This window comes from Drosophila miranda, unplaced genomic scaffold (genome assembly GCF_003369915.1).
Source record: "Drosophila miranda strain MSH22 unplaced genomic scaffold, D.miranda_PacBio2.1 Contig_AX1_pilon, whole genome shotgun sequence".
NCBI lineage: Eukaryota > Metazoa > Arthropoda > Insecta > Diptera > Drosophilidae > Drosophila > Drosophila miranda.
In genome coordinates this window covers 380,977-669,334 of record NW_022881665.1, presented here as the reverse complement: position 1 = coordinate 669,334, position 288,358 = coordinate 380,977, and the positions used below count along the sequence as shown (strand labels likewise).

The 288,358-nt window shown below is 35.5% G+C and overlaps 1 protein-coding gene across 1 annotated transcript; it reads right to left on the bottom strand.

Moving 5' to 3' along the window:
* Window positions 1–270,781: 270,781 nt before the first annotated feature.
* Window positions 270,782–272,359, bottom strand: LOC117195273. Its single transcript, XM_033399886.1, has 2 exons — window positions 271,113–272,359; window positions 270,782–271,035 (listed from the first exon to the last, which is right to left on the bottom strand). Exons 1-2 carry the CDS (start codon window positions 272,184–272,186, stop codon window positions 271,027–271,029), a joined length of 1,083 nt encoding a protein of 360 aa, XP_033255777.1. The 5' UTR covers window positions 272,187–272,359; the 3' UTR covers window positions 270,782–271,026.
* Between the last annotated feature and the right edge of the window lie 15,999 nt (window positions 272,360–288,358).

The window sequence follows — 288,358 nt, the reverse complement described above, 5'->3', positions numbered from 1 at the left end:
TCGATTTAAGCATAAGATAAGGTTGGTGCAAAATTGATTTTTTGTTAAAATTGTTTCGGTTTTTGGTCAGTTTCGGGTAGAAATAAGCTAAATATGTGGTCGATTTAGGCTTAAAATGAGTTTGGTGCAAAATTGATTTTTTTTTAAATGGTTTCGGTTTTTGGTCGATTTTGGGTACAATTAAGCTAAATATGTGGTCAATTTAAGCATAAGATAAGGTTGGTGAGAAATGATTTTTTGTTAAAATTGTGTCGGTTTCGGTCAGTTTCGGTTAGAAATAAGCTAATATGTGGTCGATTTAGGCTCAAAATGAGTTTGGTGCAAAATTGATTTTTTGTTAAAAGGGTTTAGGTTTTGGTCGATTTTGGTACAATTAAGCTAAATATGTGGTCGATTTAAGCATAAGATAAGGGTGCAAAATTGATTTTAAGGAAAAATTGTGTCGGTTTTTGGTCAGTTTCGGGTAGAAATAAGCTAAATATGTGGTCGATTTAGGCTTAATGAGTTTGGTGCAAAATTGATTTTTTGTTAAAAGGGTTTCGGTTGTTGGTCGATTTTGGGTACAATTAAGCTAAATATGTGGTCTTGGTCGATTTTGGGTACAATTAAGCTAAATATGTGGTCGATTTAAGCATAAGATAAGGTTGGTGCAAAATTGATTTTTGTTAAAATTGTGTCGGTTTTTGGTCAGTTTCGGGTAGAAATAAGCTAAATATGTGGTCGATTTAGGCTTAAAATGAGTTTGGTGCAAAATTGATTTTTTGTTAAAAGGGTTTCGGTTTTTGGTCGATTTTGGGTACAATTAAGCTAAATATGTGGTCTTGGTCGATTTTGGGTACAATTAAGCTGAATATGTTTGTCGATTTAAGCATAATATAAGGTTGGTGCAAAAGTGATTTTTTGTTAAAATGGTTTTCGGTTTTTGGTCGATTTTGGGTACAATTAAGCTAAATATGTGGTCGATTTAAGCATAAGATAAGGTTGGTGCAAAAATGATTTTTTTGTTAAAATTGTGTCGGTTTTTGGTCAGTTTCGGGTAGAAATAAGCTAAATATGTGGTCGATTTAGGCTTAAAATGAGTTTGGTGCAAAATTGATTTTTTGTTAAAAGGGTTTCGGTTTTGGTCGATTTTGGGTACAATTAAGCTAAATATGTGGTCTTGGTCGATTTTGGGTACAATTAAGCTGAATATGTTGTCGATTTATGCATAAGATAAGGTTGGTGCAAAATTTGATTTTTTGTTAAAATTGTGTCGGGTTTTGGTCAGTTTCGGGTAGAAATAAGCTAAATATGTGGTCGATTTAGGCTTAAAATGAGTTTGGTGCAAAATTGATTTTTTGTTAAAAGGGTTTCGGTTTTTGGTCGATTTTGGGTACAATTAAGCTGAATATGTTGTCGATTTAAGCATAAGATAAGGTTGGTGCAAAAGTGATTTTTTGTTAAAATGCTTTCGGTTTTTGGTCAATTTTGGGTACAATTAAGCTAAATATGTGGTCGATTTAAGCATAAGATAAGGTTGGTGCAAAAATGATTTTTTGTTAAAATTGTGTCGTTTTTGGTCAGTTTCGGGTAGAAATAAGCTAATATGTGGTCGATTTAGGCTTAAAATGAGTTTGGTGCAAAATTGATTTTTTGTTAAAAGGGTTTCGGTTTTTGGTCGATTTTGGGTACAATTAAGCTAAATATGTGGTCTTGGTCGATTTGGTACAATTAAGCTGAATATGTTGTCGATTTAAGCATAAGATAAGGTTGGTGCAAAATTGATTTTTTGTTAAAATTGTGTCGGTTTTTGGTCAGTTTCGGGTAGAATAATATAAGGTTGGTGCAAAAATGACTTTTTGTTTAATTGGTGTCGGTTTTTGTTCGATTTTGGGTACAATTAAGCTAAATATGTGGTCGATTTAAGCATAAGATAAGGTTGGTGCAAAATTGATTTTTTGTTAAAATTGTGTCGGTTTTTGGTCAGTATCGGGTAGAAATAAGCTAAATATGTGGTCGATTTAGGCTTAAAATGAGTTTGGAGCAAAATTGATTTTTTGTTAAAATGGTTTCGGTTTTTGGTCGATTTTGGGTACAATTTTGGTCGATTTAAGCATAAGATAAGGTTGGTGCAAAAGTGATTTTTTGTTAAAATTGTGTCGGTTTTTGGTCAGTTTCGGGTAGAAATAAGCTAAATATGTGGTCGATTTAGGCTCAAAATGAGTTTGGTGCAAAATTGATTTTTTTGTTAAAATGGTTTTGGTTTTTGGTCGATTTTGGGTACAATTAAGCTAAATATGTGGTCGATTTAGGCATAAAATGAGTTTGGTACAAAAGTGAGTTTTTGTTAAAATGGTTTCGGTTTTTGGTCGATTTTGGGTACAATTAAGCTAAATATGTTGTCGATTTAAGCATAAGTAAGGTTGGTGCAAAAATGACTTTTTGTTTAAATATGTGGTCGATTTAGGCTTTAAATGAGTTTGGTGCAAAATTGATTTTTTGTTAAAAGGGTTTCGGTTTTTGGTCGATTTTGGGTACAATTAAGCTAAATATGTGGTTTCGGTCGATTTTGGGTACAATTATGATAAATATGTGGTCGATTTAAGCATAAGATAAGGTTGGTGCAAAATTGATTTTTTGTTAAAATTGTTTCGGTTTTTGGTCAGTTTCGGGTAGAAATAAGCTAAATATGTGGTCGATTTAGGCTTAAAATGAGTTTGGTGCAAAATTGATTTTTTGTTAAAATGGTTTCGGTTTTTGGTCGATTTTGGTTACAATTAAGCTAAATATGTGGTCGATTTAAGCATAAGATAAGGTTGGTGAGAAATTGATTTTTGTTAAAATTGTGTCGGTTTTCGGTCAGTTTCGGGTAGAAATAAGCTAAATATGTGGTCGATTTAGGCTCAAAATGAGTTTGGTGCAAAATTGATTTTTTGTTAAAAGGGTTTAGGTTTTTGGTCGATTTTGGTACAATTAAGCTAAATATGTGGTCGATTTAAGCATAAGATAAGGTTGGTGCAAAATTGATTTTAAGGTAAAATTGTGTCGGTTTTTGGTCAGTTTCGGGTAGAAATAAGCTAAATATGTGGTCGATTTAGGCTCAAAATGAGTTTGGTGCAAAATTGATTTTTTGTTAAAAGGGTTTCAGTTTTTGGTCGATTTTGGGTACAATTAAGCTAAATATGTGGTCGATTTAAGCATAAGATAAGGTTGGTGCAAAATTGATTTTTTGTTAAAAGGTTTCGGTTTTGGTCGATTTTGGGTACAATTAAGCTAAATATGTGGTCTTGGTCGATTTTGGGTACAATTAAGCTGAATATGTTGTCGATTTAAGCATAAGATAAGGTTGGTGCAAAATTGATTTTTTGTTAAAATTGTGTCGGTTTTTGGTCAGTTTCGGGTAGAAATAAGCTAAATATGGTCGATTTAGGCTTAAAATGAGTTTGGTGCAAAATTGATTTTTTGTTAAAATGGTTTCGGTTTTTGGTCGATTTTGGGTACAATTAAGCTGAATATGTTGTCGATTTAAGCATAAGATAAGGTTGGTGCAAAAGTGATTTTTTGTTAAAATGGTTTCGGTTATTGGTCGATTTTGGGTACAATTAAGCTAAATATGTGGTCTTGGTCGATTTTGGGAACAATTAAGCTAAATATGTGGTCGATTTAAGCATAAAATAAGGTTGGTGCAAAATTGATTTTTTGTTAAAATTGTGTCGGTTTTTGGTCAGTTTCGGGTAGAAATAAGATAAATATGTGGTCGATTTAGGCTTAAAATGAGTTTGGTGCAAAATTGATTTTTTGTTGAAAGGGTTTCGGTTTTTGGTCGATTTTGGGTACAATTAAGCTAAATATGTGGTCTTGGTCGATTTTGGGTACAATTAAGCTGAATATGTTGTCGATTTAAGCATAATATAAGGTTGGTGCAAAAATGACTTTTTGTTTAATTGGTGTCGGTTTTTGTTCGATTTTGGGTACAATTAGCTAAATATGTGGTCGATTTAAGCATAAGATAAGGTTGGTGCAAAATTGATTTTTTGTTAAAATTGTGTCGGTTTTTGGTCAGTTTCGGGTAGAAATAAGCTAAATATGTGGTCGATTTAGGCTCAAAATGAGTTTGGAGCAAAATTGATTTTTTGTTAAAAGGGTTTCGGTTTTTTGGTCGATTTTGGGTACAATTAAGCTAAATATGTTGTCGATTTAAGCATAAGATAAGGTTGGTGCAAAATTGATTTTTTGTTAAAATTGTGTCGGTTTTTGGTCAGTTTCGGGTAGAAATAAGATAAATATGTGGTCGATTTAGGCTTAAAATGAGTTTGGTGCAAAATTGATTTTTTGTTAGAAGGGTTTCGGTTTTTGGTCGATTTTGGGTACAATTAAGCTAAATATGTGGTCTTGGTCGATTTTGGGTACAATTAAGCTGAATATGTTGTCGATTTAAGCATAAGATAAGGTTGGTGCAAAAATGACTTTTTGTTAAAAGGGTTTAGGTTTTTGGTCGATTTTGGGTACAATTAAGCTAAATATGTGGTCGATTTAAGCATAAGATAAGTTTGGTGCAAAATTGATTTTAAGGAAAAATTGTGTCGGTTTTTGGTCAGTTTCGGGTAGAAATAAGCTAAATATGTGGTCGATTTACGCTCAAAATGAGTTCGGTGCAAAATTGATTTTTTGTTAAAAGGGTTTCGGTTTTTGGTCGATTTTGGGTACAATTAAGCTAAATATGTGGTCGATTTAAGCATAAGATAAGGTTGGTGCAAAATTGATTTTTTGTTAAAATTGTGTCGGTTTTTGGTCAGTTTCGGGTAGAAATAAGCTAAATATGTGGTCGATTTAGGCTCAACATGAGTTTGGTGCAAAATTGATTTTTTGTTAAAATGGTTTCGGTTTTTGGTCGATTTTGGGTACAATTAAGCTGAATATGTTGTCGATTTGAGCATAAGATAAGGTTGGTGCAAAAATGACTTTTTGTTTAAATGGTGTAGGTTTTTGGTCGGTTTTGGGTACAATTAAGCTAAATATGTGGTCGATTTAAGCATAAGATAAGGTTGGTGCAAAAGTGATTTTTTGTTACAATTGTGTCGGTTTTTGGTCAGTTTCGGGTAGAAATAAGCTAAATATGTGGTCGATTTAGGCTTAAAATGAGTTTGGAGCAAAATTGATTTTTTGTTAAAATGGTTTCGGTTTTTGGTCGATTTTGGGTACAATTAAGCTAAATATGTGGTCGATTTAAGCATAAGATAAGGTTGGTGCAAAAGTGATTTTTTGTTAAAATTGTGTCGGTTTTTGGTCAGTTTCGGGTAGAAATAAGCTAAATATGTGGTCGATTTAGGCATAAAATGAGTTTGGTGCAAAATTGATTTTTTTGTTAAAATGGTTTTGGTTTTTGGTCGATTTTGGGTACAATTAAGCTAAATATGTTGTCGATTTAAGCATAAGTAAGGTTGGTGCAAAAATGACTTTTTGTTTAAATATGTGGTCGATTTAGGCTTTAAATGAGTTTGGTGCAAAATTGATTTTTTGTTAAAAGGGTTTCGGTTTTTGGTCGATTTTGGGTACAATTAAGCTAAATATGTGGTTTCGGTCGATTTTGGGTACAATTATGCTAAATATGTGGTCGATTTAAGCATTAGATAAGGTTGGTGCAAAAGTGATTTTTTGTTACAATTGTGTCGGTTTTTGGTCAGTTTCGGGTAGAAATAAGCTAAATATGTGGTCGATTTAGGCTTAAAATGAGTTTGGAGCAAAATTGATTTTTTGTTAAAATGGTTTCGGTTTTTGGTCGATTTTGGGTACAATTAAGCTAAATATGTGGTCGATTTAAGCATAAGATAAGGTTGGTGCAAAATTGATTTTTTGTTAAAAGGGTTTCGGTTTTTGGTCGATTTTGGGTACAATTAAGCTAAATATGTGGTCTTGGTCGATTTTGGGTACAATTAAGCTGAATATGTTGTCGATTTAAGCATAAGATAAGGTTGGTGCAAAATTGATTTTTTGTTAAAATTGTGTCGGTTTTTGGTCAGTTTCGGGTAGAAATAAGCTAAATATGTGGTCGATTTAGGCTTAAAATGAGTTTGGTGCAAAATTGATTTTTTGTTAAAAGGGTTTCGGTTTTTGGTCGATTTTGGGTACAATTAAGCTGAATATGTTGTCGATTTAAGCATAAGATAAGGTTGGTGCAAAAGTGATTTTTTGTTAAAATGCTTTCGGTTTTTGGTCAATTTTGGGTACAATTAAGCTAAATATGTGGTCGATTTAAGCATAAGATAAGGTTGGTGCAAAAATGATTTTTTGTTAAAATTGTGTCGGTTTTTGGTCAGTTTCGGGTAGAAATAAGCTAAATATGTGGTCGATTTAGGCTTAAAATGAGTTTGGTGCAAAATTGATTTTTTGTTAAAAGGGTTTCGGTTTTTGGTCGATTTTGGGTACAATTAAGCTAAATATGTGGTCTTGGTCGATTTTGGGTACAATTAAGCTGAATATGTTGTCGATTTAAGCATAAGATAAGGTTGGTGCAAAATTGATTTTTTGTTAAAATTGTGTCGGTTTTTGGTCAGTTTCGGGTAGAATAATATAAGGTTGGTGCAAAAATGACTTTTTGTTTAATTGGTGTCGGTTTTTGTTCGATTTTGGGTACAATTAAGCTAAATATGTGGTCGATTTAAGCATAAGATAAGGTTGGTGCAAAAGTGATTTTTTGTTACAATTGTGTCGGTTTTTGGTCAGTTTCGGGTAGAAATAAGCTAAATATGTGGTCGATTTAGGCTTAAAATGAGTTTGGAGCAAAATTGATTTTTTGTTAAAATGGTTTCGGTTTTTGGTCGATTTTGGGTACAATTAAGCTAAATATGTGGTCGATTTAAGCATAAGATAAGGTTGGTGCAAAATTGATTTTTTGTTAAAAGGGTTTCGGTTTTTGGTCGATTTTGGGTACAATTAAGCTAAATATGTGGTCTTGGTCGATTTTGGGTACAATTAAGCTGAATATGTTGTCGATTTATGCATAAGATAAGGTTGGTGCAAAATTGATTTTTTGTTAAAATTGTGTCGGTTTTTGGTCAGTTTCGGGTAGAAATAAGCTAAATATGTGGTCGATTTAGGCTTAAAATGAGTTTGGTGCAAAATTGATTTTTTGTTAAAAGGGTTTCGGTTTTTGGTCGATTTTGGGTACAATTAAGCTGAATATGTTGTCGATTTAAGCATAATATAAGGTTGGTGCAAAAGTGATTTTTTGTTAAAATGCTTTCGGTTTTTGGTCAATTTTGGGTACAATTAAGCTAAATATGTGGTCGATTTAAGCATAAGATAAGGTTGGTGCAAAAATGATTTTTTGTTAAAATTGTGTCGGTTTTTGGTCAGTTTCGGGTAGAAATAAGCTAAATATGTGGTCGATTTAGGCTTAAAATGAGTTTGGTGCAAAATTGATTTTTTGTTAAAAGGGTTTCGGTTTTTGGTCGATTTTGGGTACAATTAAGCTAAATATGTGGTCTTGGTCGATTTTGGGTACAATTAAGCTGAATATGTTGTCGATTTAAGCATAAGATAAGGTTGGTGCAAAATTGATTTTTTGTTAAAATTGTGTCGGTTTTTGGTCAGTTTCGGGTAGAATAATATAAGGTTGGTGCAAAAATGACTTTTTGTTTAATTGGTGTCGGTTTTTGTTCGATTTTGGGTACAATTAAGCTAAATATGTGGTCGATTTAAGCATAAGATAAGGTTGGTGCAAAATTGATTTTTTGTTAAAATTGTGTCGGTTTTTGGTCAGTATCGGGTAGAAATAAGCTAAATATGTGGTCGATTTAGGCTTAAAATGAGTTTGGAGCAAAATTGATTTTTTGTTAAAATGGTTTCGGTTTTTGGTCGATTTTGGGTACAATTTTGGTCGATTTAAGCATAAGATAAGGTTGGTGCAAAAGTGATTTTTTGTTAAAATTGTGTCGGTTTTTGGTCAGTTTCGGGTAGAAATAAGCTAAATATGTGGTCGATTTAGGCTCAAAATGAGTTTGGTGCAAAATTGATTTTTTTGTTAAAATGGTTTTGGTTTTTGGTCGATTTTGGGTACAATTAAGCTAAATATGTGGTCGATTTAGGCATAAAATGAGTTTGGTACAAAAGTGAGTTTTTGTTAAAATGGTTTCGGTTTTTGGTCGATTTTGGGTACAATTAAGCTAAATATGTTGTCGATTTAAGCATAAGTAAGGTTGGTGCAAAAATGACTTTTTGTTTAAATATGTGGTCGATTTAGGCTTTAAATGAGTTTGGTGCAAAATTGATTTTTTGTTAAAAGGGTTTCGGTTTTTGGTCGATTTTGGGTACAATTAAGCTAAATATGTGGTTTCGGTCGATTTTGGGTACAATTATGATAAATATGTGGTCGATTTAAGCATAAGATAAGGTTGGTGCAAAATTGATTTTTTGTTAAAATTGTTTCGGTTTTTGGTCAGTTTCGGGTAGAAATAAGCTAAATATGTGGTCGATTTAGGCTTAAAATGAGTTTGGTGCAAAATTGATTTTTTGTTAAAATGGTTTCGGTTTTTGGTCGATTTTGGTTACAATTAAGCTAAATATGTGGTCGATTTAAGCATAAGATAAGGTTGGTGAGAAATTGATTTTTTGTTAAAATTGTGTCGGTTTTCGGTCAGTTTCGGGTAGAAATAAGCTAAATATGTGGTCGATTTAGGCTCAAAATGAGTTTGGTGCAAAATTGATTTTTTGTTAAAAGGGTTTAGGTTTTTGGTCGATTTTGGGTACAATTAAGCTAAATATGTGGTCGATTTAAGCATAAGATAAGGTTGGTGCAAAATTGATTTTAAGGTAAAATTGTGTCGGTTTTTGGTCAGTTTCGGGTAGAAATAAGCTAAATATGTGGTCGATTTAGGCTCAAAATGAGTTTGGTGCAAAATTGATTTTTTGTTAAAAGGGTTTCAGTTTTTGGTCGATTTTGGGTACAATTAAGCTAAATATGTGGTCGATTTAAGCATAAGATAAGGTTGGTGCAAAATAGATTTTTTGTTAAAAGGGTTTCGGTTTTTGGTCGATTTTGGGTACAATTAAGCTAAATATGTGGTCTTGGTCGATTTTGGGTACAATTAAGCTGAATATGTTGTCGATTTAAGCATAAGATAAGGTTGGTGCAAAATTGATTTTTTGTTAAAATTGTGTCGGTTTTTGGTCAGTTTCGGGTAGAAATAAGCTAAATATGGTCGATTTAGGCTTAAAATGAGTTTGGTGCAAAATTGATTTTTTGTTAAAATGGTTTCGGTTTTTGGTCGATTTTGGGTACAATTAAGCTGAATATGTTGTCGATTTAAGCATAAGATAAGGTTGGTGCAAAAGTGATTTTTTGTTAAAATGGTTTCGGTTATTGGTCGATTTTGGGTACAATTAAGCTAAATATGTGGTCTTGGTCGATTTTGGGAACAATTAAGCTAAATATGTGGTCGATTTAAGCATAATATAAGGTTGGTGCAAAATTGATTTTTTGTTAAAATTGTGTCGGTTTTTGGTCAGTTTCGGGTAGAAATAAGATAAATATGTGGTCGATTTAGGCTTAAAATGAGTTTGGTGCAAAATTGATTTTTTGTTGAAAGGGTTTCGGTTTTTGGTCGATTTTGGGTACAATTAAGCTAAATATGTGGTCTTGGTCGATTTTGGGTACAATTAAGCTGAATATGTTGTCGATTTAAGCATAATATAAGGTTGGTGCAAAAATGACTTTTTGTTTAATTGGTGTCGGTTTTTGTTCGATTTTGGGTACAATTAGCTAAATATGTGGTCGATTTAAGCATAAGATAAGGTTGGTGCAAAATTGATTTTTTGTTAAAATTGTGTCGGTTTTTGGTCAGTTTCGGGTAGAAATAAGCTAAATATGTGGTCGATTTAGGCTCAAAATGAGTTTGGAGCAAAATTGATTTTTTGTTAAAAGGGTTTCGGTTTTTGGTCGATTTTGGGTACAATTAAGCTAAATATGTTGTCGATTTAAGCATAAGATAAGGTTGGTGCAAAATTGATTTTTTGTTAAAATTGTGTCGGTTTTTGGTCAGTTTCGGGTAGAAATAAGATAAATATGTGGTCGATTTAGGCTTAAAATGAGTTTGGTGCAAAATTGATTTTTTGTTAGAAGGGTTTCGGTTTTTGGTCGATTTTGGGTACAATTAAGCTAAATATGTGGTCTTGGTCGATTTTGGGTACAATTAAGCTGAATATGTTGTCGATTTAAGCATAAGATAAGGTTGGTGCAAAAATGACTTTTTGTTAAAAGGGTTTAGGTTTTTGGTCGATTTTGGGTACAATTAAGCTAAATATGTGGTCGATTTAAGCATAAGATAAGTTTGGTGCAAAATTGATTTTAAGGAAAAATTGTGTCGGTTTTTGGTCAGTTTCGGGTAGAAATAAGCTAAATATGTGGTCGATTTACGCTCAAAATGAGTTCGGTGCAAAATTGATTTTTTGTTAAAAGGGTTTCGGTTTTTGGTCGATTTTGGGTACAATTAAGCTAAATATGTGGTCGATTTAAGCATAAGATAAGGTTGGTGCAAAATTGATTTTTTGTTAAAATTGTGTCGGTTTTTGGTCAGTTTCGGGTAGAAATAAGCTAAATATGTGGTCGATTTAGGCTCAACATGAGTTTGGTGCAAAATTGATTTTTTGTTAAAATGGTTTCGGTTTTTGGTCGATTTTGGGTACAATTAAGCTGAATATGTTGTCGATTTAAGCATAAGATAAGGTTGGTGCAAAAATGACTTTTTGTTTAAATGGTGTAGGTTTTTGGTCGGTTTTGGGTACAATTAAGCTAAATATGTGGTCGATTTAAGCATAAGATAAGGTTGGTGCAAAAGTGATTTTTTGTTACAATTGTGTCGGTTTTTGGTCAGTTTCGGGTAGAAATAAGCTAAAATGTGGTCGATTTAGGCTTAAAATGAGTTTGGAGCAAAATTGATTTTTTGTTAAAATGGTTTCGGTTTTTGGTCGATTTTGGGTACAATTAAGCTAAATATGTGGTCGATTTAAGCATAAGATAAGGTTGGTGCAAAAGTGATTTTTTGTTAAAATTGTGTCGGTTTTTGGTCAGTTTCGGGTAGAAATAAGCTAAATATGTGGTCGATTTAGGCATAAAATGAGTTTGGTGCAAAATTGATTTTTTTGTTAAAATGGTTTTGGTTTTTGGTCGATTTTGGGTACAATTAAGCTAAATATGTTGTCGATTTAAGCATAAGTAAGGTTGGTGCAAAAATGACTTTTTGTTTAAATATGTGGTCGATTTAGGCTTTAAATGAGTTTGGTGCAAAATTGATTTTTTGTTAAAAGGGTTTCGGTTTTTGGTCGATTTTGGGTACAATTAAGCTAAATATGTGGTTTCGGTCGATTTTGGGTACAATTATGCTAAATATGTGGTCGATTTAAGCATTAGATAAGGTTGGTGCAAAAGTGATTTTTTGTTACAATTGTGTCGGTTTTTGGTCAGTTTCGGGTAGAAATAAGCTAAATATGTGGTCGATTTAGGCTTAAAATGAGTTTGGAGCAAAATTGATTTTATGTTAAAATGGTTTCGGTTTTTGGTCGATTTTGGGTACAATTAAGCTAAATATGTGGTCGATTTAAGCATAAGATAAGGTTGGTGCAAAAGTGATTTTTTGTTAAAATTGTGTCGGTTTTTGGTCAGTTTCGGGTAGAAATAAGCTAAATATGTGGTCGATTTAGGCATAAAATGAGTTTGGTGCAAAATTGATTTTTTTGTTAAAATGGTTTTGGTTTTTGGTCGATTTTGGGTACAATTAAGCTAAATATGTGGTCGATTTAAGCATAAGATAAGGTTGGTGCAAAAGTGATTTTTTGTTACAATTGTGTCGGTTTTTGGTCAGTTTCGGGTAGAAATAAGCTAAATATGTGGTCGATTTAGGCTTAAAATGAGTTTGGAGCAAAATTGATTTTTTGTTAAAATGGTTTCGGTTTTTGGTCGATTTTGGGTACAATTAAGCTAAATATGTGGTCGATTTAAGCATAAGATAAGGTTGGTGCAAAAGTGATTTTTTGTTAAAATTGTGTCGGTTTTTGGTCAGTTTCGGGTAGAAATAAGCTAAATATGTGGTCGATTTAGGCATAAAATGAGTTTGGTGCAAAATTGATTTTTTTGTTAAAATGGTTTTGGTTTTTGGTCGATTTTGGGTACAATTAAGCTAAATATGTTGTCGATTTAAGCATAAGTAAGGTTGGTGCAAAAATGACTTTTTGTTTAAATATGTGGTCGATTTAGGCTTTAAATGAGTTTGGTGCAAAATTGATTTTTTGTTAAAAGGGTTTCGGTTTTTGGTCGATTTTGGGTACAATTAAGCTAAATATGTGGTTTCGGTCGATTTTGGGTACAATTATGCTAAATATGTGGTCGATTTAAGCATTAGATAAGGTTGGTGCAAAATTGATTTTTTGTTAAAACTGTTTCGGTTTTTGGTCAGTTTCGGGTAGAAATAAGATAAATATGTGGTCGATTTAGGCTTAAAATGAGTTTGGTGCAAAATTGATTTTTTGTTGAAAGGGTTTCGGTTTTTGGTCGATTTTGGGTACAATTAAGCTAAATATGTGGTCTTGGTCGATTTTGGGTACAATTAAGCTGAATATGTTGTCGATTTAAGCATAATATAAGGTTGGTGCAAAAATGACTTTTTGTTTAATTGGTGTCGGTTTTTGTTCGATTTTGGGTACAATTAGCTAAATATGTGGTCGATTTAAGCATAAGATAAGGTTGGTGCAAAATTGATTTTTTGTTAAAATTGTGTCGGTTTTTGGTCAGTTTCGGGTAGAAATAAGCTAAATATGTGGTCGATTTAGGCTCAAAATGAGTTTGGAGCAAAATTGATTTTTTGTTAAAAGGGTTTCGGTTTTTGGTCGATTTTGGGTACAATTAAGCTAAATATGTTGTCGATTTAAGCATAAGATAAGGTTGGTGCAAAATTGATTTTTTGTTAAAATTGTGTCGGTTTTTGGTCAGTTTCGGGTAGAAATAAGCTAAATATGTGGTCGATTTAGGCATAAAATGAGTTTGGTGCAAAATTGATTTTTTTGTTAAAATGGTTTTGGTTTTTGGTCGATTTTGGGTACAATTAAGCTAAATATGTTGTCGATTTAAGCATAAGTAAGGTTGGTGCAAAAATGACTTTTTGTTTAAATATGTGGTCGATTTAGGCTTAAAATGAGTTTGGTGCAAAATTGATTTTTTGTTAAAATGGTTTCGGTTTTTGGTCGATTTTGGGTACAATTAAGCTAAATATGTGGTCGATTTAAGCATAAGATAAGGTTGGTGCAAAAATGATTTTTTGTTAAAATTGTGTCGGTTTTTGGTCAGTTTCGGGTAGAAATAAGCTAAATATGTGGTCGATTTAGGCTTAAAATGAGTTTGGTGCAAAATTGATTTTTTGTTAAAAGGGTTTCGGTTTTTGGTCGATTTTGGGTACAATTAAGCTAAATATGTGGTCTTGGTCGATTTTGGGTACAATTAAGCTGAATATGTTGTCGATTTAAGCATAAGATAAGGTTGGTGCAAAATTGATTTTTTGTTAAAATTGTGTCGGTTTTTGGTCAGTTTCGGGTAGAATAATATAAGGTTGGTGCAAAAATGACTTTTTGTTTAATTGGTGTCGGTTTTTGTTCGATTTTGGGTACAATTAAGCTAAATATGTGGTCGATTTAAGCATAAGATAAGGTTGGTGCAAAATTGATTTTTTGTTAAAATTGTGTCGGTTTTTGGTCAGTATCGGGTAGAAATAAGCTAAATATGTGGTCGATTTAGGCTTAAAATGAGTTTGGAGCAAAATTGATTTTTTGTTAAAATGGTTTCGGTTTTTGGTCGATTTTGGGTACAATTTTGGTCGATTTAAGCATAAGATAAGGTTGGTGCAAAAGTGATTTTTTGTTAAAATTGTGTCGGTTTTTGGTCAGTTTCGGGTAGAAATAAGCTAAATATGTGGTCGATTTAGGCTCAAAATGAGTTTGGTGCAAAATTGATTTTTTTGTTAAAATGGTTTTAATTTTTGGTCGATTTTGGGTACAATTAAGCTAAATATGTGGTCGATTTAGGCATAAAATGAGTTTGGTACAAAAGTGAGTTTTTGTTAAAATGGTTTCGGTTTTTGGTCGATTTTGGGTACAATTAAGCTAAATATGTTGTCGATTTAAGCATAAGTAAGGTTGGTGCAAAAATGACTTTTTGTTTAAATATGTGGTCGATTTAGGCTTTAAATGAGTTTGGTGCAAAATTGATTTTTTGTTAAAAGGGTTTCGGTTTTTGGTCGATTTTGGGTACAATTAAGCTAAATATGTGGTTTCGGTCGATTTTGGGTACAATTATGATAAATATGTGGTCGATTTAAGCATAAGATAAGGTTGGTGCAAAATTGATTTTTTGTTAAAATTGTTTCGGTTTTTGGTCAGTTTCGGGTAGAAATAAGCTAAATATGTGGTCGATTTAGGCTTAAAATGAGTTTGGTGCAAAATTGATTTTTTGTTAAAATGGTTTCGGTTTTTGGTCGATTTTGGTTACAATTAAGCTAAATATGTGGTCGATTTAAGCATAAGATAAGGTTGGTGAGAAATTGATTTTTTGTTAAAATTGTGTCGGTTTTCGGTCAGTTTCGGGTAGAAATAAGCTAAATATGTGGTCGATTTAGGCTCAAAATGAGTTTGGTGCAAAATTGATTTTTTGTTAAAAGGGTTTAGGTTTTTGGTCGATTTTGGGTACAATTAAGCTAAATATGTGGTCGATTTAAGCATAAGATAAGGTTGGTGCAAAATTGATTTTAAGGTAAAATTGTGTCGGTTTTTGGTCAGTTTCGGGTAGAAATAAGCTAAATATGTGGTCGATTTAGGCTCAAAATGAGTTTGGTGCAAAATTGATTTTTTGTTAAAAGGGTTTCAGTTTTTGGTCGATTTTGGGTACAATTAAGCTAAATATGTGGTCGATTTAAGCATAAGATAAGGTTGGTGCAAAATTGATTTTTTGTTAAAAGGGTTTCGGTTTTTGGTCGATTTTGGGTACAATTAAGCTAAATATGTGGTCTTGGTCGATTTTGGGTACAATTAAGCTGAATATGTTGTCGATTTAAGCATAAGATAAGGTTGGTGCAAAATTGATTTTTTGTTAAAATTGTGTCGGTTTTTGGTCAGTTTCGGGTAGAAATAAGCTAAATATGGTCGATTTAGGCTTAAAATGAGTTTGGTGCAAAATTGATTTTTTGTTAAAATGGTTTCGGTTTTTGGTCGATTTTGGGTACAATTAAGCTGAATATGTTGTCGATTTAAGCATAAGATAAGGTTGGTGCAAAAGTGATTTTTTGTTAAAATGGTTTCGGTTATTGGTCGATTTTGGGTACAATTAAGCTAAATATGTGGTCTTGGTCGATTTTGGGAACAATTAAGCTAAATATGTGGTCGATTTAAGCATAAAATAAGGTTGGTGCAAAATTGATTTTTTGTTAAAATTGTGTCGGTTTTTGGTCAGTTTCGGGTAGAAATAAGATAAATATGTGGTCGATTTAGGCTTAAAATGAGTTTGGTGCAAAATTGATTTTTTGTTGAAAGGGTTTCGGTTTTTGGTCGATTTTGGGTACAATTAAGCTAAATATGTGGTCTTGGTCGATTTTGGGTACAATTAAGCTGAATATGTTGTCGATTTAAGCATAATATAAGGTTGGTGCAAAAATGACTTTTTGTTTAATTGGTGTCGGTTTTTGTTCGATTTTGGGTACAATTAGCTAAATATGTGGTCGATTTAAGCATAAGATAAGGTTCGTGCAAAATTGATTTTTTGTTAAAATTGTGTCGGTTTTTGGTCAGTTTCGGGTAGAAATAAGCTAAATATGTGGTCGATTTAGGCTCAAAATGAGTTTGGAGCAAAATTGATTTTTTGTTAAAAGGGTTTCGGTTTTTGGTCGATTTTGGGTACAATTAAGCTAAATATGTTGTCGATTTAAGCATAAGATAAGGTTGGTGCAAAATTGATTTTTTGTTAAAATTGTGTCGGTTTTTGGTCAGTTTCGGGTAGAAATAAGATAAATATGTGGTCGATTTAGGCTTAAAATGAGTTTGGTGCAAAATTGATTTTTTGTTAGAAGGGTTTCGGTTTTTGGTCGATTTTGGGTACAATTAAGCTAAATATGTGGTCTTGGTCGATTTTGGGTACAATTAAGCTGAATATGTTGTCGATTTAAGCATAAGATAAGGTTGGTGCAAAAATGACTTTTTGTTAAAAGGGTTTAGGTTTTTGGTCGATTTTGGGTACAATTAAGCTAAATATGTGGTCGATTTAAGCATAAGATAAGGTTGGTGCAAAATTGATTTTAAGGAAAAATTGTGTCGGTTTTTGGTCAGTTTCGGGTAGAAATAAGCTAAATATGTGGTCGATTTACGCTCAAAATGAGTTCGGTGCAAAATTGATTTTTTGTTAAAAGGGTTTCGGTTTTTGGTCGATTTTGGGTACAATTAAGCTAAATATGTGGTCGATTTAAGCATAAGATAAGGTTGGTGCAAAATTGATTTTTTGTTAAAATTGTGTCGGTTTTTGGTCAGTTTCGGGTAGAAATAAGCTAAATATGTGGTCGATTTAGGCTCAACATGAGTTTGGTGCAAAATTGATTTTTTGTTAAAATGGTTTCGGTTTTTGGTCGATTTTGGGTACAATTAAGCTGAATATGTTGTCGATTTAAGCATAAGATAAGGTTGGTGCAAAAATGACTTTTTGTTTAAATGGTGTAGGTTTTTGGTCGGTTTTGGGTACAATTAAGCTAAATATGTGGTCGATTTAAGCATAAGATAAGGTTGGTGCAAAAGTGATTTTTTGTTACAATTGTGTCGGTTTTTGGTCAGTTTCGGGTAGAAATAAGCTAAATATGTGGTCGATTTAGGCTTAAAATGAGTTTGGAGCAAAATTGATTTTTTGTTAAAATGGTTTCGGTTTTTGGTCGATTTTGGGTACAATTAAGCTAAATATGTGGTCGATTTAAGCATAAGATAAGGTTGGTGCAAAAGTGATTTTTTGTTAAAATTGTGTCGGTTTTTGGTCAGTTTCGGGTAGAAATAAGCTAAATATGTGGTCGATTTAGGCATAAAATGAGTTTGGTGCAAAATTGATTTTTTTGTTAAAATGGTTTTGGTTTTTGGTCGATTTTGGGTACAATTAAGCTAAATATGTTGTCGATTTAAGCATAAGTAAGGTTGGTGCAAAAATGACTTTTTGTTTAAATATGTGGTCGATTTAGGCTTTAAATGAGTTTGGTGCAAAATTGATTTTTTGTTAAAAGGGTTTCGGTTTTTGGTCGATTTTGGGTACAATTAAGCTAAATATGTGGTTTCGGTCGATTTTGGGTACAATTATGCTAAATATGTGGTCGATTTAAGCATTAGATAAGGTTGGTGCAAAAGTGATTTTTTGTTACAATTGTGTCGGTTTTTGGTCAGTTTCGGGTAGAAATAAGCTAAATATGTGGTCGATTTAGGCTTAAAATGAGTTTGGAGCAAAATTGATTTTATGTTAAAATGGTTTCGGTTTTTGGTCGATTTTGGGTACAATTAAGCTAAATATGTGGTCGATTTAAGCATAAGATAAGGTTGGTGCAAAAGTGATTTTTTGTTAAAATTGTGTCGGTTTTTGGTCAGTTTCGGGTAGAAATAAGCTAAATATGTGGTCGATTTAGGCATAAAATGAGTTTGGTGCAAAATTGATTTTTTTGTTAAAATGGTTTTGGTTTTTGGTCGATTTTGGGTACAATTAAGCTAAATATGTGGTCGATTTAAGCATAAGATAAGGTTGGTGCAAAAGTGATTTTTTGTTACAATTGTGTCGGTTTTTGGTCAGTTTCGGGTAGAAATAAGCTAAATATGTGGTCGATTTAGGCTTAAAATGAGTTTGGAGCAAAATTGATTTTTTGTTAAAATGGTTTCGGTTTTTGGTCGATTTTGGGTACAATTAAGCTAAATATGTGGTCGATTTAAGCATAAGATAAGGTTGGTGCAAAAGTGATTTTTTGTTAATTGTGTCGGTTTTTGTCAGTTTCGGTAAATACGCTAATATGTGGTCGATTTAGGCATAAAATGAGTTTGGTGCAAAATTGATTTTTTTGTTAAAATGGTTTTGGTTTTTGGTCGATTTTGGGTACAATTAAGCTAAATATGTTGTCGATTTAAGCATAAGTAAGGTTGGTGCAAAAATGACTTTTTGTTTAAATATGTGGTCGATTTAGGCTTTAAATGAGTTTGGTGCAAAATTGATTTTTTGTTAAAAGGGTTTCGGTTTTTGGTCGATTTTGGGTACAATTAAGCTAAATATGTGGTTTCGGTCGATTTTGGGTACAATTATGCTAAATATGTGGTCGATTTAAGCATTAGATAAGGTTGGTGCAAAATTGATTTTTTGTTAAAACTGTTTCGGTTTTTGGTCAGTTTCGGGTAGAAATAAGCTAAATATGTGTTCGATTTAGGCTTAAAATGAGTTTGGTGCAAAATTGATTTTTTGTTAAAATGGTTTCGGTTTTTGGTCGATTTTGGTTACAATTAAGCTAAATATGTGGTCGATTTAAGCATAGGATAAGGTTGGTGCAAAAGTGATTTTTTGTTAAAATTGTGTCGGTTTTCGGTCAGTTTCGGGTAGAAATAAGCTAAATATGTGGTCGATTTAGGCTCAAAATGAGTTTGGTGCAAAATTGATTTTTTGTTAAAAGGGTTTCGGTTTTTGGTCGATTTTGGGTACAATTAAGCTAAATATGTGGTCGATTTAAGCATAAGATAAGGTTGGTGCAAAATTGATTTTAAGGAAAAATTGTGTCGGTTTTTGGTCAGTTTCGGGTAGAAATAAGCTAAATATGTGGTCGATTTAGGCTCAAAATGAGTTTGGTGCAAAATTGATTTTTTGTTAAAAGGGTTTCGGTTTTTGGTCGATTTTGGGTACAATTAAGCTAAATATGTGGTCGATTTAAGCATAAGATAAGGTTGGTGCAAAATTGATTTTTTGTTAAAAGGGTTTCGGTTTTTGGTCGATTTTGGGTACAATTAAGCTAAATATGTGATCTTGGTCGATTTTGGGTACAATTAAGCTGAATATGTTGTCGATTTAAGCATAAGATAAGGTTGGTGCAAAATTGATTTTTTGTTAAAATTGTGTCGGTTTTTGGTCAGTTTCGGGTAGAAATAAGCTAAATATGGTCGATTTAGGCTTAAAATGAGTTTGGTGCAAAATTGATTTTTTGTTAAAATGGTTTCGGTTTTTGGTCGATTTTGGGTACAATTAAGCTGAATATGTTGTCGATTTAAGCATAAGATAAGGTTGGTGCAAAAGTGATTTTTTGTTAAAATTGTGTCGGTTTTTGGTCAGTTTCGGGTAGAAATAAGCTAAATATGTGGTCGATTTAGGCTTAAAATGAGTTTGGTGCAAAATTGATTTTTTGTTAAAATGGTTTCGGTTATTGGTCGATTTTGGGTACAATTAAGCTAAATATGTGGTCTTGGTCGATTTTGGGAATAATTAAGCTAAATATGTGGTCGATTTAAGCATAAGATAAGGTTGGTGCAAAATTGATTTTTTGTTAAAATTGTGTCGGTTTTTGGTCAGTTTCGGGTAGAAATAAGATAAATATGTGGTCGATTTAGGCTTAAAATGAGTTTGGTGCAAAATTGATTTTTTGTTAAAAGGGTTTCGGTTTTTGGTCGATTTTGGGTACAATTAAGCTAAATATGTGGTCTTGGTCGATTTTGGGTACAATTAAGCTGAATATGTTGTCGATTTAAGCATAATATAAGGTTGGTGCAAAAATGACTTTTTGTTTAATTGGTGTCGGTTTTTGTTCGATTTTGGGTACAATTAAGCTAAATATGTGGTCGATTTAAGCATAAGATAAGGTTGGTGCAAAATTGATTTTTTGTTAAAATTGTGTCGGTTTTTGGTCAGTTTCGGGTAGAAATAAGCTAAATATGTGGTCGATTTAGGCTTAAAATGAGTTTGGTGCAAAATTGATTTTTTGTTAAAAGGGTTTCGGTTTTTGGTCGATTTTGGGTACAATTAAGCTAAATATGTGGTCGATTTAAGCATTAGATAAGGTTGGTGCAAAATTGATTTTTTGTTAAAACTGTTTCGGTTTTTGGTCAGTTTCGGGTAGAAATAAGCTAAATATGTGGTCGATTTAGGCTCAAAATGAGTTTGGTGCAAAATTGATTTTTTTGTTAAAATGGTTTTAATTTTTGGTCGATTTTGGGTACAATTAAGCTAAATATGTGGTCGATTTAGGCATAAAATGAGTTTGGTACAAAAGTGAGTTTTTGTTAAAATGGTTTCGGTTTTTGGTCGATTTTGGGTACAATTAAGCTAAATATGTTGTCGATTTAAGCATAAGTAAGGTTGGTGCAAAAATGACTTTTTGTTTAAATATGTGGTCGATTTAGGCTTTAAATGAGTTTGGTGCAAAATTGATTTTTTGTTAAAAGGGTTTCGGTTTTTGGTCGATTTTGGGTACAATTAAGCTAAATATGTGGTTTCGGTCGATTTTGGGTACAATTATGATAAATATGTGGTCGATTTAAGCATAAGATAAGGTTGGTGCAAAATTGATTTTTTGTTAAAATTGTTTCGGTTTTTGGTCAGTTTCGGGTAGAAATAAGCTAAATATGTGGTCGATTTAGGCTTAAAATGAGTTTGGTGCAAAATTGATTTTTTGTTAAAATGGTTTCGGTTTTTGGTCGATTTTGGTTACAATTAAGCTAAATATGTGGTCGATTTAAGCATAAGATAAGGTTGGTGAGAAATTGATTTTTTGTTAAAATTGTGTCGGTTTTCGGTCAGTTTCGGGTAGAAATAAGCTAAATATGTGGTCGATTTAGGCTCAAAATGAGTTTGGTGCAAAATTGATTTTTTGTTAAAAGGGTTTAGGTTTTTGGTCGATTTTGGGTACAATTAAGCTAAATATGTGGTCGATTTAAGCATAAGATAAGGTTGGTGCAAAATTGATTTTAAGGTAAAATTGTGTCGGTTTTTGGTCAGTTTCGGGTAGAAATAAGCTAAATATGTGGTCGATTTAGGCTCAAAATGAGTTTGGTGCAAAATTGATTTTTTGTTAAAAGGGTTTCAGTTTTTGGTCGATTTTGGGTACAATTAAGCTAAATATGTGGTCGATTTAAGCATAAGATAAGGTTGGTGCAAAATTGATTTTTTGTTAAAAGGGTTTCGGTTTTTGGTCGATTTTGGGTACAATTAAGCTAAATATGTGGTCTTGGTCGATTTTGGGTACAATTAAGCTGAATATGTTGTCGATTTAAGCATAAGATAAGGTTGGTGCAAAATTGATTTTTTGTTAAAATTGTGTCGGTTTTTGGTCAGTTTCGGGTAGAAATAAGCTAAATATGGTCGATTTAGGCTTAAAATGAGTTTGGTGCAAAATTGATTTTTTGTTAAAATGGTTTCGGTTTTTGGCCGATTTTGGGTACAATTAAGCTGAATATGTTGTCGATTTAAGCATAAGATAAGGTTGGTGCAAAAGTGATTTTTTGTTAAAATGGTTTCGGTTATTGGTCGATTTTGGGTACAATTAAGCTAAATATGTGGTCTTGGTCGATTTTGGGAACAATTAAGCTAAATATGTGGTCGATTTAAGCATAAAATAAGGTTGGTGCAAAATTGATTTTTTGTTAAAATTGTGTCGGTTTTTGGTCAGTTTCGGGTAGAAATAAGATAAATATGTGGTCGATTTAGGCTTAAAATGAGTTTGGTGCAAAATTGATTTTTTGTTGAAAGGGTTTCGGTTTTTGGTCGATTTTGGGTACAATTAAGCTAAATATGTGGTCTTGGTCGATTTTGGGTACAATTAAGCTGAATATGTTGTCGATTTAAGCATAATATAAGGTTGGTGCAAAAATGACTTTTTGTTTAATTGGTGTCGGTTTTTGTTCGATTTTGGGTACAATTAGCTAAATATGTGGTCGATTTAAGCATAAGATAAGGTTGGTGCAAAATTGATTTTTTGTTAAAATTGTGTCGGTTTTTGGTCAGTTTCGGGTAGAAATAAGCTAAATATGTGGTCGATTTAGGCTCAAAATGAGTTTGGAGCAAAATTGATTTTTTGTTAAAAGGGTTTCGGTTTTTGGTCGATTTTGGGTACAATTAAGCTAAATATGTTGTCGATTTAAGCATAAGATAAGGTTGGTGCAAAATTGATTTTTTGTTAAAATTGTGTCGGTTTTTGGTCAGTTTCGGGTAGAAATAAGATAAATATGTGGTCGATTTAGGCTTAAAATGAGTTTGGTGCAAAATTGATTTTTTGTTAGAAGGGTTTCGGTTTTTGGTCGATTTTGGGTACAATTAAGCTAAATATGTGGTCTTGGTCGATTTTGGGTACAATTAAGCTGAATATGTTGTCGATTTAAGCATAAGATAAGGTTGGTGCAAAAATGACTTTTTGTTAAAAGGGTTTAGGTTTTTGGTCGATTTTGGGTACAATTAAGCTAAATATGTGGTCGATTTAAGCATAAGATAAGGTTGGTGCAAAATTGATTTTAAGGAAAAATTGTGTCGGTTTTTGGTCAGTTTCGGGTAGAAATAAGCTAAATATGTGGTCGATTTACGCTCAAAATGAGTTCGGTGCAAAATTGATTTTTTGTTAAAAGGGTTTCGGTTTTTGGTCGATTTTGGGTACAATTAAGCTAAATATGTGGTCGATTTAAGCATAAGATAAGGTTGGTGCAAAATTGATTTTTTGTTAAAATTGTGTCGGTTTTTGGTCAGTTTCGGGTAGAAATAAGCTAAATATGTGGTCGATTTAGGCTCAACATGAGTTTGGTGCAAAATTGATTTTTTGTTAAAATGGTTTCGGTTTTTGGTCGATTTTGGGTACAATTAAGCTGAATATGTTGTCGATTTAAGCATAAGATAAGGTTGGTGCAAAAATGACTTTTTGTTTAAATGGTGTAGGTTTTTGGTCGGTTTTGGGTACAATTAAGCTAAATATGTGGTCGATTTAAGCATAAGATAAGGTTGGTGCAAAAGTGATTTTTTGTTACAATTGTGTCGGTTTTTGGTCAGTTTCGGGTAGAAATAAGCTAAATATGTGGTCGATTTAGGCTTAAAATGAGTTTGGAGCAAAATTGATTTTTTGTTAAAATGGTTTCGGTTTTTGGTCGATTTTGGGTACAATTAAGCTAAATATGTGGTCGATTTAAGCATAAGATAAGGTTGGTGCAAAAGTGATTTTTTGTTAAAATTGTGTCGGTTTTTGGTCAGTTTCGGGTAGAAATAAGCTAAATATGTGGTCGATTTAGGCATAAAATGAGTTTGGTGCAAAATTGATTTTTTTGTTAAAATGGTTTTGGTTTTTGGTCGATTTTGGGTACAATTAAGCTAAATATGTTGTCGATTTAAGCATAAGTAAGGTTGGTGCAAAAATGACTTTTTGTTTAAATATGTGGTCGATTTAGGCTTTAAATGAGTTTGGTGCAAAATTGATTTTTTGTTAAAAGGGTTTCGGTTTTTGGTCGATTTTGGATACAATTAAGCTAAATATGTGGTTTCGGTCGATTTTGGGTACAATTATGCTAAATATGTGGTCGATTTAAGCATTAGATAAGGTTGGTGCAAAAGTGATTTTTTGTTACAATTGTGTCGGTTTTTGGTCAGTTTCGGGTAGAAATAAGCTAAATATGTGGTCGATTTAGGCTTAAAATGAGTTTGGAGCAAAATTGATTTTATGTTAAAATGGTTTCGGTTTTTGGTCGATTTTGGGTACAATTAAGCTAAATATGTGGTCGATTTAAGCATAAGATAAGGTTGGTGCAAAAGTGATTTTTTGTTAAAATTGTGTCGGTTTTTGGTCAGTTTCGGGTAGAAATAAGCTAAATATGTGGTCGATTTAGGCATAAAATGAGTTTGGTGCAAAATTGATTTTTTTGTTAAAATGGTTTTGGTTTTTGGTCGATTTTGGGTACAATTAAGCTAAATATGTGGTCGATTTAAGCATAAGATAAGGTTGGTGCAAAAGTGATTTTTTGTTACAATTGTGTCGGTTTTTGGTCAGTTTCGGGTAGAAATAAGCTAAATATGTGGTCGATTTAGGCTTAAAATGAGTTTGGAGCAAAATTGATTTTTTGTTAAAATGGTTTCGGTTTTTGGTCGATTTTGGGTACAATTAAGCTAAATATGTGGTCGATTTAAGCATAAGATAAGGTTGGTGCAAAAGTGATTTTTTGTTAAAATTGTGTCGGTTTTTGGTCAGTTTCGGGTAGAAATACGCTAAATATGTGGTCGATTTAGGCATAAAATGAGTTTGGTGCAAAATTGATTTTGTTGTTAAAATGGTTTTGGTTTTTGGTCGATTTTGGGTACAATTAAGCTAAATATGTTGTCGATTTAAGCATAAGTAAGGTTGGTGCAAAAATGACTTTTTGTTTAAATATGTGGTCGATTTAGGCTTTAAATGAGTTTGGTGCAAAATTGATTTTTTGTTAAAAGGGTTTCGGTTTTTGGTCGATTTTGGGTACAATTAAGCTAAATATGTGGTTTCGGTCGATTTTGGGTACAATTATGCTAAATATGTGGTCGATTTAAGCATTAGATAAGGTTGGTGCAAAATTGATTTTTTGTTAAAACTGTTTCGGTTTTTGGTCAGTTTCGGGTAGAAATAAGCTAAATATGTGTTCGATTTAGGCTTAAAATGAGTTTGGTGCAAAATTGATTTTTTGTTAAAATGGTTTCGGTTTTTGGTCGATTTTGGTTACAATTAAGCTAAATATGTGGTCGATTTAAGCATAGGATAAGGTTGGTGCAAAAGTGATTTTTTGTTAAAATTGTGTCGGTTTTCGGTCAGTTTCGGGTAGAAATAAGCTAAATATGTGGTCGATTTAGGCTCAAAATGAGTTTGGTGCAAAATTGATTTTTTGTTAAAAGGGTTTCGGTTTTTGGTCGATTTTGGGTACAATTAAGCTAAATATGTGGTCGATTTAAGCATAAGATAAGGTTGGTGCAAAATTGATTTTAAGGAAAAATTGTGTCGGTTTTTGGTCAGTTTCGGGTAGAAATAAGCTAAATATGTGGTCGATTTAGGCTCAAAATGAGTTTGGTGCAAAATTGATTTTTTGTTAAAAGGGTTTCGGTTTTTGGTCGATTTTGGGTACAATTAAGCTAAATATGTGGTCGATTTAAGCATAAGATAAGGTTGGTGCAAAATTGATTTTTTGTTAAAAGGGTTTCGGTTTTTGGTCGATTTTGGGTACAATTAAGCTAAATATGTGATCTTGGTCGATTTTGGGTACAATTAAGCTGAATATGTTGTCGATTTAAGCATAAGATAAGGTTGGTGCAAAAGTGATTTTTTGTTACAATTGTGTCGGTTTTTGGTCAGTTTCGGGTAGAAATAAGCTAAATATGTGGTCGATTTAGGCTTAAAATGAGTTTGGAGCAAAATTGATTTTTTGTTAAAATGGTTTCGGTTTTTGGTCGATTTTGGGTACAATTAAGCTAAATATGTGGTCGATTTAAGCATAAGATAAGGTTGGTGCAAAAGTGATTTTTTGTTAAAATTGTGTCGGTTTTTGGTCAGTTTCGGGTAGAAATACGCTAAATATGTGGTCGATTTAGGCATAAAATGAGTTTGGTGCAAAATTGATTTTTTTGTTAAAATGGTTTTGGTTTTTGGTCGATTTTGGGTACAATTAAGCTAAATATGTGGTCGATTTAAGCATAAGATAAGGTTGGTGCAAAAGTGATTTTTTGTTACAATTGTGTCGGTTTTTGGTCAGTTTCGGGTAGAAATAAGCTAAATATGTGGTCGATTTAGGCTTAAAATGAGTTTGGAGCAAAATTGATTTTTTGTTAAAATGGTTTCGGTTTTTGGTCGATTTTGGGTACAATTAAGCTAAATATGTGGTCGATTTAAGCATAAGATAAGGTTGGTGCAAAAGTGATTTTTTGTTAAAATTGTGTCGGTTTTTGGTCAGTTTCGGGTAGAAATACGCTAAATATGTGGTCGATTTAGGCATAAAATGAGTTTGGTGCAAAATTGATTTTTTTGTTAAAATGGTTTTGGTTTTTGGTCGATTTTGGGTACAATTAAGCTAAATATGTGGTCGATTTAAGCATAAGATAAGGTTGGTGCAAAAGTGATTTTTTGTTACAATTGTGTCGGTTTTTGGTCAGTTTCGGGTAGAAATAAGCTAAATATGTGGTCGATTTAGGCTTAAAATGAGTTTGGAGCAAAATTGATTTTTTGTTAAAATGGTTTCGGTTTTTGGTCGATTTTGGGTACAATTAAGCTAAATATGTGGTCGATTTAAGCATAAGATAAGGTTGGTGCAAAAGTGATTTTTTGTTAAAATTGTGTCGGTTTTTGGTCAGTTTCGGGTAGAAATACGCTAAATATGTGGTCGATTTAGGCATAAAATGAGTTTGGTGCAAAATTGATTTTTTTGTTAAAATGGTTTTGGTTTTTGGTCGATTTTGGGTACAATTAAGCTAAATATGTTGTCGATTTAAGCATAAGTAAGGTTGGTGCAAAAATGACTTTTTGTTTAAATATGTGGTCGATTTAGGCTTTAAATGAGTTTGGTGCAAAATTGATTTTTTGTTAAAAGGGTTTCGGTTTTTGGTCGATTTTGGGTACAATTAAGCTAAATATGTGGTTTCGGTCGATTTTGGGTACAATTATGCTAAATATGTGGTCGATTTAAGCATTAGATAAGGTTGGTGCAAAATTGATTTTTTGTTAAAACTGTTTCGGTTTTTGGTCAGTTTCGGGTAGAAATAAGCTAAATATGTGTTCGATTTAGGCTTAAAATGAGTTTGGTGCAAAATTGATTTTTTGTTAAAATGGTTTCGGTTTTTGGTCGATTTTGGTTACAATTAAGCTAAATATGTGGTCGATTTAAGCATAGGATAAGGTTGGTGCAAAAGTGATTTTTTGTTAAAATTGTGTCGGTTTTCGGTCAGTTTCGGGTAGAAATAAGCTAAATATGTGGTCGATTTAGGCTCAAAATGAGTTTGGTGCAAAATTGATTTTTTGTTAAAAGGGTTTCGGTTTTTGGTCGATTTTGGGTACAATTAAGCTAAATATGTGGTCGATTTAAGCATAAGATAAGGTTGGTGCAAAATTGATTTTAAGGAAAAATTGTGTCGGTTTTTGGTCAGTTTCGGGTAGAAATAAGCTAAATATGTGGTCGATTTAGGCTCAAAATGAGTTTGGTGCAAAATTGATTTTTTGTTAAAAGGGTTTCGGTTTTTGGTCGATTTTGGGTACAATTAAGCTAAATATGTGGTCGATTTAAGCATAAGATAAGGTTGGTGCAAAATTGATTTTTTGTTAAAAGGGTTTCGGTTTTTGGTCGATTTTGGGTACAATTAAGCTAAATATGTGATCTTGGTCGATTTTGGGTACAATTAAGCTGAATATGTTGTCGATTTAAGCATAAGATAAGGTTGGTGCAAAATTGATTTTTTGTTAAAATTGTGTCGGTTTTTGGTCAGTTTCGGGTAGAAATAAGCTAAATATGGTCGATTTAGGCTTAAAATGAGTTTGGTGCAAAATTGATTTTTTGTTAAAATGGTTTCGGTTTTTGGTCGATTTTGGGTACAATTAAGCTAAATATGTGGTCTTGGTCGATTTTGGGAATAATTAAGCTAAATATGTGGTCGATTTAAGCATAAGATAAGGTTGGTGCAAAATTGATTTTTTGTTAAAATTGTGTCGGTTTTTGGTCAGTTTCGGGTAGAAATAAGATAAATATGTGGTCGATTTAGGCTTAAAATGAGTTTGGTGCAAAATTGATTTTTTGTTAAAAGGGTTTCGGTTTTTGGTCGATTTTGGGTACAATTAAGCTAAATATGTGGTCTTGGTCGATTTTGGGTACAATTAAGCTGAATATGTTGTCGATTTAAGCATAATATAAGGTTGGTGCAAAAATGACTTTTTGTTTAATTGGTGTCGGTTTTTGTTCGATTTTGGGTACAATTAAGCTAAATATGTGGTCGATTTAAGCATAAGATAAGGTTGGTGCAAAATTGATTTTTTGTTAAAATTGTGTCGGTTTTTGGTCAGTTTCGGGTAGAAATAAGCTAAATATGTGGTCGATTTAGGCTTAAAATGAGTTTGGTGCAAAATTGATTTTTTGTTAAAAGGGTTTCGGTTTTTGGTCGATTTTGGGTACAATTAAGCTAAATATGTGGTCGATTTAAGCATTAGATAAGGTTGGTGCAAAATTGATTTTTTGTTAAAACTGTTTCGGTTTTTGGTCAGTTTCGGGTAGAAATAAGCTAAATATGTGGTCGATTTAGGCTTAAAATGAGTTTGGTGCAAAATTGATTTTTTGTTAAAATGGTTTCGGTTTTTGGTCGATTTTGGGTACAATTAAGCTGAATATGTTGTCGATTTAAGCATAAGATAAGGTTGGTGCAAAATTGATTTTTTGTTAAAATTGTGTCGGTTTTTGGTCAGTTTCGGGTAGAAATAAGCTAAATATGTGGTCGATTTAGGCTCAAAATGAGTTTGGAGCAAAATTGATTTTTTGTTAAAAGGGTTTCGGTTTTTGGTCGATTTTGGGTACAATTAAGCTAAATATGTTGTCGATTTAAGCATAAGATAAGGTTGGTGCAAAATTGATTTTTTGTTAAAATTGTGTCGGTTTTTGGTCAGTTTCGGGTAGAAATAAGATAAATATGTGGTCGATTTAGGCTTAAAATGAGTTTGGTGCAAAATTGATTTTTTGTTAAAAGGGTTTCGGTTTTTGGTCGATTTTGGGTACAATTAAGCTAAATATGTGGTCTTGGTCGATTTTGGGTACAATTAAGCTGAATATGTTGTCGATTTAAGCATAAGATAAGGTTGGTGCAAAAATGACTTTTTGTTTAATTGGTGTCGGTTTTTGTTCGATTTTGGGTACAATTAAGCTAAATATGTGGTCGATTTAAGCATAAGATAAGGTTGGTGCAAAATTGATTTTTTGTTAAAATTGTGTCGGTTTTTGGTCAGTATCGGGTATAAATAAGCTAAATATGTGGTCGATTTAGGCTTAAAATGAGTTTGGAGCAAAATTGATTTTTTGTTAAAATGGTTTCGGTTTTTGGTCGATTTTGGGTACAATTAAGCTAAATATGTGGTCGATTTAAGCATAAGATAAGGTTGGTGCAAAAGTGATTTTTTGTTAAAATTGTGTCGGTTTTTGGTCGATTTTGGGTACAATTAAGCTAAATATGTGGTTTCGGTCGATTTTGGGTACAATTATGCTAAATATGTGGTCGATTTAAGCATAAGATAAGGTTGGTGCAAAATTGATTTTTTGTTAAAATTGTTTCGGTTTTTGGTCAGTTTCGGGTAGAAATAAGCTAAATATGTGGTCGATTTAGGCTTAAAATGAGTTTGGTGCAAAATTGATTTTTTGTTAAAATGGTTTCGGTTTTTGGTCGATTTTGGTTACAATTAAGCTAAATATGTGGTCGATTTAAGCATAAGATAAGGTTGGTGAGAAATTGATTTTTTGTTAAAATTGTGTCGGTTTTCGGTCAGTTTCGGGTAGAAATAAGCTAAATATGTGGTCGATTTAGGCTCAAAATGAGTTTGGTGCAAAATTGATTTTTTGTTAAAAGGGTTTCGGTTTTTGGTCGATTTTGGGTACAATTAAGCTAAATATGTGGTTTCGGTCGATTTTGGGTACAATTATGCTAAATATGTGGTCGATTTAAGCATAAGATAAGGTTGGTGCAAAATTGATTTTTTGTTAAAATTGTTTCGGTTTTTGGTCAGTATCGGGTAGAAATAAGCTAAATATGTGGTCGATTTAGGCTTAAAATGAGTTTGGAGCAAAATTGATTTTTTGTTAAAATGGTTTCGGTTTTTGGTCGATTTTGGGTACAATTAAGCTAAATATGTGGTCGATTTAAGCATAAGATAAGGTTGGTGCAAAAGTGATTTTTTGTTAAAATTGTGTCGGTTTTTGGTCAGTTTCGGGTAGAAATAAGCTAAATATGTGGTCGATTTAGGCTTAAAATGAGTTTGGTGCAAAATTGATTTTTTGTTAAAATGGTTTCGGTTTTTGGTCGATTTTGGTTACAATTAAGCTAAATATGTGGTCGATTTAAGCATAAGATAAGGTTGGTGCAAAATTGATTTTTTGTTAAAATTGTTTCGGTTTTTGGTCAGTATCGGGTAGAAATAAGCTAAATATGTGGTCGATTTAGGCTTAAAATGAGTTTGGAGCAAAATTGATTTTTTGTTAAAATGGTTTCGGTTTTTGGTCGATTTTGGGTACAATTAAGCTAAATATGTGGTCGATTTAAGCATAAGATAAGGTTGGTGCAAAAGTGATTTTTTGTTAAAATTGTGTCGGTTTTTGGTCAGTTTCGGGTAGAAATAAGCTAAATATGTGGTCGATTTAGGCTCAAAATGAGTTTGGTGCAAAATTGATTTTTTGTTAAAAGGGTTTCGGTTTTTGGTCGATTTTGGGTACAATTAAGCTAAATATGTGGTTTCGGTCGATTTTGGGTACAATTATGCTAAATATGTGGTCGATTTAAGCATAAGATAAGGTTGGTGCAAAATTGATTTTTTGTTAAAATTGTTTCGGTTTTTGGTCAGTATCGGGTAGAAATAAGCTAAATATGTGGTCGATTTAGGCTTAAAATGAGTTTGGAGCAAAATTGATTTTTTGTTAAAATGGTTTCGGTTTTTGGTCGATTTTGGGTACAATTAAGCTAAATATGTGGTCGATTTAAGCATAAGATAAGGTTGGTGCAAAAGTGATTTTTTGTTAAAATTGTGTCGGTTTTTGGTCAGTTTCGGGTAGAAATAAGCTAAATATGTGGTCGATTTAGGCTCAAAATGAGTTTGGTGCAAAATTGATTTTTTGTTAAAAGGGTTTCGGTTTTTGGTCGATTTTGGGTACAATTAAGCTAAATATGTGGTTTCGGTCGATTTTGGGTACAATTATGCTAAATATGTGGTCGATTTAAGCATAAGATAAGGTTGGTGCAAAATTGATTTTTTGTTAAAATTGTTTCGGTTTTTGGTCAGTTTCGGGTAGAAATAAGCTAAATATGTGGTCGATTTAGGCTTAAAATGAGTTTGGTGCAAAATTGATTTTTTGTTAAAATGGTTTCGGTTTTTGGTCGATTTTGGTTACAATTAAGCTAAATATGTGGTCGATTTAAGCATAAGATAAGGTTGGTGAGAAATTGATTTTTTGTTAAAATTGTGTCGGTTTTCGCTCAATTTCGGGTAGAAATAAGCTAAATATGTGGTCGATTTAGGCTCAAAATGAGTTTGGTGCAAAATTGATTTTTTGTTAAAAGGGTTTAGGTTTTTGGTCGATTTTGGGTACAATTAAGCTAAATATGTGGTCGATTTAAGCATAAGATAAGGTTGGTGCAAAATTGATTTTAAGGAAAAATTGTGTCGGTTTTTGGTCAGTTTCGGGTAGAAATAAGCTAAATATGTGGTCGATTTAGGCTCAAAATGAGTTTGGTGCAAAATTGATTTTTTGTTAAAAGGGTTTCGGTTTTTGGTCGATTTTGGGTACAATTAAGCTAAATATGTGGTCGATTTAAGCATAAGATAAGGTTGGTGCAAAATTGATTTTTTGTTAAAATTGTGTCGGTTTTTGGTCAGTTTCGGGTAGAAATAAGCTAAATATGTGGTCGATTTAGGCTCAACATGAGTTTGGTGCAAAATTGATTTTTTGTTAAAATGGTTTCGGTTTTTGGTCGATTTTGGGTACAATTAAGCTGAATATGTTGTCGATTTAAGCATAAGATAAGGTTGGTGCAAAAATGACTTTTTGTTTAAATGGTGTAGGTTTTTGGTCGGTTTTGGGTACAATTAAGCTAAATATGTGGTCGATTTAAGCATAAGATAAGGTTGGTGCAAAAGTGATTTTTTGTTAAAATTGTGTCGGTTTTTGGTCAGTTTCGGGTAGAAATAAGCTAAATATGTGGTCGATTTAGGCTTAAAATGAGTTTGGTGCAAAATTGATTTTTTGTTAAAAGGGTTTCGGTTTTTGGTCGATTTTGGGTACAATTAAGCTAAATATGTGGTTTCGGTCGATTTTGGGTACAATTATGCTAAATATGTGGTCGATTTAAGCATAAGATAAGGTTGGTGCAAAATTGATTTTTTGTTAAAATTGTTTCGGTTTTTGGTCAGTTTCGGGTAGAAATAAGCTAAATATGTGGTCGATTTAGGCTTAAAATGAGTTTGGTGCAAAATTGATTTTTTGTTAAAAGGGTTTCGGTTTTTGGTCGATTTTGGGTACAATTAAGCTAAATATGTGGTTTCGGTCGATTTTGGGTACAATTATGCTAAATATGTGGTCGATTTAAGCATAAGATAAGGTTGGTGCAAAATTGATTTTTTGTTAAAATTGTTTCGGTTTTTGGTCAGTTTCGGGTAGAAATAAGCTAAATATGTGGTCGATTTAGGCTTAAAATGAGTTTGGTGCAAAATTGATTTTTTGTTAAAATGGTTTCGGTTTTTGGTCGATTTTGGGTACAATTAAGCTAAATATGTGGTCGATTTAAGCATAAGATAAGGTTGGTGAGAAATTGATTTTTTGATAAAATTGTGTCGGTTTTCGGTCAGTTTCGGGTAGAAATTAGCTAAATATGTGGTCGATTTAGGCTCAAAATGAGTTTGGTGCAAAATTGATTTTTTGTTAAAAGGGTTTAGGTTTTTGGTCGATTTTGGGTACAATTAAGCTAAATATGTGGTCGATTTAAGCATAAGATAAGGTTGGTGCAAAATTGATTTTTCGTTAAAATTGTGTCGGTTTTTGGTCAGTTTCGGGTAGAAATAAGCTAAATATGTGGTCGATTTAGGCTCAACATGAGTTTGGTGCAAAATTGATTTTTTGTTAAAATGGTTTCGGTTTTTGGTCGATTTTGGGTACAATTAAGCTGAATATGTTGTCGATTTAAGCATAAGATAAGGTTGGTGCAAAAATGACTTTTTGTTTAAATGGTGTAGGTTTTTGGTCGGTTTTGGGTACAATTAAGCTAAATATGTGGTCGATTTAAGCATAAGATAAGGTTGGTGCAAAAGTGATTTTTTGTTAAAATTGTGTCGGTTTTTGGTCAGTTTCGGGTAGAAATAAGCTAAATATGTGGTCGATTTAGGCTCAAAATGAGTTTGGTGCAAAATTGATTTTTTGTTAAAAGGGTTTAGGTTTTTGGTCGATTTTGGGTACAATTAAGCTAAATATGTGGTCGATTTAAGCATAAGATAAGGTTGGTGCAAAATTGATTTTAAGGAAAAATTGTGTCGGTTTTTGGTCAGTTTCGGGTAGAAATAAGCTAAATATGTGGTCGATTTAGGCTCAAAATGAGTTTGGTGCAAAATTGATTTTTTGTTAAAAGGGTTTAGGTTTTTGGTCGATTTTGGGTACAATTAAGCTAAATATGTGGTCGATTTAAGCATAAGATAAGGTTGGTGCAAAATTGATTTTAAGGAAAAATTGTGTCGGTTTTTGGTCAGTTTCGGGTAGAAATAAGCTAAATATGTGGTCGATTTAGGCTCAAAATGAGTTTGGTGCAAAATTGATTTTTTGTTAAAAGGGTTTAGGTTTTTGGTCGATTTTGGGTACAATTAAGCTAAATATGTGGTCGATTTAAGCATAAGATAAGGTTGGTGAGAAATTGATTTTTTGATAAAATTGTGTCGGTTTTCGGTCAGTTTCGGGTAGAAATAAGCTAAATATGTGGTCGATTTAGGCTCAAAATGAGTTTGGTGCAAAATTGATTTTTTGTTAAAAGGGTTTAGGTTTTTGGTCGATTTTGGGTACAATTAAGCTAAATATGTGGTCGATTTAAGCATAAGATAAGGTTGGTGCAAAATTGATTTTAAGGAAAAATTGTGTCGGTTTTTGGTCAGTTTCGGGTAGAAATAAGCTAAATATGTGGTCGATTTAGGCTCAAAATGAGTTTGGTGCAAAATTGATTTTTTGTTAAAAGGGTTTCGGTTTTTGGTCGATTTTGGGTACAATTAAGCTAAATATGTGGTCGATTTAAGCATAAGATAAGGTTGGTGCAAAATTGATTTTTTGTTAAAATTGTGTCGGTTTTTGGTCAGTTTCGGGTAGAAATAAGCTAAATATGTGGTCGATTTAGGCTCAACATGAGTTTGGTGCAAAATTGATTTTTTGTTAAAATGGTTTCGGTTTTTGGTCGATTTTGGGTACAATTAAGCTGAATATGTTGTCGATTTAAGCATAAGATAAGGTTGGTGCAAAAATGACTTTTTGTTTAAATGGTGTAGGTTTTTGGTCGGTTTTGGGTACAATTAAGCTAAATATGTGGTCGATTTAAGCATAAGATAAGGTTGGTGCAAAAGTGATTTTTTGTTAAAATTGTGTCGGTTTTTGGTCAGTTTCGGGTAGAAATAAGCTAAATATGTGGTCGATTTAGGCTTAAAATGAGTTTGGTGCAAAATTGATTTTTTGTTAAAAGGGTTTCGGTTTTTGGTCGATTTTGGGTACAATTAAGCTAAATATGTGGTTTCGGTCGATTTTGGGTACAATTATGCTAAATATGTGGTCGATTTAAGCATAAGATAAGGTTGGTGCAAAATCGATTTTTTGTTAAAATTGTTTCGGTTTTTGGTCAGTTTCGGGTAGAAATAAGCTAAATATGTGGTCGATTTAGGCTTAAAATGAGTTTGGTGCAAAATTGATTTTTTGTTAAAAGGGTTTCGGTTTTTGGTCGATTTTGGGTACAATTAAGCTAAATATGTGGTTTCGGTCGATTTTGGGTACAATTATGCTAAATATGTGGTCGATTTAAGCATAAGATAAGGTTGGTGCAAAATTGATTTTTTGTTAAAATTGTTTCGGTTTTTGGTCAGTTTCGGGTAGAAATAAGCTAAATATGTGGTCGATTTAGGCTTAAAATGAGTTTGGTGCAAAATTGATTTTTTGTTAAAATGGTTTCGGTTTTTGGTCGATTTTGGGTACAATTAAGCTAAATATGTGGTCGATTTAAGCATAAGATAAGGTTGGTGAGAAATTGATTTTTTGATAAAATTGTGTCGGTTTTCGGTCAGTTTCGGGTAGAAATTAGCTAAATATGTGGTCGATTTAGGCTCAAAATGAGTTTGGTGCAAAATTGATTTTTTGTTAAAAGGGTTTAGGTTTTTGGTCGATTTTGGGTACAATTAAGCTAAATATGTGGTCGATTTAAGCATAAGATAAGGTTGGTGCAAAATTGATTTTTCGTTAAAATTGTGTCGGTTTTTGGTCAGTTTTGGGTAGAAATAAGCTAAATATGTGGTCGATTTCGGCTCAAAATGAGTTTGGTGAAAAATTGATTTTTTGTTAAAAGGGTTTCGGTTTTTGGTCGATTTTGGGTACAATTAAGCTAAATATGTGGTCGATTTAAGCATAAGATAAGGTTGGTGCAAAATTGATTTTTTGTTAAAATTGTGTCGGTTTTTGGTCAGTTTCGGGTAGAAATAAGCTAAATATGTGGTCGATTTAGGCTCAACATGAGTTTGGTGCAAAATTGATTTTTTGTTAAAATGGTTTCGGCTTTTGGTCGATTTTGGGTACAATTAAGCTGAATATGTTGTCGATTTAAGCATAAGATAAGGTTGGTGCAAAAATGACTTTTTGTTTAAATGGTGTAGGTTTTTGGTCGGTTTTGGGTACAATTAAGCTAAATATGTGGTCGATTTAAGCATAAGATAAGGTTGGTGCAAAAGTGATTTTTTGTTAAAATTGTGTCGGTTTTTGGTCAGTTTCGGGTAGAAATAAGCTAAATATGTGGTCGATTTAGGCTTAAAATGAGTTTGGTGCAAAATTGATTTTTTGTTAAAAGGGTTTCGGTTTTTGGTCGATTTTGGGTACAATTAAGCTGAATATGTTGTCGATTTAAGCATAAGATAAGGTTGGTGCAAAAATGACTTTTTGTTTAAATGGTGTAGGTTTTTGGTCGATTTTGGGTACAATTAAGCTAAATATGTGGTCGATTTAAGCATAAGATAAGGTTGGTGCAAAATTGATTTTTTGTTAAAATTGTTTCGGTTTTTGGTCAGTTTCGGGTAGAAATAAGCTAAATATGTGGTCGATTTAGGCTTAAAATGAGTTTGGTGCAAAATTGATTTTTTGTTAAAATGGTTTCGGTTTTTGGTCGATTTTGGGTACAATTAAGCTAAATATGTGGTCGATTTAAGCATAAGATAAGGTTGGTGCAAAATTGATTTTTTGTTAAAATTGTGTCGGTTTTTGGTCAGTTTCGGGTAGAAATAAGCTAAATATGTGGTCGATTTAGGCTCAACATGAGTTTGGTGCAAAATTGATTTTTTGTTAAAATGGTTTCGGTTTTTGGTCGATTTTGGGTACAATTAAGCTAAATATGTGGTCGATTTAAGCATAAGATAAGGTTGGTGCAAAAGTGATTTTTTGTTAAAATGGTGTAGGTTTTTGGTCGGTTTTGGGTACAATTAAGCTAAATATGTGGTCGATTTAAGCATAAGATAAGGTTGGTGCAAAAGTGATTTTTTGTTAAAATTGTGTCGGTTTTTGGTCAGTTTCGGGTAGAAATAAGCTAAATATGTGGTCGATTTAGGCTTAAAATGAGTTTGGTGCAAAATTGATTTTTTGTTAAAAGGGTTTCGGTTTTTGGTCGATTTTGGGTACAATTAAGCTGAATATGTTGTCGATTTAAGCATAAGATAAGGTTGGTGCAAAAATGACTTTTTGTTTAAATGGTGTAGGTTTTTGGTCGGTTTTGGGTACAATTAAGCTAAATATGTGGTCGATTTAAGCATAAGATAAGGTTGGTGCAAAAGTGATTTTTTGTTAAAATTGTGTCGGTTTTTGGTCAGTTTCGGGTAGAAATAAGCTAAATATGTGGTCGATTTAGGCTTAAAATGAGTTTGGTGCAAAATTGATTTTTTGTTAAAAGGGTTTCGGTTTTTGGTCGATTTTGGGTACAATTAAGCTAAATATGTGGTTTCGGTCGATTTTGGGTACAATTATGCTAAATATGTGGTCGATTTAAGCATAAGATAAGGTTGGTGCAAAATTGATTTTTTGTTAAAATTGTTTCGGTTTTTGGTCAGTTTCGGGTAGAAATAAGCTAAATATGTGGTCGATTTAGGCTTAAAATGAGTTTGGTGCAAAATTGATTTTTTGTTAAAAGGGTTTCGGTTTTTGGTCGATTTTGGGTACAATTAAGCTAAATATGTGGTTTCGGTCGATTTTGGGTACAATTATGCTAAATATGTGGTCGATTTAAGCATAAGATAAGGTTGGTGCAAAATTGATTTTTTGTTAAAATTGTTTGAGTTTTTGGTCAGTTTCGGGTAGAAATAAGCTAAATATGTGGTCGATTTAGGCTTAAAATGAGTTTGGTGCAAAATTGATTTTTTGTTAAAATGGTTTCGGTTTTTGGTCGATTTTGGGTACAATTAAGCTAAATATGTGGTCGATTTAAGCATAAGATAAGGTTGGTGAGAAATTGATTTTTTGATAAAATTGTGTCGGTTTTCGGTCAGTTTCGGGTAGAAATTAGCTAAATATGTGGTCGATTTAGGCTCAAAATGAGTTTGGTGCAAAATTGATTTTTTGTTAAAAGGGTTTAGGTTTTTGGTCGATTTTGGGTACAATTAAGCTAAATATGTGGTCGATTTAAGCATAAGATAAGGTTGGTGCAAAATTGATTTTTCGTTAAAATTGTGTCGGTTTTTGGTCAGTTTTGGGTAGAAATAAGCTAAATATGTGGTCGATTTCGGCTCAAAATGAGTTTGGTGAAAAATTGATTTTTTGTTAAAAGGGTTTCGGTTTTTGGTCGATTTTGGGTACAATTAAGCTAAATATGTGGTCGATTTAAGCATAAGATAAGGTTGGTGCAAAATTGATTTTTTGTTAAAATTGTGTCGGTTTTTGGTCAGTTTCGGGTAGAAATAAGCTAAATATGTGGTCGATTTAGGCTCAACATGAGTTTGGTGCAAAATTGATTTTTTGTTAAAATGGTTTCGGCTTTTGGTCGATTTTGGGTACAATTAAGCTGAATATGTTGTCGATTTAAGCATAAGATAAGGTTGGTGCAAAAATGACTTTTTTGTTTAAATGGTGTAGGTTTTTGGTCGGTTTTGGGTACAATTAAGCTAAATATGTGGTCGATTTAAGCATAAGATAAGGTTGGTGCAAAAGTGATTTTTTGTTAAAATTGTGTCGGTTTTTGGTCAGTTTCGGGTAGAAATAAGCTAAATATGTGGTCGATTTAGGCTTAAAATGAGTTTGGTGCAAAATTGATTTTTTGTTAAAATGGTTTCGGTTTTTGGTCGATTTTGGGTACAATTAAGCTAAATATGTGGTCGATTTAAGCATAAGATAAGGTTGGTGCAAAATTGATTTTTTGTTAAAATTGTGTCGGTTTTTGGTCAGTTTCGGGTAGAAATAAGCTAAATATGTGGTCGATTTAGGCTCAACATGAGTTTGGTGCAAAATTGATTTTTTGTTAAAATGGTTTCGGTTTTTGGTCGATTTTGGGTACAATTAAGCTGAATATGTTGTCGATTTAAGCATAAGATAAGGTTGGTGCAAAAATGACTTTTTGTTTAAATGGTGTAGGTTTTTGGTCGGTTTTGGGTACAATTAAGCTAAATATGTGGTCGATTTAAGCATAAGATAAGGTTGGTGCAAAAGTGATTTTTTGTTAAAATTGTGTCGGTTTTTGGTCAGTTTCGGGTAGAAATAAGCTAAATATGTGGTCGATTTAGGCTTAAAATGAGTTTGGTGCAAAATTGATTTTTTGTTAAAAGGGTTTCGGTTTTTGGTCGATTTTGGGTACAATTAAGCTAAATATGTGGTCTTGGTCGATTTTGGGTACAATTAAGCTGAATATGTTGTCGATTTAAGCATAAGATAAGGTTGGTGCAAAAGTGATTTTTTGTTAAAATTGTGTCGGTTTTTGGTCAGTTTCGGGTAGAAATAAGCTAAATATGTGGTCGATTTAGGTTTAAAATGAGTTTGGTGCAAAATTGATTTTTTGTTAAAAGGGTTTCGGTTTTTGGTCGATTTTGGGTACAATTAAGCTAAATATGTGGTCGATTTAAGCATAAGATAAGGTTGGTGCAAAAGTGATTTTTTGTTAAAATGGTTTCGGTTTTTGGTCGATTTTGGGTACAATTAAGCTAAATATGTGGTCGATTTAAGCATAAGATAAGGTTGGTGCAAAAATGATTTTTTGTTAAAATTGTGTCGGTTTTTGGTCAGTTTCGGGTAGAAATAAGCTAAATATGTGGTCGATTTAGGCTTAAAATGAGTTTGGTGCAAAATTGATTTTTTTGTTAAAAGGGTTTCGGTTTTTGGTCGATTTTGGGTACAATTAAGCTGAATATGTTGTCGATTTAAGCATAAGATAAGGTTGGTGCAAAAATGACTTTTTGTTTAAATGGTGTAGGTTTTTGGTCGATTTTGGGTACAATTAAGCTAAATATGTGGTCGATTTAAGCATAAGATAAGGTTGGTGCAAAATTGATTTTTTGTTAAAATTGTTTCGGTTTTTGGTCAGTTTCGGGTAGAAATAAGCTAAATATGTGGTCGATTTAGGCTTAAAATGAGTTTGGTGCAAAATTGATTTTTTGTTAAAATGGTTTCGGTTTTTGGTCGATTTTGGGTACAATTAAGCTAAATATGTGGTCTTGGTCGATTTTGGGTACAATTAAGCTGAATATGTTGTCGATTTAAGCATAAATAAGGTTGGTGCAAAAGTGATTTTTTGTTAAAATGGTTTCGGTTTTTGGTCGATTTTGGGTACAATTAAGCTAAATATGTGGTCGATTTAAGCATAAGATAAGGTTGGTGCAAAATTGATTTTTTTGTTAAAATTGTGTCGGTTTTTGGTCAGTTTCGGGTAGAAATAAGCTAAATATGTGGTCGATTTAGGCTTAAAATGAGTTTTGGTGCAAAATTGATTTTTTGTTAAAAGGGTTTCGGTTTTTGGTCGATTTTGGGTACAATTAAGCTAAATATGTGGTCTTGGTCGATTTTGGGTACAATTAAGCTAAATATGTGGTCGATTTAAGCATAAGATAAGGTTGGTGCAAAATTGATTTTTTGTTAAAATTGTGTCGGTTTTTGGTCAGTTTCGGGTAGAAATAAGCTAAATATGTGGTCGATTTAGGCTCAAAATGAATTTGGTGCAAAATTGATTTTTTTTTAAAAGGGTTTCGGTTTTTGGTCGATTTTGGGTACAATTAAGCTAAATATGTGGTTTCGGTCGATTTTGGGTACAATTAAGCTAAATATGTGGTCGATTTAGGCATAAAATGAGTTTGGTACAAAAGTGAGTTTTTGTTAAAAGGGTTTCGGTTTTTGGTCGATTTTGGGTACAATTAAGCTAAATATGTGGTCTTGGTCGATTTTGGGTACAATTAAGCTAAATATGTGGTCGATTTAAGCATAAGATAAGGTTGGTGCAAAAGTGATTTTTTGTTAAAATTGTGTCGGTTTTTGGTCAGTTTCGGGTAGAAATAAGCTAAATATGTGGTCGATTTAGGCTTAAAATGAGTTTGGTGCAAAATTGATTTTTTGTTAAAAGGGTTTCGGTTTTTGGTCGATTTTGGGTACAATTAAGCTGAATATGTTGTCGATTTAAGCATAAGATAAGGTTGGTGCAAAAATGACTTTTTGTTTAAATGGTGTAGGTTTTTGGTCGATTTTGGGTACAATTAAGCTAAATATGTGGTCGATTTAAGCATAAGATAAGGTTGGTGCAAAATTGATTTTTTGTTAAAATTGTTTCGGTTTTTGGTCAGTTTCGGGTAGAAATAAGCTAAATATGTGGTCGATTTAGGCTTAAAATGAGTTTGGTGCAAAATTGATTTTTTGTTAAAATGGTTTCGGTTTTTGGTCGATTTTGGGTACAATTAAGCTAAATATGTGGTCGATTTAAGCATAAGATAAGGTTGGTGCAAAATTGATTTTTTGTTAAAATTGTGTCGGTTTTTGGTCAGTTTCGGGTAGAAATAAGCTAAATATGTGGTCGATTTAGGCTCAACATGAGTTTGGTGCAAAATTGATTTTTTGTTAAAATGGTTTCGGTTTTTGGTCGATTTTGGGTACAATTAAGCTGAATATGTTGTCGATTTAAGCATAAGATAAGGTTGGTGCAAAAATGACTTTTTGTTTAAATGGTGTAGGTTTTTGGTCGGTTTTGGGTACAATTAAGCTAAATATGTGGTCGATTTAAGCATAAGATAAGGTTGGTGCAAAAGTGATTTTTTGTTAAAATTGTGTCGGTTTTTGGTCAGTTTCGGGTAGAAATAAGCTAAATATGTGGTCGATTTAGGCTTAAAATGAGTTTGGTGCAAAATTGATTTTTTGTTAAAAGGGTTTCGGTTTTTTGGTCGATTTTGGGTACAATTAAGCTAAATATGTGGTCTTGGTCGATTTTGGGTACAATTAAGCTGAATATGTTGTCGATTTAAGCATAAGATAAGGTTGGTGCAAAAGTGATTTTTTGTTAAAATTGTGTCGGTTTTTGGTCAGTTTCGGGTAGAAATAAGCTAAATATGTGGTCGATTTAGGCTTAAAATGAGTTTGGTGCAAAATTGATTTTTTGTTAAAAAGGGTTTCGGTTTTTGGTCGATTTTGGGTACAATTAAGCTAAATATGTGGTCGATTTAAGCATAAGATAAGGTTGGTGCAAAAGTGATTTTTTGTTAAAATGGTTTCGGTTTTTGGTCGATTTTGGGTACAATTAAGCTAAATATGTGGTCGATTTAAGCATAAGATAAGGTTGGTGCAAAAATGATTTTTTGTTAAAATTGTGTCGGTTTTTGGTCAGTTTCGGGTAGAAATAAGCTAAATATGTGGTCGATTTAGGCTTAAAATGAGTTTGGTGCAAAATTGATTTTTTGTTAAAAGGGTTTCGGTTTTTGGTCGATTTTGGGTACAATTAAGCTGAATATGTTGTCGATTTAAGCATAAGATAAGGTTGGTGCAAAAATGACTTTTTGTTTAAATGGTGTAGGTTTTTTGGTCGATTTTGGGTACAATTAAGCTAAATATGTGGTCGATTTAAGCATAAGATAAGGTTGGTGCAAAATTGATTTTTTGTTAAAATTGTTTCGGTTTTTGGTCAGTTTCGGGTAGAAATAAGCTAAATATGTGGTCGATTTAGGCTTAAAATGAGTTTGGTGCAAAATTGATTTTTTGTTAAAATGGTTTCGGTTTTTGGTCGATTTTGGGTACAATTAAGCTAAATATGTGGTCTTGGTCGATTTTGGGTACAATTAAGCTGAATATGTTGTCGATTTAAGCATAAGATAAGGTTGGTTCAAAAGTGATTTTTTTGTTAAAATGGTTTCGGTTTTTGGTCGATTTTGGGTACAATTAAGCTAAATATGTGGTCGATTTAAGCATAAGATAAGGTTGGTGCAAAATTGATTTTTTGTTAAAATTGTGTCGGTTTTTGGTCAGTTTCGGGTAGAAATAAGCTAAATATGTGGTCGATTTAGGCTTAAAATGAGTTTGGTGCAAAATTGATTTTTTGTTAAAAGGGTTTCGGTTTTTGGTCGATTTTGGGTACAATTAAGCTAAATATGTGGTCTTGGTCGATTTTGGGTACAATTAAGCTAAATATGTGGTCGATTTAAGCATAAGATAAGGTTGGTGCAAAATTGATTTTTTGTTAAAATTGTGTCGGTTTTTGGTCAGTTTTCGGGTAGAAATAAGCTAAATATGTGGTCGATTTAGGCTCAAAATGAATTTGGTGCAAAATTGATTTTTTTTTAAAAGGGTTTCGGTTTTTGGTCGATTTTGGGTACAATTAAGCTAAATATGTGGTTTCGGTCGATTTTGGGTACAATTAAGCTAAATATGTGGTCGATTTAGGCATAAAATGAGTTTGGTACAAAAGTGAGTTTTTGTTAAAATGGTTTCGGTTTTTGGTCGATTTTGGGTACAATTAAGCTGAATATGTTTTTGATTTAAGCATAAGATAAGGTTGGTGCAAAAGTGATTTTTTGTTAAAAATGGTTTCGGTTTTTGGTCGATTTTGGTACAATTAAGATAATTATGTGGTCGATTTAAGCATAAGATAAGGTTGGTGCAAAAATGATTTTTCGTTAAAATTGTGTCGGTTTTTGGTCAGTTTCGGGTAGAAATAAGCTAAATATGTGGTCGATTTAGGCTTAAAATGAGTTTGGTGCAAAATTGATTTTTTTGTTAAAAGGGTTTCGGTTTTTGGTCGATTTTGGGTACAATTAAGCTAAATATGTGGTCTTGGTCGATTTTGGTACAATTAAGCTAAATATGTGGTCGATTTAAGCATAAGATAAGGTTGGTGCAAAATTGATTTTTTGTTAAAATTGTGTCGGTTTTTGGTCAGTTTCGGGTAGAAATAAGCTAAATATGTGGTCGATTTAGGCTTAAAATGAGTTTGGTGCAAAATTGATTTTTTGTTAAAAGGGTTTCGGTTTTTGGTCGATTTTGGGTACAATTAAGCTAAATATGTGGTCTTGGTCGATTTTGGGTACAATTAAGCTGAATATGTTGTCGATTTAAGCATAAGATAAGGTTGGTGCAAAAGTGATTTTTTGTTAAAATGGTTTCGGTTTTTGGTCGATTTTGGGTACAATTAAGCTAAATATGTGGTCGATTTAAGCATAAGATAAGGTTGGTGCAAAATTGATTTTTTGTTAAAATTGTGTCGGTTTTTGGTCAGTTTCGGGTAGAAATAAGCTAAATATGTGGTCGATTTAGGCTTAAAATGAGTTTGGTGCAAAATTGATTTTTTTGTTAAAATGGTTTCGGTTTTTGGTCGATTTTGGGTACAATTAAGCTAAATATGTGGTCTTGGTCGATTTTGGGTACAATTAAGCTGAATATGTTGTCGATTTAAGCATAAGATAAGGTTGGTGCAAAAGTGATTTTTTTTTAAAATGGTTTCGGTTTTTGGTCGATTTTGGGTACAATTAAGCTAAATATGTGGTCGATTTAAGCATAAGATAAGGTTGGTGCAAAATTGATTTTTTTTTAAAATTGTGTCGGTTTTTGGTCAGTTTCGGGTAGAAATAAGCTAAATATGTGGTCGATTTAGGCTTAAAATGAGTTTGGTGAAAAATTGATTTTTTGTTAAAAGGGTTTCGGTTTTTGGTCGATTTTGGGTACAATTAAGCTAAATATGTGGTCGATTTAAGCATAAGATAAGGTTGGTGCAAAATTGATTTTTTGTTAAAATTGTGTCGGTTTTTGGTCAGTTTCGGGTAGAAATAAGCTAAATATGTGGTCGATTTAGGCTTAAAATGAGTTTGGTGCAAAATTGATTTTTTGTTAAAAGGGTTTCGGTTTTTGGTCGATTTTGGGTACAATTAAGCTAAATATGTGGTCTTGGTCGATTTTGGGTACAATTAAGCTAAATATGTGGTCGATTTAAGCATAAGATAAGGTTGGTGCAAAAGTGATGTTTTGTTAAAATGTGGTCTTGGTCGATTTTGGGTACAATTAAGCTGAATATGTTGTCGATTTAAGCATAAGATAAGGTTGGTGCAAAATTGATTTTTTGTTAAAATTGTGTCGGTTTTTGGTCAGTTTCGGGTAGAAATAAGCTAAATATGGTCGATTTAGGCTTAAAATGAGTTTGGTGCAAAATTGATTTTTTGTTAAAAGGGTTTCGGTTTTTGGTCGATTTTGGGTACTATTAAGCTAAATATGTGGTCTTGGTCGATTTTGGGTACAATTAAGCTGAATATGTTGTCGATTTAAGCATACGATAAGGTTGGTGCAAAATTGATTTTTTGTTAAAATTGTGTCGGTTTTTGGTCAGTTTCGGGTAGAAATAAGCTAAATATGGTCGATTTAGGCTTAAAATGAGTTTGGTGCAAAATTGATTTTTTGTTAAAATGGTTTCGGTTTTTGGTCGATTTTGGGTACAATTAAGCTGAATATGTTGTCGATTTAAGCATAAGATAAGGTTGGTGCAAAAGTGATTTTTTGTTAAAATGGTTTCGGTTTTTGGTCGATTTTGGGTACAATTAAGATAATTATGTGGTCGATTTAAGCATAAGATAAGGTTGGTGCAAAAATGATTTTTCGTTAAAAATTGTGTCGGTTTTTGGTCAGTTTCGGGTAGAAATAAGCTAAATATGTGGTCGATTTAGGCTTAAAATGAGTTTGGTGCAAAATTGATTTTTTGTTAAAAGGGTTTCGGTTTTTTGGTCGATTTTGGGTACAATTAAGCTAAATATGTGGTCTTGGTCGATTTTGGGTACAATTAAGCTAAATATGTGGTCGATTTAAGCATAAGATAAGGTTGGTGCAAAATTGATTTTTTGTTAAAATTGTGTCGGTTTTTGGTCAGTTTCAGGTAGAAATAAGCTAAATATGTGGTCGATTTAGGCTTAAAATGAGTTTTGGTGCAAAATTGATTTTTTGTTAAAAGGGTTTCGGTTTTTGGTCGATTTTGGGTACAATTAAGCTAAATATGTGGTCTTGGTCGATTTTGGGTACAATTAAGCTGAATATGTTGTCGATTTAAGCATAAGATAAGGTTGGTGCAAAAGTGATTTTTTGTTAAAATGGTTTCGGTTTTTGGTCGATTTTGGGTACAATTAAGCTAAATATGTGGTCGATTTAAGCATAAGATAAGGTTGGTGCAAAATTGATTTTTTGTTAAAATTGTTTCGGTTTTTTGGTCAGTTTCGGGTAGAAATAAGCTAAATATGTGGTCGATTTAGGCTTAAAATGAGTTTGGTGCAAAATTGATTTTTTGTTAAAATGGTTTCGGTTTTTGGTCGATTTTGGGTACAATTAAGCTAAATATGTGGTCTTGGTCGATTTTGGGTACAATTAAGCTGAATATGTTGTCGATTTAAGCATAAGATACGGTTGGTGCAAAATTGATTTTTTGTTAAAATTGTGTCGGTTTTTTGGTCAGTTTCGGGTAGAAATAAGCTAAATATGTGGTCGATTTAGGCTTAAAATGAGTTTGGTGCAAAATTGATTTTTTGTTAAAAGGGTTTCGGTTTTTGGTCGATTTTGGGTACAATTAAGATAATTATGTGGTCGATTTAAGCATAAGATAAGGTTGGTGCAAAAATGATTTTTTCGTTAAAATTGTGTCGGTTTTTGGTCAGTTTCGGGTAGAAATAAGCTAAATATGTGGTCGATTTAGGCTTAAAATGAGTTTGGTGCAAAATTGATTTTTTGTTAAAAGGGTTTCGGTTTTTGGTCGATTTTGGGTACAATTAAGCTAAATATGTGGTCTTGGTCGATTTTGGGTACAATTAAGCTAAATATGTGGTCGATTTAAGCATAAGATAAGGTTGGTGCAAAATTGATTTTTTGTTAAAATTGTGTCGGTTTTTGGTCAGTTTCGGGTAGAAATAAGCTAAATATGTGGTCGATTTAGGCTTAAAATGAGTTTGGTGCAAAATTGATTTTTTGTTAAAAGGGTTTCGGTTTTTGGTCGATTTTGGGTACAATTAAGCTAAATATGTGGTCGATTTAAGCATAAGATAATGTTGGTGCAAAAGTGATTTTTTGTTAAAATTGTGTCGGTTTTTGGTCAGTTTCGGGTAGAAATAAGCTAAATATGTGGTCGATTTAGGCTTAAAATGAGTTTGGTGCAAAATTGATTTTTTGTTAAAAGGGTTTCGGTTTTTGGTCGATTTTGGGTACAATTAAGCTAAATATGTGGTCTTGGTCGATTTTGGGTACAATTAAGCTGAATATGTTGTCGATTTAAGCATAAGATAAGGTTGGTGCAAAAGTGATTTTTTGTTAAAATTGTGTCGGTTTTTGGTCAGTTTCGGGTAGAAATAAGCTAAATATGTGGTCGATTTAGGCTTAAAATGAGTTTGGTGCAAAATTGATTTTTTGTTAAAAGGGTTTCGGTTTTTGGTCGATTTTGGGTACAATTAAGCTAAATATGTGGTCGATTTAAGCATAAGATAAGGTTGGTGCAAAAGTGATTTTTTGTTAAAATGGTTTCGGTTTTTGGTCGATTTTGGGTACAATTAAGCTAAATATGTGGTCGATTTAAGCATAAGATAAGGTTGGTGCAAAAATGATTTTTTGTTAAAATTGTGTCGGTTTTTGGTCAGTTTCGGGTAGAAATAAGCTAAATATGTGGTCGATTTAGGCTTAAAATGAGTTTGGTGCAAAATTGATTTTTTGTTAAAAGGGTTTCGGTTTTTGGTCGATTTTGGGTACAATTAAGCTGAATATGTTGTCGATTTAAGCATAAGATAAGGTTGGTGCAAAAATGACTTTTTGTTTAAATGGTGTAGGTTTTTGGTCGATTTTGGGTACAATTAAGCTAAATATGTGGTCGATTTAAGCATAAGATAAGGTTGGTGCAAAATTGATTTTTTGTTAAAATTGTTTCGGTTTTTGGTCAGTTTCGGGTAGAAATAAGCTAAATATGTGGTCGATTTAGGCTTAAAATGAGTTTGGTGCAAAATTGATTTTTTGTTAAAATGGTTTCGGTTTTTGGTCGATTTTGGGTACAATTAAGCTAAATATGTGGTCTTGGTCGATTTTGGGTACAATTAAGCTGAATATGTTGTCGATTTAAGCATAAATAAGGTTGGTGCAAAAGTGATTTTTTGTTAAAATGGTTTCGGTTTTTGGTCGATTTTGGGTACAATTAAGCTAAATATGTGGTCGATTTAAGCATAAGATAAGGTTGGTGCAAAATTGATTTTTTGTTAAAATTGTGTCGGTTTTTGGTCAGTTTCGGGTAGAAATAAGCTAAATATGTGGTCGATTTAGGCTTAAAATGAGTTTGGTGCAAAATTGATTTTTTGTTAAAAGGGTTTCGGTTTTTGGTCGATTTTGGGTACAATTAAGCTAAATATGTGGTCTTGGTCGATTTTGGGTACAATTAAGCTAAATATGTGGTCGATTTAAGCATAAGATAAGGTTGGTGCAAAATTGATTTTTTGTTAAAATTGTGTCGGTTTTTGGTCAGTTTCGGGTAGAAATAAGCTAAATATGTGGTCGATTTAGGCTCAAAATGAATTTGGTGCAAAATTGATTTTTTTTTAAAAGGGTTTCGGTTTTTGGTCGATTTTGGGTACAATTAAGCTAAATATGTGGTTTCGGTCGATTTTGGGTACAATTAAGCTAAATATGTGGTCGATTTAGGCATAAAATGAGTTTGGTACAAAAGTGAGTTTTTGTTAAAATGGTTTCGGTTTTTGGTCGATTTTGGGTACAATTAAGCTGAATATGTTTTTGATTTAAGCATAAGATAAGGTTGGTGCAAAAGTGATTTTTTGTTAAAATGGTTTCGGTTTTTTGGTCGATTTTGGGTACAATTAAGATAATTATGTGGTCGATTTAAGCATAAGATAAGGTTGGTGCAAAAATGATTTTTCGTTAAAATTGTGTCGGTTTTTGGTCAGTTTCGGGTAGAAATAAGCTAAATATGTGGTCGATTTAGGCTTAAAATGAGTTTTGGTGCAAAATTGATTTTTTGTTAAAAGGGTTTTCGGTTTTTGGTCGATTTTGGGTACAATTAAGCTAAATATGTGGTCTTGGTCGATTTTGGGTACAATTAAGCTAAATATGTGGTCGATTTAAGCATAAGATAAGGTTGGTGCAAAATTGATTTTTTGTTAAAATTGTGTCGGTTTTTGGTCAGTTTCGGGTAGAAATAAGCTAAATATGTGGTCGATTTAGGCTTAAAATGAGTTTGGTGCAAAATTGATTTTTTGTTAAAAGGGTTTCGGTTTTTGGTCGATTTTGGGTACAATTAAGCTAAATATGTGGTCTTGGTCGATTTTGGGTACAATTAAGCTGAATATGTTGTCGATTTAAGCATAAGATAAGGTTGGTGCAAAAGTGATTTTTTGTTAAAATGGTTTCGGTTTTTGGTCGATTTTGGGTACAATTAAGCTAAATATGTGGTCGATTTAAGCATAAGATAAGGTTGGTGCAAAATTGATTTTTTGTTAAAATTGTGTCGGTTTTTGGTCAGTTTCGGGTAGAAATAAGCTAAATATGTGGTCGATTTAGGCTTAAAATGAGTTTGGTGAAAAATTGATTTTTTGTTAAAATGGTTTCGGTTTTTGGTCGATTTTGGGTACAATTAAGCTAAATATGTGGTCTTGGTCGATTTTGGGTACAATTAAGCTGAATATGTTGTCGATTTAAGCATAAGATAAGGTTGGTGCAAAAGTGATTTTTTTTTAAAATGGTTTCGGTTTTTGGTCGATTTTGGGTACAATTAAGCTAAATATGTGGTCGATTTAAGCATAAGATAAGGTTGGTGCAAAATTGATTTTTTTTTAAAATTGTGTCGGTTTTTGGTCAGTTTCGGGTAGAAATAAGCTAAATATGTGGTCGATTTAGGCTTAAAATGAGTTTGGTGAAAAATTGATTTTTTGTTAAAAGGGTTTCGGTTTTTTGGTCGATTTTGGGTACAATTAAGATAATTATGTGGTCGATTTAAGCATAAGATAAGGTTGGTGCAAAAATGATTTTTTGTTAAAATTGTGTCGGTTTTTGGTCAGTTTCGGGTAGAAATAAGCTAAATATGTGGTCGATTTAGGCTTAAAATGAGTTTGGTGCAAAATTGATTTTTTGTTAAAATGGTTTCGGTTTTTGGTCGATTTTGGGTACAATTAAGCTAAATATGTGGTCTTGGTCGATTTTGGGTACAATTAAGCTGAATATGTTGTCGATTTAAGCATAAATAAGGTTGGTGCAAAAGTGATTTTTTGTTAAAATGGTTTCGGTTTTTGGTCGATTTTGGGTACAATTAAGCTAAATATGTGGTCGATTTAAGCATAAGATAAGGTTGGTGCAAAATTGATTTTTTGTTAAAATTGTGTCGGTTTTTGGTCAGTTTCGGGTAGAAATAAGCTAAATATGTGGTCGATTTAGGCTTAAAATGAGTTTGGTGCAAAATTGATTTTTTGTTAAAAGGGTTTCGGTTTTTGGTCGATTTTGGGTACAATTAAGCTAAATATGTGGTCTTGGTCGATTTTGGGTACAATTAAGCTAAATATGTGGTCGATTTAAGCATAAGATAAGGTTGGTGCAAAATTGATTTTTTGTTAAAATTGTGTCGGTTTTTGGTCAGTTTCGGGTAGAAATAAGCTAAATATGTGGTCGATTTAGGCTCAAAATGAATTTGGTGCAAAATTGATTTTTTTTTAAAAGGGTTTCGGTTTTTGGTCGATTTTGGGTACAATTAAGCTAAATATGTGGTTTCGGTCGATTTTGGGTACAATTAAGCTAAATATGTGGTCGATTTAGGCATAAAATGAGTTTGGTACAAAAGTGAGTTTTTGTTAAAATGGTTTCGGTTTTTGGTCGATTTTGGGTACAATTAAGCTGAATATGTTTTTGATTTAAGCATAAGATAAGGTTGGTGCAAAAGTGATTTTTTGTTAAAATGGTTTCGGTTTTTGGTCGATTTTGGGTACAATTAAGATAATTATGTGGTCGATTTAAGCATAAGATAAGGTTGGTGCAAAAATGATTTTTCGTTAAAATTGTGTCGGTTTTTGGTCAGTTTCGGGTAGAAATAAGCTAAATATGTGGTCGATTTAGGCTTAAAATGAGTTTGGTGCAAAATTGATTTTTTGTTAAAAGGGTTTTCGGTTTTTGGTCGATTTTGGGTACAATTAAGCTAAATATGTGGTCTTGGTCGATTTTGGGTACAATTAAGCTAAATATGTGGTCGATTTAAGCATAAGATAAGGTTGGTGCAAAATTGATTTTTTGTTAAAATTGTGTCGGTTTTTGGTCAGTTTCGGGTAGAAATAAGCTAAATATGTGGTCGATTTAGCTTAAAATGAGTTTGGTGCAAAATTGATTTTTTGTTAAAAGGGTTTCGGTTTTTGGTCGATTTTGGGTACAATTAAGCTAAATATGTGGTCTTGGTCGATTTTGGGTACAATTAAGCTGAATATGTTGTCGATTTAAGCATAAGATAAGGTTGGTGCAAAAGTGATTTTTTGTTAAAATGGTTTCGGTTTTTGGTCGATTTTGGGTACAATTAAGCTAAATATGTGGTCGATTTAAAGCATAAGATAAGGTTGGTGCAAAATTGATTTTTTGTTAAAATTGTGTCGGTTTTTGGTCAGTTTCGGGTAGAAATAAGCTAAATATGTGGTCGATTTAGGCTTAAAATGAGTTTGGTGCAAAATTGATTTTTTGTTAAAATGGTTTCGGTTTTTGGTCGATTTTGGGTACAATTAAGCTAAATATGTGGTCTTGGTCGATTTTGGGTACAATTAAGCTGAATATGTTGTCGATTTAAGCATAAGATAAGGTTGGTGCAAAAGTGATTTTTTTTTAAAATGGTTTTCGGTTTTTGGTCGATTTTGGGTACAATTAAGCTAAATATGTGGTCGATTTAAGCATAAGATAAGGTTGGTGCAAAATTGATTTTTTTTTAAAATTGTGTCGGTTTTTGGTCAGTTTCGGGTAGAAATAAGCTAAATATGTGGTCGATTTAGGCTTAAAATGAGTTTGGTGAAAAATTGATTTTTTGTTAAAAGGGTTTCGGTTTTTGGTCGATTTTGGGTACAATTAAGATAATTATGTGGTCGATTTAAGCATAAGATAAGGTTGGTGCAAAAATGATTTTTTGTTAAAATTGTGTCGGTTTTTGGTCAGTTTCGGGTAGAAATAAGCTAAATATGTTTTCGATTTAGGCTTAAAATGAGTTTGGTGCAAAATTGATTTTTTGTTAAAATGGTTTCGGTTTTTGGTCGATTTTGGGTACAATTAAGCTAAATATGTGGTCTTGGTCGATTTTGGGTACAATTAAGCTAAATATGTGGTCGATTTAAGCATAAGATAAGGTTGGTGCAAAAGTGATGTTTTGTTAAAATGTGGTCTTGGTCGATTTTGGGTACAATTAAGCTGAATATGTTGTCGATTTAAGCATAAGATAAGGTTGGTGCAAAATTGATTTTTTGTTAAAATTGTGTCGGTTTTTGGTCAGTTTCGGGTAGAAATAAGCTAAATATGGTCGATTTAGGCTTAAAATGAGTTTGGTGCAAAATTGATTTTTTGTTAAAAGGGTTTCGGTTTTTGGTCGATTTTGGGTACTATTAAGCTAAATATGTGGTCTTGGTCGATTTTGGGTACAATTAAGCTGAATATGTTGTCGATTTAAGCATAAGATAAGGTTGGTGCAAAATTGATTTTTTGTTAAAATTGTGTCGGTTTTTGGTCAGTTTCGGGTAGAAATAAGCTAAATATGGTCGATTTAGGCTTAAAATGAGTTTGGTGCAAAATTGATTTTTTTGTTAAAATGGTTTCGGTTTTTGGTCGATTTTGGGTACAATTAAGCTGAAATATGTTGTCGATTTAAGCATAAGATAAGGTTGGTGCAAAAGTGATTTTTTGTTAAAATGGTTTCGGTTTTTGGTCGATTTTGGGTACAATTAAGATAATTATGTGGTCGATTTAAGCATAAGATAAGGTTGGTGCAAAAATGATTTTTCGTTAAAATTGTGTCGGTTTTTGGTCAGTTTCGGGTAGAAATAAGCTAAATATGTGGTCGATTTAGGCTTAAAATGAGTTTGGTGCAAAATTGATTTTTTGTTAAAAGGGTTTCGGTTTTTGGTCGATTTTGGGTACAATTAAGCTAAATATGTGGTCTTGGTCGATTTTGGGTACAATTAAGCTAAATATGTGGTCGATTTAAGCATAAGATAAGGTTGGTGCAAAATTGATTTTTTGTTAAAATTGTGTCGGTTTTTGGTCAGTTTCAGGTAGAAATAAGCTAAATATGTGGTCGATTTAGGCTTAAAATGAGTTTGGTGCAAAATTGATTTTTTGTTAAAAGGGTTTCGGTTTTTGGTCGATTTTGGGTACAATTAAGCTAAATATGTGGTCTTGGTCGATTTTGGGTACAATTAAGCTGAATATGTTGTCGATTTAAGCATAAGATAAGGTTGGTGCAAAAGTGATTTTTTGTTAAAATGGTTTCGGTTTTGGTCGATTTTGGGTACAATTAAGCTAAATATGTGGTCGATTTAAGCATAAGATAAGGTTGGTGCAAAATTGATTTTTTGTTAAAATTGTTTCGGTTTTTGGTCAGTTTCGGGTAGAAATAAGCTAAATATGTGGTCGATTTAGGCTTAAAATGAGTTTGGTGCAAAATTGATTTTTTGTTAAAATGGTTTCGGTTTTTGGTCGATTTTGGGTACAATTAAGCTAAATATGTGGTCTTGGTCGATTTTGGGTACAATTAAGCTGAATATGTTGTCGATTTAAGCATAAGATAAGGTTGGTGCAAAATTGATTTTTTGTTAAAATTGTGTCGGTTTTTGGTCAGTTTCGGGTAGAAATAAGCTAAATATGTGGTCGATTTAGGCTTAAAATGAGTTTGGTGCAAAATTGATTTTTTGTTAAAAGGGTTTCGGTTTTTGGTCGATTTTGGGTACAATTAAGATAATTATGTGGTCGATTTAAGCATAAGATAAGGTTGGTGCAAAAATGATTTTTCGTTAAAATTGTGTCGGTTTTTGGTCAGTTTCGGGTAGAAATAAGCTAAATATGTGGTCGATTTAGGCTTAAAATGAGTTTGGTGCAAAATTGATTTTTTGTTAAAAGGGTTTCGGTTTTTGGTCGATTTTGGGTACAATTAAGCTAAATATGTGGTCTTGGTCGATTTTGGGTACAATTAAGCTAAATATGTGGTCGATTTAAGCATAAGATAAGGTTGGTGCAAAATTGATTTTTTGTTAAAATTGTGTCGGTTTTTGGTCAGTTTCGGGTAGAAATAAGCTAAATATGTGGTCGATTTAGGCTTAAAATGAGTTTGGTGCAAAATTGATTTTTTGTTAAAAGGGTTTCGGTTTTTGGTCGATTTTGGGTACAATTAAGCTAAATATGTGGTCTTGGTCGATTTTGGGTACAATTAAGCTGAATATGTTGTCGATTTAAGCATAAGATAAGGTTGGTGCAAAAGTGATTTTTTGTTAAAATGGTTTCGGTTTTTGGTCGATTTTGGGTACAATTAAGCTAAATATGTGGTCGATTTAAGCATAAGATAAGGTTGGTGCAAAATTGATTTTTTGTTAAAATTGTTTCGGTTTTTGGTCAGTTTCGGGTAGAAATAAGCTAAATATGTGGTCGATTTAGGCTTAAAATGAGTTTGGTGCAAAATTGATTTTTTGTTAAAATGGTTTCGGTTTTTGGTCGATTTTGGGTACAATTAAGCTAAATATGTGGTCTTGGTCGATTTTGGGTACAATTAAGCTGAATATGTTGTCGATTTAAGCATAAGATAAGGTTGGTGCAAAAGTGATTTTTTTTTAAAATGGTTTCGGTTTTTGGTCGATTTTGGGTACAATTAAGCTAAATATGTGGTCGATTTAAGCATAAGATAAGGTTGGTGCAAAATTGATTTTTTTTTTAAATTGTGTCGGTTTTTGGTCAGTTTCGGGTAGAAATAAGCTAAATATGTGGTCGATTTAGGCTTAAAATGAGTTTGGTGAAAAATTGATTTTTTGTTAAAAGGGTTTCGGTTTTTGGTCGATTTTGGGTACAATTAAGATAATTATGTGGTCGATTTAAGCATAAGATAAGGTTGGTGCAAAAATGATTTTTTGTTAAAATTGTGTCGGTTTTTGGTCAGTTTCGGGTAGAAATAAGCTAAATATGTTTTCGATTTAGGCTTAAAATGAGTTTGGTGCAAAATTGATTTTTTGTTAAAAGGGTTTCGGTTTTTGGTCGATTTTGGGTACAATTAAGCTGAATATGTTGTCGATTTAAGCATAAGATAAGGTTGGTGCAAAAGTGATTTTTTGTTAAAATGGTTTCGGTTTTTGGTCGATTTTGGGTACAATTAAGATAATTATGTGGTCGATTTAAGCATAAGATAAGGTTGGTGCAAAAATGATTTTTTGTTAAAATTGTGTCGGTTTTTGGTCAGTTTCGGGTAGAAATAAGCTAAATATGTGGTCGACTTAGGCTTAAAATGAGTTTGGTGCAAAATTGATTTTTTGTTAAAAGGGTTTCGGTTTTTGGTCGATTTTGGGTACAATTAAGCTAAATATGTGGTCTTGGTCGATTTTGGGTACAATTAAGCTAAATATGTGGTCGATTTAAGCATAAGATAAGGTTGGTGCAAAATTGATTTTTTGTCAAAATGGTTTCGGTTTTTGGTCGATTTTGGGTACAATTAAGCTAAATATGTGGTCGATTTAAGCATAAGATAAGGTTGGTGCAAAAATGATTTTTTGTTAAAATTGTGTCGGTTTTTGGTCTGAAGCTGAATATGTTGTCGATTTAAGCATAAGATAAGGTTGGTGCAAAATTGATTTTTTGTTAAAATTGTGTCGGTTTTTGGTCAGTTTCGGGTAGAAATAAGCTAAATATGGTCGATTTAGGCTTAAAATGAGTTTGGTGCAAAATTGATTTTTTGTTAAAATGGTTTTCGGTTTTTGGTCGATTTTGGGTACAATTAAGCTGAATATGTTGTCGATTTAAGCATAAGATAAGGTTGGTGCAAAAGTGATTTTTTGTTAAAATGGTTTCGGTTTTTGGTCGATTTTGGGTACAATTAAGATAATTATGTGGTCGATTTAAGCATAAGATAAGGTTGGTGCAAAAACGATTTTTTGTTAAAATTGTGTCGGTTTTTGGTCATTTTCGGGTAGAAATAAGCTAAATATGTGGTCGATTTAGGCTTAAAATGAGTTTGGTGAAAAATTGATTTTTTGTTAAAAGGGTTTCGGTTTTTTGGTCGATTTTGGGTACAATTAAGCTAAATATGTGGTCTTGGTCGATTTTGGGTACAATTAAGCTAAATATGTGGTCGATTTAAGCATAAGATAAGGTTGGTGCAAAATTGATTTTTTGTTAAAATTGTGTCGGTTTTTGGTCAGTTTCGGGTAGAAGCTAAATATGTGGTCGATTTAGGCTTAAAATGAGTTTGGTGCAAAATTGATTTTTTGTTAAAAGGGTTTCGGTTTTTGGTCGATTTTGGGTACAATTAAGCTAAAAATGTGGTCTTGGTCGATTTTGGGTACAATTAAGCTGATATGTTGTCGATTTAAGCATAAGATAAGGTTGGTGCAAAAGTGATTTTTTGTTAAAATGGTTTCGGTTTTTGGTCGATTTTGGGTACAATTAAGCTAAATATGTGGTCGATTTAAGCATAAGATAAGGTTGGTGCAAAATTGACTTTTTGTTAAAATTGTGTCGGTTTTTGGTCAGTTTCGGGTAGAAATAAGCTAAATATGTGGTCGATTTAGGCTTAAAATGAGTTTGGTGCAAAATTGATTTTTTGTTAAAATGGTTTCGGTTTTTGGTCGATTTTGGGTACAATTAAGCTAAATATGTGGTCTTGGTCGATTTTGGGTACAATTAAGCTGAATATGTTGTCGATTTAAGCATAAGATAAGGTTGGTGCAAAAGTGATTTTTTTTTAAAATGGTTTCGGTTTTTGGTCGATTTTGGGTACAATTAAGCTAAATATGTGGTCGATTTAAGCATAAGATAAGGTTGGTGCAAAATTGATTTTTTTTTAAAATTGTGTCGGTTTTTGGTCAGTTTTGGGTAGAAATAAGCTAAATATGTGGTCGATTTAGGCTTAAAATGAGTTTGGTGAAAAATTGATTTTTTGTTAAAAGGGTTTCGGTTTTTGGTCGATTTGGGTACAATTAAGATAATTATGTGGTCGATTTAAGCATAAGATAAGGTTGGTGCAAAAATGATTTTTTGTTAAAATTGTGTCGGTTTTTGGTCAGTTTCGGGTAGAAATAAGCTAAATATGTTTTCGATTTAGGCTTAAAATGAGTTTGGTGCAAAATTGATTTTTTGTTAAAAGGGTTTCGGTTTTTGGTCGATTTTGGGTACAATTAAGCTGAATATGTTGTCGATTTAAGCATAAGATAAGGTTGGTGCAAAAGTGATTTTTTGTTAAAAGGGTTTCGGTTGTTGGTCGATTTTGGGTACAATTAAGATAATTATGTGGTCGATTTAAGCATAAGATAAGGTTGGTGCAAAAATGATTTTTTGTTAAAATTGTGTCGGTTTTTGGTCAGTTTCGGGTAGAAATAAGCTAAATATGTGGTCGATTAAGGCTTAAAATGAGTTTGGTGCAAAATTGATTTTTTGTTAAAAGGGTTTCGGTTTTTGGTCGATTTTGGTACAATTAAGCTAAATATGTGGTCTTGGTCGATTTTGGGTACAATTAAGCTAAATATGTGGTCGATTTAAGCATAAGATAAGGTTGGTGCAAAATTGATTTTTTGTCAAAATGGTTTCGGTTTTTGGTCGATTTTGGGTACAATTAAGCTAAATATGTGGTCGATTTAAGCATAAGGTTGGTGCAAAAATGATTTTTTGTTAAAATTGTGTCGGTTTTTGGTCAGTTTCGGGTAGAAATAAGCTAAATATGTGGTCGATTTAGGCTTAAAATGAGTTTGGTGCAAAATTGATTTTTTGTTAAAAGGGTTTCGGTTTTTGGTCGATTTTGGGTACAATTAAGCTAAATATGTGGTTTCGGTCGATTTTGGGTACAATTATGCTAAATATGTGGTCGATTTAAGCATAAGATAAGGTTGGTGCAAAATTGATTTTTTGTTAAAATTGTTTCGGTTTTTGGTCAGTTTCGGGTAGAAATAAGCTAAATATGTGGTCGATTTAGGCTTAAAATGAGTTTGGTGCAAAATTGATTTTTTGTTAAAAGGGTTTCGGTTTTTGGTCGATTTTGGGTACAATTAAGCTAAATATGTGGTCTTGGTCGATTTTGGGTACAATTAAGCTAAATATGTGGTCGATTTAAGCATAAGATAAGGTTGGTGCAAAATTGATTTTTTGTCAAAATGGTTTCGGTTTTTGGTCGATTTTGGGTACAATTAAGCTAAATATGTGGTCAATTTAAGCATAAGATAAGGTTGGTGCAAAAATGATTTTTTGTTAAAATTGTGTCGGTTTTTGGTCAGTTTCGGGTAGAAATAAGCTAAATATGTGGTCGATTTAGGCTTAAAATGAGTTTGGTGCAAAATTGATTTTTTGTTAAAAGGGTTTCGGTTTTTGGTCGATTTTGGGTACTATTAATCTAAATATGTGGTCTTGGTCGATTTTGGGTACAATTAAGCTGAATATGTTGTCGATTTAAGCATAAGATAAGGTTGGTGCAAAATTGATTTTTTGTTAAAATTGTGTCGGTTTTTGGTCAGTTTCGGGTAGAAATAAACTAAATATGGTCGATTTAGGCTTAAAATGAGTTTGGTGCAAAATTGATTTTTTGTTAAAATGGTTTCGGTTTTTGGTCGATTTTGGGTACAATTAAGCTGAATATGTTGTCGATTTAAGCATAAGATAAGGTTGGTGCAAAAGTGATTTTTTGTTAAAATGGTTTCGGTTTTTGGTCGATTTTGGGTACAATTAAGATAATTATGTGGTCGATTTAAGCATAAGATAAGGTTGGTGCAAAAATGATTTTTTGTTAAAATTGTGTCGGTTTTTGGTCAGTTTCGGGTAGAAATAAGCTAAATATGTGGTCGATTTAGGCTTAAAATGAGTTTGGTGCAAAATTGATTTTTTGTTAAAAGGGTTTCGGTTTTTGGTCGATTTTGGGTACAATTAAGCTAAATATGTGGTCTTGGTCGATTTTGGGTACAATTAAGCTAAATATGTGGTCGATTTAAGCATAAGATAAGGTTGGTGCAAAATTGATTTTTTGTTAAAATTGTGTCGGTTTTTGGTCAGTTTCGGGTAGAAATAAGCTAAATATGTGGTCGATTTAGGCTTAAAATGAGTTTGGTGCAAAATTGATTTTTTGTTAAAATGGTTTCGGTTTTTGGTCGATTTTGGGTACAATTAAGCTAAATATGTGGTCTTGGTCGATTTTGGGTACAATTAAGCTGATATGTTGTCGATTTAAGCATAAGATAAGGTTGGTGCAAAAGTGATTTTTTGTTAAAATTGTGTCGGTTTTTGGTCAGTTTCGGGTAGAAATAAGCTAAATATGGTAGGCTTAAGCCTAAAATGAGTTTGGTGCAAAATTGATTTTTTGTTAAAAGGGTTTCGGTTGTTGGTCGATTTTGGGTACAATTAAGCTAAATATGTGGTCTTGGTCGATTTTGGGTACAATTAAGCTAAATATGTGGTCGATTTAAGCATAAGATAAGGTTGGTGCAAAATTGATTTTTTGTTAAAATTGTGTCGGTTTTTGGTCAGTTTCGGGTAGAAATAAGCTAAATATGTGGTCGATTTAGGCTTAAAATGAGTTTGGTGCAAAATTGATTTTTTGTTAAAAGGGTTTCGGTTTTTGGTCGATTTTGGGTACAATTAAGCTAAATATGTGGTCTTGGTCGATTTTGGGTACAATTAAGCTGAATATGTTGTCGATTTAAGCATAAGATAAGGTTGGTGCAAAAGTGTTTTTTTGTTAAAATGGTTGGTTTTTGGTCGATTTTGGGTACAATTAAGCTAAATATGTGGTCGATTAAAGCATAAGATAAGGTTGGTGCAAAAATGATTTTTTGTTAAAATTGTGTCGGTTTTTGGTCAGTTTCGGGTAGAAATAAGCTAAATCTGTGGTCGATTTAGGCTTAAAATGAGTTTGGTGCAAAATTGATTTTTTGTTAAAAGGGTTTCGGTTTTTGGTCGATTTTGGGTACAATTAAGCTAAATATGTGGTCTTGGTCGATTTTGGGTACAATTAAGCTGAATATGTTGTCGATTTATGCATAAGATAAGGTTGGTGCAAAATTGATTTTTTGTTAAAATTGTGTCGGTTTTTGGTCAGTTTCGGGTAGAAATAAGCTAAATATGTTTTCGATTTAGGCTTAAAATGAGTTTGGTGCAAAATTGATTTTTTGTTAAAAGGGTTTCGGTTTTTGGTCGATTTTGGGTACAATTAAGCTGAATATGTTGTCGATTTAAGCATAAGATAAGGTTGGTGCAAAAGTGATTTTTTGTTAAAATGGTTTCGGTTTTTGGTCGATTTGGGTACAATTAAGATAATTATGTGGTCGATTTAAGCATAAGATAAGGTTGGTGCAAAAATGATTTTTTGTTAAAATTGTGTCGGTTTTTGGTCAGTTTCGGGTAGAAATAAGCTAAATATGTGGTCGATTTAGGCTTAAAATGAGTTTGGTGAAAAAATGATTTTTTGTTAAAAGGGTTTCGGTTTTTGGTCGATTTTGGGTACAATTAAGCTAAATATGTGGTCTTGGTCGATTTTGGGTACAATTAAGCTGAATATGTTGTCGATTTAAGCATAAGATAAGGTTGGTGCAAAAATGACTTTTTGTTAAAATGGTTTCGGTTTTTGGTCGATTTTGGGTACAATTAAGATAATTATGTGGTCGATTTAAGCATAAGATAAGGTTGTTGCAAAAATGATTTTTTGTTAAAATTGTGTCGGTTTTTGGTCAGTTTCGGGTAGAAATAAGCTAAATATGTTTTTCGATTTAGGCTTAAAATGAGTTTGGTGCAAAATTGATTTTTTGTTAAAAGGGTTTCGGTTTTTGGTCGATTTTGGGTACAATTAAGCTGAATATGTTGTCGATTTAAGCATAAGATAAGGTTGGTGCAAAAGTGATTTTTTGTTAAAATGGTTTCGGTTTTTGGTCGATTTTGGGTACAATTAAGATAATTATGTGGTCGATTTAAGCATAAGATAAGGTTGGTGCAAAAATGATTTTTTGTTAAAATTGTGTCGGTTTTTGGTCAGTTTCGGGTAGAAATAAGCTAAATATGTGGTCGATTTAGGCTTAAAATGAGTTTGGTGCAAAATTGATTTTTTGTTAAAAGGGTTTCGGTTTTTGGTCGATTTTGGGTACAATTAAGCTAAATATGTGGTCTTGGTCGATTTTGGGTACAATTAAGCTAAATATGTGGTATATTTAAGCATAAGATAAGGTTGGTGCAAAATTGATTTTTTGTTAAAATGGTTTCGGTTTTTGGTCGATTTTGGGTACAATTAAGCTAAATATGTGGTCGATTTAAGCATAAGATAAGGTTGGTGCAAAAATGATTTTTTGTTAAAATTGTGTCGGTTTTTGGTCAGTTTCGGGTAGAAATAAGCTAAATATGTGGTCGATTTAGGCTTAAAATGAGTTTGGTGCAAAATTGATTTTTTGTTAAAAGGGTTTCGGTTTTTGGTCGATTTTGGGTACTATTAAGCTAAATATGTGGTCTTGGTCGATTTTGGGTACAATTAAGCTGAATATGTTGTCGATTTAAGCATAAGATAAGGTTGGTGCAAAATTGATTTTTTGTTAAAATTGTGTCGGTTTTTGGTCAGTTTCGGGTAGAAATAAGCTAAATATGGTCGATTTAGGCTTAAAATGAGTTTGGTGCAAAATTGATTTTTTGTTAAAATGGTTTCGGTTTTTTGGTCGATTTTGGGTACAATTAAGCTGAATATGTTGTCGATTTAAGCATAAGATAAGGTTGGTGCAAAAGTGATTTTTTGTTAAAATGGTTTCGGGTTTTGGTCGATTTTGGGTACAATTAAGATAAATATGTGGTCGATTTAAGCATAAGATAAGGTTGGTGCAAAAATGATTTTTTGTTAAAATTGTGTCGGTTTTTGGTCAGTTTCGGGTAGAAATAAGCTAAATATGTGGTCGATTTAGGCTTAAAATGAGTTTGGTGCAAAATTGATTTTTTGTTAAAAGGGTTTCGGTTTTTGGTCGATTTTGGGTACAATTAAGCTAAATATGTGGTCTTGGTCGATTTTGGGTACAATTAAGCTAAATATGTGGTCGATTTAAGCATAAGATAAGGTTGGTGCAAAATTGATTTTTTGTTAAAATTGTGTCGGTTTTTGGTCAGTTTCGGGTAGAAATAAGCTAAATATGTGGTCGATTTAGGCTTAAAATGAGTTTGGTGCAAAATTGATTTTTTGTTAAAAGGGTTTTGGTTTTTGGTCGATTTTGGGTACAATTAAGCTATATATGTGGTCTTGGTCGATTTTGGGTACAATTAAGCTGATATGTTGTCGATTTAAGCATAAGATAAGGTTGGTGCAAAAGTGATTTTTTGTTAAAATGGTTTCGGTTTTTGGTCGATTTTGGGTACAATTAAGATAATTATGTGGTCGATTTAAGCATAAGATAAGGTTGGTGCAAAAATGATTTTTTGTTAAAATTGTGTCGGTTTTTGGTCAGTTTCGGGTAGAAATAAGCTAAATATGTGGTCGATTTAGGCTTAAAATGAGTTTGGTGCAAAATTGATTTTTTGTTAAAAGGGTTTCGGTTTTTGGTCGATTTTGGGTACAATTAAGCTAAATATGTGGTCTTGGTCGATTTTGGGTACAATTAAGCTAAATATGTGGTATATTTAAGCATAAGATAAGGTTGGTGCAAAATTGATTTTTTGTTAAAATGGTTTCGGTTTTTGGTCGATTTTGGGTACAATTAAGCTAAATATGTGGTCGATTTAAGCATAAGATAAGGTTGGTGCAAAAATGATTTTTTGTTAAAATTGTGTCGGTTTTTGGTCAGTTTCGGGTAGAAATAAGCTAAATATGTGGTCGATTTAGGCTTAAAATGAGTTTGGTGCAAAATTGATTTTTTGTTAAAAGGGTTTCGGTTTTTGGTCGATTTTGGGTACTATTAAGCTAAATATGTGGTCTTGGTCGATTTTGGGTACAATTAAGCTGAATATGTTGTCGATTTAAGCATAAGATAAGGTTGGTGCAAAATTGATTTTTTGTTAAAATTGTGTCGGTTTTTGGTCAGTTTCGGGTAGAAATAAGCTAAATATGGTCGATTTAGGCTTAAAATGAGTTTGGTGCAAAATTGATTTTTTGTTAAAATGGTTTCGGTTTTTGGTCGATTTTGGGTACAATTAAGCTGAATATGTTGTCGATTTAAGCATAAGATAAGGTTGGTGCAAAAGTGATTTTTTTGTTAAAATGGTTTCGGGTTTTGGTCGATTTTGGGTACAATTAAGATAAATATGTGGTCGATTTAAGCATAAGATAAGGTTGGTGCAAAAATGATTTTTTGTTAAAATTGTGTCGGTTTTTGGTCAGTTTCGGGTAGAAATAAGCTAAATATGTGGTCGATTTAGGCTTAAAATGAGTTTGGTGCAAAATTGATTTTTTGTTAAAAGGGTTTCGGTTTTTGGTCGATTTTGGGTACAATTAAGCTAAATATGTGGTCTTGGTCGATTTTGGGTACAATTAAGCTAAATATGTGGTCGATTTAAGCATAAGATAAGGTTGGTGCAAAATTGATTTTTTGTTAAAATTGTGTCGGTTTTTGGTCAGTTTCGGGTAGAAATAAGCTAAATATGTGGTCGATTTAGGCTTAAAATGAGTTTGGTGCAAAATTGATTTTTTGTTAAAAGGGTTTTGGTTTTTGGTCGATTTTGGGTACAATTAAGCTATATATGTGGTCTTGGTCGATTTTGGGTACAATTAAGCTGATATGTTGTCGATTTAAGCATAAGATAAGGTTGGTGCAAAAGTGATTTTTTGTTAAAATGGTTTCGGTTTTTGGTCGATTTTGGGTACAATTAAGATAATTATGTTGTCGATTTAAGCATAAGATAAGGTTGGTGCAAAAATGATTTTTTGTTAAAATTGTGTCGGTTTTTGGTCAGTTTCGGGTAGAAATAAGCTAAATATGTGGACGATTTAGGCTTCAAATGAGTTTGGTGCAAAATTGATTTTTTGTTAAAAGGGTTTCGGTTTTTGGTCGATTTTGGGTACTATTAAGCTAAATATGTGGTCTTGGTCGATTTTGGGTACAATTAAGCTGAATATGTTGTCGATTTAAGCATAAGATAAGGTTGGTGCAAAATTGATTTTTTGTTAAAATTGTGTCGGTTTTTGGTCAGTTTCGGGTAGAAATAAGCTAAATATGGTCGATTTAGGCTTAACATGAGTTTGGTGCAAAATTGATTTTTTGCTAAAATGGTTTCGGTTTTTGGTCGATTTTGTGTACAATTAAGCTAAATATGTTGTCGATTTAAGCATAAGATAAGGTTGGTGCAAAAATGACTTTTTGTTTAATTGGTGTCGGTTTTTGTTCGATTTTGGGTACAATTAAGCTAAATATGTGGTCGATTTAAGCATAAGATAAGGTTGGTGCAAAATTGATTTTTTGTTAAAATTGTGTCGGTTTTTGGTCAGTTTCGGGTAGAAATAAGCTAAATATGTGGTCGATTTAGGCTTAAAATGAGTTTGGTTCAAAATTGATTTTTTGTTAAAAGGGTTTCGGTTTTTGGTCGATTTTGGGTACTATTAAGCTAAATATGTAGTCTTGGTCGATTTTGGGTACAATTAAGCTGAATATGTTGTCGATTTAAGCATAAGATAAGGTTGGTGCAAAATTGATTTTTTGTTAAAATTGTGTCGGTTTTTGGTCAGTTTCGGGTAGAAATAAGCTAAATATGGTCGATTTAGGCTTAAAATGAGTTTGGTGCAAAAATGATTTTTTGTTAAAATGGTTTCGGTTTTTGGTCGATTTTGGGTACAAGTAAGCTGAATATGTGGTCTTGGTCGATTTTGGGTACAATTAAGCTGAATATGTTGTCGATTTATGCATAAGATAAGGTTGGTGCAAAATTGATTTTTTGTTAAAATTGTGTCGGTTTTTGGTCAGTTTCGGGTAGAAATAAGCTAAATATGTTTTCGATTTATGCTTAAAATGAGTTTGGTGCAAAATTGATTTTTTGTTAAAAGGGTTTCGGTTTTTGGTCGATTTTGGGTACAATTAAGCTGAATATGTTGTCGATTTAAGCATAAGATAAGGTTGGTGCAAAATTGATTTTTTGTTAAAATGGTTTCGGTTTTTGGTCGATTTTGGGTACTATTAAGCTAAATATGTAGTCTTGGTCGATTTTGGGTACAATTAAGCTGAATATGTTGTCGATTTAAGCATAAGATAAGGTTGGTGCAAAATTGATTTTTTGTTAAAATTGTGTCGGTTTTTTGGTCAGTTTCGGGTAGAAATAAGCTAAATATGGTCGATTTAGGCTTAAAATGAGTTTGGTGCAAAATTGATTTTTTGTTAAAAGGGTTTCGGTTTTTGGTCGATTTTGGGTACAATTAAGCTAAATATGTGGTCTTGGTCGATTTTGGGTACAATTAAGCTGAATATGTTGTCGATTTATGCATAAGATAAGGTTGGTGCAAAATTGATTTTTTGTTAAAATTGTGTCGGTTTTTGGTCAGTTTCGGGTAGAAATAAGCTAAATATGTTTTCGATTTAGGCTTAAAATGAGTTTGGTGCAAAATTGATTTTTTGTTAAAAGGGTTTCGGTTTTTGGTCGATTTTGGGTACAATTAAGCTAAATATGTGGTCGATTTAAGCATAAGATAAGGTTGGTGCAAAATTGATTTTTTGTTAAAATGGTTTCGGTTTTTGGTCGATTTTGGGTACAATTAAGCTGAATATGTTGTCGATTTAAGCATAAGATAAGGTTGGTGCAAAAGTGATTTTTTGTTAAAATTGTGTCGGTTTTTGGTCGATTTTGGGTACAATTAAGATAATTATGTGGTCGATTTAAGCATAAGATAAGGTTGGTGCAAAAATGATTTTTTGTTAAAATTGTGTCGGTTTTTGGTCAGTTTCGGGTAGAAATAAGCTAAATATGTGGTCGATTTAGGCTTAAAATGAGTTTGGTGCAAAATTGATTTTTTGTTAAAAGGGTTTCGGTTTTTGGTCGATTTTGGGTACTATTAAGCTAAATATGTGGTCTTGGTCGATTTTGGGTACAATTAAGCTGAATATGTTGTCGATTTAAGCATAAGATAAGGTTGGTGCAAAAGTGATTTTTTGTTAAAATGGTTTCGGTTTTTGGTCGATTTTGGGTACAATTAAGATAATTATGTGGTCGATTTAAGCATAAGATAAGGTTGGTGCAAAATTGATTTTTTGTTAAAATTGTGTCGGTTTTTGGTCAGTTTCGGGTAGAAATAAGCTAAATATGTGGTCGATTTAGGCTTAAAATGAGTTTGGTGCAAAATTGATTTTTTGTTAAAATGGTTTCGGTTTTTGGTCGATTTTGGGTACTATTAAGCTAAATATGTAGTCTTGGTCGATTTTGGGTACAATTAAGCTGAATATGTTGTCGATTTAAGCATAAGATAAGGTTGGTGCAAAATTGATTTTTTGTTAAAATTGTGTCGGTTTTTGGTCAGTTTCGGGTAGAAATAAGCTAAATATGGTCGATTTAGGCTTAAAATGAGTTTGGTGCAAAATTGATTTTTTGTTAAAAGGGTTTCGGTTTTTGGTCGATTTTGGGTACAATTAAGCTAAATATGTGGTCTTGGTCGATTTTGGGTACAATTAAGCTGAATATGTTGTCGATTTATGCATAAGATAAGGTTGGTGCAAAATTGATTTTTTGTTAAAATTGTGTCGGTTTTTGGTCAGTTTCGGGTAGAAATAAGCTAAATATGTTTTCGATTTAGGCTTAAAATGAGTTTGGTGCAAAATTGATTTTTTGTTAAAAGGGTTTCGGTTTTTGGTCGATTTTGGTACAATTAAGCTAAATATGTGGTCGATTTAAGCATAAGATAAGGTTGGTGCAAAATTGATTTTTTGTTAAAATGGTTTCGGTTTTTGGTCGATTTTGGGTACAATTAAGCTGAATATGTTGTCGATTTAAGCATAAGATAAGGTTGGTGCAAAAGTGATTTTTTGTTAAAATGGTTTCGGTTTTTGGTCGATTTTGGGTACAATTAAGCTGAATATGTTGTCGATTTAAGCATAAGATAAGGTTGGTGCAAAAGTGATTTTTTGTTAAAATGGTTTCGGTTTTTGGTCGATTTTGGGTACAATTAAGATAATTATGTGGTCGATTTAAGCATAAGATAAGGTTGGTGCAAAAATGATTTTTTTGTTAAAATTGTGTCGGTTTTTGGTCAGTTTCGGGTAGAAATAAGCTAAATATGTGGTCGATTAAGGCTTAAAATGAGTTTGGTGCAAAATTGATTTTTTGTTAAAAGGGTTTCGGTTTTTGGTCGATTTTGGGTACAATTAAGCTAAATATGTGGTCTTGGTCGATTTTGGGTACAATTAAGCTAAATATGTGGTCGATTTAAGCATAAGATAAGGTTGGTGCAAAATTGATTTTTTGTTAAAATGGTTTCGGTTTTTGGTCGATTTTGGGTACAATTAAGCTAAATATGTGGTCGATTTAAGCATAAGATAAGGTTGGTGCAAAAATGATTTTTTGTTAAAATTGTGTCGGTTTTTGGTCAGTTTCGGGTAGAAATAAGCTAAATATGTGGTCGATTTAGGCTTCAAATGAGTTTGGTGCAAAATTGATTTTTTGTTAAAAGGGTTTCGGTTTTTGGTCGATTTTGGGTACTATTAAGCTAAATATGTGGTCTTGGTCGATTTTGGGTACAATTAAGCTGAATATGTTGTCGATTTAAGCATAAGATAAGGTTGGTGCAAAAGTGATTTTTTGTTAAAATGGTTTCGGTTTTTGGTCGATTTTGGGTACAATTAAGATAATTATGTGGTCGATTTAAGCATAAGATAAGGTTGGTGCAAAATTGATTTTTTGTTAAAAGGGTTTCGGTTTTTGGTCGATTTTGGGTACAATTAAGCTAAATATGTGGTCTTGGTCGATTTTGGGTACAATTAAGCTAAATATGTGGTCGATTTAAGCATAAGATAAGGTTGGTGCAAAATTGATTTTTTGTTAAAATGGTTTCGGTTTTTGGTCGATTTTGGGTACAATTAAGCTAAATATGTGGTCGATTTAAGCATAAGATACGGTTGGTGCAAAAATGATTTTTTGTTAAAATTGTGTCGGTTTTTGGTCAGTTTCGGGTAGAAATAAGCTAAATATGTGGTCGATTTAGGCTTAAAATGAGTTTGGTGCAAAATTGATTTTTTGTTAAAAGGGTTTCGGTTTTTGGTCGATTTTGGGTACAATTAAGCTAAATATGTGGTCTTGGTCGATTTTGGGTACAATTAAGCTAAATATGTGGTCGATTTAAGCATAAGATAAGGTTGGTGCAAAATTGATTTTTTGTTAAAATTGTGTCGGTTGTTGGTCAGTTTCGGGTAGAAATAAGCTAAATATGTGGTCGATTTAGGCTTAAAATGAGTTTGGTGCAAAATTGATTTTTTGTTAAAAGGGTTTCGGTTTTTGGTCGATTTTGGGTACTATTAAGCTAAATATGTGGTCTTGGTCGATTTTGGGTACAATTAAGCTAAATATGTGGTCGATTTAAGCATAAGATAAGGTTGGTGCAAAAATAATTTTTTGTTAAAATTGTGTCGGTTTTTGGTCAGTTTCGGGTAGAAATAAGCTAAATATGTGGTCGATTTAGGCTTAAAATGAGTTTGGTGCAAAATTGATTTTTTGTTAAAAGGGTTTCGGTTTTTGGTCGATTTTGGGTACTATTAAGCTAAATATGTGGTCTTGGTCGATTTCGGGTACAATTAAGCTGAATATGTTGTCGATTTAAGCATAAGATAAGGTTGGTGCAAAAGTGATTTTTTGTTAAAATGGTTTCGGTTTTTGGTCGATTTTGGGTACAATTAAGATAATTATGTGGTCGATTTAAGCATAAGATAAGGTTGGTGCAAAATTGATTTTTTGTTAAAAGGGTTTCGGTTTTTGGTCGATTTTGGGTACAATTAAGCTAAATATGTGGTCTTGGTCGATTTTGGGTACAATTAAGCTAAATATGTGGTCGATTTAAGCATAAGATAAGGTTGGTGCAAAATTGATTTTTTGTTAAAATGGTTTCGGTTTTTGGTCGATTTTGGGTACAATTAAGCTAAATATGTGGTCGATTTAAGCATAAGATACGGTTGGTGCAAAAATGATTTTTTGTTAAAATTGTGTCGGTTTTTGGTCAGTTTCGGGTAGAAATAAGCTAAATATGTGGTCGATTTAGGCTTAAAATGAGTTTGGTGCAAAATTGATTTTTTGTTAAAAGGGTTTCGGTTTTTGGTCGATTTTGGGTACAATTAAGCTAAATATGTGGTCTTGGTCGATTTTGGGTACAATTAAGCTAAATATGTGGTCGATTTAAGCATAAGATAAGGTTGGTGCAAAATTGATTTTTTGTTAAAATTGTGTCGGTTTTTGGTCAGTTTCGGGTAGAAATAAGCTAAATATGTGGTCGATTTAGGCTTAAAATGAGTTTGGTGCAAAATTGATTTTTTGTTAAAAGGGTTTCGGTTGTTGGTCGATTTTGGGTACAATTAAGCTAAATATGTGGTCTTGGTCGATTTTGGGTACAATTAAGCTAAATATGTGGTCGATTTAAGCATAAGATAAGGTTGGTGCAAAATTGATTTTTTGTTAAAATTGTGTCGGTTTTTGGTCAGTTTCGGGTAGAAATAAGCTAAATATGTGGTCGATTTAGGCTTAAAATGAGTTTGGTGCAAAATTGATTTTTTGTTAAAAGGGTTTCGGTTTTTGGTCGATTTTGGGTACAATTAAGCTAAATATGTGGTCTTGGTCGATTTTGGGTACAATTAAGCTGAATATGTTGTCGATTTAAGCATAAGATAAGGTTGGTGCAAAAGTGATTTTTTGTTAAAATGGTTTCGGTTTTTGGTCGATTTTGGGTACAATTAAGCTAAATATGTGGTCGATTTAAGCATAAGATAAGGTTGGTGCAAAAATGATTTTTTGTTAAAATTGTGTCGGTTTTTGGTCAGTTTCGGGTAGAAATAAGCTAAATATGTGGTCGATTTAGGCTTAAAATGAGTTTGGTGCAAAATTGATTTTTTGTTAAAAGGGTTTCGGTTTTTGGTCGATTTTGGGTACAATTAAGCTAAATATGTGGTCTTGGTCGATTTTGGGTACAATTAAGCTGAATATGTTGTCGATTTATGCATAAGATAAGGTTGGTGCAAATCTGATTTTTTGTTAAAATTGTGTCGGTTTTTGGTCAGTTTCGGGTAGAAATAAGCTAAATATGTGGTCGATTTAGGCTTAAAATGAGTTTGGTGCAAAATTGATTTTTTGTTAAAATGGTTTCGGTTTTTGGTCGATTTTGGGTACAATTAAGCTAAATATGTTGTCGATTTAAGCATAAGATAAGGTTGGTGCAAAATTGATTTTTGTTAAAATTGTGTCGGTTTTTGGTCAGTTTCGGGTATAAATAAGCTAAATATGTGGTCGATTTAGGCTTAAAATGAGTTTGGTGCAAAATTGATTTTTTGTTAAAATGGTTTCGGTTTTTGGTCGATTTTGGGTACAATTAAGCTAAATATGTTGTCGATTTAAGCATAAGATAAGGTTGGTGCAAAAATGACTTTTTGTTTAAATGGTGTAGGTTTTTGGTCGATTTTGGGTACAATTAAGCTAAATATGTGGTCGATTTAAGCATAAGATAAGGTTGGTGCAAAATTGATTTTTTGTTAAAATTGTGTCGGTTTTTGGTCAGTTTCGGGTAGAAATAAGCTAAATATGTGGTCGATTTAGGCTTAAAATGAGTTTGGTGCAAAATTGATTTTTTGTTAAAATGGTTTCGGTTTTTGGTCGATTTTGGGTACAATTAAGCTAAATATGTGGTCTTGGTCGATTTTGGGTACAATTAAGCTGAATATGTTGTCGATTTAAGCATAAGATAAGGTTGGTGCAAAAGTGATTTTTTGTTAAAATGGTTTCGGTTTTTGGTCGATTTTGGGTACAATTAAGCTAAATATGTGGTCGATTTAAGCATAAGATAAGGTTGGTGCAAAAATGATTTTTTGTTAAAATTGTGTCGGTTTTTGGTCAGTTTCGGGTAGAAATAAGCTAAATATGTGGTCGATTTAGGCTTAAAATGAGTTTGGTGCAAAATTGATTTTTTGTTAAAAGGGTTTCGGTTTTTGGTCGATTTTGGGTACAATTAAGCTAAATATGTGGTCTTGGTCGATTTTGGGTACAATTAAGCTGAATATGTTGTCGATTTATGCATAAGATAAGGTTGGTGCAAATCTGATTTTGTGTTAAAATTGTGTCGGTTTTTGGTCAGTTTCGGGTAGAAATAAGCTAAATATGTGGTCGATTTAGGCTTAAAATGAGTTTGGTGAAAAAATGATTTTTTGTTAAAAGGGTTTCGGTTTTTGGTCGATTTTGGGTACAATTAAGCTAAATATGTGGTCTTGGTCGATTTTGGGTACAATTAAGCTGAATATGTTGTCGATTTAAGCATAAGATAAGGTTGGTGCAAAAGTGATTTTTTGTTAAAATGGTTTCGGTTTTTGGTCGATTTTGGGTACAATTAAGATAATTATGTGGTCGATTTAAGCATAAGATAAGGTTGGTGCAAAAATGATTTTTTGTTAAAATTGTGTCGGTTTTTGGTCAGTTTCGGGTAGAAATAAGCTAAATATGTGGTCGATTTAGGCTTAAAATGAGTTTGGTGAAAAAATGATTTTTTGTTAAAAGGGTTTCGGTTTTTGGTCGATTTTGGGTACAATTAAGCTAAATATGTGGTCTTGGTCGATTTTGGGTACAATTAAGCTGAATATGTTGTCGATTTAAGCATAAGATAAGGTTGGTGCAAAAATGACTTTTTGTTAAAATGGTTTCGGTTTTTGGTCGATTTTGGGTACAATTAAGCTGAATATGTTGTCGATTTAAGCATAAGATAAGGTTGGTTCAAAAGTGATTTTTTGTTAAAATTGTGTCGGTTTTTGGTCGATTTTGGGTACAATTAAGATAATTATGTGGTCGATTTAAGCATAAGATACGGTTGGTGCAAAAATGATTTTTTGTTAAAATTGTGTCGGTTTTTGGTCAGTTTCGGGTAGAAATAAGCTAAATATGTGGTCGATTTAGGCTTAAAATGAGTTTGGTGCAAAATTGATTTTTTGTTAAAAGGGTTTCGGTTTTTGGTCGATTTTGGGTACAATTAAGCTAAATATGTGGTCTTGGTCGATTTTGGGTACAATTAAGCTAAATATGTGGTCGATTTAAGCATAAGATAAGGTTGGTGCAAAATTGATTTTTTTGTTAAAATTGTGTCGGTTTTTGGTCAGTTTCGGGTAGAAATAAGCTAAATATGTGGTCGATTTAGGCTTAAAATGAGTTTGGTGCAAAATTGATTTTTTGTTAAAAGGGTTTCGGTTTTTGGTCGATTTTGGGTACTATTAAGCTAAATATGTGGTCTTGGTCGATTTTGGGTACAATTAAGCTAAATATGTGGTCGATTTAAGCATAAGATAAGGTTGGTGCAAAAAATGATTTTTTGTTAAAATTGTGTCGGTTTTTGGTCAGTTTCGGGTAGAAATAAGCTAAATATGTGGTCGATTTAGGCTTAAAATGAGTTTGGTGCAAAATTGATTTTTTGTTAAAAGGGTTTCGGTTTTTGGTCGATTTTGGGTACTATTAAGCTAAATATGTGGTCTTGGTCGATTTTGGGTACAATTAAGCTGAATATGTTGTCGATTTAAGCATAAGATAAGGTTGGTGCAAAAGTGATTTTTTGTTAAAATGGTTTCGGTTTTTGGTCGATTTTGGGTACAATTAAGATAATTATGTGGTCGATTTAAGCATAAGATAAGGTTGGTGCAAAAATGATTTTTTGTTAAAATTGTGTCGGTTTTTTGGTCAGTTTCGGGTAGAAATAAGCTAAATATGTGGTCGATTTAGGCTTAAAATGAGTTTGGTGAAAAAATGATTTTTTGTTAAAAGGGTTTCGGTTTTTGGTCGATTTTGGGTACAATTAAGCTAAATATGTGGTCTTGGTCGATTTTGGGTACAATTAAGATAATTATGTGGTCGATTTAAGCATAAGATAAGGTTGTTGCAAAATTGATTTTTTGTTAAAATGGTTTCGGTTTTTGGTCGATTTTGGGTACAATTAAGCTGAATATGTTGTCGATTTAAGCATAAGATAAGGTTGGTGCAAAAGTGATTTTTTGTTAAAATTGTGTCGGTTTTTGGTCGATTTTGGGTACAATTAAGATAATTATGTGGTCGATTTAAGCATAAGATACGGTTGGTGCAAAAATGATTTTTTGTTAAAATTGTGTCGGTTTTTGGTCAGTTTCGGGTAGAAATAAGCTAAATATGTGGTCGATTTAGGCTTAAAATGAGTTTGGTGCAAAATTGATTTTTTGTTAAAAGGGTTTCGGTTTTTGGTCGATTTTGGGTACAATTAAGCTAAATATGTGGTCTTGGTCGATTTTGGGTACAATTAAGCTAAATATGTGGTCGATTTAAGCATAAGATAAGGTTGGTGCAAAATTGATTTTTTGTTAAAATTGTGTCGGTTTTTGGTCAGTTTCGGGTAGAAATAAGCTAAATATGTGGTCGATTTAGGCTTAAAATGAGTTTGGTGCAAAATTGATTTTTTGTTAAAAGGGTTTCGGTTTTTGGTCGATTTTGGGTACTATTAAGCTAAATATGTGGTCTTGGTCGATTTTGGGTACAATTAAGCTAAATATGTGGTCGATTTAAGCATAAGATAAGGTTGGTGCAAAAATGATTTTTTGTTAAAATTGTGTCGGTTTTTGGTCAGTTTCGGGTAGAAATAAGCTAAATATGTGGTCGATTTAGGCTTAAAATGAGTTTGGTGCAAAATTGATTTTTTGTTAAAAGGGTTTCGGTTTTTGGTCGATTTTGGGTACTATTAAGCTAAATATGTGGTCTTGGTCGATTTTGGGTACAATTAAGCTGAATATGTTGTCGATTTAAGCATAAGATAAGGTTGGTGCAAAAGTGATTTTTTGTTAAAATGGTTTCGGTTTTTGGTCGATTTTGGGTACAATTAAGATAATTATGTGGTCGATTTAAGCATAAGATAAGGTTGGTGCAAAATTGATTTTTTGTTAAAAGGGTTTCGGTTTTTGGTCGATTTTGGGTACAATTAAGCTAAATATGTGGTCTTGGTCGATTTTGGGTACAATTAAGCTAAATATGTGGTCGATTTAAGCATAAGATAAGGTTGGTGCAAAATTGATTTTTTGTTAAAATGGTTTCGGTTTTTGGTCGATTTTGGGTACAATTAAGCTAAATATGTGGTCGATTTAAGCATAAGATACGGTTGGTGCAAAAATGATTTTTTGTTAAAATTGTGTCGGTTTTTGGTCAGTTTCGGGTAGAAATAAGCTAAATATGTGGTCGATTTAGGCTTAAAATGAGTTTGGTGCAAAATTGATTTTTTGTTAAAAGGGTTTCGGTTTTTTGGTCGATTTTGGGTACAATTAAGCTAAATATGTGGTCTTGGTCGATTTTGGGTACAATTAAGCTAAATATGTGGTCGATTTAAGCATAAGATAAGGTTGGTGCAAAATTGATTTTTTGTTAAAATTGTGTCGGTTTTTGGTCAGTTTCGGGTAGAAATAAGCTAAATATGTGGTCGATTTAGGCTTAAAATGAGTTTGGTGCAAAATTGATTTTTTTGTTAAAAGGGTTTCGGTTGTTGGTCGATTTTGGGTACAATTAAGCTAAATATGTGGTCTTGGTCGATTTTGGGTACAATTAAGCTAAATATGTGGTCTTGGTCGATTTTGGGTACAATTAAGCTAAATATGTGGTCGATTTAAGCATAAGATAAGGTTGGTGCAAAATTGATTTTTTGTTAAAATTGTGTCGGTTTTTGGTCAGTTTTCGGGTAGAAATAAGCTAAATATGTGGTCGATTTAGGCTTAAAATGAGTTTGGTGCAAAATTGATTTTTTGTTAAAAGGGTTTCGGTTTTTGGTCGATTTTGGGTACAATTAAGCTAAATATGTGGTCTTGGTCGATTTTGGGTACAATTAAGCTGAATATGTTGTCGATTTAAGCATAAGATAAGGTTGGTGCAAAAGTGATTTTTTGTTAAAATGGTTTCGGTTTTTGGTCGATTTTGGGTACAATTAAGCTAAATATGTGGTCGATTTAAGCATAAGATAAGGTTGGTGCAAAAATGATTTTTTGTTAAAATTGTGTCGGTTTTTGGTCAGTTTCGGGTAGAAATAAGCTAAATATGTGGTCGATTTAGGCTTAAAATGAGTTTGGTGCAAAATTGATTTTTTGTTAAAAGGGTTTCGGTTTTTGGTCGATTTTGGGTACAATTAAGCTAAATATGTGGTCTTGGTCGATTTTGGGTACAATTAAGCTGAATATGTTGTCGATTTATGCATAAGATAAGGTTGGTGCAAATCTGATTTTTTGTTAAAATTGTGTCGGTTTTTGGTCAGTTTCGGGTAGAAATAAGCTAAATATGTGGTCGATTTAGGCTTAAAATGAGTTTGGTGCAAAATTGATTTTTTGTTAAATGGTTTCGGTTTTTGGTCGATTTTGGGTACAATTAAGCTAAATATGTTGTCGATTTAAGCATAAGATAAGGTTGGTGCAAAATTGATTTTTTGTTAAAATTGTGTCGGTTTTTGGTCAGTTTCGGGTATAAATAAGCTAAATATGTGGTCGATTTAGGCTTAAAATGAGTTTGGTGCAAAATTGATTTTTTGTTAAAATGGTTTCGGTTTTTGGTCGATTTTGGGTACAATTAAGCTAAATATGTTGTCGATTTAAGCATAAGATAAGGTTGGTGCAAAAATGACTTTTTGTTTAAATGGTGTAGGTTTTTGGTCGATTTTGGGTACAATTAAGCTAAATATGTGGTCGATTTAAGCATAAGATAAGGTTGGTGCAAAATTGATTTTTTGTTAAAATTGTGTCGGTTTTTGGTCAGTTTCGGGTAGAAATAAGCTAAATATGTGGTCGATTTAGGCTTAAAATGAGTTTGGTGCAAAATTGTTTTTTTGTTAAAATGGTTTCGGTTTTTGGTCGATTTTGGGTACAATTAAGCTAAATATGTGGTATTGGTCGATTTTGGGTACAATTAAGCTGAATATGTTGTCGATTTAAGCATAAGATAAGGTTGGTGCAAAAGTGATTTTTTGTTAAAATGGTTTCGGTTTTTGGTCGATTTTGGGTACAATTAAGCTAAATATGTGGTCGATTTAAGCATAAGATAAGGTTGGTGCAAAAATGATTTTTTGTTAAAATTGTGTCGGTTTTTTGGTCAGTTTCGGGTAGAAATAAGCTAAATATGTGGTCGATTTAGGCTTAAAATGAGTTTGGTGCAAAATTGATTTTTTGTTAAAAGGGTTTCGGTTTTTGGTCGATTTTGGGTACAATTAAGCTAAATATGTGGTCTTGGTCGATTTTGGGTACAATTAAGCTGAATATGTTGTCGATTTATGCATAAGATAAGGTTGGTGCAAATCTGATTTTTTGTTAAAATTGTGTCGGTTTTTGGTCAGTTTCGGGTAGAAATAAGCTAAATATGTGGTCGATTTAGGCTTAAAATGAGTTTGGTGCAAAATTGATTTTTTGTTAAAATGGTTTCGGTTTTTGGTCGATTTTGGGTACAATTAAGCTAAATATGTTGTCGATTTAAGCATAAGATAAGGTTGGTGCAAAATTGATTTTTTGTTAAAATTGTGTCGGTTTTTTGGTCAGTTTCGGGTATAAATAAGCTAAATATGTGGTCGATTTAGGCTTAAAATGAGTTTGGTGCAAAATTGATTTTTTGTTAAAATGGTTTCGGTTTTTGGTCGATTTTGGGTACAATTAAGCTAAATATGTTGTCGATTTAAGCATAAGATAAGGTTGGTGCAAAAATGACTTTTTGTTTAAATGGTGTAGGTTTTTGGTCGATTTTGGGTACAATTAAGCTAAATATGTGGTCGATTTAAGCATAAGATAAGGTTGGTGCAAAATTGATTTTTTGTTAAAATTGTGTCGGTTTTTGGTCAGTTTCGGGTAGAAATAAGCTAAATATGTGGTCGATTTAGGCTTAAAATGAGTTTGGTGCAAAATTGATTTTTTGTTAAAATGGTTTCGGTTTTTGGTCGATTTTGGGTACAATTAAGCTGAATATGTTGTCGATTTAAGCATAAGATAAGGTTGGTGCAAAAGTGATTTTTTGTTAAAATGGTTTCGGTTTTTGGTCGATTTTGGGTACAATTAAGATAATTATGTGGTCGATTTAAGCATAAGATAAGGTTGGTGCAAAAATGATTTTTTGTTAAAATTGTGTCGGTTTTTGGTCAGTTTCGGGTAGAAATAAGCTAAATATGTGGTCGATTTAGGCTTAAAATGAGTTTGGTGCAAAATTGATTTTTTGTTAAAAGGGTTTCGGTTTTTGGTCGATTTTGGGTACAATTTTGGTCGATTTAAGCATAAGATAAGGTTGGTGCAAAAGTGATTTTTTGTTAAAATTGTGTCGGTTTTTGGTCAGTTTCGGGTAGAAATAAGCTAAATATGTGGTCGATTTTAGGCTTAAAATGAGTTTGGTGCAAAATTGATTTTTTGTTAAAAGGGTTTCGGTTTTTGGTCGATTTTGGGTACAATTAAGCTAAATATGTGGTCTTGGTCGATTTTGGGTACAATTAAGCTGAATATGTTGTCGATTTATGCATAAGATAAGGTTGGTGCAAAATTGATTTTTTGTTAAAATTGTGTCGGTTTTTGGTCAGTTTCGGGTAGAAATAAGCTAAATATGTTTTCGATTTAGGCTTAAAATGAGTTTGGTGCAAAATTGATTTTTTGTTAAAAGGGTTTCGGTTTTTGGTCGATTTTGGGTACAATTAAGCTGAATATGTTGTCGATTTAAGCATAAGATAAGGTTGGTGCAAAAGTGATTTTTTGTTAAAATGGTTTCGGTTTTTGGTCGATTTTGGGTACAATTAAGATAATTATGTGGTCGATTTAAGCATAAGATAAGGTTGGTGCAAAAATGATTTTTTGTTAAAATTGTGTCGGTTTTTGGTCAGTTTCGGGTAGAAATAAGCTAAATATGTGGTCGATTTAGGCTTAAAATGAGTTTGGTGAAAAAATTATTTTTTGTTAAAAGGGTTTCGGTTTTTGGTCGATTTTGGGTACAATTAAGCTAAATATGTGGTCTTGGTCGATTTTGGGTACAATTAAGCTGAATATGTTGTCGATTTAAGCATAAGATAAGGTTGGTGCAAAAATGACTTTTTGTTAAAATGGTTTCGGTTTTTGGTCGATTTTGGGTACAATTAAGATAATTATGTGGTCGATTTAAGCATAAGATAAGGTTGTTGCAAAAATGATTTTTTGTTAAAATTGTGTCGGTTTTTGGTCAGTTTCGGGTAGAAATAAGCTAAATATGTTTTCGATTTAGGCTTAAAATGAGTTTGGTGCAAAATTGATTTTTTGTTAAAAGGGTTTCGGTTTTTGGTCGATTTTGGGTACAATTAAGCTAAATATGTGGTCTTGGTCGATTTTGGGTACAATTAAGCTGAATATGTTGTCGATTTAAGCATAAGATAAGGTTGGTGCAAAATTGATTTTTTGTTAAAATTGTGTCGGTTTTTGGTCAGTTTCGGGTAGAAATAAGCTAAATATGGTCGATTTAGGCTTAAAATGAGTTTGGTGCAAAATTGATTTTTTGTTAAAATGGTTTCGGTTTTTGGTCGATTTTGGGTACAATTAAGCTGAATATGTTGTCGATTTAAGCATAAGATAAGGTTGGTGCAAAAGTGATTTTTTGTTAAAATGGTTTCGGGTTTTGGTCGATTTTGGGTACAATTAAGATAAATATGTGGTCGATTTAAGCATAAGATAAGGTTGGTGCAAAAATGATTTTTTGTTAAAATTGTGTCGGTTTTTGGTCAGTTTCGGGTAGAAATAAGCTAAATATGTGGTCGATTTAGGCTTAAAATGAGTTTGGTGCAAAATTGATTTTTTGTTAAAAGGGTTTCGGTTTTTGGTCGATTTTGGGTACAATTAAGCTAAATATGTGGTCTTGGTCGATTTTGGGTACAATTAAGCTAAATATGTGGTCGATTTAAGCATAAGATAAGGTTGGTGCAAAATTGATTTTTTGTTAAAATTGTGTCGGTTTTTGGTCAGTTTCGGGTAGAAATAAGCTAAATATGTGGTCGATTTAGGCTTAAAATGAGTTTGGTGCAAAATTGATTTTTTGTTAAAAGGGTTTTGGTTTTTGGTCGATTTTGGGTACAATTAAGCTATATATGTGGTCTTGGTCGATTTTGGGTACAATTAAGCTGATATGTTGTCGATTTAAGCATAAGATAAGGTTGGTGCAAAAGTGATTTTTTGTTAAAATGGTTTCGGTTTTTGGTCGATTTTGGGTACAATTAAGATAATTATGTTGTCGATTTAAGCATAAGATAAGGTTGGTGCAAAAATGATTTTTTGTTAAAATTGTGTCGGTTTTTGGTCAGTTTCGGGTAGAAATAAGCTAAATATGTGGACGATTTAGGCTTCAAATGAGTTTGGTGCAAAATTGATTTTTTGTTAAAAGGGTTTCGGTTTTTGGTCGATTTTGGGTACTATTAAGCTAAATATGTGGTCTTGGTCGATTTTGGGTACAATTAAGCTGAATATGTTGTCGATTTAAGCATAAGATAAGGTTGGTGCAAAATTGATTTTTTGTTAAAATTGTGTCGGTTTTTGGTCAGTTTCGGGTAGAAATAAGCTAAATATGGTCGATTTAGGCTTAACATGAGTTTGGTGCAAAATTGATTTTTTGCTAAAATGGTTTCGGTTTTTGGTCGATTTTGTGTACAATTAAGCTAAATATGTTGTCGATTTAAGCATAAGATAAGGTTGGTGCAAAAATGACTTTTTGTTTAATTGGTGTCGGTTTTTGTTCGATTTTGGGTACAATTAAGCTAAATATGTGGTCGATTTAAGCATAAGATAAGGTTGGTGCAAAATTGATTTTTTGTTAAAATTGTGTCGGTTTTTGGTCAGTTTCGGGTAGAAATAAGCTAAATATGTGGTCGATTTAGGCTTAAAATGAGTTTGGTTCAAAATTGATTTTTTGTTAAAAGGGTTTCGGTTTTTGGTCGATTTTGGGTACAATTAAGCTGAATATGTTGTCGATTTAAGCATAAGATAAGGTTGGTGCAAAAGTGATTTTTTGTTAAAATGGTTTCGGTTTTTGGTCGATTTTGGGTACAATTAAGATAATTATGTGGTCGATTTAAGCATAAGATAAGGTTGGTGCAAAAATGACTTTTTGTTAAAATTGTGTCGGTTTTTGGTCAGTTTCGGGTAGAAATAAGCTAAATATGTGGTCGATTTAGGCTTAAAATGAGTTTGGTGCAAAATTGATTTTTTGTTAAAAGGGTTTCGGTTTTTGGTCGATTTTGGGTACAATTAAGCTAAATATGTGGTCTTGGTCGATTTTGGGTACAATTAAGCTAAATATGTGGTCGATTTAAGCATAAGATAAGGTTGGTGCAAAATTGATTTTTTGTTAAAATGGTTTCGGTTTTTGGTCGATTTTGGGTACAATTAAGCTAAATATGTGGTCGATTTAGGCTTAAAATGAGTTTGGTGCAAAATTGATTTTTTGTTAAAAGGGTTTCGGTTTTTGGTCGATTTTGGGTACTATTAAGCTAAATATGTGGTCTTGGTCGATTTTGGGTACAATTAAGCTGAATATGTTGTCGATTTAAGCATAAGATAAGGTTGGTGCAAAAGTGATTTTTTGTTAAAATGGTTTCGGTTTTTGGTCGTTTTTTGGGTACAATTAAGATAATTATGTGGTCGATTTAAGCATAAGATAAGGTTGGTGCAAAATTGATTTTTTGTTAAAATTGTGTCGGTTTTTGGTCAGTTTCGGGTATAAATAAGCTAAATATGTGGTCGATTTAGGCTTAAAATGAGTTTGGTGCAAAATTGATTTTTTGTTAAAATGGTTTCTGTTTTTGGTCGATTTTGGGTACTATTAAGCTAAATATGTGGTCTTGGTCGATTTTGGGTACAATTAAGCTAAATATGTGGTCGATTTAAGCATAAGATAAGGTTGGTGCAAAAATGACTTTTTGTTAAAATGGTTTCGGTTTTTGGTCGATTTTGGGTACAATTAAGATAATTATGTGGTCGATTTAAGCATAAGATAAGGTTGGTGCAAAATTGATTTTTTGTTAAAATTGTGTCGGTTTTTGGTCAGTTTCGGGTATAAATAAGCTAAATATGTGGTCGATTTAGGCTTAAAATGAGTTTGGTGCAAAATTGATTTTTTGTTAAAATGGTTTCTGTTTTTGGTCGATTTTGGGTACTATTAAGCTAAATATGTGGTCTTGGTCGATTTTGGGTACAATTAAGCTAAATATGTGGTCGATTTAAGCATAAGATAAGGTTGGTGCAAAAATGACTTTTTGTTAAAATGGTTTCGGTTTTTGGTCGATTTTGGGTACAATTAAGATAATTATGTGGTCGATTTAAGCATAAGATAAGGTTGTTGCAAAAATGATTTTTTGTTAAAATTGTGTCGGTTTTTGGTCAGTTTCGGGTAGAAATAAGCTAAATATGTGGTCGATTTAGGCTTAAAATGAGTTTGGTGCAAAATTGATTTTTTGTTAAAAGGGTTTCGGTTTTTGGTCGATTTTGGGTACAATTAAGCTGAATATGTTGTCGATTTAAGCATAAGATAAGGTTGGTGCAAAAGTGATTTTTTGTTAAAATGGTTTCGGTTTTTGGTCGATTTTGGGTACAATTAAGATAATTATGTGGTCGATTTAAGCATAAGATAAGGTTGGTGCAAAAATGATTTTTTGTTAAAATTGTGTCGGTTTTTGGTCAGTTTCGGGTAGAAATAAGCTAAATATGTGGTCGATTTAGGCTTAAAATGAGTTTGGTGAAAAAATGATTTTTTGTTAAAAGGGTTTCGGTTTTTGGTCGATTTTGGGTACAATTAAGCTAAATATGTGGTCTTGGTCGATTTTGGGTACAATTAAGCTGAATATGTTGTCGATTTAAGCATAAGATAAGGTTGGTGCAAAAATGACTTTTTGTTAAAATGGTTTCGGTTTTTGGTCGATTTTGGGTACAATTAAGATAATTATGTGGTCGATTTAAGCATAAGATAAGGTTGTTGCAAAAATGATTTTTTGTTAAAATTGTGTCGGTTTTTGGTCAGTTTCGGGTAGAAATAAGCTAAATATGTTTTCGATTTAGGCTTAAAATGAGTTTGGTGCAAAATTGATTTTTTGTTAAAAGGGTTTCGGTTTTTGGTCGATTTTGGGTACAATTAAGCTAAATATGTGGTCTTGGTCGATTTTGGGTACAATTAAGCTGAATATGTTGTCGATTTAAGCATAAGATAAGGTTGGTGCAAAATTGATTTTTTGTTAAAATTGTGTCGGTTTTTGGTCAGTTTCGGGTAGAAATAAGCTAAATATGGTCGATTTAGGCTTAAAATGAGTTTGGTGCAAAATTGATTTTTTGTTAAAATGGTTTCGGTTTTTGGTCGATTTTGGGTACAATTAAGCTGAATATGTTGTCGATTTAAGCATAAGATAAGGTTGGTGCAAAAGTGATTTTTTGTTAAAATGGTTTCGGGTTTTGGTCGATTTTGGGTACAATTAAGATAAATATGTGGTCGATTTAAGCATAAGATAAGGTTGGTGCAAAAATGATTTTTTGTTAAAATTGTGTCGGTTTTTGGTCAGTTTCGGGTAGAAATAAGCTAAATATGTGGTCGATTTAGGCTTAAAATGAGTTTGGTGCAAAATTGATTTTTTGTTAAAAGGGTTTCGGTTTTTGGTCGATTTTGGGTACAATTAAGCTAAATATGTGGTCTTGGTCGATTTTGGGTACAATTAAGCTAAATATGTGGTCGATTTAAGCATAAGATAAGGTTGGTGCAAAATTGATTTTTTGTTAAAATTGTGTCGGTTTTTGGTCAGTTTCGGGTAGAAATAAGCTAAATATGTGGTCGATTTAGGCTTAAAATGAGTTTGGTGCAAAATTGATTTTTTGTTAAAAGGGTTTTGGTTTTTGGTCGATTTTGGGTACAATTAAGCTATATATGTGGTCTTGGTCGATTTTGGGTACAATTAAGCTGATATGTTGTCGATTTAAGCATAAGATAAGGTTGGTGCAAAAGTGATTTTTTGTTAAAATGGTTTCGGTTTTTGGTCGATTTTGGGTACAATTAAGATAATTATGTTGTCGATTTAAGCATAAGGTAAGGTTGGTGCAAAAATGGATTTTTTGTTAAAATTGTGTCGGTTTTTTGGTCAGTTTCGGGTAGAAATAAGCTAAATATGTGGACGATTTAGGCTTCAAATGAGTTTGGTGCAAAATTGATTTTTTGTTAAAAGGGTTTCGGTTTTTGGTCGATTTTGGGTACTATTAAGCTAAATATGTGGTCTTGGTCGATTTTGGGTACAATTAAGCTGAATATGTTGTCGATTTAAGCATAAGATAAGGTTGGTGCAAAATTGATTTTTTGTTAAAATTGTGTCGGTTTTTGGTCAGTTTCGGGTAGAAATAAGCTAAATATGGTCGATTTAGGCTTAACATGAGTTTGGTGCAAAATTGATTTTTTGCTAAAATGGTTTCGGTTTTTGGTCGATTTTGTGTACAATTAAGCTAAATATGTTGTCGATTTAAGCATAAGATAAGGTTGGTGCAAAAATGACTTTTTGTTTAATTGGTGTCGGTTTTTTGTTCGATTTTGGGTACAATTAAGCTAAATATGTGGTCGATTTAAGCATAAGATAAGGTTGGTGCAAAATTGATTTTTTGTTAAAATTGTGTCGGTTTTTGGTCAGTTTCGGGTAGAAATAAGCTAAATATGTGGTCGATTTAGGCTTAAAATGAGTTTGGTTCAAAATTGATTTTTTGTTAAAAGGGTTTCGGTTTTTGGTCGATTTTGGGTACAATTAAGCTGAATATGTTGTCGATTTAAGCATAAGATAAGGTTGGTGCAAAAGTGATTTTTTGTTAAAATGGTTTCGGTTTTTGGTCGATTTTGGGTACAATTAAGATAATTATGTGGTCGATTTAAGCATAAGATAAGGTTGGTGCAAAAATGACTTTTTGTTAAAATTGTGTCGGTTTTTGGTCAGTTTCGGGTAGAAATAAGCTAAATATGTGGTCGATTTAGGCTTAAAATGAGTTTGGTGCAAAATTGATTTTTTGTTAAAAGGGTTTCGGTTTTTGGTCGATTTTGGGTACAATTAAGCTAAATATGTGGTCTTGGTCGATTTTGGGTACAATTAAGCTAAATATGTGGTCGATTTAAGCATAAGATAAGGTTGGTGCAAAATTGATTTTTTGTTAAAATGGTTTCGGTTTTTGGTCGATTTTGGGTACAATTAAGCTAAATATGTGGTCGATTTAGGCTTAAAATGAGTTTGGTGCAAAATTGATTTTTTGTTAAAAGGGTTTCGGTTTTTGGTCGATTTTGGGTACTATTAAGCTAAATATGTGGTCTTGGTCGATTTTGGGTACAATTAAGCTGAATATGTTGTCGATTTAAGCATAAGATAAGGTTGGTGCAAAAGTGATTTTTTGTTAAAATGGTTTCGGTTTTTGGTCGTTTTTTGGGTACAATTAAGATAATTATGTGGTCGATTTAAGCATAAGATAAGGTTGGTGCAAAATTGATTTTTTGTTAAAATTGTGTCGGTTTTTGGTCAGTTTCGGGTATAAATAAGCTAAATATGTGGTCGATTTAGGCTTAAAATGAGTTTGGTGCAAAATTGATTTTTTGTTAAAATGGTTTCTGTTTTTGGTCGATTTTGGGTACTATTAAGCTAAATATGTAGTCTTGGTCGATTTTGGGTACAATTAAGCTGAATATGTTGTCGATTTAAGCATAAGATAAGGTTGGTGCAAAATTGATTTTTTGTTAAAATTGTGTCGGTTTTTGGTCAGTTTCGGGTAGAAATAAGCTAAATATGGTCGATTTAGGCTTAAAATGAGTTTGGTGCAAAATTGATTTTTTGTTAAAAGGGTTTCGGTTTTTGGTCGATTTTGGGTACAATTAAGCTAAATATGTGGTCTTGGTCGATTTTGGGTACAATTAAGCTGAATATGTTGTCGATTTATGCATAAGATAAGGTTGGTGCAAAATTGATTTTTTGTTAAAATTGTGTCGGTTTTTGGTCAGTTTCGGGTAGAAATAAGCTAAATATGTTTTCGATTTAGGCTTAAAATGAGTTTGGTGCAAAATTGATTTTTTGTTAAAAGGGTTTCGGTTTTTGGTCGATTTTGGGTACAATTAAGCTGAATATGTTGTCGATTTAAGCATAAGATAAGGTTGGTGCAAAAGTGATTTTTTGTTAAAATGGTTTCGGTTTTTGGTCGATTTTGGGTACAATTAAGCTGAATATGTTGTCGATTTAAGCATAAGATAAGGTTGGTGCAAAAGTGATTTTTTGTTAAAATGGTTTCGGTTTTTGGTCGATTTTGGGTACAATTAAGATAATTATGTGGTCGATTTAAGCATAAGATAAGGTTGGTGCAAAAATGATTTTTTGTTAAAATTGTGTCGGTTTTTGGTCAGTTTCGGGTAGAAATAAGCTAAATATGTGGTCGATTTAGGCTTAAAATGAGTTTGGTGCAAAATTGATTTTTTTGTTAAAAGGGTTTCGGTTTTTGGTCGATTTTGGGTACAATTAAGCTAAATATGTGGTCTTGGTCGATTTTGGGTACAATTAAGCTGAATATGTTGTCGATTTATGCATAAGATAAGGTTGGTGCAAAATTGATTTTTTGTTAAAATTGTGTCGGTTTTTGGTCAGTTTCGGGTAGAAATAAGCTAAATATGTTTTCGATTTAGGCTTAAAATGAGTTTGGTGCAAAATTGATTTTTTGTTAAAAAAGTTTCGGTTTTTGGTCGATTTTGGGTACAATTAAGCTGAATATGTTGTCGATTTAAGCATAAGATAAGGTTGGTGCAAAAGTGATTTTTTGTTAAAATGGTTTCGGTTTTTGGTCGATTTTGGGTACAATTAAGATAATTATGTGGTCGATTTAAGCATAAGATAAGGTTGGTGCAAAAATGATTTTTTGTTAAAATTGTGTCGGTTTTTGGTCAGTTTCGGGTAGAAATAAGCTAAATATGTGGTCGATTTAGGCTTAAAATGAGTTTGGTGCAAAATTGATTTTTTGTTAAAAGGGTTTCGGTTTTTGGTCGATTTTGGGTACAATTAAGCTAAATATGTGGTCTTGGTCGATTTTGGGTACAATTAAGCTAAATATGTGGTCGATTTAAGCATAAGATAAGGTTGGTGCAAAATTGATTTTTTGTTAAAATGGTTTCGGTTTTTGGTCGATTTTGGGTACAATTAAGCTAAATATGTGGTCGATTTAAGCATAAGATAAGGTTGGTGCAAAAATGATTTTTTGTTAAAATTGTGTCGGTTTTTGGTCAGTTTCGGGTAGAAATAAGCTAAATATGTGGTCGATTTAGGCTTCAAATGAGTTTGGTGCAAAATTGATTTTTTGTTAAAAGGGTTTCGGTTTTTGGTCGATTTTGGGTACTATTAAGCTAAATATGTGGTCTTGGTCGATTTTGGGTACAATTAAGCTGAATATGTTGTCGATTTAAGCATAAGATAAGGTTGGTGCAAAAGTGATTTTTTGTTAAAATGGTTTCGGTTTTTGGTCGATTTTGGGTACAATTAAGATAATTATGTGGTCGATTTAAGCATAAGATAAGGTTGGTGCAAAATTGATTTTTTGTTAAAAGGGTTTCGGTTTTTGGTCGATTTTGGGTACAATTAAGCTAAATATGTGGTCTTGGTCGATTTTGGGTACAATTAAGCTAAATATGTGGTCGATTTAAGCATAAGATAAGGTTGGTGCAAAATTGATTTTTTGTTAAAATGGTTTCGGTTTTTGGTCGATTTTGGGTACAATTAAGCTAAATATGTGGTCGATTTAAGCATAAGATACGGTTGGTGCAAAAATGATTTTTTGTTAAAATTGTGTCGGTTTTTGGTCAGTTTCGGGTAGAAATAAGCTAAATATGTGGTCGATTTAGGCTTAAAATGAGTTTGGTGCAAAATTGATTTTTTGTTAAAAGGGTTTCGGTTTTTGGTCGATTTTGGGTACAATTAAGCTAAATATGTGGTCTTGGTCGATTTTGGGTACAATTAAGCTAAATATGTGGTCGATTTAAGCATAAGATAAGGTTGGTGCAAAATTGATTTTTTGTTAAAATTGTGTCGGTTTTTGGTCAGTTTCGGGTAGAAATAAGCTAAATATGTGGTCGATTTAGGCTTAAAATGAGTTTGGTGCAAAATTGATTTTTTGTTAAAAGGGTTTCGGTTTTTGGTCGATTTTGGGTACTATTAAGCTAAATATGTGGTCTTGGTCGATTTTGGGTACAAATAAGCTGAATATGTTGTCGATTTAAGCATAAGATAAGGTTGGTGCAAAAGTGATTTTTTGTTAAAATGGTTTCGGTTTTTGGTCGATTTTGGGTACAATTAAGATAATTATGTGGTCGATTTAAGCATAAGATAAGGTTGGTGCAAAATTGATTTTTTGTTAAAAGGGTTTCGGTTTTTGGTCGATTTTGGGTACAATTAAGCTAAATATGTGGTCTTGGTCGATTTTGGGTACAATTAAGCTAAATATGTGGTCGATTTAAGCATAAGATAAGGTTAGTGCAAAATTGATTTTTTGTTAAAATGGTTTCGGTTTTTGGTCGATTTTGGGTACAATTAAGCTAAATATGTGGTCGATTTAAGCATAAGATACGGTTGGTGCAAAAATGATTTTTTGTTAAAATTGTGTCGGTTTTTGGTCAGTTTCGGGTAGAAATAAGCTAAATATGTGGTCGATTTAGGCTTAAAATGAGTTTGGTGCAAAATTGATTTTTTGTTAAAAGGGTTTCGGTTTTTGGTCGATTTTGGGTACAATTAAGCTAAATATGTGGTCTTGGTCGATTTTGGGTACAATTAAGCTAAATATGTGGTCGATTTAAGCATAAGATAAGGTTGGTGCAAAATTGATTTTTTGTTAAAATTGTGTCGGTTTTTGGTCAGTTTCGGGTAGAAATAAGCTAAATATGTGGTCGATTTAGGCTTAAAATGAGTTTGGTGCAAAATTGATTTTTTGTTAAAAGGGTTTCGGTTGTTGGTCGATTTTGGGTACAATTAAGCTAAATATGTGGTCTTGGTCGATTTTGGGTACAATTAAGCTAAATATGTGGTCGATTTAAGCATAAGATAAGGTTGGTGCAAAATTGATTTTTTGTTAAAATTGTGTCGGTTTTTGGTCAGTTTCGGGTAGAAATAAGCTAAATATGTGGTCGATTTAGGCTTAAAATGAGTTTGGTGCAAAATTGATTTTTTGTTAAAAGGGTTTCGGTTTTTGGTCGATTTTGGGTACAATTAAGCTAAATATGTGGTCTTGGTCGATTTTGGGTACAATTAAGCTGAATATGTTGTCGATTTAAGCATAAGATAAGGTTGGTGCAAAAGTGATTTTTTGTTAAAATGGTTTCGGTTTTTGGTCGATTTTGGGTACAATTAAGCTAAATATGTGGTCGATTTAAGCATAAGATAAGGTTGGTGCAAAAATGATTTTTTGTTAAAATTGTGTCGGTTTTTGGTCAGTTTCGGGTAGAAATAAGCTAAATATGTGGTCGATTTAGGCTTAAAATGAGTTTGGTGCAAAATTGATTTTTTGTTAAAAGGGTTTCGGTTTTTGGTCGATTTTGGGTACAATTAAGCTAAATATGTGGTCTTGGTCGATTTTGGGTACAATTAAGCTGAATATGTTGTCGATTTATGCATAAGATAAGGTTGGTGCAAATCTGATTTTTTGTTAAAATTGTGTCGGTTTTTGGTCAGTTTCGGGTAGAAATAAGCTAAATATGTGGTCGATTTAGGCTTAAAATGAGTTTGGTGCAAAATTGATTTTTTGTTAAAATGGTTTCGGTTTTTGGTCGATTTTGGGTACAATTAAGCTAAATATGTTGTCGATTTAAGCATAAGATAAGGTTGGTGCAAAATTGATTTTTTGTTAAAATTGTGTCGGTTTTTGGTCAGTTTCGGGTATAAATAAGCTAAATATGTGGTCGATTTAGGCTTAAAATGAGTTTGGTGCAAAATTGATTTTTTGTTAAAATGGTTTCGGTTTTTGGTCGATTTTGGGTACAATTAAGCTAAATATGTTGTCGATTTAAGCATAAGATAAGGTTGGTGCAAAAATGACTTTTTGTTTAAATGGTGTAGGTTTTTGGTCGATTTTGGGTACAATTAAGCTAAATATGTGGTCGATTTAAGCATAAGATAAGGTTGGTGCAAAAATGACTTTTTGTTTAAATGGTGTAGGTTTTTGGTCGATTTTGGGTACAATTAAGCTAAATATGTGGTCGATTTAAGCATAAGATAAGGTTGGTGCAAAATTGATTTTTTGTTAAAATTGTGTCGGTTTTTGGTCAGTTTCGGGTAGAAATAAGCTAAATATGTGGTCGATTTAGGCTTAAAATGAGTTTGGTGCAAAATTGATTTTTTGTTAAAATGGTTTCGGTTTTTGGTCGATTTTGGGTACAATTAAGCTAAATATGTGGTCTTGGTCGATTTTGGGTACAATTAAGCTGAATATGTTGTCGATTTAAGCATAAGATAAGGTTGGTGCAAAAGTGATTTTTTGTTAAAATGGTTTCGGTTTTTGGTCAGTTTCGGGTAGAAATAAGCTAAATATGTGGTCGATTTAGGCTTAAAATGAGTTTGGTGAAAAAATGATTTTTTGTTAAAAGGGTTTCGGTTTTTGGTCGATTTTGGGTACAATTAAGCTAAATATGTGGTCTTGGTCGATTTTGGGTACAATTAAGCTGAATATGTTGTCGATTTAAGCATAAGATAAGGTTGGTGCAAAAATGACTTTTTGTTAAAATGGTTTCGGTTTTTGGTCGATTTTGGGTACAATTAAGATAATTATGTGGTCGATTTAAGCTTAAGATAAGGTTGTTGCAAAAATGATTTTTTGTTAAAAGGGTTTCGGTTTTTGGTCGATTTTGGGTACAATTAAGCTGAATATGTTGTCGATTTAAGCATAAGATAAGGTTGGTGCAAAAGTGATTTTTTGTTAAAATGGTTTCGGTTTTTGGTCGATTTTGGGTACAATTAAGATAATTATGTGGTCGATTTAAGCATAAGATAAGGTTGGTGCAAAAATGATTTTTTGTTAAAATTGTGTCGGTTTTTGGTCAGTTTCGGGTAGAAATAAGCTAAATATGTGGTCGATTTAGGCTTAAAATGAGTTTGGTGCAAAATTGATTTTTTGTTAAAAGGGTTTCGGTTTTTGGTCGATTTTGGGTACAATTAAGCTAAATATGTGGTCTTGGTCGATTTTGGGTACAATTAAGCTAAATATGTGGTCGATTTAAGCATAAGATAAGGTTGGTGCAAAATTGATTTTTTGTTAAAATTGTGTCGGTTTTTGGTCAGTTTCGGGTAGAAATAAGCTAAATATGTGGTCGATTTAGGCTTAAAATGAGATTGGTGCAAAATTGATTTTTTGTTAAAAGGGTTTCGGTTTTTGGTCGATTTTGGGTACAATTAAGCTAAATATGTGGTCTTGGTCGATTTTGGGTACAATTAAGCTGATATGTTGTCGATTTAAGCATAAGATAAGGTTGGTGCAAAAGTGATTTTTTGTTAAAATGGTTTCGGTTTTTGGTCGATTTTGGGTACAATTAAGATAATTATGTGGTCGATTTAAGCATAAGATAAGGTTGGTGCAAAAATGATTTTTTGTTAAAATTGTGTCGGTTTTTGGTCAGTTTCGGGTAGAAATAAGCTAAATATGTGGTCGATTTAGGCTTCAAATGAGTTTGGTGCAAAATTGATTTTTTGTTAAAAGGGTTTCGGTTTTTGGTCGATTTTGGGTACTATTAAGCTAAATATGTGGTCTTGGTCGATTTTGGGTACAATTAAGCTGAATATGTTGTCGATTTAAGCATAAGATAAGGTTGGTGCAAAATTGATTTTTTGTTAAAATTGTGTCGGTTTTTGGTCAGTTTCGGGTAGAAATAAGCTAAATATGGTCGATTTAGGCTTAAAATGAGTTTGGTGCAAAATTGATTTTTTGTTAAAAGGGTTTCGGTTTTTGGTCGATTTTGGGTACAATTAAGCTAAATATGTGGTCTTGGTCGATTTATGAGTTTGGTGCAAAAGTGTTTTTTTGTCTAAATAATGTCGGTTTATGGTCGATTTTGGTGGTGCAAAAGTGATTTTTTGTTAAAATTGTGTCGGTTTTTGGTCAGTTTTGGGTAGAAATAAGCTAAATACATGGTCGATTTAGGCTTAAAATAAGTTTGGTGCAAAAATGATTTTTTGTTAAAATGGTTTCGGTTTTTGGTCAATTTTGGGTACTATTAAGCTAAATATGTGGTCGATTTAGGCATTAAATGAGCTTGTTGCAAAAGTGATTTTTTTGTTAAAATGGTTTCGGTTTTTGGTCGATTTTGGGTACAATTAAGCTAAATATGTGGTCGATTTTGGCATAAGATGAGGTTGGTGCAAAAGTGATTTTTTGTTAAAATTGTGTCGGTTTTTGGTCAGTTTCGGGTACAATTAAGCTAAATATGTGGTCGATTTAGGCATAAGATGAGGTTGGTGCAAAAGTGATTTTTTGTTAAAATTGTGTCGGTTTTTGGTCAGTTTCGGGTACAATTAAGCTAAATATGTGGTCGATTTAGGCATAAAATGAGTTTGGTGCAAAAGTGTTTTTTTGTCTAAATAATGTCGGTTTATGGTCCATTTTGGGTAGAAATAAGCTAAATATAAGGTCGAATTTAATAAAATGAGTTTGGTGCAAAAGTGATTTTTTGTTTAAATGGTGTCGGTTTTTGGTCGATTTTGGGTACAATTAAGCTAAATATGTGTTCGATTTAGGCATAAAATGAGTTTGGTGCAAAAGTGTTTTTTTGTCTAAATAATGTCGGTTTATGGTCGATTTTGGTGGTGCAAAAGTGATTTTTTGTTAAAATTGTGTCGGTTTTTGGTCAATTTTGGGTACTATTAAGCTAAATATGTGGTCGATTTAGGCATTAAATGAGCTTGTTGCAAAAGTGATTTTTTTGTTAAAATGGTTTCGGTTTTTGGTCGATTTTGGGTACAATTAAGCTAAATATGTGGTCGATTTTGGCATAAGATGAGGTTGGTGCAAAAGTGATTTTTTGTTAAAATTGTGTCGGTTTTTGGTCAGTTTCGGGTACAATTAAGCTAAATATGTGGTCGATTTAGGCATAAGATGAGGTTGGTGCAAAAGTGATTTTTTGTTAAAATTGTGTCGGTTTTTGGTCAGTTTCGGGTACAATTAAGCTAAATATGTGGTCGATTTAGGCATAAAATGAGTTTGGTGCAAAAGTGTTTTTTTGTCTAAATAATGTCGGTTTATGGTCCATTTTGGGTAGAAATAAGCTAAATATAAGGTCGAATTAAATAAAATGAGTTTGGTGCAAAAGTGATTTTTTGTTTAAATAGTGTAGGTTTTTGGTCCTTTTTTGGTCAAAATAAGCTATATATGTGGTCGAGTTAGGCATAAGATGAGGTTGGTGCAAAAGTGATTTATTGTTTAATAGGTGTAGGTTTTTGGTCGATTTTCGCTAGAAATAAGCTAAATAGGTGGTCGATTTAGGCTTAAAATGAGTTTGGTACAAAAGTGACTTTTTGTTTAAATGGTGTCGGTTTTTGGTCGATTTTGGGTACAATTAAGCTAAATATGTGTTCGATTTAGGCATAAAATGAGTTTGGTGCAAAAGTGTTTTTTTGTCTAAATAATGTCGGTTTATGGTCGATTTTGGTGGTGCAAAAGTGATTTTTTGTTAAAATTGTGTCGGTTTTTGGTCAGTTTTGGGTAGAAATAAGCTAAATACGTGGTCGATTTAGGCTTAAAATAAGTTTGGTGCAAAAATGATTTTTTGTTAAAATGGTTTCGGTTTTTGGTCAATTTTGGGTACTATTAAGCTAAATATGTGGTCGATTTAGGCAATAAATGAGTTTGTTGCAAAAGGGATTTTTTTTGTTAAAATGGTTTCGGTTTTTGGTCGATTTTGGGTACAATTAAGCTAAATATGTGGTCGATTTTGGCATAAGATGAGGTTGGTGCAAAAGTGATTTTTTGTTAAAATTGTGTCGGTTTTTGGTCAGTTTCGGGTAGGAATAAGCTAAATATGTGGTCGATTTAGGCTTAAAATGAGTTTGCTGCAAAATTGATTTTTTGTTAAAATGGTTTCGATATTTGGTCGATTTTGGGTACAATTAAGCTAAATATGTGGTCGGTTTAGGCATAAAATGAGTTTGGTGCAAAAGTGTTTTTATACCCGATACTCAAAATGAGTATTGGGGTATATTAGATTTGTGGTAAAAGTGGATGTGTGTAACGTCCAGAAGGAATCGTTTCCGACCCCATAAAGTATATATATTCTTGATCAGCATCAATAGCCGAGTCGATTGAGCCATGTCTGTCTGTCCGTCTGTCCGTCCGTCCGTCTGTCCGTCTGTCCGTCCCCTTCAGCGCCTAGTGCTCAAAGACTATAAGAGCGAGAGCAACGATGTTTTGGATCCAGACTTCTGTGATATGTCACTGCTACAAAAATATTTCAAAACTTCGCCCCGCCCACTTCCGCCCCCACAAAGGACGAAAATCGGTGGCATCCACAAATTTAAAGATATGAGAAAACCAGAAACGTAGAATTGTAGAGAATGACCATATCTTTAAGACTGCGGAATCTGAATTGGATCGTATCATTATTATAGCCAGCATCAAGAAAACAATTTCATTTTTTCTCGCCCTGTCTCTCTCTAACACACACGTAGCATAGGCGGCTTTGCTTAGAGTAAAACATTAGCGCCCAGATCTCAGAGACTACAAAAGCTAGAGCAACCAAATTTGGTATCCACACTCCTAATATATCGGACCGTGACGAGTTTGTTTCAAAATTTCGCCACACCCCCTTCCGCCCACGCAAAGGACGAAAATCTGGGGATATTCAAAAATCTCAGAGACTATTAAGGCTATAGTAACCAAATTTAGTATCCGCACTCCTGTTAGATCTTACTATAAAACGTGTATTTCAAAACTTCGCCTTGCCCACTTCCGCCCCCACAAAGGACGAAAATCTGTTGCATCCACAATATTGCACATTCGAGAAAACTAAAAACGCAGAATCATAGATAATGACCATATCTATCAGATTGCTGAATCTGGATCAGATCAGATCATTTTTATAGCCAATAGGAACAAATCAATTTGCAGTGGCTACGCAGCGCCCGACGTCACGCTCAGACTGATTTTCTGTCTCTCTCGCACGCACTCTTTGTCGTGTCGTTTGATATTAGCGGCGTCTGCCGGAGGAGAGTTATACTGACTTAGTATCGGGTATAACCGTAGAGTTGCGGTGTCCGCAGCAACTCACAACGTTCCCCCTCGTTTTGTCTAAATGTTGTCGGTTTATGGTCGATTTTGGGTAAAAAAAAGGAAATATGTGGACGATTTAGGCATAAGATAAGGTTGGTGCAAAAGTGATTTTTTGTTAAAATTGTGTCGGTTTTTGGTCAGTTTCGGGTACAATTAAGCTAAATATGTGTTCGATTTAGGCATAAAATTAGTTTGGTGCAAAAGTGTTTTTTTGTCTAAATAATGTCGGCTTATGGTCGATTTTGGGTAAAAAAAACTAAATATGTGGACGATTTAGGCATAAGATGAGGTTGGTGCAAAAGTGATTTTTTGTTGAAATTGTGTCGGTTTTTGGTCAGTTTCGGGTAGAAATAAGCTAAATATGTGGTCGATTTAGGCTTAAAATGAGTTTGGTGCAAAATTGATTTTTTGTTAAAAGGGTTTCGGTTTTTGGTCGATTTTGGGTACAATTAAGCTAAATATGTGGTCGATTTAGGCATAAGATAAGGTTGGTGCAAAAGTGATTTTTTGTTAAAATTGTGTCGGTTTTTGGTCAGTTTCGGGTACAATTAAGCTAAATATGTGTTCGATTTAGGCATAAAATTAGTTTGGTGCAAAAGTGTTTTTTTGTCTAAATAATGTCGGCTTATGGTCGATTTTGGGTAAAAAAAAGGAAATATGTGGACGATTTAGGCATAAGATAAGGTTGGTGCAAAAGTGATTTTTTGTTAAAATTGTGTCGGTTTTTGGTCAGTTTCGGGTACAATTAAGCTAAATATGTGTTCGATTTAGGCATAAAATTAGTTTGGTGCAAAAGTGTTTTTTTGTCTAAATTTTGTCGGTTTATGGCCGATTTTGGGTAAAAAAGGTAAATATGTGGACGATTTAGGCATAAGATGAGGTTGGTGCAAAAGTGATTTTTTGTTAAAATTGTGTCGGTTTTTGGTCAGTTTCGGGTACAATTAAGCTAAATATGTGGTCGATTTAGGCATAAGATGAGGTTGGTGCAAAAGTGATTTTTTGTTGAAATTGTGTCGGTTTTTGGTCAGTTTCGGGTAGAAATAAGCTAAATATGTGGTCGATTTAGGCTTAAAATGAATTTGGTGCAAAATTGATTTTTTGTTAAAATGGTTTCGGTTTTTGGTCGATCTTCGGTAGAAATAAGTTAAATAGGTGGTCGATTTAGGCTTAAAATGAGTTTGGTACAAAAGTGACTTTTTGTTTAAATGGTGTCGGTTTTTGGTCGATTTTGGGTACAATTAAGCTAAATATGTGTTCGATTTAGGCATAAAATGAGTTTGGTGCAAAAGTGTTTTTTTGTCTAAATAATGTCGGTTTATGGTCGATTTTGGTGTTGCAAAAGTGATTTTTTGTTAAAATTGTGTCGGTTTTTGGTCGATTTTGGGTACTTTTAAGCTAAATATGTGGTCGATTTAGGCATAAAATGAGTTTGGTTTAAAAGTGTTTTGTTGTCTAAATAATGTCGGTTTTTGGTCGATTTTGGGTAAAAAAAACTAAATATGTGGACGATTTAGGCATAAGATAAGATTGGTGCAAAAGTGATTTTTTGTTTAAATGGTGTCGGTTTTTGGTCGATTTTGGGTACAATTAAGCTAAATATGTGGTCGATTTAGGCATAAAATGAGTTTGGTGCAAAAGTGTTTTTATACCCGATACTCAAAATGAGTATTGGGGTATATTAGATTTGTGGTAAAAGTGGATGTGTGTAACGTCCAGAAGGAATCGTTTCCGACCCCATAAAGTATATATATTCTTGATCAGCATCAATAGCCGAGTCGATTGAGCCCTGTCTGTCTGTCCGTCTGTCCGTCCGTCCGTCCTTCCGTCCGTCCGTCCGTCCGTCTGTCCGTCCGTCCGTCCGTCCGTCCGTCCGTCCGTCCGTCTGTCCGTCCGTCCGTCTGTCCGTCCGTCCGTCCGTCCGTCCGTCCGTCCGTCCGTCCGTCCGTCCCCTTCAGCGCCTAGTGCTCAAAGACTATAAGAGCTAGAGCAACGATGTTTTGGATCCAGACTTCTGTGATATGTCACTGCTACCAAAATATTTCAAAACTTCGCCCCGCCCACTTCCGCCCCCACAAAGGACGAAAATCTGTGGCATCCACATTTTTAAAGATACGATAAAACCAAAAACGCAGAATCGGTGAGGATGACCATATCTTCTACAGTGCAAAATCTGAACCAGATCGAATAATGATTATAGCCAGAATCAAGAAAACAATTTCATTCTTTCTCGCTCTGTCTCTCTCTAACACACAGGTTTCATGGTCGGTTTTGTCAATTGCAAAATATGAGTTCAAGGATCTCAGAACCTATAAGAGCCAGAGCAACTAAATTTGGTATCCACACTCCTGTGATATCGGACCTTGACCGTTTCGTGGCCAAATTTCGCCACACCCCCTTCCGCCCACGCAAAGGACGAAAATCTGTTGCATCCACAATATTGCACATTCGAGAAAACTAAAAACGCAGAATCATAGATAATGACCATATCTATCAGATTGCTGAATCTGGATCAGATCGGATCATTTTTGTAGCCAAAAGCAAGAAATCAATTTTCAGTGGCTACGCAGCGCCCGACGTCACGCTCAGACTGATTTTCTGTCTCTCTCGCACGCACTCTTTGTCGTGTCGTTTAATATTAGCGGCGTCTGCCGGAGGAGAGTTATACTGACTTAGTATCGGGTATAACCGTAGAGTTGCGGTGTCCGCAGCAACTCACAACGTTCCCCCTCGTTTTGTCTAAATAATGTCGGTTTATGGTCGATTTTGGGTAGAAATAAGCTAAATATAAGGTCGAATTAAATAAAATGAGTTTGGTGCAAATATGATTTTTTGTTAAAATGTTTTCGGTTTTTGGTCAGTTTTGGGTAGAAATAAGCTAAATATGTGGTCGATTTAGGCTTAAAATGAGTTTGGTGCAAAATTGATTTTTTGTTAAAATGGTTTCGGTTTTTGGTAGATTTTGGGTACTATTAAGCTAAATATGTGGTCGATTTAGGCATTAAATGAGTGTTGCAAAAGTGATTTTTTGTTAAAATGATTTCGGTTTTTGGTCGATTTACGGTAGAAATAATCTAAATATAAGGTCGATTTAGGCATGAGATAAGGTTAGTGCAAAAGTGACTTTTTGTTTAAATGGTGTCGGTTTTTGGTCGATTTTGGGTACAATTAAGCTAAATATGTGGTCGATTTAGGCATAAAATGAGTTTGGTGCAAAAGTGTTTGTTTGTCTAAATGTTGTCGGTTTGTTGGTCGATTTTGGGTAAAAAAACAACTAAATATGTGGACGATTTAGGCATAAGATAAGATTGGTGCAAAAGTGATTTTTTGTTAAAATTGTGTCGGTATTTGGTCAGTTTCGGGTACAATTAAGCTAAATATGTGGTCGATTTAGGCATAAAATGAGTTTGGTTTAAAAGTGTTTTGTTGTCTAAATAATGTCGGTTTTTAATCGATTTTGGGTAAAAAAAACTAAATATGTGGACGATTTAGGCATAAGATAAGATTGGTGCAAAAGTGATTTTTTGTTAAAATTGTGTCGGTTTTTGGTCAGTTTTGGGTAAAAATAAGCTAAATATGTGGTCGATTTAGGCTTAAAATAAGTTTGGTGCAAAATTGAGTTTTTGTTAAAATGGTTTCGGTTTTTGGTCGATTTTGGGTACTATTAAGCTAAATATGTGGTCGACTTAGGCATTAAATGAGTTTGTTGCAAAAGTGATTTTTTGTTAAAATGGTTTCGGTTTTTGGTCGATTTACGGTAGAAATAATCTAAATAAAGTTCGACTTAGGCATAAGATAAGGTTAGTGCAAAAGTGACTTTTTTTTAAATGGTGTCGGCTTTTGGTCGATTTTGGGTACAATTAAGCTAAATATGTGGTCGATTTAGGCATAAAATGAGTTTGGTGCAAAAGTGTTTTTTTCTCTAAATGTTGTCGGTTTATGGTCGATTTTGGGTAAAAAAAACTAAATATGTGGACGATTAAGGCATAAGATGAGGTTGGTGCAAAAGTGATTTTTTGTTAAAATTGTGTCGGTTTTAGGTCAGTTTCGGGTAGAAATAAGCTAAATATGTGGTCGATTTAGGCATAAAATGAGTTTGGTGCAAAATTGATTTTTTGTTAAAATGGTTTCGGTTTTTGGTCGATTTTGGGTACTATTAAGCTAAATATGTGGTCGATTTAGGCATAAAATGAGTTTGGTGCAAAAGTGTTTTGTTCTCTAAATGTTGTCGGCTTATGGTCGATTTTGGGTAAAAAAAAACTAAATATGTGGACGATTTAGGCATAAGATAAGGTTGGTGCAAAGGTGACTTTTTGTTTAAATGGTGTCGGTTTTTGGTCGATTTTGGGTGCAATTAAGCTAAATATGTGGTCGATTTAGGCATAAAATGAGTTTGGTGCAAAAGTGTTTTTTTTCTCTAAATGTTGTCGGTTTATGGTCGATTTTGGGTAAAAAAAAACTAAATATGTGGACGATTTAGGCTAAGATGAGGTTGGTGCAAAAGTGATTTTTTGTTAAAATTGTGTCGGTTTTTGGTCAGTTTCGGGTAGAAATAAGCTAAATATGTGGTCGATTAGGCTTAAAATGAGTTCGGTGCAAAAGTGACTTTTTCTTTAAATGGTGTCGGCTTATGGTCGATTTTGGGTAAAAAAAAAACTAAATATGTGGACGATTTAGGCATAAGATAAGGTTGGTGCAAAAGTGACTTTTTGTTTAAATGGTGTCGGTTTTTGGTCGATTTTGGGTGCAATTAAGCTAAATATGTGGTCGATTTAGGCATAAAATGAGTTTGGTGCAAAAGTGTTTTTTTTCTCTAAATGTTGTCGGTTTATGGTCGATTTTGGGTAAAAAAAAACTAAATATGTGGACGATTTAGGCATATGATGAGGTTGGTGCAAAAGTGATTTTTTGTTAAAATTTTGTCGGTTTTTGGTCAGTTTCGGGTACTATTAAGCTAAATATGTGGTCAATTTAGGCATAAAATGAGTTTGGTGCAAAAGTGTTTTTTTGTCTAAATAATGTCGGTTTATGGTCGATTTTGGGTGAAAAAAACTAAATATGTGGACGATTTAGGCATAATATGAGGTTGGTGCAAAAGTGATTTTTTGTTTAAATTGTGTCGGTTTTTGGTCAGTTTCGGGTAGAAATAAGCTAAATATGTGGTCGATTTAGGCTTAAAATGAATTTGGTGCAAAATTGAGTTTTTGTTAAAATGGTTTCGGTTTTTGGTCGATTTTGGGTACTATTAAGCTAAATATGTGGTCGACTTAGGCATTAAATGAGTTTGTTGCAAAAGTGATTTTTTGTTAAAATGGTTTCGGTTTTTGGTCGATTTACGGTAGAAATAATCTAAATAAAGTTCGATTTAGGCATAAGATAAGGTTAGTGCAAAAGTGACTTTTTTTTAAATGGTGTCGGCTTTTGGTCGATTTTGGGTACAATTAAGCTAAATATGTGGTCGATTTAGGCTTAAAATGAGTTTGGTGCAAAAGTGTTTTTTTTCTCTAAATGTTGTCGGTTTATGGTCGATTTTGGGTAAAAAAAAACTAAATATGTGGACGATTTAGGCATAATATGAGGTTGGTGCAAAAGTGATTTTTTGTTTAAATAATGTCGGTTTATGGTCGATTTTGGGTGAAAAAAACTAAATATGTGGACGATTTAGGCATAATATGAGGTTGGTGCAAAAGTGATTTTTTGTTTAAATTGTGTCGGTTTTTGGTCAGTTTCGGGTAGAAATAAGCTAAATATGTGGTCGATTTAGGCTTAAAATGAATTTGGTGCAAAATTGATTTTTTGTTAAAATGGTGTCGGTTTATGGTCGATTTTGGTGGTGCAAAAGTGATTTTTATACCCGATACTTAAAATGAGTATTGGGGTATATTAGATTTGTGGTAAAAGTGGATGTGTGTAACGTCCAGAAGGAATCGTTTCCGACCCCATAAAGTATATATATTCTTGATCAGCATCAATAGCCGAGTCGATTGAGCCCTGTCTGTCCGTCCGTCTGTCCGTCCGTCCGTCCGTCCGTCCCCTTCAGCGCCTAGTGCTCAAAGACTATAAGAGCTAGAGCAACGATGTTTTGGATCCAGACTTCTGTGATATGTCACTGCTACAAAAATATTTCAAAACTTCGCCCCGCCCACTTCCGCCCCCACAAAGGACGAAAATCTGTGGCATCCACATTTTTAAAGATACGATAAAACCAAAAACGCAGAATCGGTGAGGATGACCATATCTTCTACAGTGCAAAATCTGAACCAGATCGAATAATGATTATAACCAGAATCAAGAAAACAATTTCATTCTTTCTCGCTCTGTCTCTCTCTAACACACAGGTTTCATGGTCGGTTTTGTCAATTGCAAAATATGAGTTCAAGGATCTCAGAACCTATAAGAGCCAGAGCAACTAAATTTGGTATCCACACTCCTGTGATATCGGACCTTGACCGTTTCGTGGCCAAATTTCGCCACACCCCCTTCCGCCCACGCAAAGGACGAAAATCTGGGGAATCCACAAATCTCAGAGACTATTAAGGCTAGAGTAACCAAATTTGGTATCCGCACTTCTGATAGATCTCACTATAAAACGTATATCTCAGAATTTCGCCCCACCCCCTTCCGCCCCCACAAAAGACGAAAATCTGTTGCATCCACAATATTGCACATTCGAGAAAACTAAAAACGCAGAATCATAGATAATGACCATATCTATCAGATTGCTGAATCTGGATCAGATCGGATCATTTTTGTAGCCAAAAGCAAGAAATCAATTTTCAGTGGCTCGCAGCGCCCGACGTCACGCTCAGACTGATTTTCTGTCTCTCTCGCACGCACTCTTTGTCGTGTCGTTTAATATTAGCGGCGTCTGCCGGAGGAGAGTTATACTGACTTAGTATCGGGTATAACCGTAGAGTTGCGGTGTCCGCAGCAACTCACACCGTTCCCCCTCGTTTTTTGTTAAAATTGTGTCGGTTTTTGGTCAGTTTTGGGTAGAAATAAGCTAAATACGTGGTCGATTTAGGCTTAAAATAAGTTTGGTGCAAAAATAATTTTTTGTTAAAATGTTTTCGGTTTTTGGTCAGTTTTGGGTAGAAACAAGCTAAATATGTGGTCGATTTAGGCATTAAATGAGTTTGTTGCAAAAGTGATTTTTTGTTAAAATGGTTTCGGTTTTTGGTCGATTTTGGGTACAATTAAGCTAAATATGTGGTCGATTTAAGCATAAGATGAGGTTGGTGCAAAAGTGACTTTTTGTTAAAATTGTGTCGGTTTTTGGTCAGTTTCGGGTAGAAATAAGCTTAATATGTGGTCGATTTAGGCTTAAAATGAGTTTGGTGCAAAATTGATTTTTTTTTTAAAATGGTTTCGGTTTTTGGTCGATTTTGGGTACAATTAAGCTAAATATGTGGTCGATTTAGGCATAAAATGAGTTTGGTGCAAAAGTGTTTTTTTTTGTCTTAATGTTGTCGGTTTATGGTCGATTTTGGGTAAAAAAAACTAAATATGTGGACGATTTAGGCATAAGATAAGATTGGTGCCAAAGTGATTTTTTGTTAAAATTGTGTCGGTTTTTGGTCAGTTTCGGGTAGAAATTAGCTAAATATGTGGTCGATTTAGGCTTAAAATGAGTTTGGTGCAAAATTGATTTTTTGTTAAAATGGTTTCGGTTTTTGGTCGGTTTTGGGTACAGTTAAGCTTAATATGTGGTCGATTTAGGCATAAAATGAGTTTGGTGCAAAAGTGATTTATTGTTTAAATGGTGTCGGTTGTTGGTCGATTTTCGGTAGAAATAGGCTAAAATGTGGTCGATGTCGGCATAAGATGAGGTTGGTGCAAAAGTGATTTTTTGTTTAAATGGCGTCGGTTTTTGGTCGATTTTGGGTAGAAGTATTCTAAATATAAGTTCGATTAGTCATTAAATGAGTTTGGTGCAGGTGTTTTTTTGTCTAAGTGGTGTCGGTTTATGGTCGATTTTGGGTAAAAAAAAAACTAAATATGTGGTCGATTTAGGCATAAGATGAGGTTGGTGCAAAAGTGATTTATTGTTTAAATGGTGTCGGTTTTTGATCGATCTTCGGTAGAAATAAGCTAAATAGGTGGTCGATTTAGGCTTAAAATGAGTTTGGTACAAAAGTGACTTTTTGTTTAAATGGTGTCGGTGTTTGGTCGATTTTGGGTTCAATTAAGCTAAATATGTGTTCGATTTAGGCATAAAATGAGTTTGGTGCAAAAGTGTTTTTTTGTCTAAATAATGTCGGTTTATGGTCGATTTTGGTGGTGCAAAAGTGACTTTTTCTTAAATTTGTGTCGGTTTTTGGTCAGTTTTGGGTAGAAATTAGCTAAATACGTGGTCGATTTAGGCTTAAAATAAGTTTGGTGCAAAAATGATTTTTTGTTAAAATGGTTTCGGTTTTTGGTCAATTTTGGGTACTATTAAGCTAAATATGTGGTCGATTTAGGCATTAAATGAGTTTGGTGCAAAAGTGTTATTTTGTCTAAATAATGTCGGTTTATGGTCCATTTTGGGTAGAAATAAGCTAAATATAAGGTCGAATTAAATAAAATGAGTTTGGTGCAAAAGTGATTTTTTGTTAAAATAGTGTAGGTTTTTGGTCCATTTTTGGTAGAAATAAGCTAAATATAAGGTCGAATTAAATAAAATGAGTTTGGTGCAAAAGTGATTTTTTGTTAAAATTGTGTCGGTTTTTGGTCAGTTTCGGTTAGAAATAAGCTAAATATGTGGTCGATTTAGGCTTAAAATGAGTTTGTTGCAAAAGTGATTTTTTTGTTAAAATGGTTGTCGAGTTAGGCATTAGATGAGGTTGGTGCAAAAGTGATTTATTGTTTAAATGGTGTAGGTTTTTGAACGATTTTCGGTAGAAATAAGCTAAATAGGTGGTCGATTTAGGCTTAAAATGAGTTTGGTACAAAAGTGACTTTTTGTTTAAATGGTGTCGGTTTTTGGTCAATTTTGGGTACTATTAAGCTAAATATGTGGTCGATTTAGGCATAACATGAGTTTGGTGCAAAAGTGTTTTTTTGTCTAAATAATGTCGGTTTATGGTCCATTTTGGGTAGAAATAAGCTAAATATAAGGTCGAATTAAATATAATGAGTTTGGTGCAAAAGTGATTTTTTGCTAAAATAGTGTAGGTTTTTGGTCCATTTTTGGTAGAAATAAGCTAAATATAAGGTCGAATTAAATAAAATGAGTTTGGTGCAAAAGTGATTTTTTGTTAAAATAGTGTAGGTTTTTGGTCCATTTTTGGTCAAAATAGGCTAAAATGTGGTCGATGTAGGCATAAGATGAGGTTGGTGCAAAAGTGATTTTTTGTTTAAATGGCGTCGGTTTTTGATCAATTTTGGGTACTATTAAGCTAAATATGTGGTCGATTTAGGCATAAGATGAGTTTGGTGCAAAAGTGTTTTTTTGTCTAAATAATGTCGGTTTATGGTCCATTTTGGGTAGAAATAAGCTAAATATAAGGTCGAATTAAATAAAATGAGTTTGGTGCAAAAGTGATTTTTTGTTAAAATAGTGTAGGTTTTTGGTCCATTTTCGGTAGAAATAAGCTAAATATAAGGTCGAATTAAATAAAATGAGTTTGGTGCAAAAGTGATTTTTTGTTAAAATAGTGTAGGTTTTTGGTCCATTTTTGGTCAAAATAGGCTAAAATGTGGTCGATGTAGGCATAAGATGAGGTTGGTGCAAAAGTGATTTTTTGTTTAAATGGCGTCGGTTTTTGGTCAATTTTGGGTACTATTAAGCTAAATATGTGGTCGATTTAGGCATTAAATGAGTTTGTTGCAAAAGTGTTTTTTTTGTTAAAATGGTTTCGGGTTTTGGTCGATTTTGGGTACAATTAAGCTAAATATGTGGTCGATTTAGGCATAAGATGAGTTTGGTGCAAAAGTGATTTTTTGTTAAAATAGTGTAGGTTTTTGGTCCATTTTGTGGTAGAAATAAGCTAAATATAAGGTCGAATTAAATAAAATGAGTTTGGTGCAAAAGTGATTTTTTGTTAAAATAGTGTAGGTTTTTGGTCCATTTTTGGTCAAAATAGGCTAAAATGTGGTCGATGTAGGCATAAGATGAGGTTGGTGCAAAAGTGATTTTTTGTTTAAATTGCGTCGGTTTTTGGTCGATTTTGGGTACAATTAAGCTAAATATGTGTTCGATTTAGGCATAAAATGAGTTTGGTGCAAAAGTGTTTTTTTGTCTAAATAATGTCGGTTTATGGTCCATTTTGGGTAGAAATAAGCTAAATATAAGGTCGAATTAAATAAAATGAGTTTGGTGCAAAAGTGATTTTTTGTTAAAATAGTGTAGGTTTTTGGTCCATTTTTGGTAGAAATAAGCTAAATATAAGGTCGAATTAAATAAAATGAGTTTGGTGCAAAAGTGATTTTTTGTTAAAATAGTGTAGGTTTTTGGTCCATTTTTGGTAGAAATAAGCTAAATATAAGGTCGAATTAAATAAAATGAGTTTGGTGCAAAAGTGATTTTTTGTTAAAATTGTGTCGGTTTTTGGTCAGTTTTGGTTATAAATAAGCTAAATATGTGGCTGTAGGCTTAAAATGAGTTTGTTGCAAAAGTGATTTTTTTGTTAAAATGGTTGTCGAGTTAGGCATAAGATGAGGTTGGTGCAAAAGTGATTTATTGTTTAAATGGTGTAGGTTTTTGAACGATTTTCGGTAGAAATAAGCTAAATAGGTGGTCGATTTAGGCTTAAAATGAGTTTGGTACAAAAGTGACTTTTTGTTTAAATGGTGTCGGTTTTTGGTCGATTTTGGGTACAATTAAGCTAAATATGTGTTCGATTTAGGCATAAAATGAGTTTGGTGCAAAAGTGTTTTTTTGTCTAAATAATGTCGGTTTATGGTCCATTTTGGGTAGAAATAAGCTAAATATAAGGTCGAATTAAATAAAATGAGTTTGGTGCAAAAGTGATTTTTTGTTAAAATAGTGTAGGTTTTTGGTCCATTTTTGGTAGAAATAAGCTAAATAAAAGGTCGAATTAAATAAAATGAGTTTGGTGCAAAAGTGATTTTTTGTTAAAATAGTGTAGGTTTTTGGTCCATTTTTGGTCAAAATAGGCTAAAATGTGGTCGATGTAGGCATAAGATGAGGTTAATGCAAAAGTGATTTTTTGTTTAAATGGCGTCGGTTTTTGGTAAATTTTGGGTACTATTAAGCTAAATATGTGGTCGATTTAGGCATTAAATGAGTTTGTTGCAAAAGTGTTTTTTTTGTTAAAATGGTTTCGGGTTTTGGTCGATTTTGGGTACAATTAAGCTAAATATGTGGTCGATTTAGGCATTAAATGAGTTTGTTGCAAAAGTGTTTTTTTTGTTAAAATGGTTTCGGGTTTTGGTCGATTTTGGGTACAATTAAGCTAAATATGTGGTCGATTTAGGCATAAGATGAGTTTGGTGCAAAAGTGTTTTTTTGTCTAAATAATGTCGGTTTATGGTCCATTTTGGGTAGAAATAAGCTAAATATAAGGTCGATTTAAATAAAATGAGTTTGGTGCAAAAGTGATTTTTTGTTAAAATAGTGTAGGTTTTTGGTCCATTTTTGGTAGAAATAAGCTAAATATAAGGTCGAATTAAATAAAATGAGTTTGGTGCAAAAGTGATTTTTTGTTAAAATAGTGTAGGTTTTTGGTCCATTTTTGGTAGAAATAAGCTAAATATAAGGTCGAATTAAATAAAATGAGTTTGGTGCAAAAGTGATTTTTTGTTAAAATAGCGTAGGTTTTTGGTCCATTTTTGGTCAAAATAAGCTATATATGTGGTCGAGTTAGGCATAAGATGAGGTTGGTGCAAAAGTGATTTATTGTTTAAATGGTGTAGGTTTTTGAACGATTTTCGGTAGAAATAAGCTAAATAGGTGGTCGATTTAGGCTTAAAATGAGTTTGGTGCAAAAGTGTTTTTTTGTCTAAATAATGTCGGTTTATGGTCCATTTTGGGTAGAAATAAGCTAAATATAAGGTCGAATTAAATAAAATGAGTTTGGTGCAAAAGTGATTTTTTGTTAAAATAGTGTAGGTTTTTGGTCCATTTTTGGTAGAAATAAGCTAAATATAAGGTCGAATTAAATAAAATGAGTTTGGTGCAAAAGTGATTTTTTGTTAAAATAGTGTAGGTTTTTGGTCCATTTTTGGTAGAAATAAGCTAAATATAAGGTCGAATTAAATAAAATGAGTTTGGTGCAAAAGTGATTTTTTGTTAAAATAGCGTAGGTTTTTGGTCCATTTTTGGTCAAAATAAGCTATATATGTGGTCGAGTTAGGCATAAGATGAGGTTGGTGCAAAAGTGATTTATTGTTTAAATGGTGTAGGTTTTTGAACGATTTTCGGTAGAAATAAGCTAAATAGGTGGTCGATTTAGGCTTAAAATGAGTTTGGTGCAAAAGTGTTTTTTTGTCTAAATAATGTCGGTTTATGGTCCATTTTGGGTAGAAATAAGCTAAATATAAGGTCGAATTAAATAAAATGAGTTTGGTGCAAAAGTGTTTTTTTGTCTAAATAATGTCGGTTTTTGGTCCATTTTTGGTAGAAATAAGCTAAATATAAGGTCGAATTAAATAAAATGAGTTTGGTGCAAAAGTGATTTTTTGTTAAAATAGTGTAGGTTTTTGGTCCATTTTTGGTAGAAATAAGCTAAATATAAGGTCGAATTAAATAAAATGAGTTTGGTGCAAAAGTGATTTTTTGTTAAAATAGCGTAGGTTTTTGGTCCATTTTTGGTCAAAATAAGCTATATATGTGGTCGAGTTAGGCATAAGATGAGGTTGGTGCAAAAGTGATTTATTGTTTAAATGGTGTAGGTTTTTGAACGATTTTCGGTAGAAATAAGCTAAATAGGTGGTCGATTTAGGCTTAAAATGAGTTTGGTACAAAAGTGACTTTTTGTTTAAATGGTGTCGGTTTTTGGTCGATTTTGGGTACAATTAAGCTAAATATGTGTTCGATTTAGGCATAAAATGAGTTTGGTGCAAAAGTGTTTTTTTGTCTAAATAATGTCGGTTTATGGTCCATTTTGGGTAGAAATAAGCTAAATATAAGGTCGAATTAAATAAAATGAGTTTGGTGCAAAAGTGATTTTTTGTTAAAATAGTGTAGGTTTTTGGTCCATTTTTGGTAGAAATAAGCTAAATAAAAGGTCGAATTAAATAAAATGAGTTTGGTGCAAAAGTGATTTTTTGTTAAAATAGTGTAGGTTTTTGGTCCATTTTTGGTCAAAATAGGCTAAAATGTGGTCGATGTAGGCATAAGATGAGGTTAATGCAAAAGTGATTTTTTGTTTAAATGGCGTCGGTTTTTGGTAAATTTTGGGTACTATTAAGCTAAATATGTGGTCGATTTAGGCATTAAATGAGTTTGTTGCAAAAGTGTTTTTTTTGTTAAAATGGTTTCGGGTTTTGGTCGATTTTGGGTACAATTAAGCTAAATATGTGGTCGATTTAGGCATTAAATGAGTTTGTTGCAAAAGTGTTTTTTTTGTTAAAATGGTTTCGGGTTTTGGTCGATTTTGGGTACAATTAAGCTAAATATGTGGTCGATTTAGGCATAAGATGAGTTTGGTGCAAAAGTGTTTTTTTGTCTAAATAATGTCGGTTTATGGTCCATTTTGGGTAGAAATAAGCTAAATATAAGGTCGATTTAAATAAAATGAGTTTGGTGCAAAAGTGATTTTTTGTTAAAATAGTGTAGGTTTTTGGTCCATTTTTGGTAGAAATAAGCTAAATATAAGGTCGAATTAAATAAAATGAGTTTGGTGCAAAAGTGATTTTTTGTTAAAATAGTGTAGGTTTTTGGTCCATTTTTGGTAGAAATAAGCTAAATATAAGGTCGAATTAAATAAAATGAGTTTGGTGCAAAAGTGATTTTTTGTTAAAATAGCGTAGGTTTTTGGTCCATTTTTGGTCAAAATAAGCTATATATGTGGTCGAGTTAGGCATAAGATGAGGTTGGTGCAAAAGTGATTTATTGTTTAAATGGTGTAGGTTTTTGAACGATTTTCGGTAGAAATAAGCTAAATAGGTGGTCGATTTAGGCTTAAAATGAGTTTGGTGCAAAAGTGTTTTTTTGTCTAAATAATGTCGGTTTATGGTCCATTTTGGGTAGAAATAAGCTAAATATAAGGTCGAATTAAATAAAATGAGTTTGGTGCAAAAGTGATTTTTTGTTAAAATAGTGTAGGTTTTTGGTCCATTTTTGGTAGAAATAAGCTAAATATAAGGTCGAATTAAATAAAATGAGTTTGGTGCAAAAGTGATTTTTTGTTAAAATAGTGTAGGTTTTTGGTCCATTTTTGGTCAAAATAGGCTAAAATGTGGTCGATGTAGGCATAAGATGAGGTTGGTGCAAAAGTGATTTTTGTTTAAATGGCGTCGGTTTTTGGTCAATTTTGGGTACTATTAAGCTAAATATGTGGTCGATTTAGGCATAAAATGAGTTTGGTGCAAAAGTGTTTTTTTGTCTAAATAATGTCGGTTTATGGTCCATTTTGGGTAGAAATAAGCTAAATATAAGGTCGAATTAAATAAAATGAGTTTGGTGCAAAAGTGATTTTTTGTTAAAATAGTGTAGGTTTTTGGTCCATTTTTGGTAGAAATAAGCTAAATATAAGGTCGAATTAAATAAAATGAGTTTGGTGCAAAAGTGATTTTTTGTTAAAATAGTGTAGGTTTTTGGTCCATTTTTGGTCAAAATAGGCTAAAATGTGGTCGATGTAGGCATAAGATGAGGTTGGTGCAAAAGTGATTTTTTGTTTAAATGGCGTCGGTTTTTGGTAAATTTTGGGTACTATTAAGCTAAATATGTGGTCGATTTAGGCATTAAATGAGTTTGTTGCAAAAGTGTTTTTTTTGTTAAAATGGTTTCGGGTTTTGGTCGATTTTGGGTACAATTAAGCTAAATATGTGGTCGATTTAGGCATAAGATGAGTTTGGTGCAAAAGTGTTTTTTTGTCTAAATAATGTCGGTTTATGGTCCATTTTGGGTAGAAATAAGCTAAATATAAGGTCGAATTAAATAAAATGAGTTTGGTGCAAAAGTGATTTTTTGTTAAAATAGTGTAGGTTTTTGGTCCATTTTTGGTAGAAATAAGCTAAATATAAGGTCGAATTAAATAAAATGAGTTTGGTGCAAAAGTGATTTTTTGTTAAAATAGTGTAGGTTTTTGGTCCATTTTTGGTAGAAATAAGCTAAATATAAGGTCGAATTAAATAAAATGAGTTTGGTGCAAAAGTGATTTTTTGTTAAAATAGCGTAGGTTTTTGGTCCATTTTTGGTCAAAATAAGCTATATATGTGGTCGAGTTGGGCATAAGATGAGGTTGGTGCAAAAGTGATTTATTGTTTAAATGGTGTAGGTTTTTGAACGATTTTCGGTAGAAATAAGCTAAATAGGTGGTCGATTTAGGCTTAAAATGAGTTTGGTGCAAAAGTGTTTTTTTGTCTAAATAATGTCGGTTTATGGTCCATTTTGGGTAGAAATAAGCTAAATATAAGGTCGAATTAAATAAAATGAGTTTGGTGCAAAAGTGATTTTTTGTTAAAATAGTGTAGGTTTTTGGTCCATTTTTGGTAGAAATAAGCTAAATATAAGGTCGAATTAAATAAAATGAGTTTGGTGCAAAAGTGATTTTTTGTTAAAATAGTGTAGGTTTTTGGTCCATTTTTGGTCAAAATAGGCTAAAATGTGGTCGATGTAGGCATAAGATGAGGTTGGTGCGAAAGTGATTTTTGTTTAAATGGCGTCGGTTTTTGGTCAATTTTGGGTACTATTAAGCTAAATATGTGGTCGATTTAGGCATTAAATGAGTTTGTTGCAAAAGTGTTTTTTTTGTTAAAATGGTTTCGGCTTTTGGTCGATTTTGGGTACAATTAAGCTAAATATGTGGTCGATTTAGGCATAAGATGAGTTTGGTGCAAAAATGTTTTTTTGTCTAAATAATGTCGGTTTATGGTCCATTTTGGGTAGAAATAAGCTAAATATAAGGTCGAATTAAATAAAATGAGTTTGGTGCAAAAGTGATTTTTTGTTAAAATAGTGTATGTTTTTGGTCCATTTTGTGGTAGAAATAAGCTAAATATAAGGTCGAATTAAATAAAATGAGTTTGGTGCAAAAGTGATTTTTTGTTAAAATAGTGTAGGTTTTTGGTCCATTTTTGGTCAAAATAGGCTAAAATGTGGTCGATGTATGCATAAGATGAGGTTGGTGCAAAAGTGATTTTTTGTTTAAATGGCGTCGGTTTTTGGTAAATTTTGGGTACTATTAAGCTAAATATGTGGTCGATTTAGGCATTAAATGAGTTTGTTGCAAAAGTGTTTTTTTTGTTAAAATGGTTTCGGGTTTTGGTCGATTTTGGGTACAATTAAGCTAAATATGTGGTCGATTTAGGCATAAGATGAGTTTGGTGCAAAAGTGTTTTTTTGTCTAAATAATGTCGGTTTATGGTCCATTTTGGGTAGAAATAAGCTAAATATAAGGTCGAATTAAATAAAATGAGTTTGGTGCAAAAGTGATTTTTTGTTAAAATAGTGTAGGTTTTTGGTCCATTTTTGGTAGAAATAAGCTAAATATAAGGTCGAATTAAATAAAATGAGTTTGGTGCAAAAGTGATTTTTTGTTAAAATAGTGTAGGTTTTTGGTCCATTTTTGGTAGAAATAAGCTAAATATAAGGTCGAATTAAATAAAATGAGTTTGGTGCAAAAGTGATTTTTTGTTAAAATAGCGTAGGTTTTTGGTCCATTTTTGGTCAAAATAAGCTATATATGTGGTCGAGTTGGGCATAAGATGAGGTTGGTGCAAAAGTGATTTATTGTTTAAATGGTGTAGGTTTTTGAACGATTTTCGGTAGAAATAAGCTAAATAGGTGGTCGATTTAGGCTTAAAATGAGTTTGGTGCAAAAGTGATTTTTTGTTAAAATGGTTTCGGTTTTTGGTCGATTTACGGTAGAAATAATCTAAATATAAGGTCGATTTAGGCATAAGATAAGGTTAGTGCAAAAGTGACTTTTTGTCTAAATGTTGTCGGCTTATGGTCGATTTTGGGTAAAAAAACTAAATATGTGGACGATTTAGGCATAAGATGAGGTTGGTGCAAAAGTGATTTTTTGTTAAAATTGTGTCGGTTTTTGGTCAGTTTCGGGTAGAAATAAGCTAAATAGGTGGTCGATTTAGGCTTAAAATGAGTTTGTTGCAAAAGTGATTTTTTTGTTTAAATGGTGTCGGTTTTTGGTCGATTTTGGGTACAATTAAGCTAAATATGTGGTCGATTTAGGCATAAGATGAGGATGGTGCAAAAGTGATTTTTTGTTTAAATGGTGTCGGTTTTTGGTCGATTTTCGGTAGAAATAAGCTAAATAGGTGGTCGATTTAGGCTTAACATGAGTTTGGTGCAAAAGTGATTTTTTGTTAAAATGGTTTCGGTTTTTGGTCGATTTACGGTAGAAATAATCTAAATATAAGGTCGATTTAGGCATAAGATAAGGTTAGTGCAAAAGTGACTTTTTGTCTAAATGTTGTCGGTTTATGGTCGATTTTGGGTAAAAAAAACTAAATATGTGGACGATTTAGGCATAAGATGAGGTTGGTGAAAAAGTGATTTTTTGTTAAAATTGTGTCGGTTTTTGGTCAGTTTCGGGTAGAAATAAGCTAAATTTGTGGTCGATTTAGGCTTAAAATGAGTTTGTTGCAAAAGTGATTTTTTTGTTAAAATGGTTTCGGTTTTTGGTCGATTTTGGGTACAGTTAAGCTAAATATGTGGTCGATTTAGGCATAAAATGAGTTTGGTGCAAAAGTGTTTTTTTGTCTAAATAATGTCGGTTTATGGTCCATTTTGGGTAGAAATAAGCTAAATATAAGGTCGAATTAAATAAAATGAGTTTGGTGCAAAAGTGATTTTTTGTTAAAATAGTGTAGGTTTTTGGTTTATTTTTGGTCAAAATAAGCTATATATGTGGTCGAGTTAGGCATAAGATGAGGTTGGTGCAAAAGTGATTTATTGTTTAAATGGTGTAGGTTTTTGGTCGATTAGTTTGGTGCAAAAGTGTTTTTTTGTCTAAATAATGTCGGCTTATGGTCGATTTTGGGTAAAAAAAGCTAAATATGTGGACGATTTAGGCATAAGATGAGGTTGGTGCAAAAGTGATTTTTTGTGGAAATTGTGTCGGTTTTTGGTCAGTTTCGGGTAGAAATAAGCTAAATATGTGGTCGATTTAGGCTTAAAATGAGTTTGGTGCAAAATTGATTTTTTGTTAAAATGGTTTCGGTTTTTGGTCGATTTTGGGTACAATTAAGCTAAATATGTGGTCGATTTAGGCATAAGATGAGGTTGGTGCAAAAGTGATTTTTTGTTAAAATTGTGTCGGTTTTTGGTCAGTTTCGGGTAGAAATAAGCTAAATATGTGGTCGATTTAGGCTTAAAATGAGTTTGTTGCAAAAGTGATTTTTTTGTTAAAATGGTTTCGGTTTTTGGTCGATTTTGGGTACAGTTAAGCTAAATATGTGGTCGATTTAGGCATAAAATGAGTTTGGTGCAAAAGTGTTTTTTTGTCTAAATAATGTCGGTTTATGGTCCATTTTGGGTAGAAATAAGCTAAATATAAGGTCGAATTAAATAAAATGAGTTTGGTGCAAAAGTGATTTTTTGTTAAAATAGTGTAGGTTTTTGGTCCATTTTTGGTCAAAATAAGCTATATATGTGGTCGAGTTAGGCATAAGATGAGGTTGGTGCAAAAGTGATTTATTGTTTAAATGGTGTAGGTTTTTGGTCGATTTTCGGTAGAAATAAGCTAAATAGGTGGTCGATTTAGGCTTAAAATGAGTTTGGTACAAAAGTGACTTTTTGTTTAAATGGTGTCGGTTTTTGGTCGATTTTGGGTACAATTAAGCTAAATATGTGTTCGATTTAGGCATAAAATGAGTTTGGTGCAAAAGTGTTTTTTTGTCTAAATAATGTCGGTTTATGGTCGATTTTGGTGGTGCAAAAGTGATTTTTTGTTAAAATTGTGTCGGTTTTTGGTCAGTTTTGGGTAGAAATAAGCTAAATACGTGGTCGATTTAGGCTTAAAATAAGTTTGGTGCAAAAATGATTTTTTGTTAAAATGGTTTCGGTTTTTGGTCAATTTTGGGTACTATTAAGCTAAATATGTGGTCGATTTAGGCTTAAAATGAGTTTGGTACAAAAGTGACTTTTTGTTTAAATGGTGTCGGTTTTTGGTCGATTTTGGGTACAATTAAGCTAAATATGTGTTCGATTTAGGCATAAAATGAGTTTGGTGCAAAATTGTTTTTTTGTCTAAATAATGTCGGTTTATGGTCGATTTTGGTGGTGCAAAAGTGATTTTTTGTTAAAATTGTGTCGGTTTTTGGTCGATTTTCGGTAGAAATAAGCTAAATACGTGGTCGATTTAGGCTTAAAATAAGTTTGGTGCAAAAATGATTTTTTGTTAAAATGGTTTCGGTTTTTGGTCAATTTTGGGTACTATTAAGCTAAATATGTGGTCGATTTAGGCATTAAATGAGTTTGTTGCAAAAGTGATTTTTTGTTAAAATGGTTTCGGTTTTTGGTCGATTTTGGGTACAATTAAGCTAAATATGTGGTCGATTTAGGCATAAAATGAGTTTGGTGCAAAAGTGTTTTTATACCCGATACTCAAAATGAGTATTGGGGTATATTAGATTTGTGGTAAAAGTGGATGTGTGTAACGTCCAGAAGGAATCGTTTCCGACCCCATAAAGTATATATATTCTTGATCAGCATCAATAGCCGAGTCGATTGAGCCCTGTCTGTCTGTCCGTCTGTCCGTCCGTCCGTTCGTCCGTCCGTCCGTCCGTCCCCTTCAGCGCCTAGTGCTCAAAGACTATAAGAGCTAGAGCAACGATGTTTTGGATCCAGACTTCTGTGATATGTCACTGCTACAAAAATATTTCAAAACTTCGCCCCGCCCACTTCCGCCCCCACAATGGACGAAAATCTGTGGCATCCACAATTTTAAAGATATGAGAAAACCAAAAACGCAGAATCGGTGAGGATGACCATATCTTCTACAGTGCAAAATCTGAACCAGATCGAATAATGATTATAGCCAGAATCAAGAAAACAATTTCATTCTTTCTCGCTCTGTCTCTCTCTAACACACAGGTTTCATGGTCGGTTTTGTCAATTGCAAAATATGAGTTCAAGGATCTCAGAACCTATAAGAGCCAGAGCAACTAAATTTGGTATCCACACTCCTGTGATATCGGACCTTGACCGTTTCGTGGCCAAACTTCGCCACACCCCCTTCCGCCCACGCAAAGGACGAAAATCTGGGGCATCCACAAATCTCAGAGACTATTAAGGCTAGAGTAACCAAATTTGGTATCCGCACTTCTGTTAGATCTCACTATAAAACGTATATCTCAGAATTTCGCCCCACCCCCTTCCGCCCCCACAAAAGACGAAAATCTGTTGCATCCACAATATTGCACATTCGAGAAAACTAAAAACGCAGAATCATAGATAATGACCATATCTATCAGATTGCTGAATCTGGATCAGATCGGATCATTTTTGTAGCCAAAAGCAAGAAATCAATTTTCAGTGGCTACGCAGCGCCCGACGTCACGCTCAGACTGATTTTCTGTCTCTCTCGCACGCACTCTTTGTCGTGTCGTTTAATATTAGCGGCGTCTGCCGTAGGAGAGTTATACTGACTTAGTATCGGGTATAACCGTAGAGTTGCGGTGTCCGCAGCAACTCACAACGTTCCCCCTCGTTTTTTGTTAAAATTGTGTCGGTTTTTGGTCAGTTTTGGGTAGAAATAAGCTAAATACGTGGTCGATTTATGCTTAAAATAAGTTTGGTGCAAAAATAATTTTTTGTTAAAATGGTTTCGGTTTTTGGTCGATTTTGGGTACAATTAAGCTAAATATGTGGTCGATTTAAGCATAAGATGAGGTTGGTGCAAAAGTGACTTTTTGTTAAAATTGTGTCGGTTTTTGGTCAGTTTCGGGTAGAAATAAGCTAAATATGTGGTCGATTTAGGCTTAAAATGAGTTTGGTGCAAAATTGATTTTTTTTTAAAATGGTTTCGGTTTTTGGTCGATTTTGGGTACAATTAAGCTAAATATGTGGTCGATTTAGGCATAAAATGAGTTTGGTGCAAAAGTGTTTTTTTTTGTCTTAATGTTGTCGGTTTATGGTCGATTTTGGGTAAAAAAAAAACTAAATATGTGGACGATTTAGGCATAAGATGAGGTTGGTGCAAAAGTGATTTTTTGTTAAAATTGTGTCGGTTTTTGGTCAGTTTCGGGTAGAAATAAGCTAAATATGTGGTCGATTAAGCTTAAAATGAGTTTGGTGCAAAATTGATTTTTTGTTAAAATGGTTTCGGTTTTTGGTCGATTTTGGGTACAGTTAAGCTTAATATGTGGTCGATTTAGGCATAAAATGAGTTTGGTGCAAAAGTGATTTATTGTTTAAATGGTTTCGGTTGTTGGTCGATTTTCGGTAGAAATAGGCTAAAATGTGGTCGATGTCGGCATAAGATGAGGTTGGTGCAAAAGTGATTTTTTGTTTAAATGGCGTCGGTTTTTGGTCGATTTTGGGTAGAAGTATTCTAAATATAAGTTCGATTAGTCATTAAATGAGTTTGGTGCAGGTGTTTTTTTGTCTAAGTGGTGTCGGTTTATGGTCGATTTTGGGTAAAAAAAAAACTAAATATGTGGTCGATTTAGGCATAAGATGAGGTTGGTGCAAAAGTGATTTATTGTTTAAATGGTGTCGGTTTTTGATCGATCTTCGGTAGAAATAAGCTAAATAGGTGGTCGATTTAGGCTTAAAATGAGTTTGGTACAAAAGTGACTTTTTGTTTAAATGGTGTCGGTTTTTGGTCGATTTTGGGTACAATTAAGCTAAATATGTGGTCGATTTAGGCATAAAATGAGTTTGGTGCAAAAGTGTTTTTTTTTGTCTTAATGTTGTCGGTTTATGGTCGATTTTGGGTAAAAAAAAAACTAAATATGTGGACGATTTAGGCATAAGATGAGGTTGGTGCAAAAGTGATTTTTTGTTAAAATTGTGTCGGTTTTTGGTCAGTTTCGGGTAGAAATAAGCTAAATATGTGGTCGATTTAGGCTTAAAATGAGTTTGGTGCAAAAATAATTTTTTGTTAAAATGGTTTCGGTTTTTGGTCGATTTTGGGTACAATTAAGCTAAATATGTGGTCGATTTAAGCATAAGATGAGGTTGGTGCAAAAGTGACTTTTTGTTAAAATTGTGTCGGTTTTTGGTCAGTTTCGGGTAGAAATAAGCTAAATATGTGGTCGATTTAGGCTTAAAATGAGTTTGGTGCAAAATTGATTTTTTGTTAAAATGGTTTCGGTTTTTGGTCGATTTTGGTACAGTTAAGCTTAATATGTGGTCGATTTAGGCATAAAATGAGTTTGGTGCAAAAGTGATTTATTGTTTAAATGGTTTCGGTTGTTGGTCGATTTTCGGTAGAAATAGGCTAAAATGTGGTCGATGTCGGCATACGATGAGGTTGGTGCAAAAGTGATTTTTTGTTTAAATGGCGTCGGTTTTTGGTCGATTTTGGGTAGAAGTATTCTAAATATAAGTTCGATTAGTCATTAAATGAGTTTGGTGCAAAAGTGATTTTTTGTTAAAATGGTTTCGGTTTTTGGTCGATTTTGGGTACAATTAAGCTAAATATGTGGTCGATTTAGGCATAAAATGAGTTTGGTGCAAAAGTGTTTCTATACCCGATACTCAAAATGAGTATTGGGGTATATTAGATTTGTGGTAAAAGTGGATGTGTGTAACGTCCAGAAGGAATCGTTTCCGACCCCATAAAGTATATATATTCTTGATCAGCATCAATAGCCGAGTCGATTGAGCCCTGTCTGTCTGTCCGTCTGTCCGTCCGTCCGTTCGTCCGTCCGTCCGTCCGTCCCCTTCAGCGCCTAGTGCTCAAAGACTATAAGAGCTAGAGCAACGATGTTTTGGATCCAGACTTCTGTGATATGTCACTGCTACAAAAATATTTCAAAACTTCGCCCCGCCCACTTCCGCCCCCACAAAGGACGTAAATCTGTGGCATCCACATTTTTAAAGATACGATAAAACCAAAAACGCAGAATCGGTGAGGATGACCATATCTTCTACAGTGCAAAATCTGAACCAGATCGAATAATGATTATAGCCAGAATCAAGAAAACAATTTCATTCTTTCTCGCTCTGTCTCTCTCTAACACACAGGTTTCATGGTCGGTTTTGTCAATTGCAAAATATGAGTTCAAGGATCTCAGAACCTATAAGAGCCAGAGCAACTAAATTTGGTATCCACACTCCTGTGATATCGGACCTTGACCGTTTCGTGGCCAAACTTCGCCACACCCCCTTCCGCCCACGCAAAGGACGAAAATCTGGGGCATCCACAAATCTCAGAGACTATTAAGGCTAGAGTAACCAAATTTGGTATCCGCACTTCTGTTAGATCTCACTATAAAACGTATATCTCAGAATTTCGCCCCACCCCCTTCCGCCCCCACAAAAGACGAAAATCTGTTGCATCCACAATATTGCACATTCGAGAAAACTAAAAACGCAGAATCATAGATAATGACCATATCTATCAGATTGCTGAATCTGGATCAGATCGGATCATTTTTGTAGCCAAAAGCAAGAAATCAATTTTCAGTGGCTACGCAGCGCCCGACGTCACGCTCAGACTGATTTTCTGTCTCTCTCGCACGCACTCTTTGTCGTGTCGTTTAATATTAGCGGCGTCTGCCGGAGGAGAGCCATACTGACTTAGTATCGGGTATAACCGTAGAGTTGCGGTGTCCGCAGCAACTCACAACGTTCCCCCTCGTTTTTTGTTAAAATTGTGTCGGTTTTTGGTCAGTTTTGGGTAGAAATAAGCTAAATACGTGGTCGATTTATGCTTAAAATAAGTTTGGTGCAAAAATAATTTTTTGTTAAAATGGTTTCGGTTTTTGGTCGATTTTGGGTACAATTAAGCTAAATATGTGGTCGATTTAAGCATAAGATGAGGTTGGTGCAAAAGTGACTTTTTGTTAAAATTGTGTCGGTTTTTGGTCAGTTTCGGGTAGAAATAAGCTAAATATGTGGTCGATTTAGGCTTAAAATGAGTTTGGTGCAAAATTGATTTTTTTTTTAAATGGTTTCGGTTTTTGGTCGATTTTGGGTACAATTAAGCTAAATATGTGGTCGATTTAGGCATAAAATGAGTTTGGTGCAAAAGTGTTTTTTTTTGTCTTAATGTTGTCGGTTTATGGTCGATTTTGGGTAAAAAAAAAACTAAATATGTGGACGATTTAGGCATAAGATGAGGTTGGTGCAAAAGTGATTTTTTGTTAAAATTGTGTCGGTTTTTGGTCAGTTTCGGGTAGAAATAAGCTAAATATGTGGTCGATTTAGGCTTAAAATGAGTTTGGTGCAAAATTGATTTTTTGTTAAAATGGTTTCGGTTTTTGGTCGATTTTGGTACAGTTAAGCTTAATATGTGGTCGATTTAGGCATAAAATGAGTTTGGTGCAAAAGTGATTTATTGTTTAAATGGTTTCGGTTGTTGGTCGATTTTCGGTAGAAATAGGCTAAAATGTGGTCGATGTCGGCATACGATGAGGTTGGTGCAAAAGTGATTTTTTGTTTAAATGGCGTCGGTTTTTGGTCGATTTTGGGTAGAAGTATTCTAAATATAAGTTCGATTAGTCATTAAATGAGTTTGGTGCAGGTGTTTTTTTGTCTAAGTGGTGTCGGTTTATGGTCGATTTTGGGTAAAAAAAAAACTAAATATGTGGTCGATTTAGGCATAAGATGAGGTTGGTGCATAAGTGATTTGTTGTTTAAATGGTGTCGGTTTTTGGTCGATCTTCGGTAGAAATAAGCTTAATAGGTGGTCGATTTAGGCTTAAAATGAGTTTGGTACAAAAGTGACTTTTTGTTTAAATGGTGTCGGTGTTTGGTCGATTTTGGGTACAATTAAGCTAAATATGTGTTCGATTTAGGCATAAAATGAGTTTGGTGCAAAAGTGTTTTTTTGTCTAAATAATGTCGGTTTATGGTCGATTTTGGTGGTGCAAAAGTGATTTTTTGTTAAAATTGTGTCGGTTTTTGGTCAGTTTTGGGTAGAAATTAGCTAAATACGTGGTCGATTTAGGCTTAAAATAAGTTTGGTGCAAAAATGATTTTTTGTTAAAATGGTTTCGGTTTTTGGTCAATTTTGGGTACTATTAAGCTAAATATGTGGTCGATTTAGGCATTAAATGAGTTTGGTGCAAAAGTGTTTTTTTGTCTAAATAATGTCGGTTTATGGTCCATTTTGGGTAGAAATAAGCTAAATATAAGGTCGAATTAAATAAAATGAGTTTGGTGCAAAAGTGATTTTTTGTTAAAATAGTGTAGGTTTTTGGTCCATTTTTGGTAGAAATAAGCTAAATATAAGGTCGAATTAAATAAAATGAGTTTGGTGCAAAAGTGATTTTTTGTTAAAATAGTGTAGGTTTTTGGTCCATTTTTGGTCAAAATAGTCTAAAATGTGGTCGATGTAGGCATAAGATGAGGTTGGTGCAAAAGTGATTATTTGTTTAAATGGCGTCGGTTTTTGGTCGATTTTGGGTAGAAATTTTCTAAATATAAGTTCGATTAGTCATTAAATGAGTTTGGTGCAGGTGTGTTTTGTCTAAGTGGTGTCGGTTTATGGTCGATTTTGGGTAAAAAAAAAAACTAAATATGTATGTGGTCGATTTAGGCATAAGATGAGGTTGGTGCAAAAGTGATTTATTGTTTAAATGGTGTCGGTTTTTGGTCGATCTTCGGTAGAAATAAGCTAAATAGGTGGTCGATTTAGGCTTAAAATGAGTTTTTTACAAAAGTGACTTTTTGTTTAAATGGTGTCGGTGTTTGGTCGATTTTGGGTACAATTAAGCTAAATATGTGTTCGATTTAGGCATAAAATGAGGTTGGTGCAAAAGTGATTTTTTGTTAAAATTGTGTCGGTTTTTGGTCAGTTTCGGCTACAATTAAGCTAAATATGTGGTCGATTTAGGCATAAGATGAGTTTGGTGCAAAAGTGTTTTTTTGTCTAAATAATGTCGGTTTATGGTCCATTTTGGGTAGAAATAAGCTAAATATAAGGTCGAATTAAATAAAATGAGTTTGGTGCAAAATTGATTTTTTGTTAAAATAGTGTAGGTTTTTGGTCCATTTTTGGTCAAAATAAGCTATATATGTGGTCGAGTTAGGCATAAGATGAGGTTGGTGCAAAAGTGATTTATTGTTTAAATGGTGTAGGTTGTTGGTCGATTTTGGGTACAATTAAGCTAAATATGTGGTCGATTTAGGCATAAGATGAGGTTGGTGCAAAAGTGATTTATTGTTTAAATGGTGTAGGTTTTTGGTCGATTTTCGGTAGAAATAAACTAAATAGGTGGTCGATTTAGGCTTAAAATGAGTTTGGTACAAAAGTGACTTTTTGTTTAAATGCTGTCGGTTTTTGGTCGATTTTGGGTACAATTAAGCTAAATATGTGTTCGATTTAGGCATAAAATGAGTTTGGTGCAAAAGTGTTTTTTGTCTAAATAATGTCGGTTTATGGTCCATTTTGGGTAGAAATAAGCTAAATATAAGGTCGAATTAAATAAAATGAGTTTGGTGCAAAAGTGATTTTTTGTTAAAATAGTGTAGGTTTTTGGTCCATTTTTGGTCAAAATAAGCTATATATGTGGTCGAGTTAGGCATAAGATGATGTCGGTTTATGGTCGATTTTGGTGGTGCAAAAGTGATTTTTTGTTAAAATTGTGTCGGTTTTTGGTCAGTTTTGGGTAGAAATAAGCTAAATACGTGGTCAATTTAGGCTTAAAATAAGTTTGGTGCAAAAATGATTTTTTGTTAAAATGGTTTCGGTTTTTGGTCAATTTTGGGTACTATTAAGCTAAATATGTGGTCGATTTAGGCATTAAATGAGTTTGGTGCAAAAGTGTTTTTTTGTCTAAATAATGTCGGTTTATGGTCGATTTTGGTAATGCAAAAGTGATTTTTTGTTAAAATAGTGTAGGTTTTTGGTCCATTTTTTGTCAAAATAAGCTATATATGTGGTCGAGTTAGGCATAAGATGATGTCGGTTTATGGTCGATTTTGGTGGTGCAAAAGTGATTTTTTGTTAAAATTGTGTCGGTTTTTGGTCAGTTTTGGGTAGAAATAAGCTAAATACGTGGTCAATTTAGGCTTAAAATAAGTTTGGTGCAAAAATGATTTTTTGTTAAAATGGTTTCGGTTTTTGGTCAATTTTGGGTACTATTAAGCTAAATATGTGTTCGATTTAGGCATAAAATGAGTTTGGTGCAAAAGTGTTTTTTTTGTCTAAATAATGTCGGTTTATGGTCGATTTTGGTGGTGCAAAAGTGATTTTTTGTTAAAATAGTGTAGGTTTTTGGTCCATTTTTGGTCAAAATAGGCTAAAATGTGGTCGATGTAGGCATAAGATGAGGTTGGTGCAAAAGTGATTTTTTGTTTAAATGGCGTCGGTTTTCGGTCGATTTTGGGTAGAAATTTTTTAAATATAAGTTCGATTAGTCATTAAATGAGTATGGTGCAGGTGTTTTTTGTCTAAGTGGTGTCGGTTTATGGTCGATTTTGTGTAAAAAAAAAACTAAATCTGTATGTGGTCGATTTAGGCATAAGATGAGGTTGGTGCAAAAGTGATTTATTGTTTAAATGGTGTCGGTTTTTGGTCGATCTTCGGTAGAAATAAGCTAAATAGGTGGTCGATTTAGGCTTAAAATGAGTTTGGTACAAAAGTGACTTTTTGTTTAAATGGTGTCGGTTTTTGGTCGATTTTGGGTACAATTAAGCTAAATATGTGTTCGATTTAGGCATAAAATGAGTTTGGTGCAAAAGTGTTTTTTTGTCTAAATAATGTCGGTTTATGGTCGATTTTGGTGGTGCAAAAGTGATTTTTTGTTAAAATTGTGTCGGTTTTTGGTCAGTTTTGGGTAGAAATAAGCTAAATACGTGGTCGATTTAGGCTTAAAATAAGTTTGGTGCAAAAATGATTTTTTGTTAAAATGGTTTCGGTTTTTGGTCAATTTTGGGTACTATTAAGCTAAATATGTGGTCGATTTAGGCATTAAATGAGTTTGTTGCAAAAGTGATTTTTTGTTAAAATGGTTTCGGTTTTTGGTCGATTTTGGGTACAATTAAGCTAAATATGTGGTCGATTTTGGCATAAGATGAGGTTGGTGCAAAAGTGACTTTTTGTTAAAATTGTGTCGGTTTTTGGTCAGTTTCGGGTAGAAATAAGCTAAATATGTGGTCGATTTAGGCTTAAAATGAGTTTGGTGCAAAATTGATTTTTTTTTTAAATGGTTTCGGTTTTTGGTCGATTTTGGGTACAATTATGCTAAATATGTGGTCGATTTAGGCATAAAATGAGTTTGGTGCAAAAGTGTTTTTTTTTGTCTTAATGTTGTCGGCTTATGGTCGATTTTGGGTAAAAAAAAAACTAAATATGTGGACGATTTAGGCATAAGATGAGGTTGGTGCAAAAGTGATTTTTTGTTAAAATTGTGTCGGTTTTTGGTCAGTTTCGGGTAGAAATAAGCTAAATATGTGGTCGATTTAGGCTTAAAATGAGTTTGGTGCAAAATTGATTTTTTGTTAAAATGGTTTTGGTTTTTGGTCGATTTTGGGTACAGTTAAGCTAAATATGTGGTCGATTTAGGCATAAAATGAGTTTGGTGCAAAAGTGATTTATTGTTTAAATGGTGTCGGTTTTTGGTCGATTTTCGGTAGAAATAGGCTAAAATGTGGTCGATGTAGGCATAAGATGAGGTTGGTGCAAAAGTGATTTTTTGTTTAAATGGCGTCGGTTTTTGGTCGATTTTGGGTAGAAGTATTCTAAATATAAGTTCGATTAGTCATTAAATGAGTTTGGTGCAGGTGTTTTTTTGTCTAAGTGGTGTCGGTTTATGGTCGATTTTAGGTAAAAAAAAAACTAAATATGTGGTCGATTTAGGCATAAGATGAGGTTGGTGCATAAGTGATTTGTTGTTTAAATGGTGTCGGTTTTTGGTCGATCTTCGGTAGAAATAAGCTTAATAGGTGGTCGATTTAGGCTTAAAATGAGTTTGGTACAAAAGTGACTTTTTGTTTAAATGGTGTCGGTGTTTGGTCGATTTTGGGTACAATTAAGCTAAATATGTGTTCGATTTAGGCATAAAATGAGTTTGGTGCAAAAGTGTTTTTTTGTCTAAATAATGTCGGTTTATGGTCGATTTTGGTGGTGCAAAAGTGATTTTTTGTTAAAATTGTGTCGGTTTTTGGTCAGTTTTGGGTAGAAATGAGCTAAATACGTGGTCGATTTAGGCTTAAAATAAGTTTGGTGCAAAAATGATTTTTTGTTAAAATGGTTTCGGTTTTTGGTCAATTTTGGGTACTATTAAGCTAAATATGTGGTCGATTTAGGCATTAAATGAGTTTGTTGCAAAAGTGATTTTTTTGTTAAAATGGTTTCGGTTTTTGGTCGATTTTGGGTACAATTAAGCTAAATATGTGGTCGATTTAGGCATAAGATGAGGTTGGTGCAATAGTGATTTTTTGTTTAAATTGTGTCGGTTTTTGGTCAGTTTCGGGTACAATTAAGCTAAATATGTGTTCGATTTAGGCATAAAATGAGTTTGGTGCAAAAGTGTTTTTTTGTCTAAATAATGTCGGTTTATGGTCGATTTTGGTGGTGCAAAAGTGATTTTTTGTTAAAATTGTGTCGGTTTTTGGTCAGTTTTGGGTAGAAATGAGCTAAATACGTGGTCGATTTAGGCTTAAAATAAGTTTGGTGCAAAAATGATTTTTTGTTAAAATGGTTTCGGTTTTTGGTCAATTTTGGGTACTATTAAGCTAAATATGTGGTTGATTTAGGCATTAAATGAGCTTGTTGCAAAAGTGATTTTTTTGTTAAAATGGTTTCGGTTTTTGGTCGATTTTGGGTACAATTAAGCTAAATATGTGGTCGATTTTGGCATAAGATGAGGTTGGTGCAAAAGTGATTTTTTGTTAAAATTGTGTAGGTTTTTGGTCAGTTTCGGGTACAATTAAGCTAAATATGTGGTCGATTTAGGCATAAGATGAGTTTGGTGCAAAAGTGTTTTTTTGTCTAAATAATGTCGGTTTATGGTCCATTTTGGGTAGAAATAATCTAAATATAAGGTCGAATTAAATAAAATGAGTTTGGTGCAAAACTGATTTTTTGTTAAAAAAGTGTAGGTTTTTGGTCCATTTTTGGTCAAAATAAGCTATATATGTGGTCGAGTTAGGCATAAGATGAGGTTGGTGCAAAAGTGATTTATTGTTTAAATGGTGTAGGTTGTTGGCCGATTTTGGGTACAATTAAGCTAAATATGTGGTCGATTTAGGCATAAGATGAGGTTGGTGCAAAAGTGATTTTTTGTTAAAATTGTGTCGGTTTTTGGTCAGTTTCGGGTACAATTAAGCCAAATACGTGGTCGATTTAGGCATAAAATGAGTTTGGTGCAAAAGTGTTTTTTTGTCTAAATAATGTCGGTTTATGGTCCATTTTGGGTAGAAATAAGCTAAATATAAGGTCGAATTAAATAAAATGAGTTTGGTGCAAAATTGATTTTTTGTTAAAATAGTGTAGGTTTTTGGTCCATTTTTGGTCAAAATAAGCTATATATGTGGTCGAGTTAGGCATAAGATGAGGTTGGTGCAAAAGTGATTTATTGTTTAAATGGTTTCGGTTTTTGGTCGATTTTGGGTACAATTAAGCTAAATATGTGGTCGATTTAGGCTTAAAATGAGTTTGGTACAAAAGTGACTTTTTGTTTAAATGGTGTCGGTTTTTGGTCGATTTTGGGTACAATTAAGCTAAATATGTGTTCGATTTAGGCATAAAATGAGTTTGGTGCAAAAGTGTTTTTTTGTCTAAATAATGTCGGTTTATGGTCCATTTTGGGTAGAAATAAGCTAAATATAAGGTCGAATTAAATAAAATGAGTTTGGTGCAAAATTGATTTTTTGTTAAAATAGTGTAGGTTTTTGGTACATTTTTGGTCAAAATAAGCTATATATGTGGTCGAGTTAGGCATAAGATGAGGTTGGTGCATAAGTGATTTATTGTTTAAATGGTTTCGGTTTTTGGTCGATTTTGGGTAAAAAAAAGTAAATATGTGGACGATTTAGGCATAAGATGAGGTTGGTGCAAAAGTGATTTTTTGTTGAAATTGTGTCGGTTTTTGGTCAGTTTCGTGTAGAAATAAGCTAAATATGTGGTCGATTTAGGCTTAAAATGAATTTGGTGCAAAATTGATTTTTTGTTAAAATGGTTTCGGTTTTTGGTCGATTTTGGGTACAATTAAGCTAAATATGTGGTCGATTTAGGCATAAGATGAGGTTGGTGCAAAAGTGATTTTTTGTTACAATTGTGTCGGTTTTTGGTCAGTTTCGGGTAGGAATAAGCTAAATATGTGTTCGATTTAGGCTGAAAATGAGTTTGGTGCAAAATTTATTTTTTGTTAAAATGGTTTCGATTTTTGGTCGATTTTGGGTACAATTAAGCTAAATATGTGGTCGGTTTAGGCATAAAATGAGTTTGGTGCAAAAGTGTTTTTATACCCGATACTCAAAATGAGTATTGGGGTAAAAGTGGATGTGTGTAACGTCCAGAAGGAATCGTTTCCGACCCCATAAAGTATATATATTCTTGATCAGCATCAATAGCCAAGTCGATTGAGCCATGTCTGTCTGTCCGTCTGTCCGTCCGTCCGTCTGTCCGTCTGTCCGTCCCCTTCAGCGCCTAGTGCTCAAAGACTATAAGAGCGAGAGCAACGATGTTTTGGATCCAGACTTCTGTGATATGTCACTGCTACAAAAATATTTCTAAAGTTCGCCCCGCCCTCTTCCGCCCCCACAAAGGACGAAATTCTGTTGCATCCACAATATTGCACATTCGAGAAAACTAAAAATGCAGAATCATAGATAATGACCATATCTATCAGATTGCTGAATCTGGATCAGATCAGATCATTTTTATAGCCAATAGGAACAAATCAATTTGCAGTGGCTACGCAGCGCCCGACGTCACGCTCAGACTGATTTTCTGTCTCTCTCGCACGCACTCTTTGTCGTGTCGTTTAGTATTAGCGGCGTCTGCCGGAGGAGAGCCATACTGACTTAGTATCGGGTATAACCGTAGAGTTGCGGTGTCCGCAGCAACTCATAACGTTCCCCCTCGTTTTGTCTAAATGTTGTCGGTTTATGGTCGATTTTGGGTAAAAAAAAGGAAATATGTGGACGATTTAGGCATAAGATAAGGTTGGTGCAAAAGTGATTTTTTGTTAAAATTGTGTCGGTTTTTGGTCAGTTTCGGGTACAATTAAGCTAAATATGTGGTCGATTTAGGCATAAAATTAGTTTGGTGCAAAAGTGTTTTTTTGTCTAAATAATGTCGGCTTATGGTCGATTTTGGGTAAAAAAAGCTAAATATGTGGACGATTTAGGCATAAGATGAGGTTGGTGCAAAAGTGATTTTTTGTGGAAATTGTGTCGGTTTTTGGTCAGTTTCGGGTAGAAATAAGCTAAATATGTGGTCGATTTAGGCTTAAAATGAGTTTGGTGCAAAATTGATTTTTTGTTAAAATGGTTTCGGTTTTTGGTCGATTTTGGGTACAATTAAGCTAAATATGTGGTCGATTTAGGCATAAGATGAGGTTGGTGCAAAAGTGATTTTTTGTTAAAATTGTGTCGGTTTTTGGTCAGTTTCGGGTAGAAATAAATAATAATAATAATAAGCTAAATATGTGGTCGATTTAGGCTTAAAATGAGTTTTGTGCAAAATTGATTTTTTGTTAAAATTGTTTCGATTTTTGGTCAATTTTGGGTACAATTAAGCTAAATATGTGGTCGGTTTAGGCATAAAATGAGTTTGGTGCAAAAGTGTTTTTTTGTCTAAATTTTGTCGGTTTATGGCCGATTTTGGGTAAAAAAAAGTAAATATGTGGACGATTTAGGCATAAGATGAGGTTGGTGCAAAAGTGATTTTTTGTTAAAATTGTGTCGGTTTTTGGTCAGTTTCGGGTAGAAATAAGCTAAATATGTGGTCGATTTAGGCAAAAGATGAGGTTGGTGCAAAAGTGATTTTTTGTTAAAATTGTGTCGGTTTTTGGTCAGTTTCGGGTAGAAATACAAGCATCAATAGCCGAGTCGATTGAGCCATGTCTGTCTGTCCGTCTGTCCGTCCGTCCGTCTGTCCGTCTGTCCGTCCCCTTCAGCGCCTAGTGCTCAAAGACTATAAGAGCGAGAGCAACGATGTTTTGGATCCAGACTTCTGTGATATGTCACTGCTACAAAAATATTTCTAAACTTCGCCCCGCCCACTTCCGCCCCCACAAAGGACGAAAATCTGTGGCATCCACAAATTTAAAGAAATGAAAAAACCAGAAACGTAGAATTGTAGAGAATGACCATATCTTTAAGAATGCGGAATCTGAATTGGATCGTATCATTATTATAGCCAGCATCAAGAAAACAATTTCATTTTTTCTCGCCCTGTCTCTCTCTAACACACACGTAGCATAGGCGGCTTTGCTTAGAGTAAAACATTAGCGCCTAGATCTCAGAGACTGCAAAAGCTAGAGCAACCAAATTTGGTATCCACACTCCTAATATATCAGACCGAGACGAGTTTGTTTCAAAATTTCGCCACACCCCCTTCCGCCCACGCAAAGGACGAAAATCTGGGGATATTCAAAAATCTCAGAGACTATTAAGGCTAGAGTAACCAAATTTGGTATCCGCACTCCTGTTAGATCTTACTATAAAACGTGTATTTCAAAACTTCGCCTTGCCCACTTCCGCCCCCACAAAAGACGAAATTCTGTTGCATCCACAATATTGCACATTCGAGAAAACTAAAAATGCAGAATCATAGATAATGACCATATCTATCAGATTGCTGAATCTGGATCAGATCAGATCATTTTTATAGCCAATAGGAACAAATCAATTTGCAGTGGCTACGCAGCGCCCGACGTCACGCTCAGACTGATTTTCTGTCTCTCTCGCACGCACTCTTTGTCGTGTCGTTTAGTATTAGCGGCGTCTGCCGGAGGAGAGCCATACTGACTTAGTATCGGGTATAACCGTAGAGTTGCGGTGTCCGCAGCAACTCACAACGTTCCCCCTCGTTTTGTCTAAATGTTGTCGGTTTATGGTCGATTTTGGGTAAAAAAAAGGAAATATGTGGACGATTTAGGCATAAGATAAGGTTGGTGCAAAAGTGATTTTTTGTTAAAATTGTGTCGGTTTTTGGTCAGTTTCGGGTAGAAATAAATAATAATAATAATAAGCTAAATATGTGGTCGATTTAGGCTTAAAATGAGTTTTGTGCAAAATTGATTTTTTGTTAAAATTGTTTCGATTTTTGGTCAATTTTGGGTACAATTAAGCTAAATATGTGGTCGGTTTAGGCATAAAATGAGTTTGGTGCAAAAGTGTTTTTTTGTCTAAATTTTGTCGGTTTATGGCCGATTTTGGGTAAAAAAAAGTAAATATGTGGACGATTTAGGCATAAGATGAGGTTGGTGCAAAAGTGATTTTTTGTTAAAATTGTGTCGGTTTTTGGTCAGTTTCGGGTAGAAATAAGCTAAATATGTGGTCGATTTAGGCAAAAGATGAGGTTGGTGCAAAAGTGATTTTTTGTTAAAATTGTGTCGGTTTTTGGTCAGTTTCGGGTAGAAATACAAGCATCAATAGCCGAGTCGATTGAGCCATGTCTGTCTGTCCGTCTGTCCGTCCGTCCGTCTGTCCGTCTGTCCGTCCCCTTCAGCGCCTAGAAAAAGACTATAAGAGCGAGAGCAACGATGTTTTGGATCCAGACTTCTGTGATATGTCACTGCTACAAAAATATTTCTAAACTTCGCCCCGCCCACTTCCGCCCCCACAAAGGACGAAAATCTGTGGCATCCACAAATTTAAAGAAATGAAAAAACCAGAAACGTAGAATTGTAGAGAATGACCATATCTTTAAGAATGCGGAATCTGAATTGGATCGTATCATTATTATAGCCAGCATCAAGAAAACAATTTCATTTTTTCTCGCCCTGTCTCTCTCTAACACACACGTAGCATAGGCGGCTTTGCTTAGAGTAAAACATTAGCGCCTAGATCTCAGAGACTGCAAAAGCTAGAGCAACCAAATTTGGTATCCACACTCCTAATATATCGGACCGAGACGAGTTTGTTTCAAAATTTCGCCACACCCCCTTCCGCCCACGCAAAGGACGAAAATCTGGGGATATTCAAAAATCTCAGAGACTATTAAGGCTAGAGTAACCAAATTTGGTATCCGCACTCCTGTTAGATCTTACTATAAAACGTGTATTTCAAAACTTCGCCTTGCCCACTTCCGCCCCCACAAAAGACGAAATTCTGTTGCATCCACAATATTGCACATTCGAAAAAACTAAAAACGCAGAATCATAGATAATGACCATATCTATCAGATTGCTGATCAGATCAGATCATTTTTATAGCCAATAGGAACAAATCAATTTGCAGTGGCTACGCAGCGCCCGACGTCACGCTCAGACTGATTTTCTGTCTCTCTCGCACGCACTCTTTGTCGTGTCGTTTGATATTAGCGGCGTCTGCCGGAGGAGAGCCATACTGACTTAGTATCGGGTATAACCGTAGAGTTGCGGTGTCCGCAGCAACTCACAACGTTCCCCCTCGTTTTGTCTAAATGTTGTCGGTTTATGGTCGATTTTGGGTAAAAAAAAGGAAATATGTGGACGATTTAGGCATAAGATAAGGTTGGTGCAAAAGTGATTTTTTGTTAAAATTGTGTCGGTTTTTGGTCAGTTTCGGGTACAATTAAGCTAAATATGTGGTCGATTTAGGCATAAAATTAGTTTGGTGCAAAAGTGTTTTTTTGTCTAAATAATGTCGGCTTATGGTCGATTTTGGGTAAAAAAAACTAAATATGTGGACGATTTAGGCATAAGATGAGGTTGGTGCAAAAGTGATTTTTTGTTGAAATTGTGTCGGTTTTTGGTCAGTTTCGGGTAGAAATAAGCTAAATATGTGGTCGATTTAGGCTTAAAATGAATTTGGTGCAAAATTGATTTTTTGTTAAAATGGTTTTGGTTTTTGGTCGATTTTGGGTACAATTAAGCTAAATATGTGGTCGATTTAGGCATAAGATTAGGTTGGTGCAAAAGTGATTTTTTGTTAAAATTGTGTCGGTTTTTGGTCAGTTTCGGGTAGAAATAAATAATAATAATAATAAGCTAAATATGTGGTCGATTTAGGCTTAAAATGAGTTTTGTGCAAAATTGATTTTTTGTTAAAATTGTTTCGATTTTTGGTCAATTTTGGGTACAATTAAGCTAAATATGCTAATATGCAAAAGTGTTTTTTTGTCTAAATTTTGTCGGTTTATGGCCGATTTTGGGTAAAAAAAAGTAAATATGTGGACGATTTAGGCATAAGATGAGGTTGGTGCAAAAGTGATTTTTTGTTAAAATTGTGTCGGTTTTTGGTCAGTTTCGGGTACAAGGTAAGCCATACTGACTTAGTATCGGGTATAACCGTAGAGTTGCGGTGTCCGCAGCAACTCACAACGTTCCCCCTCGTTTTGTCTAAATGTTGTCGGTTTATGGTCGATTTTGGGTAAAAAAAAGGAAATATGTGGACGATTTAGGCATAAGATAAGGTTGGTGCAAAAGTGATTTTTTGTTAAAATTGTGTCGGTTTTTGGTCAGTTTCGGGTACAATTAAGCTAAATATGTGGTCGATTTAGGCATAAAATTAGTTTGGTGCAAAAGTGTTTTTTTGTCTAAATAATGTCGGCTTATGGTCGATTTTGGGTAAAAAAAACTAAATATGTGGACGATTTAGGCATAAGATGAGGTTGGTGCAAAAGTGATTTTTTGTTGAAATTGTGTCGGTTTTTGGTCAGTTTCGGGTAGAAATAAGCTAAATATGTGGTCGATTTAGGCTTAAAATGAATTTGGTGCAAAATTGATTTTTTGTTAAAATGGTTTCGGTTTTTGGTCGATTTTGGGTACAATTAAGCTAAATATGTGGTCGATTTAGGCATAAGATGAGGTTGGTGCAAAAGTGATTTTTTGTTAAAATTGTGTCGGTTTTTGGTCAGTTTCAGGTAGAAATAAATAAGAATAATAATAATAAGCTAAATATGTGGTCGATTTAGGCTTAAAATGAGTTTTGTGCAAAATTGATTTTTTGTTAAAATTATTTCGATTTTTGGTCAATTTTGGGTACAATTAAGCTAAATATGTGGTCGGTTTAGGCATAAAATGAGTTTGGTGCAAAAGTGTTTTTTTGTCTAAATAATGTCGGCTTATGGTCGATTTTGGGTAAAAAAAACTAAATATGTGGACGATTTAGGCATAAGATGAGGTTGGTGCAAAAGTGATTTTTTGTTGAAATTGTGTCGGTTTTTGGTCAGTTTCGGGTAGAAATAAGCTAAATATGTGGTCGATTTAGGCTTAAAATGAATTTGGTGCAAAATTGATTTTTTGTTAAAATGGTTTCGGTTTTTGGTCGATTTTGGGTACAATTAAGCTAAATATGTGGTCGATTTAGGCATAAGATGAGGTTGGTGCAAAAGTGATTTTTTGTTAAAATTGTGTCGGTTTTTGGTCAGTTTCAGGTAGAAATAAATAATAATAATAATAATAAGCTAAATATGTGGTCGATTTAGGCTTAAAATGAGTTTTGTGCAAAATTGATTTTTTGTTAAAATTATTTCGATTTTTGGTCAATTTTGGGTACAATTAAGCTAAATATGCTAATATGCAAAAGTGTTTTTTTGTCTAAATTTTGTCGGTTTATGGCCGATTTTGGGTAAAAAAAAGTAAATATGTGGACGATTTAGGCATAAGATGAGGTTGGTGCAAAAGTGATTTTTTGTTAAAATTGTGTCGGTTTTTGGTCAGTTTCGGGTACAAGGTAAGCCATACTGACTTAGTATCGGGTATAACCGTAGAGTTGCGGTGTGCGCAGCAACTCACAACGTTCCCCCTCGTTTTGTCTAAATGTTGTCGGTTTATGGTCGATTTTGGGCAAAAAAAGGAAATATGTGGACGATTTAGGCATAAGATAAGGTTGGTGCAAAAGTGATTTTTTGTTAAAATTGTGTCGGTTTTTGGTCAGTTTCGGGTACAATTAAGCTAAATATGTGGTCGATTTAGGCATAAAATTAGTTTGGTGCAAAAGTGTTTTTTTGTCTAAATAATGTCGGCTTATGGTCGATTTTGGGTAAAAAAAACTAAATATGTGGACGATTTAGGCATAAGATGAGGTTGGTGCAAAAGTGATTTTTTGTTGAAATTGTGTCGGTTTTTGGTCAGTTTCGGGTAGAAATAAGCTAAATATGTGGTCGATTTAGGCTTAAAATGAATTTGGTGCAAAATTGATTTTTTGTTAAAATGGTTTTGGTTTTTGGTCGATTTTGGGTACAATTAAGCTAAATATGTGGTCGATTTAGGCATAAGATTAGGTTGGTGCAAAAGTGATTTTTTGTTAAAATTGTGTCGGTTTTTGGTCAGTTTCGGGTAGAAATAAATAATAATAATAATAAGCTAAATATGTGGTCGATTTAGGCTTAAAATGAGTTTTGTGCAAAATTGATTTTTTGTTAAAATTGTTTCGATTTTTGGTCAATTTTGGGTACAATTAAGCTAAATATGCTAATATGCAAAAGTGTTTTTTTGTCTAAATTTTGTCGGTTTATGGCCGATTTTGGGTAAAAAAAAGTAAATATGTGGACGATTTAGGCATAAGATGAGGTTGGTGCAAAAGTGATTTTTTGTTAAAATTGTGTCGGTTTTTGGTCAGTTTCGGGTACAAGGTAAGCCATACTGACTTAGTATCGGGTATAACCGTAGAGTTGCGGTGTCCGCAGCAACTCACAACGTTCCCCCTCGTTTTGTCTAAATGTTGTCGGTTTATGGTCGATTTTGGGTAAAAAAAAGGAAATATGTGGACGATTTAGGCATAAGATAAGGTTGGTGCAAAAGTGATTTTTTGTTAAAATTGTGTCGGTTTTTGGTCAGTTTCGGGTACAATTAAGCTAAATATGTGGTCGATTTAGGCATAAAATTAGTTTGGTGCAAAAGTGTTTTTTTGTCTAAATAATGTCGGCTTATGGTCGATTTTGGGTAAAAAAAACTAAATATGTGGACGATTTAGGCATAAGATGAGGTTGGTGCAAAAGTGATTTTTTGTTGAAATTGTGTCGGTTTTTGGTCAGTTTCGGGTAGAAATAAGCTAAATATGTGGTCGATTTAGGCTTAAAATGAATTTGGTGCAAAATTGATTTTTTGTTAAAATGGTTTCGGTTTTTGGTCGATTTTGGGTACAATTAAGCTAAATATGTGGTCGATTTAGGCATAAGATGAGGTTGGTGCAAAAGTGATTTTTTGTTAAAATTGTGTCGGTTTTTGGTCAGTTTCAGGTAGAAATAAATAATAATAATAATAATAAGCTAAATATGTGGTCGATTTAGGCTTAAAATGAGTTTTGTGCAAAATTGATTTTTTGTTAAAATTATTTCGATTTTTGGTCAATTTTGGGTACAATTAAGCTAAATATGTGGTCGGTTTAGGCATAAAATGAGTTTGGTGCAAAAGTGTTTTTTTGTCTAAATTTTGTCGGTTTATGGCCGATTTTGGGTAAAAAAAAGTAAATATGTGGACGATTTAGGCATAAGATGAGGTTGGTGCAAAAGTGATTTTTTGTTAAAATTGTGTCGGTTTTTGGTCAGTTTCGGGTACAATTAAGCTAAATATGTGGTCGATTTAGGCAAAAGATGAGGTTGGTGCAAAAGTGATTTTTTGTTAAAATTGTGTCGGTTTTTGGTCAGTTTCGGGTAGAAATACAAGCATCAATAGCCGAGTCGATTGAGCCATGTCTGTCTGTCCGTCTGTCCGTCCGTCCGTCTGTCCGTCTGTCCGTCCCCTTCAGCGCCTAGTGCTCAAAGACTATAAGAGCGAGAGCAACGATGTTTTGAATCCAGACTTCTGTGATATGTCACTGCTACAAAAATATTTCTAAGCTTCGCCCCGCCCACTTCCGCCCCCACAAAGGACGAAAATCTGTGGCATCCACAAATTTAAAGAAATGAAAAAACCAGAAACGTAGAATTGTAGAGAATGACCATATCTTTAAGACTGCGGAATCTGAATTGGATCGTATCATTATTATAGCCAGCATCAAGAAAACAATTTCATTTTTTCTCGCCCTGTCTCTCTCTAACACACACGTAGCATAGGCGGCTTTGCTTAGAGTAAAACATTAGCGCCTAGATCTCAGAGACTACAAAAGCTAGAGCAATCAAATTTGGTATCCACACTCCTAATATATCGGACCGAGACGAGTTTGTTTCAAAATTTCGCCACACCCCCTTCCGCCCACGCAAAGGACGAAAATCTGGGGATATTCAAAAATCTCAGAGACTATTAAGGCTATTTAGTATCCGCACTCCTGTTAGATCTTACTATAAAACGTGTATTTCAAAACTTCGCCTTGCCCACTTCCGCCCCCACAAAGGACGAAAATCTGTTGCATCCACAATATTGCACATTCGAGAAAACTAAAAACGCAGAATCATAGATAATGACCATATCTATCAGATTGCTGATCAGATCAGATCATTTTTATAGCCAATAGGAACAAATCAATTTGCAGTGGCTACGCAGCGCCCGACGTCACGCTCAGACTGATTTTCTGTCTCTCTCGCACGCACTCTTTGTCGTGTCGTTTAATATTAGCGGCGTCTGCCGGAGGAGAGCCATACTGACTTAGTATCGGGTATAACCGTAGAGTTGCGGTGTCCGCAGCAACTCACAACGTTCCCCCTCGTTTTGTCTAAATGTTGTCGGTTTATGGTCGATTTTGGGTAAAAAAAAGGAAATATGTGGACGATTTAGGCATAAGATAAGGTTGGTGCAAAAGTGATTTTTTGTTAAAATTGTGTCGGTTTTTGGTCAGTTTCGGGTACAATTAAGCTAAATATGTGGTCGATTTAGGCATAAAATTAGTTTGGTGCAAAAGTGTTTTTTTGTCTAAATAATGTCGGCTTATGGTCGATTTTGGGTAAAAAAAACTAAATATGTGGACGATTTAGGCATAAGATGAGGTTGGTGCAAAAGTGATTTTTTGTTGAAATTGTGTCGGTTTTTGGTCAGTTTCGGGTAGAAATAAGCTAAATATGTGGTCGATTTGGGCTTAAAATGAATTTGGTGCAAAATTGATTTTTTGTTAAAATGTTTTCGGTTTTCGGTCGATTTTGGGTACAATTAAGCTAAATATGTGGTCGATTTAGGCATAAGATGAGGTTGGTGCAAAAGTGATTTTTTGTTAAAATTGTGTCGGTTTTTGGTCAGTTTCGGGTAGAAATAAGCTAAATATGTGGTCGATTTAGGCATAAAATGAGTTTGGTGCAAAAGTGTTTTTATACCCGATACTCAAAATGAGTATTGGGGTATATTAGATTTGTGGTAAAAGTGGATGTGTGTAACGTCCAGAAGGAATCGTTTCCGACCCCATAAAGTTATATATTCTTGATCAGCATCAATAGCCGAGTCGATTGAGCCATGTCTGTCTGTCCGTCTGTCCGTCCGTCCGTCTGTCCGTCTGTCCGTCCCCTTCAGCGCCTAGTGCTCAAAGACTATAAGAGCGAGAGCAACGATGTTTTGGATCCAGACTTCTGTGATATGTCACTGCTACAAAAATATTTCAAAACTTCGCCCCGCCTACTGCCGCCCCCACAAAGGACGAGAATCTGTGGCATCCACATTTTTAAAGATACGATAAAACCAGTAACGTAGAGAATGACCATATCTTTAAGACTGCGGAATCTGAATTGGATCGTATCATTATTATAGCCAGCATCAAGAAAACAATTTCATTTTTTCTCGCCCTGTCTCTCTCTAACACACACGTAGCATAGGCGGCTTTGCTTAGAGTAAAACATTAGCGCCTAGATCTCAGAGACTACAAAAGCTAGAGCAACCAAATTTGGTATCCACACTCCTAATATATCGGACCGAGACGAGTTTGTTTCAAAATTTCGCCACACCCCCTTCCGCCCACGCAAAGGACGAAAATCTGGGGATAATCAAAAATCTCAGAGACTATTAAGGCAAGAGTAACCAAATTTAGTATCCGCACTCCTGTTAGATCTTACTATAAAACGTGTATTTCAAAACTTCGCCTTGCCCACTTCCGCCCCCACAAAGGACGAAAATCTGTTGCATCCACAATATTGCACATTCGAGAAAACTAAAAACACAGAATCATAGATAATGACCATATCTATCAGATTGCGGAATCAAATCATTTTTATAGCCAATAGGAACAAATCAATTTGCAGTGGCTACGCAGCGCCCGACGTCACGCTCAGACTGATTTTCTGTCTCTCTCGCACGTACTCTTTGTCGTGTCGTTTAATATTAGCGGCGTCTGCCGGAGGAGAGCCATACTGACTTAGTATCGGGTATAACTGTAGAGTTGCGGTGTCCGCAGCAACTCACAACTCACAAATAAAAGTGGATGTGTGTAACGTCCAGAAGGAATCGTTTCCGACCCCATAAAGTATATATATTATTGATCAGCATCAATAGCCGAGTCGATTGAGCCCTGTCTGTCTGTCCGTCTGTCCGTCCGTCCGTCCGTCCGTCCGTCCGTCCCCTTCAGCGCCTAGTGCTCAAAGACTATAAGAGCTAGAGCAACGATGTTTTGGATCCTGACTTCTGTGATATGTCACTGCTACAAAAATATTTCACCACTTCCGCCCCCACAAAGGACGAAAATCTGTGGCATCCACATTTTTAAAGATACGATAAAACCAAAAACGCCGAATCGGTGAGGATGACCATATCTTCTACAGTGCAAAATCTGAACCAGATCGTATAATGATTATAGCCAGAATCAAGAAAACAATTTCATTCTTTCTCGCTCTGTCGAGAGACAGGTTTCATGGTCGGTTTTGTCAATTGCAAAATATGAGTTCAAGGATCTCAGAACCTATAAGAGCCAGAGCAACCAAATTTGGTATCCACACTCCTGTGATATCGGACCTTGACCGTTTCGTGTCCAAATTTCGCCACACCCCCTTCCGCCCCCGCAAAGGACGAAAATCTGGGGCATCCACAAATCTCAGAGACTATTAAGGCTAGAGTAACCAAATTTGGTTTAGCCAATAGGAACAAATCAATTTGCAGTGGCTACGCAGCGCCCGACGTCACGCTCAGACTGATTTTCTGTCTCTCTCGCACGCACTCTTTGTCGTGTCGTTTAATATTAGCGGCGTCTGCCGGAGGAGAGCCATACTGACTTAGTATCGGGTATAACCGTAGAGTTGCGGTGTCCGCAGCAACTCACAACGTTCCCCCTCGTTTTGTCTAAATGTTGTCGGTTTATGGTCGATTTTGGGTAAAAAAAAGGAAATATGTGGACGATTTAGGCATAAGATAAGGTTGGTGCAAAAGTGATTTTTTGTTAAAATTGTGTCGGTTTTTGGTCAGTTTCGGGTACAATTAAGCTAAATATGTGGTCGATTTAGGCATAAAATTAGTTTGGTGCAAAAGTGTTTTTTTGTCTAAATAATGTCGGCTTATGGTCGATTTTGGGTAAAAAAAACTAAATATGTGGACGATTTAGGCATAAGATGAGGTTGGTGCAAAAGTGATTTTTTGTTGAAATTGTGTCGGTTTTTGGTCAGTTTCGGGTAGAAATAAGCTAAATATGTGGTCGATTTGGGCTTAAAATGAATTTGGTGCAAAATTGATTTTTTGTTAAAATGTTTTCGGTTTTCGGTCGATTTTGGGTACAATTAAGCTAAATATGTGGTCGATTTAGGCATAAGATGAGGTTGGTGCAAAAGTGATTTTTTGTTAAAATTGTGTCGGTTTTTGGTCAGTTTCGGGTAGAAATAAGCTAAATATGTGGTCGATTTAGGCATAAAATGAGTTTGGTGCAAAAGTGTTTTTATACCCGATACTCAAAATGAGTATTGGGGTATATTAGATTTGTGGTAAAAGTGGATGTGTGTAACGTCCAGAAGGAATCGTTTCCGACCCCATAAAGTTATATATTCTTGATCAGCATCAATAGCCGAGTCGATTGAGCCATGTCTGTCTGTCCGTCTGTCCGTCCGTCCGTCTGTCCGTCTGTCCGTCCCCTTCAGCGCCTAGTGCTCAAAGACTATAAGAGCGAGAGCAACGATGTTTTGGATCCAGACTTCTGTGATATGTCACTGCTACAAAAATATTTCAAAACTTCGCCCCGCCTACTGCCGCCCCCACAAAGGACGAGAATCTGTGGCATCCACATTTTTAAAGATACGATAAAACCAGTAACGTAGAGAATGACCATATCTTTAAGACTGCGGAATCTGAATTGGATCGTATCATTATTATAGCCAGCATCAAGAAAACAATTTCATTTTTTCTCGCCCTGTCTCTCTCTAACACACACGTAGCATAGGCGGCTTTGCTTAGAGTAAAACATTAGCGCCTAGATCTCAGAGACTACAAAAGCTAGAGCAACCAAATTTGGTATCCACACTCCTAATATATCGGACCGAGACGAATTTGTTTCAAAATTTCGCCACACCCCCTTCCGCCCACGCAAAGGACGAAAATCTGGGGATAATCAAAAATCTCAGAGACTATTAAGGCAAGAGTAACCAAATTTAGTATCCGCACTCCTGTTAGATCTTACTATAAAACGTGTATTTCAAAACTTCGCCTTGCCCACTTCCGCCCCCACAAAGGACGAAAATCTGTTGCATCCACAATATTGCACATTCGAGAAAACTAAAAACACAGAATCATAGATAATGACCATATCTATCAGATTGCGGAATCAAATCATTTTTATAGCCAATAGGAACAAATCAATTTGCAGTGGCTACGCAGCGCCCGACGTCACGCTCAGACTGATTTTCTGTCTCTCTCGCACGTACTCTTTGTCGTGTCGTTTAATATTAGCGGCGTCTGCCGGAGGAGAGCCATACTGACTTAGTATCGGGTATAACTGTAGAGTTGCGGTGTCCGCAGCAACTCACAACTCACAAATAAAAGTGGATGTGTGTAACGTCCAGAAGGAATCGTTTCCGACCCCATAAAGTATATATATTATTGATCAGCATCAATAGCCGAGTCGATTGAGCCCTGTCTGTCTGTCCGTCTGTCCGTCCGTCCGTCCGTCCGTCCGTCCGTCCCCTTCAGCGCCTAGTGCTCAAAGACTATAAGAGCTAGAGCAACGATGTTTTGGATCCTGACTTCTGTGATATGTCACTGCTACAAAAATATTTCACCACTTCCGCCCCCACAAAGGACGAAAATCTGTGGCATCCACATTTTTAAAGATACGATAAAACCAAAAACGCCGAATCGGTGAGGATGACCATATCTTCTACAGTGCAAAATCTGAACCAGATCGTATAATGATTATAGCCAGAATCAAGAAAACAATTTCATTCTTTCTCGCTCTGTCGAGAGACAGGTTTCATGGTCGGTTTTGTCAATTGCAAAATATGAGTTCAAGGATCTCAGAACCTATAAGAGCCAGAGCAACCAAATTTGGTATCCACACTCCTGTGATATCGGACCTTGACCGTTTCGTGTCCAAATTTCGCCACACCCCTTCCGCCCCGCAAAGGACGAAAATCTGGGGCATCCACAAATCTCAGAGACTATTAAGGCTAGAGTAACCAAATTTGGTATCCGCACTTCTGTTAGATCTCACTATAAAACGTATATCTCAGAATTTCGCCCCACCCCCTTCCGCCCCCACAAAAGACGAAAATCTATCAGATTGCTGAATCTGGATCAGATCGGATCATTTTTGTAGCCAAAAGCCAGAAGTCAATTTTCAGTGGCTACGCAGCGCCCGACGTCACGCTCAGACTAATTTTCTGTCTTTCTCGCACGCACTCTTTGTCGTGTGGTTTAATATTAGCGGCGTCTGCCGCAGGAGAGCCATACTGACTTAGTATCGGGTATAACTGTAGAGTTGCGGTGTCCGCAGCAACTCACAACGTTCCACCTCGTTTTTGTTAAAATTGTGTCGGTTTTTGGTCAGTTTTGGGTAGAAATAAGCTAAATATGTGGTCGATTTAGGCTTAAAATGAGTTTGGTGCAAAATTGATTTTTTGTTAAAATGGTTTCGGTTTTTGGTCGATTTTGGGTACAAGTAAGCTAAATATGTGGTCGATTTAAGCATAAGATAAGGTTGGTGCAAAATTGATTTTTTGTTAAGATTGTGTCGGTTTTTGGTCAGTTTCGGGTAGAAATAAGCTAAATATGTGGTCGATTTTGGCTCAAAATGAGTTTGGTGCAAAATAGATTTTTTGTTAAAATGGTTTCGGTTTTTGGTCGATTTTGGGTACAATTAAGCTAAATATGTGGTCGATTTAAGCATAAGATAAGGTTGGTGCAAAAGTGATTTTTTGTTAAAATTGTGTCGGTTTTTAGTCAGTTTCGGGTAGAAATAAGCTAAATATGTGGTCGATTTAGGCTCAAAATGAGTTTGGTGCAAAATTGATTTTTTGTTAAAATGGTTTCGGTTTTTGGTCGATTTTGGGTACAATTAAGCTAAATATGTGGTCGATTTAAGCATAAGATAAGGTTGGTGCAAAAATGATTTTTTGTTAAAATTGTGTCGGTTTTTGGTCAGTTTCGGGTAGAAATAAGCTAAATATGTGGTCGATTTAGGCTTAAAATGAGTTTGGTGCAAAATTAATTTTTTGTTAAAAGGGTTTCGGTTTTTGGTCGATGTTGGGTACAATTAAGCTAAATATGTGGTCTTGGTCGATTTTGGGTACAATTAAGCTGAATATGTTGTCGATTTAAGCATAAGATAAGGTTGGTGCAAAATTGATTTTTTGTTAAAATTGTGTCGGTTTTTGGTCAGTTTCGGGTAGAAATAAGCTAAATATGGTCGATTTAGGCTTAAAATGAGTTTGGTGCAAAATTGATTTTTTGTTAAAATGGTTTCGGTTTTTGGTCGATTTTGGGTACAATTAAGCTGAATATGTTGTCGATTTAAGCATAAGATAAGGTTGGTGCAAAATTGATTTTTTGTTAAAATTGTTTCGGTTTTTGGTCAGTTTCGGGTAGAAATAAGCTAAATATGTGGTCGATTTAGGCTTAAAATGAGTTTGGTGCAAAATTGATTTTTTGTTAAAATGGTTTCGAATTTTTTTCGATTTTGGGTACAATTAAGCTAAATATGTTGTCGATTTAAGCATAAGATAAGGTTGGTGCAAAAATGACTTTTTGTTTAATTGGTGTCGGTTTTTGGTCGATTTTGGGTACAATTAAGCTAAATATGTGGTCGATTTAAGCATAAGATAAGGTTGGTGCAAACATGATTTTTTGTTAAAATTGTGTCGGTTTTTGGTCAGTTTCGGGTAGAAATAAGCTAAATATGTGGTCGATTTAGGCTCAAAATGAGTTTGGTGCAAAATTGATTTTTTGTTAAAAGGGTTTCGGTTTTTGGTCGATTTTGGGTTTAATTAAGCTAAATATGTTGTCGATTTAAGCATAAGATAAGGTTGGTGCAAAATTGATTTTTTGTTAAAATTGTGTCTGTTTTTGGTCAGTTTCGGGTAGAAATAAGCTAAATATGTGGTCGATTTAGGCTTAAAATGAGTTTGGTGCAAAATTGATTTTTTGTTAAAAGGGTTTCGGTTTTTGGTCGATTTTGGGTACAATTAAGCTAAATATGTGGTCTTGGTCGATTTTGGGTACAATTAAGCTGAATATGTTGTCGATTTAAGCATAAGATAAGGTTGGTGCAAAAATGACTTTTTGTTAAATGGTTTCGGTTTTTGGTCGATTTTGGGTACAATTAAGCTAAATATGTGGTCGATTTAAGCATAAGATAAGGTTGGTGCAAAAATGATTTTTTGTTAAAATTGTGTCGGTTTTTGGTCAGTTTCGGGTAGAAATAAGCTAAATATGTGGTCGACTTAGGCTTAAAATGAGTTTGGTGCAAAATTGATTTTTTGTTAAAAGGGTTTCGGTTTTTGGTCGATTTTGGGTACAATTAAGCTAAATATGTGGTCTTGGTCGATTTTGGGTACAATTAAGCTAAATATGTGGTCTTGGTCGATTTTGGGTACAATTAAGCTAAATATGTGGTCGATTTAAGCATAAGATAAGGTTGGTGCAAAATTGATTTTTTGTTAAAATTGTGTCGGTTTTTGGTCAGTTTCGGGTAGAAATAAGCTAAATATGTGGTCGATTTAGGCTTAAAATGAGTTTGGTGCAAAATTGATTTTTTGTTAAAAGGGTTTCGGTTGTTGGTCGATTTTGGGTACAATTAAGCTAAATATGTGGTCTTGGTCGATTTTGGGTACAATTAAGCTAAATATGTGGTCGATTTAAGCATAAGATAAGGTTGGTGCAAAATTGATTTTTTGTTAAAATTGTGTCGGTTTTTGGTCAGTTTCGGGTAGAAATAAGCTAAATATGTGGTCGATTTAGGCTTAAAATGAGTTTGGTGCAAAATTGATTTTTTGTTAAAAGGGTTTCGGTTTTTGGTCGATTTTGGGTACAATTAAGCTAAATATGTGGTCTTGGTCGATTTTGGGTACAATTAAGCTGAATATGTTGTCGATTTAAGCATAAGATAAGGTTGGTGCAAAAGTGATTTTTTGTTAAAATGGTTTCGGTTTTTGGTCGATTTTGGGTACAATTAAGCTAAATATGTGGTCGATTTAAGCATAAGATAAGGTTGGTGCAAAAATGATTTTTTGTTAAAATTGTGTCGGTTTTTGGTCAGTTTCGGGTAGAAATAAGCTAAATATGTGGTCGATTTAGGCTTAAAATGAGTTTGGTGCAAAATTGATTTTTTGTTAAAAGGGTTTCGGTTTTTGGTCGATTTTGGGTACAATTAAGCTAAATATGTGGTCTTGGTCGATTTTGGGTACAATTAAGCTGAATATGTTGTCGATTTATGCATAAGATAAGGTTGGTGCAAATCTGATTTTTTGTTAAAATTGTGTCGGTTTTTGGTCAGTTTCGGGTAGAAATAAGCTAAATATGTGGTCGATTTAGGCTTAAAATGAGTTTGGTGCAAAATTGATTTTTTGTTAAAATGGTTTCGGTTTTTGGTCGATTTTGGGTACAATTAAGCTAAATATGTTGTCGATTTAAGCATAAGATAAGGTTGGTGCAAAATTGATTTTTTGTTAAAATTGTGTCGGTTTTTGGTCAGTTTCGGGTATAAATAAGCTAAATATGTGGTCGATTTAGGCTTAAAATGAGTTTGGTGCAAAATTGATTTTTTGTTAAAATGGTTTCGGTTTTTGGTCGATTTTGGGTACAATTAAGCTAAATATGTTGTCGATTTAAGCATAAGATAAGGTTGGTGCAAAAATGATGTTTTGTTAAAATTGTATCGGTTTTTGGTCAGTTTCGGGTAGAAATAAGCTAAATATGTGGTCGATTTAGGCTTAAAATGAGTTTGGTGCAAAATTGATTTTTTGTTAAAATGGTTTCGGTTTTTGGTCGATTTTGGGTACAATTAAGCTAAATATGTGGTCTTGGTCGATTTTGGGTACAATTAAGCTGAATATGTTGTCGATTTAAGCATAAGATAAGGTTGGTGCAAAAGTGATTTTTTGTTAAAATGGTTTCGGTTTTTGGTCAGTTTCGGGTAGAAATAAGCTAAATATGTGGTCGATTTAGGCTTAAAATGAGTTTGGTGAAAAAATGATTTTTTGTTAAAAGGGTTTCGGTTTTTGGTCGATTTTGGGTACAATTAAGCTAAATATGTGGTCTTGGTCGATTTTGGGTACAATTAAGCTGAATATGTTGTCGATTTAAGCATAAGATAAGGTTGGTGCAAAAATGACTTTTTGTTAAAATGGTTTCGGTTTTTGGTCGATTTTGGGTACAATTAAGATAATTATGTGGTCGATTTAAGCATAAGATAAGGTTGTTGCAAAAATGATTTTTTGTTAAAAGGGTTTCGGTTTTTGGTCGATTTTGGGTACAATTAAGCTGAATATGTTGTCGATTTAAGCATAAGATAAGGTTGGTGCAAAAGTGATTTTTTGTTAAAATGGTTTCGGTTTTTGGTCGATTTTGGGTACAATTAAGATAATTATGTGGTCGATTTAAGCATAAGATAAGGTTGGTGCAAAAATGATTTTTTGTTAAAATTGTGTCGGTTTTTGGTCAGTTTCGGGTAGAAATAAGCTAAATATGTGGTCGATTTAGGCTTAAAATGAGTTTGGTGCAAAATTGATTTTTTGTTAAAAGGGTTTCGGTTTTTGGTCGATTTTGGGTACAATTAAGCTAAATATGTGGTCTTGGTCGATTTTGGGTACAATTAAGCTAAATATGTGGTCGATTTAAGCATAAGATAAGGTTGGTGCAAAATTGATTTTTTGTTAAAATTGTGTCGGTTTTTGGTCAGTTTCGGGTAGAAATAAGCTAAATATGTGGTCGATTTAGGCTTAAAATGAGATTGGTGCAAAATTGATTTTTTGTTAAAAGGGTTTCGGTTTTTGGTCGATTTTGGGTACAATTAAGCTAAATATGTGGTCTTGGTCGATTTTGGGTACAATTAAGCTGATATGTTGTCGATTTAAGCATAAGATAAGGTTGGTGCAAAAGTGATTTTTTGTTAAAATGGTTTCGGTTTTTGGTCGATTTTGGGTACAATTAAGATAATTATGTGGTCGATTTAAGCATAAGATAAGGTTGGTGCAAAAATGATTTTTTGTTAAAATTGTGTCGGTTTTTGGTCAGTTTCGGGTAGAAATAAGCTAAATATGTGGTCGATTTAGGCTTCAAATGAGTTTGGTGCAAATTGATTTTTTGTTAAAAGGGTTTCGGTTTTTGGTCGATTTTGGGTACTATTAAGCTAAATATGTGGTCTTGGTCGATTTTGGGTACAATTAAGCTGAATATGTTGTCGATTTAAGCATAAGATAAGGTTGGTGCAAAATTGATTTTTTGTTAAAATTGTGTCGGTTTTTGGTCAGTTTCGGGTAGAAATAAGCTAAATATGGTCGATTTAGGCTTAAAATGAGTTTGGTGCAAAATTGATTTTTTGTTAAAAGGGTTTCGGTTTTTGGTCGATTTTGGGTACAATTAAGCTAAATATGTGGTCTTGGTCGATTTATCAGTTTGGTGCAAAAGTGTTTTTTTGTCTAAATAATGTCGGTTTATGGTCGATTTTGGTGGTGCAAAAGTGATTTTTTGTTAAAATTGTGTCGGTTTTTGGTCAGTTTTGGGTAGAAATAAGCTAAATACATGGTCGATTTAGGCTTAAAATAAGTTTGGTGCAAAAATGATTTTTTGTTAAAATGGTTTCGATTTTTGGTCGATTTTGGGTACTATTAAGCTAAATATGTGGTCTTGGTCGATTTTGGGTACAATTAAGCTGAATATGTTGTCGATTTAAGCATAAGATAAGGTTGGTGCAAAATTGATTTTTTGTTAAAATTGTGTCGGTTTTTGGTCAGTTTCGGGTAGAAATAAGCTAAATATGGTCGATTTAGGCTTAAAATGAGTTTGGTGCAAAATTGATTTTTTGTTAAAATGGTTTCGGTTTTTGGTCGATTTTGGGTACAATTAAGCTAAATATGTGGTCTTGGTCGATTTTGGGTACAATTAAGCTGAATATGTTGTCGATTTAAGCATAAGATAAGGTTGGTGCAAAAGTGATTTTTTGTTAAAATGGTTTCGGTTTTTGGTCGATTTTGGGTACAATTAAGCTAAATATGTGGTCGATTTAAGCATAAGATAAGGTTGGTGCAAAAATGATTTTTTGTTAAAATTGTGTCGGTTTTTGGTCAGTTTCGGGTAGAAATAAGCTAAATATGTGGTCGATTTAGGCTTAAAATGAGTTTGGTGCAAAATTGATTTTTTGTTAAAAGGGTTTCGGTTTTTGGTCGATTTTGGGTACAATTAAGCTAAATATGTGGTCTTGGTCGATTTTGGGTACAATTAAGCTGAATATGTTGTCGATTTATGCATAAGATACGGTTGGTGCAAAATTGATTTTTTGTTAAAATTGTGTCGGTTTTTGGTCAGTTTCGGGTGGAAATAAGCTAAATATGTGGTCGATTTAGGCTTAAAATGAGTTTGGTGCAAAATTGATTTTTTGTTAAAAGGGTTTCGGTTTTTGGTCGATTTTGGGTACAATTAAGCTAAATATCTGGTCTTGGTCGATTTTGGGTACAATTAAGCTGAATATGTTGTCGATTTAAGCATAAGATAAGGTTGGTGCAAAAGTGATTTTTTGTTAGAATGGTTTCGGTTTTTGGTCGATTTTGGGTACAATTAAGCTGAATATGTGGTCTTGGTCGATTTTGGGTACAATTAAGCTGAATATGTTGTCGATTTAAGCATAAGATAAGGTTGGTGCAAAAATGACTTTTTGTTTAATTGGTGTCGGTTTTTGTTCGATTTTGGGTACAATTAAGCTAAATATGTGGTCGATTTAAGCATAAGATAAGGTTGGTGGAAAAATGATTTTTTGTTAAAATTGTGTCGGTTTTTGGTCAGTTTCGGGTAGAAATAAGCTAAATATGTGGTCGATTTAGGCTTAAAATGAGTTTGGTGCAAAATTGATTTTTTGTTAAAATGGTTTCGGTTTTTGGTTGATTTTGGGTACAATTAAGCTAAATATGTTGTCGATTTAAGCTAAGATAAGGTTGGTGCAAAATTAATTTATTGTTAAAATTGTGTCGGTTTTTGGTCAGTTTCGGGTAGAAATAAGCTAAATATGTGGTCGATTTAGGCTTAAAATGAGTTTGGTGCAAAATTGATTTTTTGTTAAAAGGGTTTCGGTTTTTGGTCGATTTTGGGTACAATTAAGCTAAATATGTGGTCTTGGTCGATTTTGGGTACAATTAAGCTGAATATGTTGTCGATTTAAGCTAAGATAAGGTTGGTGGAAAATTAATTTATTGTTAAAATTGTGTCGGTTTTTGGTCAGTTTCGGGTAGAAATAAGCTAAATATGTGGTCGATTTAGGCTTAAAATGAGTTTGGTGCAAAATTGATTTTTTGTTAAAATGGTTTCGGTTTTTGGTCAATTTTTGGTACAATTAAGCTAAATATGTGGTCGATTTAAGCATAAGATAAGGTTGGTGCAAAATTGATTTTTTGTTAAAATTGTGTCGGTTTTTGGTCAGTTTCGGGTAGAAATAAGCTAAATATGTGGTCGATTTAGGCTTAAAATGAGTTTGGTGCAAAATTGATTTTTTGTTAAAAGGGTTTCGGTTTTTGGTCGATTTTGGGTACAATTAAGCTAAATATGTGGTCTTGGTCGATTTTGGGTACAATTAAGCTGAATATGTTGTCGATTTAAGCATAAGATAAGGTTGGTGCAAAAGTGATTTTTTGTTAAAATGGTTTCGGTTTTTGGTCGATTTTGGGTACAATTAAGCTAAATATGTGGTCGATTTAAGCATAAGATAAGGTTGGTGCAAAAATGATTTTTTGTTAAAATTGTGTCGGTTTTTGGTCAGTTTCGGGTAGAAATAAGCTAAATATGTGGTCGATTTAGGCTTAAAATGAGTTTGGTGCAAAATTGATTTTTTGTTAAAAGGGTTTCGGTTTTTGGTCGATTTTGGGTACAATTAAGCTGAATATGTTGTCGATTTAAGCATAAGATAAGGTTGGTGCAAAAATGACTTTTTGTTTAATTGGTGTCGGTTTTTGTTCGATTTTGGGTACAATTAAGCTAAATATGTGGTCGATTTAAGCATAAGATAAGGTTGGTGGAAAAATGATTTTTTGTTAAAATTGTGTCGGTTTTTGGTCAGTTTCGGGTAGAAATAAGCTAAATATGTGGTCGATTTAGGCTTAAAATGAGTTTGGTGCAAAATTGATTTTTTGTTAAAATGGTTTCGGTTTTTGGTTGATTTTGGGTACAATTAAGCTAAATATGTTGTCGATTTAAGCTAAGATAAGGTTGGTGCAAAATTAATTTATTGTTAAAATTGTGTCGGTTTTTGGTCAGTTTCGGGTAGAAATAAGCTAAATATGTGGTCGATTTAGGCTTAAAATGAGTTTGGTGCAAAATTGATTTTTTGTTAAAAGGGTTTCGGTTTTTGGTCGATTTTGGGTACAATTAAGCTAAATATGTGGTCTTGGTCGATTTTGGGTACAATTAAGCTGAATATGTTGTCGATTTAAGCTAAGATAAGGTTGGTGGAAAATTAATTTATTGTTAAAATTGTGTCGGTTTTTGGTCAGTTTCGGGTAGAAATAAGCTAAATATGTGGTCGATTTAGGCTTAAAATGAGTTTGGTGCAAAATTGATTTTTTGTTAAAATGGTTTCGGTTTTTGGTCAATTTTTGGTACAATTAAGCTAAATATGTGGTCGATTTAAGCATAAGATAAGGTTGGTGCAAAATTGATTTTTTGTTAAAATTGTGTCGGTTTTTGGTCAGTTTCGGGTAGAAATAAGCTAAATATGTGGTCGATTTAGGCTTAAAATGAGTTTTGTGCAAAATTGATTTTTTGTTAAAAGGGTTTCGGTTTTTGGTCGATTTTGGGTACAATTAAGCTAAATATGTGGTCTTGGTCGATTTTGGGTACAATTAAGCTGAATATGTTGTCGATTTAAGCATAAGATAAGGTTGGTGCAAAAGTGATTTTTTGTTAAAATGGTTTCGGTTTTTGGTCGATTTTGGGTACAATTAAGCTAAATATGTGGTCTTGGTCGATTTTGGGTACAATTAAGCTGAATATGTTGTCGATTAAAGCATAAGATAAGGTTGGTGCAAAAGTGATTTTTTGTTAAAATTGTGTCGGTTTTTGGTCAGTTTCGGGTAGAAATAAGCTAAATATGTGGTCGATTTAGGCTTAAAATGAGTTTGGTGCAAAATTGATTTTTTGTTAAAAGGGTTTCGGTTTTTGGTCGATTTTGGGTACAATTAAGCTGAATATGTTGTCGATTTAAGCATAAGATAAGGTTGGTGCAAAAGTGATTTTTTGTTAAAATGGTTTCGGTTTTTGGTCGATTTTGGGTACAATTAAGCTGAATATGTTGTCGATTTAAGCATAAGATAAGGTTGGTGCAAAAGTGATTTTTTGTTAAAATGGTTTCGGTTTTTGGTCGATTTTGGGTACAATTAAGATAATTATGTGGTCGATTTAAGCATAAGATAAGGTTGGTGCAAAAATGATTTTTTGTTAAAATTGTGTCGGTTTTTGGTCAGTTTCGGGTAGAAATAAGCTAAATATGTGGTCGATTTAGGCTTAAAATGAGTTTGGTGCAAAATTGATTTTTTGTTAAAAGGGTTTCGGTTTTTGGTCGATTTTGGGTACAATTAAGCTAAATATGTGGTCTTGGTCGATTTTGGGTACAATTAAGCTGAATATGTTGTCGATTTATGCATAAGATAAGGTTGGTGCAAAATTGATTTTTTGTTAAAATTGTGTCGGTTTTTGGTCAGTTTCGGGTAGAAATAAGCTAAATATGTTTTCGATTTAGGCTTAAAATGAGTTTGGTGCAAAATTGATTTTTTGTTAAAAAAGTTTCGGTTTTTGGTCGATTTTGGGTACAATTAAGCTGAATATGTTGTCGATTTAAGCATAAGATAAGGTTGGTGCAAAAGTGATTTTTTGTTAAAATGGTTTCGGTTTTTGGTCGATTTTGGGTACAATTAAGATAATTATGTGGTCGATTTAAGCATAAGATAAGGTTGGTGCAAAAATGATTTTTTGTTAAAATTGTGTCGGTTTTTGGTCAGTTTCGGGTAGAAATAAGCTAAATATGTGGTCGATTTAGGCTTAAAATGAGTTTGGTGCAAAATTGATTTTTTGTTAAAAGGGTTTCGGTTTTTGGTCGATTTTGGGTACAATTAAGCTAAATATGTGGTCTTGGTCGATTTTGGGTACAATTAAGCTAAATATGTGGTCGATTTAAGCATAAGATAAGGTTGGTGCAAAATTGATTTTTTGTTAAAATGGTTTTCGGTTTTTTGGTCGATTTTGGGTACAATTAAGCTAAATATGTGGTCGATTTAAGCATAAGATAAGGTTGGTGCAAAAATGATTTTTTGTTAAAATTGTGTCGGTTTTTGGTCAGTTTCGGGTAGAAATAAGCTAAATATGTGGTCGATTTAGGCTTCAAATGAGTTTGGTGCAAAATTGATTTTTTGTTAAAAGGGTTTCGGTTTTTGGTCGATTTTGGGTACTATTAAGCTAAATATGTGGTCTTGGTCGATTTTGGGTACAATTAAGCTGAATATGTTGTCGATTTAAGCATAAGATAAGGTTGGTGCAAAAGTGATTTTTTGTTAAAATGGTTTCGGTTTTTGGTCGATTTTGGGTACAATTAAGATAATTATGTGGTCGATTTAAGCATAAGATAAGGTTGGTGCAAAATTGATTTTTTGTTAAAAGGGTTTCGGTTTTTGGTCGATTTTGGGTACAATTAAGCTAAATATGTGGTCTTGGTCGATTTTGGGTACAATTAAGCTAAATATGTGGTCGATTTAAGCATAAGATAAGGTTGGTGCAAAATTGATTTTTTGTTAAAATGGTTTCGGTTTTTGGTCGATTTTGGGTACAATTAAGCTAAATATGTGGTCGATTTAAGCATAAGATACGGTTGGTGCAAAAATGATTTTTTGTTAAAATTGTGTCGGTTTTTGGTCAGTTTCGGGTAGAAATAAGCTAAATATGTGGTCGATTTAGGCTTAAAATGAGTTTGGTGCAAAATTGATTTTTTGTTAAAAGGGTTTCGGTTTTTGGTCGATTTTGGGTACAATTAAGCTAAATATGTGGTCTTGGTCGATTTTGGGTACAATTAAGCTAAATATGTGGTCGATTTAAGCATAAGATAAGGTTGGTGCAAAATTGATTTTTTTGTTAAAATTGTGTCGGTTTTTGGTCAGTTTCGGGTAGAAATAAGCTAAATATGTGGTCGATTTAGGCTTAAAATGAGTTTGGTGCAAAATTGATTTTTTGTTAAAAGGGTTTCGGTTGTTGGTCGATTTTGGGTACAATTAAGCTAAATATGTGGTCTTGGTCGATTTTGGGTACAATTAAGCTAAATATGTGGTCGATTTAAGCATAAGATAAGGTTGGTGCAAAAATGATTTTTTGTTAAAATTGTGTCGGTTTTTGGTCAGTTTCGGGTAGAAATAAGCTAAATATGTGGTCGATTTAGGCTTAAAATGAGTTTGGTGCAAAATTGATTTTTTGTTAAAAGGGTTTCGGTTTTTGGTCGATTTTGGGTACTATTAAGCTAAATATGTGGTCTTGGTCGATTTTGGGTACAATTAAGCTGAATATGTTGTCGATTTAAGCATAAGATAAGGTTGGTGCAAAAGTGATTTTTTGTTAAAATGGTTTCGGTTTTTGGTCGATTTTGGGTACAATTAAGATAATTATGTGGTCGATTTAAGCATAAGATAAGGTTGGTGCAAAATTGATTTTTTGTTAAAAGGGTTTCGGTTTTTGGTCGATTTTGGGTACAATTAAGCTAAATATGTGGTCTTGGTCGATTTTGGGTACAATTAAGCTAAATATGTGGTCGATTTAAGCATAAGATAAGGTTGGTGCAAAATTGATTTTTTGTTAAAATGGTTTCGGTTTTTGGTCGATTTTGGGTACAATTAAGCTAAATATGTGGTCGATTTAAGCATAAGATACGGTTGGTGCAAAAATCATTTTTTGTTAAAATTGTGTCGGTTTTTGGTCAGTTTCGGGTAGAAATAAGCTAAATATGTGGTCGATTTAGGCTTAAAATGAGTTTGGTGCAAAATTGATTTTTTGTTAAAAGGGTTTCGGTTTTTGGTCGATTTTGGGTACAATTAAGCTAAATATGTGGTCTTGGTCGATTTTGGGTACAATTAAGCTAAATATGTGGTCGATTTAAGCATAAGATAAGGTTGGTGCAAAATTGATTTTTTGTTAAAATTGTGTCGGTTTTTGGTCAGTTTCGGGTAGAAATAAGCTAAATATGTGGTCGATTTAGGCTTAAAATGAGTTTGGTGCAAAATTGATTTTTTGTTAAAAGGGTTTCGGTTGTTGGTCGATTTTGGGTACAATTAAGCTAAATATGTGGTCTTGGTCGATTTTGGGTACAATTAAGCTAAATATGTGGTCGATTTAAGCATAAGATAAGGTTGGTGCAAAATTGATTTTTTGTTAAAATTGTGTCGGTTTTTGGTCAGTTTCGGGTAGAAATAAGCTAAATATGTGGTCGATTTAGGCTTAAAATGAGTTTGGTGCAAAATTGATTTTTTTGTTAAAAGGGTTTCGGTTTTTGGTCGATTTTGGGTACAATTAAGCTAAATATGTGGTCTTGGTCGATTTTGGGTACAATTAAGCTGAATATGTTGTCGATTTAAGCATAAGATAAGGTTGGTGCAAAAGTGATTTTTTGTTAAAATGGTTTCGGTTTTTGGTCGATTTTGGGTACAATTAAGCTAAATATGTGGTCGATTTAAGCATAAGATAAGGTTGGTGCAAAAATGATTTTTTGTTAAAATTGTGTCGGTTTTTGGTCAGTTTCGGGTAGAAATAAGCTAAATATGTGGTCGATTTAGGCTTAAAATGAGTTTGGTGCAAAATTGATTTTTTGTTAAAAGGGTTTTCGGTTTTTGGTCGATTTTTGGGTACAATTAAGCTAAATATGTGGTCTTGGTCGATTTTGGGTACAATTAAGCTGAATATGTTGTCGATTTATGCATAAGATAAGGTTGGTGCAAATCTGATTTTTTGTTAAAATTGTGTCGGTTTTTGGTCAGTTTCGGGTAGAAATAAGCTAAATATGTGGTCGATTTAGGCTTAAAATGAGTTTGGTGCAAAATTGATTTTTTGTTAAAATGGTTTCGGTTTTTGGTCGATTTTGGGTACAATTAAGCTAAATATGTTGTCGATTTAAGCATAAGATAAGGTTGGTGCAAAAATGACTTTTTGTTTAAATGGTGTAGGTTTTTGGTCGATTTTGGGTACAATTAAGCTAAATATGTGGTCGATTTAAGCATAAGATAAGGTTGGTGCAAAATTGATTTTTTGTTAAAATTGTGTCGGTTTTTGGTCAGTTTCGGGTATAAATAAGCTAAATATGTGGTCGATTTAGGCTTAAAATGAGTTTGGTGCAAAATTGATTTTTTGTTAAAATGGTTTCGGTTTTTGGTCGATTTTGGGTACAATTAAGCTAAATATGTTGTCGATTTAAGCATAAGATAAGGTTGGTGCAAAAATGACTTTTTGTTTAAATGGTGTAGGTTTTTGGTCGATTTTGGGTACAATTAAGCTAAATATGTGGTCGATTTAAGCATAAGATAAGGTTGGTGCAAAATTGATTTTTTGTTAAAATTGTGTCGGTTTTTGGTCAGTTTCGGGTAGAAATAAGCTAAATATGTGGTCGATTTAGCTTAAAATGAGTTTGGTGCAAAATTGATTTTTTGTTAAAATGGTTTCGGTTTTTGGTCGATTTTGGGTACAATTAAGCTAAATATGTGGTCTTGGTCGATTTTGGGTACAATTAAGCTGAATATGTTGTCGATTTAAGCATAAGATAAGGTTGGTGCAAAAGTGATTTTTTGTTAAAATGGTTTCGGTTTTTGGTCAGTTTCGGGTAGAAATAAGCTAAATATGTGGTCGATTTAGGCTTAAAATGAGTTTGGTGAAAAAATGATTTTTTGTTAAAAGGGTTTCGGTTTTTTGGTCGATTTTGGGTACAATTAAGCTAAATATGTGGTCTTGGTCGATTTTGGGTACAATTAAGCTGAATATGTTGTCGATTTAAGCATAAGATAAGGTTGGTGCAAAATTGATTTTTTGTTAAAATTGTGTCGGTTTTTGGTCAGTTTCGGGTAGAAATAAGCTAAATATGGTCGATTTAGGCTTAAAATGAGTTTGGTGCAAAATTGATTTTTTGTTAAAAGGGTTTCGGTTTTTGGTCGATTTTGGGTACAATTAAGCTAAATATGTGGTCTTGGTCGATTTATGAGTTTGGTGCAAAAGTGTTTTTTTGTCTAAATAATGTCGGTTTATGGTCGATTTTGGTGGTGCAAAAGTGATTTTTTGTTAAAATTGTGTCGGTTTTTGGTCAGTTTTGGGTAGAAATAAGCTAAATACATGGTCGATTTAGGCTTAAAATAAGTTTGGTGCAAAAATGATTTTTTTGTTAAAATGGTTTTGGTTTTTGGTCGATTTTGGGTACAATTAAGCTAAATATGTGGTCGATTTAAGCATAAGATAAGGTTGGTGCAAAAATGATTTTTTGTTAAAATTGTGTCGGTTTTTGGTCAGTTTCGGGTAGAAATAAGCTAAATATGTGGTCGATTTAGGCTCAAAATGAGTTTGGTGCAAAATTGATTTTTTGTTAAAATGGTTTCGGTTTTGGTCGATTTTGGGTACAATTAAGCTAAATATGTGGTCTTGGTCGATTTTGGGTACAATTAAGCTGAATATGTTGTCGATTTAAGCATAAGATAAAGTTGGTGCAAAAGTGATTTTTTGTTAAAATGGTTTCGGTTTTTGGTCGATTTTGGGTACAATTAAGCTAAATATGTGGTCGATTTAAGCATAAGATAAGGTTGGTGCAAAATTGATTTTTTGTTAAAATTGTGTCGGTTTTTGGTCAGTTTCGGGTAGAAATAAGCTACATATGTGGTCGATTTAGGCTTAAAATGAGTTTGTTGCAAAATTGATTTTTTGTTAAAAGGGTTTCGGTTTTTGGTCGATTTTGGGTACAATTAAGCTGAATATGTTGTCGATTTAAGCATAAGATAGGGTTGGTGCAACAGTGATTTTTTGTTTAAATGGTTTCGGTTTTTGGTCGATTTTGGGTACAATTAAGATAATTATGTGGTCGATTTAAGCATAAGATAAGGTTGGTGCAAAAATGATTTTTTGTTAAAATTGTGTCGGTTTTTGGTCAGTTTCGGGTAGAAATAAGCTAAATATGTGGTCGATTTAGGCTCAAAATGAGTTTGGGGCAAAATTGATTTTTTTGTTAAAAGGGTTTAGGTTTTTGGTCGATTTTGGGTACAATTAAGCTAAATATGTGGTCTTGGTCGATTTTGGGTACAATTAAGCTAAATATGTGGTCGATTTAAGCATAAGATAAGGTTGGTGCAAAATTGATTTTTTGTTAAAATGGTTTCGGTTTTTGGTCGATTTTGGGTACAATTAAGCTAAATATGTGGTCGATTTAAGCATAAGATAAGGTTGGTGCAAAAAAGATTTTTTGTTAAAATTGTGTCGGTTTTTGGTCAGTTTCGGGTAGAAATAAGCTAAATATGTGGTCGATTTAGGCTTAAAATGAGTTTGGTGCAAAATTGATTTTTTGTTAAAAGGGTTTCGGTTTTTGGTCGATTTTGGGTACAATTAAGCTGAATATGTTGTCGATTTAAGCATAAGATAAGGTTGGTGCAACAGTGATTTTTTTGTTTAAATGGTTTCGGTTTTTGGTCGATTTTGGGTACAATTAAGATAATTATGTGGTCGATTTAAGCATAAGATAAGGTTGGTGCAAAAATGATTTTTTGTTAAAATTGTGTCGGTTTTTGGTCAGTTTCGGGTAGAAATAAGCTAAATATGTGGTCGATTTAGGCTCAAAATGAGTTTGGTGCAAAATTGATTTTTTGTTAAAAGGGTTTAGGTTTTTGGTCGATTTTGGGTACAATTAAGCTAAATATGTGGTCTTGGTCGATTTTGGGTACAATTAAGCTAAATATGTGGTCGATTTAAGCATAAGATAAGGTTGGTGCAAAATTGATTTTTTGTTAAAATGGTTTCGGTTTTTGGTCGATTTTGGGTACAATTAAGCTAAATATGTGGTCGATTTAAGCATAAGATAAGGTTGGTGCAAAAAAGATTTTTTGTTAAAATTGTGTCGGTTTTTGGTCAGTTTCGGGTAGAAATAAGCTAAATATGTGGTCGATTTAGGCTTAACATGAGTTTGGTGCAAAATTGATTTTTTGTTAAAATGGTTTCGGTTTTTGGTCGATTTTGGGTACAATTAAGCTAAATATGTTGTCGATTTAAGCATAAGATAAGGTTGGTGCAAAAATGACTTTTTGTTTAATTGGTGTCGGTTTTTGGTCGATTTTGGGTACAATTAAGCTAAATTTGTGGTCGATTTAGGCTTAAAATGAGTTTGGTGCAAAATTGATTTTTTGTTAAAATGGTTTCGGTTTTTGGTCGATTTTGGGTACAATTAAGCTAAATATGTTGTCGATTTAAGCATAAGATAAGGTTGGTGCAAAAATGACTTTTTGTTTAATTGGTGTCGGTTTTTGAAATAAGCTAAATATGTGGTCGATTTAGGCTTAAAATGAGTTTGGTGCAAAATTGATTTTTTGTTAAAAAGGTTTCGGTTTTTGGTCGATTTTGGGTACTATTAAGCTAAATATGTGGTCTTGGTCGATTTTGGGTACAATTAAGCTAAATATGTGGTCGATTTAAGCATAAGATAAGGTTGGTGCAAAATTGATTTTTTGTTAAAATTGTGTCGGTTTTTGGTCAGTTTCGGGTAGAAATAAGCTAAATATGTGGTCGATTTAGGCTTAAAATGAGTTTGGTGCAAAATTGATTTTTTGTTAAAAGGGTTTCGGTTTTTGGTCGATTTTGGGTACAATTAAGCTGAATATGTTGTCGATTTAAGCATAAGATAAGGTTGGTGCAAAAATGACTTTTTGTTTAAATGGTGTAGGTTTTTGGTCGATTTTGGGTACAATTAAGCTAAATATGTGGTCGATTTAAGCATAAGATAAGGTTGGTGCAAAATTGATTTTTTGTTAAAATTGTTTCGGTTTTTGGTCAGTTTCGGGTAGAAATAAGCTAAATATGTGGTCGATTTAGGCTTAAAATGAGTTTGGTGCAAAATTGATTTTTTGTTAAAATGGTTTCGGTTTTTGGTCGATTTTGGGTACAATTAAGCTAAATATGTGGTCTTGGTCGATTTTGGGTACAATTAAGCTGAATATGTTGTCGATTTAAGCATAAATAAGGTTGGTGCAAAAGTGATTTTTTGTTAAAATGGTTTCGGTTTTTGGTCGATTTTGGGTACAATTAAGCTAAATATGTGGTCGATTTAAGCATAAGATAAGGTTGGTGCAAAATTGATTTTTTGTTAAAATTGTGTCGGTTTTTGGTCAGTTTCGGGTAGAAATAAGCTAAATATGTGGTCGATTTAGGCTTAAAATGAGTTTGGTGCAAAATTGATTTTTTGTTAAAAGGGTTTCGGTTTTTGGTCGATTTTGGGTACAATTAAGCTAAATATGTGGTCTTGGTCGATTTTGGGTACAATTAAGCTAAATATGTGGTCGATTTAAGCATAAGATAAGGTTGGTGCAAAATTGATTTTTTGTTAAAATTGTGTCGGTTTTTGGTCAGTTTCGGGTAGAAATAAGCTAAATATGTGGTCGATTTAGGCTCAAAATGAATTTGGTGCAAAATTGATTTTTTTTTAAAAGGGTTTCGGTTTTTGGTCGATTTTGGGTACAATTAAGCTAAATATGTGGTTTCGGTCGATTTTGGGTACAATTAAGCTAAATATGTGGTCGATTTAGGCATAAAATGAGTTTGGTACAAAAGTGAGTTTTTGTTAAAATGGTTTCGGTTTTTGGTCGATTTTGGGTACAATTAAGCTGAATATGTTTTTGATTTAAGCATAAGATAAGGTTGGTGCAAAAGTGATTTTTTGTTAAAATGGTTTCGGTTTTTGGTCGATTTTGGGTACAATTAAGATAATTATGTGGTCGATTTAAGCATAAGATAAGGTTGGTGCAAAAATGATTTTTCGTTAAAATTGTGTCGGTTTTTGGTCAGTTTCGGGTAGAAATAAGCTAAATATGTGGTCGATTTAGGCTTAAAATGAGTTTGGTGCAAAATTGATTTTTTGTTAAAAGGGTTTCGGTTTTTGGTCGATTTTGGGTACAATTAAGCTAAATATGTGGTCTTGGTCGATTTTGGGTACAATTAAGCTAAATATGTGGTCGATTTAAGCATAAGATAAGGTTGGTGCAAAATTGATTTTTTGTTAAAATTGTGTCGGTTTTTGGTCAGTTTCGGGTAGAAATAAGCTAAATATGTGGTCGATTTAGGCTCAAAATGAATTTGGTGCAAAATTGATTTTTTTTTAAAAGGGTTTCGGTTTTTGGTCGATTTTGGGTACAATTAAGCTAAATATGTGGTTTCGGTCGATTTTGGGTACAATTAAGCTAAATATGTGGTCGATTTAGGCATAAAATGAGTTTGGTACAAAAGTGAGTTTTTGTTAAAATGGTTTCGGTTTTTGGTCGATTTTGGGTACAATTAAGCTGAATATGTTTTTGATTTAAGCATAAGATAAGGTTGGTGCAAAAGTGATTTTTTGTTAAAATGGTTTCGGTTTTTGGTCGATTTTGGGTACAATTAAGATAATTATGTGGTCGATTTAAGCATAAGATAAGGTTGGTGCAAAAATGATTTTTCGTTAAAATTGTGTCGGTTTTTGGTCAGTTTCGGGTAGAAATAAGCTAAATATGTGGTCGATTTAGGCTTAAAATGAGTTTGGTGCAAAATTGATTTTTTGTTAAAAGGGTTTCGGTTTTTGGTCGATTTTGGGTACAATTAAGCTAAATATGTGGTCTTGGTCGATTTTGGGTACAATTAAGCTGAATATGTTGTCGATTTAAGCATAAGATAAGGTTGGTGCAAAAGTGATTTTTTGTTAAAATGGTTTCGGTTTTTGGTCGATTTTGGGTACAATTAAGCTAAATATGTGGTCGATTTAAGCATAAGATAAGGTTGGTGCAAAATTGATTTTTTGTTAAAATTGTGTCGGTTTTTGGTCAGTTTCGGGTAGAAATAAGCTAAATATGTGGTCGATTTAGGCTTAAAATGAGTTTGGTGCAAAATTGATTTTTTGTTAAAATGGTTTCGGTTTTTGGTCAATTTTGGGTACAATTAAGCTAAATATGTTGTCGATTTAAGCATAAGATAAGGTTGGTGCAAAAATGACTTTTTGTTTAATTGGTGTCGGTTTTTGGTCGATTTTGGGTACAATTAAGCTAAATATGTGGTCGATTTAAGCATAAGATAAGGTTGGTGCAAAATTGATTTTTTGTTAAAATTGTGTCGGTTTTTTTGTCAGTTTCGTGTAGAAATAAGCTAAATATGTGGTCGATTTAGGCTTAAAATGAGTTTGGTGCAAAATTGATTTTTTGTTAAAAGGGTTTCGGTTTTTGGTCGATTTTGGGTACAATTAAGCTAAATATGTGGTCTTGGCCGATTTTGGGTACAATTAAGCTAAATATGTGGTCGATTTAAGCATTAGATAAGGTTGGTGCAAAAATGATTTTTTGTTAAAATTGTGTCGGTTTTTGGTCAGTTTCGGGTAGAAATAAGCTAAATATGTGGTCGATTTAGGCTTAAAATGAGTTCGGTGCAAAATTGATTTTTGTTAAAAGGGTTTCGGTTTTTGGTCGATTTTGGGTACAATTAAGCTAAATATGTGGTCTTGGTCGATTTTGGGTACAATTATGCTGAATATGTTGTCGATTTAAGCATAAGATAAGGTTGGTGCAAAATTGATTTTTTGTTAAAATTGTGTCGGTTTTTGGTCAGTTTCGGGTAGAAATAAGCTAAATATGTGGTCGATTTAGGCTTAACATGAGTTTGGTGCAAAATTGATTTTTTGTTAAAATGGTTTCGGTTTTTGGTCGATTTTGGGTACAATTAAGCTAAATATGTTGTCGATTTAAGCATAAGATAAGGTTGGTGCAAAAATGACTTTTTGTTTAATTGGTGTCGGTTTTTGGTCGATTTTGGGTACAATTAAGCTAAATATGTGGTCGATTTAAGCATAAGATAAGGTTGGTGCAAAATTGATTTTTTGTTAAAATTGTGTCGGTTTTTGGTCAGTTTCGGGTAGAAATAAGCTAAATATGTGGTCGATTTAGGCTTAAAATGAGTTTGGTGCAAAATTGATTTTTTGTTAAAATGGTTTCGGTTTTTGGTCGATTTTGGGTACAATTAAGCTAAATATGTGGTCGATTTAAGCATAAGATAAGGTTGGTGCAAAAGTGATTTTTTGTTAAAATGGTTTCGGTTTTTGGTCGATTTTGGGTACAATTAAGCTAAATATGTGGTCGATTTAAGCATAAGATAAGGTTGGTGCAAAAATGATTTTTTGTTAAAATTGTGTCGGTTTTTGGTCAGTTTCGGGTAGAAATAAGCTAAATATGTGGTCGATTTATGCTCAAAATGAGTTTGGTGCAAAATTGATTTTTTGTTAAAAGGGTTTCGGTTTTTGGTCGATTTTGGGTACAATTAAGCTGAATATGTTGTCGATTTAAGCATAAGATAAGGTTGGTGCAAAAATGACTTTTTGTTTAAATGGTGTAGGTTTTTGGTCGATTTTGGGTACAATTAAACTAAATATGTGGTCGATTTAAGCATAAGATAAGGTTGGTGCAAAATTGATTTTTTGTTAAAATTGTGTCGGTTTTTGGTCAGTTTCGGGTAGAAATAAGCTAAATATGTGGTCGATTTAGGCTTAAAATGAGTTTGGTGCAAAATTGATTTTTTGTTAAAATGGTTTCGGTTTTTGGTCGATTTTGGGTACAATTAAGCTAAATATGTGGTCTTGGTCGATTTTGGGTACAATTAAGCTGAATATGTTGTCGATTTAAGCATAAGATAAGGTTGGTGCAAAAGTGATTTTTTGTTAAAATGGTTTCGGTTTTTGGTCGATTTTGGGTACAATTAAGCTAAATATGTGGTCGATTTAAGCATAAGATAAGGTTGGTGCAAAATTGATTTTTTGTTAAAATTGTGTCGGTTTTTGGTCAGTTTCGGGTAGAAATAAGCTAAATATGTGGTCGATTTAGGCTTAAAATGAGTTTGTTGCAAAATTGATTTTTTGTTAAAAGGGTTTCGGTTTTTGGTCGATTTTGGGTACAATTAAGCTGAATATGTTGTCGATTTAAGCATAAGATAAGGTTGGTGCAACAGTGATTTTTTGTTTAAATGGTTTCGGTTTTTGGTCGATTTTGGGTACAATTAAGATAATTATGTGGTCGATTTAAGCATAAGATAAGGTTGGTGCAAAAATGATTTTTTGTTAAAATTGTGTCGGTTTTTGGTCAGTTTCGGGTAGAAATAAGCTAAATATGTGGTCGATTTAAGCATAAGATAAGGTTGGTGCAAAAGTGATTTTTTGTTAAAATTGTGTCGGTTTTTGGTCAGTTTTGGGTACAATTAAGCTAAATATGTGGTCGATTTAAGCATAAGATAAGGTTGGTGCAAAAGTGATTTTTTGTTAAAAGGGTTTCGGTTTTTGGTCGATTTTGGGTACAATTAAGCTAAATATGTGGTCGATTTAGGCTTAAAATGAGTTTGGTGCAAAATTGATTTTTTGTTAAAAGGGTTTCGGTTTTTGGTCGATTTTGGGTACAATTAAGCTAAATATGTGGTCGATTTAAGCATAAGATAAGGTTGGTGCAAAAATGATTTTTTGTTAAAATTGTGTCGGTTTTTGGTCAGTTTCGGGTAGAAATAAGCTAAATATGTGGTCGATTTAGGCTCAAAATGAGTTTGGTGAAAAATTGATTTTTTGTTAAAAGGGTTTCGGTTTTTGGTCGATTTTGGGTACAATTAAGCTGAATATGTTGTCGATTTAAGCATAAGATAAGGTTGGTGCAAAAATGACTTTTTGTTTAAATGGTGTAGGTTTTTGGTCGATTTTGGGTACAATTAAGCTAAATATGTGGTCGATTTAAGCATAAGATAAGGTTGGTGCAAAATTGATTTTTTGTTAAAATTGTGTCGGTTTTTGGTCAGTTTCGGGTAGAAATAAGCTAAATATGTGGTCGATTTAGGCTTAAAATGAGTTTGTTGCAAAATTGATTTTTTGTTAAAAGGGTTTCGGTTTTTGGTCGATTTTGGGTACAATTAAGCTGAATATGTTGTCGATTTAAGCATAAGATAGGGTTGGTGCAACAGTGATTTTTTGTTTAAATGGTTTCGGTTTTTGGTCGATTTTGGGTACAATTAAGATAATTATGTGGTCGATTTAAGCATAAGATAAGGTTGGTGCAAAAATGATTTTTTGTTAAAATTGTGTCGGTTTTTGGTCAGTTTCGGGTAGAAATAAGCTAAATATGTGGTCGATTTAGGCTCAAAATGAGTTTGGTGCAAAATTGATTTTTTGTTAAAAGGGTTTAGGTTTTTGGTCGATTTTGGGTACAATTAAGCTAAATATGTGGTCTTGGTCGATTTTGGGTACAATTAAGCTAAATATGTGGTCGATTTAAGCATAAGATAAGGTTGGTGCAAAATTGATTTTTTGTTAAAATGGTTTCGGTTTTTTGGTCGATTTTGGGTACAATTAAGCTAAATATGTGGTCGATTTAAGCATAAGATAAGGTTGGTGCAAAAAAGATTTTTTGTTAAAATTGTGTCGGTTTTTGGTCAGTTTCGGGTAGAAATAAGCTAAATATGTGGTCGATTTAGGCTTAAAATGAGTTTGGTGCAAAATTGATTTTTTGTTAAAAGGGTTTCGGTTTTTGGTCGATTTTGGGTACAATTAAGCTGAATATGTTGTCGATTTAAGCATAAGATAAGGTTGGTGCAACAGTGATTTTTTGTTTAAATGGTTTCGGTTTTTGGTCGATTTTGGGTACAATTAAGATAATTATGTGGTCGATTTAAGCATAAGATAAGGTTGGTGCAAAAATGATTTTTTGTTAAAATTGTGTCGGTTTTTGGTCAGTTTCGGGTAGAAATAAGCTAAATATGTGGTCGACTTAGGCTTAAAATGAGTTTGGTGCAAAATTGATTTTTTGTTAAAAGGGTTTCGGTTTTTGGTCGATTTTGGGTACAATTAAGCTAAATATGTGGTCGATTTAAGCATAAGATAAGGTTGGTGCAAAATTGATTTTTTGTTAAAATTGTGTCGGTTTTTGGTCAGTTTCGGGTAGAAATAAGCTAAATATGTGGTCGATTTAGGCTTAAAATGAGTTTGTTGCAAAATTGATTTTTTGTTAAAAGGGTTTCGGTTTTTGGTCGATTTTGGGTACAATTAAGCTGAATATGTTGTCGATTTAAGCATAAGATAAGGTTGGTGCAACAGTGATTTTTTGTTTAAATGGTTTCGGTTTTTGGTCGATTTTGGGTACAATTAAGATAATTATGTGGTCGATTTAAGCATAAGATAAGGTTGGTGCAAAAATGATTTTTTGTTAAAATTGTGTCGGTTTTTGGTCAGTTTCGGGTAGAAATAAGCTAAATATGTGGTCGATTTAAGCATAAGATAAGGTTGGTGCAAAAGTGATTTTTTGTTAAAATTGTGTCGGTTTTTGGTCAGTTTTGGGTACAATTAAGCTAAATATGTGGTCGATTTAAGCATAAGATAAGGTTGGTGCAAAAGTGATTTTTTGTTAAAAGGGTTTCGGTTTTTGGTCGATTTTGGGTACAATTAAGCTAAATATGTGGTCGATTTAGGCTTAAAATGAGTTTGGTGCAAAATTGATTTTTTGTTAAAAGGGTTTCGGTTTTTGGTCGATTTTGGGTACAATTAAGCTAAATATGTGGTCGATTTAAGCATAAGATAAGGTTGGTGCAAAAATGATTTTTTGTTAAAATTGTGTCGGTTTTTGGTCAGTTTCGGGTAGAAATAAGCTAAATATGTGGTCGATTTAGGCTCAAAATGAGTTTGGTGAAAAATTGATTTTTTGTTAAAAGGGTTTCGGTTTTTGGTCGATTTTGGGTACAATTAAGCTGAATATGTTGTCGATTTAAGCATAAGATAAGGTTGGTGCAAAAATGACTTTTTGTTTAAATGGTGTAGGTTTTTGGTCGATTTTGGGTACAATTAAGCTAAATATGTGGTCGATTTAAGCATAAGATAAGGTTGGTGCAAAATTGATTTTTTGTTAAAATTGTGTCGGTTTTTGGTCAGTTTCGGGTAGAAATAAGCTAAATATGTGGTCGATTTAGGCTTAAAATGAGTTTGTTGCAAAATTGATTTTTTGTTAAAAGGGTTTCGGTTTTTGGTCGATTTTGGGTACAATTAAGCTGAATATGTTGTCGATTTAAGCATAAGATAGGGTTGGTGCAACAGTGATTTTTTGTTTAAATGGTTTCGGTTTTTGGTCGATTTTGGGTACAATTAAGATAATTATGTGGTCGATTTAAGCATAAGATAAGGTTGGTGCAAAAATGATTTTTTGTTAAAATTGTGTCGGTTTTTGGTCAGTTTCGGGTAGAAATAAGCTAAATATGTGGTCGATTTAGGCTCAAAATGAGTTTGGTGCAAAATTGATTTTTTGTTAAAAGGGTTTAGGTTTTTGGTCGATTTTGGGTACAATTAAGCTAAATATGTGGTCTTGGTCGATTTTGGGTACAATTAAGCTAAATATGTGGTCGATTTAAGCATAAGATAAGGTTGGTGCAAAATTGATTTTTTGTTAAAATGGTTTCGGTTTTTGGTCGATTTTGGGTACAATTAAGCTAAATATGTGGTCGATTTAAGCATAAGATAAGGTTGGTGCAAAAAAGATTTTTTGTTAAAATTGTGTCGGTTTTTGGTCAGTTTCGGGTAGAAATAAGCTAAATATGTGGTCGATTTAGGCTTAAAATGAGTTTGGTGCAAAATTGATTTTTTGTTAAAAGGGTTTCGGTTTTTGGTCGATTTTGGGTACAATTAAGCTGAATATGTTGTCGATTTAAGCATAAGATAAGGTTGGTGCAACAGTGATTTTTTGTTTAAATGGTTTCGGTTTTTGGTCGATTTTGGGTACAATTAAGATAATTATGTGGTCGATTTAAGCATAAGATAAGGTTGGTGCAAAAATGATTTTTTGTTAAAATTGTGTCGGTTTTTGGTCAGTTTCGGGTAGAAATAAGCTAAATATGTGGTCGACTTAGGCTTAAAATGAGTTTGGTGCAAAATTGATTTTTTGTTAAAAGGGTTTCGGTTTTTGGTCGATTTTGGGTACAATTAAGCTAAATATGTGGTCTTGGTCGATTTTGGGTACAATTAAGCTAAATATGTGGTCGATTTAAGCATAAGATAAGGTTGGTGCAAAATTGATTTTTTGTTAAAATTGTGTGGGTTTTTGGTCAGTTTCGGGTAGAAATAAGCTAAATATGTGGTCGATTTAGGCTTAAAATGAGTTTGGTGCAAAATTGATTTTTTGTTAAAAGGGTTTCGGTTTTTGGTCGATTTTGGGTACAATTAAGCTAAATATGTGGTCTTGGTCGATTTTGGGTACAATTAAGCTGAATATGTGGTCGATTTAAGCATAAGATAAGGTTGGTGCAAAAGTGATTTTTTGTTAAAATGGTTTCGGTTTTTGGTCGATTTTGGGTACAATTAAGCTAAATATGTGGTCGATTTAAGCATAAGATAAGGTTGGTGCAAAAGTGATTTTTTGTTAAAATTGTGTCGGTTTTTGGTCAGTTTCGGGTAGAAATAAGCTAAATATGTGGTCGATTTAGGCTCAAAATGAGTTTGGTGCAAAATTGATTTTTTGTTAAAATGGTTTCGGTTTTTGGTCGATTTTGGGTACAATTAAGCTAAATATGTGGTCGATTTAAGCATAAGATAAGGTTGGTGCAAAAGTGATTTTTTGTTAAAATTGTGTCGGTTTTTGGTCAGTTTCGGGTAGAAATAAGCTAAATATGTGGTCGATTTAGGCATAAAATGAGTTTGGTGCAAAATTGATTTTTTTGTTAAAATGGTTTTGGTTTTTGGTCGATTTTGGGTACAATTAAGCTAAATATGTGGTCGATTTAAGCATAAGATAAGGTTGGTGCAAAAGTGATTTTTTGTTACAATTGTGTCGGTTTTTGGTCAGTTTCGGGTAGAAATAAGCTAAATATGTGGTCGATTTAGGCTTAAAATGAGTTTGGAGCAAAATTGATTTTATGTTAAAATGGTTTCGGTTTTTGGTCGATTTTGGGTACAATTAAGCTAAATATGTGGTCGATTTAAGCATAAGATAAGGTTGGTGCAAAAGTGATTTTTTGTTAAAATTGTGTCGGTTTTTGGTCAGTTTCGGGTAGAAATAAGCTAAATATGTGGTCGATTTAGGCATAAAATGAGTTTGGTGCAAAATTGATTTTTTTGTTAAAATGGTTTTGGTTTTTGGTCGATTTTGGGTACAATTAAGCTAAATATGTGGTCTTGGTCGATTTTGGGAACAATTAAGCTAAATATGTGGTCGATTTAAGCATAAGATAAGGTTGGTGCAAAATTGATTTTTTGTTAAAATTGTGTCGGTTTTTGGTCAGTTTCGGGTAGAAATAAGATAAATATGTGGTCGATTTAGGCTTAAAATGAGTTTGGTGCAAAATTGATTTTTTGTTAAAAGGGTTTCGGTTTTTGGTCGATTTTGGGTACAATTAAGCTAAATATGTGGTCTTGGTCGATTTTGGGTAAAATTAAGCTGAATATGTTGTCGATTTAAGCATAATATAAGGTTGGTGCAAAAATGACTTTTTGTTTAATTGGTGTCGGTTTTTGTTCGATTTTGGGTACAATTAAGATAATTATGTGGTCGATTTAAGCATAAGATAAGGTTGGTGCAAAAATGATTTTTTGTTAAAATTGTGTCGGTTTTTGGTCAGTTTCGGGTAGAAATAAGCTAAATATGTGGTCGATTTAGGCTTCAAATGAGTTTGGTGCAAAATTGATTTTTTGTTAAAAGGGTTTCGGTTTTTGGTCGATTTTGGGTACTATTAAGCTAAATATGTGGTCTTGGTCGATTTTGGGTACAATTAAGCTGAATATGTTGTCGATTTAAGCATAAGATAAGGTTGGTGCAAAATTGATTTTTTGTTAAAATTGTGTCGGTTTTTGGTCAGTTTCGGGTAGAAATAAGCTAAATATGGTCGATTTAGGCTTAAAATGAGTTTGGTGCAAAATTGATTTTTTGTTAAAAGGGTTTCGGTTTTTGGTCGATTTTGGGTACAATTAAGCTAAATATGTGGTCTTGGTCGATTTATGAGTTTGGTGCAAAAGTGTTTTTTTGTCTAAATAATGTCGGTTTATGGTCGATTTTGGTGGTGCAAAAGTGATTTTTTGTTAAAATTGTGTCGGTTTTTGGTCAGTTTCGGGTACAATTAAGCTAAATATGTGGTCGATTTAGGCATAAGATGAGGTTGGTGCAAAAGTGATTTTTTGTTAAAATTGTGTCGGTTTTTGGTCAGTTTCGGGTACAATTAAGCTAAATATGTGGTCGATTTAGGCATAAAATGAGTTTGGTGCAAAAGTGTTTTTTTGTCTAAATAATGTCGGTTTATGGTCCATTTTGGGTAGAAATAAGCTAAATATAAGGTCGAATTAAATAAAATGAGTTTGGTGCAAAAGTGATTTTTTGTTTAAATGGTGTCGGTTTTTGGTCGATTTTGGGTACAATTAAGCTAAATATGTGTTCGATTTAGGCATAAAATGAGTTTGGTGCAAAAGTGTTTTTTTGTCTAAATAATGTCGGTTTATGGTCGATTTTGGTGGTGCAAAAGTGATTTTTTGTTAAAATTGTGTCGGTTTTTGGTCAATTTTGGGTACTATTAAGCTAAATATGTGGTCGATTTAGGCATTAAATGAGCTTGTTGCAAAAGTGATTTTTTTGTTAAAATGGTTTCGGTTTTTGGTCGATTTTGGGTACAATTAAGCTAAATATGTGGTCGATTTTGGCATAAGATGAGGTTGGTGCAAAAGTGATTTTTTGTTAAAATTGTGTCGGTTTTTGGTCAGTTTCGGGTACAATTAAGCTAAATATGTGGTCGATTTAGGCATAAGATGAGGTTGGTGCAAAAGTGATTTTTTGTTAAAATTGTGTCGGTTTTTGGTCAGTTTCGGGTACAATTAAGCTAAATATGTGGTCGATTTAGGCATAAAATGAGTTTGGTGCAAAAGTGTTTTTTTTGTCTAAATAATGTCGGTTTATGGTCCATTTTGGGTAGAAATAAGCTAAATATAAGGTCGAATTAAATAAAATGAGTTTGGTGCAAAAGTGATTTTTTGTTTAAATAGTGTAGGTTTTTGGTCCTTTTTTGGTCAAAATAAGCTATATATGTGGTCGAGTTAGGCATAAGATGAGGTTGGTGCAAAAGTGATTTATTGTTTAATAGGTGTAGGTTTTTGGTCGATTTTCGCTAGAAATAAGCTAAATAGGTGGTCGATTTAGGCTTAAAATGAGTTTGGTACAAAAGTGACTTTTTGTTTAAATGGTGTCGGTTTTTGGTCGATTTTGGGTACAATTAAGCTAAATATGTGTTCGATTTAGGCATAAAATGAGTTTGGTGCAAAAGTGTTTTTTTGTCTAAATAATGTCGGTTTATGGTCGATTTTGGTGGTGCAAAAGTGATTTTTTGTTAAAATTGTGTCGGTTTTTGGTCAGTTTTGGGTAGAAATAAGCTAAATACGTGGTCGATTTAGGCTTAAAATAAGTTTGGTGCAAAAATGATTTTTTGTTAAAATGGTTTCGGTTTTTGGTCAATTTTGGGTACTATTAAGCTAAATATGTGGTCGATTTAGGCAATAAATGAGTTTGTTGCAAAAGGGATTTTTTTTGTTAAAATGGTTTCGGTTTTTGGTCGATTTTGGGTACAATTAAGCTAAATATGTGGTCGATTTTGGCATAAGATGAGGTTGGTGCAAAAGTGATTTTTTGTTAAAATTGTGTCGGTTTTTGGTCAGTTTCGGGTAGGAATAAGCCAAATATGTGGTCGATTTAGGCTTAAAATGAGTTTGCTGCAAAATTGATTTTTTGTTAAAATGGTTTCGATATTTGGTCGATTTTGGGTACAATTAAGCTAAATATGTGGTCGGTTTAGGCATAAAATGAGTTTGGTGCAAAAGTGTTTTTATACCCGATACTCAAAATGAGTATTGGGGTATATTAGATTTGTGGTAAAAGTGGATGTGTGTAACGTCCAGAAGGAATCGTTTCCGACCCCATAAAGTATATATATTCTTGATCAGCATCAATAGCCGAGTCGATTGAGCCATGTCTGTCTGTCCGTCTGTCCGTCCGTCCGTCTGTCCGTCTGTCCGTCCCCTTCAGCGCCTAGTGCTCAAAGACTATAAGAGCGAGAGCAACGATGTTTTGGATCCAGACTTCTGTGATATGTCACTGCTACAAAAATATTTCAAAACTTCGCCCCGCCCACTTCCGCCCCCACAAAGGACGAAAATCTGTGGCATCCACAATTTTAAAGATATGAGAAAACCAAAAACGTAGAATTGTAGAGAATCATATCTTTAAGACTGCGGAATCTGAATTGGATCGTATTATTATTATAGCCAGCATCAAGAAAACAATTTCATTTTTTCTCGCCCTGTCTCTCTCTAACACACACGTAGCATAGGCTACTTTGCTTAGAGTAAAACATTAGCGCCTAGATCTCAGAGACTACAAAAGCTAGAGCAACCAAATTTGGTATCCACACTCAAGTATATCGGACCGAGACGAGTTTGTTTCAAAATTTCGCCACACCCCCTTCCGCCCCCGCAAAGGACGAAAATCTGGGGATATTCAAAAATCTCAGAGACTATTAAGGCTAGAGTAACCAAATTTGGTATCCGCACTCCTGTTAGATCTTACTATAAAACGTGTATCTCAAAATTTCGCCCCACCCCCTTCCGCCCACACAAAGGACGAAAATCTGTTGCATCCACAATATTGCACATTCGAGAAAACTAAAACGCAGAATCATAGATAATGACCATATCTATCAGATTGCTGAATCTGGCTCAGATCAAATCATTTTTATAGCCAAAAGGAACAAATCAATTTCCACTGGCTACGCAGCGCCCGACGTCACGCTCAGACTGATTTTCTGTCTCTCTCGCACGCACTCTTTGTCGTGTCGTTTAATATTAGCGGCGTCTGCCGGAGGAGAGCCATACTGACTTAGTATCGGGTATAACTGTAGAGTTGCGGTCTCCGCAGCAACTCACAACGTTCCCCCTCGTTTTTTGTTAAAATTGTGTCGGTTTTTGGTCAGTTTCGGGTAGAAATAAGCTAAATACATGGTCGATTTAGGCTTAAAATAAGTTTGGTGCAAAAATGATTTTTTGTTAAAATGGTTTCGGTTTTTGGTCGATTTTGGGTACAATTAAGCTAAATATGTGGTCGATTTAAGCATAAGATAAGGTTGGTGCAAAATTGATTTTTTGTTAAAATTGTGTCGGTTTTTGGTCAGTTTCGGGTAGAAATAAGCTAAATATGTGGTCGATTTAGGCTTAAAATGAGTTTGTTGCAAAATTGATTTTTTGTTAAAAGGGTTTCGGTTTTTGGTCGATTTTGGGTACAATTAAGCTGAATATGTTGTCGATTTAAGCATAAGATAGGGTTGGTGCAACAGTGATTTTTTGTTTAAATGGTTTCGGTTTTTGGTCGATTTTGGGTACAATTAAGATAATTATGTGGTCGATTTAAGCATAAGATAAGGTTGGTGCAAAAATGATTTTTTGTTAAAATTGTGTCGGTTTTTGGTCAGTTTCGGGTAGAAATAAGCTAAATATGTGGTCGATTTAGGCTCAAAATGAGTTTGGTGCAAAATTGATTTTTTGTTAAAAGGGTTTAGGTTTTTGGTCGATTTTGGGTACAATTAAGCTAAATATGTGGTCTTGGTCGATTTTGGGTACAATTAAGCTAAATATGTGGTCTTGGTCGATTTTGGGTACAATTAAGCTAAATATGTGGTCGATTTAAGCATAAGATAAGGTTGGTGCAAAATTGATTTTTTGTTAAAATGGTTTCGGTTTTTGGTCGATTTTGGGTACAATTAAGCTAAATATGTGGTCGATTTAAGCATAAGATAAGGTTGGTGCAAAAAAGATTTTTTGTTAAAATTGTGTCGGTTTTTGGTCAGTTTCGGGTAGAAATAAGCTAAATATGTGGTCGATTTAGGCTTAAAATGAGTTTGGTGCAAAATTGATTTTTTGTTAAAAGGGTTTCGGTTTTTGGTCGATTTTGGGTACAATTAAGCTGAATATGTTGTCGATTTAAGCATAAGATAAGGTTGGTGCAACAGTGATTTTTTGTTTAAATGGTTTCGGTTTTTGGTCGATTTTGGGTACAATTAAGATAATTATGTGGTCGATTTAAGCATAAGATAAGGTTGGTGCAAAAATGATTTTTTGTTAAAATTGTGTCGGTTTTTGGTCAGTTTCGGGTAGAAATAAGCTAAATATGTGGTCGACTTAGGCTTAAAATGAGTTTGGTGCAAAATTGATTTTTTGTTAAAAGGGTTTCGGTTTTTGGTCGATTTTGGGTACAATTAAGCTAAATATGTGGTCTTGGTCGATTTTGGGTACAATTAAGCTAAATATGTGGTCGATTTAAGCATAAGATAAGGTTGGTGCAAAATTGATTTTTTGTTAAAATTGTGTGGGTTTTTGGTCAGTTTCGGGTATAAATAAGCTAAATATGTGGTCGATTTAGGCTTAAAATGAGTTTGGTGCAAAATTGATTTTTTGTTAAAAGGGTTTCGGTTTTTGGTCGATTTTGGGTACAATTAAGCTAAATATGTGGTCTTGGTCGATTTTGGGTACAATTAAGCTGAATATGTGGTCGATTTAAGCATAAGATAAGGTTGGTGCAAAAGTGATTTTTTGTTAAAATGGTTTCGGTTTTTGGTCGATTTTGGGTACAATTAAGCTAAATATGTGGTCGATTTAAGCATAAGATAAGGTTGGTGCAAAAGTGATTTTTTGTTAAAATTGTGTCGGTTTTTGGTCAGTTTCGGGTAGAAATAAGCTAAATATGTGGTCGATTTAGGCTCAAAATGAGTTTGGTGCAAAATTGATTTTTTGTTAAAATGGTTTCGGTTTTTGGTCGATTTTGGGTACAATTAAGCTAAATATGTGGTCGATTTAAGCATAAGATAAGGTTGGTGCAAAAGTGATTTTTTGTTAAAATTGTGTCGGTTTTTGGTCAGTTTCGGGTAGAAATAAGCTAAATATGTGGTCGATTTAGGCATAAAATGAGTTTGGTGCAAAATTGATTTTTTTGTTAAAATGGTTTTGGTTTTTGGTCGATTTTGGGTACAATTAAGCTAAATATGTGGTCGATTTAAGCATAAGATAAGGTTGGTGCAAAAGTGATTTTTTGTTACAATTGTGTCGGTTTTTGGTCAGTTTCGGGTAGAAATAAGCTAAATATGTGGTCGATTTAGGCTTAAAATGAGTTTGGAGCAAAATTGATTTTATGTTAAAATGGTTTCGGTTTTTGGTCGATTTTGGGTACAATTAAGCTAAATATGTGGTCGATTTAAGCATAAGATAAGGTTGGTGCAAAAGTGATTTTTTGTTAAAATTGTGTCGGTTTTTGGTCAGTTTCGGGTAGAAATAAGCTAAATATGTGGTCGATTTAGGCATAAAATGAGTTTGGTGCAAAATTGATTTTTTTGTTAAAATGGTTTTGGTTTTTGGTCGATTTTGGGTACAATTAAGCTAAATATGTGGTCTTGGTCGATTTTGGGAACAATTAAGCTAAATATGTGGTCGATTTAAGCATAAGATAAGGTTGGTGCAAAATTGATTTTTTGTTAAAATTGTGTCGGTTTTTGGTCAGTTTCGGGTAGAAATAAGATAAATATGTGGTCGATTTAGGCTTAAAATGAGTTTGGTGCAAAATTGATTTTTTGTTAAAAGGGTTTCGGTTTTTGGTCGATTTTGGGTACAATTAAGCTAAATATGTGGTCTTGGTCGATTTTGGGTACAATTAAGCTGAATATGTTGTCGATTTAAGCATAATATAAGGTTGGTGCAAAAATGACTTTTTGTTTAATTGGTGTCGGTTTTTGTTCGATTTTGGGTACAATTAAGATAATTATGTGGTCGATTTAAGCATAAGATAAGGTTGGTGCAAAAATGATTTTTTGTTAAAATTGTGTCGGTTTTTGGTCAGTTTCGGGTAGAAATAAGCTAAATATGTGGTCGATTTAGGCTTCAAATGAGTTTGGTGCAAAATTGATTTTTTGTTAAAAGGGTTTCGGTTTTTGGTCGATTTTGGGTACTATTAAGCTAAATATGTGGTCTTGGTCGATTTTGGGTACAATTAAGCTGAATATGTTGTCGATTTAAGCATAAGATAAGGTTGGTGCAAAATTGATTTTTTGTTAAAATTGTGTCGGTTTTTGGTCAGTTTCGGGTAGAAATAAGCTAAATATGGTCGATTTAGGCTTAAAATGAGTTTGGTGCAAAATTGATTTTTTGTTAAAAGGGTTTCGGTTTTTGGTCGATTTTGGGTACAATTAAGCTAAATATGTGGTCGATTTAAGCATAAGATAAGGTTGGTGCAAAAGTGATTTTTTGTTAAAATTGTGTCGGTTTTTGGTCAGTTTCGGGTAGAAATAAGCTAAATATGTGGTCGATTTAGGCATAAAATGAGTTTGGTGCAAAATTGATTTTTTTGTTAAAATGGTTTTGGTTTTTGGTCGATTTTGGGTACAATTAAGCTAAATATGTGGTCTTGGTCGATTTTGGGAACAATTAAGCTAAATATGTGGTCGATTTAAGCATAAGATAAGGTTGGTGCAAAATTGATTTTTTGTTAAAATTGTGTCGGTTTTTGGTCAGTTTCGGGTAGAAATAAGATAAATATGTGGTCGATTTAGGCTTAAAATGAGTTTGGTGCAAAATTGATTTTTTGTTAAAAGGGTTTCGGTTTTTGGTCGATTTTGGGTACAATTAAGCTAAATATGTGGTCTTGGTCGATTTTGGGTACAATTAAGCTGAATATGTTGTCGATTTAAGCATAATATAAGGTTGGTGCAAAATTGATTTTTTGTTAAAATTGTGTCGGTTTTTGGTCAGTTTCGGGTAGAAATAAGCTAAATATGGTCGATTTAGGCTTAAAATGAGTTTGGTGCAAAATTGATTTTTTGTTAAAAGGGTTTCGGTTTTTGGTCGATTTTGGGTACAATTAAGCTAAATATGTGGTCGATTTAAGCATAAGATAAGGTTGGTGCAAAAGTGATTTTTTGTTAAAATTGTGTCGGTTTTTGGTCAGTTTCGGGTAGAAATAAGCTAAATATGTGGTCGATTTAGGCATAAAATGAGTTTGGTGCAAAATTGATTTTTTTGTTAAAATGGTTTTGGTTTTTGGTCGATTTTGGGTACAATTAAGCTAAATATGTGGTCTTGGTCGATTTTGGGAACAATTAAGCTAAATATGTGGTCGATTTAAGCATAAGATAAGGTTGGTGCAAAATTGATTTTTTGTTAAAATTGTGTCGGTTTTTGGTCAGTTTCGGGTAGAAATAAGATAAATATGTGGTCGATTTAGGCTTAAAATGAGTTTGGTGCAAAATTGATTTTTTGTTAAAAGGGTTTCGGTTTTTGGTCGATTTTGGGTACAATTAAGCTAAATATGTGGTCTTGGTCGATTTTGGGTACAATTAAGCTGAATATGTTGTCGATTTAAGCATAATATAAGGTTGGTGCAAAAATGACTTTTTGTTTAATTGGTGTCGGTTTTTGTTCGATTTTGGGTACAATTAAGATAATTATGTGGTCGATTTAAGCATAAGATAAGGTTGGTGCAAAAATGATTTTTTGTTAAAATTGTGTCGGTTTTTGGTCAGTTTCGGGTAGAAATAAGCTAAATATGTGGTCGATTTAGGCTTCAAATGAGTTTGGTGCAAAATTGATTTTTTGTTAAAAGGGTTTCGGTTTTTGGTCGATTTTGGGTACTATTAAGCTAAATATGTGGTCTTGGTCGATTTTGGGTACAATTAAGCTGAATATGTTGTCGATTTAAGCATAAGATAAGGTTGGTGCAAAATTGATTTTTTGTTAAAATTGTGTCGGTTTTTGGTCAGTTTCGGGTAGAAATAAGCTAAATATGGTCGATTTAGGCTTAAAATGAGTTTGGTGCAAAATTGATTTTTTGTTAAAAGGGTTTCGGTTTTTGGTCGATTTTGGGTACAATTAAGCTAAATATGTGGTCTTGGTCGATTTATGAGTTTGGTGCAAAAGTGTTTTTTTGTCTAAATAATGTCGGTTTATGGTCGATTTTGGTGGTGCAAAAGTGATTTTTTGTTAAAATTGTGTCGGTTTTTGGTCAGTTTTGGGTAGAAATAAGCTAAATACATGGTCGATTTAGGCTTAAAATAAGTTTGGTGCAAAAATGATTTTTTGTTAAAATGGTTTCGGTTTTTGGTCAATTTTGGGTACTATTAAGCTAAATATGTGGTCGATTTAGGCATTAAATGAGCTTGTTGCAAAAGTGATTTTTTTGTTAAAATGGTTTCGGTTTTTGGTCGATTTTGGGTACAATTAAGCTAAATATGTGGTCGATTTTGGCATAAGATGAGGTTGGTGCAAAAGTGATTTTTTGTTAAAATTGTGTCGGTTTTTGGTCAGTTTCGGGTACAATTAAGCTAAATATGTGGTCGATTTAGGCATAAGATGAGGTTGGTGCAAAAGTGATTTTTTGTTAAAATTGTGTCGGTTTTTGGTCAGTTTCGGGTACAATTAAGCTAAATATGTGGTCGATTTAGGCATAAAATGAGTTTGGTGCAAAAGTGTTTTTTTGTCTAAATAATGTCGGTTTATGGTCCATTTTGGGTAGAAATAAGCTAAATATAAGGTCGAATTAAATAAAATGAGTTTGGTGCAAAAGTGATTTTTTGTTTAAATGGTGTCGGTTTTTGGTCGATTTTGGGTACAATTAAGCTAAATATGTGTTCGATTTAGGCATAAAATGAGTTTGGTGCAAAAGTGTTTTTTTGTCTAAATAATGTCGGTTTATGGTCGATTTTGGTGGTGCAAAAGTGATTTTTTGTTAAAATTGTGTCGGTTTTTGGTCAATTTTGGGTACTATTAAGCTAAATATGTGGTCGATTTAGGCATTAAATGAGCTTGTTGCAAAAGTGATTTTTTTGTTAAAATGGTTTCGGTTTTTGGTCGATTTTGGGTACAATTAAGCTAAATATGTGGTCGATTTTGGCATAAGATGAGGTTGGTGCAAAAGTGATTTTTTGTTAAAATTGTGTCGGTTTTTGGTCAGTTTCGGGTACAATTAAGCTAAATATGTGGTCGATTTAGGCATAAGATGAGGTTGGTGCAAAAGTGATTTTTTGTTAAAATTGTGTCGGTTTTTGGTCAGTTTCGGGTACAATTAAGCTAAATATGTGGTCGATTTAGGCATAAAATGAGTTTGGTGCAAAAGTGTTTTTTTGTCTAAATAATGTCGGTTTATGGTCCATTTTGGGTAGAAATAAGCTAAATATAAGGTCGAATTAAATAAAATGAGTTTGGTGCAAAAGTGATTTTTTGTTTAAATAGTGTAGGTTTTTGGTCCTTTTTTGGTCAAAATAAGCTATATATGTGGTCGAGTTAGGCATAAGATGAGGTTGGTGCAAAAGTGATTTATTGTTTAATAGGTGTAGGTTTTTGGTCGATTTTCGCTAGAAATAAGCTAAATAGGTGGTCGATTTAGGCTTAAAATGAGTTTGGTACAAAAGTGACTTTTTGTTTAAATGGTGTCGGTTTTTGGTCGATTTTGGGTACAATTAAGCTAAATATGTGTTCGATTTAGGCATAAAATGAGTTTGGTGCAAAAGTGTTTTTTTGTCTAAATAATGTCGGTTTATGGTCGATTTTGGTGGTGCAAAAGTGATTTTTTGTTAAAATTGTGTCGGTTTTTGGTCAGTTTTGGGTAGAAATAAGCTAAATACGTGGTCGATTTAGGCTTAAAATAAGTTTGGTGCAAAAATGATTTTTTGTTAAAATGGTTTCGGTTTTTGGTCAATTTTGGGTACTATTAAGCTAAATATGTGGTCGATTTAGGCAATAAATGAGTTTGTTGCAAAAGGGATTTTTTTTGTTAAAATGGTTTCGGTTTTTGGTCGATTTTGGGTACAATTAAGCTAAATATGTGGTCGATTTTGGCATAAGATGAGGTTGGTGCAAAAGTGATTTTTTGTTAAAATTGTGTCGGTTTTTGGTCAGTTTCGGGTAGGAATAAGCTAAATATGTGGTCGATTTAGGCTTAAAATGAGTTTGCTGCAAAATTGATTTTTTGTTAAAATGGTTTCGATATTTGGTCGATTTTGGGTACAATTAAGCTAAATATGTGGTCGGTTTAGGCATAAAATGAGTTTGGTGCAAAAGTGTTTTTATACCCGATACTCAAAATGAGTATTGGGGTATATTAGATTTGTGGTAAAAGTGGATGTGTGTAACGTCCAGAAGGAATCGTTTCCGACCCCATAAAGTATATATATTCTTGATCAGCATCAATAGCCGAGTCGATTGAGCCATGTCTGTCTGTCCGTCTGTCCGTCCGTCCGTCTGTCCGTCTGTCCGTCCCCTTCAGCGCCTAGTGCTCAAAGACTATAAGAGCGAGAGCAACGATGTTTTGGATCCAGACTTCTGTGATATGTCACTGCTACAAAAATATTTCAAAACTTCGCCCCGCCCACTTCCGCCCCCACAAAGGACGAAAATCTGTGGCATCCACAATTTTAAAGATATGAGAAAACCAAAAACGTAGAATTGTAGAGAATCATATCTTTAAGACTGCGGAATCTGAATTGGATCGTATTATTATTATAGCCAGCATCAAGAAAACAATTTCATTTTTTCTCGCCTGTCTCTCTCTAACACACACGTAGCATAGGCTACTTTGCTTAGAGTAAAACATTAGCGCCTAGATCTCAGAGACTACAAAAGCTAGAGCAACCAAATTTGGTATCCACACTCAAGTATATCGGACCGAGACGAGTTTGTTTCAAAATTTCGCCACACCCCCTTCCGCCCCCGCAAAGGACGAAAATCTGGGGATATTCAAAAATCTCAGAGACTATTAAGGCTAGAGTAACCAAATTTGGTATCCGCACTCCTGTTAGATCTTACTATAAAACGTGTATCTCAAAATTTCGCCCCACCCCCTTCCGCCCACACAAAGGACGAAAATCTGTTGCATCCACAATATTGCACATTCGAGAAAACTAAAACGCAGAATCATAGATAATGACCATATCTATCAGATTGCTGAATCTGGCTCAGATCAAATCATTTTTATAGCCAAAAGGAACAAATCAATTTCCACTGGCTACGCAGCGCCCGACGTCACGCTCAGACTGATTTTCTGTCTCTCTCGCACGCACTCTTTGTCGTGTCGTTTAATATTAGCGGCGTCTGCCGGAGGAGAGCCATACTGACTTAGTATCGGGTATAACTGTAGAGTTGCGGTCTCCGCAGCAACTCACAACGTTCCCCCTCGTTTTTTGTTAAAATTGTGTCGGTTTTTGGTCAGTTTCGGGTAGAAATAAGCTACATATGTGGTCGATTTAGGCTTAAAATGAGTTCGGTGCAAAATTGATTTTTTGTTAAAATGGTTTCGGTTTTTGGTCGATTTTGGGTACAATTAAGCTAAATATGTGGTCGATTTAGGCATAAGATGAGGTTGGTGCAAAAGTGATTTTTTGTTAAAATTGTGTCAGTTTTTGGTCAGTTTTGGGTAGGAATAAGCTAAATATGTGGTCGATTTAGGCTTTAAATGAGTTTGGTGCAAAATTGATTTTTTGTTAAAAGGGTTTCGGTTTTTGGTCGATTTTGGGTACAATTAAGCTAAATATGTGGTTTCGGTCGATTTTGGGTACAATTATGCTAAATATGTGGTCGATTTAAGCATAAGATAAGGTTGGTGCAAAATTGATTTTTTGTTAAAATTGTTTCGGTTTTTGGTCAGTTTCGGGTAGAAATAAGCTAAATATGTGGTCGATTTAGGCTTAAAATGAGTTTGGTGCAAAATTGATTTTTTGTTAAAATGGTTTCGGTTTTTGGTCGATTTTGGTTACAATTAAGCTAAATATGTGGTCGATTTAAGCATAAGATAAGGTTGGTGAGAAATTGATTTTTTGTTAAAATTGTGTCGGTTTTCGGTCAGTTTCGGGTAGAAATAAGCTAAATATGTGGTCGATTTAGGCTCAAAATGAGTTTGGTGCAAAATTGATTTTTTGTTAAAAGGGTTTAGGTTTTTGGTCGATTTTGGGTACAATTAAGCTAAATATGTGGTCGATTTAAGCATAAGATAAGGTTGGTGCAAAATTGATTTTAAGGAAAAATTGTGTCGGTTTTTGGTCAGTTTCGGGTAGAAATAAGCTAAATATGTGGTCGGTTTAGGCATAAAATGAGTTTGGTGCAAAAGTGTTTTTATACCCGATACTCAAAATGAGTATTGGGGTATATTAGATTTGTGGTAAAAGTGGATGTGTGTAACGTCCAGAAGGAATCGTTTCCGACCCCATAAAGTATATATATTCTTGATCAGCATCAATAGCCGAGTCGATTGAGCCATGTCTGTCTGTCCGTCTGTCCGTCCGTCCGTCTGTCCGTCTGTCCGTCCCCTTCAGCGCCTAGTGCTCAAAGACTATAAGAGCGAGAGCAACGATGTTTTGGATCCAGACTTCTGTGATATGTCACTGCTACAAAAATATTTCAAAACTTCGCCCCGCCCACTTCCGCCCCCACAAAGGACGAAAATCTGTGGCATCCACAATTTTAAAGATATGAGAAAACCAAAAACGTAGAATTGTAGAGAATCATATCTTTAAGACTGCGGAATCTGAATTGGATCGTATTATTATTATAGCCAGCATCAAGAAAACAATTTCATTTTTTCTCGCCCTGTCTCTCTCTAACACACACGTAGCATAGGCTACTTTGCTTAGAGTAAAACATTAGCGCCTAGATCTCAGAGACTACAAAAGCTAGAGCAACCAAATTTGGTATCCACACTCAAGTATATCGGACCGAGACGAGTTTGTTTCAAAATTTCGCCACACCCCCTTCCGCCCCCGCAAAGGACGAAAATCTGGGGATATTCAAAAATCTCAGAGACTATTAAGGCTAGAGTAACCAAATTTGGTATCCGCACTCCTGTTAGATCTTACTATAAAACGTGTATCTCAAAATTTCGCCCCACCCCCTTCCGCCCACACAAAGGACGAAAATCTGTTGCATCCACAATATTGCACATTCGAGAAAACTAAAACGCAGAATCATAGATAATGACCATATCTATCAGATTGCTGAATCTGGCTCAGATCAAATCATTTTTATAGCCAAAAGGAACAAATCAATTTCCACTGGCTACGCAGCGCCCGACGTCACGCTCAGACTGATTTTCTGTCTCTCTCGCACGCACTCTTTGTCGTGTCGTTTAATATTAGCGGCGTCTGCCGGAGGAGAGCCATACTGACTTAGTATCGGGTATAACTGTAGAGTTGCGGTCTCCGCAGCAACTCACAACGTTCCCCCTCGTTTTTTGTTAAAATTGTGTCGGTTTTTGGTCAGTTTCGGGTAGAAATAAGCTACATATGTGGTCGATTTAGGCTTAAAATGAGTTCGGTGCAAAATTGATTTTTTGTTAAAATGGTTTCGGTTTTTGGTCGATTTTGGGTACAATTAAGCTAAATATGTGGTCGATTTAGGCATAAGATGAGGTTGGTGCAAAAGTGATTTTTTGTTAAAATTGTGTCAGTTTTTGGTCAGTTTTGGGTAGGAATAAGCTAAATATGTGGTCGATTTAGGCTTTAAATGAGTTTGGTGCAAAATTGATTTTTTGTTAAAAGGGTTTCGGTTTTTGGTCGATTTTGGGTACAATTAAGCTAAATATGTGGTTTCGGTCGATTTTGGGTACAATTATGCTAAATATGTGGTCGATTTAAGCATAAGATAAGGTTGGTGCAAAATTGATTTTTTGTTAAAATTGTTTCGGTTTTTGGTCAGTTTCGGGTAGAAATAAGCTAAATATGTGGTCGATTTAGGCTTAAAATGAGTTTGGTGCAAAATTGATTTTTTGTTAAAATGGTTTCGGTTTTTGGTCGATTTTGGTTACAATTAAGCTAAATATGTGGTCGATTTAAGCATAAGATAAGGTTGGTGAGAAATTGATTTTTTGTTAAAATTGTGTCGGTTTTCGGTCAGTTTCGGGTAGAAATAAGCTAAATATGTGGTCGATTTAGGCTCAAAATGAGTTTGGTGCAAAATTGATTTTTTGTTAAAAGGGTTTAGGTTTTTGGTCGATTTTGGGTACAATTAAGCTAAATATGTGGTCGATTTAAGCATAAGATAAGGTTGGTGCAAAATTGATTTTAAGGAAAAATTGTGTCGGTTTTTGGTCAGTTTCGGGTAGAAATAAGCTAAATATGTGGTCGATTTAGGCTTAAAATGAGTTTGGTGCAAAATTGATTTTTTGTTAAAAGGGTTTCGGTTGTTGGTCGATTTTGGGTACAATTAAGCTAAATATGTGGTCTTGGTCGATTTTGGGTACAATTAAGCTAAATATGTGGTCGATTTAAGCATAAGATAAGGTTGGTGCAAAATTGATTTTTTGTTAAAATTGTGTCGGTTTTTGGTCAGTTTCGGGTAGAAATAAGCTAAATATGTGGTCGATTTAGGCTTAAAATGAGTTTGGTGCAAAATTGATTTTTTGTTAAAAGGGTTTCGGTTTTTGGTCGATTTTGGGTACAATTAAGCTAAATATGTGGTCTTGGTCGATTTTGGGTACAATTAAGCTGAATATGTTGTCGATTTAAGCATAAGATAAGGTTGGTGCAAAAGTGATTTTTTGTTAAAATGGTTTCGGTTTTTGGTCGATTTTGGGTACAATTAAGCTAAATATGTGGTCGATTTAAGCATAAGATAAGGTTGGTGCAAAAATGATTTTTTGTTAAAATTGTGTCGGTTTTTGGTCAGTTTCGGGTAGAAATAAGCTAAATATGTGGTCGATTTAGGCTTAAAATGAGTTTGGTGCAAAATTGATTTTTTGTTAAAAGGGTTTCGGTTTTTGGTCGATTTTGGGTACAATTAAGCTAAATATGTGGTCTTGGTCGATTTTGGGTACAATTAAGCTGAATATGTTGTCGATTTATGCATAAGATAAGGTTGGTGCAAAATTGATTTTTTGTTAAAATTGTGTCGGTTTTTGGTCAGTTTCGGGTAGAAATAAGCTAAATATGTGGTCGATTTAGGCTTAAAATGAGTTTGGTGCAAAATTGATTTTTTGTTAAAAGGGTTTCGGTTTTTGGTCGATTTTGGGTACAATTAAGCTGAATATGTGGTCTTGGTCGATTTTGGGTACAATTAAGCTGAATATGTTGTCGATTTAAGCATAAGATAAGGTTGGTGCAAAAGTGATTTTTTGTTAAAATGGTTTCGGTTTTTGGTCGATTTTGGGTACAATTAAGCTAAATATGTGGTCGATTTAAGCATAAGATAAGGTTGGTGCAAAAATGATTTTTTGTTAAAATTGTGTCGGTTTTTGGTCAGTTTCGGGTAGAAATAAGCTAAATATGTGGTCGATTTAGGCTTAAAATGAGTTTGGTGCAAAATTGATTTTTTGTTAAAAGGGTTTCGGTTTTTGGTCGATTTTGGGTACAATTAAGCTAAATATGTGGTCTTGGTCGATTTTGGGTACAATTAAGCTGAATATGTTGTCGATTTATGCATAAGATAAGGTTGGTGCAAATCTGATTTTTTGTTAAAATTGTGTCGGTTTTTGGTCAGTTTCGGGTAGAAATAAGCTAAATATGTGGTCGATTTAGGCTTAAAATGAGTTTGGTGCAAAATTGATTTTTTTGTTAAAATGGTTTCGGTTTTTGGTCGATTTTGGGTACAATTAAGCTAAATATGTTGTCGATTTAAGCATAAGATAAGGTTGGTGCAAAATTGATTTTTTGTTAAAATTGTGTCGGTTTTTGGTCAGTTTCGGGTATAAATAAGCTAAATATGTGGTCGATTTAGGCTTAAAATGAGTTTGGTGCAAAATTGATTTTTTGTTAAAATGGTTTCGGTTTTTGGTCGATTTTGGGTACAATTAAGCTAAATATGTTGTCGATTTAAGCATAAGATAAGGTTGGTGCAAAAATGACTTTTTGTTTAAATGGTGTAGGTTTTTGGTCGATTTTGGGTACAATTAAGCTAAATATGTGGTCGATTTAAGCATAAGATAAGGTTGGTGCAAAATTGATTTTTTGTTAAAATTGTGTCGGTTTTTGGTCAGTTTCGGGTAGAAATAAGCTAAATATGTGGTCGATTTAGGCTTAAAATGAGTTTGGTGCAAAATTGATTTTTTGTTAAAATGGTTTCGGTTTTTGGTCGATTTTGGGTACAATTAAGCTAAATATGTGGTCGATTTAAGCATAAGATAAGGTTGGTGCAAAAGTGATTTTTTGTTAAAATTGTGTCGGTTTTTGGTCAGTTTCGGGTAGAAATAAGCTAAATATGTGGTCGATTTAGGCATAAAATGAGTTTGGTGCAAAATTGATTTTTTTGTTAAAATGGTTTTGGTTTTTGGTCGATTTTGGGTACAATTAAGCTAAATATGTGGTCTTGGTCGATTTTGGGAACAATTAAGCTAAATATGTGGTCGATTTAAGCATAAGATAAGGTTGGTGCAAAATTGATTTTTTGTTAAAATTGTGTCGGTTTTTGGTCAGTTTCGGGTAGAAATAAGATAAATATGTGGTCGATTTAGGCTTAAAATGAGTTTGGTGCAAAATTGATTTTTTGTTAAAATGGTTTCGGTTTTTGGTCGATTTTGGGTACAATTAAGCTAAATATGTTGTCGATTTAAGCATAAGATAAGGTTGGTGCAAAAATGACTTTTTGTTTAAATGGTGTAGGTTTTTGGTCGATTTTGGGTACAATTAAGCTAAATATGTGGTCGATTTAAGCATAAGATAAGGTTGGTGCAAAAGTGATTTTTTGTTACAATTGTGTCGGTTTTTGGTCAGTTTCGGGTAGAAATAAGCTAAATATGTGGTCGATTTAGGCTTAAAATGAGTTTGGAGCAAAATTGATTTTATGTTAAAATGGTTTCGGTTTTTGGTCGATTTTGGGTACAATTAAGCTAAATATGTGGTCGATTTAAGCATAAGATAAGGTTGGTGCAAAAGTGATTTTTTGTTAAAATTGTGTCGGTTTTTGGTCAGTTTCGGGTAGAAATAAGCTAAATATGTGGTCGATTTAGGCATAAAATGAGTTTGGTGCAAAATTGATTTTTTTGTTAAAATGGTTTTGGTTTTTGGTCGATTTTGGGTACAATTAAGCTAAATATGTGGTCTTGGTCGATTTTGGGAACAATTAAGCTAAATATGTGGTCGATTTAAGCATAAGATAAGGTTGGTGCAAAATTGATTTTTTGTTAAAATTGTGTCGGTTTTTGGTCAGTTTCGGGTAGAAATAAGATAAATATGTGGTCGATTTAGGCTTAAAATGAGTTTGGTGCAAAATTGATTTTTTGTTAAAAGGGTTTCGGTTTTTGGTCGATTTTGGGTACAATTAAGCTAAATATGTGGTCTTGGTCGATTTTGGGTACAATTAAGCTGAATATGTTGTCGATTTAAGCATAATATAAGGTTGGTGCAAAAATGACTTTTTGTTTAATTGGTGTCGGTTTTTGTTCGATTTTGGGTACAATTAAGATAATTATGTGGTCGATTTAAGCATAAGATAAGGTTGGTGCAAAAATGATTTTTTGTTAAAATTGTGTCGGTTTTTGGTCAGTTTCGGGTAGAAATAAGCTAAATATGTGGTCGATTTAGGCTTCAAATGAGTTTGGTGCAAAATTGATTTTTTGTTAAAAGGGTTTCGGTTTTTGGTCGATTTTGGGTACTATTAAGCTAAATATGTGGTCTTGGTCGATTTTGGGTACAATTAAGCTGAATATGTTGTCGATTTAAGCATAAGATAAGGTTGGTGCAAAATTGATTTTTTGTTAAAATTGTGTCGGTTTTTGGTCAGTTTCGGGTAGAAATAAGCTAAATATGGTCGATTTAGGCTTAAAATGAGTTTGGTGCAAAATTGATTTTTTGTTAAAAGGGTTTCGGTTTTTGGTCGATTTTGGGTACAATTAAGCTAAATATGTGGTCTTGGTCGATTTATGAGTTTGGTGCAAAAGTGTTTTTTTGTCTAAATAATGTCGGTTTATGGTCGATTTTGGTGGTGCAAAAGTGATTTTTTGTTAAAATTGTGTCGGTTTTTGGTCAGTTTTGGGTAGAAATAAGCTAAATACATGGTCGATTTAGGCTTAAAATAAGTTTGGTGCAAAAATGATTTTTTGTTAAAATGGTTTCGGTTTTTGGTCAATTTTGGGTACTATTAAGCTAAATATGTGGTCGATTTAGGCATTAAATGAGCTTGTTGCAAAAGTGATTTTTTTGTTAAAATGGTTTCGGTTTTTGGTCGATTTTGGGTACAATTAAGCTAAATATGTGGTCGATTTTGGCATAAGATGAGGTTGGTGCAAAAGTGATTTTTTGTTAAAATTGTGTCGGTTTTTGGTCAGTTTCGGGTACAATTAAGCTAAATATGTGGTCGATTTAGGCATAAGATGAGGTTGGTGCAAAAGTGATTTTTTGTTAAAATTGTGTCGGTTTTTGGTCAGTTTCGGGTACAATTAAGCTAAATATGTGGTCGATTTAGGCATAAAATGAGTTTGGTGCAAAAGTGTTTTTTTGTCTAAATAATGTCGGTTTATGGTCCATTTTGGGTAGAAATAAGCTAAATATAAGGTCGAATTAAATAAAATGAGTTTGGTGCAAAAGTGATTTTTTGTTTAAATGGTGTCGGTTTTTGGTCGATTTTGGGTACAATTAAGCTAAATATGTGTTCGATTTAGGCATAAAATGAGTTTGGTGCAAAAGTGTTTTTTTGTCTAAATAATGTCGGTTTATGGTCGATTTTGGTGGTGCAAAAGTGATTTTTTGTTAAAATTGTGTCGGTTTTTGGTCAATTTTGGGTACTATTAAGCTAAATATGTGGTCGATTTAGGCATTAAATGAGCTTGTTGCAAAAGTGATTTTTTTGTTAAAATGGTTTCGGTTTTTGGTCGATTTTGGGTACAATTAAGCTAAATATGTGGTCGATTTTGGCATAAGATGAGGTTGGTGCAAAAGTGATTTTTTGTTAAAATTGTGTCGGTTTTTGGTCAGTTTCGGGTACAATTAAGCTAAATATGTGGTCGATTTAGGCATAAGATGAGGTTGGTGCAAAAGTGATTTTTTGTTAAAATTGTGTCGGTTTTTGGTCAGTTTCGGGTACAATTAAGCTAAATATGTGGTCGATTTAGGCATAAAATGAGTTTGGTGCAAAAGTGTTTTTTTGTCTAAATAATGTCGGTTTATGGTCCATTTTGGGTAGAAATAAGCTAAATATAAGGTCGAATTAAATAAAATGAGTTTGGTGCAAAAGTGATTTTTTGTTTAAATAGTGTAGGTTTTTGGTCCTTTTTTGGTCAAAATAAGCTATATATGTGGTCGAGTTAGGCATAAGATGAGGTTGGTGCAAAAGTGATTTATTGTTTAATAGGTGTAGGTTTTTGGTCGATTTTCGCTAGAAATAAGCTAAATAGGTGGTCGATTTAGGCTTAAAATGAGTTTGGTACAAAAGTGACTTTTTGTTTAAATGGTGTCGGTTTTTGGTCGATTTTGGGTACAATTAAGCTAAATATGTGTTCGATTTAGGCATAAAATGAGTTTGGTGCAAAAGTGTTTTTTTGTCTAAATAATGTCGGTTTATGGTCGATTTTGGTGGTGCAAAAGTGATTTTTTGTTAAAATTGTGTCGGTTTTTGGTCAGTTTTGGGTAGAAATAAGCTAAATACGTGGTCGATTTAGGCTTAAAATAAGTTTGGTGCAAAAATGATTTTTTGTTAAAATGGTTTCGGTTTTTGGTCAATTTTGGGTACTATTAAGCTAAATATGTGGTCGATTTAGGCAATAAATGAGTTTGTTGCAAAAGGGATTTTTTTTGTTAAAATGGTTTCGGTTTTTGGTCGATTTTGGGTACAATTAAGCTAAATATGTGGTCGATTTTGGCATAAGATGAGGTTGGTGCAAAAGTGATTTTTTGTTAAAATTGTGTCGGTTTTTGGTCAGTTTCGGGTAGGAATAAGCTAAATATGTGGTCGATTTAGGCTTAAAATGAGTTTGCTGCAAAATTGATTTTTTGTTAAAATGGTTTCGATATTTGGTCGATTTTGGGTACAATTAAGCTAAATATGTGGTCGGTTTAGGCATAAAATGAGTTTGGTGCAAAAGTGTTTTTATACCCGATACTCAAAATGAGTATTGGGGTATATTAGATTTGTGGTAAAAGTGGATGTGTGTAACGTCCAGAAGGAATCGTTTCCGACCCCATAAAGTATATATATTCTTGATCAGCATCAATAGCCGAGTCGATTGAGCCATGTCTGTCTGTCCGTCTGTCCGTCCGTCCGTCTGTCCGTCTGTCCGTCCCCTTCAGCGCCTAGTGCTCAAAGACTATAAGAGCGAGAGCAACGATGTTTTGGATCCAGACTTCTGTGATATGTCACTGCTACAAAAATATTTCAAAACTTCGCCCCGCCCACTTCCGCCCCCACAAAGGACGAAAATCTGTGGCATCCACAATTTTAAAGATATGAGAAAACCAAAAACGTAGAATTGTAGAGAATCATATCTTTAAGACTGCGGAATCTGAATTGGATCGTATTATTATTATAGCCAGCATCAAGAAAACAATTTCATTTTTTCTCGCCCTGTCTCTCTCTAACACACACGTAGCATAGGCTACTTTGCTTAGAGTAAAACATTAGCGCCTAGATCTCAGAGACTACAAAAGCTAGAGCAACCAAATTTGGTATCCACACTCAAGTATATCGGACCGAGACGAGTTTGTTTCAAAATTTCGCCACACCCCCTTCCGCCCCCGCAAAGGACGAAAATCTGGGGATATTCAAAAATCTCAGAGACTATTAAGGCTAGAGTAACCAAATTTGGTATCCGCACTCCTGTTAGATCTTACTATAAAACGTGTATCTCAAAATTTCGCCCCACCCCCTTCCGCCCACACAAAGGACGAAAATCTGTTGCATCCACAATATTGCACATTCGAGAAAACTAAAACGCAGAATCATAGATAATGACCATATCTATCAGATTGCTGAATCTGGCTCAGATCAAATCATTTTTATAGCCAAAAGGAACAAATCAATTTCCACTGGCTACGCAGCGCCCGACGTCACGCTCAGACTGATTTTCTGTCTCTCTCGCACGCACTCTTTGTCGTGTCGTTTAATATTAGCGGCGTCTGCCGGAGGAGAGCCATACTGACTTAGTATCGGGTATAACTGTAGAGTTGCGGTCTCCGCAGCAACTCACAACGTTCCCCCTCGTTTTTTGTTAAAATTGTGTCGGTTTTTGGTCAGTTTCGGGTAGAAATAAGCTACATATGTGGTCGATTTAGGCTTAAAATGAGTTCGGTGCAAAATTGATTTTTTGTTAAAATGGTTTCGGTTTTTGGTCGATTTTGGGTACAATTAAGCTAAATATGTGGTCGATTTAGGCATAAGATGAGGTTGGTGCAAAAGTGATTTTTTGTTAAAATTGTGTCGGTTTTTGGTCAGTTTTGGGTAGGAATAAGCTAAATATGTGGTCGATTTAGGCTTTAAATGAGTTTGGTGCAAAATTGATTTTTTGTTAAAAGGGTTTCGGTTTTTGGTCGATTTTGGGTACAATTAAGCTAAATATGTGGTTTCGGTCGATTTTGGGTACAATTATGCTAAATATGTGGTCGATTTAAGCATAAGATAAGGTTGGTGCAAAATTGATTTTTTGTTAAAATTGTTTCGGTTTTTGGTCAGTTTCGGGTAGAAATAAGCTAAATATGTGGTCGATTTAGGCTTAAAATGAGTTTGGTGCAAAATTGATTTTTTGTTAAAATGGTTTCGGTTTTTGGTCGATTTTGGTTACAATTAAGCTAAATATGTGGTCGATTTAAGCATAAGATAAGGTTGGTGAGAAATTGATTTTTTGTTAAAATTGTGTCGGTTTTCGGTCAGTTTCGGGTAGAAATAAGCTAAATATGTGGTCGATTTAGGCTCAAAATGAGTTTGGTGCAAAATTGATTTTTTGTTAAAAGGGTTTAGGTTTTTGGTCGATTTTGGGTACAATTAAGCTAAATATGTGGTCGATTTAAGCATAAGATAAGGTTGGTGCAAAATTGATTTTAAGGAAAAATTGTGTCGGTTTTTGGTCAGTTTCGGGTAGAAATAAGCTAAATATGTGGTCGATTTAGGCTTAAAATGAGTTTGGTGCAAAATTGATTTTTTGTTAAAAGGGTTTCGGTTGTTGGTCGATTTTGGGTACAATTAAGCTAAATATGTGGTCTTGGTCGATTTTGGGTACAATTAAGCTAAATATGTGGTCGATTTAAGCATAAGATAAGGTTGGTGCAAAATTGATTTTTTGTTAAAATTGTGTCGGTTTTTGGTCAGTTTCGGGTAGAAATAAGCTAAATATGTGGTCGATTTAGGCTTAAAATGAGTTTGGTGCAAAATTGATTTTTTGTTAAAAGGGTTTCGGTTTTTGGTCGATTTTGGGTACAATTAAGCTAAATATGTGGTCTTGGTCGATTTTGGGTACAATTAAGCTGAATATGTTGTCGATTTAAGCATAAGATAAGGTTGGTGCAAAAGTGATTTTTTGTTAAAATGGTTTCGGTTTTTGGTCGATTTTGGGTACAATTAAGCTAAATATGTGGTCGATTTAAGCATAAGATAAGGTTGGTGCAAAAATGATTTTTTGTTAAAATTGTGTCGGTTTTTGGTCAGTTTCGGGTAGAAATAAGCTAAATATGTGGTCGATTTAGGCTTAAAATGAGTTTGGTGCAAAATTGATTTTTTGTTAAAAGGGTTTCGGTTTTTGGTCGATTTTGGGTACAATTAAGCTAAATATGTGGTCTTGGTCGATTTTGGGTACAATTAAGCTGAATATGTTGTCGATTTATGCATAAGATAAGGTTGGTGCAAAATTGATTTTTTGTTAAAATTGTGTCGGTTTTTGGTCAGTTTCGGGTAGAAATAAGCTAAATATGTGGTCGATTTAGGCTTAAAATGAGTTTGGTGCAAAATTGATTTTTTGTTAAAAGGGTTTCGGTTTTTGGTCGATTTTGGGTACAATTAAGCTGAATATGTGGTCTTGGTCGATTTTGGGTACAATTAAGCTGAATATGTTGTCGATTTAAGCATAAGATAAGGTTGGTGCAAAAGTGATTTTTTGTTAAAATGGTTTCGGTTTTTGGTCGATTTTGGGTACAATTAAGCTAAATATGTGGTCGATTTAAGCATAAGATAAGGTTGGTGCAAAAATGATTTTTTGTTAAAATTGTGTCGGTTTTTGGTCAGTTTCGGGTAGAAATAAGCTAAATATGTGGTCGATTTAGGCTTAAAATGAGTTTGGTGCAAAATTGATTTTTTGTTAAAAGGGTTTCGGTTTTTGGTCGATTTTGGGTACAATTAAGCTAAATATGTGGTCTTGGTCGATTTTGGGTACAATTAAGCTGAATATGTTGTCGATTTATGCATAAGATAAGGTTGGTGCAAATCTGATTTTTTGTTAAAATTGTGTCGGTTTTTGGTCAGTTTCGGGTAGAAATAAGCTAAATATGTGGTCGATTTAGGCTTAAAATGAGTTTGGTGCAAAATTGATTTTTTGTTAAAATGGTTTCGGTTTTTGGTCGATTTTGGGTACAATTAAGCTAAATATGTTGTCGATTTAAGCATAAGATAAGGTTGGTGCAAAATTGATTTTTTGTTAAAATTGTGTCGGTTTTTGGTCAGTTTCGGGTATAAATAAGCTAAATATGTGGTCGATTTAGGCTTAAAATGAGTTTGGTGCAAAATTGATTTTTTGTTAAAATGGTTTCGGTTTTTGGTCGATTTTGGGTACAATTAAGCTAAATATGTTGTCGATTTAAGCATAAGATAAGGTTGGTGCAAAAATGACTTTTTGTTTAAATGGTGTAGGTTTTTGGTCGATTTTGGGTACAATTAAGCTAAATATGTGGTCGATTTAAGCATAAGATAAGGTTGGTGCAAAATTGATTTTTTGTTAAAATTGTGTCGGTTTTTGGTCAGTTTCGGGTAGAAATAAGCTAAATATGTGGTCGATTTAGGCTTAAAATGAGTTTGGTGCAAAATTGATTTTTTGTTAAAATGGTTTCGGTTTTTGGTCGATTTTGGGTACAATTAAGCTAAATATGTGGTCTTGGTCGATTTTGGGTACAATTAAGCTGAATATGTTGTCGATTTAAGCATAAGATAAGGTTGGTGCAAAAGTGATTTTTTGTTAAAATGGTTTCGGTTTTTGGTCAGTTTCGGGTAGAAATAAGCTAAATATGTGGTCGATTTAGGCTTAAAATGAGTTTGGTGAAAAAATGATTTTTTGTTAAAAGGGTTTCGGTTTTTGGTCGATTTTGGGTACAATTAAGCTAAATATGTGGTCTTGGTCGATTTTGGGTACAATTAAGCTGAATATGTTGTCGATTTAAGCATAAGATAAGGTTGGTGCAAAAATGACTTTTTGTTAAAATGGTTTCGGTTTTTGGTCGATTTTGGGTACAATTAAGATAATTATGTGGTCGATTTAAGCATAAGATAAGGTTGTTGCAAAAATGATTTTTTGTTAAAAGGGTTTCGGTTTTTGGTCGATTTTGGGTACAATTAAGCTGAATATGTTGTCGATTTAAGCATAAGATAAGGTTGGTGCAAAAGTGATTTTTTGTTAAAATGGTTTCGGTTTTTGGTCGATTTTGGGTACAATTAAGATAATTATGTGGTCGATTTAAGCATAAGATAAGGTTGGTGCAAAAATGATTTTTTGTTAAAATTGTGTCGGTTTTTGGTCAGTTTCGGGTAGAAATAAGCTAAATATGTGGTCGATTTAGGCTTAAAATGAGTTTGGTGCAAAATTGATTTTTTGTTAAAAGGGTTTCGGTTTTTGGTCGATTTTGGGTACAATTAAGCTAAATATGTGGTCTTGGTCGATTTTGGGTACAATTAAGCTAAATATGTGGTCGATTTAAGCATAAGATAAGGTTGGTGCAAAATTGATTTTTTGTTAAAATTGTGTCGGTTTTTGGTCAGTTTCGGGTAGAAATAAGCTAAATATGTGGTCGATTTAGGCTTAAAATGAGATTGGTGCAAAATTGATTTTTTGTTAAAAGGGTTTCGGTTTTTGGTCGATTTTGGGTACAATTAAGCTAAATATGTGGTCTTGGTCGATTTATGAGTTTGGTGCAAAAGTGTTTTTTTGTCTAAATAATGTCGGTTTATGGTCGATTTTGGTGGTGCAAAAGTGATTTTTTGTTAAAATTGTGTCGGTTTTTGGTCAGTTTTGGGTAGAAATAAGCTAAATACATGGTCGATTTAGGCTTAAAATAAGTTTGGTGCAAAAATGATTTTTTGTTAAAATGGTTTCGGTTTTTGGTCAATTTTGGGTACTATTAAGCTAAATATGTGGTCGATTTAGGCATTAAATGAGCTTGTTGCAAAAGTGATTTTTTTGTTAAAATGGTTTCGGTTTTTGGTCGATTTTGGGTACAATTAAGCTAAATATGTGGTCGATTTTGGCATAAGATGAGGTTGGTGCAAAAGTGATTTTTTGTTAAAATTGTGTCGGTTTTTGGTCAGTTTCGGGTACAATTAAGCTAAATATGTGGTCGATTTAGGCATAAGATGAGGTTGGTGCAAAAGTGATTTTTTGTTAAAATTGTGTCGGTTTTTGGTCCATTTTTGGTCAAAATAAGATATATATGTGGTCGAGTTAGGCATAACATAAGGTTGGTGCAAAAGTGATTTTTTGTTTAAATGGTTTCGGTTTTTGGTCGATTTTGGGTACAATTAAGCTAAATATGTGGTCGATTTAGGCATAAAATGAGTTTGGTGCAAAAGTGTTTTTTTGTCTAAATGTTGTCGGTTTATGGTCGATTTTGGGTAAAAAAAAAAAATAAATATGTAGACGATTTAGGCATAAGATGAGGTTGGTGCAAAAGTGATTTTTTGTTAAAATTGTGTCGGTTCTTGGTCAGTTTCGGGTACAATTGACCTAAATATGTGGTCGATTTAGGCATAAAATGAGTTTGGTGCAAAAGTGTTTTTTTTGTCTAAATGTTGTCGGTTTATGGTCGATTTTGGGTAAAAAAAGCTAAATATGTGGACGATTTAGGCATAAGATAAGGTTGGTGCAAAAGTGATTTTTTGTTAAAATTGTGTCGGTTTTTGGTCAGTTTTGGGTAGAAATAAGCTAAATATGTGGTCGACTTAGGCTTAAAATGAGTTTGGTACAAAATTGATTTTTTGTTAAAATGGTTTCGGTTTTTGGTCGATTTTGGGTACAATTATGCTAAATATGTGGTCGATTTAAGCATAAGATGAGGTTGGTGCTAAAGTGATTTTTTGTTAAAATTGTGTCGGTTTTTGTTCAGTTTCGGGTAGAAATAAGCTAAATATGTGGTCGATTTAGGCATAAAATGAGTTTGGTGCAAAAGTGTTTTTTTTGTCTAAATGTTGTCGGCTTATGGTCGATTTTGGGTAAAAAAAGCTAAATATGTGGACGATTTAGGCATAAGATAAGGTTGGTGCAAAAATGATTTTTTGTTAAAATTGTGTCGGTTTTTGGTCAGTTTTGGGTAGAAATAAGCTAAATATGTGGTCGATTTAGGCTTAAAATGAGTTTGGTGCAAAATTGATTTTTTGTTAAAATGGTTTCGGTTTTTGGTCGATTTTGGGTACTATTATGCTAAATATGTGGTCGATCTAAGCATAAGATGAGGTTGGTGCTAAAGTGATTTTTTGTTAAAATTGTGTCGGTTTTTGTTCAGTTTCGGGTAGAAATAAGCTAAATATGTGGTCGATTTAGGCTTAAAATAAGTTTGGTGCAAAATTGATTTTTTGTTAAAATAGTTTCGATTTTTGGTCTATTTTGGGTACAATTAAGCTAAATATGTGGTCGATTTAGGCATAAAATGAGGTTGGTGCTAAAGTGATTTTTTGTTAAAATTGTGTCGGTTTTTGGTCAGTTTTGGGTAGAAATAAGCTAAATATGTGGTCGATTTAGGCTTAAAATGAGTTTGGTACAAAATTGATTTGTTCTTTAAATGGTGTCGGTTTTTGGTCGATTTTGGGTAAAAAAAAACTAAATATGTGGACGATTTAGGCATAAGATGAGGTTGGTGCAAAAGTGATTTTTTGTTAAAATAGTGTAGGTTTTTGGTCCATTTTTGGTCAAAATAAGATATATATGTGGTCGAGTTAGGCATAACATAAGGTTGGTGCAAAAGTGATTTTTTGTTTAAATGGTTTCGGTTTTTGGTCGATTTTGGGTACAATTAAGCAAAATATGTGGTCGATTTAGGCATAAGATGAGGTTGGTGCTAAAGTGATTTATTGTTAAAATTGTGTCGGTTTTTGTTCAGTTTCGGGTAGAAATAAGCTAAATATGTGGTCGATTTAGGCTTAAAATAAGTTTGGTGCAAAATTGATTTTTTGTTAAAATGGTTTCGATTTTTGGTCGATTTTGGGTACAATTAAGCTAAATATGTGGTCGATTTAGGCATAAAATGAGTTTGGTGCAAAAGTGTTTTTTTGTCTTAATGTTGTCGGTTTATGGTCGATTTTGGGTAAAAACAAACTAAATATGTGGACGATTTAGGCATAAGATGAGGTTGATGCAAAAGTAATTTTTTGTTAAAATTGTGTCGGTTTTTGGTCAGTTTCGGGTAGAAATAAGCTAAATATGTGGTCGATTTAGGCTTAAAATGAGTTTGGTACAAAATTGATTTTTTGTTAAAATGGTTTCGGTTTTTGGTCGATTTTGGGTACAATTAAGCTAAATATGTGGTCGATTTAAGCATAAGATGAGGTTGGTGCAAAAGTGATTTTTTGTTAAAATTGTGTCGGTTTTTGTTCAGTTTCGGGTAGAAATAAGCTAAGTTTGTGGTCGATTTAGGCTTAAAATGAGTTTGGTGCAAAAGGGATTTTTTCTTTAAATGGTGTCGGTTTTTGGTCGATTTTGGGTAAAAAAAAACTAAATATGTGGACGATTTAGGCATAAGATGAGGTTGGTGAAAAAGTGATTTTTTGTTAAAATAGTGTAGGTTTTTGGTCCATTTTTGGTCAAAATAAGATATATATGTGGTCGAGTTGGGCTTAAAATAAGTTTGGTGCAAAATTGATTTTTTGTTAAAATAGTTTCGATTTTTGGTCTATTTTGGGTACAATTAAGCTAAATATGTGGTCGATTTAGGCATAAGATGAGGTTGGTGCTAAAGTGATTTTTTGTTAAAATTGTGTCGGTTTTTGTTCAGTTTCGGGTAGAAATAAGCTAAATATGTGGTCGATTTAGGCTTAAAATAAGTTTGGTGCAAAATTGATTTTTTGTTAAAATGGTTTCGATTTTTGGTCGATTTTGGGTACAATTAAGCTAAATATGTGGTCGATTTAGGCATAAAATGAGGTTGGTGCTAAAGTGATTTTTTGTTAAAATTGTGTCGGTTTTTGGTCAGTTTTGGGTAGAAATAAGCTAAATATGTGGTCGATTTAGGCTTAAAATGAGTTTGGTACAAAATTGATTTTTTCTTTAAATGGTGTCGGTTTTTGGTCGATTTTGGGTAAAAAAAAACTAAATATGTGGACGATTTAGGCATAAGATGAGGTTGGTGCAAAAGTGTTTTTTTGTCTAAATGTTGTCGGTTTATGGTCGATTTTGGGTAAAAAAAAAACTAAATATGTAGACGATTTAGGCATAAGATGAGGTTGGTGCAAAAGTGATTTTTTGTTAAAATTGTGTCGGTTTTTGGTCAGTTTCGGGTAGAAATAAGCTAAATATGTGGTCGATTTAGGCTCAAAATGAGTTTGGTGCAAAATTGATTTTTTGTTAAAATGGTTTCGGTTTTTGGTCGATTTTGGGTACAATTAAGCTAAATATGTGGTCGATTTAAGCATAAGATAAGGTTGGTGCAAAAGTGATTTTTTGTTAAAATTGTTTCGGTTTTTGGTCAGTTTCTGGTAGAAATAAGCTAAATATGTGGTCGATTTAGGCTCAAAGTGAATTTGGTGCAAAATTGATTTTTTGTTACAAGGGTTTCGGTTTTTGGTCGATTTTGGGTACAATTAAGCTAAATATGTGGTCTTGGTCGACTTTGGGTACAATTAAGCTAAATATGTGGTCGATTAAGCATAAGATAAGGTTGGTGCAAAATTGATTTTTTGTTAAAATTGTGTCGGTTATTGGTCAGTTTCGGGTAGAAATAAGCTAAATATGTGGTCGATTTAGGCTCAAAGTGAATTTGGTGCAAAATTGATTTTTTGTTACAAGGGTTTCGGTTTTTGGTCGATTTTGGGTACAATTAAGCTAAATATGTGGTCGATTTAGGCATAAAATGAGTTTGGTACAAAAGTGAGTTTTTGTTAAAATGGTTTCGGTTTTTGGTCGATTTTGGGTACTATTAAGCTAAATATGTGGTCGATTTAAGCATAAGATAAGGTTGGTGCAAAATTGATTTTTTGTTAAAATTGTGTCGGTTTTTGGTCAGTTTTGGGTAGAAATAAGCTAAATATGTGGTCGATTTAGGCTCAAAATGAGTTTGGTGCAAAATTGATTTTTTGTTAAAATGGTTTCGGTTTTTGGTCGATTTTGGGTACAATTAAGCTAAATATGTGGTCGATTTAAGCATAAGATAAGGTTGGTGCAAAAGTGATTTTTTGTTAAAATTGTTTCGGTTTTTGGTCAGTTTCTGGTAGAAATAAGCTAAATATGTGGTCGATTTAGGCATAAGATAAGGTTGGTGCAAAATTGATTTTTTGTTAAAATTGTGTCGGTTTTTGGTCAGTTTCGGGTAGAATTAAGCTGAATATGTTGTCGATTAAAGCATGAGATAAGGTTGGTGCAAAAGTAATTTTTTGTTAAAATTGTGTCGGTTTTTGGTCAGTTTCGGGTACAATTAAGCTAAATATGTGGTCGATTTAAGCAAAAGATAAGGTTGGTGCAAAAGTGATTTTTTGTTAAAATTGTTTCGGTTTTTGGTCAGTTTCTGGTAGAAATAAGCTAAATATGTGGTCGATTTAGGCATAAAATGAGTTTGGTACAAAATTGATTTTTTGTTAAAAGGGTTTCGGTTTTTGGTCGATTTTGGGTACAATTAAGCTAAATATGTGGTCTTGGTCGACTTTGGGTACAATTAAGCTAAATATGTGGTCGATTAAGCATAAGATAAGGTTGGTGCAAAATTGATTTTTTGTTAAAATTGTGTCGGTTATTGGTCAGTTTCGGGTAGAAATAAGCTAAATATGTGGTCGATTTAGGCTTAAAATGAGTTTGGTGCAAAATTGATTTTTTGTTAAAATGGTTTCGGTTTTTGGTCGATTTTGGGTACAATTAAGCTAAATATGTGGTCGATTTAAGCATAAGATAAGGTTGGTGCAAAATTGATTTTTTGTTAAGATTGTGTCGGTTTTTGGTCAGTTTCGGGTAGAAATAAGCTAAATATGTGGTCGATTTAGGCTCAAAATGAGTTTGGTGCAAAATAGATTTTTTGTTAAAATGGTTTCGGTTTTTGGTCGATTTTGGGTACAATTAAGCTAAATATGTGGTCGATTTAAGCATAAGATAAGGTTGGTGCAAAAGTGATTTTTTGTTAAAATTGTGTCGGTTTTTAGTCAGTTTCGGGTAGAAATAAGCTAAATATGTGGTCGATTTAAGCATAAGATAAGGTTGGTACAAAAGTGATTTTTTGTTAAAATTGTGTCGGTTTTTGGTCGGTTTCGGGTAGAAATAAGCTAAATATGTGGTCGATTTAGGCATAAAATGAGTTTGGTACACAATTGATTTTTTGTTAAAAGGGTTTCGGTTTTTGGTCGATTTTGGGTACAATTAAGCTAAATATGTGGTCTTGGTCGATTTTGGGTACAATTAAGCTAAATATGTGGTCGATTTAGGCTCAAAATGAGTTTGGTGCAAAATAGATTTTTTGTTAAAATGGTTTCGGTTTTTGGTCGATTTTGGGTACAATTAAGCTAAATATGTGGTCGATTTAAGCATAAGATAAGGTTGGTGCAAAAGTGATTTTTTGTTAAAATTGTGTCGGTTTTTGGTCAGTTTCGGGTAGAAATAAGCTAAATATGTGGTCGATTTAGGCTCAAAATGAGTTTGGTGCAAAATTGATTTTTTGTTAAAATGGTTTCGGTTTTTGGTCGATTTTGGGTACAATTAAGCTGAATATGTTGTCGATTTAAGCATAAGATAAGGTTGGTGCAAAATTGATTTTTTGTTAAAATTGTGTCGGTTTTTGGTCAGTTTCGGGTAGAAATAAGCTAAATATGTGGTCGATTTAGGCTTAAAATGAGTTTGGTGCAAAATTGATTTTTTGTTAAAATGGTTTCGGTTTTTGGTCGATTTTGGGTACAATTAAGCTAAATATGTGGTCGATTTAAGCATAAGATAAGGTTGGTGCAAAATTGATTTTTTGTTAAGATTGTGTCGGTTTTTGGTCAGTTTCGGGTAGAAATAAGCTAAATATGTGGTCGATTTAGGCTCAAAATGAGTTTGGTGCAAAATAGATTTTTTGTTAAAATGGTTTCGGTTTTTTGTCGATTTTGGGTACAATTAAGCTGAATATGTTGTCGATTAAAGCATAAGATAAGGTTGGTGCAAAAGTGATTTTTTGTTAAAATTGTGTCGGTTTTTGGTCAGTTTCGGGTAGAAATAAGCTAAATATGTGGTCGATTTAGGCTTAAAATGAGTTTGGTGCAAAATTGATATTTTGTTAAAATGGTTTCGGTTTTTGGTCGATTTTGGGTACAATTAAGCTAAATATGTGGTCGAATTAAGCATAAGATAAGGTTGGTGCAAAAGTGATTTTTTGTTAAAATTGTGTCGGTTTTTGGTCAGTTTCGGGTAGAAATAAGCTAAATATGTGGTTGATTTAGGCTCAAAATGAGTTTGGTGCAAAATTGATTTTTTGTTAAAATGGTTTCGGCTTTTGGTCGATTTTGGGTACAATTAAGCTGAATATGTTGTCGATTAAAGCATAAGATAAGGTTGGTGCAGAAGTAATTTTTTGTTAAAATTGTGTCGGTTTTTGGTCAGTTTCTGGTATAAATAAGCTAAATATGTGGTCGATTTAGGCATAAAATGAGTTTGGTACAAAATTGATTTTTTGTTAAAAGGGTTTCGGTTTTTGGTCGATTTTGGGTACAATTAAGCTAAATATGTGGTCTTGGTCGACTTTGTGTACAATTAAGCTAAATATGTGGTCGATTTAAGCATAAGATAAGGTTGGTGCAAAATTGATTTTTTGTTAAAATGGTTTCGGTTTTTGGTCGATTTTGGGTACAATTAAGCTAAATATGTGGTCGATTTAAGCATAAGATAAGGTTGGTGCAAAAGTGATTTTTTGTTAAAATTGTTTCGGTTTTTGGTCAGTTTCTGGTAGAAATAAGCTAAATATGTGGTCGATTTAGGCATAAAATGAGTTTGGTGCAAAAGTGTTTTTTTGTCTTAATGTTGTCGGTTTATGGTCGATTTTGGGTAAAAACAAACTAAATATGTGGACGATTTAGGCATAAGATGAGGTTGATGCAAAAGTAATTTTTTGTTAAAATTGTGTCGGTTTTTGGTCAGTTTCGGGTAGAAATAAGCTAAATATGTGGTCGATTTAGGCTTAAAATGAGTTTGGTACAAAATTGATTTTTTGTTAAAATGGTTTCGGTTTTTGGTCGATTTTGGGTACAATTAAGCTAAATATGTGGTCGATTTAAGCATAAGATGAGGTTGGTGCAAAAGTGATTTTTTGTTAAAATTGTGTCGGTTTTTGTTCAGTTTCGGGTAGAAATAAGCTAAGTTTGTGGTCGATTTAGGCTTAAAATGAGTTTGGTGCAAAAGGGATTTTTTCTTTAAATGGTGTCGGTTTTTGGTCGATTTTGGGTAAAAAAAAACTAAATATGTGGACGATTTAGGCATAAGATGAGGTTGGTGAAAAAGTGATTTTTTGTTAAAATAGTGTAGGTTTTTGGTCCATTTTTGGTCAAAATAAGATATATATGTGGTCGAGTTGGGCTTAAAATAAGTTTGGTGCAAAATTGATTTTTTGTTAAAATAGTTTCGATTTTTGGTCTATTTTGGGTACAATTAAGCTAAATATGTGGTCGATTTAGGCATAAGATGAGGTTGGTGCTAAAGTGATTTTTTGTTAAAATTGTGTCGGTTTTTGTTCAGTTTCGGGTAGAAATAAGCTAAATATGTGGTCGATTTAGGCTTAAAATAAGTTTGGTGCAAAATTGATTTTTTGTTAAAATGGTTTCGATTTTTGGTCGATTTTGGGTACAATTAAGCTAAATATGTGGTCGATTTAGGCATAAAATGAGGTTGGTGCTAAAGTGATTTTTTGTTAAAATTGTGTCGGTTTTTGGTCAGTTTTGGGTAGAAATAAGCTAAATATGTGGTCGATTTAGGCTTAAAATGAGTTTGGTACAAAATTGATTTTTTCTTTAAATGGTGTCGGTTTTTGGTCGATTTTGGGTAAAAAAAAACTAAATATGTGGACGATTTAGGCATAAGATGAGGTTGGTGCAAAAGTGTTTTTTTGTCTAAATGTTGTCGGTTTATGGTCGATTTTGGGTAAAAAAAAAACTAAATATGTAGACGATTTAGGCATAAGATGAGGTTGGTGCAAAAGTGATTTTTTGTTAAAATTGTGTCGGTTTTTGGTCAGTTTCGGGTAGAAATAAGCTAAATATGTGGTCGATTTAGGCTCAAAATGAGTTTGGTGCAAAATTGATTTTTTGTTAAAATGGTTTCGGTTTTTGGTCGATTTTGGGTACAATTAAGCTAAATATGTGGTCGATTTAAGCATAAGATAAGGTTGGTGCAAAAGTGATTTTTTGTTAAAATTGTGTCGGTTTTTGGTCAGTTTCGGGTAGAAATAAGCTAAATATGTGGTCGATTTAGGCTCAAAATGAGTTTGGTGCAAAATTGATTTTTTGTTAAAATGGTTTCGGTTTTTGGTCGATTTTGGGTACAATTAAGCTAAATATGTGGTCGATTTAAGCATAAGATAAGGTTGGTGCAAAATTGATTTTTTGTTAAAATGGTTTCGATTTTTGGTCGATTTTGGGTACAATTAAGCTAAATATGTGGTCGATTTAGGCATAAAATGAGGTTGGTGCTAAAGTGATTTTTTGTTAAAATTGTGTCGGTTTTTGGTCAGTTTTGGGTAGAAATAAGCTAAATATGTGGTCGATTTAGGCTTAAAATGAGTTTGGTACAAAATTGATTTTTTCTTTAAATGGTGTCGGTTTTTGGTCGATTTTGGGTAAAAAAAAACTAAATATGTGGACGATTTAGGCATAAGATGAGGTTGGTGCAAAAGTGTTTTTTTGTCTAAATGTTGTCGGTTTATGGTCGATTTTGGGTAAAAAAAAAACTAAATATGTAGACGATTTAGGCATAAGATGAGGTTGGTGCAAAAGTGATTTTTTGTTAAAATTGTGTCGGTTTTTGGTCAGTTTCGGGTAGAAATAAGCTAAATATGTGGTCGATTTAGGCTCAAAATGAGTTTGGTGCAAAATTGATTTTTTGTTAAAATGGTTTCGGTTTTTGGTCGATTTTGGGTACAATTAAGCTAAATATGTGGTCGATTTAAGCATAAGATAAGGTTGGTGCAAAAGTGATTTTTTGTTAAAATTGTTTCGGTTTTTGGTCAGTTTCTGGTAGAAATAAGCTAAATATGTGGTCGATTTAGGCTCAAAGTGAATTTGGTGCAAAATTGATTTTTTGTTACAAGGGTTTCGGTTTTTGGTCGATTTTGGGTACAATTAAGCTAAATATGTGGTCTTGGTCGACTTTGGGTACAATTAAGCTAAATATGTGGTCGATTAAGCATAAGATAAGGTTGGTGCAAAATTGATTTTTTGTTAAAATTGTGTCGGTTATTGGTCAGTTTCGGGTAGAAATAAGCTAAATATGTGGTCGATTTAGGCTCAAAGTGAATTTGGTGCAAAATTGATTTTTTGTTACAAGGGTTTCGGTTTTTGGTCGATTTTGGGTACAATTAAGCTAAATATGTGGTCGATTTAGGCATAAAATGAGTTTGGTACAAAAGTGAGTTTTTGTTAAAATGGTTTCGGTTTTTGGTCGATTTTGGGTACAATTAAGCTAAATATGTGGTCGATTTAAGCATAAGATAAGGTTGGTGCAAAATTGATTTTTTGTTAAAATTGTGTCGGTTTTTGGTCAGTTTCGGGTAGAAATAAGCTAAATATGTGGTCGATTTAGGCTCAAAATGAGTTTGGTGCAAAATTGATTTTTTGTTAAAATGGTTTCGGTTTTTGGTCGATATTGGGTACAATTAAGCTAAATATGTGGTCGATTTAAGCATAAGATAAGGTTGGTGCAAAATTGATTTTTTGTTAAAATTGTTTCGGTTTTTGGTCAGTTTCGGGTAGAAATAAGCTAAATATGTGGTCGATTTAGGCTTAAAATGAGTTTGGTACAAAATTGATTTTTTGTTAAAAGGGTTTCGGTTTTTGGTCGTTTTTGTGTACAATTAAGCTAAATATGTGGTCTTGGTCGACTTTGGGTACAATTAAGCTAAATATGTGGTCGATTTAGGCATAAAATGAGTTTGGTGTAAAAGTGAGAAAAAATGAAATTGTTTTCTTGATGCTGGCTATAATAATAATACGATCCAATTCAGATTCCGCAGTCTTAAAGATATGATTCTCTACAATTCTACGTTTTTGGTTTTCTCATATCTTTAAAATTGTGGATGCCACAGATTTTCGTCCTTTGTGGGGGCGGAAGTGGGCGGGGCGAAGTTTTGAAATATTTTTGTAGCAGTGACATATCACAGAAGTCTGGATCCAAAACATCGTTGCTCTAGCTCTTATAGTCTTTGAGCACTAGGCGCTGAAGGGGACGGACAGACGGACAGACGGACGGACGGACAGACGGACAGACAGACATGGCTCAATCGACTCGGCTATTGATGCTGATCAAGAATATATATACCTTATGGGGTCGGAAACGATTCCTTCTGGACGTTACACACATCCACTTTTACCACAAATCTAATATAAAAACACTTTTGCACCAAACTCATTTTATGCCTAAATCGACCACATATTTAGCTTAATTGTACCTAAAATCGACCAAAAACCGACACCATTTAAACAAAAAGTCACTTTTGCACTTACCTTATCTTATGCCTAAATCGACCCTATATTTAGATTATTTCTACCGTAAATCGACCAAAAACCGAAACCATTTTAACAAAAAATCACTTTTGCAACAAACTCATTTAATGCCTAAATCGACCACATATTTAGCTTAATAGTACCCAAAATCTACCAAAAACCGACACCATTTAAACAAAAAATCACTTTTGCACCAACCTCATCTTATGCCTAAATCGACCACATATTTAGTTTTTTTTACCCAAAATCGACCATAAACCGACACCACTTAGACAAAAAAACACTTGCACCAAACTCATTTAATGACTAATCGAACTTATATTTAGAATATTTCTACCCAAAATCGACCAAAAACCGACGCCATTTAAACAAAAAATCACTTTTGCACCGACCTCATCATATGCCTACATCGACCACATTTTAGCCTATTTTGACCAAAAATGGACCAAAAACCTACACTATTTTAACAAAAAACGAGGGGGAACGTTGTGAGTTGATGCGGACACCGCAACTCTACGGTTATACCCGATACTAAGTCAGTATTGCTCTCCTCCGGCAGACGCCGCTAATATTAAACGACACGACAAAGAGTGCGTGCGAGAGAGACAGAAAATCAGTCTGAGCGTGACGTCGGGCGCTGCGTAGCCACTGCAAATTGATTTGTTCCTATTGGCTATAAAAATGATCTGATCTGATCCAGATTCAGCAATCTGATAGATATGGTCATTATCTATGATTCTGCGTTTTTAGTTTTCTCGAATGTGCAATATTGTGGATGCAACAGATTTTCGTCCTTTGTGTGGGCGGAAGGGGGTGGACCGAAATTTTGAGATACACGTTTTATAGTAAGATCTAACAGGAGTGCGGATACCAAATTTGGTTACTCTAGCCTTAATAGTCTCTGAGATTTTTGAATATCCCCAGATTTTCGTCCTTTGCGGGGGCGGAAGGGGGTGTGGCGAAATTTTGAAACAAACTCGTCTCGGTCCGATATACTTGAGTGTGGATACCAAATTTGGTTGCTCTAGCTTTTGTAGTCTCTGAGATCTAGGCGCTAATGTTTTACTCTAAGCAAAGTAGCCTATGCTACGTGTGTGTTAGAGAGAGACAGGGCGAGAAAAAATGAAATTGTTTTCTTGATGCTGGCTATAATAATAATACGATCCAATTCAGATTCCGCAGTCTTAAAGATATGATTCTCTACAATTCTACGTTTTTGGTTTTCTCATATCTTTAAAATTGTGGATGCCACAGATTTTCGTCCTTTGTGGGGGCGGAAGTGGGCGGGGCGAAGTTTTGAAATATTTTTGTAGCAGTGACATATCACAGAAGTCTGGATCCAAAACATCGTTGCTCTAGCTCTTATAGTCTTTGAGCACTAGGCGCTGAAGGGGACGGACAGACGGACAGACGGACGGACGGACAGACGGACAGACAGACATGGCTCAATCGACTCGGCTATTGATGCTGATCAAGAATATATATACCTTATGGGGTCGGAAACGATTCCTTCTGGACGTTACACACATCCACTTTTACCACAAATCTAATATAAAAACACTTTTGCACCAAACTCATTTTATGCCTAAATCGACCACATATTTAGCTTAATTGTACCTAAAATCGACCAAAAACCGACACCATTTAAACAAAAAGTCACTTTTGCACTTACCTTATCTTATGCCTAAATCGACCCTATATTTAGATTATTTCTACCGTAAATCGACCAAAAACCGAAACCATTTTAACAAAAAATCACTTTTGCAACAAACTCATTTAATGCCTAAATCGACCACATATTTAGCTTAATAGTACCCAAAATCTACCAAAAACCGACACCATTTAAACAAAAAATCACTTTTGCACCAACCTCATCTTATGCCTAAATCGACCACATATTTAGTTTTTTTTACCCAAAATCGACCATAAACCGACACCACTTAGACAAAAAAACACTTGCACCAAACTCATTTAATGACTAATCGAACTTATATTTAGAATATTTCTACCCAAAATCGACCAAAAACCGACGCCATTTAAACAAAAAATCACTTTTGCACCGACCTCATCATATGCCTACATCGACCACATTTTAGCCTATTTTGACCAAAAATGGACCAAAAACCTACACTATTTTAACAAAAAACGAGGGGGAACGTTGTGAGTTGATGCGGACACCGCAACTCTACGGTTATACCCGATACTAAGTCAGTATTGCTCTCCTCCGGCAGACGCCGCTAATATTAAACGACACGACAAAGAGTGCGTGCGAGAGAGACAGAAAATCAGTCTGAGCGTGACGTCGGGCGCTGCGTAGCCACTGCAAATTGATTTGTTCCTATTGGCTATAAAAATGATCTGATCTGATCCAGATTCAGCAATCTGATAGATATGGTCATTATCTATGATTCTGCGTTTTTAGTTTTCTCGAATGTGCAATATTGTGGATGCAACAGATTTTCGTCCTTTGTGTGGGCGGAAGGGGGTGGGGCGAAATTTTGAGATACACGTTTTATAGTAAGATCTAACAGGATTGCGGATACCAAATTTGGTTACTCTAGCCTTAATAGTCTCTGAGATTTTTGAATATCCCCAGATTTTCGTCCTTTGCGGGGGCGGAAGGGGGTGTGGCGAAATTTTGAAACAAACTCGTCTCGGTCCGATATATTAGGAGTGTGGATACCAAATTTGGTTGCTCTAGCTTTTGTAGTCTCTGAGATCTAGGCGCTAATGTTTACTCTAAGCAAAGCCGCCTATGCTACGTGTGTGTTAGAGAGAGACAGGGCGAGAAAAAATGAAATTGTTTTCTTGATGCTGGCTATAATAATAATAATAATACGATCCAATTCAGATTCCGCAGTCTTAAAGATATGGTCATTCTCTACAATTTCTCATATCTTTAAAATTGTGGATGCCACAGATTTTCGTCCTTTGTGGGGGCGGAAGTGGGCGGGGCGAAGTTTTGAAATATTTTTGTAGCAGTGACATATCACAGAAGTCTGGATCCAAAACATCGTTGCTCTAGCTCTTATAGTCTTTGAGCACAAGGCGCTGAAGGGGACGGACAGACGGCAGACGGACGGACGGACAGACGGACAGACAGACATGGCTCAATCGACTCGGCTATTGATGCTGATCAAGAATATATATACTTTATGGGGTCGGAAACGATTCCTTTTGGACGTTACACACATCCACTTTTACCACAAATCTAATATACCCCAATACTCATTTTGAGTATCGGGTATAAAAATCACTTTTGCACCAAACTCATTTTATTTAATTCGACCTTATATTTAGCTTATTTCTACCCAAAATCGACCATAAACCGACATTATTTAGACAAAAAAACACTTTTGCACCAAACTCATTTTATGCCTAAATCGAGCACATATTTAGCTTAATTGTTACCAAAATCGACCAAAAACCGAAACCATTTTAACAAAAAATCAATTTTGCACCAAACTCATGTTAAGCCTAACTCGACCACATATATAGCTTATTTTGACCAAAAATGGACCATAAGCCGACATTATTTAGACAAAAAAACACTTTTGCACCAAACTCATTTATTGCCTAAATCGAGCACATATTTAGCTTAATTGTTACCAAAATCGACCAAAAACCGAAACCATTTTAACAAAAAGTCACTTTTGCACCAACCTTATCTTATGACTAAATTGACCTTATATTTAGATTATTTCTACCGTAAATCGACCAAAAACCGAAACCATTTTAACAAAAAATCACTTTTGCAACAAACTCATTTAATGCCTAAATCGACCACATATTTAGCTTAATAGTACCCAAAATCTACCAAAAACCGACACCATTTAAACAAAAAATCACTTTTGCACCAACCTCATCTTATGCCTAAATCGACCACATATTTAGTTTTTTTTACCCAAAATCGACCATAAACCGACACCACTTAGACAAAAAAACACTTGCACCAAACTCATTTAATGACTAATCGAACTTATATTTAGAATATTTCTACCCAAAATCGACCAAAAACCGACGCCATTTAAACAAAAAATCACTTTTGCACCGACCTCATCATATGCCTACATCGACCACATTTTAGCCTATTTTGACCAAAAATGGACCAAAAACCTACACTATTTTAACAAAAATCGAGGGGGAACGTTGTGAGTTGATGCGGACACCGCAACTCTACGGTTATACCCGATACTAAGTCAGTATTGCTCTCCTCCGGCAGACGCCGCTAATATTAAACGACACGACAAAGAGTGCGTGCGAGAGAGACAGAAAATCAGTCTGAGCGTGACGTCGGGCGCTGCGTAGCCACTGCAAATTGATTTGTTCCTATTGGCTATAAAAATGATCTGATCTGATCCAGATTCAGCAATCTGATAGATATGGTCACTATCTATGATTCTGCGTTTTTAGTTTTCTCGAATGTGCAATATTGTGGATGCAACAGATTTTCGTTTTTTGTGTGGGCGGAAGGGGGTGGGGCGAAATTTTGAGATACACGTTTTATAGTAAGATCTAACAGGAGTGCGGATACCAAATTTGGTTACTCTAGCCTTAATAGTCTCTGAGATTTTTGAATATCCCCAGATTTTCGTCCTTTGCGGGGGCGGAAGGGGGTGTGGCGAAATTTTGAAACAAACTCGTCTCGGTCCGATATATTAGGAGTGTGGATACTAAATTTGGTTGCTCTAGCTTTTGTAGTCTCTGAGATCTAGGCGCTAATGTTTTACTCTAAGCAAAGCCGCCTATGCTACGTGTGTGTTAGAGAGAGACAGGGCGAGAAAAAATGAAATTGTTTTCTTGATGCTGGCTATAATAATAATACGATCCAATTCAGATTCCGCAGTCTTAAAGATATGGTCATTCTCTACAATTTCTCATATCTTTAAAATTGTGGATGCCACAGATTTTCGTCCTTTGTGGGGGCGGAAGTGGGCGGGGCGAAGTTTTGAAATATTTTTGTAGCAGTGACATATCACAGAAGTCTGGATCCAAAACATCGTTGCTCTAGCTCTTATAGTCTTTGAGCACAAGGCGCTGAAGGGGACGGACAGACGGCAGACGGACGGACGGACAGACGGACAGACAGACATGGCTCAATCGACTCGGCTATTGATGCTGATCAAGAATATATATACTTTATGGGGTCGGAAACGATTCCTTTTGGACGTTACACACATCCACTTTTACCACAAATCTAATATACCCCAATACTCATTTTGAGTATCGGGTATAAAAATCACTTTTGCACCAAACTCATTTTATTTAATTCGACCTTATATTTAGCTTATTTCTACCCAAAATCGACCATAAACCGACATTATTTAGACAAAAAAACACTTTTGCACCAAACTCATTTTATGCCTAAATCGAGCACATATTTAGCTTAATTGTTACCAAAATCGACCAAAAACCGAAACCATTTTAACAAAAAATCAATTTTGCACCAAACTCATGTTAAGCCTAACTCGACCACATATATAGCTTATTTTGACCAAAAATGGACCATAAGCCGACATTAATTAGACAAAGAAAACACTTTTGCACCAAACTCATTTTATGCCTAAATCGACCACATATTTAGCTTAATTGTACCCTAAATCGACCAAAAACCGACACCATTTAAACAAAAAGTCACTTTTGCACTAACCTTATCTTATGCCTAAATCGACCCTATATTTAGATTATTTCTACCGTAAATCGACCAAAAACCGAAACCATTTTAACAAAAAATCACTTTTGCAACAAACTCATTTAATGCCTAAATCGACCACATATTTAGCTTAATAGTACCCAAAATCTACCAAAAACCGACACCATTTAAACAAAAAATCACTTTTGCACCAACCTCATCTTATGCCTAAATCGACCACATATTTAGTTTTTTTTACCCAAAATCGACCATAAACCGACACCACTTAGACAAAAAAACACTTGCACCAAACTCATTTAATGACTAATCGAACTTATATTTAGAATATTTCTACCCAAAATCGACCAAAAACCGACGCCATTTAAACAAAAAATCACTTTTGCACCGACCTCATCATATGCCTACATCGACCACATTTTAGCCTATTTTGACCAAAAATGGACCAAAAACCTACACTATTTTAACAAAAAACGAGGGGGAACGTTGTGAGTTGATGCGGACACCGCAACTCTACGGTTATACCCGATACTAAGTCAGTATTGCTCTCCTCCGGCAGACGCCGCTAATATTAAACGACACGACAAAGAGTGCGTGCGAGAGAGACAGAAAATCAGTCTGAGCGTGACGTCGGGCGCTGCGTAGCCACTGAAAATTGATTTCTTGCTTTTGGCTACAAAAATGATCCGATCTGATCCAGATTCAGCAATCTGATAGATATGGTCATTATCTATGATTCTGCGTTTTTAGTTTTCTCGAATGTGCAATATTGTGGATGCAACAGATTTTCGTCCTTTGTGTGGGCGGAAGGGGGTGGGGCGAAATTTTGAGATACACGTTTTATAGTAAGATCTAACAGGAGTGCGGATACCAAATTTGGTTACTCTAGCCTTAATAGTCTCTGAGATTTTTGAATATCCCCAGATTTTCGTCCTTTGCGGGGGCGGAAGGGGGTGTGGCGAAATTTTGAAACAATCTCGTCTCGGTCCGATATACTTGAGTGTGGATACCAAATTTGGTTGCTCTAGCTTTTGTAGTCTCTGAGATCTAGGCGCTAATGTTTTACTCTAAGCAAAGTAGCCTATGCTACGTGTGTGTTAGAGAGAGACAGGGCGAGAAAAAATGAAATTGTTTTCTTGATGCTTGCTATAATAATAATACGATCCAATTCAGATTCCGCAGTCTTAAAGATATGATTCTCTACAATTCTACGTTTTTGGTTTTCTCATATCTTTAAAATTGTGGATGCCACAGATTTTCGTCCTTTGTGAGGGCGGAAGTGGGCGGGGCGAAGTTTTGAACTATTTTTGTAGCAGTGACGTATCACAGAAGTCTGGATCCAAAACATCGTTGCTCTAGCTCTTATAGTCTTTGAGCACTAGGCGCTGAAGGGGACGGACAGACGGACAGACGGACGGACGGACAGACGGACAGACAGACAGACATGGCTCAATCGACTCGGCTATTGATGCTGATCAAGAATATATATACTTTATGGGGTCGGAAACGATTCCTTCTGGACGTTACACACATCCACTTTTACCACAAATCTAATATACCCCAATATTCATTTTGAGTATCGGGTATAATCACTTTTGCAACAAACTCATTTAATGCCTAAATCGACTACATATTTAGCTTAATAGTACCCAAAATCGACCAAAAACCGAAACCATTTTAACAAAAAATCAATTTTGCAACAAACTTATTTAATGCCTAAATCGACCACATATTTAGCTTAATAGTACCCAAAATCGACCAAAAACCGACACCATTTAACCAAAAAGTCAATTTTGTACCAAACTCATTTTAAGCCTAAATCGATCACCTATTTAGCTTATTTCTACCGAAAATCGACCAAAAACCGACACCATTTAAACAAAAAATCACTTTTGCACCAACCTCATCTTATGCCTAAATCGACCACATATTTAGTTTTTTTTTTTACCCAAAATCGACCATAAACCGACACCACTTAGACAATAAAACACTTGCACCAAACTCATTTAGTGACTAATCGAACTTATATTTAGAATATTGCTACCCAAAATCGACCAAAAACCGACGCCATATAAACAAAAAATCACTTTTGCACCGACCTCATCTTATGCCTACATCGACCACATTTTAGCCTATTTTGACCAAAAATGGACCAAAAACCTACACTATTTTAACAAAAAACGAGGGGGAACGTTGTGAGTTGATGCGGACACCGCAACTCTACGGTTATACCCGATACTAAGTCAGTATGGCTCTCCTCCGGCAGACGCCGCTAATATTAAACGACACGGCAAAGAGTGCGTGCGAGAGAGACAGAAAATCAGTCTGAGCGTGACGTCGGGCGCTGCGTAGCCACTGCAAATTGATTTGTTCCTATTGGCTATAAAAATGATCTGATCTGATCCAGATTCAGCAATCTGATAGATATGGTCATTATCTATGATTCTGCGTTTTTAGTTTTCTCGAATGTGCAATATTGTGGATGCAACAGATTTTCGTCTTTTGTGTGGGCGGAAGGGGGTGGGGCGAAATTTTGAGATACACGTTTTATAGTTAGATCTAACGGGAGTGCGGATACCAAATTTGGTTACTCTAGCTGTAATAGTCTCTGAGATTTTTGAATATCCCCAGATTTTCGTCCTTTGCGGGGGCGGAAGGGGTGTGGCGAAATTTTGAAACAAACTCGTCTCGGTCCGATATATTAGGAGTGTGGATACCAAATTTGGTTGCTCTAGCTTTTGTAGTCTCTGAGATCTAGGCGCTAATGTTTTACTCTAAGCAAAGCCGCCTATGCTACGTGTGTGTTAGAGAGAGACAGGGCGAGAAAAAATGAAATTGTTTTCTTGATGCTGGCTATAATAATAATACGATCCAATTCAGATTCCGCAGTCTTAAAGATATGGTCATTCTCTACAATTCTACGTTTTTGGTTTTCTCATATCTTTAAAATTGTGGATGACACAGATTTTCGTCCTTTGTGGGGGCGAAGTTTTGAAATATTTTTGTAGCAGTGACATATCACAGAAGTCTGGATCCAAAACATCGTTGCTCTAGCTCTTATAGTCTTTGAGCACTAGGCGCTGAAGGGGACGGACAGACGGACGGACGGACAGACAGACAGGGCTCAATCGACTCGGCTATTGATGCTGATCAAGAATATATATACTTTATGGGGTCGGAAACGATTCCTTCTGGACGTTACACACATCCACTTTTACCACAAATCTAATATACCCCAATACTCATTTTGAGTATCGGGTATAAAAATCACTTTTGCACCAAACTCATTTTATTTAATTCGACCTTATATTTAGCTTATTTCTACCCAAAATCGACCATAAACCGACATTATTTAGACAAAACGAGGGGGAACGTTGTGAGTTGCTGCGGACACCGCAACTCTACGGTTATACCCGATACTAAGTCAGTATGGCTCTCCTCCGGCAGACGCCGCTAATATTAAACGACACGGCAAAGAGTGCGTGCGAGAGAGACAGAAAATCAGTCTGAGCGTGACGTCGGGCGCTGCGTAGCCACTGCAAATTGATTTGTTCCTATTGGCTATAAAAATGATCTGATCTGATCCAGATTCAGCAATCTGATAGATATGGTCATTATCTATGATTCTGCGTTTTTAGTTTTCTCGAATGTGCAATATTGTGGATGCAACAGATTTTCGTCTTTTGTGTGGGCGGAAGGGGGTGGGGCGAAATTTTGAGATACACGTTTTATAGTTAGATCTAACGGGAGTGCGGATACCAAATTTGGTTACTCTAGCTGTAATAGTCTCTGAGATTTTTGAATATCCCCAGATTTTCGTCCTTTGCGGGGGCGGAAGGGGGTGTGGCGAAATTTTGAAACAAACTCGTCTCGGTCCGATATATTAGGAGTGTGGATACCAAATTTGGTTGCTCTAGCTTTTGTAGTCTCTGAGATCTAGGCGCTAATGTTTTACTCTAAGCAAAGCCGCCTATGCTACGTGTGTGTTAGAGAGAGACAGGGCGAGAAAAAATGAAATTGTTTTCTTGATGCTGGCTATAATAATAATACGATCCAATTCAGATTCCGCAGTCTTAAAGATATGGTCATTCTCTACAATTTCTCATATCTTTAAAATTGTGGATGCCACAGATTTTCGTCCTTTGTGGGGGCGGAAGTGGGCGGGGCGAAGTTTTGAAATATTTTTGTAGCAGTGACATATCACAGAAGTCTGGATCCAACACATCGTTGCTCTAGCTCTTATAGTCTTTGAGCACAAGGCGCTGAAGGGGACGGACAGACGGACAGACGGACGGACAGACGGACAGACAGACATGGCTCAATCGACTCGGCTATTGATGCTGATCAAGAATATATATACTTTATGGGGTCGGAAACGATTCCTTTTGGACGTTACACACATCCACTTTTACCACAAATCTAATATACCCCAATACTCATTTTGAGTATCGGGTATAAAAATCACTTTTGCACCAAACTCATTTTATTTAATTCGACCTTATATTTAGCTTATTTCTACCCAAAATCGACCATAAACCGACATTATTTAGACAAAAAAACACTTTTGCACCAAACTCATTTTATGCCTAAATCGAGCACATATTTAGCTTAATTGTTACCAAAATCGACCAAAAACCGAAACCATTTTAACAAAAAATCAATTTTGCACCAAACTCATGTTAAGCCTAACTCGACCACATATATAGCTTATTTTGACCAAAAATGGACCATAAGCCGACATTAATTAGACAAAGAAAACACTTTTGCACCAAACTCATTTTATGCCTAAATCGACCACATATTTAGCTTAATTGTACCCTAAATCGACCAAAAACCGACACCATTTAAACAAAAAGTCACTTTTGCACTAACCTTATCTTATGCCTAAATCGACCCTATATTTAGATTATTTCTACCGTAAATCGACCAAAAACCGAAACCATTTTAACAAAAAATCACTTTTGCAACAAACTCATTTAATGCCTAAATCGACCACATATTTAGCTTAATAGTACCCAAAATCTACCAAAAACCGACACCATTTAAACAAAAAATCACTTTTGCACCAACCTCATCTTATGCCTAAATCGACCACATATTTAGTTTTTTTTACCCAAAATCGACCATAAACCGACACCACTTAGACAAAAAAACACTTGCACCAAACTCATTTAATGACTAATCGAACTTATATTTAGAATATTTCTACCCAAAATCGACCAAAAACCGACGCCATTTAAACAAAAAATCACTTTTGCACCGACCTCATCATATGCCTACATCGACCACATTTTAGCCTATTTTGACCAAAAATGGACCAAAAACCTACACTATTTTAACAAAAAACGAGGGGGAACGTTGTGAGTTGATGCGGACACCGCAACTCTACGGTTATACCCGATACTAAGTCAGTATTGCTCTCCTCCGGCAGACGCCGCTAATATTAAACGACACGACAAAGAGTGCGTGCGAGAGAGACAGAAAATCAGTCTGAGCGTGACGTCGGGCGCTGCGTAGCCACTGAAAATTGATTTCTTGCTTTTGGCTACAAAAATGATCCGATCTGATCCAGATTCAGCAATCTGATAGATATGGTCATTATCTATGATTCTGCGTTTTTAGTTTTCTCGAATGTGCAATATTGTGGATGCAACAGATTTTCGTCCTTTGTGTGGGCGGAAGGGGGTGGGGCGAAATTTTGAGATACACGTTTTATAGTAAGATCTAACAGGAGTGCGGATACCAAATTTGGTTACTCTAGCCTTAATAGTCTCTGAGATTTTTGAATATCCCCAGATTTTCGTCCTTTGCGGGGGCGGAAGGGGGTGTGGCGAAATTTTGAAACAAACTCGTCTCGGTCCGATATACTTGAGTGTGGATACCAAATTTGGTTGCTCTAGCTTTTGTAGTCTCTGAGATCTAGGCGCTAATGTTTTACTCTAAGCAAAGTAGCCTATGCTACGTGTGTGTTAGAGAGAGACAGGGCGAGAAAAAATGAAATTGTTTTCTTGATGCTGGCTATAATAATAATACGATCCAATTCAGATTCCGCAGTCTTAAAGATATGATTCTCTACAATTCTACGTTTTTGGTTTTCTCATATCTTTAAAATTGTGGATGCCACAGATTTTCGTCCTTTGTGGGGGCGGAAGTGGGCGGGGCGAAGTTTTGAAATATTTTTGTAGCAGTGACATATCACAGAAGTCTGGATCCAAAACATCGTTGCTCTAGCTCTTATAGTCTTTGAGCACTAGGCGCTGAAGGGGACGGACAGACGGACAGACGGACGGACGGACAGACGGACAGACAGACATGGCTCAATCGACTCGGCTATTGATGCTGATCAAGAATATATATACCTTATGGGGTCGGAAACGATTCATTCTGGACGTTACACACATCCACTTTTACCACAAATCTAATATACCCCAATACTCATTTTGAGTATCGGGTATAAAAACACTTTTGCACCGAACTCATTTTATGCCTAAGTCGACCACATATTTAGCTTAATTGTACCCAAAATCGACCAAAAACCGACACCATTTAAACAAAAAGTCACTTTTGCACTAACCTTATCTTATGCCTAAATCGACCCTATATTTAGATTATTTCTACCGTAAATCGACCAAAAACCGAAACCATTTTAACAAAAAATCACTTTTGCAACAAACTCATTTAATGCCTAAATCGACCACATATTTAGCTTAATAGTACCCAAAATCTACCAAAAATCGACACCATTTAAACAAAAAATCACTTTTGCACCAACCTCATCTTATGCCTAAATCGACCACATATTTAGTTTTTTTTACCCAAAATCGACCATAAACCGACACCACTTAGACAAAAAAACACTTGCACCAAACTCATTTAATGACTAATCGAACTTATATTTAGAATATTTCTACCAGAAATCGACCAAAAACCGACGCCATTTAAACAAAAAATCACTTTTGCACCGACCTCATCATATGCCTACATCGACCACATTTTAGCCTATTTTGACCAAAAATGGACCAAAAACCTACACTATTTTAACAAAAAACGAGGGGGAACGTTGTGAGTTGATGCGGACACCGCAACTCTACGGTTATACCCGATACTAAGTCAGTATTGCTCTCCTCCGGCAGACGCCGCTAATATTAAACGACACGACAAAGAGTGCGTGCGAGAGAGACAGAAAATCAGTCTGAGCGTGACGTCGGGCGCTGCGTAGCCACTGCAAATTGATTTGTTCCTATTGGCTATAAAAATGATCTGATCTGATCCAGATTCAGCAATCTGATAGATATGGTCATTATCTATGATTCTGCGTTTTTAGTTTTCTCGAATGTGCAATATTGTGGATGCAACAGATTTTCGTCCTTTGTGTGGGCGGAAGGGGGTGGGGCGAAATTTTGAGATACACGTTTTATAGTAAGATCTAACAGGAGTGCGGATACCAAATTTGGTTACTCTAGCCTTAATAGTCTCTGAGATTTTTGAATATCCCCAGATTTTCGTCCTTTGCGGGGGCGGAAGGGGGTGTGGCGAAATTTTGAAACAAACTCGTCTCGGTCCGATATATTAGGAGTGTGGATACCAAATTTGGTTGCTCTAGCTTTTGTAGTCTCTGAGATCTAGGCGCTAATGTTTTACTCTAAGCAAAGTAGCCTATGCTACGTGTGTGTTAGAGAGAGACAGGGCGAGAAAAAATGAAATTGTTTTCTTGATGCTGGCTATAATAATAATACGATCCAATTCAGATTCCGCAGTCTTAAAGATATGGTCATATATATGGTCTACAATTTCTCATATCTTTAAAATTGTGGATGCCACAGATTTTCGTCCTTTGTGGGGGCGGAAGTGGGCGGGGCGAAGTTAAGAAATATTTTTGTAGCAGTGACATATCACAGAAGTCTGGATCCAAAACATCGTTGCTCTAGCTCTTATAGTCTTTGAGCACAAGGCGCTGAAGGGGACGGACAGACGGCAGACGGACGGACGGACAGACGGACAGACAGACATGGCTCAATCGACTCGGCTATTGATGCTGATCAAGAATATATATACTTTATGGGGTCGGAAACGATTCCTTTTGGACGTTACACACATCCACTTTTACCACAAATCTAATATACCCCAATACTCATTTTGAGTATCGGGTATAAAAATCACTTTTGCACCAAACTCATTTTATTTAATTCGACCTTATATTTAGCTTATTTCTACCCAAAATCGACCATAAACCGACATTATTTAGACAAAAAAACACTTTTGCACCAAACTCATTTTATGCCTAAATCGAGCACATATTTAGCTTAATTGTTACCAAAATCGACCAAAAACCGAAACCATTTTAACAAAAAATCAATTTTGCACCAAACTCATGTTAAGCCTAACTCGACCACATATATAGCTTATTTTGACCAAAAATGGACCATAAGCCGACATTAATTATACAAAGAAAACACTTTTGCACCAAACTCATTTTATGCCTAAATCGACCACATATTTAGCTTAATTGTACCCTAAATCGACCAAAAACCGACACCATTTAAACAAAAAGTCACTTTTGCACTAACCTTATCTTATGCCTAAATCGACCCTATATTTAGATTATTTCTACCGTAAATCGACCAAAAACCGAAACCATTTTAACAAAAAATCACTTTTGCAACAAACTCATTTAATGCCTAAATCGACCACATATTTAGCTTAATAGTACCCAAAATTTACCAAAAACCGACACCATTTAAACAAAAAATCACTTTTGCACCAACCTCATCTTATGCCTAAATCGACCACATATTTAGTTTTTTTTTACCCAAAATCAACCATAAACCGACACCACTTAGACAAAAAAACACTTGCACCAAACTCATTTAATGACTAATCGAACTTATATTTAGAATATTTCTACCCAAAATCGACCAAAAACCGACGCCATTTAAACAAAAAATCACTTTTGCACCGACCTCATCATATGCCTACATCGACCACATTTTAGCCTATTTTGACCAAAAATGGACCAAAAACCTACACTATTTTAACAAAAAACGAGGGGGAACGTTGTGAGTTGATGCGGACACCGCAACTCTACGGTTATACCCGATACTAAGTCAGTATTGCTCTCCTCCGGCAGACGCCGCTAATATTAAACGACACGACAAAGAGTGCGTGCGAGAGAGACAGAAAATCAGTCTGAGCCTGACGTCGGGCGCTGCGTAGCCACTGCAAATTGATTTGTTCCTATTGGCTATAAAAATGATCTGATCTGATCCAGATTCAGCAATCTGATAGATATGGTCATTATCTATGATTCTGCGTTTTTAGTTTTCTCGAATGTGCAATATTGTGGATGCAACAGATTTTCGTCCTTTGTGTGGGCGGAAGGGGGTGGGGCGAAATTTTGAGATACACGTTTTATAGTAAGATCTAACAGGAGTGCGGATACCAAATTTGGTTACTCTAGCCTTAATAGTCTCTGAGATTTTTGAATATCCCCAGATTTTCGTTCTTTGCGGGGGCGAAAGGGGTTGTGGCGAAATTTTGAAACAAACTCGTCTCGGTCCGATATATTAGGAGTGTGGATACCAAATTTGGTTGCTCTAGCTTTTGTAGTCTCTGAGATCTAGGCGCTAATGTTTTACTCTAAGCAAAGCCGCCTATGCTACGTGTGTGTTAGAGAGAGACAGGGCGAGAAAAAATGAAATTGTTTTTTTGATGCTGGCTATAATAATAATACGATCCAATTCAGATTCCGCAGTCTTAAAGATATGGTCATTCTCCACAATTTCTCATATCTTTAAAATTGTGGATGCCACAGATTTTCGTCCTTTGTGGGGGCGGAAGTGGGCGGGGCGAAGTTTTGAAATATTTTTGTAGCAGTGACATATCACAGAAGTCTGGATCCAAAACATCGTTGCTCTAGCTCTTATAGTGTTTGAGCACAAGGCGCTGAAGGGGACGGACAGACGGACAGACGGACAGACAGACATGGCTCAATCGACTCGGCTATTGATGCTGATCAAGAATATATATACTTTATGGGGTCGGAAACGATTCCTTTTGGACGTTACACACATCCACTTTTAACACAAATCTAATATACCCCATTACTCATTTTGAGTATCGGGTATAAAAATCACTTTTGCACCAAACTCATTTTATTTAATTCGACCTTATATTTAGCTTATTTCTACCCAAAATCGACCATAAACCGACATTATTTAGACAAAAAAACACTTTTGCACCAAACTCATTTTATGCCTAAATCGAGCACATATTTAGCTTAATTGTTACCAAAATCGACCAAAAACCGAAACCATTTTAACAAAAAATCAATTTTGCACCAAACTCATGTTAAGCCTAACTCGACCACATATATAGCTTATTTTGACCAAAAATGGACCATAAGCCGACATTTTTTAGACAAAAAAACACTTTTGCACCAAACTCATTTTATGCCTAAATCGACCACATATTTTGCTTAATTGTACCCAAAAGCGACCAAAAACCGACACCATTTAAACAAAAAGTCACTTATGCACCAACCTTATCTTATGACTAAATTGACCTTATATTTAGATTATTTCTACCGTAAATCGACCAAAAACCGAAACCATTTTAACAAAAAATCACTTTTGCAACAAACTCATTTAATGCCTAAATCGACCACATATTTAGCTTAATAGTACCCAAAATCGACCAAAAACCTACACTATTTTAACAAAAAATCAAATTTGCACCAAACTCATTTTAAGCCTAAATCGACCACATATTTAGCTTATTTCTACCCGAAACTGACTAAAAACCGACACAATTTTAACAAAAAATCACTTTTGCACCAACCTCATCTTATGCCTAAATCGTCCACATATTTAGTTTTTTTTTACCCAAAATCGACCATAAGCCGACAACATTTAGACAAAACGAGGGGGAACGTTGTGAGTTGCTGCGGACACCGCAACTCTACGGTTATACCCGATACTAAGTCAGTATGGCTCTCCTCCGGCAGACGCCGCTAATATTAAACGACACGACAAAGAGTGCGTGCGAGAGAGACAGAAAATCAGTCTGAGCGTGACGTCGGGCGCTGCGTAGCCACTGAAAATTGATTTCTTGCTTTTGGCTACAAAAATGATCCGATCTGATCCAGATTCAGCAATCTGATAGATATGGTCATTATCTATGATTCTGCGTTTTTAGTTTTCTCGAACGTGCAATATTGTGGATGCAACAGATTTTCGTCCTTTGTGTGGGCGGAAGGGGGTGGGGCGAAATTTTGAGATACATGTTTTATAGTAAGATCTAACAGGAGTGATTTTTGAGATTTTTGAATATCCCCAGATTTTCGTCCTTTGCGGGGGCGGAAGGGAGTGTGGCGATATTTTGAAACAAACTCGTCTCGGTCCGATATACTAGGAGTGTGGATACCAAATTTGGTTGCTCTAGCTTTTGTAGTCTCTGAGATCTAGGCGCTAATGTTTTACTCTAAGCAAAGTAGCCTATGCTACGTGTGTGTTAGAGAGAGACAGGGCGAGAAAAAATGAAATTGTTTTCTTGATGCTTGCTATAATAATAATACGATCCAATTCAGATTCCGCAGTCTTAAAGATATGATTCTCTACAATTCTACGTTTTTGGTTTTCTCATATCTTTAAAATTGTGGATGCCACAGATTTTCGTCCTCTGTGGGGGCGGAAGTGGGCGGGGCGAAGTTTTGAAATATTTTTGTAGTAGTGACATATCACAGAAGTCTGGATCCAAAGCATCGTTGCTCTAGCTCTTATAGTCTTTGAGCACCAGGCGCTGAAGGGGACGGACAGACGGACGGACGGACAAACGGACAGACAGACATGGCTCAATCGACTCGGCTATTGATGCTGATCAAGAATATATATACCTTATGGGGTCGGAAACGATTCCTTCTGGACGTTACACACATCCACTTTTACCACAAATCTAATATACCCCAATACTCATTTTGAGTATCGGGTATAAAAACACTTTTGCACCAAACTCATTTTATGCCTAAATCGACCACATATTTAGCTTAATTGTACCCAAAATCGACCAAAAACCGACACCATTTAAACAAAAAATCACTTTTGCACCAACCTTATCTTATGCCTAAATCGACCACATATTTAGTTTTTTTTACCCAAAATCGACCATAAACCGACACCACTTAGACAAAAAAACACTTGCACCAAACTCATTTAATGACTAATCGAACTTATATTTAGAATATTTCTACCCAAAATCGACCAAAAACCGACGCCATTTAAACAAAAAATCACTTTTGCACCGACCTCATCTTATGCCTACATCGACCACATTTTAGCCTATTTTGACCAAAAATGGACCAAAAACCTACACTATTTTAACAAAAAACGAGGGGGAACGTTGTGAGTTGATGCGGACACCGCAACTCTACGGTTATACCCGATACTAAGTCAGTATTGCTCTCCTCCGGCAGACGCCGCTAATATTAAACGACACGACAAAGAGTGCGTGCGAGAGAGACAGAAAATCAGTCTGAGCCTGACGTCGGGCGCTGCGTAGCCACTGCAAATTGATTTGTTCCTATTGGCTATAAAAATGATCTGATCTGATCCAGATTCAGCAATCTGATAGATATGGTCATTATCTATGATTCTGCGTTTTTAGTTTTCTCGAATGTGCAATATTGTGGATGCAACAGATTTTCGTCCTTTGTGTGGGCGGAAGGGGGTGGGGCGAAATTTTGAGATACACGTTTTATAGTAAGATCTAACAGGAGTGCGGATACCAAATTTGGTTACTCTAGCCTTAATAGTCTCTGAGATTTTTGAATATCCCCAGATTTTCGTCCTTTGCGGGGGCGGAAGGGGGTGTGGCGAAATTTTGAAACAAACTCGTCTCGGTCCGATATATTAGGAGTGTGGATACCAAATTTGGTTGCTCTAGCTTTTGTAGTCTCTGAGATCTAGGCGCTAATGTTTTACTCTAAGCAAAGCCGCCTATGCTACGTGTGTGTTAGAGAGAGACAGGGCGAGAAAAAATGAAATTGTTTTCTTGATGCTGGCTATAATAATAATACGATCCAATTCAGATTCCGCAGTCTTAAAGATATGGTCATTCTCTACAATTTCTCATATCTTTAAAATTGTGGATGCCACAGATTTTCGTCCTTTGTGGGGGCGGAAGTGGGCGGGGCGAAGTTTTGAAATATTTTTGTAGCAGTGACATATCACAGAAGTCTGGATCCAAAACATCGTTGCTCTAGCTCTTATAGTCTTTGAGCACAAGGCGCTGAAGGGGACGGACAGACGGCAGACGGACGGACGGACAGACGGACAGACAGACATGGCTCAATCGACTCGGCTATTGATGCTGATCAAGAATATATATACTTTATGGGGTCGGAAACGATTCCTTTTGGACGTTACACACATCCACTTTTACCACAAATCTAATATACCCCAATACTCATTTTGAGTATCGGGTATAAAAATCACTTTTGCACCAAACTCATTTTATTTAATTCGACCTTATATTTAGCTTATTTCTACCCAAAATCGACCATAAACCGACATTATTTAGACAAAAAAACACTTTTGCACCAAACTCATTTTATGCCTAAATCGAGCACATATTTAGCTTAATTGTTACCAAAATCGACTAAAAACCGAAACCATTTTAACAAAAAATCAATTTTGCACCAAACTCATGTTAAGCCTAACTCGACCACATATATAGCTTATTTTGACCAAAAATGGACCATAAGCCGACATTTTTTAGACAAAAAAACACTTTTGCACCAAACTCATTTTATGCCTAAATCGACCACATATTTAGCTTAATTGTACCCAAAAGCGACCAAAAACCGACACCATTTAAACAAAAAGTCACTTATGCACCAACCCTATCTTATGACTAAATTGACCTTATATTTAGATTATTTCTACCGTAAATCGACCAAAAACCGAAACCATTTTAACAAAAAATCACTTTTGCAACAAACTCATTTAATGCCTAAATCGACCACATATTTAGCTTAATAGTACCCAAAATCGACCAAAAACCTTCACTATTTTAACAAAAAATCAAATTTGCACCAAACTCATTTTAAGCCTAAATCGACCACATATTTAGCTTATTTCTACCCGAAACTGACTAAAAACCGACACAATTTTAACAAAAAATCACTTTTGCACCAACCTCATCTTATGCCTAAATCGTCCACATATTTAGTTTTTTTTTACCCAAAATCGACCATAAGCCGACAACATTTAGACAAAACGAGGGGGAACGTTGTGAGTTGCTGCGGACACCGCAACTCTACGGTTATACCCGATACTAAGTCAGTATGGCTCTCCTCCGGCAGACGCCGCTAATATTAAACGACACGACAAAGAGTGCGTGCGAGAGAGACAGAAAATCAGTCTGAGCGTGACGTCGGGCGCTGCGTAGCCACTGAAAATTGATTTCTTGCTTTTGGCTACAAAAATGATCCGATCTGATCCAGATTCAGCAATCTGATAGATATGGTCATTATCTATGATTCTGCGTTTTTAGTTTTCTCGAATGTGCAATATTGTGGATGCAACAGATTTTCGTCCTTTGTGTGGGCGGAAGGGGGTGGGGCGAAATTTTGAGATACACGTTTTATAGTAAGATCTAACAGGAGTGCGGATACAAAATTTGGTTACTCTAGCCTTAATAGTCTCTGAGATTTTTGAATATCGCCAGATTTTCGTCCTTTGCGGGGCGGAAGGGGGTGTGGCGAAATTTTGAAACAAACTCGTCTCGGTCCGATATACTTGAGTGTGGATACCAAATTTGGTTGCTCTAGCTTTTGTAGTCTCTGAGATCTAGGCGCTAATGTTTTACTCTAAGCAAAGCCGCCTATGCTACGTGTGTGTTAGAGAGAGACAGGGCGAGAATAAATGAAATTGTTTTCTTGATGCTGGCTATAATAATAATACGATCCAATTCAGATTCCGCAGTCTTAAAGATATGGTCATTCTCTACAATTCTACGTTTTTGGTTTTCTCATATCTTTAAAATTGTGGATGCCACAGATTTTCGTCCTTTGTGGGGGCGGAAGTAGGCGGGGCGAGGTTTTGAAATATTTTTGTAGCAGTGACATATCACAGAAGTCTGGATCCAAAACATCGTTGCTCTAGCTCTTATAGTCTTTGAGCACAAGGCGCTGAAGGGGACGGACAGACGGACAGACGGACGGACAGACGGACAGACAGACATGGCTCAATCGACTCGGCTATTGATGCTGATCAAGAATATATATACTTTATGGGGTCGGAAACGATTCCTTTTGGACGTTACACACATCCACTTTTACCACAAATCTAATATACCCCAATACTCATTTTGAGTATCGGGTATAAAAATCACTTTTGCACCAAACTCATTTTATTTAATTCGACCTTATATTTAGCTTATTTCTACCCAAAATCGACCATAAACCGACATTATTTAGACAAAAAAACACTTTTGCACCAAACTCATTTTATGCCTAAATCGAGAACATATTTAGCTTAATTGTTACCAAAATCGAACAAAAACCGAAACCATTTTAACAAAAAATCAATTTTGCACCAAACTCATGTTAAGCCTAACTCGACCACATATATAGCTTATTTTGACCAAAAATGGACCATAAGCCGACATTATTTAGACAAAAAAACACTTTTGCACCAAACTCATTTTGTGCCTAAATCGACCACATATTTAGCTTAATTGTACCCAAAAGCGACTAAATTGACCTTATATTTAGATTATTTCTACCGTAAATCGACCAAAAACCGAAACCATTTTAACAAAAAATCACTTTTGCAACAAACTCATTTAATGACTAATTGAACTTATATTTAGAATATTTCTACCCAAAATCGACCAAAAACCGACGCCATTTAAAAAAAAAATCACTTTTGCACCGACCTCATCTTATGCCTACATCGACCACATGTTAGCCTATTTTGACCAAAAATGGACCAAAAACCTACACTATTTTAACAAAAAACGAGGGGGAACGTTGTGAGTTGATGCGGACACCGCAACTCTACGGTTATACCCGATACTAAGTCAGTATGGCTCTCCTCCGGCAGACGCCGCTAATATTAAACGACACGACAAAGAGTGCGTGCGAGAGAGACAGAAAATCAGTCTGAGCGTGACGTCGGGCGCTGCGTAGCCACTGCAAATTGATTTGTTCCTATTGGCTATAAAAATGATCTGATCTGATCCAGATTCAGCAATCTGATAGATATGGTCATTATCTATGATTCTGCGTTTTTAGTTTTCTCGAATGTGCAATATTGTGGATGCAACAGATTTTCGTCTTTTGTGTGGGCGGAAGGGGGTGGGGCGAAATTTTGAGATACACGTTTTATAGTAAGATCTAACAGGAGTGCGGATACCAAATTTGGTTACTCTAGCCTTAATAGTCTCTGAGATTTTGGAATATCCCCAGATTTTCGTCCTTTGCGGGGGCGGAAGGGGGTGTGGCGAAATTTTGAAACAAACTCGTCTCGGTCCGATATATTAGGAGTGTGGATACCAAATTTGGTTGCTCTAGCTTTTGTAGTCTCTGAGATCTAGGCGCTAATGTTTTACTCTAAGCAAAGCCGCCTATGCTACGTGTGTGTTAGAGAGAGACAGGGCGAGAAAAAATGAAATTGTTTTCTTGATGCTGGCTATAATAATAATACGATCCAATTCAGATTCCGCAGTCTTAAAGATATGGTCATTCTCTACAATTTCTCATATCTTTAAAATTGTGGATGCCACAGATTTTCGTCCTTTGTGGGGGCGGAAGTGGGCGGGGCGAAGTTTTGAAATATTTTTGTAGCAGTGACATATCACAGAAGTCTGGATCAAAATGCCATCGTTGCTCTAGCTCTTATAGTCCTTGAGCACAAGGCGCTGAAGGGGACGGACAGACGGACAGACGGACGGACGGACAGACGGACAGACAGACATGGCTCAATCGACTCGGCTATTGATGCTGATCAAGAATATATATACTTTATGGGGTCGGAAACGATTCCTTTTGGACGTTACACACATCCACTTTTACCACAAATCTAATATACCCCAATACTCATTTTGAGTATCGGGTATAAAAATCACTTTTGCACCAAACTCATTTTATTTAATTCGACCTTATATTTAGCTTATTTCTACCCAAAATCGACCATAAACCGACATTATTTAGACAAAAAAACACTTTTGCACCAAACTCATTTTATGCCTAAATCGAGCACATATTTAGCTTAATTGTTACCAAAATCGACCATGTTAAGCCTAACTCGACCACATATATATCTTATTTTGACCAAAAATGGACCATAAGCCGACATTATTTAGACAAAAAAACACTTTTGCACCAAACTCATTTATTGCCTAAATCGAGCACATATTTAGCTTAATTGTTACCAAAATCGACCAAAAACCGAAACCATTTTAACAAAAAGTCACTTTTGCACCAACCTTATCTTATGACTAAATTGACCTTATATTTAGATTATTTCTACCGTAAATCGACCAAAAACCGAAACCATTTTAACAAAAAATCACTTTTGCAACAAACTCATTTAATGCCTAAATCGACCACATATTTAGCTTAATAGTACCCAAAATCGACCAAAAACCTACACTATTTTAACAAAAAATCAAATTTGCACCAAACTCATTTTAAGCCTAAATCGACCACATATTTAGCTTATTTCTACCCGAAACTGACTAAAAACCGACACAATTTTAACAAAAAATTATTTTTGCACCAACCTCATCTTATGCCTAAATCCTCCACATATTTAGTTTTTTTTTACCCAAAATCGACCATAAGCCGACAACATTTAGACAAAACGAGGGGGAACGTTGTGAGTTGATGCGGACACCGCAACTCTACGGTTATACCCGATACTAAGTCAGTATGGCTCTCCTCCGGCAGACGCCGCTAATATTAAACGACACGACAAAGAGTGCGTGCGAGAGAGACAGAAAATCAGTCTGAGCGTGACGTCGGGCGCTGCGTAGCCACTGAAAATTGATTTCTTGCTTTTGGCTACAAAAATGATCCGATCTGATCCAGATTCAGCAATCTGATAGATATGGTCATTATCTATGATTCTGCGTTTTTAGTTTTCTCGAATGTGCTATATTGTGGATGCAACAGATTTTCGTCCTTTGTGTGTGCGGAAGGGGGTGGGGCGAAATTTTGAGATACACGTTTTACACAGGAGTGCGGATACCAAATTTGGTTACTCTAGCCTTAATAGTCTCTGAGATTTTTGAATATCCCCAGATTTTCGTCCTTTGCGGGGGCGGAAGGGGGTGTGGCGAAATTTTGAAACAAACTCGTCTCGGTCCGATTTTTGCTCTAGTTGCTCTGGTTGCTCTAGCTTTTGTAGTCTCTGAGATCTAGGCGCTAATGTTTTACTCTAAGCAAAGCCGCCTATGCTACGTGTGTGTTAGAGAGAGACAGGGCGAGAATAAATGAAATTGTTTTCTTGATGCTGGCTATAATAATAATACGATCCAATTCAGATTCCGCAGTCTTAAAGATATGGTCATTCTCTACAATTCTACGTTTTTGGTTTTCTCATATCTTTAAAATTGTGGATGCCACAGATTTTCGTCCTTTGTGGGGGCGGAAGTGGGCGGGGCGAAGTTTTGAAATATTTTTGTAGCAGTGACATATCACAGAAGTCTGGATCCAAAACATCGTTGCTCTAGCTCTTATAGTCTTTGAGCACTAGGCGCTGAAGGGGACGGACAGACGGACAGACAGACATGGCTCAATCGACTCGGCTATTGATGCTGATCAAGAATATTTATACTTTATGGGGTCGGAAACGATTCCTTTTGGACGTTACACACATCCACTCTTACCACAAATCTAATATACCCCAATACTCATTTTGAGTATCAGGTATAAAAACACTTTTGCACCAAACTCATTTTATGCCTAAATCGAGCACATATTTAGCTTATTTCTACCCGAAACTGACCAAAAACCGACACAGTTTTAACAAAAAATCACTTTTGCACCAACCTCATCTTATGCCTAAATCGACCACATTATTGGCGCAAAAGGTCCACGGATGTTTCGTGCTTTTTATGATTTTATTTTTACTTAATTCTTTTCAACCTCCTCGTCTTGTCGATACCGCCCCAAAAGTGCTCATTGAACCCCAGTTCCGATCACTCGTTCTCTCATAGTTCTAGTTCGCAGAACTAGAACTATCGGATGATAATTCATATCGATACTTACGATATTTCGTACAACGTTAATAGTAAATACAATTGTAGAGTTATAATACTAAACAATCTAACAGCTCGGCCATCCTGACAATTAGATCGCCCTCGATCGTAAATATGTAATTAAGAGTAATTTTAATTTAATGTGTATATATATAAATTGTTAACTATTTAAGTAGGAGTCACTTTCACACTGATTACGCCAATCTGCCCATTTCCTTAATCGGCATGCCTCTATAATGCCTTAAAATTGTGGATGCCACAGATTTTCGTCCTTTGTGGGGGCGGAAGTAGGCGGGGCGAGGTTTTGAAATATTTTTGTAGCAGTGACATATCACAGAAGTCTGGATCCAAAACATCGTTGCTCTAGCTCTTATAGTCTTTGAGCACAAGGCGCTGAAGGGGACGGACAGACGGACGGACAGACGGACAGACAGACATGGCTCAATCGACTCGGCTATTGATGCTGATCAAGAATATATATACTTTATGGGGTCGGAAACGATTCCTTTTGGACGTTACACACATCCACTTTTACCACAAATCTAATATACCCCAATACTCATTTTGAGTATCGGGTATAAAAATCACTTTTGCACCAAACTCATTTTATTATATTCGACCTTATATTTAGCTTATTTCTACCCAAAATCGACCATAAACCGACATTATTTAGACAAAAAAACACTTTTGCACCAAACTCATTTTATGCCTAAATCGAGAACATATTTAGCTTAATTGTTACCAAAATCGAACAAAAACCGAAACCATTTTAACAAAAAATCAATTTTGCACCAAACTCATGTTAAGCCTAACTCGACCACATATATAGCTTATTTTGACCAAAAATGGACCATAAGCCGACATTATTTAGACAAAAAAACACTTTTGCACCAAACTCATTTTGTGCCTAAATCGACCACATATTTAGCTTAATTGTACCCAAAAGCGACCAAAAACCGACACCATTTAAACAAAAAGTCACTTTTGCACCAACCTTATCTTATGACTAAATTGACCTTATATTTAGATTATTTCTACCGTAAATCGACCAAAAACCGAAACCATTTTAACAAAAAATCACTTTTGCAACAAACTCATTTAATGACTAATTGAACTTATATTTAGAATATTTCTACCCAAAATCGACCAAAAACCGACGCCATTTAAAAAAAAAATCACTTTTGCACCGACCTCATCTTATGCCTACATCGACCACATTTTAGCCTATTTTGACCAAAAATGGACCAAAAACCTACACTATTTTAACAAAAAACGAGGGGGAACGTTGTGAGTTGATGCGGACACCGCAACTCTACGGTTATACCCGATACTAAGTCAGTATGGCTCTCCTCCGGCAGACGCCGCTAATATTAAACGACACGACAAAGAGTGCGTGCGAGAGAGACAGAAAATCAGTCTGAGCGTGACGTCGGGCGCTGCGTAGCCACTGCAAATTGATTTGTTCCTATTGGCTATAAAAATGATCTGATCTGATCCAGATTCAGCAATCTGATAGATATGGTCATTATCTATGATTCTGCGTTTTTAGTTTTCTCGAATGTGCAATATTGTGGATGCAACAGATTTTCGTCCTTTGTGTGGGCGGAAGGGGGTGGGGCGAAATTTTGAGATACACGTTTTATAGTAAGATCTAACAGGAGTGCGGATACCAAATTTGGTTACTCTAGCCTTAATAGTCTCTGAGATTTTGGAATATCCCCAGATTTTCGTCCTTTGCGGGGGCGGAAGGGGGTGTGGCGAAATTTTGAAACAAACTCGTCTCGGTCCGATATATTAGGAGTGTGGATACCAAATTTGGTTGCTCTAGCTTTTGTAGTCTCTGAGATCTAGGCGCTAATGTTTTACTCTAAGCAAAGCCGCCTATGCTACGTGTGTGTTAGAGAGAGACAGGGCGAGAAAAAATGAAATTGTTTTCTTGATGCTGGCTATAATAATAATACGATCCAATTCAGATTCCGCAGTCTTAAAGATATGGTCATTCTCTACAATTTCTCATATCTTTAAAATTGTGGATGCCACAGATTTTCGTCCTTTGTGGGGGCGGAAGTGGGCGGGGCGAAGTTTTGAAATATTTTTGTAGCAGTGACATATCACAGAAGTCTGGATCCAAAACATCGTTGCTCTAGCTCTTATAGTCCTTGAGCACAAGGCGCTGAAGGGGACGGACAGACGGACAGACGGACGGACGGACAGACGGACAGACAGACATGGCTCAATCGACTCGGCTATTGATGCTGATCAAGAATATATATACTTTATGGGGTCGGAAACGATTCCTTTTGGACGTTACACACATCCACTTTTACCACAAATCTAATATACCCCAATACTCATTTTGAGTATCGGGTATAAAAATCACTTTTGCACCAAACTCATTTTATTTAATTCGACCTTATATTTAGCTTATTTCTACCCAAAATCGACCATAAACCGACATTATTTAGACAAAAAAACACTTTTGCACCAAACTCATTTTATGCCTAAATCGAGCACATATTTAGCTTAATTGTTACCAAAATCGACCAAAAACCGAAACCATTTTAACAAAAAATCAATTTTGCACCAAACTCATGTTAAGCCTAACTCGACCACATATATAGCTTATTTTGACCAAAAATGGACCATAAGCCGACATTATTTAGACAAAAAAACACTTTTGCACCAAACTCATTTATTGCCTAAATCGAGCACATATTTAGCTTAATTGTTACCAAAATCGACCAAAAACCGAAACCATTTTAACAAAAAGTCACTTTTGCACCAACCTTATCTTATGACTAAATTGACCTTATATTTAGATTATTTCTACCGTAAATCGACCAAAAACCGAAACCATTTTAACAAAAAATCACTTTTGCAACAAACTCATTTAATGCCTAAATCGACCACATATTTAGCTTAATAGTACCCAAAATCGACCAAAAACCTACACTATTTTAACAAAAAATCAAATTTGCACCAAACTCATTTTAAGCCTAAATCGACCACATATTTAGCTTATTTCTACCCGAAACTGACTAAAAACCGACACAATTTTAACAAAAAATTACTTTTGCACCAACCTCATCTTATGCCTAAATCGTCCACATATTTAGTTTTTTTTTACCCAAAATCGACCATAAGCCGACAACATTTAGACAAAACGAGGGGGAACGTTGTGAGTTGATGCGGACACCGCAACTCTACGGTTATACCCGATACTAAGTCAGTATGGCTCTCCTCCGGCAGACGCCGCTAATATTAAACGACACGACAAAGAGTGCGTGCGAGAGAGACAGAAAATCAGTCTGAGCGTGACGTCGGGCGCTGCGTAGCCACTGAAAATTGATTTCTTGCTTTTGGCTAAAAAAATGATCCGATCTGATCCAGATTCAGCAATCTGATAGATATGGTCATTATCTATGATTCTGCGTTTTTAGTTTTCTCGAATGTGCTATATTGTGGATGCAACAGATTTTCGTCCTTTGTGTGTGCGGAAGGGGGTGGGGCGAAATTTTGAGATACACGTTTTATAGTAAGATCTAACAGGAGTGCGGATACCAAATTTGGTTACTCTAGCCTTAATAGTCTCTGAGATTTTTGAATATCCTCAGATTTTCGTCCTTTGCGGGGGCGGAAGGGGGTGTGGCGAAATTTTGAAACAAACTCGTCTCGGTCCGATATACTAGGAGTGTGGATACCAAATTTGGTTGCTCTAGCTTTTGTAGTCTCTGAGATCTAGGCGCTAATGTTTTACTCTAAGCAAAGCCGCCTATGCTACGTGTGTGTTAGAGAGAGACAGGGCGAGAATAAATGAAATTGTTTTCTTGATGCTGGCTATAATAATAATACGATCCAATTCAGATTCCGCAGTCTTGAAGATATGGTCATTCTCTACAATTCTACGTTTTTGGTTTTCTCATATCTTTAAAATTGTGGATGCCACAGATTTTCGTCCTTTGTGGGGGCGGAAGTGGGCGGGGCGAAGTTTTGAAATATTTTTGTAGCAGTGACATATCACAGAAGTCTGGATCCAAAACATCGTTGCTCTAACTCTTATAGTCTTTGAGCACTAGGCGCTGAAGGGGACGGACAGACGGACGGACGGACAGACGGACAGACAGACATGGCTCAATCGACTCGGCTATTGATGCTGATCAAGAATATATATACTTTATGGGGTCGGAAACGATTCCTTTTGGACGTTACACACATCCACTCTTACCACAAATCTAATATACCCCAATACTCATTTTGAGTATCGGGTATAAAAACACTTTTGCACCAAACTCATTTTATGCCTAAATCGAGCACATATTTATCTTATTTCTACCCGAAACTGACCAAAAACCGACACAGTTTTAACAAAAAATCACTTTTGCACCAACCTCATCTTATGCCTAAATCGACCACATTATTGGCGCAAAAGGTCCACGGATGTTTCGTGCTTTTTATGATTTTATTTTTACTTAATTCTTTTCAACCTCCTCGTCTTGTCGATACCGCCCCAAAAGTGCTCATTGAACCCCAGTTCCGATCACTCGTTCTCTCATAGTTCTAGTTCGCAGAACTAGAACTATCGGATGATAATTCATATCGATACTTACGATATTTCGTACAACGTTAATAGTAAATACAATTGTAGAGCTATAATACTAAACAATCTAACAGCTCGGCCATCCTGACAATTAGATCGCCCTCGATCGTAAATATGTAATTAAGAGTAATTTTAATTTAATGTGTATATATATAAATTGTTAACTATTTAAGTAGGAGTCACTTTCACACTGATTACGCCAATCTGCCCATTTCCTTAATCGGCATGCCTCTATAATGCCCTCATACGGGATTTGACTTATTTGGCAGTTTTCAATGTCATTTAACACATATCTGTCGTTCGGCAATACCTTTTTGATGATGTACGGACCCCTGTACTTCGGAACAAATTTTTTATTTGTACCTATTGTGGTGCCAATGTTTCTCATTACAACGAAATCGCCTTCCAAGAACTCAATATGATTTTTGTGATTCCTTTCAAAATACTCTTCACTCTTCTGCTGACAATGCTCGATTTTATCCAAAGATTTCTTACGTACTGATTCTAAATTGCTTTAAGTTCGGTCTTGTTTATCATCTAAGTATTCTGTTAACGCGTCAATATTACAACCCCTCTGTTGGACTCCGAATAACAACACTGAAGGCAATTCTTTCGTGGTCGAATGGACTGAGTTATTAATTGCATATTCAGCCTTTATTAAAAGTTTGCTCCAATCTTCATGATTTATTGGCTCAGTTATTTTGGCGAGCATAGCTTTCATAGTTCTGTTAACCCGTTCTACCTGACCATTCGCTTGGGGTGAAGCAGTTGCCACTTTCACGTGTTCTATATTATTTTCTAGCAAAAATTTACTAAATTCTAATGATGTAAAACACGTTCCTCTATCGCTGATAATTCTACGTGGACGACTATAAAATTGAAAATACTTTGAAAAACATGTGTTGACTTCTTTAGTGCTTGTCGTATTTACAGAAAACAATTTTACAAATTTCGTAAAGGCGTCAATGATAACTAATACATGCTTCTTCTTTGATATAACAGCGGGAAGTGGTCCAAAATGGTCTACGTGTAAGGTGTCGAATGGGATTGGTCGCTTAGGAATATTGTGAAGTGTTCGATTATTCGCATGTGTGGGGACTTAAAACATGATACAATTTAAACAATTTCCTATAAACAAATCGATTTTAGATCTCATATTCGGGAACCAATAATGTCTTAAGATTTCTTTCATACATTTGTCGGTTCCTAAGTGACATAAGTTTTCGTGCACTCTTCTGATTATTTGCGTTTCCATTTCAGCTGGGACATAAAACAGCTCAACGTCGTTCTCACCTATTTTATAAACAATTCCGTCGCTCAATGAAAATTTCTTAACAGGTCCATGCTCCAATTGTTCTTTTAATTTTCCTATATGGTTGTCCCTGTTTTGTGTTATCTGAAGCTGAAGATTAATGTCGGACTCAATCACGGAAACTATTCGGTCTTTGTTATCAATTTCATGAATTGTCACTATTGGTTCATATTCAAAATCTTGATTAAGCGCTGAAGGATATCTACTTAAGGTGTCCAACTGGGACATATATTTTCCACTACGATGTTTTAAAGTGTAATTATAATTTGCTAGCTCTATGGCCCATCTGGCGATATTTGAATGAAGACGTCTCTTTCCTAAACATAAAACTACTGAGTTACAATCTGTTATAATTCTAAACGGAATCCCTTCTAAATAAATTCGAAATTTCCTCAATGAATAGATCACAGCTAACGTTTCCAGTTTGAAACTTTCGTATCTTGCCTCTAGTTTTGTCGCTCTCTGTGAAAAATATGCTGTTGGGTGAAACTTATTGTCATCTTGTTTCTGCAACAAAATTCCACCAAAGCCTTCACTACTTGCATCACAATGCAATTCTGTTTCTCGATTTGGATTATACAGAGCTAATACTGGTGACGAAATCAGTTTTTCTCGAAGATATTCAAAAATTTGTATGCATTTGTCTTGAAGCTCAAACTTAGTTCCAGGTTTTGTAAGTTCTTTGCTATTTTTGAGTAAGCAGGGATGAAACGCCTAAAATAAGAGAATAATCCCAAAACCTTTTTCATTTCATGGCGATCTTTTGGCAATGGCAGATGCTTAATGGTTGCTGTGTGTTCACAGTTTGGGCTTATTCCTTTACCAGAAAGGGTATATCCCAAGAACTCAATACTTTCATAACCAAATTGACATTTACTAACCTTAATTTCTAGTCGATATTCTGCGAGAATTCTTAAAACTCTACCTACTGTTATAAGATGTTCGTTCAACGACTTGGAACCTATAGCGATATCGTCCATATAAACTACTACATTACCCTCGCGAATTAATGGTTGTAAAATGAAATTAATAAATCTCATAAATACTGCTGGTGCATTCATAAGTCCAAAAGGCATTCTTGTGTATTCATATTGTCCGCTAGGTATGACAAATGCTGTATACTGCACCGAACTCTCTGCTACTTTTACTTGGTGATAACTGTGTTTCAAATCTAAAGGTGTAAAAATTGTGTTCCCTTCTAATCTCTCTAAGCAGTCGTCTATTAGTGGCAATGGATATCCATCACGAATGCAAATCTTATTAAGCTGTTTGTAATCTACACACATTCTTTTTTCCCCTGATTTTTTCTTAACTAATACTATTGCAGAGCTGTAAGGCGATTTACTTTCTCTTATGAAGCCTTTTTTCAATAGTTCATCTATTTGGGTATCTACTTCTTTTTTCTCCTGATATGAAAGTCTTCTCGGAATAGTGCGTACAGGTTCTTCTGATTTAAGTTTGAGATTCATTTCGTAGTTATGTTCAATTGCTGGTATGTTAGTTAAGTCTGAATAGTTAAGTTTTATCAATTCCATGAATTTACTACGTTCTTTATCAGTTCGCTTTGGGTCGATATTATAGCTGTCCTCTTCTTTTGTTATTTCAATACTATATATATACGGTATATCTATGTCGGTTCTTTCTAATGATTCACTTGCCATATGCTTTTGCTCGTTATCTTTCAATAAAAGGTCAATGTTATTACAATTCAATTGGTCACTAATCTTAATCTCATAATTTTCATCCTTTAATTATCCATTATTATTGATATCTGATAACATCATCTCACTATCTCTATTTGTCAATACTACATTTTCAATTTGGTCACTCTCAATGTTCAAGAGTAATATTGACGTGTCTCTGTATATTTTTGATCTGGAGGTTTGGGTCATTGGTTCAGGTATCGCCCATACCTTCACCATACGCATTCCAAACTTCGTGTGAGTCTGTAGATGTAGCTAATACCAAAGGCTCAAGAATTGATGTCCATGCGGAACGGACAGAAGATAACAAAAGTCCAAAAAGTAACAAAAAAATTGTTAACTAGGAACCAACAATTTTTTTTTTTTTAACACAGAATTTCTGATTTTTTTTTTCCGAAAATAAAAACTTACATTTTGGATGCTCCCCACTCGAGGCCTGGGGACTATTTTTATCTAAGTCACTGTTCACTAATACTCTATTTTCATCTAAGTCACTGTTCACTAATACTCTATTTTCATCTAAGTCACTGTTTACTAATACTCTATTTTCAATTGAGACCATATTGCTTTGCGTAACTCGCTTTACATTTTCAATTTCATTTTCAAAAATTAATTTTATTCCATAATTTTCAAGGAAACTGCGCCCCAGAAGGACATTACACGAAATATAGTTGTTTAGTACAACGAAAAATATAAGTTCTTTTTCAATGTTATGAAAAACTAAATTGACAATTATTTTTCCAAAAATGCTTATTCTCGAACCGTTAACTCCAAAATACTCTGTCGGTCTTAGTACACCATCAAAATTTTCATAAGTTATCGCCGAGCGCTGCATCAAATTAATAGCGCTACCGGTGTCCAACATGCCAGAAAGAAATTTAATTTGATACCTGCGTTTTATATCAGTGTAAAAATATACCCCTACCTGATTAACAATAGGAACAAAAATATTGTTCTCCTCTCTGTCGTCCATTGGCGGGTTGCTGGCTGTACCCACGGATCGCTGGGTTGGCATAGGCTTCTGTTGGCAATCCTTCACCTGGTGCTGCATGGATCCACACTGGAAACACGATCCCTTCTCCCGCTTAGGTGCGGGACACGATGAAGCATAATGGCCATGTGCTGAACAATTATAGCAGCGCACCTGGCTCCGGTCATTTCCGGAAGCGGTCATCCCAGTGCGCTTAAAATTTGCCTGGTTACTCTTCCTCAAAGCCTCGTATTGTCGAGCCAGCTCCTTAAGTTTTCCGATGGTCGACGCTGAATATAATAAGGCGATACTGGAAGATCGATCACGAAAATCATCAATGATGAACTGCACTGTCAATTTCTCTTCGATGTCGGCACGCATAGCAATTTCTTCCATGCGAAGAATATATCCCATTACGGAGTTTTTCTCCGGGTTGAAAAAGGTTTCCTTCAACAGAAGTACCACGTCGGCAGTTGAATTGCTGCGGCCAAAAGTTTTTAGGAAGTTTCCCTTAAACTCGTCGTAAGTCCTTGATTTGTCGACACGCATGAACAAGTCCGCCTCTGTTCCCGCCTTCATCAACATGCGCACACAACGAAGCTTAAAATTGCTGCTTTCGTTCACGCCTCCGCAAATCCGTTAAAAATGCAAGACCCATTCAGAGGCTTCATCATTTTCACTGGCAGAAAAAGGAGCAATAAGTTGCTTGACCATTCGGATGTCATCGGTCATATAGTTGTCCATTACCATTAAGGCAGCCAGTTTCTTCTTTTTCTCAGCCACTCTTATTGCGGCGTCAAGTAATTCTTCTTCTTTCATATCGTCGATCTGCTCATTTTCAAACACTTTTCCATCCGATTCAATATCCGATTTATTCACCGGACTTTCAGAAACTTCGTCCATTCCACCACTTATGGCAAGCTTACGAAGTTGCCTTAGTGTTGCGCTGGCTGGAAAAATGATCTCCTTCTCCAGCAACCACTCTACAATTTTTTCTTTGTCAATGTTTGCCATGGTTTCCTCGGCCATTTATAAAATGTGGAAAATACTCGTTGTCGGGGATGCCAGTAGACAAATACTTATGTAGGCAGATACTTTAAAGGGCTAAGATCCCACTTCTGAAGTTATTGGCGCAAAAGGTCCACGGATGTTTCGTGCTTTTTATGATTTTATTTTTACTTAATTCTTTTCAACCTCCTCGTCTTGTCGATACCGCCCCAAAAGTGCTCATTGAACCCCAGTTCCGATCACTCGTTCTCTCATAGTTCTAGTTCGCAGAACTAGAACTATCGGATGATAATTCATATCGATACTTACGATATTTCGTACAACGTTAATAGTAAATACAATTGTAGAGTTATAATACTAAACAATCTAACAACATATTTAGCTTAATTGTACCCAAAATCGACCAAAAACCGAAACCATTTTAACAAAAAATCAATTTTGCACCAAACTCATTTTAAGCCTAAATCGACCACATATTTAGCTTATTTCTACCTAAAACTGACCAAAAACCGACACAATTTTAACAAAAAATCACTTTTACACCAACCTTATCTTATGCCTAAATCGTCCACATATTTAGTTTTTTTTACCCAAAATCGACCATAAACCGACATTATTTAGACAAAAAAACACTTTTGCACCAAACTCATTTTATGCCTAAATCAACCACATATTCATCTCCGCTGTTGAACTACGATTCTCCGCTGGCAGAAAACTTATCTCCGGCGGCGGGAAATTTATATCCCCTGCCGGACAACTTATCTCTCCTGACCAAATACGTCTCTCTGCTGGCGGAAAACTTATCTCCGGTGGCAGGAAATTTATATCCGCTGGCGGAAAACTTACCTCCGCTGACAGACATCTTATCTCCGCTGCCGGACAACTTATCTCTGCTGACAAAATACGTCTCTCCGCTGGCGGAAAACATATCTGCGGTGGCGGGAAATGTATATCCGCTGGCGGACAACTTATCTCTGCTGACGAAATATGTCTCTCCATTGGCGGAAAGCTTATCTCCAATGGCGGAAAATTTATATCCGCTGTCGGAAAATCTCCCCTGCCGGACATCTTATCGCTGCTGACAAAATACAACTCTCCGCTGGCGGAAATCTCATGTGCGGTGGCGGAAAATTTATATCCGCTGGCGGAAAACTTTTCTCCAGAGGGGGAAATTTATATCCCCTGCCGGACAACTTGTCTCCGCTGACGAACTACGTTTCTCCGCCGGCAGAAAACTTATCTCCGCTGGCAGAACATTTACTTCCGGCGGCGAAGAATTTATATCCCCTGCCGGACATCTTATCTCTGCTGACAAAATACATCTCTCCGCTGGCGGAAAACTTATCTGCGGTGGCGGGAAATTTATATCTGCTGGCGGACAATTTATAACCGCTGTCGAATTACGTTTCTCCGCCGGCAGAAAACTTATCTCCGCTGGAAAAACATTTACTTCCGGCGGCGAGGAATTTATATCCCCTGCCGGACATCTTATCTCTGCTGACAAAATACGTCTCTCCGCTGGCGGAAAACTTGTCTCCGGGGGCGGGAAATTTATATCCGCTGGCGGAAAAATTTTCTCCAGAGGGCTTAATTTATATCCCTTGCCGGACATCTTATCTCCGCTGACAGACATCTTATTTCCACAGCCGGACAATTTATACCCGCTGTCGAACTACGTTCCTCTACCGGCAGAAACTTATCTCCGCTGGCGGAACACTTATCTACGGTGGCGGGAAATTTATATCCGCTGGCGGAAAACTTTTCTCCAGAGGGGGAAATTATATCCCCTGCCGGACAACTTATCTCCGCTGATGAACTACGTTTCTCCGCTGGCAGAAAACTTATCTTCGGCGGTGGGAAATTTATATCCCCCGCCGGACAACTTATCTCTGCTGACAAAATACGTCTCTCCGCTGGCGGAAAGCCTATCTCCGATGGCGGGAAATTTAAATCCGCTGGCGGAAAACTTTTCTCCGCTGACAGACATCTTATCTCCGCTGGAAGATAATTTATCTCCGCTGACGAACTACGTTTCTCCGCTGTCAGAAAACTTATCCCCTGAGGGGGAAGTTTATATCCCCAGCCGGATAGCTTATTTCTGCTGACGAAATATGGCTCTCCGCTGGCGGAAAACTTTTTTCCGGTGGCGGGAAATCTATATCCCTTGCCGGACAACTTATCTGTGCTGACGAAATACGTCTCTCCGCTGGCGAAACTCCGGTGGCGGGAAATTTATATCCGGTGGCGGAAAACTTTTCTCCACTGAAAGACATCTTATCTCCGCTGGCAGATAATTTATCTCCGCTGACGAACTACGTTTCTCCGCTGGCAGAAAACGTATCTCCAGAGGGGGAAATTTATATCACCTGCCGGACAGATTATCTCTGCTGACGAAATACGTCTCTCCTCTGCCGAAAAACTTATTTCCGGTGGCGGGAAATCTATATCCCCCGCCGGACAACTTATCTCTGCTGACGAAATACGTCTCTCCGCCGGCAGAAAACGTATCTCCGGCGGCGGGAAATTTATATCCCCTGCCGGACAATTTATCCCCGCTGACGAATTTCGTTTCTCCGCCGGCAGAAAACTAATCTCCGCTGGCAGAACATTTACTTCCGGCGGCGAGGAATTTATATCCCCTACCGGACATCTTATCTCTGCTGACAAAATACATCTCTCCGCTGGCGGAAAACTTTTCTCCGCTGACAGACACCTTATTTCCACTGCCGGACAATTTATCTCTGCTGACAAAATACGTCTCTCCGCTGGCGGAAAGCTTATCTCCGATGGCGGGAAATTTATATCCGGCGGCGGGAAATTTATATCCCCCGCCGGACAACTTATCTCTGCTGACAAAATACGTCTCTCCGCTGGCGGAAAGCTTATCTCCGATGGCGGGAAATTTATATCCGCTGGCAGAAAACTTTTCTCCGCTGACAGACATCTTATCTCCGCTGGCAGATAATTTATCTCCGCTGATGAACTACGTCTCTCCGCTGTCAGAAAACTTATCCCCAGAGGGGGAAATTGATATCCCCTGTCGGACAGCTTATCTCTGCTGACGAAATATGTCTCTCCGCTGGCGGAAAACTTATTTCCGGTGGCGGGAAATCTATATCCCTTGCCCGACAACTTATCTGTGCTGACGAAATACGTCTCTCCGCTGGCGAAACTCCATTGGCGGGAAATTTATTTCCGGTGGCGGAAAACTTTTCTCCACTGACAGACATCTTATCTCCGCTGGCAGAAAATTTATCTCCGCTGACGAACTACGTTTTTCCGTTGACAGAAAACTTATCTCCAGAGGGGGAAATTTATATCCCCTGCCGGACAGATTATCTCTGCTGACGAAATACATCTCACCTCTGGCGGAACACTTATCGCCCGCGGGGGGAAATTTATATCCCCTGCCGGACAATTCATCCCCGCTGACGAAATACGTTTCTCCGCCGGCGGAAAACTAATCTCCGCTGGCAGAACATTTACTTCCGTCGGCGAGGAATTTATATCCCCTGCCGGACATCTTATCTCTGCTGACAAAATACATCTCTCCGCTGGCGGAAAACTTATCTGCGGTGGCGGGAAATTTATATCCGCTGGCGGAAAACTTTTCTCCGCTGACAGACACCTTATTTCCACTGCCGGACAATTTATACCCGCTGTCGAACTACGTTCCTCCACCGGCAGAAACTTATCTCCGCTGGCAGAAAACTTATCTCCGGCGGCGGGAAATTTATATCCCCCGCCGGACAACTTATCTCTGCTGACAAAATACGTCACTCCGCTGGCGGAAAGCCTATCTCCGATGGCGGGAAATTTATATCCGCTGGCGGAAAACTTTTCTCCGCTGACAGACATCTTATCTCCGCTGGCAGATAATTTATCTCCGCTGACGAACTACGTTTTTCCGTTGACAGAAAACTTATCTCCAGAGGGGGAAATTTATATCCCCTGCCGGACAGATTATCTCTGCTGACGAAATACATCTCACCTCTGGCGGAACACTTATCGCCCGCGGGGGGAAATTTATATCCCCTGCCGGACAATTCATCCCCGCTGACGAAATACGTTTCTCCGCCGGCGGAAAACTAATCTCCGCTGGCAGAACATTTACTTCCGTCGGCGAGGAATTTATATCCCCTGCCGGACATCTTATCTCTGCTGACAAAATACATCTCTCCACTGGCGGAAAACTTATCTGCGGTGGCGGGAAATTTATATCCGCTGGCGGAAAACTTTTCTCCGCTGACAGACATCTTATTTCCACAGCCGGACAACTTATCTCTGCTGACAAAATACATCTCTCCGCTGGCGGATAACTTATCTACGGTGGCGGGAAATTTATATCTGCTGGCGGACAATTTGTACCCGCTGACGAATTACGTTTCTTCGCCGGCAGAAAACTTGTCTCCACTGGCAGAACATTTACTTCCGGCGGCGAGGAACTTATATCCCCTGCCGGACAACTTATCTCCGCTGACGAACTACGTTTCTTCGCTGGCAGAAAACTCATCTCCGGCGGCGGGAAATTTATATCCTCTGCCGGACAACTTATCTCTGCTGACGAAATACGTCTCTCCGCTGGCAGAATACGTATCTCCGGCGGCGCACAACTTATCTCCGCTGGCGGACAATTTATTCCCGCTGACGAACTACGTGCCTCCGCTGACGAACTACGTTTCTCCGCTGGCAGAAAATTAACCTCCGGCGGCGGGAAATTTATATCCCCTGCCGGACATCTTATCTCTGCTGAAAAAATACATCTCTCCGCTGGCGGAACACTTATCTACGGTGGCGGGAAATTTATATCCGCTGGCGGAAAACTTTTCTCCAGAGGGGGAAATTTATATCCCCTGCCGGACAACTTATCTCCGCTGATGAACTACGTTTCTCCGCTGGCAGAAAACTTATCTTCGGCGGTGGGAAATTTATATCCCCTGACGGACAACTTATCTCTGCTAACAAAATACATCTCTCCGCTGACGGAAAACTTATCTGCGGTGGCGGGAAATTTATATCCGCTGGCGGAAAACTTTTCTCCGCTGACAGACATCATATCTCCGCTGCCGAACAACTTATCTCTGCTGACAAAATACATCTCTCCGCTGGCGGATAACTTATCTACGGTGGCGGGAAATTTATATCTGCTGGCGGACAATTTGTACCCGCTGACGAATAACGTTTCTTCGCCGGCAGAAAATTAACCTCCAGCGGCGGGAAACTTATATCCCCTGCCGGACATCTTATCTCTGCTGAAAAAATACATCTCTCCGCTGGCGGAACACTTATCTACGGTGGCGGGAAATTTATATCCGCTGGCGGAAAACTTTTCTCCGCTGACAGACATCTTATTTCCACAGCCGGACAATTTATACCCGCTGTCGAACTACGTTCCTCCACCGGCAGAAACTTATCTCCGCTGGCAGAAAACTTATCTCCGGCGGCGGGAAATTTATATCCCCCGCCGGACAACTTATCTCTGCTGAAAAAATACATCTCTCCGCTGGCGGAACACTTATCTACGGTGGCGGGAAACTTATCTCCGCTGGCAGACAATTTATCTCCGCTGACGAACTACGATTCTCCGCTGGCAGAACATTTACTTCCGGCGGCGAGGAATTTATATCCCCTGCCGGACATCTTATCTCTGCTGAAAAAATACATCTCTCCGCTGGCGGAACACTTATCTACGGTGGCGGGAAATTTATATCCGCTGGCGGAAAACTTTTCTCCGCTGACAGACATCTTATTTCCACAGCCGGACAATTTATACCCGCTGTCGAACTACGTTCCTCCACCGGCAGAAACTTATCTCCGCTGGCGGAACACTTATCTACGGTGGCGGGAAATTTATATCCGCTGGCGGAAAACTTTTCTCCGCTGACAGACATCTTATTTCCACAGCCGGACAATTTATACCCGCTGTCGAACTACGTTCCTCTACCGGCAGAAACTTATCTCCGCTGGCGGAAAACTTTTTTCCGGTGGCGGGAAATCTATATCCCTTGCCGGACAACTTATCTGTGCTGACGAAATACGTCTCTCCGCTGGCGAAACTCCGGTGGCGGGAAATTTATATCCGGTGGCGGAAAACTTTTCTCCACTGAAAGACATCTTATCTCCGCTGGCAGATAATTTATCTCCGCTGACGAACTACGTTTCTCCGCTGGCAGAAAACGTATCTCCAGAGGGGGAAATTTATATCACCTGCCGGACAGATTATCTCTGCTGACGAAATACGTCTCTCCACTGCCGAAAAACTTATTTCCGGTGGCGGGAAATCTATATCCCCCGCCGGACAACTTATCTCTGCTGACGAAATACGTCTCTCCGCCGGCAGAAAACGTATCTCCGGCGGCGGGAAATTTATATCCCCTGCCGGACAATTTATCCCCGCTGACGAATTTCGTTTCTCCGCCGGCAGAAAACTAATCTCCGCTGGCAGAACATTTACTTCCGGCGGCGAGGAATTTATATCCCCTGCCGGACATCTTATCTCTGCTGACAAAATACATCTCTCCGCTGGCGGAAAACTTATCTGCGGTGGCGGGAAACTGATATCCGCTGGCGGAAAACTTTTCTCCGCTGACAGACACCTTATTTCCACTGCCGGACAATTTATACCCGCTGTCGAACTACGTTCCTCCACCGGCAGAAACTTATCTCCGCTGGCAGAAAACTTATCTCCGGCGGCGGGAAATTTATATCCCCCGCCGGACAACTTATCTCTGCTGACAAAATACGTCTCTCCGCTGGCGGAAAGCTTATCTCCGATGGCGGGAAATTTATATCCGCTGGCAGAAAACTTTTCTCCGCTGACAGACATCTTATCTCCGCTGGCAGATAATTTATCTCCGCTGACGAACTACGTTTCTCCGCTGTCAGAAAACTTATCCCCTGAGGGGGAAGTTTATATCCCCTGCCGGATAGCTTATTTCTGCTGACGAAATATGGCTCTCCGCTGGCGGAAAACTTTTTTCCGGTGGCGGGAAATCTATATCCCTTGTCGGACAACTTATCTGTGCTGACGAAATACGTCTCTCCGCTGGCGAAACTCCATTGGCGGGAAATTTATTTCAGGTGGCGGAAAACTTTTCTTCACTGACAGACATCTTATCTCCGCTGGCAGAAAATTTATCTCCGCTGACGAACTACGTTTTTCCGTTGACAGAAAACTTATCTCCAGAGGGGGAAATTTATATCCCCTGCCGGACAGATTATCTCTGCTGACGAAATACATCTCACCTCTGGCGGAACACTTATCGCCCGCGGGGGGAAATTTATATCCCCTGCCGGACAATTCATCCCCGCTGACGAAATACGTTTCTCCGCCGGCGGAAAACTAATCTCCGCTGGCAGAACATTTACTTCCGTCGGCGAGGAATTTATATCCCCTGCCGGACATCTTATCTCTGCTGACAAAATACATCTCTCCACTGGCGGAAAACTTATCTGCGGTGGCGGGAAATTTATATCCGCTGGCGGAAAACTTTTCTCCGCTGACAGACATCTTATTTCCACAGCCGGACAACTTATCTCTGCTGACAAAATACATCTCTCCGCTGGCGGATAACTTATCTACGGTGGCGGGAAATTTATATCTGCTGGCGGACAATTTGTACCCGCTGACGAATTACGTTTCTTCGCCGGCAGAAAACTTGTCTCCACTGGCAGAACATTTACTTCCAGCGGCGAGGAACTTATATCCCCTGCCGGACAACTTATCTCCGCTGACGAACTACGTTTCTTCGCTGGCAGAAAACTCATCTCCGGCGGCGGGAAATTTATATCCCCTGCCGGACAACTTATCTCTGCTGACGAAATACGTCTCTCCGCTGGCAGAATACGTATCTCCGGCGGCGCACAACTTATCTCCGCTGGCGGACAATTTATTCCCGCTGACGAACTACGTGCCTCCGCTGACGAACTACGTTTCTCCGCTGGCAGAAAATTAACCTCCGGCGGCGGGAAATTTATATCCCCTGCCGGACATCTTATCTCTGCTGAAAAAATACATCTCTCCGCTGGCGGAACACTTATCTACGGTGGCGGGAAATTTATATCCGCTGGCGGAAAACTTTTCTCCAGAGGGGGAAATTTATATCCCCTGCCGGACAACTTATCTCCGCTGATGAACTACGTTTCTCCGCTGGCAGAAAACTTATCTTCGGCGGTGGGAAATTTATATCCCCTGACGGACAACTTATCTCTGCTAACAAAATACATCTCTCCGCTGACGGAAAACTTATCTGCGGTGGCGGGAAATTTATATCCGCTGGCGGAAAACTTTTCTCCGCTGACAGACATCATATCTCCGCTGCCGAACAACTTATCTCTGCTGACAAAATACATCTCTCCGCTGGTGGATAACTTATCTACGGTGGCGGGAAATTTATATCTGCTGGCGGACAATTTGTACCCGCTGACGAATAACGTTTCTTCGCCGGCAGAAAATTAACCTCCAGCGGCGGGAAATTTATATCCCCTGCCGGACATCTTATCTCTGCTGAAAAAATACATCTCTCCGCTGGCGGAACACTTATCTACGGTGGCGGAAAATTTATATCCGCTGGCGGAAAACTTTTCTCCGCTGACAGACATCTTATTTCCACAGCCGGACAATTTATACCCGCTGTCGAACTACGTTCCTCCACCGGCAGAAACTTATCTCCGCTGGCAGAAAACTTATCTCCGGCGGCGGGAAATTTATATCCCCCGCCGGACAACTTATCTCTGCTGACAAAATACGTCTCTCCGCTGGCGGAAAGCTTATCTCCGATGGCGGGAAATTTATATCCGCTGGCAGAAAACTTTTCTCCGCTGACAGACATCTTATCTTTGCTGGCAGATAATTTATCTCCGCTGATGAACTACGTCTCTCCGCTGTCAGAAAACTTATCCCCAGAGGGGGAAATTGATATCCCCTGTCGGACAGCTTATCTCTGCTGACGAAATATGTCTCTCCGCTGGCGGAAAACTTATTTCCGGTGGCGGGAAATCTATATCCCTTGCCCGACAACTTATCTGTGCTGACGAAATACGTCTCTCCGCTGGCAAAACTCCATTGGCGGGAAATTTATTATTATAAAGAGGTGGTCAAAGGAATTTGACGACCCCTATATAACAAAGACTCTCTATACCTCGCTTGTTCGTCCGATCTTAGAATACGGCTCCTTTGTATGGTGCCCTCAGTACAAAGTACACCAGGACCGTATAGAATCAGTACAGAAAAACTTTTTACTCTTTGCTCTGCGGGGCCTTAACTGGGATGCGGGTGTAAGACTCCCATCTTACTCTAGTAGACTACTATTAGTAAACCTCCCATCCTTAGTTAACCGTAGAAAAATGCTTGGTGTGATATTTATGCACAACTTGATCAGGGGTGACATAGACAGCCCTGATCTGTTGAGCCGCATAAACTTCACGATTCCTATTAGACTGACTAGAAATTTTATACCGTTGTTCCTTCCACTTTGTAGATCGAATTATTCCTTGCATGAACCGTTTAGGGTCTTATGCTCGGATTATAATTCCCTCTACCATATTATATCCACCACTAATTCTCTTCCTCTTATTAAATTATTAATCCTTACACACCTTTCTATTAATTAGTAACTGTAGTGGTATTTGTACTTTGATTGCATGCTTAGTTTCTTAGTAAGTTTAGTACTAATTTTCCTCGAATGTTAGTCTAATAGCTATCTTTCTTGCATGTTCGCGTTTGGTTCGGCTACGCACCGCGCGTCATGCGGCAGCGCCCCTCGGTCGGTTGGGCGGGAGGAGGGCTGCGTTTTGCCTGGGATCCGCGCGTAACAGCCTTCTGCTGGTGTCACACGGGCCACTTGACGGTGCAGTAACTGCATCGCCTCTTGAAAGATGCAGTCATTGCATGTCAACGTCCACAATTTCCCGTGGCGGAAAACTTTTCTCCACTGACAGACATCTTATCTCCGCTGGCAGAAAATTTATCTCCGCTGACGAACTACGTTTTTCCGTTGACAGAAAACTTATCTCCAGAGGGGGAAATTTATATCCCCTGCCGGACAGATTATCTCTGCTGACGAAATACATCTCACCTCTGGCGGAACACTTATCGCCCGCGGGGGGAAATTTATATCCCCTGCCGGACAATTCATCCCCGCTGACGAAATACGTTTCTCCGCCGGCGGAAAACTAATCTCCGCTGGCAGAACATTTACTTCCGTCGGCGAGGAATTTATATCCCCTGCCGGACATCTTATCTCTGCTGACAAAATACATCTCTCCACTGGCGGAAAACTTATCTGCGGTGGCGGGAAATTTATATCCGCTGGCGGAAAACTTTTCTCCGCTGACAGACATCTTATCTCCGCTGCCGAACAACTTATCTCTGCTGACAAAATACATCTCTCCGCTGGCGGATAACTTATCTACGGTGGCGGGAAATTTATATCTGCTGGCGGACAATTTGTACCCGCTGACGAATAACGTTTCTTCGCCGGCAGAAAACTTGTCTCCACTGGCAGAACATTTACTTCCGGCGGCGAGGAATTTATATCCCCTGCCGGACAACTTATCTCCGCTGACGAACTACGTTTCTTCGCTGGCAGAAAACTCATCTTCGGCGGTGGGAAATTTATATCCCCTGACGGACAACTTATCTCTGCTAACAAAATACATCTCTCCGCTGACGGAAAACTTATCTGCGGTGGCGGGAAATTTATATCCGCTGGCGGAAAACTTTTCTCCGCTGACAGACATCATATCTCCGCTGCCGAACAACTTATCTCTGCTGACAAAATACATCTCTCCGCTGGCGGATAACTTATCTACGGTGGCGGGAAATTTATATCTGCTGGCGGACAATTTGTACCCGCTGACGAATAACGTTTCTTCGCCGGCAGAAAACTTGTCTCCACTGGCAGAACATTTACTTCCGGCGGCGAGGAATTTATATCCCCTGCCGGACAACTTATCTCCGCTGACGAACTACGTTTCTTCGCTGGCAGAAAACTCATCTCCGGCGGCGCACAACTTATCTCCGCTGGCGGACAATTTATCCCCGCTGACGAACTACGTGTCTCCGCTGACGAAATACGTTTCTCCGCTGGCAGAAAATTAACCTCCGGTGGCGGGAAATTTATAACCGCTGGCGGACAACTTATCTCCGCTGGCAGACAATTTATCTCCGCTGACGAAATACGATTCTCCGCTGGCAGAACATTTACTTCCGGCGGCGAGGAATTTATATCCCCTGCCGGACATCTTATCTCTGCTGACAAAATACATGTCTCCGCTGGCGGAAAACTTATCTGCGGTGGCGGGAAATTTAATTCCGCTGGCGGACAATTTATCCCCGCTGACGAATAACGTTTCTCCGCCGGCAGAAAACTTATCTCCGCTGGCAGAACATTTACCTCCGGCGGCGAGGAATTCATAGCCCCTTGCCGGACATCTCATCTCTGCTGACAAAATACATCTCTCCGCTGGCGGAAAACTTATCTGCGTTGGCGGGAAATTTATATCCGCTGGCGGAAAACTTTTCTCCGCTGACAGACATCTTATCTCCGCTCCCGGACAACTTATCTCTGCTGACAAAATACGTCTCTCCGCTGGCGGAAAACTTATCTCCGGTGGCGGAAAATTTATATCCGCTGGTGGAAAACTTTTCTCCAGAGGGGGAATTTATATACCCTGCCGGACAACTTATCTCCGCTGACGAACTACGTTTCTCCGCTGGCAGAAAACTTTTCTTCGGCGGCGGGAAATCTATATCCCCTGCCGCAAAACTTATCTCTGCTGACAAAATACGTCTCTCCACTGGCGGAAAGCTTATCTCCGGTGGCGGGAAATTTATATCCGCTGGCGGAAAACTTTTCTCCGCTGACAGACATCTTATCTCCGATGGCAGATAATTTATCTCCGCTGGCAGATAATTTATCTCCGCTGATGAACTACGATTCTCCGCTGGCAGAAAACTTATCTGCGGTGGCGGGAAATTTATATCCCCTGCCGGACAATTTATCCCCGCTGACGAATTTCGTTTCTCCGCCGGCAAAAAAATTATCTCCGCTGGCAGAAAATTTACTTCCGGCGGCGGAGAATTTATATCCCCTGCCGGACATCTTACCTCCGCTGACAAAATACATCTCTCCGCTGGCGGAAAACTTATCTGCGGTGGCGGGAAATTTATATCCGCTGGCGGAAAACTTTTCTCCGCTGACAGACATCTTATCTCCGCTCCCGGACAACTTATCTCTGCTGACAAAATACGTCTGTCCGCTGGCGGAAAACTTATCTCCGGTGGCGGGAAATTTATATCCGCTGGTGGAAAACTTTTCTCCAGAGGGGGAAATTTATAGCCCCTGCCGGACAACTTATCTCCGCTGACGAACTACGTTTCTCCGCTGGCAAAAAACTTATCTTCGGCGGCGGGAAATTTATATCCCCTGCCGGACATCTTATCTCTGCTGAAAAAATACATCTCTCCGCTGGCGGAACACTTATCTACGGTGGCGGGAAATTTATATCCGCTGACGGAAAACTTTTCTCCGCTGACAGACATCTTATCTCCGCTGCCGGACAACTTATCTCTGCTGACAAAATACGTCTGTCCGCTGGCGGAAAACTTATCTCCGGTGGCGGGAAATTTATAACCGCTGGCGGACAACTTATCTCCGCTGGCAGACAATTTATCTCCGCTGACGAACTACGATTCTCCGCTGGCAGAACATTTACTTCCGGCGGCGAGGAATTTATATCCCCTGCCGGACATCTTATCTCTGCTGACAAAATACATGTCTCCGCTGGCGGAAAACTTATCTGCGGTGGCGGGAAATTTAATTCCGCTGGCGGACAATTTATCCCCGCTGACGAATAACGTTTCTCCGCCGGCAGAAAACTTATCTCCGCTGGCAGAACATTTACCTACGGCGGCGAGGAATTCATAGCCCCTTGCCGGACATCTCATCTCTGCTGACAAAATACATCTCTCCGCTGGCGGAAAACTTATCTGCGTTGGCGGGAAATTTATATCCGCTGGCGGAAAACTTTTCTCCGCTGACAGACATCTTATCTCCGCTCCCGGACAACTTATCTCTGCTGACAAAATACATCTCTCCGCTGGCGGAAAACTTATCTCCGGTGGCGGAAAATTTATATCCGCTGGTGGAAAACTTTTCTCCAGAGGGGGAATTTATATACCCTGCCGGACAACTTATCTCCGCTGACGAACTACGTTTCTCCGCTGGCAGAAAACTTTTCTTCGGCGGCGGGAAATCTATATCCCCTGCCGCAAAACTTATCTCTGCTGACAAAATACGTCTCTCCACTGGCGGAAAGCTTATCTCCGGTGGCGGGAAATTTATATCCGCTGCCGGAAAACTTTTCTCCGCTGACAGACATCTTATCTCCGATGGCAGATAATTTATCTCCGCTGGCAGATAATTTATCTCCGCTGACGAACTACGTTTCTCCGCTGGCAGAAAACTTATGTCCAGAGAGGGAAATTTATATCCCCTGCCGGACAACTTATCTCTGCTGACAAAATAATTTTCGCCGCTGGCGGAAAGCTTATCTCCGGTGGCGGGAAATTTATATCCGCTGCCGGAAAACTTTTCTCCGCTGACAGACATCTTATCTCCGCTGGCAGATAATTTATCTCCGCTGACGAACTACGATTCTCCGCTGGCAGAAAACTTATCTGCGGTGGCGGGAAATTTATATCCCCTGCCGGACAATTTATCCCCGCTGACGAATTTCGTTTCTCCGCCGGCAAAAAAATTATCTCCGCTGGCAGAAAATTTACTTCCGGCGGCGGAGAATTTATATCCCCTGCCGGACATCTTATCTCCGCTGACAAAATACATCTCTCCGCAGGCGGAAAACTTATCTGCGGTGGCGGGAAATTTATATCCGCTGGCGGAAAACTTTTCTCCGCTGACAGACATCTTATCTCCGCTCCCGGACAACTTATCTCTGCTGACAAAATACATCTCTCCGCTGGCGGAAAACTTATCTCCGGTGGCGGAAAATTTATATCCGCTGGTGGAAAACTTTTCTCCAGAGGGGGAATTTATATCCCCTGCCGGACAACTTATCTCCGCTGACGAACTACGTTTCTCCGCTGGCAGAAAACTTATCCTTGGGCGGCGGGAAATTTATATCCCCTGACGGAAAACTTATCTCTGCTGACAAAATACGTCTCTCCACTGGCGGAAAGCTTATCTCCGGTGGCGGGAAATTTATATCCGCTGACGGAAAACTTTTCTCCGCTGACAGACATCTTATCTCCGATGGCAGATAATTTATCTCCGCTGGCAGATAATTTATCTCCGCTGACGAACTACGTTTCTCCGCTGGCAGAAAACTTATGTCCAGAGAGGGAAATTTATATCCCCTGCCGGACAACTTATCTCTGCTGACAAAATACTTTTCGCCGCTGGCGGAAAGCTTATCTCCGGTGGCGGGAAATTTATATCCGCTGCCGGAAAACTTTTCTCCGCTGACAGACATCTTATCTCCGCTGGCAGATAATTTATCTCCGCTGACGAACTACGATTCTCCGCTGGCAGAAAACTTATCTTAATTAAACCCAAAATCGACCAAAAACCTACACTATTTTAACAAAAAATCACTTTTGCACCAAACTCATTATATTTAATTCGACCTTATATTTAGATTATTTTTACCATTAATCGACCAAAAACTGAAACCATTTTATCAAAAACTCACTTTTGTACCAAACTCATTTTATGCCTAAATCGAACTTATGTATAGATTATTTCTACCCAAAACCGATCGAAAACCGGCACCATTTAAACAAAAAATCTTTTTTGCACCAACCTCATGTTATGCCTAACTCGACCACATATATAGCTTATTTTGACCAAAAATGGACCAAAAACCTACACTATTTTAACAAAAAATCACTTTTGCACCAAACTCATTTTATTTAATTCGACCTTATATTTAGCTTATTTCTACCCAAAATCGACCATAAACCGACATTATTTAGACAAAAAAACACTTTTGCACCAAACTCATTTAATGCCTAAATCGAACACATATTTAGCTTAATTGTACCCAAAATCGACCAAAAACCGACACCATTTAAACAAAAAGTCACTTTTGCACCAACCTTATCTTATGCCTAAATCGACCTTATATTTAGATTATTTCTACCGTAAATCGACCAAAAACCGAAAAAATGTTAACAAAAAATCACTTGTGAAACAAACTCATTTAATGCCTAAATCGACCACATATTTAGCTTAAAAGTACCCAAAATCGACCAAAAACCGAAACCATTTTAACAAGAAATCAATTTTGCACCAAACTCATTTTAAGCCTAAATCGACCACATATTTAGCTTATTTCTACCCAAAACTGACCAAAAACCGACACAATTTTAACAAAAAATCACTTTTGCACCAACCTTATCTTATGCCTAAATCGTCCACATATTTAGTTTTTTTTTACCCAAAATCGACCATAAACCGACATTATTTAGACAAAAAATCACTTTTGCACCAACCCCATTTTATGCCTAAATCGACCACATATTTAGTTTTTTTTTACCCAAAATCGACCATAAACCGACAACATTTAGAGAAAAAAACACTTTTGCACCAAACTCATTTTATGCTTAAATCGACCACATATTTAGCTTAATTGTACCCAAAATCGACCAAAAACCGACACCATTTATTCAAAAAGTCACTTTTTCACCAACCTTATCTTATGCCTAAATCGACCTTATATTTGGATTATTTCTACCCGATACTGACCAAAAACCGACACAATTTTAACAAAAAATCACTTTTGCACCAACCTCATCTTATGTTTAAATCGACCATATATTTAGCTTAATTGTACCCAAAATCGACCAAAAACCGAAACCATTTTAACAAAAAATCAATTTTGCACCAAACTCATTTTAAGCCTAAATCGACCACATATTTAGCTTATTTCTACCCGAAACTGACCAAAAACCGACACAATTTTAACAAAAAAACACTTTTGCACCAAATTTATTTTATGCCTAAATCGAACACATATTTAGCTTAATTGTACCCAAAATCGACCAAAAACCGACACCATTTAAACAAAAAGTCACTTTTGCACCAACCTTATCATATGCCTAAATCGACCTTATATTTAGATTATTTCTACCGTAAATCGACCGAAAACCGAAACCATTTTAACAAAAAATCACTTTTGCAACAAACTCATTTAATGCCTAAATCGACCACATATTTAGCTTAATAGTACCCAAAATCGACCAAAAACCGAAACCAGTTGAACAAAAAATCAATTTTGCACCAAACTCATTTAAAGCCTAAGTCGACCACATATTTAGCTTATTTCTACCCAAAACTGACCAAAAACCGACACAATTTTAACAAAAAATCACTTTTGCACCAACCTCATCTTATGCCTAAATCGACCACATATTTAGTTTTTTTTTTACCCAAAATCGACCATAAGCCGACACCACTTAGACAAAAAAACACTTGCACCAAACTCATTTAATTACTAATCGAACTTATATTTAGAATATTCCTACCCAAAATCGACCAAAAACCGACGCCATTTAAACAAAAAGTCACTTTTGCACCAACCTTATCTTATGCCTAAATCGACCTTATATTTAGATTATTTCTACCCAAAACTGACCAAAAACCGACACAATTTTAACAAAAAATCACTTTTGCACCAACCTCATTTTATGCCTAAATCGTACACATATTTAGTTTTTTTTACCCAAAATCGACCATAAACCGACATTATTTAGACAAAAAAACACTTTTGCACCAAACTCATTTTATGCGTAAATCGACCACATATTTAGCTTATTTCTACCCGAAACTGACCTAAAACCGACACAATTTTAACAAAAAATCACTTTTGCACCAACCTCATCTTATGCCTAAATCGACCACATATTTAGTTTTTTTTTTACCCAAAATCGACCATAAACCGACACCACTTAGACAAAAAAACACTTGCACCAAACTCGTTTAATGACTAATCGAACTTATATTTAGAATATTCCTACCCAAAATCGACCAAAAACCGACGCCATTTAAACAAAAAGTCACTTTTGCACCAACCTTATCTTATGCCTAAATCGACCTTATATTTAGATTATTTCTACCGTAAATCGACCAAAAACCGAAACCATTTCAACAAAAAATCACTTTTGCAACAAACTCATTTAATGCCTAAATCGACCACATATTAAACTTAATAGTACCCAAAATCGACCAAAAACCGAAACCATTTTAACAAAAAATCAATTTTGCACCAAATTCATTTTATACCTAAATCGACATTATATTTAGCTTATTTCTACCCAAAACTGACCAAAAACCGACACAATTTTAACAAAAAATCACTTTTGCACCAACCTCATCTTATGCCTAAATCGTCCACATATTTAGTTTTTTTTACCCAAAATCGACCATAAACCGACAACATTTTGACAAAAAAACACTTTTGCACCAAACTCATTTTATGCCTAAATCGACCACATATTTAGCTTTTTTCTATCCGAAACTGACCTAAAACCGACACAATTTTAACAAAAAATCACTTTTGCAACAAACTCATTTAATGCCTAAATCGCTGGCGGAAAACTTATCTCCGGTGGCGGAAAATTTATATCCGCTGGTGGAAAACTTTTCTCCAGAGGGGGAATTTATATCCCCTGCCGGACAACTTATCTCCGCTGACGAACTACGTTTCTCCGCTGGCAGAAAACTTATCCTTGGGCGGCGGGAAATTTATATCCCCTGACGGAAAACTTATCTCTGCTGACAAAATACGTCTCTCCACTGGCGGAAAGCTTATCTCCGGTGGCGGGAAATTTATATCCGCTGACGGAAAACTTTTCTCCGCTGACAGACATCTTATCTCCGATGGCAGATAATTTATCTCCGCTGGCAGATAATTTATCTCCGCTGACGAACTACGTTTCTCCGCTGGCAGAAAACTTATGTCCAGAGAGGGAAATTTATATCCCCTGCCGGACAACTTATCTCTGCTGACAAAATACTTTTCGCCGCTGGCGGAAAGCTTATCTCCGGTGGCGGGAAATTTATATCCGCTGCCGGAAAACTTTTCTCCGCTGACAGACATCTTATCTCCGCTGGCAGATAATTTATCTCCGCTGACGAACTACGATTCTCCGCTGGCAGAAAACTTATCTTAATTAAACCCAAAATCGACCAAAAACCTACACTATTTTAACAAAAAATCACTTTTGCAACAAACTCATTTAATGCCTAAATCGACCACATATTTAGCTTAATAGTACCCAAAATCGACCAAAAACCGAAACCATTTTAACAAAAAATCAATTTTGCACCAAATTCATTTTATGCCTAAATCGACCACATATTTAGCTTATTTCTACCCAAAACTGACCAAAAACCGACACAATTTTAACAAAAAATCACTTTTGCACCAACCTCATCTTATGCCTAAATCGTCCACATATTTAGTTTTTTTTACCCAAAATCGACCATAAACCGACAACATTTTGACAAAAAAACACTTTTGCACCAACCTTATCTTATGCCTAAATCGACCTTATATTTAGATTATTTCTACCGTAAATCGACCAAAAACCGAAACCATTTTAACAAAAAATCACTTTTGCAACAAACTCATTTATTGCCTAAATCGACCACATATTTAGCTTAATTGTACCCACAATCGACCAAAAACCGACACCATTTAAACAAAAAGTCACTTTTGCACTAACCTTATCTTATGCCTAAATCGACCTTATATTTAGATTATTTCTACGGTAAATCGACCAAAAACCGAAACCATTTTAACAAAAAATCACTTTTGCAACAAACTCATTTAATGCCTAAATCGACCACATATTTAGCTTCATAGTACCCAAAATCGACCAAAAACCGAAACCATTTTAACAAAAAATCAATTTTGCACCAAACTTATTTTAAGCCTAAATCGACCACATATTTAGCTTATTTCTACCCAAAACTGACCAAAAACCGACACAATTTTAACAAAAAATCACTTTTGCACCAACCTTATCTTATGCCTAAATCGTCCACATATTTAGTTTTTTTTACCCAAAATCGACCATAAACCGACATTATTTAGACAAAAAAACACTTTTGCACCAAACTCATTTTATGCCTAAATCGACCACATATTTAGCTTATTTATACCCGAAACTGACCTAAAACCGACACAATTTTAACAAAAAAATCACTTTTGCACCAACCTCATCTTATGCCTAAATCGTCCACATATTTAGTTTTTTTACCCAAAACCGACCATAAACCGACAACATTTAAAGAAAAAAACACTTTTGCACCAAACTCATTTTATGCCTAAATCGACCACATATTTAGCTTAATAGTACCCAAAATCGACCAAAAACCGAAACCATTTTAACAAAAAATCAATTTTGCACCAAACTCATTTTAAGCCTAAATCGACCACATATTTAGCTTATTTCTACCCAAAACTGACCAAAAACCGACACAATTTTAACAAAAAATCACTTTTGCACCAACCTGATCTTATGCCTAAATCGTCCACATATTTATTTTTTTTTTACCCAAAATCGACCATAAACCGACAACATTTAGAGAAAAAAACACTTTTGCACCAAACTCATTTTATGCCTAAATCGACCACATATTTAGCTTAATTGTACCCTAAGTCGACCAAAAACCGACACCATTTAAACAAAAAGTCACTTGTGCACCAACCTTATCTTATGCCTAAATCGACCTTATATTTAGATTACTTCTACCGTAAATCGACCAAAAACCAAAACCATTTTAACAAAAAATCACTTTTGCAACAAACTCATTTAATGCCTAAATCGACCACATATTTAGCTTAATCGACCAAAAACCGAAACCATTTTAACAAAAAATCAATTTTGCACCAAACTCATTTTAAGCCTAAATCGACCACATATTTAGCTTATTTCTACCCAAAACTGACCAAAAACCGACACAATTTTAGCAAAAAATCCCTTTTGCACCAACCTCATCTTATGCCTAAATCGACCACATATTTAGCTTAATTGTACCCAAAATCGACCAAAAACCTACACTATTTTAACAAAAAATTACTTTTGCACCAAACTCATTTTATTTAATTCGACCTTATATTTAGATTATTTTTACCATAAATCGACCAAAAACTGAAACCATTTTATCAAAAACTCACTTCTGTACCAAACTCATTTTATGCCTAAATCGAACTTATATTTAGATTATTTCTACCCAAAATCGATCGAAAACCGGCACCATTTAAACAAAAAATCACTTTTGCACCAACCTCATGTTACGCCTAACTCGACCACATATATAGCTTATTTTGACCAAAAATGGACCAAAAACCTACACTATTTTAACAAAAAATCACTTTTGCACCAAACTCATTTTATTTAATTCGACCTTATATTTAGCTTATTTCTACCCAAAATCGACCATAAACCGACATTATTTAGACAAAAAAACACTTTTGCACCAAACTCATTTTATGCCTAAATCGACCACATATTTAGCTTATTTCTACCCGAAACTGACCTAAAACCGACACAATTTTAACAAAAAATCACTTTTGCACCATCCTCATCTTATGCCTAAATCGTCCACATATTTAGATTCTTTCTACCGTAAATCGACCAAAAACCGAAACCATTTTAACAAAAAATCACTTTTGCAACAAACTCATTTAATGCCTAAATCGACCACATATTTAGCTTAATAGTACCCAAAATCGACCAAAAACCGAAACCATTTTAACAAAAAATCAATTTTGCTCCAAACTTATTTTAAGCCTAAATCGACCACATATTTAGCTTATTTCTACCCAAAACTGACCAAAAACCGACACAATTTTAACAAAAAATCACTTTTGCACCAACCTCCTCTTATGCCTAAATCGTCCACATATTTAGTTTTTTTTACCCAAAATCGACCATAAACCGACATTATTTAGACAAAAAACACTTTTGCACCAAACTCATTTTATGCCTAAATCGACCACATATTTAGCTTATTTCTACCCGAAACTGACCTAAAACCGACACAATTTTAACAAAAAATCACTTTTGCACCATCCTCATCTTATGCCTAAATCGTCCACATATTTAGATTATTTCTACCGTAAATCGACCAAAAACCGAAACCATTTTAACAAAAAATCACTTTTGCAACAAACTCATTTAATGCCTAAATCGACCACATATTTAGCTTAATAGTACCCAAAATCGACCAAAAACCGAAACCATTTTAACAAAAAATCAATTTTGCTCCAAACTTATTTTAAGCCTAAATCGACCACATATTTAGCTTATTTCTACCCAAAACTGACCAAAAACCGACACAATTTTAACAAAAAATCACTTTTGCACCAACCTCATCTTATGCCTAAATTGTCCACATATTTAGTTTTTTTACCCAAAATCGACCATAAACCGACAAAATTTAGACAAAAAAACACTTTTGCACCAAACTCATTTTATGCCTAAATCGAACACATATTTAGCTTAATTGTACCCAAAATCGACCAAAAACCGACACCATTTAAACAATAAATCACTTTTGCACCAACCTCATCTTATGCCTAACTCGACCACATCGATAGCTTACTTTGACCAAAAATGGACCAAAAACCTACACTATTTTAAAAAAAAATCACTTTTGCACCAAACTCATTTTATTTATTTCGACCTTATATTTAGCTTATTTCTACCCAAAATCGAGCATACACCGACATTATTTAGACAAAAAAACACTTTTGCACCAAACTCATTTTATGCCTAAATCGACCACATATTTAGCTTAATTGTACCCAAAATCGACCAAAAACCGAAACCATTTTAACAAAAAATCAATTTTGCTCCAAACTTATTTTAAGCCTAAATCGACCACATATTTAGCTTATTTCTACCCAAAACTGACCAAAAACCGACACAATTTTAACAAAAAATCACTTTTGCACCAACCTTATCTTATGCCTAAATCGACCACATATTTAGCTTAATTGTACCCAAAATCGACCATAAGCCGACAACATTTAGAGAAAAAAAACACTTTTGCACCAAACTCATTTTATGCCTAAATCGACCACATATTTAGCTTAATAGTACCCAAAATCTACCAAAAACCGAAACCATTTTAACAAAAAATCAATTTTGCACCAAACTCATTTTAAGCCTAAATCGACCACATATTTAGCTTATTTCTACCCAAAACTGACCAAAAACCGACACAATTTTAACAAAAAATCACTTTTGCACCAACCTCATCTTATGCCTAAATCGTCCACATATTTAGTTTTTTTTACCCAAAATCGACCATAAACCGACAACATTTAGACAAAAAATCACTTTTGCAACAAACTCATTTAATGCTTAAATCGACCACATATTTAGCTTAATAGTACCCAAAATCGACCAAAAACCGAAACCATTTTAACAAAAAATCAATTTTGCACCAAACTCATTTTAAGCCTAAATCGACCACATATTTAGCTTATTTCTACCCAAAACTGACCAAAAACCGACACAATTTTAACAAAAAATCACTTTTGCACCAACCTCATTGTTCGGAACAGAACCCAGCCGATTAGCTGCTTGCCAAATAGCACCTAATTCTTGGCCCTCAGCCGCTTATTTTGTTTGTTATTTATGTCTATGTCACTCATTTGTTTGTTAAAGCTTTGCGCTTGCTTGCCCTGCTAAACGCTCTCTGCCAGCTCGCTCTTCGCTATCTCCGCTTTGCGTCTGCCTACCGACGTCGGTCGAGCGAAGCTGCGCTTAGCGATCGGAGCGGCAATGTAAAGGGCAGGCAAGCCACACTTGCAATTTGGATGTCACGCATTAAAGAACATATCGTAATTTTATTTCTGCGCCGAGTTTTATTTAATTCGAAATAATTAGTCGGCCGATTGGGGATAAAAAACATTATCTCCACATAAAATTTGTTGACCCCGACGTGATCTCTGAGTTGCAGTGTCAATTAATAATCATTCGCGATCGACATTTGTTAGCCCTAGCAAATTTTCGGCGGTTAAGCACAATTCGGTGCTAAAACACACTTACATACACCTACATACACGCATTGCTGGCTATTAATTTCTCTGTCGCGACAATTCGGTCAGTGCAGTGCGGTAGGCAGTGCAGCGAACTCACTAATACACACAAGCGGAGTACAAAGCGGAATCGGACAGCTCGCACAGCCGCACAGCTAAAGGCATTAGCTGTAATCCCTTTGCTTTCGGTTCCCACGTTTATACGTATACAGGGTGTCTTTTTCGGTCGTGCTGAGTGACTCTTTTAAAACCTCAACATGGCAGCACCTGAGCCTACCAATGTCGCGAACGCAGCAATGCCGAGTGATGTAGATTTCTACAAGCACAAGGCCGAGTCCATCGCGCGCCATCTAAAGGCCATGGATCGCTTTCTAACCAAGGAAGAGCTTGCCGAGTTAGATGAGGCAGAACTTCAAGCTCGCTTAGAGCAAATCGAGCGAATGAATGCGGATTTCGATGCCGCTCAAACGAGCCTTGAAAGGCTGGATTTCCTGCAGTTAGCCCATGATGCCCGACTGGACTTTTCGAATGTTTATGTGAAGGTTAGGTCCAGGCTGTCGCGGTAGTTGATGGCTGCTCGCACGGTAAATGTTGCCAATTCAACGGCTCGGCATACTCTCGAGGGGAATTCGTCGTTGTTCGCCTATAATAGTATAGGCCGTTCTCGAATGCCTGAGTTGCAGCTTCCGCGATTCGGTGTGAACTACATGGATTGGCCAGAATTCCACTCGATGTTCTCGACAATGGTGCACAAAGACCATCGTATACCAATCATCGAAAAATTCCAATATCTTCGTGGATGTCTAGATGGTGCTGCGCTGGATACGATTCGTTCCTTGGAACTTTCTGAGGAGAATTACGACTAGGCGTTGAATTTGCCAATGTTGCGATTCGATAACAAACTGTTACATTTTCAGGCACACGTCAAGGCTATTTTCGGGCTGCAAGGGGTGGAGAAGGGCTCAGCTATCGGCTTGCGCGCGCTCAGCGACAAAATCAATTCGCACTTGCGTGCACTTCAGACCTTGGCGACCCCGCAGGAGATTTCGGATGGGTTGCTGATCTTCATCATAGGCACGAAACTGGACCACAAAACAAAGGAGAAATGGGAAGAGAACTTGCCGACGTCAGGATTGCCTCGGTGCTCAAGCATGGCCTCATTTTTGGAAGCGAGATGTCGGATGCTGGAGAATTTGGGATTAGCCATGGCAACAAGTCCTAGTCAACAGGTGGGAGAAGACAAACCTGTCACCCTTATCACCTCCAGTAACGACCATCCTAACCCCATATGTAACCATTGCAATTCCTCCGAGCATTACATATCTAGATGTCAGGCATTCCTGAATCTCTCTGCGTTTGAACGATACAAAGAAGCAAAGAAGAGCCGCTTGTGTTTGAACTGCCTCAACAAAGGCCATGAATTGCAGAGGTGCAGGTCAGGACTTTGCAGGCATTGCCAGGCCAAACATCACACGCTACTCCACATTCCATCGGGAACTGGTGCTTCATCTTCCTCTTCACCGGCCGAGGAATCGATCCAGCAAGAGGCCGCGACTGTGCTTCTAGCAAGCGGGTGTTCTAGCCCTCCCCCCTCGATCCAGAAATCTCAGCCTAGCCAGAACGTGTTGCTACCTACTGCCCTCGTCCATGTAACAGATCGTTATGGAGCACTTATCCCATGTCGTGCCATTTTGGATTCTGCATCACAGGCAAACTTTGTAACATCTAGACTTGCTGATCAGTTGCAGTTGGATCATCGCTCGTCTTATGTTCACATCTCTGGAATCGGAGATTCCATTCTACCTTCGAGCAAGTCTGTACATATAGTTGTACAATCCCAGGACAGCCTAACTTCGGCGTAGACGCAAAGGATTGGCCAATGCCGAATAATCTAAAACTAGCTGATCCAAATTTCTCCAAGCCCCAACGTATCGATCTGTTGATAGGTTCTGGTTTGTTCTTCGATTTAATGTGCGTCGGACAGATTCGACTATCAGCCCAATTGCCAACATTGCAGGAGACAAAACTTGGTTGGAAAGTATCAGGAAGCATTGATAGCTCGGAGAATAAGCGTGCAGCTTCAACCGCTTTTGAAAATTCCTCGTGCATCTCTATTGACGATTTTCGACCCACAACGCTGGAGTACCAAAACTTAGAGCAGCAATGCAGGAAGCAGCTGCTCGAGTGCCAGGTGCAAGTGGAAAAACTGCGATCGGAGAATCAGGAACTGCAGCGCGAACTTTTCCATATATTAAAAACCTACATATGCACGCCAAATGAAATTCAACTTTCAACAGTTTCTACATTGCCAAATTTCCTGCCATTCTATGCAATTACAGAGGTTCCCGATGATCAAGACGTAATCACGACAAGCCGCCTTCGTAAAGAAGCGCCGATTGCTGCGTTCGACGATCATCCCAGCGTAGCCGCCAGCTGCGCCCAAGCAAGCATCTTCAAGAGGGCCGTAGGAAAAATAGCGGTTCTGCCCCTTCAGGATGGATCTGTTGAAAGCCTTTGCCTTCCAACGGGGGGTGAATGTTCGGAGCAGAACCCAGCCGATTAGCTGCTTGCCAAATAGCACCTAATTCTTGGCCCTCAGCCGCTTATTTTGTTTGTTACTTATGTCTATGTCACTCATTTGTTTGTTAAAGCTTTGCGCTTGCTTGCCCTGCTAAACGCTCTCTGCCAGCTCGCTCTTCGCTATCTCCGCTTTGCGTCTGCCTACCGACGTCGGCCGAGCGAAGCTGCGCTTAGCGATCGGAGCGGCAATGTAAAGGGCAGGCAAGCCACACTTGCAATTTGGATGTCACGCATTAAAGAACATATCGTAATTTTATTTCTGCGCCGAGTTTTATTTAATTCGAAATAATAAATCGGCCGATTGGGGATAAAAAACATTATCTCCACACTCATCTTATGCCTAAATCGACCACATATTTAGCTTAATTGTACCCAAAAGCGACCAAAAACCGACACCATTTAAACAAAAAGTCACTTTTGCACCAACCTTATCTTATGACTAAATTGACCTTATATTTAGATTATTTCTACCGTAAATCGACCAAAAACCGAAACCATTTTAACAAAAAATCACTTTTGCAACAAACTCATTTAATGCCTAAATCGACCACATATTTAGCTTAATAGTACCCAAAATCGACCAAAAACCTACACTATTTTAACAAAAAATCAAATTTGCACCAAACTCATTTTAAGCCTAAATCGACCACATATTTAGCTTATTTCTACCCGAAACTGACTAAAAACCGACACAATTTTAACAAAAAATTACTTTTGCACCAACCTCATCTTATGCCTAAATCGTCCACATATTTAGTTTTTTTTTACCCAAAATCGACCATAAGCCGACAACATTTAGACAAAACGAGGGGGAACGTTGAGTTGCTGCGGACACCGCAAATCTACGGTTATACCCGATACTAAGTCAGTATGGCTCTCCTCCGGCAGACGCCGCTAATATTAAACGACACGACAAAGAGTGCGTGCGAGAGAGACAGAAAATCAGTCTGAGCGTGACGTCGGGCGCTGCGTAGCCACTGCAAATTGATTTCTTGCTTTTGGCTACAAAAATGATCCGATCTGATCCAGATTCAGCAATCTGATAGATATGGTCATTATCTATGATTCTGCGTTTTTAGTTTTCTCGAACGTGCAATATTGTGGATGCAGCAGATTTTCGTCCTTTGTGTGGGCGGAAGGGGGTGGGGCGAAATTTTGAGATACATGTTTTATAGTAAGATCTAACAGGAGTGCGGATACCAAATTTGGTTACTCTAGCCTTAATAGTCTCTGAGATTTTTGAATATCCCCAGATTTTCGTCCTTTGCGGGGGCGGAAGGGGGTGTGGCGAAATTTTGAAACAAACTCGTCTCGGTCCGATATACTAGGAGTGTGGATACCAAATTTGGTTGCTCTAGCTTTTGTAGTCTCTGAGATCTAGGCGCTAATGTTTTACTCTAAGCAAAGCCGCCTTTGCTAAGTGTGTGTTAGAGAGAGACAGGGCGAGAATAAATGAAATTGTTTTCTTGATGCTGGCTATAATAATAATACGTTCCAATTCAGATTCCGCAGTCTTAAAGATATGGTCATTCTCTACAATTCTACGTTTTTGGTTTTCTCATATCTTTAAAATTGTGGATGCCACAGATTTTCGTCCTTTGTGGGGGCGGAAGTGGGCGGGGCGAAGTTTTGAAATATTTTTGTAGCAGTGACATATCACAGAAGTCTGGATTCAAAACATCGTTGGACGGACAGACGGACAGACGGACGGACGGACAGACGGACATGGCTCAATCGACTCGGCTATTGATGCTGATCAAGAATATATATACTTTATGGGGTCGGAAACGATTCCTTCTGGACGTTACACACATCCACTCTTACCACAAATCTAATATACCCCAATACTCATTTTGAGTATCGGGTATAAAAACACTTTTGCACCAAACTCATTTTATGCCTAAATCGAGCACATATTTAGCTTATTTCTACCCGAAACTGACCAAAAACCGACACAGTTTTAACAAAAAACCACTTTTGCACCAACCTCATCTTATGCCTAAATCGACCACATTATTGGCGCAAAAGGTCCACGGATGTTTCGTGCTTTTTATGATTTTATTTTTACTTAATTCTTTTCAACCTCCTCGTCTTGTCGATACCGCCCCAAAAGTGCTCATTGAACCCCAGTTCCGATCACTCGTTCTCTCATAGTTCTAGTTCGCAGAACTAGAACTATCGGATGATAATTCATATCGATACTTACGATATTTCGTACAACGTTAATAGTAAATACAATTGTAGAGTTATAATACTAAACAATCTAACAGCTCGGCCATCCTGACAATTAGATCGCCCTCGATCGTAAATATGTAATTAAGAGTAATTTTAATTTAATGTGTATATATATAAATTGTTAACTATTTAAGTAGGAGTCACTTTCACACTGATTACGCCAATCTGCCCATTTCCTTAATCGGCATGCCTCTATAATGCCCTCATACGGGATTTGACTTATTTGGCAGTTTTCAATGTCATTTAACACATATCTGTCGTTCGGCAATACCTTTTTGATGATGTACGGACCCCTGTACTTCGGAACAAATTTTTTATTTGTACCTATTGTGGTGTCAATGTTTCTCATTACAACGAAATCGCCTTCCAAGAACTCAATATGATTTTTGTGATTCCTTTCAAAATACTCTTCACTCTTCTGCTGACAATGCTCGATTTTATCCAAAGATTTCTTACGGACTGATTCTAAATTGCTTTGAGTTCGGTCTTGTTTATCATCTAAGTATTCTGTTAACGCGTCAATATTACAACCCCTCTGTTGGACTCCGAATAACAACACTGAAGGCAATTCTTTCGTGGTCGAATGGACTGAGTTATTAATTGCATATTCAGCCTTTATTAAAAGTTTGCTCCAATCTTCGTGATTTATTGGCTCAGTTATTTTGGCGAGCATAGCTTTCATAGTTCTGTTAACCCGTTCTACCTGACCATTCGCTTGGGGTGAAGCAGATGCCACTTTCACGTGTTCTATATTATTTTCTAGCAAAAATTTACTAAATTCTAATGATGTAAAACACGTTCCTCTATCGCTGATAATTCTACGTGGACGACTATAAAATTGAAAATACTTTGAAAAACATGTGTTGACTTCTTTAGTGCTTGTCGTATTTACAGAAAACAATTTTACAAATTTCGTAAAGGCGTCAATGATAACTAATACATGCTTCTTCTTTGATATAACAGCGGGAAGTGGTCCAAAATGGTCTACGTGTAAGGTGTCGAATGGGATTGGTCGCTTAGGAATATTGTGAAGTGTTCGATTATTCGCATGTGTGGGGACTTAAAACATGATACAATTTAAACAATTTCCTATAAACAAATCGATTTTAGATCTCATATTCGGGAACCAATAATGTCTTAAGATTTCTTTCATACATTTGTCGGTTCCTAAGTGACATAAGTTTTCGTGCACTCTTCTGATTATTTGCGTTTCCATTTCAGCTGGGACATAAAACAGCTCAACGTCGTTCTCACCTATTTTATAAACAATTCCGTCGCTCAATGAAAATTTCTTAACAGGTCCATGCTCCAATTGTTCTTTTAATTTTCCTATATGGTTGTCCCTGTTTTGTGTTATCTGAAGCTGAAGATTAATGTCGGACTCAATCACGGAAACTATTCGGTCTTTGTTATCAATTTCATGAATTGTCACTATTGGTTCATATTCAAAATCTTGATTAAGCGCTGAAGGATATCTACTTAAGGTGTCCAACTGGGACATATATTTTCCACTACGATGTTTTAAAGTGTAATTATAATTTGCTAGCTCTATGGCCCATCTGGCGATATTTGAATGAAGACGTCCCTTTCCTAAACATAAAACTACTGAGTTACAATCTGTTATAATTCTAAACGGAATCCCTTCTAAATAAATTCGAAATTTCCTCAATGAATAGATCACAGCTAACGTTTCCAGTTTGAAACTTTCGTATCTTGCCTCTAGTTTTGTCGCTCTCTGTGAAAAATATGCTGTTGGGTGAAACTTATTGTCATCTTGTTTCTGCAACAAAATTCCACCAAAGCCTTCACTACTTGCATCACAATGCAATTCTGTTTCTCGATTTGGATTATACAGAGCTAATACTGGTGACGAAATCAGTTTTTCTCGAAGATATTCAAAAATTTGTATGCATTTGTCTTGAAGCTCAAACTTAGTTCCAGGTTTTGTAAGTTCTTTGCTATTTTTGAGTAAGCAGGGATGAAACGCCTAAAATAAGAGAATAATCCCAAAACCTTTTGCATTTCATGGCGATCTTTTGGCAATGGCAGATGCTTAATGGTTGCTGTGTGTTCACAGTTTGGGCTTATTCCTTTACCAGAAAGGGTATATCCCAAGAACTCAATACTTTCATAACCAAATTGACATTTACTAACCTTAATTTCTAGTCGATATTCTGCGAGAATTCTTAAAACTCTACCTACTGTTATAAGATGTTCGTTCAACGACTTGGAACCTATAGCGATATCGTCCATATAAACTACTACATTACCCTCGCGAATTAATGGTTGTAAAATGAAATTAATAAATCTCATAAATACTGCTGGTGCATTCATAAGTCCAAAAGGCATTCTTGTGTATTCATATTGTCCGCTAGGTATGACAAATGCTGTATACTGCACCGAACTCTCTGCTACTTTTACTTGGTGATAACTGTGTTTCAAATCTAAAGGTGTAAAAATTGTGTTCCCTTCTAATCTAAGCAGTCGTCTATTAGTGGCAATGGATATCCATCACGAATGCAAATCTTATTAAGCTGTTTGTAATCTACACACATTCTTTTCTCTTCTGCTGACAATGCTCGATTTTATCCAAAGATTTCTTACGTACTGATTCTAAATTGCTTTGAGTTCGGTCTTGTTTATCATCTAAGTATTCTGTTAACGCGTCAATATTACAACCCCTCTGTTGGACTCCGAATAACAACACTGAAGGCAATTCTTTCGTGGTCGAATGGACTGAGTTATTAATTGCATATTCAGCCTTTATTAAAAGTTTGCTCCAATCTTCGTGATTTATTGGCTCAGTTATTTTGGCGAGCATAGCTTTCATAGTTCTGTTAACCCGTTCTACCTGACCATTCGCTTGGGGTGAAGCAGATGCCACTTTCACGTGTTCTATATTATTTTCTAGCAAAAATTTACTAAATTCTAATGATGTAAAACACGTTCCTCTATCGCTGATAATTCTACGTGGACGACTATAAAATTGAAAATACTTTGAAAAACATGTGTTGACTTCTTTAGTGCTTGTCGTATTTACAGAAAACAATTTTACAAATTTCGTAAAGGCGTCAATGATAACTAATACATGCTTCTTCTTTGATATAACAGCGGGAAGTGGTCCAAAATGGTCTACGTGTAAGGTGTCGAATGGGATTGGTCGCTTAGGAATATTGTGAAGTGTTCGATTATTCGCATGTGTGGGGACTTAAAACATGATACAATTTAAACAATTTCCTATAAACAAATCGATTTTAGATCTCATATTCGGGAACCAATAATGTCTTAAGATTTCTTTCATACATTTGTCGGTTCCTAAGTGACATAAGTTTTCGTGCACTCTTCTGATTATTTGCGTTTCCATTTCAGCTGGGACATAAAACAGCTCAACGTCGTTCTCACCTATTTTATAAACAATTCCGTCGCTCAATGAAAATTTCTTAACAGGTCCATGCTCCAATTGTTCTTTTAATTTTCCTATATGGTTGTCCCTGTTTTGTGTTATCTGAAGCTGAAGATTAATGTCGGACTCAATCACGGAAACTATTCGGTCTTTGTTATCAATTTCATGAATTGTCACTATTGGTTCATATTCAAAATCTTGATTAAGCGCTGAAGGATATCTACTTAAGGTGTCCAACTGGGACATATATTTTCCACTACGATGTTTTAAAGTGTAATTATAATTTGCTAGCTCTATGGCCCATCTGGCGATATTTGAATGAAGACGTCCCTTTCCTAAACATAAAACTACTGAGTTACAATCTGTTATAATTCTAAACGGAATCCCTTCTAAATAAATTCGAAATTTCCTCAATGAATAGATCACAGCTAACGTTTCCAGTTTGAAACTTTCGTATCTTGCCTCTAGTTTTGTCGCTCTCTGTGAAAAATATGCTGTTGGGTGAAACTTATTGTCATCTTGTTTCTGCAACAAAATTCCACCAAAGCCTTCACTACTTGCATCACAATGCAATTCTGTTTCTCGATTTGGATTATACAGAGCTAATACTGGTGACGAAATCAGTTTTTCTCGAAGATATTCAAAAATTTGTATGCATTTGTCTTGAAGCTCAAACTTAGTTCCAGGTTTTGTAAGTTCTTTGCTATTTTTGAGTAAGCAGGGATGAAACGCCTAAAATAAGAGAATAATCCCAAAACCTTTTGCATTTCATGGCGATCTTTTGGCAATGGCAGATGCTTAATGGTTGCTGTGTGTTCACAGTTTGGGCTTATTCCTTTACCAGAAAGGGTATATCCCAAGAACTCAATACTTTCATTACCAAATTGACATTTACTAACCTTAATTTCTAGTCGATATTCTGCGAGAATTCTTAAAACTCTACCTACTGTTATAAGATGTTCGTTCAACGACTTGGAACCTATAGCGATATCGTCCATATAAACTACTACATTACCCTCGCGAATTAATGGTTGTAAAATGAAATTAATAAATCTCATAAATACTGCTGGTGCATTCATAAGTCCAAAAGGCATTCTTGTGTATTCATATTGTCCGCTAGGTATGACAAATGCTGTATACTGCACCGAACTCTCTGTTACTTTTACTTGGTGATAACTGTGTTTCAAATCTAAAGGTGTAAAAATTGTGTTCCCTTCTAATCTAAGCAGTCGTCTATTAGTGGCAATGGATATCCATCACGAATGCAAATCTTATTAAGCTGTTTGTAATCTACACACATTCTTTTTTCCCCTGATTTTTTCTTAACTTATACTATTGCAGAGCTGTAAGGCGATTTACTTTCTCTTATGAAGCCTTTTTTAAATAGTTCATCTATTTGGGTATCTACTTCTTTTTTCTCCTGATATGAAAGTCTTCTCGGAATAGTGCGTACAGGTTCTTCTGATTTAAGTTTGAGATTCATTTCGTAGTTATGTTCAATTGCTGGTATGTTAGTTAAGTCTGAATAGTTAAGTTTTATCAATTCCATGAATTTACTACGTTTTTTATCAGTTCGCTTTGGGTCGATATTATAGCTGTCCTCTTCTTTTGTTATTTCAATACTATATATATACGGTATATCTATGTCGGTTCTTTCTAAAGATTCACTTGCCATATGCTTTTGCTCGTTATCTTTCAATAAAAGGTCAATGTTATTACAATTCAATTGGTCACTAATCTTAATCTCATAATTTTCATCCTTTAATTATCCATTATTATTGATATCTGATAACATCATCTCACTATCTCTATTTGTCAATACTACATTTTCAATTTGGTCACTCTCAATGTTCACTAATACTCTATTTTTATCTAAGTCACTGTTCACTAATACTCTATTTTCATCTAAGTCACTGTTTACTAATACTCTATTTTCAATTGAGACCATATTGCTTTGCGTAACTCGCTTTACATTTTCAATTTCATTTTCAAAAATTAATTTTATTCCATAATTTTCAAGGAAACTGCGCCCCAGAAGGACATTACACGAAATATAGTTGTTTAGTACAACGAAAAATATAAGTTCTTTTTCAATGTTATGAAAAACTAAATTGACAATTATTTTTCCAAAAATGCTTATTCTCGAACCGTTAACTCCAAAATACTCTGTCGGTCTTAGTACACCATCAAAATTTTCATAAGTTATCGCCGAGCGCTGCATCAAATTAATAGCGCTACCGGTGTCCAACATGCCAGAAAGAAATTTAATTTGATACCTGCGTTTTATATCAGTGTAAAAATATACCCCTACCTGATTAACAATAGAAACAAAAATATTGTTCTCCTCTCTGTCGTCCATTGGCGGGTTGCTGGCTGTACCCACGGATCGCTGGGTTGGCATAGGCTTCTGTTGGCAATCCTTCACCTGGTGCTGCATGGATCCACACTGGAAACACGATCCCTTCTCCCGCTTAGGTGCGGGACACGATGAAGCATAATGGCCATGTGCTGAACAATTATAGCAGCGCACCTGGCTCCGGTCATTTCCGGAAGCGGTCATCCCAGTGCGCTTAAAATTTGCCTGGTTACTCTTCCTCAAAGCCTCGTATTGTCGAGCCAGCTCCTTAAGTTTTCCGATGGTCGACGCTGAATATAATAAGGCGATACTGGAAGATCGATCACGAAAATCATCAATGATGAACTGCACTGTCAATTTCTCTTCGATGTCGGCACGCATAGCAATTTCTTCCATGCGAAGAATATATCCCATTACGGAGTTTTTCTCCGGGTTGAAAAAGGTTTCCTTCAACAGAAGTACCACGTCGGCAGTTGAATTGCTGCGGCCAAAAGTTTTTAGGAAGGTTCCCTTAAACTCGTCGTAAGTCTTTGATTTGTCGACACGCATGAACAAGTCCGCCTCTGTTCCCGCCTTCATCAACATGCGCACACAACGAAGCGTAAAATTGCTGCTTTCGTTCACGCCTCCGCAAATCCGTTCAAAATTCAAGACCCATTCAGAGGCTTCATCATTTTCACTGGCAGAAAAAGGAGCAATAAGTTGCTTGACCATTCGGATGTCATCGGTCATATAGTTGTCCATTACCATTAAGGCAGCCAGTTTCTTCTTTTTCTCAGCCCCCCTTATTGCGGCGTCAAGTAATTCTTCTTCTTTCATATCGTCGATCTGCTCATTTTCAGACACTTTTCCATCCGATTCAATATCCGATTTATTCACCGGACTTTCAGAAACTTCGTCCATTCCACCACTTATGGCAAGCTTACGAAGTTGCCCTAGTGTTGCGCTGGCTGGAAAAATGATCTCCTTCTCCAGCAACCACTCTACAATTTTTTCTTTGTCAATGTTTGCCATGGTTTCCTCGGCCATTTATAAAATGTGGAAAATACTCGTTGTCGGGGATGCCAGTAGACAAATACTTATGTAGGCAGATACTTTAAAGGGCTAAGATCCCACTTCTGAAGTTATTGGCGCAAAAGGTCCACGGATGTTTCGTGCTTTTTATGATTTTATTTTTACTTAATTCTTTTCAAGCTCCTCGTCTTGTCGATACCGCCCCAAAAGTGCTCATTGAACCCCAGTTCCGATCACTCGTTCTCTCATAGTTCTAGTTCGCAGAACCACATATTTAGCTTATTTCTACCCGAAACTGACCAAAAACCGACACAATTTTAACAAAAAATCACTTTTGCACCAACCTCATCTTATGCCTAAATCGTCCACATATTTAGTTTTTTTTTACCCAAAATCGACCATAAACCGACAACATTTAGAGAAAAAAAACACTTTTGCACCAAACTATTTTATGCCTAAATCGACCACATATTTAGCTTAATTGTACCCAAAAGCGACCAAAAACCGACACCATTTATTCAAAAAGTCATTTTTTCACCAACCTTATCTTATGACTTAATTGACCTTATATTTAGATTATTTCTACCGTAAATCGACCAAAAACCGAAACCATTTTAACAAAAAATCACTTTTGCAACAAACTCATTTAATGCCTAAATCGACCACATATTTAGTTTAATAGTACCCAAAATCGACCAAAAACCGACACAATTTTAACAAAAAATCACTTTTGCACCAACCTCATCTTATGCCTAAATCGTCCACATATTTAGTTTTTTTTTACCCAAAATCGACGATAAACCGACAACATTTAGACAAAAAAACACGTTTGCACCAAACTCATTTTATGCCTAAATCGACCACATATTTAACTTAATTGTGCCCAAAATCGACCAAAAACCGAAACCATTTTAACAAAAAATCAATTTTGCACCAAACTCATTTTAAGCCTAAATCGACCACATATTTAGCTTATTTCTACCTAAAACTGACCAAAAACCGACACAATTTTAACAAAAATCACTTTTGCACCAACCTAATCTTATGCCTAAATCGTCCACATATTTAGTTTTTTTTACCCAAAATCGACCATAAACCGACATTATTTAGACAAAAAAACACTTTTGCACCAAACTCATTTTATGCCTAAATCGACCACATATTTATCTCCGCTGTTGAACTACGATTCTCCGCTGGCAGAAAACTTATCTCCGGCGGCGGTAAATTTATATCCCCTGCCGGACAACTTATCTCTCCTGACCAAATACGTCTCTCTGCTGGCGGAAAACTTATCTCCGGTGGCAGGAAATTTATATCCGCTGGCGGAAAACTTACCTCCGCTGACAGACATCTTATCTCCGCTGCCGGACAACTTATCTCTGCTGACAAAATACGTCTCTCCGCTGGTGGAAAACATATCTGCGGTGGCGGGAAATGTATATCCGCTGGCGGACAACTTATCTCTGCTGACGAAATATGTCTCTCCACTGGCGGAAAGCTTATCTCCAGTGGCGGAAAATTTATATCCGCTGTGGGAAAATCTCCCCTGCCGGACATCTTATCTCTGCTGACAAAATACAACTCTCCGCTGGCGGAAATCTCATGTGCGGTGGCGGAAAATTTATATCCGCTGGCGGAAAACTTTTCTCCAGAGGGGGAAATTTATATCCCCTGCCGGACAACTTGTCTCCGCTGACGAACTACGTTTCTCCGCCGGCAGAAAACTTATCTCCGCTGGCAGAACATTTACTTCCGGCGGCGAAGAATTTATATCCCCTGCCGGACATCTTATTTCTGCTGACAAAATACATCTCTCCGCTGGCGGAAAACTTATCTGCGGTGGCGGGAAATTTATATCTGCTGGCGGACAATTTATAACCGCTGTCGAATTACGTTTCTCCGCCGGCAGAAAACTTATCTCCGCTGGAAAAACATTTACTTCCGGCGGCGAGGAATTTATATCCCCTGCCGGACATCTTATCTCTGCTGACAAAATACGTCTCTCCGCTGGCGGAAAACTTGTCTCCGGGGGCGGGAAATTTATATCCGCCGGCGAAAAAATTTTCTCCAGAGGGTTTAATTTATATCCCTTGCCGGACAACTTATCTCCGCTGACGAACTACGTTTCTCCGCCGGCAGAAAGCTTATCTCCGCTGGCAGAAAATTTACTTCCTGCGGCGAAGAATTTATATCCCCTGCAGGACATCTTATCTCTGCTGACAAAATATATCTCTCCGCTGGCGGAAAACTTATCTGCGGTGGCGGGAAATTTATATCTGCTGGCGGACATTTTATACCCGCTGTCGAACTACGTTCCTCCACCGGCAGAAACTTATCTCCGCTGGCAGAAAAGTTTATATCCCCTGCCGGATAGCTTATTTCTGCTGACGAAATATAGCTCTCCGCTGGCGGAAAACTTTTTTCCGGTGGCGGGAAATCTATATCCCTTGCCGGACACCTTATCTGTGCTGACGAAATACGTCTCTCCGCTGGCGAAACTCCGGTAGCGGGAAATTTATATCCGGTGGCGGAAAACTTTTCTAAACTGAAAGACATCTTATCTCCGCTGGCAGATAATTTATCTCCGCTGACGAACTACGTTTCTCCGCTGGCAGAAAACGTATCTCCAGAGGGGGAAATTTATATCACCTGCCGGACAGATTATCTCTGCTGACGAAATACGTCTCTCCTCTGCCGAAAAACTTATTTCCGGTGGCGGGAAATCTATATCCCCCGCCGGACAACTTATCTCTGCTGACGAATTTCGTTTCTCCGCCGGCAGAAAACTAATCTCCGCTGGCAGAAAATTTACTTCCTGCGGCGAAGAATTTATATCCCCTGCCGGACATCTTATCTCTGCTGACAAAATATATCTCTCCGCCGGCAGAAAACGTATCTCCGGCGGCGGGACATTTATATCCCCTGCCGGACAATTTATCCCCGCTGACGAATTTCGTTTCTCCGCCGGCAGAAAACTAATCTCCGCTGGCAGAACATTTACTTCCGGCGGCGAGGAATTTATATCCCCTGCCGGACATCTTATCACTGCTGACAAAATACATCTCTCCGCTGGCGGAAAACTTATCTGCGGTGGCGGGAAATTGATATCCGCTGGCGGAAAACTTTTCTCCGCTGACAGACACCTTATTTCCACTGCCGGACAATTTATCTCTGCTGACAAAATACGTCTCTCCGCTGGCGGAAAGCTTATCTCCGATGGCGGGAAATTTATATCCGCTGGCAGAAAACTTTTCTCCGCTGACAGACATCTTATCTCCGCTGGCAGATAATTTATCTCCGCTGATGAACTACGTCTCTCCGCTGTCAGAAAACTTATCCCCAGAGGGGGAAATTGATATCCCCTGTCGGACAGCTTATCTCTGCTGACGAAATATGTCTCTCCGCTGGCGGAAAACTTATTTCCGGTGGCGGGAAATCTATATCCCTTGCCCGACAACTTATCTGTGCTGAAGAAATACGTCTCTCCGCTGGCGAAACTCCATTGGCGGGAAATTTATTTCCGGTGGCGGAAAACTTTTCTCCACTGACAGACATCTTATCTCCGCTGGCAGAAAATTTATCTCCGCTGACGAACTACGTTTTTCCGTTGACAGAAAACTTATCTCCAGAGGGGGAAATTTATATCCCCTGCCGGACAGATTATATCTGCTGACGAAATACATCTCTCCTCTGGCGGAACACTTATCGCCCGCGGGGGAAATTTATATCCCCTGCCGGAAAATTCATCCCCGCTGACGAAATACGTTTCTCCGCCGGCGGAAAACTAATCTCCGCTGGCAGAACATTTACTTCCGTTGGCGAGGAATTTATATCCCCTGCCGGACATCTTATCTCTGCTGACAAAATACATCTCTCCACTGGCGGAAAACTTATCTGCGGTGGCGGGAAATTTATATCCGCTGGCGGAAAACTTTTCTCCGCTGACAGACATCTTATTTCCACAGCCGGACAACTTATCTCTGCTGACAAAATACATCTCTCCGCTGGCGGATAACTTATCTACGGTGGCGGGAAATTTATATCTGCTGGCGGACAATTTGTACCCGCTGACGAATTACGTTTCTTCGCCGGCAGAAAAGTTGTCTCCACTGGCAGAACATTTACTTCCGGCGGCGAGGAATTTATATCCCCTGCCGGACAACTTATCTCCGCTGACGAACTACGTTTCTTCGCTGGCAGAAAACTCATCTCCGGCGGCGGGAAATTTATATCCCCTGCCGGACAACTTATCTCTGCTGACGAAATACGTCTCTCCGCTGGCAGAATACGTATCTCCGGCGGCGCACAACTTATCTCCGCTGGCGGACAATTTATTCCCGCTGACGAACTACGTGTCTCCGCTGACGAACTACGTTTCTCCGCTGGCAGAAAATTAACCTCCGGCGGCGGGAAATTTATATCCCCTGCCGGACATCTTATCTCTGCTGAAAAAATACATCTCTCCGCTGGCGGAACACTTATCTACGGTGCCGGGAAATTTATATCCGCTGGCGGAAAACTTTTCTCCGCTGACAGACATTTTATCTCCGCTGCCGGACAACTTAACTCTGCTGACAAAATACGTCTGTCCGCTGGCGGAAAACTTATCTCCGGTGGCGGGAAATTTATATCCGCTGGTGGAAAACTTTTCTCCAGAGGGGGAAATTTATAGCGCCTGCCGGACAACTTATCTCCGCTGACGAACTACGTTTCTCCGCTGGCAAAAAACTTATCTTCGGCGGCGGGAAATTTATATCCCCTGCCGGACATCTTATCTCTGCTGAAAAAATACATCTCTCCGCTGGCGGAACACTTATCTACGGTGGCGGGAAATTTATATCCGCTGGCGGAAAACTTTTCTCCGCTGACAGACATCTTATCTCCGCTGCCGGACAACTTATCTCTGCTGACAAAATACGTCTGTCCGCTGGCGGAAAACTTATCTCCGGTGGCGGGAAATTTATAACCGCTTGCGGACATTTTATCTCCGCTGGCAGGCAATTTATCTCCGCTGACGAACTACGATTCTCCGCTGGCAGAACATTTACTTCCGGCGGCGAGGAATTTATATCCCCTGCCGGACATCTTATCTCTGCTGACAAAACACATGTCTCCGCTGGCGGAAAACTTATCTGCGGTGGCGGGAAATTTAATTCCGCTGGCGGACAATTTATCCCCGCTGACGAACAACGTTTCTCCGCCGGCAGAAAACTTATCTCCGCTGGCAGAACATTTACCTCCGGCGGCGAGGAATTCATAAACCCTTGCCGGACATCTGATCTCTGCTGACAAAATACATCTCTCCGCTGGCGGAAAACTTATCTGCGTTGGCGGGAAATTTATATCCGCTGGCGGGAAACTTTTCTCCGCTGACAGACATCTTATCTCCGCTCCCGGACAACTTATCTCTGCTGACAAAATACATCTCTCCGCTGGCGGAAAACTTATCTCCGGTGGCGGAAAATTTATATCCGCTGGTGGAAAACTTTTCTCCAGAGGGGGAATTTATATACCCTGCCGGACAACTTATCTCCGCTGACGAACTACGTTTCTCCGCTGGCAGAAAACTTTTCTTCGGCGGCGGGAAATCTACATCCCCTGCCGCAAAACTTATCTCTGCTGACAAAATACGTCTCTCCACTGGCGGAAAGCTTATCTCCGATGGCGGGAAATTTATATCCGCTGGCGGAAAACTTTTCTCCGCTGACAGACATCTTATCTCCGATGGCAGATAATATATCTCCGCTGGCAGATAATTTATCTCCGCTGACGAACTACGTTTCTCCGCTGGCAGAAAACTTATGTCCAGAGAGGGAAATTTATATCCCCTGCCGGACAACTTATCTCTGCTGACAAAATACTTCTCGCCGCTGGCGGAAAGCTTATCTCCGGTGGCGGGAAATTTATATCCGCTGCCGGAAAACTTTTCTCCGCTGACAGACATCTTATCTCCACTGGCAGATAATTTATCTCCGCTGACGAACAACGATTCTCCGCTGGCAGAAAACTTATCTGCGGTGGCGGGAAATTTATATCCCCTGCCGGACAATTTATCCCCGCTGACGAATTTCGTTTCTCCGCCGGCAAAAAAATTATCTCCGCTGGCAGAAAATTTACTTCCGGCGGCGGAGAATTTATATCCCCTGCCGGACATCTTATCTCCGCTGACTTTTTGTTTAAATGGTGTCGGTTTTTGGTCGATTTTGGGTACAATTAAGCTAAATATGTGGTCGATTTAGGCATTAAATGAGTTTGTTGCAAAAGTGATTTTTTGTTAAAATGGTTTCGGTTTTTGGTCGATTTACGGTAGAAATAATCTAAATATAAGGTCGATTTAGGCATAAGATAAGGTTGGTGCAAAAGTGACTTTTTGTTTAAATGGTGTAGGTTTTTGGTCCATTTTTGGTCAAAATAGGCTAAAATGTGGTCGATGTAGGCATAAGATGAGTTTGGTGCAAAATTGATTTTTTGTGAAAATGGTTTCGGTTTTTGGTCGATTTTGGGTACTATTAAGCTAAATATGTGGTCGATTTAGGCATTAAATGAGTTTGTTGCAAAAGTGATTTTTTGTTAAAATGATTTCGGTTTTTGGTCGATTTACGGCAGAAATAATCTAAATATAAGGTTGATTTAGGCATAAGATTAGGTTGGTGCAAAAGTGACTTTTTGTTTAAATGGTGTAGGATTTTGGTGCATTTTTGGTCAAAATAGGCTAAAATGTGGTCGATGTAGGCATAAGATGAGTTTGGTGCAAAATTGATTTTTTGTTAAAATGGTTTCGGTTTTTGGTCGATTTTGGGTACAATTAAGCTTAATATGTGGTCGATTTAGGCATTAAATGAGTTTGTTGCAAAAGAAATTTTTTGTTAAAATGGTTTCGGTTTTTGGTCGATTTACGGTAGAAATAATCTAAATATAAGGTCGATTTAGGCATAAGATAAGGTTAGTGCAAAAGTGACTTTTTGAATAAATGGTGTCGGTTTTTGGTCGATTTTGGGTACAATTAAGCTAAATATGTGGTCGATTTAAGCATAAAATGAGTTTGGTGCAAAAGTGTTTTTTTCTCTAAATGTTGTCGGTTTATGGTCGATTTTGGGTAAAAAAAAACTAAATATGTGGTCGATTTAGGCATAAGATGGGGTTGGTGCAAAAGTGATTTTTTGTCTAAATAATGTCGGTTTATGGTCGATTTTGGGTAAAAAAAACTAAATATGTGGACGATTTAGGCATAAGATAAGGTTGGTGCAAAAGTGACTTTTTGTTTAAATGGTGTCGGTTTTTGGTCGATTTTGGGTACTATTAAGCTAAATATGTGGTCGATTGAGGCATTAAATGAGTTTGTTGCAAAAGTGATTTTTTGTTAAAATGGTTTCGGTTTTCGGTCGATTTACGGTAGAAATAATCTAAATATAAGGTCGATTTAGGCATATGATAAGGTTGGTGCAAAAGTGACTTTTTGTTTAAATGGTGTCGGTTTTTGGTCGATTTTGGGTACTATTAAGCTAAATATGTGGTCGATTTAGGCATTAAATGAGTTTGTTGCAAAAGTGATTTTTTGTTAAAATGGTTTCGGTTTTCGGTCGATTTACGGTAGAAATAATCTAAATATGTGGACGATTTAGGCATAAGATAAGGTTGGTGCAAAAGTGACTTTTTGTTAAAATGGTGTCGGTTTTTGGTCGATTTTGGGTACAATTAAGCTAAATATGTGGTCGATTTAAGCATAAAATGAGTTTGGTGCAAAAGTGTTTTTTTCTCTAAATGTTGTCGGTTTATGGTCGATTTTGGGTAAAAAAAACTAAATATGTGGACGATTTAGGCATAAGATAAGGTTGGTGCAAAAGTGACTTTTTGTTTAAATGGTGTCGGTTTTTGGTCGATTTTGGGTACAATTAAGCTAAATATGTAGTCGATTTAGGCATTAAATGAGTTTGGTGCAAAAGTGTTTTTTTGTCTAAATAATGTCGGTTTATGGTCGATTTTGGGTAGAAAAAACTAAATATGTGGACGATTTAGGCATAAGATGAGGTTGGTGCAAAAGTGATTTTTTGTTAAAATTGTGTCGGTTTTTGGTCAGTTTTGGGTAGAAATAAGCTAAATATGTGGTCGATTTAGGCATAAAATGAATTTGGTGCAAAATTGATTTTTTGTTAAAATGGTTTCGGTTTTTGGTCCATTTTTGGTCAAAATAAGCTATATATGTGGTCGAGTTAGGCATAACATGAGGTTGGTGCAAAAGTGATTTTTTGTTTAAATGGTGCCGGTTTTCGATCGATTTTGGGTAGAAATAATCTATACATAAGTTCGATTTAGGCATAAAATGAGTTTGGTACAAAAGTGAGTTTTTGATAAAATGGTTTCAGTTTTTGGTCGATTTATGGTAAAAATAATCTAAATATAAGGTCGAATTAAATATAATGAGTTTGGTGCAAAAGTGATTTTTTGTTAAAATAGTGTAGGTTTTTGGTCGATTTTGGGTTTAATTAAGATAAGTTTTCTGCCAGCGGAGAATCGTAGTTCGTCAGCGGAGATAAATTATCTGCCAGCGGAGATAAGATGTCTGTCAGCGGAGAAAAGTTTTCCGGCAGCGGATATAAATTTCCCGCCACCGGAGATAAGCTTTCCGCCAGCGGCGAAAAGTATTTTGTCAGCAGAGATAAGTTGTCCGGCAGGGGATATAAATTTCCCTCTCTGGACATAAGGTTTCTGCCAGCGGAGAAACGTAGTTCGTCAGCGGAGATAAATTATCTGCCAGCGGAGATATATTATCTGCCATCGGAGATAAGATGTCTGTCAGCGGAGAAAAGTTTTCCGCCAGCGGATATAAATTTCCCGCCACCGGAGATAAGCTTTCCGCCAGTGGAGAGACGTATTTTGTCAGCAGAGATAAGTTTTCCGTCAGGGGATATACATTTCCCGCCGCCGAAGATAAGTTTTCTACCAGCGGAGAAATGTAGTTCGTCAGCGGAGATAAGTTGTCCGGCAGGGGATATAAATTCCCCTCTGGAGAAAAGTTTTCCACCAGCGGATATAAATTTTCCGCCACCGGAGATAAGTTTTCCGCCAGCGGAGAGATCTATTTTGTCAGCAGAGATAAGTTGTCCGGGAGCGGAGATAAGATGTCTGTCAGCGGAGAAAAGTTTTCCGCCAGCGGATATAAATTTCCCGCCACCGCAGATAAGCTTTCCGCCAGTGGAGAGACGTATTTTGTCAGCAGAGATAAGTTTTCCGTCAGGGGATATAAATTTCCCGCCGCCGAAGATAAGTTTTCTGCCAGCGGAGAAACGTAGTTCGTCAGCGGAGATAAGTTGTCCGGCAGGGGATACAAATTCCCCCTCTGGAGAAAAGTTTTCCACCAGCGGATATAAATTTTCCGCCACCGGAGATAAGTTTTCCGCCAGCGGAGAGATCTATTTTGTCAGCAGAGATAAGTTGTCCGGGAGCGGAGATAAGATGTCTGTCAGCGGAGAAAAGTTTTCCGCCAGCGGATATAAATTTCCCTCCACCGGAGATAAGCTTTCCGCCAGTGGAGAGACGTATTTTGTCAGCAGAGATAAGTTTTCCGTCAGGGGATATAAATTTCCCGCCGCCGAAGATAAGTTTTCTGCCAGCGGAGAAACGTAGTTCGTCAGCGGAGATAAGTTGTCCGGCAGGGGATATAAATTCCCCCTCTGGAGAAAAGTTTTCCACCAGCGGATATAAATTTTCCGCCACCGGAGATAAGTTTTCCGCCAGCGTAGAGATCTATTTTGTCAGCAGAGATAAGTTGTCCGGGAGCGGAGATAAGATGTCTGTCAGCGGAGAAAAGTTTTCCGCCAGCGGATATAAATTTCCCGCCACCGCAGATAAGTTTTCCGCCAGCGGAGAGATGTATTTTGTCAGCGGAGATAAGATGTCCGGCAGGGGATATAAATTCTCCGCCGCCGGAAGTAAATTTTCTGCCAGCGGAGATAATTTTTTTGCCGGCGGAGAAACGAAATTCGTCAGCGGGGATAAATTGTCCGGCAGGGGATATAAATTTCCCGCCACCGCAGATAAGTTTTCTGCTAGCGGAGAATCGTTGTTCGTCAGCGGAGATAAATTATCTGCCAGTGGAGATAAGATGTCTGTCAGCGGAGAAAAGTTTTCCGGCAGCGGATATAAATTTCCCGCCACCGGAGATAAGCTTTCCGCCAGCGGCGAGAAGTATTTTGTCAGCAGAAAACTTATGTCCAGAGAGGGAAATTTATATCCCCTGCCGGACAACTTATCTCTGCTGACAAAATACTTCTCGCCGCTGGCGGAAAGCTTATCTCCGGTGGAGGGAAATTTATATCCGCTGGCGGAAAACTTTTCTCCGCTGACAGACATCTTATCTCCGCTCCCGGACAACTTATCTCTGCTGACAAAATAGATCTCTCCGCTGGCGGAAAACTTATCTCCGGTGGCGGAAAATTTATATCCGCTGGTGGAAAACTTTTCTCCAGAGGGGGAATTTATATCCCCTGCCGGACAACTTATCTCCGCTGACGAACTACGTTTCTCCGCTGGCAGAAAACTTATCTTCGGCGGCGGGAAATTTATATCCCCTGACGGAAAACTTATCTCTGCTGACAAAATACGTCTCTCCACTGGCGGAAAGCTTATCTGCGGTGGCGGGAAATTTATATCCGCTGGCGGAAAACTTTTCTCCGCTGACAGACATCTTATCTCCGCTCCCGGACAACTTATCTCTGCTGACAAAATAGATCTCTCCGCTGGCGGAAAACTTATCTCCGGTGGCGGAAAATTTATATCCGCTGGTGGAAAACTTTTCTCCAGAGGGGGAATTTATATCCCCTGCCGGACAACTTATCTCCGCTGACGAACTACGTTTCTCCGCTGGCAGAAAACTTATCTTCGGCGGCGGGAAATTTATATCCCCTGACGGAAAACTTATCTCTGCTGACAAAATACGTCTCTCCACTGGCGGAAAGCTTATCTGCGGTGGCGGGAAATTTATATCCGCTGGCGGAAAACTTTTCTCCGCTGACAGACATCTTATCTCCGCTCCCGGACAACTTATCTCTGCTGACAAAATAGATCTCTCCGCTGGCGGAAAACTTATCTCCGGTGGCGGAAAATTTATATCCGCTGGTGGAAAACTTTTCTCCAGAGGGGGAATTTATATCCCCTGCCGGACAACTTATCTCCGCTGACGAACTACATTTCTCCGCTGGTAGAAAACTTATCTTCGGCGGCGGGAAATGTATATCCCCTGACGGAAAACTTATCTCTGCTGACAAAATACGTCTCTCCACTGGCGGAAAGCTTATCTCCGGTGGCGGGAAATTTATATCCGCTGGCGGAAAACTTTTCTCCGCTGACAGACATCTTATCTCCGATGGCAGATAATATATCTCCGCTGGCAGATAATTTATCTCCGCTGACGAACTACGTTTCTCCGCTGACAGAAACCTTATGTCCAGAGAGGGAAATTTATATCCCCTGCCGGACAACTTATCTCTGCTGACAAAATACTTTTCGCCGCTGGCGGAAAGCTTATCTCCGGTGGCGGGAAATTTATATCCGCTGCCGGAAAACTTTTCTCCGCTGACAGACATCTTATCTCCGCTGGCAGATAATTTATCTCCGCTGACGAACTACGATTCTCCGCTGGCAGAAAACTTATCTTAATTAAACCCAAAATCGACCAAAAACCTACACTATTTTAACAAAAAATCACTTTTGCACCAAACTCATTATATTTAATTCGACCTTATATTTAGATTATTTTTACCATAAATCGACCAAAAACTGAAACCATTTTATCAAAAACTCACTTTTGTACCAAACTCATTTTATGCCTAAATCGAACTTATGTATAGATTATTTCTACCCAAAATCGATCGAAAACCGGCACCATTTAAACAAAAAATCACTTTTGCACCAACCTCATGTTATGCCTAACTCGACCACATATATAGCTTATTTTGACCAAAAATGGACCAAAAACCGAAACCATTTTAACAAAAAATCAATTTTGCACCAAATTCATTTTATGCCTAAATCGACCACATATTTAGCTTATTTCTACCCAAAACTGACCAAAAACCGACACAATTTTAACAAAAAATCACTTTTGCACCAACCTCATCTTATGCCTAAATCGTCCACATATTTAGTTTTTTCTACCCAAAATCGACCATAAACCGACATTATTTAGACAAAAAAACACTTTTGCACCAAACTCATTTAATGCCTAATCGACTACATATTTAGCTTAATTGTACCCAAAATCGACCAAAAACCGACACCATTTAAACAAAAAGTCACTTTTGCACCAACCTTATCTTATGCCTAAATCGTCCACATATTTAGTTTTTTTTACCCAAAATCGACCATAAACCGACAACATTTAGAGAAAAAAACACTTTTGCACCAAACTCATTTTATGCTTAAATCGACCACATATTTAGCTTAATTGTACCCAAAATCGACCAAAAACCGACACCATTTATTCAAATAGTCACTTTTTCACCAACCTTATCTTATGCCTAAATCGACCTTATATTTAGATTATTTCTACCGTAAATCGACCGAAAACCGAAACCATTTTAACAAAAAATCACTTTTGCAACAAACTCATTTAATGCCTAAATCGACCACATATTTAGCTTAATAGTACCCAAAATCGACCAAAAACCGACACCATTTAAACAAAAAGTCACTTTTGCACCAACCTTATCATATGCCTAAATCGACCTTATATTTAGATTATTTCTACCGTAAATCGACCGAAAACCGAAACCATTTTAACAAAAAATCACTTTTGCAACAAACTCATTTAATGCCTCAATCGACCACATATTTAGCTTAATAGTACCCAAAATCGACCAAAAACCGACACCATTTAAACAAAAAGTCACTTTTGCACCAACCTTATCTTATGCCTAAATCGTCCACATATTTAGTTTTTTTTACCCAAAATCGACCATAAACCGACATTATTTAGACAAAAAATCACTTTTGCACCAACCCCATCTTATGCCTAAATCGACCACATATTTAGTTTTTTTTTACCCAAAATCGACCATAAACCGACAACATTTAGAGAAAAAAACACTTTTGCACCAAACTCATTTTATGCTTAAATCGACCACATATTTAGCTTAATTGTACCCAAAATCGACCAAAAACCGACACCATTTATTCAAAAAGTCACTTTTGCACTAACCTTATCTTATGCCTAAATCGACCTTATATTTAGATTATTTCTACCGTAAATCGACCAAAAACCGAAACCATTTTAACAAAAAATTTCTTTTGCAACAAACTCATTTAATGCCTAAATCGACCACATATTAAGCTTAATTGTACCCAAAATCGACCAAAAACCGAAACCATTTTAACAAAAAATCAATTTTGCACCAAACTCATCTTATGCCTACATCGACCACATTTTAGCCTATTTTGACCAAAAATGCACCAAAATCCTACACCATTTAAACAAAAAGTCACTTTTGCACCAACCTAATCTTATGCCTAAATCAACCTTATATTTAGATTATTTCTGCCGTAAATCGACCAAAAACCGAAATCATTTTAACAAAAAATCACTTTTGCAACAAACTCATTTAATGCCTAAATCGACCACATATTTAGCTTAATAGTACCCAAAATCGACCAAAAACCGAAACCATTTTCACAAAAAATCAATTTTGCACCAAACTCATCTTATGCCTACATCGACCACATTTTAGCCTATTTTGACCAAAAATGGACCAAAAACCTACACCATTTAAACAAAAAGTCACTTTTGCACCAACCTTATCTTATGCCTAAATCGACCTTATATTTAGATTATTTCTACCGTAAATCGACCAAAAACCGAAACCATTTTAACAAAAAATCACTTTTGCAACAAACTCATTTAATGCCTAAATCGACCACATATTTAGCTTAATTGTACCCAAAATCGACCAAAAACCGACACCATTTAAACAAAAAGTCACTTTTGCACTAACCTTATCTTATGCCTAAATCGACCTTATATTTAGATTATTTCTACCGTAAATCGACCAAAAACCGAAACCATTTTAACAAAAAATCACTTTTGCAACAAACTCATTTAATGCCTAAACCGACCACATATTTAGCTTAATAGTACCCAAAATCGACCAAAAACCGAAACCATTTTAACAAAAAATCAATTTTGCACCAAATTTATTTTAAGCCTAAATCGACCACATATTTAGCTAATTTCTACCCAAAACTGACCAAAAAAGGACACAATTTTAACAAAAAATCACTTATGCACCAACCTTATCTTATGCCTAAATCGTCCACATATTTAGTTTTTTTTACCCAAAATCGACCATAAACCGACATTATTTAGACAAAAAAACACTTTTGCACCAAACTCATTTTATGCCTAAATCGACCACATATTTAGCTTATTTATACCCGAAACTGACCTAAAACCGACACAATTTTAACAAAAAATCACTTTTGCACCAACCTTATCTTATGCCTAAATCGACCACATATTTAGCTTAATTGTACCCAAAATCGACCATAAGCCGACAACATTTAGAGAAAAAAACACTTTTGCACCAAACTCATTTTATGCCTAAATCGACCACATATTTAGCTTAATAGTACCCAAAATCGACCAAAAACCGACACCATTTAAACAAAAAGTCACTTTTGCACCAACCTTATCTTATGCCTAAATCTACCTTATATTTAGATTACTTCTACCGTAAATCGACCAAAAACCGAAACCATTTTAACAAAAAATTACTTTTGCAACAAACTCATTTAATGCCTAAATCGACCACATATTTAGCTTAATCGACCAAAAACCGAAACCATTTTAACAAATAATCAATTTTGCACCAAACTCATTTTAAGCCTAAATCGACCACATATTTAGCTTATTTCTACCCAAAACTGACCAAAAACCGACACAATTTTATTTTGACCAAAAATGGACCAAAAACCTACACTATTTTAACAAAAAATCACTTTTGCACCAAACTCATTTTATTTAATTCGACCTTATATTTAGCTTATTTCTACCCAAAATCGACCATAAACCGACATTATTTAGACAAAAAAACACTTTTGCACCAAACTCATTTTATGCCTAAATCGACCACATATTTAGCTTATTTCTACACAAAACTGACCAAAAACCGACACAATTTTAACAAAAAATCACTTTTGCACCAACCTTATCTTAGCCTAAATCGTCCACATATTTAGTTTTTTTTACCCAAAATCGACCATAAACCGACATTATTTAGACAAAAAACACTTTTGCACCAAACTCATTTTATGCCTAAATCGACCACATATTTAGCTTATTTCTACCCGAAACTGACCTAAAACCGACACACTTTTAACAAAAAATCACTTTTGCACCATCCTCATCTTATGCCTAAATCGTCCACATATTTAGATTATTTCTACCGTAAATCGACCAAAAACCGAAACCATTTTAACAAAAAATCACTTTTGCAACAAACTCATTTAATGCCTAAATCGACCACATATTTAGCTTAAAAGTACCCAAAATCGACCAAAAACCGAAACCATTTTAACAAAAAATCAATTTTGCTCCAAACTTATTTTAAGCCTAAATCGACCACATATTTAGCTTATTTCTACCCAAAACTGACCAAAAACCGACACAATTTTAACAAAAAATCACTTTTGCACCAACCTCCTCTTATGCCTAAATTGTCCACATATTTAGTTTTTTTTACCCAAAATCGACCATAAACCGACAAAATTTAGACAAAAAACACTTTTGCACCAAACTCATTTTATGCCTAAATCGAACACATATTTAGCTTAATTGTACCCAAAATCGACCAAAAACCGACACCATTTAAACAATAAATCACTTTTGCACCAACCTCATCTTATGCCTAACTCGACCACATATATAGCTTACTTTTACCAAAAATGGACCAAAAACCTACACTATTTTAACAAAAAATCACTTTTGCACCAAACTCATTTAATTTATTTCGACCTTATATTTAGCTTATTTCTACCCAAAATCGAGCATAAACCGACATTATTTAGACAAAAAAACACTTTTGCACCAAACTCATTTTATGCCTAAATCGACCACATGTTTAGCTTAATTGTACCCGAAACTGACCAAAAACCGACACAATTTTAACAAAAAATCACTTTTGCACCAACCTCATCTT

Excerpts from the sequence above, each read along its gene's own strand:
- LOC117195273 (XM_033399886.1), bottom strand. The coding sequence starts at position 272,186 with ATGGCCGAGGAAACCATGGCAAACATTGACAAAGAAAAAATTGTAGAG.